Below are 288,358 nucleotides of genomic sequence, written 5' to 3'. Positions count from 1 at the left end.
ACTTGTAAGGCCTGTTATCTAACTGTCATTTTCCTGGCTGGATTTCCTATTTTATGTTCTTGTCCCAGAGTATTTATTTCTCTTTTGTCTGCACCCAGTACTTGTAAGTGTCTTAATTTTTTTTTCTTGACATGCTCCTGTGATGCTTTATTTCATAAAAAAGTACACCTGGCAGGGAAGCCTTGTTTAGCCCATCAATTCTCAAGAGTGTTTATAGAATAAAAAAAACTTCCTGATGTTTCTGAAGGCGTAAATGTGTTCAGCCACACCTAACATTCACAATTGCAAGTTATTTTAGTGTTTTTTTTTCAGGAAATGATAATTATGCAACAGTCATTTCTTTCAAGTTTTACTATCACATGTATTGCAAGGCATGGAGGAAACTTTGCTTTCAAAAATTTATATATCTTAAAAGGGCTATGACTTTGTTTGGTTTTTATTGCTGGCACAGTCTCTATAATGCTTGTCATTTTAATAAGATTTTAAAAGTTAAGCTGTATAAAATATGCTTCTGAAGCAAGAAAAGAGGACTTGAATATACCTAACCAGTGAAGATGGGCAGAAAACCTGCATAAATCTTACTGGGGGAGCTGATGAAACTGGAACCAGGATGTCAAAACTTTCAAGGGCCTGACAGCTATCAGCAGGACCTGAAGTGAGGGGAAGCTTTTGTTCAGTAGAGCTGATGAACAGCTCACTGATGTTAATAGGACACTTTTCAAGTAGTTTGAATTTTTGGACTTTGAATCAGGTCTAACATTCTCATTGAAAGTGTGATATTGCAATCCTTCTGTTGTCATAAGAATGACACCTTCTTCAGAGGAGATTATTTTCTTTTGGAAAGGGAGGGAGCCATGAAGGAAATAATTGATAGTCTTAAATGCTGTACTTTGAAAATTCAGGTTCTCTTTATGATCCTCATAGAATGAGAAAAATTACTAGCAACTGCACAATACTTACAGCAGACCTGATAATGGAGTAATTATTTTACAGAAGAGCACATTCTTTATTGCAAAGATGAGCATTTAATTCTATCTATACACAGCTTTGCAATAAAGGTAATAATTTCCACCAGAACATGTATGATTAAATGAGAAACTCAGTATAGAGTTGTCAATCTTGAATGTTCTGCTAGCAAGGAAAGAACAAGGACACCTTGTCTGTGATTATTGTTATTGGGGTGGGGGTGGACAGAAAGATCTTACAAACAGCATCTCAACTCACCTTAGGTGTATCCTTTAGATCCACAAAAGAGAATGGGGGATGAGGGGAATAAAGAAGCTAAAATGACTGCCTGCTTGCTGCTGAACAAACCAGTCCCTAGGAAAAACGAAGTAGAAGCATAAGATGGGAGAAATGCATGATTTGTGCCTGTGGAGAATAATATGGAAGTAGAGAGAAAAAAATTAGTACAACTTAAAGTTTAGGAGAATAACATTATCTAAAATTACAGTGCCTTGAAGGCAATAAAGACATTTTAATATCTTTATTTTCCCCATTTTTAATCTGTTGGATATTTTTAATTAGTAAGAATTGGAAAAGTGAAGTTCTAATTAATTTTTTTTTAAATATACAGGAAATTATATTGTTCTTTCAAATGATACATATGTGTGGATTAGTAACTTAAAAATGATTTTGTTTTTTGCTTAAACTGATAATTGCATTAGTGGTTCATAATCTACTAATGAGAATGTAACTTTCATGTATTTTGGTTAAAAGACATGCTCCAAAGCAGAAAAAAAGCATTAGAGATGTGCAGTACAATTCTCAGTGTGCTTGCAAAATACATGAGTGGAACCCTGTGGAAGTGAAGGCAAATTTTTAGGAACAAGCATTTGAAGTTCACAATTTATATCAATGATGTGTCTCTGGAGAGCTGTGGGGCACAGCAGCAGGAATTGCTGTGCCTACTCAAACTACAGACCTGGGAACATTTGGAAGGTGACCACTGCAGTGCTACAGGGTAAGCAGCATTTGTGTGCCCAGCACTGCGCCCATCACCCCGCTAGGGAAGGGAAAGGAAGCTCATTTTCTCATCCCTTAGATTTTACATTGTGTAGCACGAATTCTGATGAGCTTTTCCCTGTGTGTTGTGTAAGTAGTGGAACTATCTGCAAGGTTTCTGTTTTTGATGTCCTGTGCTACTGAATTCCTTGAATTCCACAGACTGCATTTGCATGAATTTTTGGCTTCTAACTTTCCTGTTATTTCTCACTCTGAAGTTTGGAAAGACAAAGGAGTGTGATCTCTGTTTTCTGGGCCCTGTTGCAGCAAGAGTTATTTTATGGCAACACAGCACCTGCAGAGGGCAGGAACAAGAATGTATTTGTTGGTGAGCATACAACTACAGCAAAACACCGTGAGCACTTTGAGTTTGCCTATTTGTTGATCTGTTGTTGTCCATGTGCTGTCCTCTTTGCTGGGAGACATGGGGCCTGAATGGATGGGGCTCTCCATCCTCCTGAGGGTCTCTTGGCTTTTGAGATGTTTGTACTTTGCTGCTAATGCTTACCCAGCTACTTACTTGTGAGGTGCCAATGAACATGTGAAGGGACTCTGTTCTGTACATATTACGAAGATGTTTCTTAGTATCAGGTGGTTTTATGTAAAGTTTTTTTGGACAACCTGAGAACATTTGCTGTGGTGCCTATTTTATTATAAAATGACTGTACAGATAATATTGATCTCTATTTAAAAGAACTCAAGCTATGCAATAACACTGGGCTGGACTGGACTGCATGTAAATTCATCTCCCAGCTACCAAACTGGTGAACCCAGGTAATGAATGTCTTTGTTCTTTCTTTGCAAGTGGTAACAGTGAAAGCCACCTCATTTTGGCATCCTGTTATTCATTCTGTTATTTTCTGCCCCTTAAAGCTGCTGATGTTTTCATTTCTGTGTTGAAACTTGCAGACCACAGGGAAGAGCCCATCCCTCTCTGACTCACTCCTGCTCATAGAAATGTACAGATAAATGCTATAGAGCTGTGGATTTGAGGTTTAAGGAAATCTAAGCCTCCACAGTGGAAAAAGTACCTTGTAACAAAAATATTTACCCCAAATTGCTTCAGAGTCCAAAGCTGCAGACTAGATTGAGGGTATTCACCCTTAGATGTGTAAATTTTTTTTCAACACAGAGATGAAAGAAAGCAAGTGGCATCCAGAGGAACTTCACAATCCTCTTTTTAATGGGGACTGCAGGGTATGTATGAGAGGAAAGGCAAGGGAGTCTCAGCAAACCTGATGTCTTTAAAAACAAGATGGGTGAGCCAAGTCTATATAGTTATATAGATGTGGAAAGGGTTGCATCTAAATTTCATACTGGTTAAATGCTGTTACAAATACACAAGAATGGGCTATGAATCCTTGAATTTTGTTAGTTCAGAATCTACTTACATGTTTTAGTGTGTGTGTGTGCAAATTGGTGACTGGGTCCTTAACATTACTGCTAGACATTTTCAGCCATCTCATCTTTTCTGCATCCCATCCTCTGATCAGCTAAAACAGTCGTGAAAATCCCATCCTTTCTCCAGTGATAGTTTTAAGAACTGATGTGACTGATAATGAAACTCACATCTCCCAGTTTGTGCAGAGTGGATGAAGACACTTCTTTAGAAGCAAATATTGCATGAAGAAATGCAATTTTCCAAAAAAAAAAAAGGCCTTATAAGGAACATTTTCAAGAAACACACGATGAGGTCTATCATTGAATAGCTGAATCCAATACTTGTGTTTATGAAATCGTGCTTTGTTTGTGAGAGCCACAGTGATGAGTTTCAGACAGAGAGCAGGCACAAAACTCCATGGGGAGCACTAGTGAGTGTGTAACCCCAGCCCTTTCTCTTCATCTGTAGGCTAGGGGACATACTTTCAAGTGACAGTAACACAAGAAATTAAAACATTCCCTTGACATCAGAGACAATAATTCAGTCTTTGTTTCCAGATGAAAGCACAGACTCTTGCTTGCCACTGCAACAGAAGTAATTTCAAAACAAGTGTTACGGAGCACTCCGTGGGCTATGATGAACTACAGGTTTATTGCCTTTTATATATTTTGTATCATTTCTATTCTGCCTGGATTTAGGTTACTCAGGGAATCTTGGAAAGATTCTTTTAAACTATCTGGGACTGAGAGGAGATAATGTTGAATGTATTTGATGCAAAATATAAGCATCCTGCTACATGAAGATTTATTTTTTAGCATACAGGTAGATGTATTCAGAGAGACCTTTCAACAATACAGAATAAGACATGTAAAAACAGCCTGACTCACTAGTCAGGACTTAACAATCTGGGCTATGCATACCTGGCCAAAAAAGAACAATAACCTTGTTTGTGGGATGTTTTCTCGTATGGCTGAACAGCAAAGATTTATTCTGGCAAAGCTGCCAGTATGGAAAAGAGCAAAGGGCAAAACCAGGGTGTGATAGAAAAATAATTCAAACAAGAAAACCAACAAATGGTTTGAGTTGGGTCAACCCACATTCTAGTTTTTGACACCCGTGCACAGAGAGGAAAATGCAAGTTTGCTAGAAAAAATGCACAGAGAAAATTGATGTGCTCCCTAAGATGAGGGATGAGGTTTGCTAAAATTCCACAATTCAAGATGTTTTTGTAAAACCTCTGACCATAAAAATGTCAGTACAACAGTCTGCTGTATGATCTGTCTTTACAGAAACTGTTATTTAAAACATGTCTATAAAATTTTATAAATGCAAAATATTAGTGAGGATGTAGATATGATTTTACTCATTCAGGGCTGACTAGTCTAGCAGTTTCTGATGCCTTTTTAATGCTTGATAGATACAGAAAAATTAATTGCAAAGATGAAAAAATCCTTGAGACTAGTTAAAAATTTGTCTTGTGTTTCTTTTCCTTTATCATAAAAATGGAGAAAAAAAAACAGTTTCTTTTACTCATTTGCCTTGTTTGTTCCAACTCTGGGCCTTGAATTTCAAGGACTATGATTTCTTTTCAGGCATCTCTCTGACCTCAGCAGCCCTGACCTCAGGCTGGTGTTTCCAAGCACTGCAGCTAAAATGATAACAATATTAATGTTACCAGTAACTGGCATGGCATGTGATGTAGGAATAAACCTGTAAATATTTTTTTTTCACTTTCCTGTTCAAGAGAAAAGAAGTATTTCTGAATTACTGGAATGTAATTTTTTATCTTTTCTTAATAAGAACCGTGTCCATGGTTACCTCACTGCTGCCAGTCAAGTCAAGTGTTATTATCAAGGTCTTACTGTTAGTAGTCATACACAATAAAAGTGATGGTGTTTATAGATGTTTTATTAGTCAAAATTATATTCCAGCTGAAAGGTTTGCTAAAGATGAAATGGAATTTCATTTTACATTAAACAGGAAAGAGTGCAAAGCAAAAAAAAAAAAAATGTCCTATTAGAGACAATACACTGTATGCAAATTTATAAATTTAACCCTCATTTTGGAAACAAGTCTCTAAATCTTGCTGTGCAAGCAACACATGCTGCACAATAACAGCACAGCCATACCATTCAGTGTGACAGACTTCCTTGGAAATGATCTAAATCTTGTGGAATGTGAGTCAAAGGCAGGTTAATGGTAAAAACCTCTGGTGACCCACTTTTAATGTTGCACTGCTCTATCTCCTCTATCTCTATCTCAGGCAAGTGTCTGACATGGACACAAATTGCATGGCAGACAGTCCTAGCAGCAGCTACTCTTGACTGTGGTTGGGAAAGTGGCTTCTCTTAGGAACTAACTAAAGTAGATCCCTCTTCTTTTAGGAGGTCATTTAGTTGTCTTTGATTCTTGAATTTTAGGTTCTTCCCCATTCCTAAGAAGTTCCAAGTGCCTCAAAGGCCAAATGCTTCTATGCCCAAACGGCTTCAGTTAGATGGGATATTCCATCAGTTAGATGGGATATTGCACAGGGTGAGACCGGGGGCTAATTCTCTAAAGACACACAAGATGTTTTGTGCTTCCAGTCAAGGCATGTAACTCTTGGCTGTCCTGATACCCCAGAGGATCAGTAAGGCTCAAGGGTGGAACTCTTGGAAGATGGTGGGCTCAGAGCTGCTTCAGAAGGCCAGGGGGAAATGTCCTTTTTCCCAGACAGGCATTTTGGATAGGAGGCAGAAAGATTTGCACACCACAAGCTGCAGCCAGGGAGGAAGAATGAAGCTGTGCCTCTTGCATACTCCCTGATCTTGTGGTGCTGACCTGGAAATGCAGCTGTCCAGAAAATCTCATCCCTGTGTTAGAAAATACAAGGGCAGATGAATTATAGCATACTATTCCTTTTCTAATAATCTTTACTCTAAAATCCTTGAGGATATTGGTAATTGAATAACCCTTTTGGTTATTCATTCCTGGATAGGGGAGTCTCATTTTTTATTTCTTTTTACCACAACTTAATTAAATATTACTTGAAACAGGGGGTATGATGCCCCAATTAAATGGATGACTGCTGTAATCATAGAACATTTTTGAAATTAAAAAGAAAGGTTTCCTGTTCCAGGTGCAGGCAGTACCATGGATACCAAGGATGTGTACTGTCCCAAGGACTAATGCACAAGGGCAGTGAAGCTGCAGTAGTTACATTAATGTTACTATGGCACATCTCTCTGACCCAGGGAATACAACAGCTTGTACTTCAGTGAAAGGGAAGGAAGCATGTCTGCACTGTGCCATGGAGGGGAGATGCAGAGACATTCAAGCTGCTGCAGAACTGAAATAATATAATTGCACTAGCACATTGCAAATAAGGTCTGCCAAGAGGACTGGCATCATTATCTAACCTAGTGATTATGGAGCTTGGCCAAGAGTGATGCATTCCTGGTCCCAGTCTCACTGTCCTTGATTATTTCTGGCTTGTATTTGTTTTTTAATCCAGATGCCATCTGACATTGGATATTTGAACATCCCAGGGAGCAGAAGCTGAGTCCCAGGTCTCTTCTACTCAAATCCAGGTTTGTTCTCCTTTGCAGGCTCTGCATTTTCCCCAGGAAGTAGAAGCCATAGTTTCAGCTCTCCTCAGCAGGGAAAAGCCTGGAATTCAGGTCTACCACTTCCTGAGCAAATACTCTATTCGGGTATTATGCAAAAGGCCATGTATGTGAATAAAAACTTGGCATACATTAAGATTGCTCAAAGCATACCAAATAAATCAGGCTCTTCAGGAGGGACAGCTAGTTTGTAAATCCCAAGCAGCCTTTGTTGACAGAGAAGTGCTTAGATTGTCAGCTCAGCTTGGATTTTTCAGAAATCTAGTGCAAAATCCCTTTGTGTTTTTGGTTTTCATTACCCCCTGAGCTGTGAGGAGAAGTATTTGTGTTTGGCATTCAGGATGAGGTGCTTTGCCTGTCCTGTGCACCTATAGCAGCTGCACCCAGAGCCCCTTTCCTGCAAAAGGATTTGTGGCCAAAGAGCAGCAGTGCAGTGAGAGCAGGAGCAGTGCTGTTTGAGGGGACAGCACCCAGTGAATCAAAATTCAGAACAGGAGACTGGTAAATGTATCAAGAGGGAAAGCACAAACAGATCTCCAGTCAGCTTACATGTTCAAAAGATGCTTAGAAAAAAAGGAGAAAAAAAAGGTTATATATAGAACAATGAGGTTAATTTAAAAGGAATTGTATAAGCCCAAATTTTAATTCAGTTTTGAAAGGAAACAGCCTTTTACTACACACATGAGCAGTTAAAGTCTCACCCTTGTTAGTTTCCCAAAAAGTGATGCTGATTGCTTACAAACTGAGCACTCAGAGCAACTGTCCAGAGGCTGTGGCCCATACCTAAGCAGCCAGATAGTTTAATAACAAGTGACAGCAAGTTCTTTTGTGCACCTATCCTGCACTTGGCTAACTGCTCAGGATGTCCTGGAAGATGATGTCTAATGTCAACAACATTTATGTCTTGGTTCTTCTTCAGTTGTTACTACTCTGGCATCTTTTCCCAGACAGTATTAATTCTCCAACTGAGTTGCACAATGGTTTATACATACGAAATATATTTATGTGTCCACAGTATAAGGATTGCCAGGGCTTATTTGCATTTGTGGTTTATAAAACCTGATTTCCTGAATGCGTGACAGTGCCCTATATTGTCTCCTGATATGCTCTGAAAACCAACTTTTAGCCTATTCCTAAGGCTGCTTACATTATTGTAAAGTTGTTGAGTTACCTCTAACAGAGCCAGCAGCTCACTACTGATATTTTATTCCCTTGTGAGATGGTAAAGCAACTCTTTTCCTCAGCTGCATTAGTTGACTCACTGCGGATAACTCGGCCCAGATTTACATAGGTGTTGGATGTCACAGCTGCATGTTCCAGTGGCAGCAAAAGGCACCCAGGAGTGCTCAGTTCTTGCTGAAAAATGACACAATTCAGATTTCAAATTTACCACTGCAAATTAGACGAGTGGAAAGTATGAGGCAATGAAGGATGGGATTTATTTGCATTCTCCTGATTCTTGTATGCTGGTGTGACTACTAAATATATTTTGAGATCCCCTGAGTCTTAGTGAAAATGTAATATATTTATTTTGGTCTTAACAAGGAAAGGAAGAAAATGATGGATGAAATTGTATGTCACAAATTTTATTTAAACACGCTGTCATGGATTTGCATTTTATTTCTTGGTCCAACTGGAGTAGGAAAATCCTGCTTTTTCAGCTCTCCAGGAGTACCCCCTAAAGAGCTGATAAAACAAGTGTGACAACTCAAGATAAAGAATTGCTCCTGGCTAATTGTTTCCAAACTACAGATGCAGTCACATAGTCAAAAATCATCGTGGCCAGTTCGTGGAACAGCTGTTTCATATAGAAATGTTGTGATTCATTTTGTATTCCTGTCCATTATGTGCTCTTGGTGAATTTAGTGCAATTACGTGTAGAAAAAGGTTATTACTTTTTTTGAGGCAGGTACTTGTAAGCTGCCATTTTCCAGAGCTGTATTTCTGTGCTGCATTATTCCTCTCTATGAGAAGCAGCCAGAAGGTGTGTCAGAAAGACATTATCTTCAAAAACACATGAAAGGTGTCAGTCTGATTTTAACACAGTTTTGTGCAATTTATTTTGTTTTCTGTCACATTAACTGTTAAGTGTCCTGTTTGGTAAAGATGCATGCTGATAGGAAAAAATCCAAATGAGAAATGGCAGGATTTTCTAAAGAAAATTGCTTGTGAGAAATTTTTCTGGGCTGTTCCTTCTATTGCAACAAATAAACAAACTGCTATTCCAACAGAAGGGACTCTGCCCAAATTTGTCTCTCTGCACATGGGAATGGATGTGGAACTGAAGGCACAGTGATCCTGTCTGCTAATTTTCCTGGGTGTTTGCTCTGTTATCTCACTTTCCTTCCTATAAAATGGGATATTAATCCTTCTTTCGTTCAGAGAATTAGTTGGGTTTTGTGCAGTCCTTTGGTACTATTAATGAAGGATTTCCTCTGCAATTTAACTCATCTCTCCCTCTTTGCACAGACAATCCTCACTACACCAGGAACCTTTCTTTGCAGAGTCTGATTTGCTGTTTTTCATTAGGAGCTGATGAATGTAAAGCTGAGATTTTCCCTGAGAATCTGGAAGTGAAGCTGAAATCACTTCAGTGAAAAGTGAGCCAGCATGGTGAGTTTTATATTCCTAAATTAGTACTGAAGAGAAGGGGAAAACTTAAGAAGTAATTTCACAGAAAAGCCTCAGTGTGCTGGTGAGTAGGAAAATAAAGTATTCTTCACCCATGAATCATGCTCACTCCCGGGGAGGAGAGATAGATACTTATTGCTCTTGCCATTTACCCTCTAGCCAGCTGTCTGAAGAAGAGTCATGCACCTATAGCCACATGTTGAAAATATCTTCTCTGCTCTCTCGAGTTGTTATAATGGTTAGAACAGAGAAGAATTGTGAAGGACTTCATTATTCTTCCCATTTAATTTTGCAGGATGCCCTTTGGTGCTTCTGCTCTGCGGTACAGCAGAGTCATTCTGATTGATGTATACATCTGGTGGACACCAAAATAAGGCTACCATTACTAAGAAATACTGACTTTGAAGTCATGATTTACAAAAAGAAGAAAGAAAGCAGTAAGAACATTTTGAAAATATGAAGTAGCAATGCTTACTAATTTAGCAGATATAGCACAGAAGGAGAACACCAAAAAGCAAATAACGCCCCCTTAAAGTATGGGACTCTAGTGCTGGCAAGCACCAGTTCAGTCTTATCTCCCATGGATACAGTTGGATGCAGCAGCAGGAGTGTTATTTTCTCCCTGCATGATACAAGTCACTTCCACAGGAGACAATATGCAATCCTAAGAGCTAAGCACTAGGTGTTTCATATTTGCTGAATCTCTTGCTTTGAGTCATTGATTTCTTCACATCGAATCTCATCTCTGGCCCACTTAGTGAGCCATTAAGTGAGGACTCTACTGTGTTGATGAAATAATAATTCTGTTTACAGAGTGCCTTCTCACCAAGGCACTGTAGGTGCAGCACACTGTCTGCTTAATTCACACTCTTTTAATAATTAAAGCTTTTCTACCTAATGCCTTTGTGAAAAACTGAATTCTTGTGTGAGCTTCAACCAGAAACATTTGCAGGGCAACTTCCTGGGGAGAAGTTCCTAGAAGGTTGCCCATTTGTTTGGTGCCAGAGCAAACTTTCCTCTAGAATGAGGAAAACATTTCCTTCTTTTGAGGAAGGTGCCCAGGCTTCGTCCTCAAGAACATCAGCTGAGGAGAATGCAGGTGTTCTCCATTTCTGCCATGCCTTTGTCCCATTAGGGATCACCATACTCTGAATGCATGAGTTGTGTGACAATTCAGTCTTTTTTCACCTTCTAAAAAGTTAAAATTTGCTGAAATGATATTCATATTCTTTAAATAATAAATTGTCTTTTGTTAGCAGAGGAAAAGAGAAACTTAGGAAAAATAAGGGTTAGCATGACTTGCTGCATCCAGCCCAATCCAGAACAGCAGGAGTTTACCCACCCAGCTGAGAAGAAGGAAAAAAATCTTGTTCATATATTTTTGGACAATCACCCTCTACAAAACTCCTCTATTTTATTTTTATTTAATTCTCATGCATAATTTGGGAAAGAAGGAGATAGGAGTGAGGTATGCTGGCTGTTAGATGATGCTGTCTCATTCCCTAACACCTGCACACTGCTGACTTAAATGTGAGCAGTTCCTCATGTTCCACTTAAGATTCCATGGGGGCACTTGCAAAACCTGTCCAGAGCTTTTCTTTCCTGGGCCACAAAAGCACATCTTTGTATGCTTGGTGAATCTAATCCAGGAGGGAATAAGGTTCAGTTACAAAGGCAAAAATTTTGCTTTAACCTTAAGGGCTTGTGTCTCCTTTTTTTCCCTTCTGTGGACATTCATGACGTTTTTGTAAAAAGAGACATTAGGGCTCTGTACATACTTTGTGTGGGTGTAAAAATGACACACAAAAAGAAGGAGCATAGGTCATAATCCTAAAGTGGCATTATTTGTGATTTACATCTGTAGACCTGCTCTTGGGCTAATACTGGGTAATTAATTAGATGTAGTGGCTGGATATAGCTCTGAAGTGACCACCTACAGGGGCATAGCTGAGAAATCAGCTGTGAAACATGGTGACTCTCACACCTGACTGACATGACTTCCCTTAACCTGTGGGAAGGCTCCCAGAAGCTGAAGCTCTTGTAGCAAAATTTAGACTTCAGGTCACATTACTGCTTGTTTTTGAAGTATGCTTTGAACAGGAAGAAAACCTAGCAGGGAACAGATGATAGCCCATGTTGGCAGGAATGAATTAATTTGTTTCTTACACTTGTGTGAACATTGGCTTCAGGAAGCAGTGTCTGTTCCCACTGCCATGGCATGTCCTTGGTGGCCTGTCAGGGGACCACTGACATGCTCAATAGGTTAAGCTCATCAAGCTGAAACATCTTGAAAGTGCCCAGCTTTTATTTGTTTCTTTTAGTGTTCTTGCATTTCTGTTCTCTATCCCTATATTTGGAGGGTCTCTGGCTAAGGGAAGGTGCAGAGAGTAATTCCAATTCCCACTGTGTTGTCCCAAACACTTTCTCTGGGGGCAATAGGCTGCAGTAGTGGATGAATAGTTCTGGTGGCATTAGCCCACCTGTGAACTGTTTCCTTGAAGCTACTGGGTGTCCTGGTGTCTGGCTGCTGACAGAGGGATGGAGCTCATGTGGGAAGGGTAACCAGACCCCAGGAAAGCTGTTGGGTGAAAGCAAATGTCATTGGCCAAACCATGTGGCCCCATTGCTGGTGTGAAGGCAGGGGAGCAGCTAACACCGTCTCCTCAAAAAATGCCTTTGAAAATATTTTTCTGAGATTTTTACTTTGCTTTTGTCATAAAAGCCAAGGCTAGAAGATAGTTTGAGAGCTCTTTAAGATAAATCCTTTTGTGCCTTTCCTACAGATGCAGGTAATTGCAGAGAGATTTGGGATCTATCTAAGTCAGATCCTGCCCATTAAAAAATAGATCTCAGTGCTGGATTTGACATGCAGTGTTGACATCCTTCTTTCTATAGTAAGTCAGATGATATGTTTAGCAGACAGCTACTTTGACAACTTTCCTTCTGAGAAGCTAAAGGAGAAAAATGTTGAAAATTTCCTGATTTCCTGTAGCTTTTGACATTTTATGTGCTTGCTGGGCTAATCTTTGTAAAATCTTGATATTGGGAGGTCACTTACTGATACCAGAGGCAAATGCAACTCCAGAGACTTCATTTCATTCCAGTTAGGGAGCTGGACCTCCTGTTAACAAAAAATATTGCCTTGCAATTCCCTACATTAAAGGGAAAACAGACCCACCAGCTTCTGAACTTTGATATCAATTCTGCAGGATCTTTCTAAACCTTTAATTTCTTTCCATTAGAAAAATCACCTGCACAAATTTTTCAAAAATTATCAAATGAATACTATTTCCTCTTCATAGTTTAAATTACATCTCGAATGATTCCCTACACAGTTTTATTTACTTTTTCCTTTCACTTTGCTGCACTAGGAACTACTTTCTATATCTGGAATAGCTGAATAGCTAAACACCCATATTATGTGATAATGACTAGCTCCACATACAGACCCTGAAGCCAAAATGAAGAGTTGTTGAACAAGGCTTGAGGTGCCTATGTGCTCATTGAGAATGAGATGAAAGCCAGACAAGAGCCTTGTAGAGGAGTCAGTCTGGATGTCTCATTGTATCACCTCCTGCATTAACAGGAAACACCTAGAGTGTTTCTGGAAGCCTTTTGACTGGTTACTATGAATATATTTTTTTCAAAATAATTCTTTTCTGTAGGGTGTAAAATATCTAGTTTGTTTTCATTTGTATTTGTTTGAAGAACAACAATGCACCTACCATATTTTTTTTTGAATATCTGAGGAGAGTGTTTTGCTTGCTTGCAGTTATAAATTTTTAGGAACATGTGTAATAAAGTGTCTGTGTGTTTTGGGAGAGTTCCAACCATGAATATTTTTAGTGTGTCTGACATCCATGTGTCTGGTAGAAGTTACTATCACAGTATCCTTTCTGAAGGTACAAGCAGGCAAAGAGGCTTCTTCTCACAAAATCAGCCATAATAAACAATTATTATATATTAATGTAGAGGGATTTATTTTGTTAAACGGCTTGGTCATGTTTGCCCTCTAGTGGCAGTGAGTTTGCAGCTGATGGACCCCTGGAAGTGGCCAAGAGGAGCAGAGAACCTCAGTAAAGGATTTTATTTAACTCTGTTCTTTGTTTTGTGGTTCTATTTATCAGCTTCTGCTGTGGGAATATAACTGTACAGGGAAGGCCTCCTCTCACCTAGAGGTCAGGGTGAAGTGTGAGTAAACCTATTTCCTGCTGCTCCATTCTCTCAAGGGTAAAACCATTGAGAAGATCACCAAGTCTCTTATCTAGAAGGTAAATGCAGCAGCAGGTGGTAGGAGCAGAGGGAGCTGCAGTTTGGTTTCCTGAGGGTTTGCTGTAGGAATCTGTTCAGCTTGTTGAGACACACTTGGTTATGTAGTGCTTTCCTGACAACCCTGCTTGCTGACTAACAAGGGAGAAATAAGCCCTACAAATAGCATAATGCAGAATTCAGGCAAAGAGAAGAACTTAAAGTAGGAAAGGTCTTTTAATGGGAAGGGAATCTTCTGGGGAGGGAAGAGGGTAATGAAACCCAGTAGCTGTGAAATTGCTGTGTGATCACCAAGCAAGAAAAGTGCTTGGTTTGTCATTTAGAAAAATTATTGCAGTTTTCAGTCTTGAGACATTAGAATAGTAAGGCAGATTCTGCCACACATTTTATTTCTCATATATTGTTTTAAAAGGTCTATCAACATTTTTGCAGCAGAAGAAACTTTTTTTTCCTTTCTTCCTTAAGTGCATGTTGATGTGGAGGAAAACAGCAAGGCTCATGTTTTCAGTGTTAGTGCAACTATAGGGGAAATGGTTGATATTTAAGGATGATGTAATGAGGAAATTACCAGGTATTTTCCTGAGGGGCTGACTCTGGGGATCCCACTCCTCTGTATTCCTTATACCTATGATTCAGGGCCATTGGTTTTTAAAAAGCACTATTTATTACGTCTTTATTGCCTTAGGATGAAGTGCTTGTAGAACAGTGGAAGTGTAATGAGAGCCTTATTGGATGAGAGACTTCTCAAGCTAAAATATGAGTTTTGGCAGCTTGGCTAAACAAATACATTTCCAGCTAGCAGTTGTGAAAATCTCACACTGTCTCCAGCCCAGAGGTTATGCAAATGTAAGCTGTTGTGGCACTGCTTGTCTCTTCTGCTCCATATGGAGCTGCAGTTAAAAGGGAACTTGGTGACTGGAACAATGGTGAAGGGATGGACACAATTAGAGGAAATATTTCTATTGCTGTTATGGAGCCATTCAGGCATAGAGTCCTGATCACTGATTTCAGAACAAATCAGATGCATATATAAATAATTAAAAAAGTTGTTTTTAAGTGAGTCTTTTAAGGAGAAACAAGCCCAGGAAGAGCAAAAACTTACACATTTCAATTACTCTTTGGTACCATGCTGAAAACATGGTGACCTGGAGGCAGCAGGCGACTGAAGGTGACATTCAAACGTTTTTAATATAAAGGAGTTATACCTAGAATTGATAATAGTAGCTGTGTAAGAAATGAGAACTCCTTCCTAATTATTTTTATATTTATATTGATATGATATAGAGCCATAGTATATCTGAGCTATGATTCTGCTTGGCCAGGGCAGGGTTTAGTCTGTAGGTGTTCTTTCATGTAAAGCTGCAGATTTGGTAGAACACAGAGCACGGAGCTTTGCCTGTGCCTATAACCTAAAACATGACCTTTAATTCAGCCAGTCTGTGCCTGCTTGTTAGGAGAAAGCTGAAACGGGATACCAAAGGATGCACGAAAATTTTGTGCTTTGAGCTTCAGATCTTTGAGAAATATAAATGAAATAAATTAATCCAGCACTTCAGAAAAGCTCCTTTGTCCCCTGCCTGAGTGAAGAAGGTGGGGCAGAGAGCAGCCTGCAGGTGCTGCAGGAAGAAGCCGCTTCCCAGGGCAGTTTGGGGCTGTCACACTGTGCTCGCTCTGCGCACGAGGGGGATGTCAGCATCCCAGAACTGCTCATGAGTGGAGCAATCCATTTTGTCTATCCACCAGCTGGCCAAGAGGTGCGGGCAGTGCCAGGTTCCCTGTCTGCCTGGTGCTAACCAGCTGGCCCTGGGCATGCTCAGGAGCCTGCAGAGCCAAGCTGAAGGCAGGAGGCAGCGCAGGGGAGCTGGCTGCTGGCTGGACTCGAGCTGGCAGCCTTACCCGGCCCGGGAAGCAGTGTAATCCGTATGGCTGCAGCTGGGGATCTGAGCACTTGGCAAAGGGGACAGCCTGCCTGCCAGATTTATTTTGGTCTGTCAGGCAAGGTCACCAATTAATTCCTCTGGAGCATTTCAGTTTGGTTGCATTAGGATTTTCCAATGTGAAGCTGTAGTTTTGTAGAGACTGATGCCCAGCTTCACAGAGGAAAGAAAAAGACTTAGATACAATGTAAGTGCTTTTACTCAAGACTGAAATCCTTAATACTACCTTCTATACCTTTAAATAGTGAAGTCTTTCACTGCCTAATTTTCACAAGCTGTAGAGCTCTCCAGCATTCTAAAAAGCAGCCTTGTCTTTGCTCAGAAATGGTGGAAAATACACAGGTCTCAGCCCCTTCTCACACAGATGATATGAAAAGTGTCACAAAACTTGCTCTTCCCTCTGTACTCCACCTGTGATTATGCTTATGCCTCTTTCCATTCACTGATTTAACAGGTTGAGCAGTCATTGGTGATGTGAGCCTCCATCCCTGGCCCACTCTCCCCAGCTGTGTTTCAGAATGGGCAATCCATGTGCCAAAGCCTAGAAGGTGATTTCAGGTATGGAAACTGTTCCCAGGGAGCCTAGGCCCTGTGAAATGGGATATGTATGATGACATCTTCAGCATTTCCTATTGAAGCCTTGGTAGGGATTGGGCTGGAGGGAAGGATGCCTCAGACCCCACTCTCCTTAATAAGGGAAGTGAGTACATTGCTCTGGGATGAACACTGTGCTCCAGACACAGGAAAGTCAGGCCTTGTAATACAGAGAATGCCAGAGGAAACGGGGCACCGTGACTCATGGTGTAGATCAAAAGGAAGTGGTGTTATTTCTCAAAGGTGAATCATTCAGAGATGTATCTGCATTGAGTCTGCAGTAATGTAGGCAGGTTAATGCCACTGTAAAACAAGCACTTCTCTGCCAGTTCCAGCCCCAGCCTGAGCCTGTGTTAATCTCTTATGCCCATAGTGAATCTAATCTGTATATCATCCTCCAAATCATGATCAGAGCTTGAATAGTACTAGTTATGTTTTGGCCACAGAAGAAGGAATCTGAGTAGAATTCTAGGATGTTAGCTTATTCAGCCCAAATTCTAGGCTCTGTTTTATTTTTTGTTTCTGTAATTATCTTTTTTTATCAGCTGGCTAAAACCAAAGCATCAAAACAGCTCTAATTAGAGTAAATTCTCAATCACATAAGAGACAGATATGACCACAGTTACACTAGGCATTTAAATATTGTTTCATACCATGTCTATGAGGAATGTTGGGGTACTTTTTCTTGTCAATCTTAAGAAGATATGTGAAGGTTAGGTACCTGCATGTGTCCTGACCAGACCAGTGGATGCATAAATAGGGAAGGGAAACTGGGACTGCAGAAAGAGACAGGCTACAGATAATGAAGGGAAAGCTCTGTGATCAGATATATATATATAGAGATAATTCCTGCTTATCAAACCCCATCTGAAAGGCAACTTAATAATATTAGGCCATAGAAGTGTTTGCTGTGAATTACAGCTAAGTGAACTGCAAATGAAAAAAGAGGGATAACCAGATTTTTTCTGTGCATTAAGCATTTCCAGGTACCAAAATAACAGCCTTCTCACACTGATTCAGGATGCACTGTAAGTACTATTTTTGAACAGCTTTGGATTTTTTAGTAAACTGTTCTTCCAGTACTGCTTACAGTATAATTATTGCTTATCCAGCAATACCAGAAATAAGAATGTTTTATGCAATGCTTTTTTCCTCTGGGGACAATGTGAAATATTGTATTCAGAATAGTACCAAACTGTAATGTACTCACAGGAAAAAAAAAAATCACATAGTAATCAAGTGTGAAGATAGAGGGAAAAATACCCCACCCCAAACCTTAAATGGAATTTATGTAAAACTACCTGGAATATATCAGACCGATAAAAAAACCTCAAGGAAAAACATTTAAGCCATTGTAACTAAATAAAACAAGCCAGTAGATGGCATGAGAGACCTTGAGATTTGACGAAAACTCAGATGGCCACTAATAGCTACTCCTGCAACCTTCTGAGCTGTCTCTGGTTTTAGCCCTAACTACTGTATTTGCTGGATTCCTGAGGTTTCTTATTCATCAGCTGCACTTAGATCCGCACAGTACATTTATTTTTAGGGACAACTAAAGTTCATTTAATAACTCATTCAAACATGCTGAGTAAAAGCCTGGCTCTGTTGAGTTTAACCATTGGCTTCAGTGGAGTTAGAATTGAAGATGCTTTTTTTTTTAATGCTCACGCTGCGGAGCTGGCATTTCATTTCCAGGAAGGGTCTGGTATTAGTGGTTTTGTCCTTTCCTATCACGCTGCAGCTTCTTTCTCTGGAGCAGAATGATCCTGCTTTCCTGAGAGTCACTGTGTCATTTAAAATTAGTGAATCAAAAGAGCCAGGTCTGATGGACAAAATGTTTGTTGTCTTTGTCTAGGATACAAAAGGCTGTGTCTCCAAAAGCCTTTTTGCCTATCTGTCTGTAATAGCACCATCCAATTCTAGGCTTTTAGGAATAATCCACTAAGGTTTAACCAAAGCTGACCGTGAACAGATTAAGTATATTGTTTTGATTTTTTCCAAATGTATAGTTATTTTACAGTTGGATGAATCTGAAAATGAAAACCTCCAACTTAGCAATAAAATATACTCATGTGGTTAGGAGATCTAGTGGAAAAATTTACTTTTCATTTCTAGAATCACTGAAGAACTTGCAAAAGACATATGGGACTATAAATTCATAAGCATTTCTGACTCCATCAAGTAGGTAAGCAGTCATATCTTTCTGATGCAGAAAATGAGACACAGAAGTTCCCAGCCTCATGCAAAACCACATTACAGAGCTGCAAGGGCAGGATTAGGATGCAAGGCTGGCTATGCTTAGGTCTGCATCTTTTTTCTGACACTTAAAAAAAAAAACAATACTAGAGTACCATAATTGCAAGATTATATTACTTGGTTACTGCAGTAAAGTCCAGAATTCATTAATACATACAGTTGAGAAGCACTAGGAATGAAAAGTGGAATGCATAAAAGCTCAGTCTGCGTAGTACACATTTTAATACTCAGTTGGGTACATAGCTTTGGCTTGCTTTATAAGATAGGACAGGCATGATTTCCAAATGAGGTTTAAATCTGGACTGCAGATATTCTCCCAGATGGGTTGGAAATGTCTGTGTGGTGCATTAGAAATTCCAGAAGGGCTTTTTCACACTTGTACTGCTAATGTTCTTAATTCCTTTGGCAAAATGAGCTGGTTCTAAGTCTTTTGCTTTGCTGTGCACACTACCAACCTCAGGTTTTTCTAACGTTCATTACATTGTGATTTTACAGCTGCAGAGAAGCTTTTCAGGCAGTCAAAGGCATTCAGCTGTCTCAGCAAGAGGGCACTAATGAACAGGAGTTGGCCAGAAAGGAAAGCTGCCCCTTGGAAGTGGAAATGGGAGCTGTGTCCCACCCATGCCCTGTGCAGAGCAGAGCAAGGTCTGTGCCTGGGCTTTAGCAGAGACTGGTTTCCCCGGGTGGAGCCTGCACCCCAGCTCAGGCTGCAGTGCTGCTGGGGTGATGGTGAGTGAATTCCCTGCCCCAGGAGCAGAATTTCTTCTCTTACTAATGGCTCTTGGCTATTACTAAACCCCTTAGTTTTAGTAGTTGAGCATGAAACTTCATTTTTCTTCTCCCCCTACTACCATTGTCTTATCTGAAGTGGTTGACTGGCAAAAGTTTCTCTTTTGTAAACAAGGGGATTAAAGAGAGAGGTGTTGGATTAAAGATGACAGTCTGATCCTATGAAAGTCAATGTCAAATCTCCCATAAGCCACGGTGAAAACAATACCAGCAAGAAAAGAGCTCTCCAGGTGTAAGACTAGTGTGATTTTAAGGGAAAGTGGAACACAATATTCTTCATCTCCCCTCTTGCTGGAGGCTATCTGTTTTGCAATCTAGCACTTCTGATGAGTTAAGAAAGCACAGCTTTTGTACAATTTGTGAATGCTTTATTACAAATAAAAACACAGGGCAAGAATTCATGTTACTGATCTTAGTTTGAGGATACATGCATGGAAAAAAGCTGTTGAAAAGAGCACTGGCTATTTGCATATATTCTCAAATAAATACAATACATAGAAGAATTAAGGCTGGGGAGGAGAAAGAGGCAGGTAATTGCCTTTTGCCTTTGTAGGTTATCTCCAGGAGACAGGCTTGGGGCAGAGGCGAATACCCTTGTCCCAGAGTATGCATCAGGCATCTGGCTTGAACAAATTCGAAATGGCTTATTCTGGAAGTGATGTTATGGCTGTACATGGAGAAAAACTGGGCCTTTTCTGAAAGCTAGTGGCAAGCTGCAACTCGAGAGAAAGTAAAAGGAGAACCTCCTTACATTACTCATGCTTCTACTCTTGAAAGAAAAGCCCTGTGAAGTGTTATGCTGTAATTGTTCAACTATTTAGTCTTCAATCATCTTTCTGATAGATCAGTTTTTAGTTAGAAAGAAAAGTATTTTCTTTAATGGCAGTTTCCTGCCAGGGTTTGGGTTCAGCTGTACCTCGCCCACTCTAAGGCTTCCCTTGGAAGAGTGTGTTGGCTGCTATTGACTGCTATGGAAAACATACCATGGTTCAGTGCACGGCTGATTTGTGACACAGGGTGAAGAGATATTGTGCCATTGCTTGGGGGTTTGAAGGTGCCTCCTATTCCTGGTCCCCTGGGGTGGGAGGGAATTACCTTTCTGCACAATGAAAGCTAGCAGATTGACTCTTCACTGGTTAAACACAATCTGACTGTCCTGCTTGTATTTTATTTTAGCTTTATGATGCTATTGATCTTACATATCTTTCTATATATTGCTTTTCAGAGTATTTGGAATGCTACTTGATGTATTATTGTTCCCTGAAGTTTTTGAAGCCATCATTTTCATAAATATACAATAGGAGATGGTAAAGGAAAAAGAAAGTTCCTATTCACACTTTTAGTTAGTTCATGAAGCAACAGCACATCCATTGAAATTTAAATGAAAATGGGGACTGTGTCACACACTATAGCTCTCTGGAAAGCTACAGTGGGAGTCTAGCAGTCCAATTCATTCCTTTGTAGAATGTACTAAGGCTAATGGTCTTGCTGGGAGTAAAATATATTTTTTTTTGCAGAATGGTTCCAGGAACAGACGTTGCTCTTTACCAGAAAACATAAAAGAAAACAAATGCTTACTGTGTCTTTAGTATGCTAAATATGAAATTCTTTGCACAATGGAATGTTAGCAGTAGCCATAATCATGTTTTCCTTTCATCACCTAGTGAACGTAATTTTAAGAGCGGACTGCTGTAATTATATCGCAGATAAAAGGGAGCAGAATTTCTGTATAATATTATAGTTGGCCTGATTGTTTTGTTGATAGGGAAAAATAAAGAGAGACCACATGAATACTCATTTAATGAACATATTTATTAAGCAGTGCAGACTGTACATAATGCATTTGACTTTGCAGTAGACTTACTTTCTTCAAGCACCTTTCTTAATATTTTACTACAGCTATTATGTTCCCTTCTTATCTGTCCAGCTATTCAATTATTTGTGTAGTATGTCTATAGCACAATGCCAAAACGTTTAGCTTAACTACAGCTGCCAGTGCAGGTACAATCAATGTCAGCATCCACAGACTCCACTACATCTTCAGATGCAGATTTCTTATCGCTGCTTTTCTGCCATTCCAACAGGCTTACAGCAGTTTCTGTCAGAAGAGTGAAGCCATTGTTAACTAACATCAAGCAAATTAACACATTTCAAAGAAATACTGTTTTGATGTCTGTCAACTCCCTAATCAAGTAAAGAATGAAATCCTGCCCTCACGACTGACATCTGACTCATTGACTTGGAACAGGATTTTCATCCATGATATAATTACTGTATTACTTCCCTAAAACCAAAATGAATTACATTTCATGAAGCACAAAGACAAAAGGACACTGTGAATGTGCTGGAGGTAGCCCCTGTCAGTGCAAGACCACCACGTACCAATCCACGTCAGCAATCACTTCTGTTAGTGCTGCATATACTGGGTATTTCTGCTGACTATTTGTCGAAGTTCATTTCTGAAGGGTAAGCCCTTTGGAGAATTTTCAGAGGTTCATAAACTTCTAATTAAAGTTTCCTATATATTGTGAAATCTGGCAGAGCACTGTCAGTTGCAGTATTAACCTTACCACACTGCTTTATCAACATCAGCTTGAATAAGCCATATTCTTAATGCTGAAATAATCTAAATGGAATAATGATATTCATCCTCCCAATAAATATTCCCAGCTAGTTGGAGGTTTATTATTGCATTGGAAGAATATTAGGATATCCATTTAGATTAAGTTTGTATAATGAGAATGTGTAAAGCTTTCATAATTTTACTTCCATTTGTTTTATTCCTTAGTTGGACAGTACATATATAACATGCCATCCCTCATCACAGGGAAATATGGACACTGCTGTATGAATTCAAGTTGTATCAGTCACTTAGCTTCTGAAAGGTTACCATGCTCCATGACTAAATTACTGTCCAACATTAAGCGCAGGTTTTGCATAATAAAGTGGACAACTTTATTATTATTTCCAAGAAAGATGTTGGAGATGCTTTTAAAAATGTATATTATATTTTCAGGCTGTGAAATGAGAAATATTATAAAATGTCTGAATTCTGTTTCATATATACATTATGTCTCTTACTCTTGGCACACTATGGGTCTGAGCACATTCATATCCATGTAGGAAATTATTTCCTTGCAAACTGGATCATGGCTGAGTAACTGATCCCCATGTAACTGATACACTTGTGGCATGTTTGAAATATAAACCTATATGTGGACTTAAACTTGGAGTGATGCCTGCCTCAGTCAAGTTCCTAAGGCTACAGTCTTGCTGATTTGAGGACAACAGGAGAAATTATGCTTTCTTGTACTTCATTTTATCCTTGCTCCACTGGTGACAGTGATGGGGTCCTTCAATTTTGAAACAGAAAACTATGTCTGAATTCTCATATAAAGAGTTGGGAAAAGTACTTTGTCGTGTGCATGTATGTTCCTAGATTTAGAAAGGAAAAGATTTCTATTACTTCTACTGCTTCTCCAAGTCATTAGACAAAGAAAAAGAGTAGTTTTTAAGTGCTGGCCTTGTATTCCTATTGATCTTTAGCCTAAGAAAAAGCAATCAATTTAGCAAGCTAAAGAATGATAAATGGAATCTTTTTCTTCCTCCTCCCTCTCCTCCTCTTTTTCTGCTCCCTCTTCAGGACAAATAAATAAATAAACAAACATACAAATTAAATAAATAAGGTCTTGATTAGAAGTATTGCAAGCAGACTTCTCATTCTCAGTTTCAGTAAATGAACAAGAGAAGCCTGCAGTTGCTCTGAAAGCAGCACTGGCTGCAACAACTAACATCTTTTTTTTCTGATTTTCCTCTTTTCTCAAACTGTTTTGTGAGAGACAGCTTTATTATGCCTGATATTCTAAGACAGTGAGTGGTCTGGGGTTATGACATTTCAGAGATACAGACTTGGATACACAATAGAAATCTGTTAAACATGGATATAACAAGATTTTTGAAGGATTTTTTTGTAGAGGGTGGGTTTTTCTATTTATGAAAGAACACATCCATTCTCATCTCAGGGAGCCATCAGAAAACTATTAACACTCTCTCTGTGCTACTTGTTGAATAGGCTGTTGCAGATATTTGACTATGGTTGAGAGATCCCCTCTGCTTTTCTGGGCTGATTCAGCACATTGCAGATATTAATAACACAAGCAAAGTGCAAAGTCCTACACACACATTTAAATTCAGACATAAAATACCTGTCCTTTCCAGTACTGCTCAACACAGAGGTGCATTGGCTCCAGTGAAACTACACTGGATTATCTCAGCTAACAATGGATTTGGCCAACAATGGTTAACAGAGAACAAACCACTTCAATATATACTTCCTAACGTTAGCTTTCCCTGTAAGCCATATAAGTAATTAATTAAAAGACTTAGGAAAGAATGCACTAGAAATATTTGTAGGTTCCAGGCTGGATTCTCCTTTCATGATTACATAACTTCAGTGTGAAAGTCTATTAGACAGTGCCTCATATCCTGGAATAAATGAAATGAGAAAAAGTTTGTGTTTTTTTGTTTCTTCTTTCTTTTTTTTTTTTTTTTTTAATCTGGGGCATGAGTATATGTGTATAAAATACCTTAAAAACCAAACCATTTTCTGGAATAATCTACAGAAACTTCCAGCAATGTGGTTTTGCTGATGTATTGCACAGTGGCATAGCATGGCAGTCTAATTACAGCACTCATGTCACACTACCTGACTGACTTTCAATTGCCTTGCCTGCCCTGGTCCACACAAAATTGCAGGCTGTAATGTACATAAAAGGACTCAGTGTTTCTTATCTCAACTTCATGGAGATCCTGAAGACATGACAAATTTTATTTTGTGATTTTATTGATCGCTGCTGCCCCTTTTACCTCCTCAAATGTTTTTCTCAGATGATGCTACCTGCCATCACCTAAGCTAGCTTTTAGCTGGCCAGCACTGTCAGCAGTTATAGCAAATACTAATGGGATTAAAAACAGCAGCTCAGAGAGGAGCCGGAGCAATACAGGTCTGTGCACGGCTGTGCTGTGTTTTGTTCTTTCGAGTGCTCTGACAGCTCCTGCAGTATGTGACACACAGAGGGAGAAAAATACTGTACCTTTTGGGAAGCAGTGGAAGCCAACCTTTACTGAAGCTTTTTCGATTGGAGTACAGTCTTTCATACATTTCAGTACTGGGTCAACAGAGTAGCACGTAGATTCCTCACCATCAATAGTAGGATTTCGATTCAGCCTCACATAACTGCGCTGCAGCTTGCACCCTAAGAGGAAAAGGAAAGGTAGTTAAAATTATAGAAATAAATCCCAATCGATCCTTGCAATAATAAAGGTCCATATTTTCTCTTCAGCTTTTATTAAAACACAGGTATCTGACAAACCATTTTCACAGCAGCCAGGTTATCAAGATAGGACAATAATAAGTTGAGGAAAGAGCCTGAAAGGGGAGCTATTTTTAAAATCTAATTGCACAATAGAACCCAAATGGAATCATGTATACTTAGTTTTTTAGAACTACATAATACACAGAAAATAACCTCTCATGTCTGAAAGCTATTAAGAATAGATACTGCAAGCACAATGGCTACTTCATTGCATTAGGAAAAATGTCAACCGTAGTGAATGGATAAAAAAAGGGCAGTATTTATTTAATAACAACAAGGATAATTTTTGTATTGGATGATTTTTATAATGCTGCAATTATCTCACTAGAAAGGTATAATGTAACTTAACAGGATCCCAGCTACGACTGTTTCCTGACAAACAAATATAATTCTGCTGCCAATGAAGTCAAGGAGAAAGCAACCATTAACTTCAATAAAATTATTTCAGGTCCAAGGTAAATGGAGACCTACCAAACAAAACTGTATTGATATTATGGGAGTCTAACATTGTTTTTCCAGCTACGTGTGAGACGAAGCTCTTTACTGTAGGAATAGTTCTAAATATTTTCCTGAGATTGCACCCTCACATGGTGCAGAACAAAAATGAATTTTTTTTGCACTTTGGAAATTTACATGAATGTAGGATCTGACACTGTTTACATAGTCTGCATCTTGTGTGGTGAAATTAAGTCTGCAGACAGCAGCTGAAACTGTTTTGATACAATGGTGAAAATCACACTTTTTTTTTCAGTGGGAGCAAGATTAGGGCTGATTTTGTCTCTCAAGAAAAAAGCTACTCGGTGTAAGAAATCAAAATTAATTATTTGACATTGAATTGCACATGAGACAAAGACTTTTGCTGGAGTATATATTCTCTATATTCACAAGCATTGTTTTAAACAGTCAGTGGTTAATAAAGTTAAAATGGATACACATGGTTATTGAAATTTCTAAGTAAAGGTATCTACTGCTTAAAAAAAATATTTTCTAGCTCTTGGCAGAGGAAAAGTGAAATAATAATTTATCCAAGCATAGAATTTTTCCAGATCCACTCACCACCAGAGCAGGTTTCTTCCAGCAATACCCATGAATGAACAAATGCAGAACAGCTGTGTGCCAGCCTATGGTTTGGCATGAGGAGCTCATTTTCCTTTTCTCTGTCATTATTACCACAAACTCCACAGGTCTTTCCTCTCATCCACGAAGCAACCGTAACCTGCAAAATAGCACATCTTTGTAGCGAATGCTGAAGTGTTAGTCTGTCACACTGGCAAGGCACCAGGCAGAAAAGAAAGGAGTAACCTTGAAAACAAGTGCAGTACCTTAAGATTTACACCATCATAAGTCACCTCCTTCAGTCCGAGTGCTGGAACTTCCACGGTAACTGTTTTCCCATTTTTATAAATTTTAACATTGCCTGTTAAAAGGTGGTGAATCATACAGTGATCATCTTAAATTAATGGAGAAACTATATAACACAAAACCCACCACAATGTGTTTTCCTTCACAATGATAATTTTGTTGCTACAGTTAAATATGTATATTTAAGTAGAAAGGAAAAACAAAAATAGAAGAAATAATATATTTTCAAAAATATTCTACTGCTGTTATCTATATTGTAACTGACTTCTGTATCCAGTGTGCTAAATTTAGAAATGATAATGACAGTGGTGGTGCTCTAGCTAAAATGTCTGAACTAAAGCATCTCTCTGTGACTATAACATAATTTTTTTTCCAAACAAGCACCAAGCTGGGTATATGATAAGAAAGGTCTCTATTCACCTGTCAGTTATGCTGGAGGAAAGTAAGAGTGTATGTACTGTAGGAAACATGAACATAAGTCACTACAAAACTTTAAAAAGTAGTCTTTTAGTTTTCTTTTTAAATTAATTCCACTTGTGTTTTCTTTACACTGAGATTTTTCTGCGAACTTTATAAAGTCTTGATATTTAGTTCCCAGGTCAGTCCTGGAAAACTGGGTATCACAGCTTACCTTTTTCATACTCAGAACCTCCACTGTGTGATATAACTTGTTCTTCATTGCATGCCACAAGGAGAGACGAATTTGAGGCAGGACAGATTGTGATGTTCCTTCAGAAAAAAACAAAAATAAAAGAGGATGAATTAGTGTTTAATTTAAAATGTGAAAAGTATAGATATTTGTGACTAGCTGAATTTGAATGGATGAACAAGCAGTTTTCTTTCCAAAGCGCAGAATTCATTGGGACTGTGGGCTTTAATATTCAACCTTTAAAGAAAAGATGGCATGGGGACTTAGTGAACAAGTGGCTGTGGAACTCAAAAGAAGAGCAACTACACCATAGAGCCTCACACGAGGATTCTTTCTGGAAATTCTGTCTTTCCCCATATGTCTCCTTGAAAGCCAGTTTCAGCTAGAAACTGGATATCTCCCACTCCCAGAATGATTCCCTGAGAAACTTTGTACCTAATTTCTAAGCCTCAGTATAAACCACACTTACGCTGTTGTTGTATTTATGTGAACCTCTCTTGAGAAAGATTGAGGATCAGCCTTTCTTGTAGTAATGATGAATTTTGGATGTTCAGTACAGTCTTGAACCACCACCAGGTTGCAGCTTTTATTGAAAGAATATGAATAGCTTGCGCGATCAAATGTTTTGAAATCTCTCTCCCTGATTTCACATGTGGCTGCAAAACAAAACCATAAAGAAATGGCAGATGTGACCACTGTATGTGTTGCTGTGAAACAAGCAACTGAAAGTACTGAAAGACATCTCTATGAGATTGAGCTACCCAGCAAACAGGAAGAAAACTTCACCTCCTTGGCAGAAGCCAGAGTCTGTAAGGACATGAGAACACTACAGAATAACTACCCGCTGTAGATTTTACTGGTATTGATTTTGATTGCATGCCAAACCCAAAACTCAAGCTAACAGGGACTAAAGCATACAAAATTCTTGAGAAACTGGGTGCCGTAACAAACTGTGATAAAAAGTCCCCATTTCCCACAGGAGTGCTAGACACCAACCAGGAGAGATTCACATGGCTCCTTTCTGAATAAAATAAACTGGACAGAAAATATATGGACTCTCGTGCCCATCACCTGATGCCTCTCAATGCAGAGCTGGCACCTTCTCAGGAGGGGCAAAAGACAACCTCCAGTCCTTGAAGACTGAGTGATTCCCAAACTCTGAATGTTTACAGCAGTTTGAAGCCTCTTCATTCACCTGCTAAAAACCTGCTTCTCTGAGAGGGAAAGAACTGCTGGAAGCAGGGCTACAGGTGCATGCTATGCTTCCCTATAAGACCGTTAGAAGGAAAGGCAAGGCCCAGCCATGGCAGAGTATGGATCTACACACATTGCTTATTCATGAGACAAACATATAAGTAACATTTACATTGATCTTCTTGTGCTATTTGTGAAGCTATTTCAGGAAATAAATTCCAGGCAGTGATATCTCGAGTCTCGTAAGCTGGAGATGGGCCTGAGGGCAGAGTGAATGGCAATCGGAATCCCTGACAATAAAGTGTTACCTGAAAAAGCAGAAATGAAAATACATTAAGATAAATTGAACCATATGCTCAAGATATGACTGCAAAAAAACCGCTCTCTTATCTTGGAAAAAAACCCAACCCTTGAAGATGCATTTCTACAACTGCAGTTGTGTTAATCTCGGCAGAATGTACCCTAACCTTCAGCTTTGTGAGAAATCATTATCATCTCTTCTAGTCATACTTGACTTTTTGAGAAATTGTTAAGAACATTGAAAAGTAACTGATAGAGATGAGTTTAAGTGATATTTGAATGACTTCTTAAAAAATAAGGTAACAAGTTGAGTAACTGAGATGATGGATGTGTTTGGAAAAATGAATCTCATTTATTAAGGGCTGAAAATCGGCATGCTCAGCATTGGGGTAAGATCCTTCACTGTAGCTAAAAATTATATTTGCCAAGAGAATCAAATGAATGCCTAATGCACCTACTTCTTCATGATCACATTAAGATCCTGCAGAACTGAAGTACTGTGGTGCATTAAAGACACACAAGTTTCTGTGTATGAATAGCTAGCTGTTATTAATTTGCCAGAAATCCATAGGGGAATTTTCTCAAAGAGGTGCATAAGAATTTAGTGGACAAGGACCAATTAATTAGTGGGACTCTTCAGACCCTGCTGTGCAGGGTCCTGTGAGAGGGTGACTAACTGCTCCAGTTTGGTTAGAGCAGAGTTGCATTTGTGTCTTGCCCAGACCAGTCACATCAAGCATGGTTGCTGCAGATGTGGGACTGGAGTGCCAACACACACAGATGCTGTTTGTGGCTGCAGCAGAGTGCAAAGTGTTCTCAAGGCCCCCTCTATCTGCTCTGAGACCCTCGTTCAAAAACTAGCCACACTGGGTAAAAATGCATAAAGGTGTGAGTGCAGAGCAGTCATACTTGAGACAATTTGGCCTCACTGCTGTTCTCAGAATGCAAATAAAATATTGGACTACAGAGTCTGATTTTCAGCTTACTACTGCACTGGGCCAAAGAAGCAAAAAATCAAGGGAACTGTTGTATGTATTTGAACACCTACCTAATATAGTCAGGTATACAGCAGCTTCTCTAAAAGGGAATGTTTTGCTTTTTGTTTCTTTACGTTATGGGTACAAACGTTCTAAGTTGAAAATCATTCAATGTAAGGAAAACGAAAATAAAAATTTAACGTACCTCAGGAGCTTTAATTACTGTATCAATTGTTCGTGGAGATGTTGCAGCTGCTCTTACTATTAATTCATGAGATGGATTTCTCTGATGTACTTCTGAGAAGCCCAACACGAGTGCTGCACCAGGAATGTATTGCATGAATCTAGAGACAAACAAGATGTGACAAACTCAGGTGCAGGAACAAAAGCATACATAGGATGGTGAGGACTACGGGCAGATCCAAAAACTCAGAAAAAAATGGAAGATCTGAAAAGTAGAGGAAATATTACTTTGGGTCAAATTAAATGGTTGATTTTATTGAGAAGAAAAAGGTTTTATTTTTGCCTATTTTAAATGGTTATTTTTTGTGACTGAATAGAAAAACATTTTAAAACGAAAAGACATTTTGAACAGAAATAGAAAAGAATTTAATATAGAAAATGAAATCAAGCATACATTTTAAATATTTGGAGGCTATCATTTAATATGAAACATGAGGAAAAAGTAGAAAACATTCATAAAATACTTGTGTACCACTGAACTTGTGGTTACCATCCAAGCACTGCCCAGACAAGGATGTTTGGGTTGAAAAATTTCATCTAATTCTTTCAGTGTTTTTTCAAAAGCCAAGTAGGGTAAAAAGTCAAATAAAAATTTAGGAAATAATGAATTACATACTCTGTGCTTGTCTTTTTTATCCAGGATGGAAGCTTTCCCCATTGCACCTTCAGCTGTGCAGCTGGCTTCTTTGCCAGTTGTCCTGTGGTAGCCACTGCTTCTATCCTGTAATCCTGGCACTCCTTGCCCCATCGCAGTCTGGCCTTTGTAAACAGGGAAACAGTCACCCAAAGTTCAGAAAAGAATCCCAGAATGAACCTTTTCAAAATGCAATATTGTCTTTCACCAATTTGTGCATTGATCCTTCATATTTCCGGTCTTTTACTCTAAACAGGCTCGCAGAGAAATTTGGACTTGTTCATGCAAAATCTGAAGCATAGTAGGAAAAAGGTTTCCTGGTCTGTGCAGAAGTACATACAAATGTTCCTGTCTCAAAGCAACCACTGAAACATGTTGAGATTTCCATAGACATGGTAACTTCTTAATCAATAAGTATTTTCTCCTAGAAGAGGACTGCACTATAACTTCTCTTTGCCTTCCCCAAGACCTCCTGATTTGAACCCACCTCGCTTTCTTCAATACTGAATATCATGCTCAATTTGTTAATTTCAGCTGCAAAAAGCAGAGGTTTATAAATTGTTGCACAAACAATTGCTCCAAAAAGCTCATGGGAAGCTCAGCACAGGGATATGCAAAAAAAAGTAAGGACCTGTTCCTTCATTTATGATGCTCTCTTTAGCATCAATCCATTACCTCACTTTGCTTTTCCCATCTTTTCATATAAATCCTAAGAAATGTGATGTAAATATATTTGAGTTATGAGTCTTTTGAAATCACAGAACACTCTGACTTGGAAGGGACTGAGAAGCATCATCCAACTCCATCCAGAAAGAGTTCACCTCCTGAATGTGTGGCCCATACAGGGATCAAATCCAGTGTCCTTAGTGTTATCAACACCATGCTCTAATCATCTGAACTGAACTTGAGGTCAATAAATTACATACAGAAAACCAGGCAGATTCCCAGACAAGAAAACTTATAGTAGAACAGATAATAAATAGTGATGAAGTAAACTTTTCAATTTTTTTATGCTTCTACTGCTTATATTTTGATTTATCTTGAAAATCAATATTTTTTTGCCAGAGTTTGAAGTGTATGAATATTTTTTAATTTTACTATTGTCTATTTTAATGGTGAAATATTTTCTGAAACTTCCCGAACTTTATGAAAAATTTCAAAATAAGTGTGTCTTTGCTGTTTAATACTCTTAATCAGCAGATTCTCTGTGCCTCCTCTGGGCACTGTAGATGTCCCTCTGTGCAAAGCTGCCTGGGCACTTACCTGTGCTTTCAGAGGCAGTATCACAGCATCAGCACACGCTTTCCAATTGGTTTCAGCCAGCTGAACCACAACTAGTTGCACATCAACTTTGGCAGCATCAGAACGAACATATGCTGTAGCTTGGTAACCTTGATTTCTGTTGTCACTCCTTACTGCCTGGGCCACAATCGTAATGCCAGGTGGAATTACATCTCCCAGGAAGTTGCGCTGAAAAAGAGCCCCTGACCATCTGTGTTTAAGGATTTCTGAACATTCACTGGAGAGCCTGCAGTCCAGTTAATGTGCACTGATAGCAGGCAGCAGCCCTCGTCCTCCATCAGTTTAGTTTACAGTACATATTTCTATACCCACAATAGTTAAGGATGAATTTGGTTGGAAACTTAATTATTCAAAGACATGATTGTTTTGATGAGGGATCCAAGATGCTCCCAGGCTATCTTTATGTATATAGCAAGATTTTGTTCATATGGTGATGTTTCAAATAGTTGCCTACAATGTGTACTAGAGACATTCAGAGTAGTATACACAACTTATCTTACTACACTACAGTTTCTTCAAGCCAATCAAATATTTTGAAATCCTGCTTAGTAGCAGAATTCCCCATGACATTGCCTGCATTTGCAGAGCTATTTGTTCCATTATTATGCAGATACCTTTATGCAGTACTATTATAGAATACTATGTGCATAATAAAGGTAAAGGCAATCTGTGCTTAATGGGCCTTCACATTTACCAATCAGTAATGTCCATGGAAAGTCTGATTTTAGTTATACTCTGCATGCACTCATGACCTCCAGTCTACATTTAAAAATAATTAGGCATACTTATTTATTTCATCCCATTTTTACCTAAAGCAACTTATTTTGTATTCTGGGCTTTCACAGGAAAAAGAAAATTATTTCCTCTTTAACTCACAGCTACATTCCCTTCAACATGTACGATTTCCAAATCCAGGCTTTCACATACTGCAAATACCTTCAGAAATGAAGGAAAGGAAACAGACAAACCTTAACACAAGGGGATTTGGAAAAAAAAAGTTGAGTTTTTTGTGGGGGGAAATATCTTAATTAACGTTGACTTTCAATTTACAGACTTTACTTTTAGTGTCCCTCCTGAGCCTAACAACTGGTTAGTGCCACCACATTTTAGTTCCTGCTCAGCAGCCAGCTAAGCCTGGCTACTCTGGGTATCACACAGAATTGTACCTCACGTGTCAGGCTGGAGCTATGGCTGTGGTGGTGAATGCTGACTCTTTTGCTCCCCCTGGAGTTGTGGGCAGAATTTTCTCCATGGTGGTGGTGGCTGCTGCTGCTGCTGCTGCTGCTACTGCTACTGCTGCTGTTTCTGTGGCTGCTTCCCAGCTCAGAGGAAGATGATGATGAGCTGCTTGATCTTTTATGATCTGGATGCTATGAAATAAAAATAGGTTAAAAATCTATGAGATAGCCTCTAGTATTAGCTTTGATTTTTATATTTATAATGTATCAGCCTCCCTTTATAGGTAATGGACTTGGACATATTTAGAGTGTTATTTTTATTTCCCTATATAGACATGAATTATGTTTAGTTGGAATGTGCCTTGGATCCACCTCGAGATCTCTGCTGAAAGAAACACTGCATAGGCACTGATTGAAAATAGCAACGTCACATTTTTTGGGTCTAATGCTAGGGAAATGAAAAGTGGCATTTCATAAGTGGTCAAATACATCCATATCCAGGAAAAAAAGATAGTTTTTTTATGAATAACACTATAAATCATCTTCCTCTTTCACACATAGAATATATAATAGCTGTACAGGTAACACCTACAAAAGCCACTCCATTATCACCCTTCTAATACAAGCTAAAAATACCTTTGTGCCATAATGTGTACTGAACCTGGTTTCTGAAAAAATCTGTGTAATGATTTTGCCATGGTTGCCTCAGAACTGTGGACATCACTATTTCCATTGGAAGGTCCCACTGTTTATCCTTCCCCCATGATCTTTGTTAACCTAGCTGTGGCTGCATTTGTGTGTCCTGACCCAAATTTGAGAATTGCAAGTGCTGCAACATCAAAAGGATGTAGTGTAATAGCATATTAGTAATAAACCTGCTTTTTTTTTTTGTTCATCATCAATATTGTTATTGGGTGTAATGGAATGGTCAAGGGAAATGGCCCAAATAAAGCCCCCCAGTAACAGGTTTGATCACATTAGCTGCAGCTACCATGGCAATGTGCACTTAAATTAGGCACCTACCCAATGGATGTGAGCAGACCTGAAGCGGAGACTGTATACTTTTGGAAGGTGATATTCCTGCAAAATTCCAAAAGAAGTTATTACCTACAGCTCAGTCAAGATCACCTCCTAGCAGAGGTCAAAGTATTAGACATTTTACCCATTCTGTGGAAATGTGACTACTGCCACTGTGTGCTTGGGACTTGAAGTGGTTCGTCTCAGCTCCTTGGTCAGATTTGCTGCGCCAACGGGAAGAGCCAGTGCTTTCGCTGCTGCTGCTACTCTGTGTTTTAGACTTCTGCTCACGGACACTTCTCTCTCCTTCAGCAGCACTGGCAAGTGGAAATGATGTGGTCTTGGCCTGCTTCTTAGCCTTATGCTTTATACCAGATGCTTTGCTGCTATTGCTGCTGCTAGCTGCGCTGCCTCTGGTACTGCCTTTGCTGCTGCTACCACTGCTTCTGCTGCTCTGGCTGCTGCTACCACTGCTTCTGCTGCTCCTGTCCTTGCTGCTGCTGCTCTTACTACTACTGCTTTTGCTACTGCTACTATTGCTCTTGCTACTGCTACTACTGCTCTTACTACTACTACTGCTGTTCTTGCTGCTACTACTGCTGCTTTTACTACTGCTACTACTGCTGCTCTTACTACTGCTACTACTGCTGCTCTTACTACTGCTACTACTGCTGCTCTTACTACTGCTACTACTACTGCTGCTCTTACTACTGCTACTACTACTGCTGCTCTTACTGCTACTGCTGCTGCTCTTACTGCTACTGCTCTTACTGCTACTACTGCTGCTCTTACTGCTACTGCTGCTGCTCTTACTGCTACTACTGCTGCTGCTCTTACTACTACTACTACTGCTATCACTACTACTGCCACTGCTGCTACTACTACTGCTTTTGCTGCTGCTACTGCTGCTGCTACCACTACTGCTGCTACTGCTACTGCCACTGCCCCCAAATGGGTAGAACTTCTTTCCTTTGGCTTTGGACTGCCCTGTTTTCAGATTTATCTGGGCGCCTCCCTGTGATGCTCTGTCATCAGAGTTGCTGCTGGAGGGGCTGCTCGTTGTACTCTCGGCACTTCCACTGGAGCTGCTGGCACTGGATGATGAGCTCCTGTATTTTCTTGTCCCCTAGTCAAGGGTAACATTGGAAAAAAATTATTTTTCTGTGTTCCTGCAGAATGGCATAAGTAAAATCAGATGCAGGTATCTCTGAATCTCTGCTGCCTTAGAAGACAAGGTGTATGCTTGATAACATCTTTGCAACACATCACAATAATTCAAAGGCAATTTCATAATAATGTGTTAAACCCACACATAAGCAGAACAACCCCACAAACACTTTAGTGATAAGGAGCATGTGCAGCAGTTGTTGACCACAGAAAAACACGTAACTGGTATCAGTAATGACAGTGCTGTAGCTGTCACTGTCTCAGGGCAGGTTGTGTGGTTGGTGTCAGAGCATTTTGCTGCAGTCGCAGTAGCTGTAAATAACAGACTACTTTTTGGCCACACAACATCTATTTTATCTCTTACAAGAGATTTTCAGAAAAGCATGCAAAACCAACCTGCTCCTTCTAATGTCTTTCACTTGCAGAAAGGATGAGTGCAAACAAAAGACCTGCCGAAAGACTTGTGTATCCAAAAGTCTGTCTTTATTTTCCACTTTGGCATAATATCTAAACAAAGGAAGCTACTTAGTAGAAGAAATAAATATAAGCTTTGTGTAATGTCTCCCACAAATCCAGAAGTGGAATTTTGCAGCAGTACCTGATCATCAGTGTCAGCAAGGATTTTCTTCACTTTTTTAATTGCTTCTTTTCTGGAAGATGCTTGTGCGTCTGGATCTTCAAATGTTACTAGACGTACCATTTTTGTAGGAGCTTGGTCTCCTGCTTGAACTGTGACTTGTATTTTTTCAATAGGTGCCTCAGTGGAAACTGAAGTTGTATGACAATTAGTGTTACTGTTACTATTAGCAACTGAATGAGAGAATAAGCCAATTTTACCATAATTAATTTAGCCATTTTTTCTCAAATATAAATGTTCAGTGATTATTGTTGGTATTGAGCAACTTTGTTAAAAATTTTCTCTAATAGATAAAATTTAAATTTTGGCAACAAAAATTTAAAATATCATCATGATACTGGATTCTTTTCAAGTCAATAAACAGAATGAACAGCAGATTTAAATCAGTGAATTGGATTGTTTAAAGAGATAAACTGCGGGTTAGAGAATTAAACATCAGACAGGAATTGAGGCTCAACCCTTGAATGCTAAAGAATGGCCCAATGGTTAGGCCATTAGTTTGATACTTAGGAGACCTAGATTCAGTGGCCTGCTGTGCTTTTATTTCTTATGATCATGGATTAAGACATTAAGGACTAGATCCTGGCAGGGTTAATCCATAATTCCCTTTTAGAGTCTGGGTTTTAGAATGTAGCTACAGGACACTACATCAGATCTGTTGCCCATGTCCAATTGCTTCGTGCTTGCATCCCAAATCCAATGATTCAGGATGCATCAGACACACTCTGCAGGCACAGATCAGCTCTGCTTGACGCTGGCCACGCTGAGTGACATTGCTGGGAGAGCTGGGAAATTGCTGCTCGGGCGACTGGGGAAGAAATGGATTCCTGCTGTGAGCATAGTCTCTTGCCAACACTGGCTGGTCTGGTACTTCTAATTGTAGATTTAGTGGTACTTAAGATGCAAAAAATATATATGTACATATATACATCTGTATCTATCTATATGTATGCATGTGTGCATATAAACAACTCCACCCACTATTTTCTCTTTTGTGCCCACTTGTATTTACCTGGCTTGAAGCTCAATCTCAGGGCATGCTCTCCAACCAGGTAATAGAGAGGCAGGTTTTTGATAAATGCTGCATGTACGCTTTTCTTCTCAATGCACACTTGAACTCCAAACGTACTCGCATTGAAGCACACGGACTGAACAAATGGCTCTTTTTGGGAAGAAGAGCGTCCAGAAGAAAAGGGATTTCCAGATGAAACGCCCTCTGCAGACTGTCTACTCTATTAGATAGCACACACGTCAAGTTAACTCACAAAAATGAGAGTAATTACCTGCATGTTATGCATCATACCTTGGTAACAGTACCTGTGCTCTGCAGGGGGAATTAACCAGTTTATTTGAGATATCAAGGCAGTGACACAGAACAACTTGGTTTTAAAGTGGACAAAATTGTCATCTGAATGGGTTGATTAGACTGCCTACTGTAAAAAGAGCTTCAGGTTGTAAGAATGGGAAATTATATCACAAATTAATTCTAAATATTTAGTTTTGTTTTCCTGGAATATTACACAGTGTTAACAAGTTCTTGATAAAACAGAGTGTGCTTTAGACTGACTGGAGTTTTTTCCTTTGATTTTTGATGTGTCAGACAACAGAACTTTCAACTATGTCCACAGAAATTCTGACTCAGATGAAATCTAACATGAATGTGACACTATATCAATTAAATGGTCAAAATATATCATGTATTAGAAATTTCCACTAAAAACTATGTAATTTACATGTGATAAGCAATGAAAAGAACAAATTAAAATTATTAAAATTGGAATCAAATCCATGAAATGAAAACTATGATTTCCTGAAGCAATGAAGCAAATACCTAAAGACACAATAATCACAAGATTTCATTTCACATATAATTCATGTTTACAATTAGTATTTTTATGCAGTTTATCATGTCTCACAAGATTCCATGAACACTACCAAAAAACCTGGAATTTCTAGTGATACTGAGACATGCTCCACTCAGTGCCGTTTTTCAGTTGCTGTTCATTTAAGAATAACTGTGGAGTGCCAAGTTTTCAGGAAGGGCAGCACAGGGGCACAAAGCAGAAGAGAGCTTGTTCCAGGATATTGGAAACTACTCTCACTGATAGCACGTTTGTCTATTGACTTCTCCATAGGAAAGTGCTGTTCTTGTCCTCTGTTCATCTCTTATTTTATCTGAAAACCCTTCAGAGCTGCAGGACAACAATGGACCCAGAACAGGACAGCGTATTGCTGCCTCTGTCAGTCTGAATGAATTGTCACATCGATGCCTTTACAATGCTGCCCATCTTGAAAGAAAGCCTATCCTGGCTTCTACGGAAACCTGGCTCAAAAAGTCATGACACAAACTGCACTCCATCCTTGAATCAGGATGCTTAGAAGCATTAAATTTGGCTCTACAAGTCGAGCAGTGGAGCATATTGTGGAACTTTTGTGACTGTCCCAGGAATGCGATGCTTCCATAATGGTTGCAAAATATTTTAAAGATCATGGGCCTGTAGATGGCAGTGCAAAATTAATTACCAAAGAAAATGCTTTTGCTTTAGACAAAGTGTTGCAAGTTTGATGTATTACACCCCAGATTTTAAAATAATGTTACTATAGGGCTGTTTGTGTTATTAGATTGAACCTGACTTATTTGAGTGAAGCAGCATTGGTCAGAGATGAATCGTACCCATTCCTATAGAGAAAAGAAATGGTTCCCTACTGTTTAAAAGCCCAAAAGAGAATAGTCAGACACTACATCATTTACCCTGATGTTATCAGTCTCGCCTGATGCAGAATCTGAATTGAAGGACGTCTTCATTATGTCAGGCACTGCTTCAGGTAAAAGAACTGGAGTCATCTTACTAGCAGCCAAATCCCCAATATTTCGTGTAACAGCAAATGTCTTAGACCTGCAGAATAAACATTAGAGGAAACCCGTATTGATAAAGCACTGCTGAGGAGCAGACCTGAATAATGCCTTGTAGCCTGCACTCAGCAACAAGGATCATACCTTGCAAATTGCTTTACAGATATTTACAGCATCCTTCCTGTTAGTTGTGTTTTCAAGGACTGCTAAGAGTCAATAAAGACACAGACCAACCTCAGGGGCAGATAGCCCAGTTAGAATTTTAGAATCATGTGTACAGGTTAAAAGCCTGACTGTTGGTTGGATCTTCATGCCTTAATACCATGAAAAACAGCATGCTTAGAAGCCTGGCTGTGGATTACATACTTAAATTTTTGAGTCTCCTATTTTGAGCTCCTCGACTTTTAAATTTTATAATTAATCTTCTGTGTGTTCACTGCAGTAGCCTTAGTTCTAACTTATTTTGACATTCTATTTGGAAAAAAATACTGCTATAACTTCAAAAAACAGCCTGGGGACTGGTGGCTACTGAATCTGTTTCCTGTGCAATTTTTATTAGAGAAGAATTGAAGAAAGGAGTGTGAAATCATGAAACAAAGTGTCTCCAGCTTGATTTAAATTCACTAATACTCATGGCTTGGCCATGACTTGGCAAGAGGTCAAGAGAGCTGAGCAGGAAGGTTAAGAGCCTATTTATGTAAATCTGTTCAGTACATTGTTTCCAGTGTTGTGAATTCTAAGTGTATTAGTCAGGATCCCAGATAAGTGACAGAAGGTGCAGCATCAGACTGAGGCTCTCATGGCAAAATATCTTGAACCCCTGGCTTCATACCCCACATTCTTTGTGGAACTTGTCACAGTGCTGTGAACTATGAGTTTTGTTTTGGGTCAGAGAAACATCTCGAAAGCTGAAATGCTTTTGAGAGACAAAAAACCATTTCCCTCAGCTATTAACACCGTGCTAGCTCTACCTTATTAGTCGTTTATCAGTTAACATCCATCTCAAAATTCCCCATGTGCTCTTTCTCAAGGATGAAGCTGATCTCTTTGCCCTGGGGCTTTTGTGGTCTGCCAATGGAGGTGGCCGCTGTGACACTGAATGGAAAGATGGTCTCAAAATGGTCTCTATTTTAATACGGTCCACACTGTACTAGCCTGAGCAATTCCAATCTAACCTATTTGAAAGATGAATTTGTATTCATTTGATAGCCCTCTCTTCCTCTTGAAGGCTCCTACCGTGCTGTGTGCAATGTAAAGCACACAATTGCTCTTCATGTGGAACACCTCAATAAAACGTGTGTCACCTGTGGGCTTTGTTTTCTTTTCCATCTCTCTCTTTTTTTAGATAAGGACATGACAGCAACGCTCCACGCTGGGTGATAGGAGAACCTTGAAGAATGGAATCTGAAATAAAATATTCTCCCTAACAAGCTGAGGGGATAAAAGAAAATACAAATCAACTTGCATTTCAGATAGCTCATCTGGGTAAAGAGACAAAAAGGGAAATGGTTTTATTTTAATCCCATTCAATAATTCAAATGACCACTGAACTGCAGGCTGGATCTCCAAGCAGAAAGCCCTGGGGTTTCTTTTCCAATTTTTTTAGTATTTTTATGCCAATAGTCTACTCCTGCCACCTAATGAAAGAGAAGGATCGATTCCTCCCTGTTGAGCACAGAGAGCCGACAAATGTAGCTGCATCACAGGTGACACATGTCAATGTCTGCAGAATCACACGGCACAGTAAAAATAGGCTACAAGAGCCAGCTCTGGTGCTTTAACAAGAAAAAACAGTCACAAAGAAGGCCTAAAGCTATGGTATGAAAGAATCTGTTCTCTCTGATCCCACACAAGGGAGAAAAAATAAAAAGGAGATTTTCCAATATGTATTAGTGCATTTTTTTAGGATGAGAGAAGAAGCTGTGCTATAATATAAGCCAAACTCACTGCATGGGTAAGGGACAAGCAACTCAGCTATGCTGGACACTGATGTTTCAGAGAGTGTGGCCTTACATGCATCCCTAACATGGGGACAGAAGAACACAAATGTCCGTTCAAAACAAAAAACAATCAACAAGGAATTATTTTCCCAGGTTTTGAAGCACAGTGTGACATCACATGTAAATAAATGAGAAAAAAGATGCAATTAGCCAGCCAGATCTTTAGGTCTCTTTCTGATGTGGTGAAACAAAGTCATCTGCCTTTCCTATGCATTTTCCTTCCAACTTTGGTGCAAAGGTGCTATAAAAACAGAGGCTTGGAGCCCCACCTGTTTCCCTTTTCTTCCCCCCCAAACACACCTCGCTGCCTCAACAAGATCACAGCATATGCTGCCTCTTCTGCATTTTCTGCTATACATGGTGCAGTCATGTTGGACAAAGAGACTTCTAATTACCTGGCTCATCTTACAAATAAGATGCCTATGTGAAGCAATTTCTGCTTATCCTACAGCTAAAATAAGCAAAAAACCTTATGATACAAGCTCTATTCATGATTATGTATATACTTCAGTAGGCTGTCATTATGAATATGTGGTATATTAGCAAAGTGCATTCTCTGGCAGCTCTCCATATTTATACTTTAATCACAGAGCTCTAATTTCCCCTGAAATTTATTTGATTTTTACTTCTTGTAAATTTTGTTTAAAAGTATGTTGAAGTAGCCATCTGTAGTATACTAAATAATTATGTTAAAAGAGCCTTAAAAATAACCATTATTTTAATTAAATTTTGATAGGATTGAATTGAAACACATGCTATATATTCTCTCCATAGTACGATTAATTACTGTGCTCTGATTTCTGCTATAGAGAGAGCTGAGCCCATAATGTGCTGATTTGTCTTGGGAATGCAACCTCTCTATCACCAAAGTTTGGTTTTTTTTTTTCCTTCTTCTTCTTTTGAGCCTGTGATTACTAACCTGAATTTCTCTTTGGCTCTTGAAAATTTATATAAATCCCACTGCTGTGACAGGTTATAACCTTTATGGTGTGTAGGATATAAATGAACTTAATGCTATTGAAAACTGTTTGTTTCCTGTGCCTGAATGTGAGAGATGATGGGGAAAATAATACCACATCCTGTCTAGCTTTAATGCCATGGGACTGTAGAAGGTAACCTGCTGGACATCAAGACAGTGCCCAATATGAAAATATTTTGAACAGAGCTTACAAACACATGCAAGATCAACAGCTTTCTAGAACTATTTCTTTAAATGGGGAATTTAAATCTAACAAGGGAAGGTGTCACAATATCTATAAACATTGACATCAATTGGATCTTTATTATTTGGTAGATCTATGTAAAAGGAAGAAAAAGACTATGTTGAATTAATTTTTGAAACTCAGTCTATATAGCTATATACAGATATATCTATATATTTATCTCCTTTCTCTCTACCGTGCCCGCTTGTTTCTCTTCATGCCTCTAAGATTTTACTTTGCTTGGTCTTTGACCTCCTCAGTGATGCAGTTCAGTGTTACATTCTCTAGTTATTGCTTTGCCTTCACTTGCACTCATTGCTGTTTCATTGCTCTGTGTGGTTTCCACTGGCCATTTGTTTTGTAACAGTGAATGGAAATGCTTTTTGGAGAGAAATTGATGGTGCTAGAAGTCATCTAGTGAGTATTAGCTTTCTCATATACTTGGCATTATGGAGCTATTTCCAAGTGACTACTTCACTTTATAAATGGTAATGCTGCAGGGTCTAGAGCAGGGCTTGTGCTGGAACTCATGGGCTTCTCTGCTGTAATACCTTGTTTCTGATACTGACTTGCTTTCTGCTTTATGGCAATGCATTTAACCATTTTTGTGTCTCATTTGATCTCCCCTTAAGTGTAAGGATGAGAATATTTTTTATCTATTTGCAGGGAAGATCCTTCTGCTAATATTTCTCTCTGCTTGAGGCTCTAAACTAAATATCAGTACTCAATATTCTCATTTCAGTTCAGTGTGCTTATTGAGTTCATTAATACCTGCCTCACTCTCTCTAACAGTGGGAATTAGTGAGAGCTGTTGCCTGCTGTCCCTGATGACTTTAGAAGCAGACTGTCCTGGCCTCCATAAGAAACGGAACCATAAAAACCACACAGCTAACTTTTCATCTCTGAAATGCTGAGACCCTTCCTACCTCTGCATGGAGAGAACCTTATTACAACCACACTTGATGGAATGCAGGAATTGTCTTAGGGAGCAGGATGAGATATCAAATGAACGTCAAATGGTCTGTGACTATTGAAGGACAAGGGAAAATAATGATTAGTCTAACTGGTGGCTAAATTGAGGAGACCTGCAGAGCATCTCTGGGCCAGCAGCCATGAATGCTAATTGCAGCTGGATCAAGCAACTGATCTCTTTTGTTACGGCTGTATTCCTAGAGCAGAAACTTGTTAACATTTCAGTGGTTTCTATAATTGTCGATTTCTGTTGTGAGTGAAGATTTTTCCTTTGTGAAGAATTTTCAGCTTCTCTTCCTCAGTTTTTTTTTTTTCATGTGTGTGTGTGAGAAGGTTTTCTATGTTTGGTCTACTGCTTTGATTCTTTGGACATATTCTTTCTGTTTCCTCCTGCTCTTTGCATTTGTATTTCCATCTGTTTTCATTTGTTTGGCATCTGGCTACAAGAGTTTTCTGGAGTGTATTGTAATTGCTTGCACTGATAATAAATCAAGGAGACCTAACAGGTAGGAAAACCAAATGGCAGCCACAGGGGAACAAGGTAAAAACATAAGAAACACCAAACCCTCTATGCTTCAAGGCGTCTAATGCAAATATAGATGGGTTAACTGTTCTGACTGATAAGATTAATCTGGCTTGTATTTTACCTAGTGTTTCCAGTTCAAATATTTGTATCAGGATAGAAATTTTATGTAATTTGTGTTTCGGATAGTTTATGGATCTCAACAACTGAGATATAGTCCTAAGGAGGATTTTCAGGTGAAGATCACAGAAAGTAACACATATATTCAAGTAAAGCTTTAGTGCATGTCACTTCATTTAAAAAAAAACATTAACTATACCAATCACCACCACTTATCTGAGCTGTAAGTCAGACACAAGATTCCTAAATATAACTGGGTAACTGCTTTGCTACGTAGAAAGATACTAAGTGCTATGTCTTACCTTATGGTAATTACGTTAGTCTCATCTTTACAAGGCGGAATTTCAATTTTGATACTTTTTTCCCTCATCTGGATAGTGGCAACAACATTCACAGGTACATGAGCATTCATTTTGGTGCGTGCTTCCAGCCCTGCCTGGACTGTGTGTGTGTTAATTCCCATTACAAAGGTCATCTCCTTGGCCATGCTGAAAAGGTAGAAGGAGGGGATAATTATGTTCATGCAATATTCAGCTGCTGGATATTTGTGGTCTCTGTCACTTGAAAATATATATTTTTTTATTTTATACTAAATACCTACCTTAGACTTGTCTTGGATCTCAACCTAATATTGGCATTTAGTAACTCAGTCAATCTGAAATCAGACTTTGGAGAAGGTGTAATCTGTGCTTGAACTATTAAAAAGAAAGCAAGGAAAGGGTTAAAAACTCCCTCCAGTTCTAGCAAGAATGTTTGTATTGCTAGGGCAATGAGATACGCTACCATTTCCTGCCACTTTTGTGATAGAAGAGTAATAGAAGCTGGTCTCTGTCGGGAAGCCAGTGCAGGTGGGCACAATGCGGCGGATCTCAGAGGACAGGAGAGCTTTGGTCCACTGCCTCCCTACACCACTTTGAAGGCTGCTGATTATTCTCCTTAGTGAAGGGATTTTTTCATCAGATCCATACCATGCCTGCAATTACAGAGTTCAACATGTCTAAATATGCAGAACTTGAATATCATGATCCGTGTCATTAACTACGCCTCAGGGAAAATTCTGCCAGCAATCATTATAAATAATCCTGATCAAAGCTTGACCTTATTTGCCTTGATTAATACTAGAGACAAAAAACCCAACCATGAATTTATAAAAGGGAGAGAATATATGAAACTAACAGTATTTTAGAGCTTTTGATGCTTGGGTAGTGGTGCTTTAAAAATGATACCTGCAGTGCATTTTGGATGGCGTTTTTATCAAGTCCACCAAAAAACAGCTCTTGGCCAAACATCTTCAAGTAGCCTGATGCAAAAGGTTTGTCACTGGAGAATGCCTTCCAGTCAGAGAGCTGTGTGAGAAGATGAAAAAAGCCTGATTCTTCATAACATCTGAGAAAGCAATATCAGAGATTTTCTTTTGCCCCAGAATTTACCGTTTTCAGGATTTTCTTGAAGTCATAGTCAGTCTCCCAGTCCCTGTCAGGAGTGTAACCTTTGGCAAACAGCTCCTGCAGTCCTTCAGCTGTTATTCCTACCTGTGGGAAGAAGTAAAGCACAGATGCCAGTGGAGGATGGTTGTAAGAAGGGATTAGAAGGCAAACTGTGGGTAGACCAAATTACCTCCAAGGGATCAGCCACTCTTCCAAGGAAATGTGTCTGTATCTGGGACAGTGCTACAGTTGGAATTAAGCTACCTGCATCATTCAATACCAAATATTTAGCTGCCAGCCCGCTCATAAGGAACTCTGCAGGGAAATAGGCAGTAAGACACAGCACAGTTAGTTTTTAGGTCAGAGTGTGCAGATTATATCTATTTACTAATTTAATAACCAATGTCATATGGGAAGGCCAGAAAACTTAGCTATAAAACTGGTTATAACAGTTATAACAAAATATTCTGAATTTTAAACTAATAATGGGCAAAGCTACAAGCTCACTGGTCACTGCGTGGTGGTTATGCCATTTTTCCAGTTGCTTTTGCTATATCATAGAATCATAGTATGGTTTGGGTTGAAAGCAACCTCAAGGATCATCCAGTTCCAACCTTCCGCCATGGGCATGGGCACCCTCCAGTAGACCAGTTTGCTCAAATCTGCATCCAACCTGGCCTTGAATACTTCCAGAACTGGGGCATCCACAACCTCTCTGGGCAAGCTTGCCAGTGCCTGATCACCCTCATAGTAAAGAATTTCTTCATAATATCTAACATAAACTGATTCCCTTTCAGTTTGAACACATTCTCCCTTATCCTGTCACTCCTTGCCTTTGTGCAAAGCTGCTCTCCAGGTCTCTTGCACACTCCCTTCAGGTGCTGGAAGGACACAATTAGGTCACCCCAGAGCCACCTCTTTTCCAGACTTATTGGGATTTCCAGTCCCAATTCTCTTAGCCTTTACTCATAGGAGAGGTGTTCAACCCATCTGATCATCTTTCTGGTCCTCCTTAAGACTTGCTCCAACAGGTCCATGTCTTTCCAGTGCTGAGGGCCCCAGAGCTGGATGCAGCACTGCAGGTGGGGCTCACAAGAACAGAGGAGAGGTGCAGAATTTTCCCCTTGTCCTGCTGGTCTGGCTTCTTTTGCTGAAGCTCAGGACACGATTGGCTTTCTGGGCTACAAGTCCACATGGCTGGCTCATGTCCAGGCTCTCCTTCTCCAGCCCCCCGAGTCCTTCTTGGCAGGGCTTTTGATCTGTTCACTCCCCAGCCTGGATTGATATGGAGGGCTGCCCTGACCCATGTGCAGCATCTGGCACTTGGTCTTGTTAAACCTCCTGAAATTCCTATGGGCCCACCTTGTGAACTTCTCCAAGTATGGAAAATATGCTTGTCCATATCATTTACATCCAGTCACACTCTGTAAAATCAGCTTATGAAATGCTTTTATGAAACGTCATTTAGGGCACCTTGTCTAAGGAGATGAGAAATGAAAACAGATTTGCCATCCTTTGCTAATAGTTCAGGGAAAGTGATACAGATGTCCTGTAAGGACAGATGGTGAGCTGTAGATTTGTCTCTCAAATGACTCAAAAACTATTTAATAAATCTAGTCCCAAATGCTGTAACCCTTACATGAAATGTACCAGTTGTTAAATTATTGATAAGTTGTGAATGAACTTTGAGCAAACAATTTGTTTATATTTATTTCTCTACTTAGATATATCATCCATAATGTTCTTAGGTAGAGATAACAGTCAGGGATTCTTCTCAGTTCTGACACAGTTAGATCCTGTCCTTTTTTATGAGTCAAAGTAATCCCTCTGCTTTTCTAGAGGAAAAAAATCCCTCTGGTTTCAAGAGTAACAAGGCTGACAGGATATGTAGGCATCATTGTTGTGCTTCCTTCTAGCCCTCCTCTCCTGTTCCTACACCTTTGGAGAATAGGGCAATATCTATGAACTGTAGTTTTGCCACATTGCCTTCATTGTTTTGCTGTATGAATCTACTGTGCTATCCAAAGTGCTGGGTGCTATCTACCTACAATGTATGAGACTCAGACACAACTCCTGGAATCAAGACACTGGTATTTATGCCACCCCACTTTTGACAGAGGAACACGTGGAGAACATTCAGTAGATAGTAATGATGATCCTATTAAAAACAAACAAGCAAACAAACAACTAAGTGGTGCCACACCAGGACCTTACTAGTGAATTGACAGGAAATTTTGAAATGTGAAGACTAGTTTTTCTCTTTGCTAAGCATGAGCTTAGCAAAGGCAAAGCCAGGTGTTTTGTGAACAGGACACTAAAACTGAGGCACAGTATTCTAAGTGAATTTGTTAAAGCTTTTTTTTTACATTCTTACTACAAAACCCTTAGTTAAAAAGTCCATAGTACTTCCTGATACTTAATAAGAAGTATTGCTTAGAAATTATTAAATGACTATATATAGAATTCATTGACTTGAAGAGAGCAGGAATATTTTCCATACCTCAGGAATTACATATTGCTAATGCTCCAAGAATATATTTGCCGTTTCACCATGAGAGTTTGATGACACTTGCATATATCTGATTAACGTCTTGCCCCAAGGATGGGGGGAAACAAAACTTAGTGAGCAAAGAAAGCGGTCTTTGGTATGCATAAACATCAGTACAGATGAATCTGTGCATATTGAGAGTCAGATTCTCACAGTCCTCACACTGAGCAGAACCTGAATCACCCCTTTGATTTTAGTAGCGATGTGTAGAACATGAAATACTATTTGTGGTGGCCATGTGTGACAAATTCCAGAGTAGAGATAGATTCAGCTGACACTATTTCCTGTCATTAAAAATTCAGCATCTAGCACCACAAAGATCTGTGATGCTGGGGGCAGATTTTTGTTTTTATCAAGGAAATAGGTACTGCATTACGGCCGTCACTATGGTAACTTGTCCAGAATGGACTCACAGAAACACATTTTACCTGTGGCTAGTGGAGACAAATCAAATTAGAAACATGGAGGATGGATCCTCTTCCCATACTAGTGTAGCAGGAGATTGACTTAATTTAGCTGAGTTATGCAAGTCTAAGATTAGCATGTGGGAGAAAAAGATATTTTTTTTTATTTTTCAGGATGAGGACCTACCAATCCATGGTAGCCAAATTACTGACAATGGCCTTTACCAGGAAGTAACAGCAATTCTCTGATGTACTCCATCTCCAGGCTACAGCCAAAATAAAGTATTCCATTTCACATAGACTCCTGCAAGCATCCCTCATACATATTGCACTCTTCTTTCTCACTGTGTGAAAATTTAGATGGCTTAATTTTAAAAGCAAAAATTAGAAGACAAAATGAGTGCCCAAACCAAGAAACACATATTTTCATATTAACAGAAAATGTATCTGTCCCTGAATGTATTTTAATAGTACAAAAGTTCACATGGTGTGTATTAGTGACTGCGTTTCTTTGGGCACTTGCTCTCTCCATCACTGAGGGAGCAAGCACATGTATAGTATATTATTGTGATTCTTACAGTATGTTTTATATTTATTTATATTATAGCACACATTAAATGGTCACGTAAACCCCACAAAACTGGGGCAAGACAACAATAAGATTTACAAAAGTCTTTTAAACCACACCCCTGTCTCCAAAGAGGAGGCAGCAGTACTTGTATGCTCAGCACTGTGGATTTCAGATGTTTCAGAGTCTCTTTGAAAAGAATCTTAACACATACTAGTGAATAACAAAAGTTCTAAAAACATCCAACTCCTGATAGATAAACAACATGTGTGAGGAGACTGTGTTTGGAGCTATAATCTCCCAAGTTTACCAGCTACATATGCCAAATCATTGAGGCTGTCATGGTCATTTACATAGAGGTGTTGCTTAAAAAAATCTACTGAGAAAAATAACATACATGGAACATAGCAAAAAACTACAATGTGGCCCAGCAAAACCTGTCTTCTAATCTGGTCCTTCCCTGTTTTATCTACATTTTTGTGTGCAACTCTCATGTAACTGGCCAGTCTCCAGATACCACACATGGATCTGCTCATTCTAGGAAAGAATCTTGGTAGGAAGATGCAAGAAAAATCTTTAGACAATAAACCTGATGTAGCTGCTCATGGGTGCAAGCAATTGTCACATCTGAATGTTTTCAGAGTTTTCTGTTTCAGTGGCCACAGTTGTTGGGGTGAGGAGTATTTAGCATTACATTTGGATGCAGCAGGAGTTGTAGGTGTTCAACACTGGTAGAAATTAATCCACTTCAGCAGTAATTTAGGTCCCTTCTGTTTGTTTGGTGCTGAACAATGGTATGAAATTGTTAAGCACCACTGAGAATGCAGAATTTGATACAGGAGCATGTGCCTTCCTGAGTAATGAAAACGGAGGGTTAGAGCCCCACAAGCCCTCTGGTAATTTCATGCTGGCAGTGTATAATGCAAAACACACAGCGACATAAACACTCTTCAAATGGAGAGCCTGAGATTCTCATTTTTTTTTCACTGAAGAGAGGAAAATATGGAGGAAGAACATGCAGCTTAACAGCTGGCTAGGAGAATTGGGCTCTCATACTGTACAATTTTTTTCCCCACATACCTTTAAAGATGCTGAAGCGGAAAACCTTGCTGAACTGGTATCCAGACTTGTCAAACTTGGGACTTAGTGCTCTGACAGCCATTCTGCAGGCAGAAGCTCTGAAAAAGTTTGGTGAGCACATTAACATTTCAATTACCTTGCAATAAGTGTTTCTTCTAGGAAGGGAATTTTCCTTACATCACTTGAAGATCTGGAGCTGTGCTTCTACCCAGGGCTCTCAAGTGAGAGTAGATGAAACTTGCCACTTGCATGCTAGGCTCCTTCAGCACAGCATCAGCTAATGTCATCACGATTGGAAGACCTGGCTTGGTTTCAAGTAAAACCGCTGCAGCCAACATTCGGATTCGAGGATGAATTTTTTGGTTCAGGAAAATCTCAAGGGTAATAGACTGGACCTGAAAATAATAGGTACATCCAGTTTTATTATGTGTTTGAACATTTTGCTAGTAATTACCCAACACCAGTGAATGTGCTGTTTCATCAATAGCACAATAAAAATTTGGATTATTTAATTATTATGGCAACACCGTTTGTGGTTTCATAGTCCAAGGGCTGGAAGGGGAAATATGGTAACGTAGGCTGACTTCCTACACAATCAAAGCCAAGGAACTTCACTAGATAACTTCTACATCAAATCTTTTATCCTTTTTGAGTTATCCCATTCTAGGTAAAAGAGATTTCATTAATCCATTACATACCTGAGAAATGATTTCAGTAATCACTTATTCCTATGCATAAAGGTACAACTTATTTCTAATAATATGATCTTCTAGGGTACTTTCTGCTAAATAATAGAATAAAAATGAAACAAAATCCAATTTATTATCAGAAATCTCTAATACCATATAGGCAGCTTAAACCAACATTTAATGCAATAAATGTAATTTCCTTAGTAGTACTTGTGGTTGACATTTGCCCTCAGTAATATTCACTATGAAGACCAATTTAGTAGTGGAACTTTTGCAGTTTCCAGGGGGGCACAGAACCCTTTGGCCCTAAGTTTAAAATGGATATGGATGATGTGCCACCATTCCGGCAAACCTTCTGCACAGCCCTGTCCTGCCTGGAGAGTGCACATACATGAGCTGTAATGAAGAATGACACAGGAAACTTCAGCAAACTTTGGAGAAACCTGACTGGTTTTATGAATTTGAATATGTTGATTATCAAATGTCAATGTAGGCGAGGTGAAAAAGATGCAGTAGGCCTAAATGAGGCTTTTCAAATTAAACAATAAAAAAGGTCATGAATTAAGTATGCTTAATCCAAATATGGGTGTGTACCCAGCTGCAACCCAGGCATTGAATGTTTTTTGAACAATAAAAAAGTGGTCACAATCATTAACTTATTCCAGATCAATGTTCTCCAAAGAAAATGCATAGAAAATGAAAGTGAGTGGTCTGGGGCACCTGTGGAAAGCCAGGCCAAAGAGCAATCAGAGATGCAGTGTTGGTCTCAAACACCAAATTTGCTTTCTTTCTTCCCCAGAAAATACTTTAACTTCTACCCTTGCAATTCTTTCCCTTCCCTCCCCTGCATTTCCCCATCCAGCTCCTGCACTCCACTAAATTGTTTCTTTATTCTTTTGGTTAAAAGCATACCCTGGCTCACTATTGTCTGTGGATCAATATGTGCACTCAAACTGGGAGGCACATGCAAAAAATTAGTATAATGGAAACACTGATACTGAGTAGTAGGTGAATAGTTAATGAAAGCTTTTATTTTACTTTTATATTAAGAATTTACTTATATAAAACAAGAAATTTCAACATCAGGAAAAAGATCTTGAAAAGCTTGAAAAGGATTCTATTTAAAAGCAAATTGCTTCAAAGTGAAAACGATTGTAAAGTGTTGTCTGTGGTACATGAGAGTATGCTGGTATAAGCATTGTATGTGAGATCCAATAATTATCTCAGTCAGGGACAAAAGTCACATTTAGTAAATGTTCTGTTTATGACTTAAGCCCATACAATGTCTGTAAATTTGTAATTAGGATGCAAACCTCTGGTATCTATTTACAATAAAATCTGGTCTTGAATTACGATTAGATGTGACACTCAGTATTAAATGTCAATTCTCTGAAAACCTTGTTTTGTGGTTCTCTCACATACCAAAGGTGAAGTAGTACTGAACACATTTGGGTCAATAATTTAGTTTTCTGTCTAATGTCCTTGGAAATGAAATGTTGGTAATGGAAATACTGATTTGTCTTCAACAACAATGAATGTATCCTTTTAATGGGATTTTTTTTGTTGCAGTCTGAAATACTGGAGGTTAATGTCAAAAGAAATAAGACATGCCTACCAAGGAATGGCTAAGTATTTTTTTTTAAATAATGTTATCTTTAAAAAAATAGATCTGTTTTTCCCACATCGCCCATTATCTATTAGAAGCCTTGTCAGTGAAAGTCAGAAGGGCAAAAGAGGCAGGTTTGTGTCCTTACCATTTTGGGGTCTTTTAGGCCTATGTTTTTCAGGGCCATCACAGCAGTCACATGGACCCTGAGAGGTAAATCTGAGGCACCAGCTGCATATCCTGGCAAAAACTTCTTGATGTGCTTGATGCTGGCTGGATGTCCTACATTTCCAAGGGCTTTCAAAGCCAGGGAAATTTCTTCTGTGCTAGACTTGCTCAATGCCTCTCCTGCAAAGCCATGAAGGAGCTGAAAAATGAAAACAAATCTGTTGAGTTCAGTTCCAGCTCTTATCTATATTCCATTCACCAGCCTGTTCTGGGGTTTGACTTTCATAATTTCAGTTTGTTCAATTCATTTATTTTAAATATTTTCAAATTCTTATTTTTCCTCATGAATAGAACATTTTATTCATAGAACAAGTGTAGCTGCAATGAACAGCTTCTTCTCACTATACCTTAAAGTTATCAAGTAAGATTTTAAAAGGAAAAAATAACAGCTTGGACCTAGTGCCCACTGCCTTTCAAGGTAAGTTGGGAACCCTGAAATAATGCTTCTTGGGCATCTCTCTCATGGTTGAAGTGAGAGACATATAAATACAGATACAGTTAAACCTTCAGACCCTTAAATAACATTCCTGAAGATATGGATAGTGGTGGTGCCCTTTACCAGCTATGACAGCCTCTTTTCAGTGTGGATTATTAGATGGAAAATAAGATCACTGTCAACAATTAGGTAATTTTACAGCTTTCATTGTAAGCAACTGCATCACACTTCCATTAGTATGGCAAGATTAGAAGTAGTTTTCTGAAGGCTGAATAAAAGCAAAGAACTAAATCCTAATAGATAACAGTTTCAAATGATAACAAATGGCTCTAAAAAAGCAACTGGGATGTTAGAGAATAATTTCAATACAGATTCTGTATTTTAAAATAACGCATTTGAGGTCCCTTGATGGTGCAGAAACAGTCTACTTGATATTGCTGACCAAATGAAGGAACACTGGAAATGCACTGAATAAGCCTAAACAATCATTTGCTTTGGGAAAGAATTTTCATTCTCTGACACAGGGCTTCTCAGATTTAATTAATTCAAGAGCATTGGTGGCAATTGTAACACAGGAGACGAATGCAGGAATGTTGGCCATGCCTATGTACTGCAGAAAAAACATCATGTCAGGCACACAGTGTAATTGGTACACCCTGCTCTCACTGGGGATGGTGGATTGACGAGTGCCAAAGACTAAACACATATTTCTCTTTCCCTCCCTGTTCCTGGCTGAGTGGTTGGCTCCATAAAACATGACATGCATTTTTAGAACTGGGAAATGCTATTTAATGACTACTCAAATTGTTTTGAGGCCATACTGATTAAAAGCAGTGTAGAACAGGGAGGGTGTTATTGGTGTTACAATAACCTTATAACCTATATTGATGAATGGGCTCTGCTTCTGGCTAGGATACATTAATTCTGACAAAAACCTGGGCTTTTGTACCACTTCGTTAATTTATAAATATACATAATACTTATATTTAAAGTATTTTCGAGCAATGTCAGGGGACTTCATTAATAATTGGCAACAAAGCACTCAGAGACACTCAGATAGAAATGTTATGAATTGTGTGCTTCTTTCTCTCACTCTCTTTCGTGTGCTAATCTAAAGATAAAAATGCTGTATTTAACCAACTGGGGTTCCCTTCCCCAAAGGAAGCACTGTAGTGAAGCAAAATACAGCTTTCTGAATAATGAAGAAAGAACTCAAGGCTTAATTTCTCTTTTAAATGATAAATAACCCCGTGGTTACCTGGAGACACTCGGAGCAGGAGTCTGACGAGGAGCACTGCTTGTGGCACAGGGACGCGTAGCTGAGGTGGCAAACCTTCCCAAGCACGGAGCTCGAGCGTGGGCAATGCTTCTTTACTATGAGCTGGGGAGAAGGCAGTTGGTCGTTACTACCATTAATGAAATGTTATTGAAAAATATACTCCTGCCCAATGAAACCAGGATTTTGATTTTATTTATTTTTTTGGTTGATGGATTTTCAGTTAATCTGTGGACAGTACTGTGTTTGACAGTGCAATTGTAAAGTAATACCAAGTAAGATCTGGAAGGCAGATCTGTGTCTTTTACAGTGTTTCACATTTAAATTTGGCATAGCCTATAATCTAAATGGAAGAAATTACCCAGTCATGGAATGGAAAAATGCACATTATTGAAGAAACATTCATCATGTTTTGTGATTGCCTTAGCTACAGGTACAATGAATTTGAGATTTGTTGTGAATGGACCTCACTACTTGGGCAGACAGGAACAACTTTTATAAATGTAGGAGCTGACAGGAGGCACCAGCCCACTGGTTTCTTGTGTGGGAAGAGAGCACCAGCACATAGTAGTAGTTGGGCTGTCAGGGCTTTCACTGGGGGAAAAACTCTAGTCTGAGGTTCATTGTCTCTACCTAGGGAAGGCAGAGATAAATTCTTGCATCTGAGACTGGGATTAAAGCCTGTGTACACAGAAAAAATTGCAAAAATAATTAGACTTCCTCCTACATGGCCTTCACATTGATATAATTCCTATGGTTTTGACAGATCTTCTCAAATTCATACCCATCCTTTTAGGGAAATTAGGACAAATACATGGATATAACAAATATGTATTTCTTGCTCCCTTGTCTTTGTAGACAGTCAGAGATCTAATCTGATGTAACTATAAAGTACATTTGGAAACAGAGACACCAGAAGCCATTGTTTGCAGCAATAACCTCTGTCCCTCAGGGGTATTTTAATCTTTATTTCCTGTTTCATCCCGGACTCATTTTTGCCATTTTGATTTGCATTCTCCTCCCCTTAAGACACTCAGGAAACAAAGCCCTTTCAACCTCACTAGAGGATACAAATCCTTTGTCTTTTCAAAGCTTTTGCTATCTTGTCAAGGGAATAAATACAACAGATGCTAGAATCAGCAGAGTGGTTTGAGAGTGTTTAGAGAATCCTACCGTTGCTTCCTCCATCACATCCCAAGTTGGAGTGCTGGAGTGCAGAGCCACAAGCACAGTTTGAGTCACTTCCCAGCTGGTGAGCTCCTGCCTTTCCATTTTGTGCCGCAGGAACCGGAGCGCACGGTGACTGGCCACTGCAGGAATTATATCCAAAATGTGGCGCCTGCAATGGGAAAGGCAAGCAGCATTTTCCAAGTCTGCCTCTGAACACAGGCATCCCAGAGGTTCTCCAGCAGCAGCAGCACCACCTTTATTGCCTGTACCTGTAGGCTGGCCGACTGGAGAATCGCTTCCACACCGATTCGTAATTCTCCTCATTTGCTGCACGGAAGAGGTGCAGAAGCTTGAGAGCTTTTGCTGGTGCATCACTGGGAAGCTGGTCAGAGGTGGCCTCTACTAATTCTTGCAGGCTTTCCTCTATCTGTAGTAAGATGAAAATGCAGGAAGCTTACATGCATCATTTCCCACATGCAGGGATTTAAATTTCCAACAAAGAATCTGTCCAGTGGCTGGGCTTTACCTGGCTTTCCACATCTTTTATTTTGAATAAGTGGACAGGAAGCTGAAGCAATTCACTGCCAAACTGATACTGAAGAGATCCACGATTCTGGTACTCTTTTGGTGGGACCTCTGCCCTCTGCTTCTGCACATCAGTCAAAGCAAGTTTCTGCCTGGAATGGAGAACCCAGGAATAAAACATCAGAAGATGTAGGATACAAACTAAAAAAAACCCAAAAAACAAACCAGCCCAGTAATTCTGCTTCCCCATATTGCAATGCAACTACAAAAGGTTTTGTTACTAAGGGTATTTACAGCCAGATGCATTTGGGCATGCTGCTCAGAACCATACTCTGAGGAGGTGTGCACTTGCACAACAGGGCTCAGAGCAGAGCCAGACTTTGCCTTCCATTGGGAAAAACCGGGCTTGAGAATTTATGGAAGAAGAGGGAGGTGAGAGGCTGTGGTCTGAAGAATATCACGGGAAGTACTTGCTGTGTCTTAAGGAGCAAACTATGGGCTCAGATGGGAAACTTGCTTGGAAATTATAATTTAATTTAAACATTTTAAGAAGTTCATAAAAGCTGTTATGTGTCTGTGTCTCTCCTGGAAGCTTCAAATGGAACTGAAAGTTTTTAGATACAATAAGAAATGCTACAATCCTTTTACTTGAACTATTACGATTCCCTCCCCATTTTGTTTGGTAAGCTGAATATCCTGGGGACTACAAAAGAAGGTTCTCATGAAGCTTTAAATTGGATTTTAAAAGAAAAGAACCACATGAATTCAGGATTAGTCTTTGGAAAAGTGCTCAACCTTTGGAAAACTTTTTGAGAAGCAACACACCTTCATCATTTGTTATTAAGAATAATTCCAATGAGAGACTGTCTTTGTAAATATTTGCTATCTTTTTACATTTTCAGCTAAAGAGATGCAGCCTATCCTACCAATTATGTTTAAAATGGGTCATTTAGGACACTATAATAAAGTTAGGTATTTGTACTGAACAACAGAAAACATTCCAAAAGCAATATTGCTGCACTACAGAGTCTCTCAAAATCTCTGTAGAAAATTGGTGTGTTTATTTTGGAATCTCTATGATCTTCTGTATCATTTCTATTCACTCCTTCCATATGGATTGCAGAGAACTGCTGCAGAAAAATAGCATATAACTGCTTTACAGACAAGCCACTGGAATTTGAATAGAAACTGCTAGAGAATCAGTAGAGATTTTTTCTCTCTTGAAATTTTATACAATATTATTGAAAGGGCATTTGGGTCACAAAGTATAACGTCAGGTACACTCGGGCAGATTTAACTCCCCCTTTCAAATCATGATGAATCTATTATGTCTTCATTTTCATTGTTTTGGGAAGAGATATATCTGCCTAGAATAGATGGGAAAATGCTGTATTCTGAAGAGAAGAGCAAATGAATGCTAAAGATGGGATTAAAATGGTGAAACAGTAGTGAAACCTCTCTTGGCTTTCAAAGGAGCTGCAAGAGTCTTATGCTGAGCAGATCTGAAAACTCAGCTCCTAGTGCCTTGATAGATTACTTTTTTAACAGAGAATGCATTGTGGAAACAACTTCTGAGGACTTGAGTGAGATAGTCACATCTTCCCAACTATTTTATATTTGTCCCCTTCAGCTGGGTAATGACAAAAATGCAGAGAAAATGGGAAAAGTAAAGGTACTACCCTTTTGAGAGCTGCGAAAGACCTTACTGAAGACAATCTCTACAGGCTGCACAAGGAGAGCATAAAGCATCATAAATCCATGGTCACCAGACTAATTCTGACTCACAAAAACCTATAATTTCATAATAACACTGCAGTTGCGTCTATCTACACCTTGATTGAGTAGGATAGTAAAGCCACTTTAACTATTTTTTTGTTTAGTTTTGTTTGGTTAGCCAGATTGAACAGGTTCATTATGTATATGAAGTTAATCAGTCAGTTACTGACACAAACTTTCTGATGTTGCTGTTTCCAACAGATCCTTGCAGAACCTAATGGAGCAATGAAGATTACAGCAGCTGTAGAGTGGAATTGAAGAACACCTTCTGCACTGTGAAATTTATGCAAAAAGCCTCTCCCTTCAGTAGGGCACTGCTATTTACAGAGTCCATAATTAAATAAGTAACTGAATTTTTTTTTTAAATGAATGAATTTGATAGATGAAAAAATTTAAAATACTGAAAGTTTGAGCTATTTGGGCACAATTTCATAGACAACCATATTCGTGTTTTGCCCCAAATTTCTTTAGGAAATATGCAAAATTTGCTGAGAAAAAGAAAATGCATTTAACATATCTTATGCCCAATTGTTTTATAATAAAACCCAATTTCCTATCAAGAAACAGTTTTGATGGGAGATTTGCAAGCTGCCCATTTAGGAATTTAGGTATTTAGGAATTATTATACCAATTTAGGTATTTAGGAATCCAAAGTCCTATCTAGGTTTCTTCTGAACTAGTCTCCAAGGATCTCTTACTGCATTATTATTTTCCAGGGAACTCTTTTTCCTGAGTAACTGTCTTTCAAAGTATTTTACTTAAAATATATTAGTTCACAATTTCTCAGATGGAATTACATTTGTTTTGGCTTTTATGGCATAAATCAAATCTCCCTGAGAAATAAAAAGTCAAGTCCTGCCAAGATTAGCTAACAAAATTTGGATAGTGATGTGCATGTTTCAGATTTACAACTAACAGAGGAGGTTGTTTTTACGAGCTGTTTGGGATTTTATGTAATTAAATACTGGCAAACAATGGGCTATGGAAGTAAAGGATTTATTTCACTTACAGACCTTCACTCAGATTACTGGGTTGCTGAATTAAAGGAATGTGTATGGTACCTTGCTTCTACAATAGCATTTCCTCCTGTTATCTCGTTGAAAGGTGCAAACTGGTGGATTTCTTCGACATCAGCTTGTGTAATTACAGCTTCACTACGTGTGTATTTAATTTTGTAATTGTAAGTAGCAGTTGCACGAGAATTCTTGTTCCTCTTTATAATATAAATAAAAAAAATGAAACAAAGAAAATAAAAAGTCAGTGAACTTTGAAATTCTGTGACTAGAGGCTATTACATCACCCACTTTAACTCATTTGTTTTCCAGGGCTGTTTTGTTCATTGGCCATAAGAGCAATCAATGTGAATTCTGTGCACTCACTTCCATGGGAGAGGTCAGGCATTCTGCCTGTCTCCATTACTTTTGCTGCTAAGAGTTGTTAGCTGCTTTTTCCTTTTCCCAAATTTTAGTAATTGGTCATTCCCTCGAGAAGCAGACACATTTGTCTGAGGAGAGCAGCTGCATGAACCACAACATTTTTTATTTCAAAGACAGGATTATAATAAAATTCAGCCGTACCTGTTTTGAATAGCAGAAAATGGACATCGTGACTATTTTTTTACTCAGCAGAGTTTGTGAATTAACTCATGCTGATAATTAATGGTTTCCAAGCCAGCTAGCTTGAGCTAGCTCAAATGTGCGTGCAGTACATTACAGTGGGCAGCCCAGACCTCTGCTTCTCTCTGGGATCATTTTCATACAGAAAGAAAATATTGACAACTGGATACAGCAGACCTGATTTCCCCCTCATTTTTAGTATTTGAAATTAAGAGATCATGTGGATTTCGAATAGTGCATAAGAACTTAAAATACTTGTACATAATACCACTCTGATTTACCTGCTGGCAGGTCTTGCATGGATGAGTGTATGCTGAACCTGTGACAATTTGAACTTTCTTTTCACAGCTGTCCAGGTCCTTGGATTTGGTCACATAGACTAGGTTTGCTCTCTTGTTTTCCTGGATTGCATATGTTGTGTTACAAATACCTCCAATCCCAGCCTGGCAAAAATGAGAACAGGATCAGAGAAGGTTAATATTACGCAAAGCTTCACTTCACCACATGAAATTTCCTGTTTAATTCTGCATTTTCAAAATTACTAATGGAAATGAATGCTTTATTTTTCCTTATATTCTTCAGAAGCAAAATTATGATGATCATTACTTTCTTTTTTACAAGTACAGATTTCAGTAAGCCAAATCAGTGTTATACAGAGAGATCTAAATCTCCCTAAAGTTTCACTTGGAGCCTCAGAAAAGGGGAGTAATAATTTTCAGTTAGAGCTGTTGATTATGATATATGTTTTGAGAAAATATTAATAAAAAAGTGTCAAAATAATTTGATCATTCAGAATGAAATCTTAACAGCAAAGTATTTCAAGGTTGGAGATGACATTCTGCCCTCAAAACTTGCTTTTACAGAGACCTTACAATTGCCTATGGAACAGGCCTTGCAATATCAGGTGATCTGTCACAATATGACCAGCAATAATTAAAAAAAAAAAAAATCAGGATAACAGAGTTTTGACTGTGGGTCTTCTTGAGTTCACAGTTTTAGCTGAGCTCTTCAATAATATTTTGAGCATATACATTTATAAGAGCTTTTAAGTCTCCACAGTCAGTGAGATTTTTGTAGAGGAAAAATGCTAGATTGCATTTTAGGAGGAAGAGTTATTTTCCTGATTTTTCTATTATTGTTATTTATAGCATAGCTAGTGCAGAGATCAGCTCTGGGCTATGTGAGAGCAGAGAAATGGTCACGTGGTGTTTAGGAAGCAAGATGTACCCACTTCATCTTCAGCTTAACAGAATTCCCTGAGACACTGAGTCTTTGGTAAAGGCTCGAAAGAGGAATTGCCCAAGCTTTCTGGAAGTCTTGCACTCTGCAAATACAGGTGTGGGTCTCTGCACACTGCAGGGTGTGGTGGGGATCTCCAGACTTTAAACAGGAACACCTGGCCCAGAGAGTTCCGTGGGATGGAGCAGACTCCTGCCTAGCTGAACTTCACGGCTGTGTGAGGTTTATGGCCAGCCCAGGCACCCTGAACCCACAGGATGGGATGCACACTTTCCCAGGTTAGTCCTTTAAACCTCTCTACAGCTCAGATTTTGGGACTAATAATGTTTATCTTCCTTTGCAGAGTGACTCAAGGTTGTCAAGCATGGGTGCCAAAGCTCATTAATCAGTTGCTGTCTCAGAAAAGCAAAGAAAACTTGGAAATTATTCCAGAAGGTGAAGTCACATCTATTGCGTAGTGGTGAGAGTAGAACATATTGCTAACTGAATTAGAAAGAATTAAGATGTGAAACTAGATATGAGAAAATAGTGTTGCAGAATATCCAACACCACCACACGGATTTTTATGTGCAGCAAACAGTGTGCAAAAAATTAAATCATCTAGCTCCTTTCCCAGAAACATCTCTACTTATATAAAAATAAATGTAAAAAAATTAGAGTACTCTGGTCTGTAGCTCAATAAAAATAACATGAAAGTATAATAATTTCAAGACTTTTGCTGATCTCTGAATTGAATGTAGTCTAATAAATGTAAATACGGTTTCGGAAAAACTAAACATATTGCAATTTCTGTGGTGAATAGTAATATCAGATGATTGACCTTGACTAATATATAAAAACTTGAAAAACAGTGGAAATTTCAACTGAACATCAACTGCAACTGTCAAAGTAATGTTATGACATGTATACTATTTTCTTCCTAAAAGAGGAGCTAGAAGAGATTAAAGTATATGATTGGTAGAAAAAGTCAAATTATTGTTATTATGACTTAAATATTAAACTCTATTTTCAAGCATGTTTTATACAGTGTTCCCATTTTAAGTAGGTTTCATCTTTTACAGTTTATTTTCTATGGAATCACAAGCCAGATTTTCTAAGGGTTTAATTCTGCAAATGTATTTTCTGAAATACTTTCATAAACCAGTTTAAAAATATGCTCTTCTGTTGTCCTGTTTAAGTATATCTCCACCAAATGTTGTCCCATATGAAACTTAATCATGAATTCCCAAGCTTAGGTCTTTCTTATAAGTGAAGTTCATGTCAAGGGTGAATTCAGAAAATGCAGTAGAAGACTCTGAAGTGGAAGTTTATTTATTTACAAAGGTGCCACAATGGCCAAACCCAAAACTCACCTCCTGTAGACTGTATGAATGCTGCGTCTTCTTTATGCTCAGCTCCAGCACGTTCATTATCCCTCTGTAGATGTTCAGACCATCATCTGAGACAGAATCAGGAGCCATAATGTTCCCAACGTGGCCATTGCTGTACTCAAACTTGACGGGGTTACTGAGCTGCCCAGTGAGGGCCTGGGTCAGTTTCAGTGACCGTGAGAACGAGCTCGTGGGCCAGGCACCGTTGTACTCTGCGGCTTCGATCGAGTGAATCTAGAACAAAGAGGGAATAAAACTCCTCTTTCAGTTTTTTTCCCCCAGTTAACTTTTTTTCAATACACATAAGTATCTAGAACTTTAATCACGTCAAAAATGAGCTTTTAAATAACACAAAGCTTCTTCAAAGGGGAAACTTAGAAGTTGTCATTTAGCATAGCTAAATGTGTCGATACAGATATTTCTGTGCATAAAAGGAAAGAGAACACTGCAAATGGCTGATATTTCCATATCCACTGCACTCTGTTCTGTTTCACAGACAATCCATATTGCCAAAGGTTGACTTGTGCAAAGAAATGAGCCAGAGAAGAGCCACATGCAGCAGGTTGCTACCCAAAAGTAGTATGGAAGACTTGCAGGAAATTGCAGGAGAAAGTTAATGTTGCATAAAGCATCATTAACTCCTGTTGTGAACTCTGTCATTTCCCTCACTGGGGTCACAGAGCGCAGGCAGCAATCTGAAACTAATAAACCCGTGGCCTCTAGGCCAGCCAGACATGCAGAATTAGTTTGAGCAGTGGACAGCAGGTTACAGAAATTGTCCTTCCCTACAGGTTTTGCTGTGGAACCAAAGGCTGAGGCACTGGCTCCAACCCCACCCTGCACTTCACACTCCAGCCTCAACATGGGGCACATCCAAACAAGTAGAAAGTTATGCTAAACTGTGCATAACTTGAAAAATTCCTACCCCATGGGAACGGGCATGTTTAGCTTAGTTTCTCAGAGGACCCTTCCCTTCTATATATTTTGACAATTTAAAGAGACTTTTCTCTGACACCTCAGGCTGGCGATGTGGTGCAAGACACAGATTAATTTCTCAAAAAGCCACACAACCTAAATCCTCATACAGCAAGTCGCTGGAGACTGCACTTTCATATTTATTTTTGTTATTGTTGGTGGAGATCACTGCCAACCCCAGTAACTGAAGCTTACAGGGAAGGCTGCTAGAGAGTAAATCCCTCATGCTGCCTCTTGGACATGCTTCTGGCATATTGCATACAGGCAGGTTTGGGACTGCTCTGCAGGGTCAGGGCGAGGTAGTTTTCCCCAGCCCTTGGGGCCCAGGCAGGACTTAGGCTGTCTGCTTGGTTTTGAACACAGCTGGCAATTCTTACTTGTTGGTTTGTGATGAAAAAATTGTCAGCTGGAAACTGCCCAGGAAATGCAGCTTTTTGTTTGGGCTGAATGTGAACTAGTAGGCTGCAGATGAAAGTTTAATTCCCTGAACCATCCCTCCAAACTGTCTAATTTAAATATAACAGCAGCAAAATAAACTTTTCCCAGAGAAGAAGGGAATAAATGTACTATTACCTTTAGCTTCGAACTTGCACAAAAAGTTAGGGTTTTTTTCCTTTTCTCCTTTCCTTGCCTGAAATTATTTCTGAAATGGAAACTTTTCACAAATGCAATAACACCAGTAAAATTATGTTAGAAAGTTTTAGAGAACAGGAGTCAATTTTTGGTGAGGACTCACCCTGGCACACCAAGAGCCATTTAGGCAGGAATGAAGGAGGATCTGGGATGAGGACAAGACTGCTTCTGCCTCTTTTCCGGCAGGGAAGCTTTCTACTTACCACTCTTATTTATTTATTTATTTATTTATTTATTTTTTTTTTTTTTATTCTGAAATCCATCCCCTTACAAAAGCAATATTTTCCATCTAGGTCTATTATAATTTGAACTTACAAAAATACCTAATAACAGCAGGCTAATTCAGGGTGGAAGGCTACAACATTTACAAGCACTTACTAGACAGCCACCAGTCTTTTTAACCTAAAGTTTTCAATATGCCAAATTAAAGTTTTTAAAAATAACATTTTTCTTCCCTGCATACACAAGACTTAATGGAGTTTGTGTAAAGCAATTGAGGTGTGCATTTCCAAACAATCATTATAAGCACACATAGGCTCCTGTTAAAGACAAAAGTGTATTTGACATCATGAAAACCCTCAGTAATTACTCAGCAAGCAGTAAAAACATACAATTGAGGATGACAAAGAATGTCACTCAGGACCCCTCAGAAAAAAGAAGGATGACATTAATTATGCTAAATATTGAATCATATGCAAATACTGTTGCATGTTTTATTGCCTTTTGTCTGCTGGTTATGAAATCAGTTGATTAAATAATCTTAGGTTGTACAGCTTGAAACAATTGAACTGATCTAGTAATAAATAATTGTGCATTTCAAATTACATTCCATTGTCTCCCTGACCACAAAGCAGAAGAAATCCTTCAAGCCCAAGGTTGGCTTGAGCTGAGAATTACCTTGCAAAGTGCAAATAGGATTTAGGGCACTGTATAAAAAATAACAGTGTTAGTTACATTATCCCTGAGTAAGCACTACACACGATGAAACCTAATAATTTCACATAAGCTTAAAAAGGAAACTAAGTACGATGAGAATTTTACCTTTCAAATTGAATACATTTTCTTACCCTAATAAGACAAAGTTTTGGCTCAATACCACTAATTTCCACTTTACTTTTTATTCTTATTCCAGCTCTTGCAAGTCCTTTCTCTGGAAGTCCACTGAGAAGCGTGGTTTCATAATCAAATGTATAAACCTTGTTTTCACTGAAATCGGGTTCTGCAAAGAAATGGTTCCCATAAAATATTATACACAATATACAGAATATATTAAAGTACCTGCATTAGAATGTATGGAACAAAAAAAGATGAATTTGTTCATTTTTGCATTGCACCTGAACTAAATTAGCTGTTGTAAAGCTATATTAAACATTGATACACTTTTCAGATTCTATTTTTAATTTCACTCATTATAATTATATTAGTTGATAGGAAAATTACTTACGGTAATTAAGATGCTGGCTCCCTGAAAGAGAAGAAAAAAATGAAGGAATAAAATGATACAGAAAAAAAACCTAACCCCAAAATGTTAATGTGCTGTAGTATGAAAGGCTATATCTCATCTTGCACATATAGCATAAACCTTTCTAATTAACTTCTATTTCAGTGCCAGCCAAATGCCTTTTTTTTCTTTAAACAACAAAAGAAGTAATGAAACATTTTTTCTACAACGTGTTAAAGTTTACATCTGCCAGTGAACTATATGTAGGTTCTGAAACCTTTTCCTTTTAAATTCCTCAAAGTAGATAAGTTAGATACTCACCCACCAGGGTTAAAACCAGGGCTAATATCAAGCCCCTCATGATGGGGATAAAGTAAAGGTGAATGTGATGGGTTTCTCTTTTATAAAGGCATGTGATATCACATGTTTCTTTTGGCACGTTAGTTTGACAAATAAGTGTATTCTAGAATGCATATTGATCAATCAAAAAATAAACATTTCTGAGGTCATGAATGCTGACAACTTCAAATCCCCTCATGATTTCAGCTACCTTACTTTCTATATAGTTCACCTTGTTTGTGAGACCTTTGAAATTCAGCAGGACACCTTGGCAGGTATAGGCTGGAAAAGAGATTTAATTTTAAAAATATCCTGCTTTCTATTTTCCTCCATTTCTCTACATTTTATTTTTACAGTAAAAAACCACTAAAATTAAAATTATACAAATGTAGTTCCTCCATCATAACTGAAATAATTTAGCTTTCTTCCAGCCATGTCTTTAATCTCCTGACATTTTACTCTTCATGAGGTTCACTGCTTTGGAGACAAACCTTGCTCACATTGAAACTGTACTTTTAGAGGAGAATTTGTGGTTGATTTTACATATTTAGGCTTGAGACACCTTAGAGCTCATAGGCATGCAATGAGAAACTGCCTTTCCATGGTATCTACCACATCTTGTTACCCACACCTGGAAAGACAAAACTTGTGAGTAAGACCATCACATTAACCTGTGCTTAACAGTGAAAGTTTATACTAAGAAAACAGGAGGGAAATTAATACCTTTGTTTCTAAGAAGAATCAAATTAGAAGTGAGTTAAATTTCCAGCAGGACCTCAGTGAGTTGGAACCATTGGGAACTTCCCAGTAGGTTCTCATGGGGCTATTTCTGCTGTCACTCTTGGGGAAATATATCCAGAATTTCCCACTTGTAGGAATAACATTTAGATCAATCCTTAGCAAAACCATGTCAGGAGGGAGTTTGCTCTCTAACTTCAGTTATATGTATTTTTTTTGCAAGTGTTTAACATTTACTTTGAATTTAAACTTGTCTTTTGCTCAAATGATAAATTAAATATCATGTAAAAAACCACCTGCATACAAAGGTTACTGAGGGGGCAGGAAGGAGAGCTCAGGAATGTATACCTGGTATTTCCATGAGGCTGTGGAAGGTGCAACACAGCAAACACTGTGCTAAGTCAGGCAGCCAGGCTTTATCCTCCAGGAGGGGAACAAAGATTTCTCTGCTGGTGCTGTCCATCAGGGAGGAGAAGGGTGAAACCTAAACCCAAGTCCTGAGGTCTTCACCTTCGGGCCTGAAGACACATTTACTGCAGGCCCCATCAAACAGTCCTTTACATTATTTACTTGGAGTGATGCCACCTGACTGAGGAGTAATGAAGTTCATTATTGTGATGCCAGGGCACCTGGGCTGGAGTCAGGGTTGCAGTGTCCCTCTACTCCATCATTCCTCCACCAGGCATCAAATGAGGATTCCTTCACTACCAAGACCTCCTGAAATATTGAGTGTTTTAGTATCACAGCTTTCCTTCATGAAGGGAGTTATACAGAATTGTATGGGTAGTCAGACCTTCCCTGAAATGAAATCTGTCTGGTAAAATATTTAAGTATATAGTAGACATATGAACCACTAAAAGAGATTAATAATTATGTTTTTGTTCAGTGTGAGCTCAGGTGGTGAAAAATTAAGTGCACACAGATTTTCCTTGATGTTTTCTCCTAAGGCGCTATGTCCTGGGAGCTATGACAAGATACACTATGTTTGTGAGCCCTGTGAAATTCAGCAGCACACCTTGGTGCTGTGAGATGTAGCCAGAAACATCTTTACAAACAGCTACATTTTTTGCGGCCAGAATGGAAGTAAATGCACAGCAGCAATGTAATACTGTAAGTGATAACATGCAAAACTCGTGCTTCGCTCACCCTGCTCATCACTGCCACAGCTTGACCTCTGCAGTAATATTGTGCTATCATATTGAGCTCAACTAGCTCCATTCCACAGGGCAGAATGTATAAGATAAAGTACAGAACTGTATGAGAAAGAATATTTATTTAAACATTAATAGCTCATTGAAAATACTGTGTGAGGAACACATACATATTGAAAAAGATCTACAGCATTTTTCAAGATTAAAAAAAGATTTATAATTAAGGTGTAACATGAATAATTTTTTTCTAAATGGGTAGTGAAAATACTGCATTTCTTTTTTCTAATGAAGTACACTGAATATAAGCTTACAATCACCATGTGGATACCTGATTGCTAAAATAACAACTATAATAATTAAGATGGTGGAGGCTGCCATTTTCTCTTCATTTGCAGCATGTACTCTCTCTTTTTAATAACTCCTCTCTACCCAGGCTTGTTTCCTTGGGGGAGAAAAGAAAGTGATCTCAGAATTGTTGTACCCATTATTGCTTTAAAGGAACTACAGAATAAATGCAGTAAGTAGAGAGGAGACACAGCTAGAGTTTGAGGGTCACAACACTGAGCTCTAATCCTTTCTTCAAAGTAGACACATCATTCCAGCTAGTTCTGAGGGAATAAACAGGAGATCTATCACTTTAAGGAAATGGATAAAAGGAGAAAAGGTAAGAGGTACACTTTTTAAAGGCAACACAATTTTTCTTAAACTTTCAACAGGTCATGTTAATGGAAAGAAAACACATGAAAAATAAATACTCCACAATCAAACAGGCCCTCCACAAACAATTTCCAAGTGCCTAATTTGGTTGCAGAGGAAGGAAATTTAATGTGGGCAGAGGCTTTATACACAACCTGTATATTTTCCTTTTTTCTTCTTTTGGGCATAAACAATGAAGAAAAGGGATTGTTAAAAAGCAATGGGAAATATCTTGGGATTTTTTTTCTTTTAAAGATGAAAATATATGGTGTTGACTGTTGCAGAGAAGGTGATGGCTGTATAAGGAGTGCAGTAAGAGGAGGTAGACTGCTTTGATTTTACAGGGCACTTGCACCATAAATGAAACATGAATGCAGCCTAATTAACCTGATTAGAGCTATTGCTTCTACACAGCAATTGTCTTTACATAACACATTCTGCTTGAGTAACAGAGTCTTATTATCTGCTGTTGTACTGCCACCGATAGCTCTGCACTCCCTTGTTCTGTATTCACATTGCTGAATTATGGTGCAGTGATGCCATTTCCATCCTGCTAATGTATAGCTTAATGACAAGGCAGAGATTAGCCAAACAGCTCCCAAGCAACCACAGCAGGTTAAAATAGATATAATCAGTTGGCTAGGCAAAGAGACTTCTAGCCTTCAGTTTTCCTCATTTCAAAAGGTTTTTTAAAGGAAGCTTCACACCTATTTCATATTTAACATTCACTCCTTGAATTTTTTGCTCAAAACATTCAGCATTTGTAAGAGTGGCACAGCCTACAAGATAATGCTTGATATTCTCTCCAGAGACATCGTCTAATGAATGAGAATGTGTTAGAGGTTAGGCTAAATTGCCATATGCTTATTCTAGTACATTCACAAAGGGATTTTTTTCCATTAGATTGCTTTAAAAGGGGTTTTGTGGTTTTTTTTTTGACTGTTATCCCAGTTTGATGCTGGCACACCACCACTGGGGTGATAACGGTGGGAATTGGATACAAAGTTTAAAAACTAAAACAGGTAGAAATGCTATTTATATGTTGTCTAGCTTTTGATGTATGCATGGTTTGAAAAATACTGTTGGTCTAGATTAATAGAATAGCTGTAGAATTTTATTTTGATAAATTTGCTTTTTGCTAATATATGCTACTAAGATAGAACCACATTTTGGTGCATTTTGTGAAGTAGTTGTTGGGACTGCTCCTAAGGCACAGTGTGCATTGCCTGTCATTTCCAGATAAAAGAATAAAAGTACAAAGAGGAGTGGGGAATCTAACTGACATTCTCAATCTGAAAACAGATTGTTTTGATACGACTTAGTTTTACTAAGAAGCTCAAAGGTTTTTATTTGTATTCAAATATGGAAAACACATTCTGAAGCCTGACAGTCCAACACAGTGGCTACCATCACTGGCTCATCAGCCAGCATACTGATTCAGTGGCTTATGGATTTTCCCTCCCCATTCAGGATATGCTATTTCCCAATAGCATATTCATTCAGTAGGGTTAAATGTTAGACAACTTGTATCTGAGGTTTGAGTCACATCATATTTGAGGAGTGGTGTTTGCTATGTAATTCCATTGCACTAGAAGATAACTAATAAGTTTATCTTAACCCTTAGACTTCATGGTCACAGAGTGATTATCTCCTGTGGGGTTGCTGCTGACAGGAAATCAGGTAGCCCTGAAATTCCGCCGTGTCAGGAGCCCAGCTCAGCCACTTTGGGGATGAAATGGTGACGGCACAGACAGGACACAGAGCTCTGTGCCTGCTCAGCAGGCTGAGGCGCTGCTTGTGACTGCTTGCCTGGCTCTAAGTGTCATGGCTGGTAACTCACCCGAAGGGAAGGACACTTGTGTAAGGTTTATTGTGATGAACTATGGCTGTAAAAAGTGTGGGCACTGCTGCAGGGAGGTGAGGAGAGCCCACACCACCCTGTGCCTCAGGATGAAAGCAGAAAGAGGGGGAACACCTTGTTTAGCCAACTCAGCATCACAACCCTTTTTCAGGGGGCACTGTGAACACACAAAACAGCTGCTTCCACTTCAGAAAACAGCCCATGACCCTCTGCTGTACTGCATGAGGATGCCTTTCCCTGGAGGAACAATGCCCAAGTCAGTGGTGGAAGAATTTTAAAAAGAAGGAAATTCTCAAGGCTTTTTTTTTTCCTTTACAACAGTCCAAGTGTATTACACTGCAAAACTTCAGATTCATCTGAGAAAGGAATTGGGCTTATCTTTTATTTTCAAAATGTGGAGCTGTAAAAATATATAATGATTTCTCAAAGTTGTTACTTATATTGTGGTCCCATCCAAAACATGCAAAATTTTTTAAAAATGAAGGGGAAAGCAGATTTTTTTCTTAGAAGTCAATATTATCAAGTATAATGATTTTTTTTGTTTTGTTTCATAGACCTTCATCTTAGTAACATATTCCTTTACAGCACAGTACCACTGCAAGAACAGGATGGGCCTGGATCATTCATCCCTTTCTAGTGCCTGAGTAACAGACAGGTTTATGGTGTCAGGAGGAAGCTCACCGTGAATTTACTCTCAGTACAGAATATGTGAGGTGAGTGATACCTTAGTTTCACAGCACTGGGTCACTGTGACATTAGGTCATGGGTCAGATAAGATAAGCTGTGTGTTATTCCTAAAGAAGAAGCAGATAATATCCAGCCAGTTCAAACAACAGGCATTGACTTTACCCTCACAAAATAGGTAAAAAAGGCAACATCACCTACCAGTATTTAATGAATGACTATGACTTCCAAAGTATAAAAAGCCTAATCATATACAAATAAGAACACATTTTGTTTTTAAGTTAGTGTGAAAGTTAGTTCAGTAATAAATTGAGCACCATGACTCATCAGTTTAAAAGAAAGTTGCTACAGGGTTAGTCCCACAACAATATGTATTAATCATAACATTTTCTGAACAAGACAGTTACAGATAAATAGAGCACTGATATTCATACCTGCTTATCAAGGACTGCAGCTCTATGGTTCAGCATTGCCCATAAAAATCAGAGGGCAAAAAAACTCTTGAACACACCTGTAGCTAAGGCCATGAAGATTTAATTTAATCCCCCTAGTATAAAGAATTAAGGCTGAACAAATTTGTATATCCAGGAGAAGTTGGATCTGGATGGATCCAGACCTACTGTCTTGCACACATACACAACTGCATTTTCTCCCACCTTGCAGAAAATCTCTTAACCATTTGACTGGGAGCAGTTCTAACACTTGTGATAAAGGCTGTCTTTTCCTGCAAGAAGAACAAATACCACTAAAATTCTGCTCTCCAGTGTGATATATGCAGCCTTGATGTGTAACTGCTCAAATTCTATTTTCAAGACTTTTAAATATAAATGTAGGAAAAAGATAAAGGCAGGCCCCTGCTCTCTACTCTCTGTACCCTGCACTGAAGTTAATGGTATCTGTTCATGGAGTTTAACTGGAGCTATATCTAGGTTATGCTGACACTAATTTGCTCTTTGAGAATTCACTGTAACTTCAGTGCAAACACTCAAGGAACAAAACAGTTCTCAGTATGAATAGGGTTTGAAAATCTGCTCTAGCATGGATACCTCGCAGAACATTAAAAATGTTATATGAGAAGTTTATTTCAAAAGCCATCCATTTTTAACTGTTCAATTAGTTTTTTATAATAATACTTAAATTAATTTCCTTTTGCTCACCTTTGGAAGATTGTTATTTTCTTGGCTTTCAAGGGCAAATAACTGGAAAAGAAACTTCTAAATTTAATTTTCAATGAATGCCTGCACTGATCAACAAATAATGTCAATATCGAAACTAAAATTGGACAGAGTTATCCATTTTTTTAATTCTCAGAGAAGGCAATGGAATGAAGACAGAGAGATTCCATGGATATTTGCTAGGAGTTTTGTCTTGTTGGCTTTCCTTTCCCCTCTGAAAATTTATTTGTAATTCAATCACTGTCTGAATTTCTTCTGTAATAAACTGATGTAGCTCCAGTTAAATGGAATTGGGTCAGTTTACTCCAGCTGTGTATTTAGTATTTTACAGCTTTTAACATAGGAAGGTGTTGGTTGATGCTAACTTAGTTGCCTGTTGGAAAGTCTCTGGTAAAACAAGTTCCTTTGAACTGATTATTAGTGCAAAAAGCCTCTAATTGAGAACTTATACTGCAAAACACAAAGAACCATAAGTACAATCTAGTAAATGATTCAAGCATTCCTATTCATCTTCCGAGAATTTCTGGACACTGTGACATGAGTGAATGAAAATTTGTCTTCCTCTTGATTTAATGATTGATTTAAGATCTTTCCTACAGCAAATAAAACCACTTGGATTCACATACCTGTGAGTTTTCTGAAGTGAATGTTAATTTTACCACTCCATTCTGTACTTGTGCACTTTAAAATATATGCAGCATACACCACAATAAGATGTAATCAATATGTGCATTTAAGCATATATATTTTAAACTCCTAATTAATTACACAAACATTTTATACCACTTGTGTTCTTAGTCCAGCTATCACAGGCATTTACACTTAGGTGCAGGTGCCAGTGGCTGCCACATCACACAGAGTCACAGCAGAAGAGCCTAGTAACACAGCCAAGACTCTTAGCACAAGATTTTTGTGTCTATAAAGCTCAACTCTCTTTCTTAGTGTAATTATTATTTATAAGCATTAAAGAATTTTTTTCAAATCTGCCTATGTTTAACCTCTCCAGACAGCTCCTGGGCTTTCTGTGGAAGCAGAGTGTTTCAGCAGATCATGGCAGTGCCACTGTTGAACCTGGAGTTAAATGATGCTATCATTTTAGGTAGAAGTGGTGATAATAAATAATTCAGTGTCTTTCTGGAAGGTAGCAGCCCTATAACCTTTCAGCTCTCCTCACCAACCAATCTACAAAGAAATGTTGCTAGGAAAAACTATGGAGGAGTGTGGGAACAGCTCATCTTACAGGCATAAAAGTAACTGCTGGTATCAGCAAAGGAAAATTAAAATATGAGACATACAACTGTAAAAGAAAATATGCTCTACATGAAAGCACATCAGCAGCTCCATCTGTAAGTTTCTACTCCCTCAACATGTTGGAAAAAGTATAGAAAAAGATAAAAGTGCATGTACAAAGACTTAGGCAATGTCTGAAGAGAGGGTAACAAATGTTCTGTCTTAATGAAGCATGGAAAAGAAACCAATCTCACAGCAAGTTTGAAAAGCCAGACCAGTCACCTGGGAAACAAGAAAAAAAGGCAAACCAAGAAAATAGGCTATCAGCCTAAGCCTCACGAAGCATTCACAAAATATAAGTACCATAGACTTGTAAGTTAGTGGTTAATGGGCTCTAAAATTATAGAACTGCCTATAGCACACATGGAACCACAGGTGTGTGAGCCAGCCTTGCCACTGAAGATTACTGGAGCAGCAGGTTCAAAGCACATTGAAATGAAGACCATTAAAAGAGTTTCTAGATACCTTTCTCTGACTCCAAGGAGCAGTTTAGCAATGAGTTTAAAACAGCCTTTCCATCCTGAAGTTACAGCAAATAAGATTTCATTGCCATTTAATGGGTAGAATTCCTCATGCAGGAACAGTTAGACCTGTGAACAGCTCTTTAAAATGGACCTGGACTGAGATGATGAACCTCCAGTTATAAGAAATAAGTTGCAAGGACCACAACTGAAGGCAAGAGGAGCATTGTGAATCAAGGTATGTGATTCTTCAGAAACAGTGGGAAGAATATCCCTGAGTCAGGCTTGAGCTGCCTGCCATAAAAGGTGGCACAAGGTGTGAGGAGAAGATTTGTGACAACTGTATGGAAGTGCAGGTTCAGAGGAGCAGCCAGATTTTTCATAAGGGTATTCCCTGACCCTAAGAGATAAGGGGAGTCTGTTTTGCTAAAATGCACGAGACACACAAGATGCTGACAAGAGCTTCAGATTGATCTGGAGAGTGGGAAGGGATGATGGACTTCCCAGGGAAGGAGTTGTTCGATTTCTCATCAGAGCACTTTGCCCTCACTGTCACTCATTTCACTCTAGAGCCTTATAAGAGCTTTAACCCAAAACAGGTGGTTTTGTCCTACTAATGAGACTTAATTGGAAACCTATTGTTTTTACAGAGAGACTCTTAGGTCTTCTCAATAGGCAGATCGAAATAACATGAGGGAAAAAGGGATTTAAACTGAAAGACACGAGTGACATTTTGTCCATGTTATTACCTCAGTATTAAGTAGTTTATTTTTGTCTCTCTGTCTTGGGGAAAAATGGCTTGTATTTTCCCTTGAATATGAAAGATGATAGAGAGGTTTTAAACAGTTTAGACAAATACATGGCAAAAATTACTCTGGAAACAAATGAGAATAATTTGAAGCTGCACAATAAAAAAGATAGAGATATATAGAAAATTCTACTTTTCCATTTTGAAGTCGATTTAATATACTTCAGATTAGAAGGCTGGAAAAAGATTTCTACTTCAGTCTCTTATCTGAAGCCAGGAGCAAATGTACAATGCAGAAAAAAAGGAACCAAAGAAAATTTTTTATTTTTCTCTTTGATGCCATCACAGATCCTTCAGAATAGAAGAGAGCTTCAGATACTTTATTTTTTTTTTAGTCTTGAAGAACTTCTAGAAAAACTCTGATTTTTACATGCTCTGTTTTTTTTCAGTTAGCTTTTCTTTTTTATCTAGAAAATTTGTTTTAACATCTCCCACCATCTTTAGCTTGTCTCTTGCTTTGTCACACTGTAGACACAGTGACCGTCTCAAAGTCAAATGAGGGCAACATTCCTCAGATGGCTTTTTGCTCTCTGAAAAAAGCCCATCCTACAGTTCTCTAAACCTTTCATTAATATATATTATTTTATGGTGATTTCAGGAAAGACTAAAACTAGAGAGAGGTGAGAACTGCTGTTAGATGTCCAGAAAATGGGAGCTCCATTTGAGTAATTAAGGTGCTGCTGCCACCTCCTGTGGTGCTCTGACTGTTCCTCTGTGAAGGAGATTTGGACACTGACCTTCCCCTCCCTCATTTGGGACCTCACACAAGATGTGGGAAGCTCTGTCTTCCCAGGCTGCTCATAAACTGGTCTTCTGTTCACCATAGGCATTGCTAACAAATGAATAAACAAAAAACACCCCAAACCCAAAAACCCAGCCAAAGAACCCCAGAAAGACCAAAGCAGGGTTGCCTTCCATGAGCGTGTGCTGTGCTGATTACCAGCGATGTTAACAGCTGCCACAGAGATGCCAAAAGGCAAAAAACCCCAGCCTCACCTCAGCATTATGGCACAAGGGATCAATGGAAACTGAGTAATAACGAATCTATGAGAAGAGAGTGCAAAACCTGATTCATATGCTGCTGGGAATTCATGTGCTGCGGTTGGAGGAAGGTGCTCTAAGCAGGGGTGTAAGGAGAGAGAATAGAATGCTGACTTATGAGCTCCACTCCTACAAATACATTACTGTTGGACTGTAAAGTACCAGAGCCAGCACTACTTGAGGTGTATCTGCTTCAAGGAGGTTAACAGGAATGCCATTTCTCCTCACATTTCTGTTTCTCATTCTATTTCATCAGGTAAGATCTCTCTAGCAACAATTTATCATAACCTCATTAGCAATCTCTGATAACTGTGTTCTCTCCAGCTTTGTTTTCTCTCAATTCTTACGATCAAGAAATACACAAAGAAATACACAGTTTTCTCTTCCCTGATTTTCTTCTTTTTTTTTTTTAATGAAAGCCTGCAGTATGTAATGAACGATTGCTGCCAGGAGCACAGTGCACAGTGTCTATGTGATGATTATGTGAGTGGTTCACAGTCTTCCATGTTCCACAATATAGAAGTGAGCCTTTAGGGCAACTGAAAAAGTTTTAAAACACTTGATTTCATTCAGGGAAGAATCAAAGATTTTCACTAGAAGAAATTGTCTTTACACATATAAAAAAATGAAGGTTTCTAAAGGGATCTTTTGGTTAGATGACAGAAAACCTGCATTTTGTAATACCGCAGGGGTTCTTTTAATAAGTCACTGAAAAGTTCCATTTGACAAGTCAAACCTTGATTTTTTTTTCATACTTATTATAGCCAAGGAGGTGCTAGCCTAATACAATGGGCAAAGGAGTGTCATCACAATACAATAGACCAGACAGAGTTAGTACAATGCTGGGCAATAAGGGATCTCACTATAATGAGTTGGAGAAGCAGTGTCTGCAGCATAAGAAGCATGCTTCAGAAAAGAGAAAAAAATGTGTTTGGTTTGTTACTGGTCATTTTATAGCTGCAATTGTAACCCAATGCAATGACCTCTAGATGCTTAAGAGTCTTTAAAAAGTAGAATGATCATTTCAAAGGTTCACAGGCCAAAAGAAACCATTATGGTAACTAACTGGGGGCTTCAGTAACACAGGTGTATAGATTTCTGCACAATGTTGCCTCTATCTGACTTGATAATTCAGAGTTACATCAGTGGTGTTAGGCTGAGGCTCAGTTTGGCCCTCTTTATTGCACACATTGATGCACTGTGAGAGATACAGAAGTATTAGAGGATGAGATGAGAGTGTTTTCTCCTGACTTCCATTTGATTACATTTGACAAAAATTTGCATAAATTAAGTCAGAAATCTCTTATTTTCCTGTACTTTTTTGGTATCAGTTTCCAATATCTGTATTATATTTTTGGCCCTTAAATGACTTTATTCCATTTATACTCACTTCCCAGCTCATGTTCAAATTTCAAGGTGCACTAGCTCTGGCATCAGGACAATCCTACAGCAAGTATTGAAGGGTGTTTGGCTAGAAGAACATTCTCACTCACCACTTCATTCTAAAGCACAACACAGGCAAAGGATGCTCAGAACAAATCCATACAATATGCTATATGTAAATCTCCACAGGTTTTCAGCAAACTACACTCTGCAAATTTATGTGACCTACTTTTTCAGATTGCTTGGTGCATAATAGCATCCTTGCTGTCAATCACAAGGCAACTGCAAGTGTAATATATGCCCTTGATGTGGAAAGAAGAGAATGAGGCATAACTTGAATAAAACTTGGGCAAGGTCTAGAAGAAAATGACGTAGGTATGAATTCAAATTTACAGCACAACAGTACAAATGCTTGGTGGGAGAAAAAGTGCTGCTCATTCACTGGAGACCAGAATGAAATCTATGGGGTAGAATGGAGTAATTGTAGTATACAGAGACAGTTTGGATCACTTGGATATGCATATGACAGACATCTGAAAGTCCAAGCAGCATCTTTCCTGATTACCCAGAAGCTCTAATGCAAAGCTTCATAAAAAAAGAGTGATATTACAAAATCATAGAATAAGCTGAGTTGGAAGAAAACCTCAAGGATAATTGAGTCCAGCTTCTGGCCCTGCACAGCACCAGTCCCAAGAGTAACCCCATGTGCCTGAGAACATTGTCCAAAAGCTTCTTGAACTCCATCAGGCTGGTGCTGTGATCATTTACCTGGGGAGCCTGTTCCATTGTCCAACCTTCCTCTGGGTGAAGAATCTTTTCCTAATAGCCAGTCTAAATTTTTCTGATGCAGATTTCAAGAGAGAAGGCAAACAAAATATGTTGGAGTTACTTGGTGCAGTACAGTTTAAGGAAGAGTGAATTTCTAGACCTAATTTTTTAAACATTTTTAATAGTTTAGTACTAATGAAAAATGACATTCTTATTTAACACAGAAAAGCTGTAGTGGTATATAAGCTTTAATTCAAACATGGCAAAACGCAGCCAAACTATAAACATCACTAGAACACTTTTGAATTCAGTAAGACCCAATTTATAGCTACTAAGAAAAAGAAACTATGAAATATTTCTGAGTTCCAATTGCTAAATGGCCTTCAGGAGTCAGAAAACTTGGTTTTGTGGTTCAGGCAGTAGATAAAGCCTGAGGAGAACTGGTTTCAATTTATGGATCCGTGTTGGTCTTGGAGCAAATCACACTTAATACAAAATGTGGATAGTATGTCATGCCTGTTGGACTATAAACGTTTTAAGGCAGGGAAAATCTCTCACTAGGTGATGACTCAGCATCTACCTCAAAGAAATATCTATCTTGACTGAGAGGATGAGGTATCCCTATATTAGAAATACTGATCAATAACAAAAACAAATATTGCTGTCTTTTCCCGACCTCCCCTGGTTGCTGAAGCTTATCTCAGATGTGAGATTGGGTACACAGATTTTCTTCTGCACTTAGCTTTGTTGGGGGCAGACAGTTCCTGCTTGCTGATAAAAATCAAGAAGGCTAGCAATGAAGAAAATGAACCAGAGTTGTGAGGGAAAACAGAAAGAACGAGGACCTGATGGAGGAAAATATTCTGGTCTGCAGATGGTGAAGGACTTATCCCAAGTGTTTTCTGCTTCACCATCTGGCACTAGCTAGAATAGAAAGTTCTCAAAGAATTAGAAAAGGTTGCTTTCACCTCAAAAATAACCCAAATATAGGGCTAATGACTAAGGGGGGTTAAAAAAAAGGTTACGTAGCCAAGTATCCAGAGTTCAGAAAGGGGGGGAAAGTATAAGCAAGTGAGGATGAGAGCTCTAAACCTAGTTTTTTTTCTTAGCCAACAGTCAGGGCAAAAACAAACCCTTGCTCTGAGTTCTCTTCACCTTGTTATTGTGTTTGATGCTTCATGCAGTCCTCACCATTCTACTTCTCTCATCCTTTCCTTTCAAAAATCCCTGCATCTGCAATATCACTGTGACTTGCTTCTAGGACATAACCTGGCATGTGAGATGGGGGCTAATGGTTTCAGTAGATAGATATACTTTTTGTTCTCAAGGGAGATGGTATAGGTTAGAAAATGAACTGCCCCCTTTCTATCAGTGTTATATTCTTGCTTCTCTAAGGGACATTTGGGGTATAATGTGGTGGGAAGACATGCTACAGATGGATTAAACATGGTGAGAAGTTGGTTTTATCTGCCTCAAATTAGACATGGAGACAGAAAGGACAGCAGTTTCTGGACATTAGGAGGAAAGTTTGTTTGGCAGGATTTTTGAAACTCGGTCACATATTTTTTGTTTAACAGCTTACAAGATAGTGTATTATAAGACTGAGTGAGTGTTTATGATCTGTGTTGGAAAAGGACTATGGGATGTAAGTTGCTGGTGAATGGTTTCAGCTCATGTCTGAAAGGCTGGCAAGGATGCAGGAGGCACTGTTTAGGGCCCTGAACCCTGGAGAAATGGATGCTGAGCCACATCTGCTCCATGGCTCCTCCTGGGGAGGAACAGCAGTTGCTACCATTCCATGGGGGAATTTCAGCACACAGTGATTACTTCACTCTGCTGTTTTTGGAGGAGGATAGCAACTTCCTTCAGTTTATACCTACACTTGCATTTACTGCTAAAGGAATCTAGCTTCCCATTAAGTGCCTCTGAACTCAAATAGCTCCAATTTGAGCCTTTGTTTTTGTGAAAGCATGTAAGGAAAGACCTATACTACCAAAGAGAGCTCTGCTTTTTATTCTTTAAAGGCTTTGCCAAATGTTCTTATTTAATAACAGTTATCTTTATGTAGTAGCTATATCTTTTCATAAGCTAATAGTTGTAAAGCACTGTCTACTTTGCTTAATGATACTACTTTCCCAATATAAAACAGGTCTAATGGATGTCAAATGTGAAAGCAATATTCCTGCAATTTATCACTTAAGCCTTCTTTCACTCTTTTTGGGGTGAATTGTTGTATTTTAAAAAGGAAATTGATTGCTTTGAGTGAATGCTTTTGTTCTTCTACATTAACAATTCATGAATGAAGCCAATAGCTGCAACACAATCTTCAGTTCCTTGTCCCACCAATAACCTCAGCTGTATCCTGGAGGGTAAACTCACAGTGCATCAATCAGCTGTCTCCGTGGTCTGTAGCACAGCCATGTGAACTGTGGCTTACACTATGTTCTCGTTTGCTCCCTTGACTTTTGGCAGTAGGGAACTCCACAAAAATGAATTAACTGCTACAAAGTTTTCTAGTGTGCTGTACTTTGTGATTGGAAAGTTATGTTACTACGAGGAATATAGACATTTACTCTGAAGTTCAGAACCAAATGCCAATGGTCAAATGATCCTGTGCACCTTTCTTCTCTGCCCTGCTCTTTTCACTATCTTTGTTAAGAATTGGGCCAGTCCATTTAAAAAGATTCTGGGAGATTAAAGAGGTTACTGTTAGGGAACATTTTTGACTACTTTTTTTTTTTTTTAATAACACAATGACAGAAAAATAACCCCAAACCAGCCCTATAAAAATGAGCTGGGAAAGGCAAAGAGGGTAGCAGTTTAAGAACACATTAAGATTGCACCTGTGAATGAGTTCATTCAGTTCTTTCCATGAGCAAACCCTATGCTTCTATTCCCAAATGAGAAATATACATCCAGGGCTGGTCAGGCAGACATCCAAATGCCCAGACTCCGTGTAGCTGTGTGCCCACAAAACTCATATGGAGAAAATGGAAGCTGTGAATGTGGACTTCAGTCTAACTTGCAAAGCTGGAGCTCTTGTGCAGGAAAACTCATCAAAGTCTGCTGTCCTGGCTGGCCTTCAGTCACTAACAAAACTTCTCTCGTGTGTCCCTCTCCTCACTGCTGCTGACTCCTCCCTTGAAAGACACCTGCTCTTAAGCACATTTTCCTCCTCTACTCCTCCTTATTTTGGCTCAGAGTCTCCACATAACCATGGGTATGCACGTGCCTTTTACTGCTTCAGTTCCTCTCCAGCCAAATTTGTTGTCTCTATGCAGCAGCCTGTACCCACACACAGCTCTGCACACCCCAGGTCAGACAAGAGCAGGTTTCACCCAGGAGTAACACCTCGGGCTCCCTGGACATGCTTATTTCCATCTCAGTTTCATCATGGTACTTCGTGTGGATGGTTATAACAATTTGCACAACAACAAAAACCCACTGCTGGTTTACAAAAAAACAAGCAAGCAAGCAAGCAACCAAACTATATTGTAAAAAACCATCTTTTGTGAACAAAACATAATAAAACCTAGCAAACAGTTAATTTATCTCCTCGGCAAAACAATAAATTAAAATGCAAATAAGTAGATTCCCCTTTGTCATTGAAACTATATCTAATAGAAGCTCCTCTGGCCTAGTTCCTCCAGCATTTGACATTAGTGAGATAGGGGACACAGAAAAGATTATTTGTTTGCAGATTGCAAGATAACAAGTAGTACATCTGAAAATGTAAACCTGAGATAACTCTTCTTACAGATGATCATGGGAGAAGATGAACAAGTACAAAAAAAAAAAAAAAGAGGCAGAGAAATGAAAGACAGACCTGCTGTAGGTAGTATGAATAAAGACCTAAGAAAAGACCAGTGAACTTAATTCATTTTTCTGATTCAACATTTAAATTTCTTGAAAGTCCCCATGAAATCTGATGTCCACCTGCACCTAATTTTTCCCCCTATAATTATCCACATCTGAAACAAATATTACCTGGGATTAAATAAAAATGTTTATTTTAGCTGACATTTTTTAAACTCTGATTTGATGTATTCTCAGAGAATTTAGAAAATAAAATAAGTACTTGAAAATAAAGGGATTGACTCAGAGATCACTGCTAAAATAGAAGAGAAGAACAATGATGGGACCTTGCACAAAATGGAGCAGAAACAAAATCTGAGTTGTGGAAAACACAGGCTTAGATTTCACCTCTACCAAAGCTGCAGTGCAGACAGGAATCAATATTTTCTTTCCTATGCTCATGCCATTTTTTCAGACAAACATTCAATAGGAATTTATTTATGTGTTCAATATTCAACATGATATAAAATTATATCTATAGACCCAAGTTGCAATTGGGGTTCCACTCACACCAGGAAGAATTAATGAGATGACCTCATGTGGTGGAGACAGAAGATCTGCATTCTGTTCATAAGTTGTGGCAACACACATAAAGGCTAAAGTTTTCTTATTTGTCCAAAGCAATCAGTGGAAATTTGGATCAGAAATTCCAAGTTCTGGTACAGTGATTTTTCTGAAAAATGTTCCACAAGACACACTATAAAGACTCTCTCTGATGTCCCTCCACCTCTTTGCTCCCTGACCTGTGCTGAGACTCCAGGAAAGCTCTGACCAGATAACCTTGATCGACAAAACATTTTACAAAGACAAGGGCAAGGTAAACTTCCCTGCACTAGTCTGCGGTGTCATAAATGTTTGCAGAATTGACTGTTCCCTCCAGAGGCAGCCCCATGCTTCACTGTCCCTGCTGCATACAAATGGAGTCACTGCACAGCACAACCAAGTGCATATGCTGTGGTGTGACCTTCTGTTTGGTGACATCCATCAGTGAATTGCTCTGTGCTAGTGGCTGTCTGAACATCAGCTGGGACATGAATTTCTCCTCTGATTTCACTAAAACCCAATCAATAAGGGCACATAGCTTTAGTGTTCTCATATACCTGCTCTGTGAATAAAGTAAATGAAATATTTGCACAGACTTTTGTGATTCTTTTTAAAGGGCCTGACCAGAAATTGGAACACGACAGGAGCTCTGAGGAGGGGACTACAGACAAGCAGCATTGTATGCACAGGAACTGCAAAGTCCTCTCTTCTAGGTGGAGCTAAAGGAAAATCAACCCAAATATCAATAAACACTTATAAAAAATCCTGAAAAATTAATTTAACATAAGTTAGTATTGCTAACTCTCTGATGCTGGACCCTTGTGAGCGGGTAATCCTGATGCAACTAAAAAGCATTATAGATAACTGCTCAAATGCAAGCACATATCCCAGCTATATCTATATTTGCATAGAAATTTGTAAAATAAAGTTCTCCTGACATGAAAATTGTAAGGACATTATGGGGGATTTTTTTTTCTGGTAAAAAAACCCCCAAATATTAACCAACACAATTATTTTGTAATTATGGAAAGATTAGGTAGGAAGTGGAAACAATGGCTCACTCGGTATTCTAATAAGAAAACTGGGGCAAAACCAACAAAAGTGCAAATAGCAGTTTCAGAACAAAAGGAGATTCCTTTGTACTGAGTGTGTCACTAAGCACAACATGCCCCAGCTATTGAAAAATATCCATGACTAATTGGAAATCTTCTGAAACAAATTGCTACTAAGGCTCATACAGAGCTATCCCATTTGGACCAAAAAAGACTCAATGCCCCTGGTGGCAACACCGAGAAAATATAAATACTTGTTATTTTCTGAAGTTCATTCTTAGGTATTGTCTTTTGGTTGCAGACAGTACGTGTGGCTCTGTGAGTAAGAACAGCAGAGCCAGTGTGAGACAAGGGGATTATTATTCCTAAATGTTATGTTATTGTTCTTAAAACATTCTTCTGCTGAGAAACAGAGCAGCAAGATAAAAACAATGGTATTATACTCAAGAGAAAAAAAACAATGGCTTTGGAAAAAAACAACTCTGGGAAATGGAGAGGAGGTTTTGCAAAGAGCTCTTGTTTTGCTTTTCAAGGCTTTACATGGGACTGAGCACACATAATGGCTAAGAGCAGAGACCAGAGCATTTAAATGAGCTTTTCAGAAGTTTGCTTAATAGATACATGTTTTACATCAGGGACAGATGATAACAACTTTCCTTGCTCTGAGTTTTTGATTCTGATAAAGGTGTGGGAAAAAGATAAACATATCTGCTCATGTTCATCACTGTTCTAGTGAGAGAAAGAAATTTGATTAAAACTGTAATTTACTTTATAGCTACAGAAGTTATATGCTAGTCTTTGGTGCTCAATAAGTGTTTGTTATGTCATCTTAAGCATTAAAACTGATAGATGCTCTGTCTTAAAATCCTTCACCTTTTTACCAGTCCTCTTAATTTTTATTCTTATTCCCTAACCCCTTTTCCAGCTGTCCACAATTATAAAAGTAAATGATTTCAATATGATGCAAAAGAGTAAACAAACCCTTACCCTGCAATTGTTCTAGGCACTGTGAAAGAACAAATAATCATTTTGACAGGTAGACAGGAGACAGGTCAAAGTGATCTGCTGAAAGTCTGCCTTCAAGAAGGGGCAGCAATGCAAAGCTTCTTTCCTTTTCTTCTATCTTTGTTTTCTCTCCTTCCCCTCACTCCTAAATTTCAGGGTGACCCAACAGCATTCATAGATACTGAGCTAAAATAGTGACTTTGTTCACAGCAAACCATAAGGCAGATGCTGCAGAAATACGTGATCTTTTCTGCATTTTTAAAGTAGTAGTATGAGATCCCTTTGTTTTTGCATAATGTTATAGAGCTATTTTCTCAACCTATTACAATAAAATACACACTGAACGTTAACTACTTAGAGATATGGTAGTGAGAAACTTTCTTTCAAGAGGAAAAGTTTGGACACAGGAATGGGAAAGGTACAGCTCAGCAACTTTTTCTTTCTATTTCTCACTTCTGGAAGAAGACATCCCATCCAGTTAAAACAAGGCGGGTTTGAAATAATGAGTTGGAACCCTAAATTATGGACTTTCAAAAAATTACGCAAATTCTGCAAAATATTTCTGGAGACACCTATACATATTACACATATATCTTTATGTGAGTAGTACACTTAAAAATTATTTTTAAGGACCTCCTGTGTCTTTTTCTGAAAATTAATTCATATTCTCAAGACTTGGCCATCCCCCAGGCTGTGGAGATTAGATTTTTCTCCCTCTAATGGCAGCTAGCACCAATCATCACTTTCCAGCAGCTGCTCTGGTGGTATGTGGACAGCCTTACTGTGCTGTGGGGACAAAGGGCAGTTGGGACACCTGCTCTGGCACTCGTGGCCTGCTGTGACCCATGGGATGCAGCTGGAGCTGGTCCTGGCCACAGTGTCCTGGAAGCAGGGTGAGGGCTGGAGGTCCTGCTGGCCCTTGGGCAGGGCTGTCTCGTGGGTGTGGAGGTGCCAAGGTGCAGAGGTGGCCCAGTGCTGGTGACAGACCTGGACTGCTCCTGCCTGTGCAGGGAGGTGGCTCCAGGAGGCACCACCAGCCCACACCAGAGCCCTTTGTATTCTGGTAGCTCTCAGCTACACATTTGCTTGTGTTATTATTTCTCATGCTGGCAGGCTTAAACCACCAAGGGTAATCCTGGGACAAGCTACAATTACAACTTCTTTCTGTTGTGGAGACATGACCTTTGACTGTTTGATTGCAGCTGGCTTTGGATCAGGGCCTGCAGCCAAAGCTGTGTCGCTAGCATAACATGCAACACTCTCTGCAGAGCCCCTAAGTATAAGCCATCACCTCTCTGATCTAAAATACACATAACTGCAATGAGCTGTGAGATCCTCCAGCATTTCACAGCATATACAAGAGATTTATTAACAAAGATTTTCTGTTTCCAGATAGAGAATTATACAGAAAGCCAAATTTTTAGCTTTTGTGAAAAAATGAAGCCCAGATTGTGAAGAAGGGGTGAATTCTGGTGGGCATGTGTGTCCCCATGGAAAAGGGGACACACCTTTTGCATGTACCACTTGGTAGTTCCATGAAAAAAGATCTTCAAAGGAGCCAGAAAAACCTGACAAAATCGTTGTAGCTTTACAGTCCGGTTTAGGTTAAAACACAACTACCAAAAAAAATTTGGATCATACCTTTTACATACACAGTGATGGTAAATTCTTATTAGTAATCCATACACAACAGAATTATACTTCTGAGTTCATGAAAGAACTGTGGTTAAGGCTAGCTCGGCAGTCAGACAGCTACAAGGGTTATCCTTTGTAGCATCCCAGCTTTAGGCACAAGACAGGGCTGTCTGGATCAGGGGGACTCTGCCTGCAGCTCCTCTATGCTGTGCAAGCTGGGACCAGCCTACGCTGACTCTGACAGCAAAGCAGGCCTGTGAGAGGAGCACTGCAGCTACCAGTGCACTGAATATCACTGAAGCTTCCAGCATCAAAAAACAACACTAAAAATCTTTCACAAAAGCAACTGCCCTGTCAACCTCTACATAATCCAGTTTATCTGTCACACATGCTTTGTAAAAGCACCAGCCTATTAAATTCAACTGAGTCGACTTCAAACTTGCTAAAAAGGGAACAGGACACCATGGATATATTTTGGTCAGTCACAGTACAATATTTATGGCCTTTCTTCCCCACTACAGTTACGCTGCAGATGCATTTTATGTGAGTAGATCTTGTTAGACAAGCAAGCCTTTCCACAACATTACAAACAATCAAGCTGGCCTTGATTGGGCAGCTTGTTTAAACATCAGGTTAAATCCTTTTTAAAGTGAAGTGCCTTATAGAGGTTTTGCAGCAGTGCTCTTAATGGCTAAAAAAAAAAAAAAAAAAAAAAAAAAAAAAAAAAAAAAAAAAAAAGTCAAGAAATATGTATCTTTCATCCTCCCCAGCCAAGCATCCTGCCGATGTTACCCCACCTCCCTGAACCTTCCCCCCGGTCTGGGCTCCCCGCGGTTCCAGCCGCGGCGGTCCCGGCAGGTGGCACTCGGGCTCCGCGCCTCGGGCCGCGGCTGCGGGCGCGCTGCGCTGCGCGGCACGGCGCGGAGAGGAGCGGAGAGGAGAGGAGCGGGGAGGAGCGGGGAGGAGCGGCGCTTTCTGGCCTGAAATCGCCGACAGCAGCGTCTGTCGTGACTGACCCGGGGAGCGGAGGCTCATGGCAGAGCATCACTGCAAACCATCACGGAAGGAGAATTTAAAGCACAGTTGTTATCCCCAGGGGAAATGCCTGCATCGAGAAGGGAAAATATATATATATATGTGTGTGTGTGTGTATATGTATATGTGTATATATATATGTATATATATGTGTATATATATATATATGCATACTATAACTCCTACTAGTGTTAATGGGAATTCTGTGTGTAAATCCCCAAATTCCAGCCTACAAAGATGAGAGTGTCCCTGTAAGGGTCTGAATTTGCACTTGAACTAAACCTGACTGTTGGGAAACTCATAATGCTGTGGCTCTTATTATAAATTTATACTTAGCGGGACTGAGTTTTACCTGAAACAACAGAGCCTGAAGTGTTATTTGTTCCAGCGCATTATTTTGTTAGATGTGATAATCAGCTCACAGCAGGACTGTGAGAGGCTACTCAGCTTGTTGACAATTCTGGGTCCCACCCAGCTTCAAGCAGCTTCTGAAGCAGCTCCGCAGGCTGCAGAGGGGGATCCCAAACCTGGCTCCTCAGTGAGACATGGCCTGGGCACTGCTGACTGTCCACAGTCCCTTCCCAGGACATCTCTTTCCCGGGTGCAGTTACCTGCTCTGTTCTGTGTGCACTCCCACCCCAAAGCAAGGACTACAGGTGAGACTCAGCAGAGCTGCTGCTGTTTCCAGCCCCCTGTATTTTGTCAGGTGGATGAGATTTTTTTTCTTATGAGCTAAGTGCCTAAAAAAGCAGTCTGAGATGGAAGAAGAGCTTCAAATCAGTTCTCCTTGATTTACTGGGCTACTTTGTAGATTATTTCAGGAATTATGTGACCTAAGGGTATGACTTCCATTGGCATTGCGTTTGAATTAGGAAGGTGCCTTTCACAGGAGCTTTTGTCCCACATTTATCACCTCAGCCTCAGATCTCTTTTAATCCCAAGGTATCCCTTCTCTCAAGGCTGCTGATTTTCTCTCTGGTCTGAAAGAAAGGAAATCCTGTCCTGACCCTCATGTGTCAGCAGCTGGATTTGGTGAGTAGCCATGGTGCTGCAGGAAGGATGCCATGGAGTTGGGGGATTCCTAATAGAGAAACATGCCTAAAGAAGCCATGCCCATGGCTTCAGCCTGCCCTATCTTACCTTCATCACCTTATTATATGGCCCAGCACCTACAGGGAGGAAAACAGAGAAACACTCAGGACAGCTGTGGAGGGCCTGAGGCAGAAGTGCATGTGTGGCAGGGAGGGGTCCCCTTTCCAGGGGTGTGCAGCTTACGTGCCTCAGGGATGCAACAGTGCTGGGTGCCAGCATGAGCTCCAGGGCCACTGCACACAGGGATGGCCACAACCACAGTGCAAAACAACTGCCAAACAGCCCCTCACCCCCTCGTATGTGGTCATATTTTCTCCTTCTTCCTGTCTCTTTTTTGTTCAGTGCTCAGACACTTCATTTTTCTCAGCTGGCCCATGTGAGAGCAGCCATGCGTTGCCCTCTAATCCTGTGCAGTCCCAAGCTTAGGCTGAAGCAGACCAGCACTTAATGCCACCCTAGATTTAAATACCAATCATAGAAGCAAGGAATTGCTTTATTGTGAATGGAATGAATCCTTAATCTATCAAGTTATTTGGAACAGCACAGTTAATTATTTTTAAACCTTCCTCTGCTACCTTAAGCCTGGGTGTGTCTCCAAAAAATTCACTTTCAAATCTTGTAATGGAATAGAAGTGTTGCCAGTCCTCATTAGAAACACCACAAAAGCCACAGCAGCAGGGCTATGTTCCTTGTAATGATTTGTTTTACTGATAGATCAAGCAGCCTGTTGACAATGGTTGACTACAACTGACAGCCTCTTCTAATAAGATAAAGAAGCTGTACATTTTATTGATTGTAAAACAAATTGGGTTTTTGTCTCTTTAAATTTTTTATTGGATAAAATCGGAGAACTTAGGCCTTTGAAACTGCAGCTTGCCATAACATTACAATGAATTATAATCCTAACCTATTCATGCTTCCTCAAAGGCCTGACCCGTTTGCCTTGCAAGCATGTTGTAAAATGCCCCACATTTACATACATATTTTCAGGAGCTTTTTATTCAAGAACTGCGGCAGACTGGAGAAAGAGAAAGAAGCTGAATGGGCAAGTATTCTCAAGATCTTGGAATTTTAAGACTCTTGCAATATTTTGTCACAAGCTGAGAGCTCAAGGCAGACATTTTTGGATAAGGTTCTTAGTTCTTCATTACATAGGAGGGGAAATTTTTAATCCTTTCTGGCTCTGAAGAAGATCTATGTTCCTGAACATCCTGGGGATGGAGCCCATATTGCTGAAATAAATCTAACACTTTCTACATCAATTTTGAGGGTCAGATCTTAAAGAAGCTTAAGTTTAAAAACCAACTTCCAATATCGGGACCCCCAAATCTACTCTCAGCACTTTCTTGCATCCCCAGATGTCTCCCTGCCTGAATCCACGCTGTGCAGGCTCCTTCAGCTCTGCCTGTGCATTTGCACAGAGAGGAGCAGGTGGGTGGGGATGTGTTACTGAGTGGCACCCAAGTCCCCTGCCTGGCACAGTTTGAAGGGGAAGGCCAGTGAACACCTGTGACCATCAGCACAGAGTGCCTCAAAAACATCATAGTGTCAGCTTTACTCTTCTGGCAGAAAGAGAAAGGGAGGGAGAAGAATTGTTTGTGCCTTCCCTGACACATCTTTGTGGGTAAGAGAGCTGGAGCACCTGACTGTCAGTAAAGCTGCACAGTTGAGACAGCAGCACGAAGCAGCCCTGACTCCTGGTCTCCAGTCTCAGGGCTGTTTTTGTTCTGTCGCTCTTCCTGCTCTTTTCCTGCTCACCCACAGCAGTGATAAATGAGGAGGTGGGGGTGGGGAAGTTTTGGAAGGAGCTGTCAGAGCACAGGCTTCCACCTACTCTCTCAGGCACTTCCAAAGGGAGAGACATTTGGGCACCTCTTGGGCCCATGATTTCTTGCTTCAGCAGCTGAGGTTTGTCAGGAAAGCATATCCCTACTGTGCTGAGCAGCAGCTCATGGGCAGGTTTCTGGCAAACACTCCCATAAAATCAGAGATTTAGATTTGAATCCTTACAGGAGCTGGAGCACATGCTACCTGGACCCACTGCTCTGGGTTACAAGGCACTTCAGGATAAATGGATCAGTGTCACCACTGCAGTTTGCTATGAATCAAGAGTGTAAAAAACAACCCTTGCTCTGTTATTGTGCAAGTGGATGTAGGTTACCTCTCCCAGAAATGCTGAATCTAGCACACAATGATAGTGATTGCCTTCCTAATCACATCTCTCTTAAAAGGACTGACAGTTCTTGTATTCCTCTTTTTCCAAACTAGTTTGTATATATGAAAAAAAATACAACATATCAGATACCCTGATAAACATTGCTCTGGACTGAGCATTTTGACCATGAGACCCTTTCCATGTTCTCAGCCTCAACATCTTTCAGTAAGGAGGAAACAGACAGACAGGCAGACAGACAGACACACACAGAGTCCACAGCAAGCAACAAGGGAAAAGTGAAACTCAGTTTCCAGTTGGGCAACTTGTGAGCTGCTGCCCACAAAGTGATGAGGCACCTTATATCACTGCTAGTGGTCTGCAACCAGCGTGGCACTTTCACCTCTGATGGACCTCTGTGTCTGTGTGAGGAGCAGCTCCTTGAGCTGCACCTCTGCTCTGTCAGCCTGGAAACTGGATCTGAAACCCAGCTCTTCCAACTGGCAGTATTTCCACAAATGGTGACCACCCACAATTAGGTGCTTATGTATCTTATTTTTAAAAAGAAATATTATCTGAAGTGGTTTAGTAACTCTGTCATAGATTTCTGTGGGTTGCTTGGGTTTAGGAGACTGGTTTGAAAATTTTGACCCAAGTATATGGGTTATTTCCAGGTAACATCCATTAACTCACAAAGAGGATCAGTTAAAAGCAGCTTGCAGTGCAGCAGTTCATGCTAATTCTGTCTTACAGGGATGAAAAGTACTTTGGTTTCCTGTTTGTTGATCGGGTGCTTTCTCCAGTGCTCGTCAGTCAAAGGAAGAAAAAAAAATTAACAGAGCTTTATAGAAATATTACATTCTTTCCCAGAGTGGAGGCAAAACAAACAGAAGTTTAAAGTAAACAATCTCTACCAGCAGATCTTTTCCCCTTTTATTGCATGAATTACAATGCCCTTCAGCCAGCAGAAGGCAGAGAAAGTTCTGCCCGGAAAAAGTGTTATTTGAAAAAGTTTACTTTAAACTTTTGTTTGCTTTGCTGCATACACACACACATAAAAAAAAAAAAAAAGAAAGAAAAGAGAACCTTTCTTTTTCCACTTTAGTGCTAGGTAGAAAGAAAATGGATTTCTCTTTATCGAATGACATGTGATTGGCAGAAGTAAAGGCAAGTTTCCTCATGGTCATGCCTCTGTGCTCAACCATGACCTGGAAGAACATTGTGAGAGATAAAGCAGGACAGTCCTGTTCATCAAGGACATGCAGAACAGTGGAAAAAAACCAAAATATGAGTGTCTCTGATCAATCCACTGATATAAACAAGTACAAAGCTACCAAAGCCAAACAGCCCAATTTTATTCTAATATAACTGCTCAATGACTCTTTTTCTTCTAAATCTCTGTCCCTTTTGTAATGAGGACAAAAATTGCAGTCTGTTTTCATTCTCACTCTTGTAAATCTGGAGTAACTGGGAAAGAGATAAAAAAGCTCTTTGTTGGCTAGGACAAAAATTCTGACTAAAAAGTAAATTGTTCTCAAAACAAAACCCATCACCTTTTGTGAAAAATGTTCCCATTTCTGATCGGTTCTAATGTTTTCATTTGAAACAGACGTCTTGATCAGAAGTTAATAAAAGTGTGTTGTGAAATACTCATAGCATTTTATAAAATGTATAACAAAAATAGGTGGTTTCGTGAAGACTTTATAATAGAATAAGAAAAAGAGACAAAGGAAGATAAAAGGAGGTTTCTAGCAATGTATAAGCAGAGGGGGATAAAGCTGAATAGCAGTTGGATTAGTGCAGCATGAGTTTGTTTTTAAAGTACATCCCTTTTCTGTGCTTCCACCCTCTCCTGTTTGCCCCACAAGCCTGACCTTGTTCCTCCCCATTTCAAAAGAGCCGTCCCTTCTTATTTCCCTTCTGACCTGCATTCCTCACTGCTGGCTGTAATGTGGCGATAAAGGCACCAGTAAACCCAGCCAGCTTGCCTAAGATCAGAAGATATGGAGGGTGATGTTAGCAAATTAACTGATTGGTATAAAACAAAGGGGGAAAAAAAAGTCGTCAGGAAGCTGAGAACTTTTGAACCCATTTAAACAAATACGTGGCAGAGGAGCAGGCTTGTCTGTTACAGGAACAGCGTCTGCAAGAGCCAAGCCAGAGCTTGGAAACCACAATCAGATGCAGCCTCAGAGAGCAGCCCCTGGTAGGGGAGCAAAGCTGTTTAAGAAAGGGGAGTTCCTGCCTTGCAGAAGGTGGGACACCATGGGATGCTCCTCACTGCTGTTTCTGCCCTTGCAGAACTTGCTCCAGCCCCTCCACTCTGCGGCACCTGCAAAGGGACAACCAAGCCTCCCCTGGTGCACTCCCCTTGTGTCTGTGTGTTCAGGGGCCTGTGCTGGCAAAGAAAGCATGCAGTACTGAAAAGAATTGCAGTTGAGGCTTTGAGACACACAGAGACTCATTTATTTAGTGCTATTGACTGGCTTTCCTACTTCTCCAGCAGCACTAAGGGGGTTAATACCTTCCTCCTGGGCTGGTCTCCAGAGATGCTGCTCTCTGTGGCTCTAGTTGGCTTTCAGAAATCTCCAAAGGGAGATTGGTGTGGGGAGGAGGTTAAAATAGCCATAAAACATGAGATGATTTCTGTATGGGCTTGATGGTACATAGTAGAGAGAATCTAACTTTTTGGTCATTCAAGTAAAGATAACACCGACCACTTGAAAGGATAGCTTACTTTAAAACATGGTTTTATGTAACTATTGCACACTATGCATGACCAGAAAGCACATTTCTGTTCATCCTTCTCTGCACAGGCATACAACATGCGCAGAGAAAGTATCTCTGAAATGGATGCAGCCTAAGGTTTCCACATTCAGAAGGATGCTACTCATTTGTAGCTCACAGCACATGTATTCCATACACACAATATTTTCCTGAAGAAAACAATAGTTTTAAAAGAGAAAAAGCAACTAAACAAGACCATTCAAGCTCAGCAACAGTATAAGCAGATCTCACAGGCTCACATGGTTTCATGAAACCTGTGCAGAACCACAGGGTATTTCCCTTCTTCTCTCTTACTGTAAACTTTTTCCTGATCTTCATGCAAGATTATGATGTCTGATTCATTAATGCATAATAGTTTTAGTCCAGAAATAATTCATTAAAAAGATAACATCTAGGATGCAATTGGGAGTTGCTTCAAGGACCAGTTGATTTTTTTTCACTTTTGTTTAGCTTCAGGGAAGACATCCTTACAAAATTACCATTTGATACTATTCTAATTTTCCCAATAATCCATAATCTGTTTGTGTTGCCCCCACACCCTGAGCCTCCTTTGAGTGCTACTGCCTCCTCTTTCCCAGCACTACTTCCCTTTTCTTTTGGCAAATAGAGTTATTCAGGTAGGGAACCATGAGGTTCTCTGGATGATAGCTCTCAACTATCTATTTGGTAGCAGAATTTATTCATTTATCTTTCTCCCCCCTCTTAAAAAATGTTACATATTAGGGTTAGGAGGCATTCATGCCTTTGTTTTGCTACTCACCAAGTATCACTGTTTCTACTTTTGTTTTCCTATTGCAGCACTGGTATCCCTTGCTCACTCCAAAGCCAAATGTTGCAGTCCAGCCTTCTCAGCCATACTGGGGCTGGAAGAACTCAGCTCTCAGCTCTACTGGGAGCTGCAGGTCAGCTGTGGGAGCTGGGGGTCCCACAGAGGGAGGGTCTCTGGGGAGGTGTGTCCTCATCAGTACCTGCCAGGGAAGGGTGGACACCTGGTCCTGCCCCATCATTTAGAGAGGGAGTAAATGCAGCACTGCTTCTGAGAACGAGGAATCAAACCCCAGAGTCTTTAGGAGTTGTATTATAGGTATTAAGTGTCAATCATAATGAAGACAAAGCAGAGCTGAGCATCAGAAGGGAGATTATCCTTCAGTAGGACATGCACTGTAATTTCAGTGAGGATATACTTTATTTTTTTCTGCTTCAATGCGACCCACTTGCCAGAGAGGAGTACAGACTGCCTCTCCCTTAGCTGGCATCTAGACTAAATGGGTTACAGCTGCTACTCACTTCATTTAGGGCCTAACCCCTGGACGACAGAAGCTATGACTTGTGCACAGGATTTTGATGAGTCCTAGCTGGGTATTTGCAATTGGTGTTTCTGCAGATCTCTTACACAGCATGGAGCATATTTTCAGCTTAAGAAGTGTGACCTGATCTTTCATCTTGAGCACAAATGAACTCACACTAACATGGCTAAGGTGGGCACTGGTAAAGGGAGGGAAAAACCCCACATATGTTAAGTGATGGGGCAAAATCAAAAATGGCTGAGGACCGGTAATCAAAACAACTTGAAGTTCACTAAAAGAAAAAAAAAAAAGAAAAGGTTCACAAACATTCATGGAATGAAAAACAGCTAAATTAATTCCACTACTGATAATGAGCAGGAAGCCCAGTGCTTGGGATCATGAGTTTATGCAAATCTGTTATTACTGCGAATTGGCATCCTAAGACCCTGATCATACAACACTTGCACATATGCTTAACTTTATGCACATGAGCAGCCTCATTAACGCCAAAGACTTAGTCGTGCATAAAACTGAGCAAATACATGAGTGTTTATAAGATTGGGATTTAAACACAAGGGAGAGAAAACAAATTTACTGTATCATCAACAATTATTTCTGAAACCCAGCAGAAGCCAAGGTGATGCCAGAAGTCTGCATAGTGCAGAAATATTCAAAGAGAGGGAGGAATGGGATTTTGAAGTTTGTTGCCTTTAACTCAATCCATTAGACCAAATAATGGTGGGCCAAACACAGGAGGAAAACATCCCTGCCTAGGTTAAAATATAACTTATTTTAACAAAGTAAATTGGATTGTCTCTTAAAAACATGGTTTTCAAACTTATTTATTATAAAGAAGAACAGTTTATAATCAACTTGGATTTGACTAAACTAACACTGTCTCACAAAAGTCTTACAAAATTAATTTAAACGGTGTTAAGTTTATGTGGATACAGAGCTGACTATATAAATAGTTACAATAAATAAAAAGCCTCTGCATTGGAGGGAGATGCCTATTGCAGTGCAGTGAAAACTGATGGTCAGTCTTGGAGCGAGTTTTATTTAGAATATTCAGCAATGTTTTGGGAAGCAGAGGAGTTTCCCCCATGTTTGATGAAAATACACTTTTTCCTTGGGAATCCTGAGGAGTAAATTCAATAAAATATGAGTACTTACCAGCAAGGCAAGAAAAAAACCCAAGAAGCTGCAAAACAACATCTGTAGAAGTAAAGCTTCTGCCAAATTTAAAGGGATAGTTCTGGAAAAGGAATTCTGGGAAAAATGCATCCCTGCATTGAGAAGATGTAAAATAAGACCTCTACAAAACATAATTGTTATAATAAATAGAATCAGTAATAATTTATGTTTCATGATAATTTCAGTGTGCTTTTTAAGCATTTTTTTTTCCACTTGGAAAAAAAAAGAAAAGTACATTCTTGAAAGTCAGTTTTACTGTTACTTTTTTATGTGTGTGGAATTTTTTTCATACTTTCTGTTCTTCTGACCCAGGAGGACTGCTGCTGTCAATATTGCTGTGTGGCAGTAAAGTTGGTGGAATGATTGCATTTCGTATTAGTCACATCTTGCAGCGTGTTTTGAAGCAGCAGTTCCAGGCCTCCAGGTTCCGTGTGTGGCCATGGACCTGACTCCTGGCAAAGTCTGGATGTGTCGAGGGCTCTTGGTTCTCCATAAGGTTTGTTCAGGAGCGTTGTCATGGAGATACAGACTCTGAAAGCAGCAGTCCTGTCCTTCTGTGCCTGCAGCTCCATGGACAGGCTGCCCACAGCGATGGCCCTGAGCTGGCAGGGAGCCAGGCAACCCGTGAAAATGCTTTAGCACATTTGCACTTGACAGTTTGGTTGTTTTTAAATGGACCATCAGTGCATTGATGATCAGCTGTTTTCAAGTCTTAAAGGCTTAATTTTATATAAAAATTGCATGGGGGATGACTTTGGTGAGGTGGCACAGCCACCAGCAAAGCACTCAGCACTGAATGTATGAGAACCAAGGGAAAAGAGTAACACAGGCTGGAGGAAGCTGTTGGCCAGAGGCCCTCCTCCTACCACCTCTTTTCCCAGAGGAAAGAAAGTTTTAACTTCATGGGTTTTGACTTTTTTGTCTGATCTATACAGATTTCAAAGAAGGAGGTAGGGCTTCTCCTGGGGTTAATTGGCACATGGCAAGAGTGTGATTATGGACATGGCCTTTAAGGAATTATTATGGTATAGGTATAAAAAGTGAAATTATTGATGAGAAAAGTGATGCTGGAAGTGTAGAAGCTGGAGGAATCAGCCCTGAAAATATTTTTTCTGCTTCACATAATCATGTACAGCATTGCTTTATATGTGGGATTTACGCGGTGCTCAAGTCCTGGCTTCAGAGCATCCTCAAGTTCTGAGCTGAAGGCCTGTGACAGCTGGGGAGTGGAGAAAAGTCTGAAATAAATTTGCACTGTATTTATCTTTTAAATGACTGCCTGCTTCATTCCAAAAGGTAAAGAACACAGATCTGTTTATTAGCACAGCTCCAGCAGACTAAACCTCCCAATGGCTATGGTGATAATATTGCAGTTTCTTTGAAACAACATTCTAATTCTTTGAGGGAATATTTATTTCAGAATACACAAGTCTTTACCTTATTTATTGTATTCTGAAACACACCTTGAAATGCAACACTGAACACAACTTTCTTTTTGGTTTAATGGAAAAAAGTTCTTCATCAAGCATTTATTTTCAGAGTGAAACCTTAACATTATACTTTTTATATGTCTGGTCAATCAATGATTTGTTTTTACTTATTTATTTTTCCTGTTGGCCCCACTGGACAAGTCACAAGCCTCTCAATAGTGTGTAATCTTAAAAAGTGTTGAACAAAATTCTTAGTTTTCAGACCAGTCAGCTAGTTGATCTGATAAATAGATTACATGAATTTACCTTTGGAAAAACAGTTTGCATAGCACTTGAGGGCAAGTTTGCATAACAAAATTGTAACTAATGCCTGATTATTATTTTCCTGATTTGATACCATAGACTAATAGAACAACCCAGGCTGGAAGGGATCTCAGAGGGTCATCTCATTCACCCTCGTGGTCAGAGCAGGGTCAGGTTGAGATCAGGTTGCTGGGAACTTTATGCAGTCTTAAAAACTTCCAAAGATTTTAACACATCTGCATAAACTCTCTGGGCAATCCTTTCCAACACTTCACTGTCCTCATGGTGAAAAGGATTTTCCTCATATCTTGTTGAAACCTTTATTTTTTCAATCTATGTTCAATGTCACTCCTTCTCTCTCTGCTGGGCTGGGGTTCATGTAAGTAAGGGCTGTGAGAAATAAATCTTTTAATTGCTTGTCAGTACATCTGCATGTGCTAGGTAGGACAGTTGCAACATCCTTCAGGGATAGAGAGGCAGGGAATCTAAAAAAATGTATCTGCTCTTTATGTGCTGTAGTAAAAGATGAAAACTCATCCTTGTATGTAAGGAAAACAGAGTTTCAATGAAGATCTGACCCAGACATAGGAGAGCAGTTTTCCTATAAAAGATGTTCTTTCATTGCAAAGACTATTATAAGCTAAACATTTATGATATATTTTCTTTCCAAGGAACTTTTTCAATCTCCCTGAGCATGCTGAAGTCATTATATAGTTACTAGAGATGCTTTGTCCAGATCAGCTTACTATAGGTTACAGTTCTGCAGGAGATTAAAAATGATGGGCTGGTAGATATCCTTCTAAAAATACCCTTTTAAGTAGTATGTATCTGCATTTCCCAACCTTAGAAGAACGTATGCAAAAGCAAAGGAAATACAGCAAATAATTGAGGGCAAATGATATGTAACAATGTGAACTTTTACCACTGTATTTATTTAAATGAATGGAAATGTCAAAATGTGAAAGCAAAGCACTCCAGTTTATTCACATATTTTACATTCAAAGGACCAGGAGATTTCTTTAGTATTTTTTTGAAAAATAGACTACTCTTTTTTCAAAAAACTCGACACAGGAACATACTTAATGAAGCCTACCATTGCAGTGCATACAATGAAAACTTTGTGTATAAGGAAAAAAAGATAAAAACCAAAGTAGACCATTACTAAAAAAGGATTTCCTTTAATATAAATAAAATTCAGACTAGTGCTTTATTCTAACAGACAACACAACAGTGGGATTTATTAACAACTACATATTTACAGTGCCTCACTGGCAAAAATACTGGGCTTCATCTGAGATCCTAGACACTTCCTGAGAAGGCAATGTGGACAGGAAATTTCTCAGAACTTCACATAATTTAGGTGCTAAAAGGGTGAAATTAAAGCATCCTTTTCAAATAAGTCAGATGCCATGGGTGGAATGGTTGGTGCCTTGTGTTTGTGCTCTCATCTGCCAAATGTGCACTTCGGTATTCCCTTTGATTTTAGCGGTTCTGTACATACTCCTAAGGTTAAGTGCAGGATTGAGTCAAACCCAGGAGCCTCAGAGGAGACAACTGCTTGACTCAAAGATGCTATGAGAAAACTGCTGTAATTGGAATTTTACATGGTACAGAGCCACATTACCTTGAATTTAAATCTGTCTTCTGCATGGGTGATTTCCACCACTTTAATTTGATCCTACAAAGTCTGGATTCCAACTATCTATGAAGTGACAAACCTGTGAAAGCATTTTCTTCCCACAGCCTCCAAAATCATAGTGCCAGTTAAGCAGATCTCAGTCTTTTTGGCAATTAAATAAAATGAGAACCAGATCTTTTTCAAAGTATTCACAAAATAATATTTCAGTTATAAAATGACTGTCCCACCATTTTTGTATCAGATCTGACCTCAGCTCTTTAGATCTAAACAGTTCTTTAGAAGTTATAAAAATAAAGGATTGATTAATATACAAATATATATTTCAGAGTGATAAGAGAATAATATTAAACAAATTCCTTTTTTAATCTACTTTAAATTAAAAGAAATGTTTTCAAAAGTCTAGGCTGAAACAGATCTTTATCTATTGACTCTTTAATGGAACCCATTCCCTGCAGATGGTCACATGCAACTTAATGTATGAAGTTTTTCACTACAAAAGGATGGTGAATATGTTTCCACTAGCAAGGCACTTCATAAAATCTGCTGTGCCAGTTGGTTTTTGGTATCTTGCTTTCAAGAACCGCAGATATTTTTAATATTAGACACAAAACCTCAGTCATGAAGTCTTGAGATTCTTTAGAAATTTGTTTCTTTCCCTTTTCTTTATTAATATTTATTTTTCAATGGTCCAGTTTGTTTTGTATACTGTTAGTATACAGAATAATACAGATGTTCTGCACGAATGTGCATGTATGTACAAAACCAGTAATTCAGTTAAGAGATATGTTTGCTCACTGGGTCATTTCATACTTTCACAATACCATATTTTGCAGTGATATCCATAACAACACCATGTAGGTTGCTTCCTTCTTCTGCTGAGATGCTTTTGGGTGCTTTCCTTCCCTTTATCTCAAGCAGCCAAAACAGCAAGGAACATTTTTGAACAATCTATAATACTCCTCCTGAATCTGAAATAAAAATATTGAATTTCATTATGAAATAGATTTATTAATAGGTCTGTATGTCTTTGAACTCATTTTGTACCGCTCCTGTGACTAGATGTTTTAAGGTGGGGCTGATATTTACTTTAGGACAGACCACTGAAGAAAGTATCATCCCAGGCTAGTGTGGGTGAATCTTGCTGCTAATTGAAAAGACTGGAGGTTTTATTGCCCACATTGTATTATTTCATCAGGGTAACCAGTTTTACAGTTAAAAAGCCCCATTCTTCTGTGTTTAACACTTAGTTTCAAAACTGGAGAAAATATGTGAGAATGTAAAAACCAGACAGAGGTTCTGCCTCCAGTGAAGGCAGATGCTCAGCTTCAGGGCTGGGCACCTGGACAGTGCAGGGACATGAGACTGAGTCACTTCCACAGGGAATAGGACACTTACCTTTCTAGACAGCACACAAAGAAATATGAAGATGAACATCCCCTGGAATGCATTGAAGATTGTAAAAAGATAGGCAGTAACCACAGATCCCTGGACCACATGGAGGACCCCGAAAATCCAGGTAGCCCCAAGGAGGAACAGGAGAGCAAGAGCACCACGGGCACAGGATCTGGACAGGAAGAAAACATTGTGAACAACACACAGGCACATGCTGCTTGCCTTTTCCTCCACTTTGAGTGCTGAATGCTGCCTTGGAAATTTTTTCACAGCTGCAAAGGCCTGAGAAGTGCAAGTGCAGGGGCTGCTCTTCAGGGTGTGCTGTAGCACTGTAGCATGAACAAAGTCACATAATCACTTTGGAAGAGCAAAGGAGTAAAACTGGAGGGCCTTAAAACACTGGCTTCTTTAATCTTCAGATATGTTTTCTCTGGTGTACTGCAGCACCATATGATTTGATTTAAATCTACTGTTAGTGTAATTCCCCAAGGAAAAACATATGTCTGTTATGAAGCATTTCCCCACTTTTCCTCCTCCCCCCTATCTTCCTCAAAAAAATAACCCAGAAAAATGTTCAGTATGCTCTTAGGTCAGTGGGTGTACATGACATCAAAGGATTCCCATGCTGCCTCTCAGGTTCACTGCAGAGGACGGTGCCAGTTGTAAAACCAGACTCTTTTTAAAACTCTGTCTCTTAAAAAAGAAAAAAAAAGTTGTTTTTAGAACACAAGAACTCTCAAATAGTTCCTGGGTCAGCATATTGATGCCTTTAAATTGTAGGAACTGATTGGCTACGATTTTTTTTTTTCCAAGATGCTGTAGAGCCCTGCTCACAGACTTGCACAAATTACAGCATGTTGTCTTGGAAATGAAGCTACTGATTACTTTCTTATTCATTCTCAGCTCAGTCATTGCAGGACTTCCTTTGAACAGCAGACATTTTTAGCACTGTTCCCCTGAAAATGAATAATTTTCAACTTCATTAGAAACAGGCCACCACATGAAGCCATGAAAGGTGAGGAGTAAGAGAAAGTAATCAATCAAACAATTGCTAAATCCTAACTATAAATCTAGTGCAATGCATTGAAACTGCAGGAGTGTTCCTAAGCAACACAAACAGTAAGTTGTTTTCAATATTCCCTGTAGTACACTTCAGCTTTTCCTGCACAAACGGTTTTCAAGGTCCCTATAAATCAGTTTTAAAGAGAGTGAGTTGATGGAAAAATCATAGCAGCATGCAAAGTAAAGAATCTGCTCCATCCCCCCAGTGCCACAGAACCATAATGTCCTACTCCAGACTTCTCCCAAGTAACGTGAATGGCTCCCATCTCTTATCACTTGTTACTTCAAGGCAAATATTTTGGTCCCATTTCAGACATAGATTTGAATTCTGTTTTACCTTGCACTGAGGCTGTGGAAAATACTTAAGAAAAAAGGGCAATTACTTTTTTAACTTTGCCATCAGCCTTTCCCCTCTGGTTGATATCAGCCACTTCTTTTCTTTGTGCATCTTTCACACACACCCTATCATACAAGGTATGACTCAGTGGGAATAATGATTGCAAAATTTATGTCCAAATATATAGAAAGGTAATGACAGAAAAAAAAATTTCTTTTCCTACAAATTTCAGGATATTAAATTGTCACTTTTGAATCCTCATTATCATCTCTGTCTGTATTTAAACATTCAGAAAGAAGGTAGAATTTGTACTGAATAGCAAACTTACCTTATATTTTCATAACAACTGACTTCTGGCTTTAACATTGCAGTGTGTCGAAATACTTTATAAATAATCACTCCAAAAGCCAACAAATTAACCTGGGGGGAGAGAAGAAAAAAAACTTAGTTCAAACCAGGATACCTTTGAATGCCAATAACTGTTAAACATTTAAATGAAATAAGTCAGATAAAATTTCTGTGTATCTGAAATCTACAGAATCCCATGCCAGGAAGGGAAAAAACCCACCCTGTTCTGATTCACTTCTATTAAAAAAAATATATGAGCCCTGAAATAAACATTGATCAAACAGGGATGTCCCTTACCTTATCTCAACAGTATCACTACCAGCAGTCTGCAAATGTTTATTGATTTTATTGGTAAATCTCTTTGATTTCCTGCTGAGATTATTTTTCCTAAGTAGAGATGAAGGAAAGGGAAAGGGAAAGGGAAAGGGAAAGGGAAGGAAAGGAAAGGAAAGGAAAGGAAAGGAAAGGAAAGGAAAGGAAAGGAAAGGAAAGGAAAGGAAAGGAAAGGAAAGGAAAGGAAAGGAAAGGAAAGGAAAGGAAAGGAAAGGAAAATTCAGAAACTCCTAAAAAACCCTCTATCCAATGTGTTTTTATTGTACTGAATCATATTGATCTTGGAATATGCGTGTCTTTTGTTGCTAAATAACATTAATAGCCTCATATGATTTGAGGTCTTTGGCATGTGAAAACTTTCAAGTGACAGAAAAATCTTAGAGGCTTACAGAAATAATTAAAAAAATCTGGCTTTTACTGAAAGACTGCTTGCTGTATATCTTCTCTTTTATGTTTTTTTTTTTTTTTTCATAGATAAATAATTTTGGTATTTTTTTCCTTGATTTTTTACAATGGCTTTGCTTGATTTGAGTTTGAAACAAAGAAAAGCAACTAAAATAAGCAATTTTGCAAATGATCCTCTCTTGGCTTGGCTAGGCTTCACTGATCTTTCAGTTAAATTTATACTGTGTTCCTTTAAAAATGTGGTTGGTCGCCTTCTTACTTTGCAGCATTTAACATCAGAATATAATTAAAATATTAGCAAATAACAAAATTTTAGCTGTGTGTCATTCAGGTGCTATTTGTAAATCCTTAGTTGCAATCCCTTGGTCAGTTCCTGTGGGCTTCCAGATGTAGAATAAACAGAATTAATGCCTTCCCCAAGTTGTTTCTCCAGAAAGACTATGGTTTTTCCTCTGCTTCTTTTTCTTAAAAAGAAAACAACCAAAAACCCAACCCAAACTAAAAAAAGGTCTCTGAAATAAGAACAAAAAGCTGCTGGAGCACAGCACCACTCAAAAAGGAATCACTTCCATTTGTTAACACTCATAAAGTATGTCCTTTGAACATTTTTCTTGTGTCAAGAGGGGAGTATCTAATATTAAACAGTCTTTGCTATAATTAGCTGCATGCTCGTAGTTTAATGCAGCATAATATATTTACAATTTGATAAGACAGGAGATAGAGCTGATGAGCAGTTTAGGGAATTAATCCTTCATTGAACACCTTGTACTAGTGCTGATCATGAGAGCTATTGTGCAGCTCCTTATATTTAAAATTGTAATCTATGATATCTCCTAAACCAGCAATTTTTCAAAGTTAATTATGAGTCAGTCAGCAGTTGTGGATAATTATATGCAGACTTACTTTTTATCTTATATTTGTTGGTGAATCTGCATTACAGTGTATGCATAAAGTTATTTGATATATTATTCACCTAATGTACTTATTAATTTGAAAAAGGTAGCTGGAAATGTGATTGAAGTACCAGAAGTATGAAGAACACACTGCAACTTCTTTAGAAACTGCCAGAAATAGGTTCTGTGAGAAGCTGCATGGGCCAACCCCCCTTTCTCACAAAAACAGCTGCAAAACTGGCAAGGTTTTGGTTTTGCTGAGCAAGGACGGGGTGGGCAGCAGGCTCCATTTCTCCTTGTCCCAGTGGGGCTCCTTTGCACAAATACATTTGCACTGTCCGTTTCACAGGATAATAGGATTTGGCCTTCTGCATTAAAGTAATACCCATTAACTATGATCTTTTCATTCACCAACCCATTCTAATGGGAATAATCTGTACGTATCAGGGGAACAGGGGAGGTTAACACCAGCTTCTTGGAGTCAGCTGCCAGAACACAATTATTGTACAATATGTCTCAGGTAGCCTCACAGGAGGTAGTGTTACAGGGTAATGAGGGTGAACTTAACTTCTGAAACACCAGCTCGTTTCCAAGATTTATTAAAGTCTTAAGTCAGTCTTTGCCCCATTTTTAAGCACTCCATTAATAAAAAAAATCCTATAGCAATGTGAAAGCACATAGACTGGCTTTACACAATGCTTCAACCTAAGTTAGAAACCTCTGGAACTGCATCCCCCTTTGAGGGGGGATGAAATGGATAACAACAAAGTTGTAGTAACTACCCTGTGAGACAGAAATTGAGCAAAACACGAGGGAAAACAATAGCCTGAACTCATGGGTAAATCCAGGAGAAAAAAACTAGCTAATGTAAACAACGTGTCAAGTGCAGCCTTTGGAGAAAACTGGTAATCCAAAAGATATCCCAAAAGGTATCCTAAACTTAATGCATCCTGCTTCAACCTGATACTCTGCGTGTTCTTTGCCGTGAACATATCAATGGCCTCAAATGTTTCTGGGAAATGTGAAGTAGAAAGTTCATATTGGATGGCAGGACTGAGTATGAATACTAATAAATTGAACTTATTAGGACTAAAGGGGAAATAGAATTGATATCCCCAAAGAGATTTATGTGTTCCAACAAATGGAATGAGAAGTCAAATCACTTAAAATACCTAGCCAAAAGATACAAGCACTTAAGACATTTGAATTTGTACCCAAAACTGAGTTTCCAACAGGCAGAAATTGAGGTAGTAGGCTGTAGAAGTAATCTAAAATATAGATGTGCACAAGAAGTCCTGGATCCCCAAATTTTCTGTCTGAGAGAGAGGTGGTTCTGGATGAGAGCCACTGAAACATCTAAAAAGTTTTGATTGCTCCTTACAGCCAAATATTGTTTTATACTTACTTTGGTTGCAATAATGTGTTTTCATTTTTGTAATTAAACCACAGTCTTAAGATCTTGTTGAGTAAACCTTCAATGATACTATAATTAAGACTGCCTTAAGGTGACAGGCAAGGTGAGTGAGAAGGAAGAGGCAAACATAAGGCGTGCAGTCCCCGGAGAGGGAGCAGGCTGGAGCAGAGCAGGATGTGCAGGCAGCTGTGACACCGAGCCCAGGACAGGCTCTGCACAGGGCCAGCCTAGGGACAAGTTACCTGAATAATGAGCACAGTTATTCTGCAGCTTGGGGCAAACCCAGAGCGTGAGGCATTGTGGCCTGGCCGCAGTTTTATCAAGTGAATAACGATGTTACAGTGTGACAAGGAGAGTTCTGGTGCCTTTGTTTTCAGTGCTATTACATGGCTGAGCAGTCAGAGAAACTGCTTCATGTCCTGAGAGGGGCTTCTCGGCAAGTCTAATAGACTAGAGGGGAATTGCATTGATTCCAAGCCCTGAACTGAATAATTTTTTTGTATTTTATTTATTTAACAAACCACCCCAAACTGCTATTGGGCAAACAGTGCACTCAATCTTTATGATTTTACAAAGAACACCTCTGACTTTCTCCCTACCAGGGCAATTCTCTGAAGTGCTGAGCATCCTCAGCCCTGCCTCCTCTGCAATTCAGTGGGAATGATGTTTCACTCATCATTGCTCAGGTGCACTACAGGACTAATTTTAATAATTAATCTATTCCTTTTTTTAAAGTGGTTAATCAAAGTCAAGGACTGATACAGAAAAAGCCTCCACTCACAGCATCTTCAGGGAATCAAGTCTCCCTAAAGATATTTGTAAAAGTATTTTTAGCCTTCTTAAATTCTAGAAATGTTGTGGGATATTTATGAACAAATGAAAAGCTTAAAATATATTTGTGTGAAATAGACAACGAACAAGAGCAATTATTAGGATGCCCATGAAATCAGGATTCTGTAGATATGGGCAACTACATTTATGTAGCTGTATAACCCTGGATAATCTCTAAGGAGATACAAACCTGCAGGAGCTGGGTTGTATTGTACACCTGAGATGGAGTTTAAAGGAAGGATGGTAAGTGTTATATCTCTCTCTGGGACATCACATATGAAAAGGGTCAGAAGGATTTAGGGTTTTGGAGTGAATTCTGGCCCCATTAAGCTAATATGCAGAATGCCAGTTAAATAGTAAAACTCCTAAAAAAGCCTTGTCAAGGCTTTATCACTACACACCACAGAGAATGGCAGTCCCAAGACATTCACAGGAATGGATGCATGCTGTGGTAAAGAGCAGAACAGTGAACTTTTCCTGCAGCTGTTTTGGGGATCTCCATGTTACAGTTCCCATGCTCAGAACTGTGGTGTTGGTGGGTTAGGCCCAGCAGGCACACAAGGAAGAGTTCAGAGCAATCTGGAGTGGTACAACTCCTAGGATCAGATCTGACCCACAGCACTGATCTGGATAATGTCCTCTTGTAGGAGAGAAAAAGCAATTTAGAATTCAAAGAAATTTCCTTATGCTCTCCTAATCATCTGGTTAACAATAAGGAGACTTTGCCAAAGGAATTAGCCCGGGGAGCTCTGTTCAATCAATCATATGTATTTTAGTACATGGATGGGAAAAGCAGTGTATGGAGTTAACTTACCTCCATCTACATCTAGGGTAGCTCTGAAAATCTGCTTGCAGATTAGTATCCCTCCCTCTGTCTCCCTACTACCTGAGCAGGTGCTCCTGCCATGAAGGAAAGCTGGGCATGGACAGAGCAAGGTGCTGCTGCTCTGGCTGCCACTCCTGTCAGGTCTGGGACTGCCCCAGCAGAGAGCACTGAGGAATAATCTCATCTATTGTCTAAGGAAATTACCAACTTCTCTGTGGATTGCTAGTATTTTAGAAAATAAGTCATAATATAAGAATGCACATGCAGGTCCTAAAATCCTAAATGTTCCAGGCTGCTGGAGTTCTGCTAATAACACATTGCCTAGCAACAGCTATATTTAAAATAGGTCCTTAATTCCACTCTGAAATGTACCTATTTTACATACTGGAAGAGTATTGTAGTGTTCTGTCCTCAAGTAAATATGATGTTAGTGTTTCAGACTGCATGAGACTCTCCCTGTGTAGACACAGAATGGTGAATAGGATGAGCTGAACACTGAATAGGATGAGCTACACAAAATTTAATAAAACTTGCAAATAAAAATATTTGCACTCATGTTGAAGAGCTGTAATTTCTTCCATAATTAATTACAATTAAATTGTAAGACACGGAGTGAAGTGATCTATCATAATTTTGCCCCATCAAGGTAGCTGAAAGCTGTCAAATTTGACAACTAAGACATCTGTTTTCCTTCTTCCCCCCCTTCCTTTTTTAAAGCAAGCAAAAGAGCACTTGAAAGCTCAGAGGGGAATGGTCTGTCTTTCATGGTGGTAGCTCAGTTAGCACCTGGACTTCTGATGGAATTAAATGGATCAGGACAGGGCATTCAAAAAAAATTCGTCCAATACTTTTTTTCTTGAAAAATGCCAGTTCATTAGCACTAAAAGACATTTACTGTTTTAGACTGTGTTTTCACCAGGAAACGCTTCCTGACTAGGATAGCTTTTCTGAATAAAACCAGAAAGGACACTCCTGAACAATGAAAATCCCTGTGGACAGCACATTTATACAGGATGTTGGAGACATGGGGCACAGTTTTCTGTTTTACTTAATATTCAGACTCGGCTGTGACCCCTGGTTTCTCCAGCTCTGTATAGTTATTCACTGCTACTGCTGGATCTATTCCATGCCATATAAATAATTAAATATTCACCGGAGCAGAAAGACCTGGATTTCCCTCACCCCCCAGTTCCTCATCCAGGATTATCTGAAGACAGTTTTGTTTAAAAAACAAAACTGCTGCAATTGTTTAATATGAGGCAGAGGTTTTGAGACTATTTCCAATACACATTATTTATAGAATGAAAAAGGAATTAGTAATTTAATGTATGATATCTTTGTGTAAAAAGATACACCCCCAGCCTTTCAAAAGTTATTAAAACATTTCAAATACTAGCCTTTAAAGGCTCTCTAGTGTTACAAAGAAGAGACGGTATAAGAAAGAGGCAGCTTATTCTAAAGACTCAGACATACTAGTTCTGATTCAGTCTGAGCACTTTACATTCAAACTTCAAAAATGAAACCCCCAAATCATTCCCTTTTCCTTTCTTAGTCTCTGTCTCAATAATTGATGAAACCATCTATATGCTGATGTCAGATCTCACAAAAAAGAATGAGAAAATTTCTCCTGCTGCTCTCTTAGGCATATACTTGAATTTTTTACATATATCATATTGAATTTGGCTCTTTCAAAAAATGTCTGAAGTTCAGAGCAGCTGTATCTGTATCAGTCTGTACAATGACCCTCATTACAAGTGTTTGAATTAATGAGCTTGTGATGGTCTGAGTTCTGCCACGGAGAGCGATACATTTCTGTCTTTCTGGCTGGATGGCTAATGGCTGGGTAAAACGACAACGTTCAGTGGGTCATCGTTATTGCAGTCAGGGGAGAACGGAATTAAGTTATTAACAATACAACCGTTTAAGCTTCAAAATGAAAATGTATGCTATATTAATTGCATAAAATTGGACACAAGCTGGCAGTCAAACAGTCAGGGTTTGTCTCCTGACTGATTTATCTCATTACCATGTCCCCAGTGAATATATCTTCTCGAAAGCTTTAAGTATACAACAGGAGTCTTATCTGGGAGTAGGAAATGGAACAAAAACATTAATGAACCCCCTTTAGGCTGTATTTTTGGGAAATATTTTCAATTATTCAGGGGTAGAATTTTATGCTTCTAAGATTTTAATGATTTCACTTGTTTTAAAAGTTAAAACATAGCCAAATGAGTTTATTACAAAGCCTGACTCGGGGAAAAACATTTCACATAGGATTGCTTTTTATTTATGAATACTTCAAAGGTTTCTTTTACATACTTCAAGCTATAGATTTAGAGTCAAATAAGTGTTTCTTTATATTTTTAGAACACTTAAAAGAAGACGTAAATAAATAAATAACTGAGGGTTCCATGCTTTTCATCAGGGTAAAGAGCTTTGCAGACTTGTGCATTCAATGTTATTTCTTATTGGATTGCAAAACCAAACACATTATTTACTGTCAGCTCTGCAGCCAAGGGCAGGAGGGATGAACCAACAGAACTGTACCTGACCTCAGCCATAAATGTTACCCCAGCTAGATTCAGTGGTAGGACTGGGGGTCTATTTTGCTCACTGTGTAAATAATACCTAGGTTTAGCCTTCTTTTCCAAGAAGATTTTGTGAAGATGTATTGTCTTGTGGGAGTGACATAAATCAGGCTGTTTAATGAACTGATTCAAGGTGCATCAAAAAGTTCAGAATACACATTGCTCCTATCCCTATGGTTTCCTTGCAAACATGGAAACCTTTCTTAGGCTGCATCTGGAGCCTTGTGCAGGAGCCCTGCAGGAGTTTCACACAACAAAGAGGAGCAAAATAGTTGTACATCATCTTTTAGTACAACTAGCTTCAGTGACTGGATGAGCTACCAGGAAGGAGAAAGTATCAGGAGCATGACTGAGATGTGAAGTCTGTGATTTTCAGTTTTGTAGGAGTGAATATTTCTCAGAAACCTATCCATACCTTCCACAATTTGCCAAATCCTCTTGAGGATTTGGCCTTTTTTTTTTTTTTTTTCAGAACTATCTGTGATACTGCTGTGGATATGGTCACAAAAATCCCATGGTGTGATTTATTTAAAACCACAAAAACTTCTTTTAGTGTCCAGGTGAGATTTCCAAGCACAGTATTCCTGTGCAATTACTATTGTGAAGTTAAGTTCACCTCACTGATGCCTGTCAAGGATGAATCAAAGGGGCAGTAGGATAGTGGAAGAAAATGTGATTGAAGTGAGATGTCATGTGGATGAAGTCATTATGTAATTGCTAAGAAAGTCCAAAAGACATCATCAGTCTGTGCTATCTATCTAAAGCAAATTTATGTTGTCCTTGCAGTGAACAATTTAGGGTGAGCATATATGTTTATAGTAATTGTGCTTAGAAAAAGGCATATAACAGAACCACCAAAATGATATTAAAAAATTATAAAACCCTAAAATACAAAACAACAAAACCAACCCATTTCAGTCAATTGTGTGGCTTTCCTGAAAAAAAAAAATCCACAAAAGCTGATTATACACGGATCCATTAAAAGAGTGGACACAGTATGTCTTTCTAGAACTGAAGGAGGATGTGTGAGACATTAATCTGCGCTGAGCTGTGGAACATCTCTGGAAATCTGCAGCCAGCTGGCACATGCAGGTGCTCTTCTCTCCCTTGACATCCACCTGTGCTCCCTCCCCTGCTGTGTCTGCTTGGTTCACTCTGGGTGACAGAGGACACGCTTGAGTTTCAACTCTAGTGTCCTTCCAGTGACTGCAAGGGAGAACTTCATATAGTTTTTTCTTACAGAACTACTAAGTTGAATTTTTAAAAAACAAACTTTTGTTTGGAACATCCTTCAAGGACCCTTCAGCCTTCTGTGATGAATTTGTTACTATGCAATAACACAGGATCAAGTAATTTTTCTAATTACTTTAATATAACTGATGGACACACCCTCTTTTTTCTAAGTATTTCCAGAAACCATAGAATTGGGGATTTAATGGCAGAGAGCAGGAAGATAAAACCTTGATTCATGTGAAAGCTCTGGTCTTGCTGAAAAATTGCATCCATTGGGTTTGGCAATACAGGAACTATGTCTTGGAGATTGAAGCTGATCCTGTCCACTGAACAGGGCAAGTATTTTCTGACTCAGTTATTATTTAGCACAGCAGGTATTGTTGCTGAACAGCACTGTGCTTTAAACAAATCTGTTTCAAGCAAAGTTACAGACTCGGTCTTTAATGCCACTATATAATTAATTCTTTCCACTTTATCCACAATGGCATAAGAAATGCCATGGAGACACCTTTAACTGAAGCCACTGAGAGGCTAATGAAAAGGGGACTATTACTCTTTAAAAAAGAATAATAAAGGCATTGCTAGTCCCAGTAGGAATTTATTTCCACTAAAAAGGCAGACTGAGAAATAACAGTAGATATAAAAAGATGTTTAAAATTGCTATTTTCTGAAAAACCTACAATAAACAGTAGAGTATATATATTACATCTATCTAAGAAACATAACTACATTTATCACAAAAGAACCCGTAGCATTTTTCAGAGCATAAATATTCACTGAAAAATATGAGATGGCACTATGTTTTATTGTGGTGGAAGTCAGAGGTCAAGCAACATTTTTGATAATAATTCTTAGAATATCAAGAAATGTCAGGAACACTGATTGTGCAATGTTTCACTGAAAAACAGGGATAATAAGGTGAGGAAGTCCAAAGAGGCACTGGATTTGACATCACTGTGATGTGACTCAACTCAGAGGGGCTGCTTTTATTTTTCTTTTCATTTTTATTTTTAAATGGTAACAATGGTCTATCAGACCGTTTTTTATTGAAGCTTGGGTAATACCTTAGATTCTTTGAATATTTATTTTTTATAAGAAATATGTTCAGTTTGAATGGTCTAGATTAAGTACATGAAATTTGTGAGTATATGAGAAAACAACACAGTAATGGATTTGCCAGGAATTCTTCTGCATTGATTGCAGCAGTATTACTAATCCTGAATCAACCTAAATGTACAGAACTGAATAAGTATTAGAGCTGTCCATTAAGATTTGATAAATGTACTAATCCATTAATTTTACCTTTTTTTGTTGAATAAATTATTTGACAAATAATGGTAAAATTCATCAAATAAATTATCTGATGAATGTATTTTTTAAGTAATCGACTAGCTCTAATGAATATGCAGGCAGTTCCTTAATGAAAAGCATTACTCTACTGTTAGCCTGCTTTCATCACTCATATGTCACTTTTTTTCATTTTGCAACTGCAATCTGTATATTTTATTCATTTACCCATTCATTTATACAATAAAGGTTCAAACCAGTATGGTTAATCAATCACTGAAGTTCTTGGAATATTTTTGCTTTACAGTTGATTATTCATTACATTTATTAAAAAAGAGCTTGGATTTTCTGGGGACACCACTCCCAAGAATTATTCTTGGCTTGTATGTTCTAAGCCAAGTGCACAAGAATGCTCTGAAAATTGCAGGGTTCATGTATAAGCCATTTTTATAGTTGTAAACACTACAATTACCAATTGTTTCAAGAAACTGGAACTTGAAGCCAAGCCAGACACCTTCAAAGTCCCTAAAAACACTCATTAGAGGAGTAAAACAAGGAATAGCGTGCAGGAGCTACCTCCTCACTGCACAGCACTGGGATGTTTGGATAAAAGCCACAGAGACGATTATTTGGATGATGTTCAATTTTGGAAATGTTCCAACCTCAAAGAGCAAGTCTGTACTTTTTATTACAGAGGTGATCTCAACAAATGATAGTGATAGATTTATACTGTCAAATGGCAAATTGTACCTATTAATGTTACAACACGTCACACTTCTGAGTCCTGGTTCCTCACAGAGGTGTGCCAATTTATTGTGACAGTGACAGTAGGTACAACAGTCAAGTCTGCATGACTCTGTCGATACTGTAAAGGTACAAATCATGTTTTCATGGGTGACTTTGAACTTGCTGCACAAAGCTCAGCTGAACAGATTTGATGGGAGAACATTGTGGGAGACAGGTATATTAGAAGGGTTGGCTAGAGCTGCACTTGGAAGAGCACTGATTCTTTTCCAAATTTTCCTTTTAATGTCTCATAGACTTTCATAACTACAGTGTTAATAGCCCTTGGCCAACCCTTCCAGACATCATTTCTACTCCCAAATGGATAACTAATATATAGCTGAACCTCAAAATAGGTACAAGTGGAAGGACTTATGCTGTGTCTATAGAGTTTAAAATATAAAGTTTCCAAAACCAGCAGGGGTGCAGAATAAAGCACTTGCATAGATCTACTCCCACTCCAAAAGCTATGATGCCAGAGTGGGGAAAGTCAAGTTGAAATCCTCCAAAATGGGAAGGAGTTTGTTGATGACAGATATTACATGTTAATCAAAACTGCAGCCACATCACCCTGGCGACAAATAGTAATTTCCATTCCATACACACTTATTATAGGGAGATTATTACTGTAAGAGTGTATTACAACAGAAAAGAAAGTCTTCTAGGGCTTCTTTTTATTTTCTGGGTTTTTTCCTCCCCTTTGTTCATACCTTTTATCTCTGGGGCTTATATTTGTCTTTGCCTCAATCAGTCTCTGGCTGCCATGTGTATGAATGTTTGTCCCTTAAAGCTTGAGATAAACTTATATTTCTATTAAAAAGTTTAAATACTTGTTATAAATAATTTCTCCTTACTTGTATGCTTTGATCTAATCTACTGCATAGTTTTAGTTAAAATGGTTGTGGTTCTAAAGATTACAAATATTAGGAGGAAGGAACAAGTTGTAGAAATTATCTTCAGTTTGCAGCTTGTTTTTTAAAGGTTTAAAATGCTCTTTCTTTGCTAAGTCCATCTAAAGAGTTTCTGACCCACTTCTTTTTATGTACAGTCACCAATCTAATAATAATAATAATAATTTTTAGATGGGATCGATAGGGCCATTGCTTTGCACTTAAGACTTCTAATAGAACCTTAGTATTAATAAGCAAGCACCTTCAGAAGTAGTGTTTCTGCTTAGGCAATCAGAGGAAAACTTAATTTGTACTCCCGATAAACACTTGAGCTCCCTATGCTTCATTATTACTACAGATTTACAGCCCAAGGACGTGTTTGAGACTATGTGCCCTGAGACAGATAACCCAGTGGCCCAGGAGTGGTTCTGTTCATAATTTACATGCTGTCTCAGAAACGTATTACAGTATAATCCAAACCACAAATCTCCTGGGTCCCACTCACAGAATGGAAACCACCATTTGGGTACATGGGCATTTGTCCTGACAATGATTTTAATGGTTTTGTGCAAGAATTTTGTGGTGAGTAGCCCTCCAGAGAATTGGTATCCATGGTCTCCTAACTATCTTGGAAAACCTGCAAATTCAATACTATTAGTAGATGAAATTTAGGATTAAAGGTGAACTTGAAGCTGCCAGATTTTTCAGCTTTGAATATGATGGTTACAATGCCCTATCTGGTTATCCAAGAACAAAGTGATATTTTCTTGTCAGAGTTCTTAATTAATATTTTTTAATTATTTCTCTTTAATTAGCTGTGGGCAGAATGGAAACATTGGGAAATGACTGACTCCTATAATTAAAAGGACTGCCTGAGTGGCACTACTTTGGAAAGAGTAATCATTTTCATGTTGCAGCCCATGCAGTGTTCTCAACAGGAAGGCTGGACAATGGAAACAGAATTACTACCAACAATGTGCTTTCCATGGAGAAGACATCTGACACCAACTTTATCTTCTAGTGTCAGTGCCTGTTTTCATAGGTTTTTCCATATTTTTCATTACTACTTGGATAGAGCATGAGCAAAACACCGAGGTCCCTACACCCTTAGAAAATATCCCTCTTGAAGTTGAGGCTTCATTTTGCTATCACTCCATCAAAACAAGCTGTCAAAACCCTCAAAAAAAAAAACCCTGGAGCAGCTGAAGCACCTTGCTGAAAGCAGATTACCTTTTCCCCCATGGCCTAGGAGCACATTGTTGTGAAGAGACACAAAATGAAAGTATGGGAATACTGTGGAAAAAAAATAATGCACAAAATACTTCTATAACACACAAGAAGTGGCTGAACAACCAACAACCAACAGCAGGGCTCTCTGCTGTTCAGCCACAGGTCTTAGGCAAAGGAGTGAGAGGAAAAGAAACTGTCTGGCTGCTCTCCTCATCCATAGGAGGGCTGCACTGGCATACACGCCTGGATCAGCTTCTAACACCTCCCTTTTTCCTTTTAATTTGCAGGGATTGCTGGAAGATCTGGAGTGCTCAAAGAATGTCTACAGGCCTCAGAGTCCAGCTTGCAGGATTTACTTCTGCAGCCAGCCAGATTTACAGCAAAGCCACTGCAGACCTGCTCTGCCTCTGTGCTGTGTACCTGAGATCCCCAGTGGGCACAGCTCAGCTGGAGCTGAAAACAAGGTTACAGATGCCTACACTTGGGGCATTTTTGTATGTTTTGATAATGTGATTTTTGTGTGCTAACTGTACAGAGATGCATCACTGTGCATAAATCTTTACTTGAAGGCAGATGAGGAACAGCAATGAGAGAAATAACAACAAAATCCCAGCCCTGCTGCCTCCATGGAAAAAAAGATAAGGTCCAAAGAGGAAATAGGAAATTGTAAACTTAAGAACTGTAAGAATTTCCTAGTAAAGGATGATGTCTTGCCATAATTTTATTCCATCTTAGTAACCTGCTGGACAATAGGGCTATCTTACTCAGAAGCACTGACCCAAGGCAGGTCACAGTGCTTTGCCTCTCAAAATCTGTGGTGCTCACCAGAAGGGTGAGATGGGGAGGCATAACCGTGCAGTTTTATCTGGCAGGTTGTTTCCAGTTGTACCTGATATGCAGTGGGAATTTGGAGTGAAATTTGACCAGAATTATTCCTGATACTTTATTAAGCTTTGAAATGGATGATGCCTTGAAATAAAACTGTTTCACTACCAAGTTATATGTGTTAGGATCTTCCACTTCTTTTTTTAACAAATCCTCACAAATAGCTTAAAAAGCAACACAGCTGTAACTGACTTGACCATAGGTGTTGTGAGGCCTCACTATTGCACCTTCTCCTTCTGTTAGCTCAGCTATCACTGTCAACACAGTCATACAGAATAAAGCCCCATTACAGCTAGAATGGCTCCTTAAACTTATAGCACTTAGAAATGCTCCCGAGACACCAAAAGCATCTCGATTCAGAATTGAACATGTAATACCTGCCAAATTTGCAGGTTTGAAACCACTTCCAATAGGAATTAAAAAGGCCCTCTTCAAAGCTGAAATAGGGCTATCAATACTTGACTTGTCTGCCCATGTGAAATAGCAGGTTCTTTTCTCTGACGTTGCAATTTAGTTTAAAATGGCTTTGATGATGACAGGGTACATGCGAATGATAAAACCACAAAGATGACAGTCTAATCTTACAAAGATGACCGATCACTGATAAGAGATTAAGTCACACAACATTTGAAAAACCAGATTATCTCTCTGCTAGGATGGTGTCTGTGTAACACCTCCTGCTGAGCCATGCTGAGATGCCAGTGACATACAAAGATGCTTCTCTGTAAAAACCAGAAATGCTCCACAGAATTTCACAAACCATTGGGATAAAAGAAAGAGAGTAAGGAAAAACTCCTCTGATATTATATTGGACTTTTTTGTCAAACATTCATTTTTCAGACTAGTAAAGTATTTAGATGTACAGCATATAAATAATTTAGAGGTACTATAAAAAGGTCTAAATTAGTCAATTCTGCCCTATAATTAGCACTCACAGCTATGCTGGCAGTGGGTGGGTGATTATTAAACACCTTTTATTATTGGCTTTATGTACTACAATAAAAATTAAAATTATACTTACAAGAATTATTAGACATGCTGGTCCTATAAAACTCCATATAAAGTTATTCTTAGTGCTGAGCCAACATCTGAAAATTAAACAGCAGAAAATGTCTTGAAATGTGCTTTCTGATTACTGTCTCTGTCTGTACAACGATCTGGACACAGGAACAGTGACTTACACTTCTGTGGTGCCATAGTACTTGTATCCCAGTGCAGCAGAGATTCCAACGACCACGGCTGGACTGACATAGCCAAAGACATAGAAATTCTTGTGCAAGAAACCCTTGTTGTAGATCACTCCCACAACTATTAGGTAGAGGTGAATACCTTCAATGCACATCCATGCAAAAGCAGCTAGAAGGAAATAATGGAGTAGTCCAGCAGTAATTGAACAGAAGAGCTAGAAATTCAATCAGAGAAAGCAGGAGTCATAGTCTTATTAACAGGCTTTTTTCAATATATATTATAATATAACAGTACATGCACAGCAACTGAGTGACCCAAAGTGGGGATTCAGCCCAGCTGTAATGCTGGTTAACAAGAACATGGCCTACACCCATTTGTACATTTTCTCATTAGCGTTTTCTGCGGCAAATGGTAAAACAAAGAGACTACCTAAAATAAAGAGACTACCTTCAACTTTCCAAATTAGGGTTTGTCTTCCCAAAAAAAAACTGTATAAATGGTTTGGCTAGGTTGATCTTATTGTTATAGCTGAGTAGTCTATATGCTTGATCTAGAGAAAGTTAATTTTTATTATTTTGATAACATTGTAATTAGACACCACAAGGAATTATTTCTGAAATAACTTTTGTTATACAAAGTGTTTGTAAAATTGTATTTTTCAATCCATCAGTACTGGAGTGCTACCTCAGGGATAGCAGCTCATATTTTTTCAAGTGATTTTAAATCCTATTCAGCTACTTATAGTAGCATATTTTGATAATTTATGCATGATTTCATTTCTTAAAACTAATCTGAAATGCAAAAATCAACACCCTAACTTTCTGAAAAGCAAAAGGGACAGGTCAAGACATCAAATGTGGTCCTCCAGCTAACAGTTTAATATCTCAGATGTCAGCTTAGGATTGCAGCTCTGGCCTGATTTTAGAGAAAACTCAACCTGGGGGCCATCCATTCACTTAGGATGCTTTATACAGCATCCTAAGTGAAGTGAAAATGCTAAACACATTGAGATCACAGTCTCAGTAAAGGTGACAAATTTTAAATGAAACCCATGGAGCAAAGTCAATACACACCAGCTCAGATGAAGCCCTTGCTTCTTTAAATGACCATTTTGTATTTCCTGTTACTGTTCTGGCAAGCCAGGGTCACTGTTGTAGGTAGGAAGTGTGGGGAGTACAAGGAAGATCATATCTTATACTGTATATTTATTTTGCAATACAAAATCAAGGCACAAGTGAAAACTACCCACCTTATTGTTGTTCATATTAATTCCAATCAGAAAAATAAGTTCTGCCAGGAAAAGGCTGCAGCAGAGGTTTTTGTGAATTGTCGTTCTAGTGCTTTGAATTTCACTGAAGAACCAGAAGGTGAAAATGCACATGGAGAGGCAAATCAACGAAATAATTATTCCTAGCTGAGTGATTCTTGTAAGAATGCTATAATTTGTAACACCCTGGGGGAAAATTATAATATAGTATTTAAAAGAACAGCTTTGTAACGTCTCAAGAAAGACCTCATTCTATAATACAGTTCTTTTCTTCTTTTCTACAAATATTAATCAAAACTGTTTGTAGAGTTTCACTGGAAATGTACACTTTGGATAATCTAAAAAGTATTGGGTTTTTGTGAGACAGATATAATTCTAGGGGAAATTAGTAATAAACTGTATATATTCCTGCTCTTGCATTTTCTGATATTTCTTAACAAAACTTTTTATTAACATCAGTATCTCCTAATAAGATTTTCAAAAAAGATTTTTCATTTCAGTGAATGACAAATACACTGGCAGTAGGACATCTATTAATATGACACAAATATTTTCTAATATAAAAGGACTTATCACAGCACTGACTTAGATAAGCAAAACTGAATAACTGTCTCACTGAATTTGCAACATGATCAAAACAAGACTCTGAAATAACAATCACTTCAAGCAAATGCTATTCCAGATATTTAACATGAACTTTCTCCAGAGAAACACAAGATACTTCGATACCAGACGTGAATATTTTCTGTATAAGAATACAATTTCTTTTGCTGTTTGCTATTTGAACAAAGAAACTCTGAAATACATGACTGTACATCAGCAAAAGGATAGCATTCAGCTGACCATAAAATGTATCTAAGTATTTTTTTTACTAAATAAAGGATGAGAGATTCTTCACTTCCCAGCCTTTCTTTTCAAAATAACTATATAGGTACCTGCAAAGGTTTTAAATTTGAACTGAAGTCTTAGGATGCTATTTAGCAACCAGGAAACAGCCTCTATCAGCATGAAATTCACAGTGTGAGAGAACTGTCTCAATACAGTATATTCATGCTAATATTCTGCTTGCTGTCAGTTCTGATACCTTATAAAGCTGCCTCCTGAGGCAGGACCTGAGCTCCTGCAGATCCCCACTGAGATCCTGGAAATCTATGGGGCTTCTTAATATAAGAAGGGCATAAATTGAATGGCCATTCTCCCAGTTTTGTGCTGGTCGTGAGTGTCCATGTTTAATAGTCATAAACTTCAGATTGATTATGCTGCTGCTAACTCTCCAGAGAGAATTTAAAGCAGATTTTTAGATGCCAAGGTTAGACAAATGGGTGGCAAAGTTTTGAGAGACAGAAATCTGGGGCCATATGGTTACTGACCACCAATGAATGGCAGATAAATCCCACAGCAGTATTAAAGTGAGATGTAAAATGAAATGCAATGCTCCAAAAATAAGCACAACAGACTGTGTTTCTGGAACAACATACTTTGCTGCATCACTGCTCTGTAATACTGCAGAAAGGACATAAGGAAATTCAAACACATATGGGAGGAATTTTGTTTGCTTTGTGCACAATAAATTGTGTGTTTGCTGAACAAAACCGAGACACAACCTAAGGGGGGTGGGGGTGACTATGCAGGTTACACTAAAATAAAAACATAAGGAATGAAAAGAGAAGAAAGTATCAGGTAAAACACTAAACTAAAATAGCACTTACAACGGAGCCACCTGAGGACATCAAAACAGCAAAATGAGTCAGATGATTACATTTGCATGAGATATGAGTGGAGTTGGAATGTGTCAGCTCACAGCCTTCTGTAGCCCAGTTGCCATTCATTGTGTCTGAGTAGTTCCAAAATGCACATTTAATGTCTTTATCTGCAGTCTGGAACAGAAACAAGATGTTCTGCTGATGGCAAAAGGCAGGATATTTCCCATCAAGAGACCTTTCTTACGCTAGACCGCACAATTCATTAAAAAATGCTTGTTATCATAGGAAGGTTGGGAAACAAAAAACACATTCTGCAAGGCCTATTCCAAGCAATTAAAACATGGCTGTGGATGGAAGCAATTTATTCACACAGCTAAAACCCCACCAAACATGTAGTCTAATCAGATTACTGAACCCTGCTGGCACCTGCAAATATGTTGGAATTTCTACCTATTGAAAACATTGTTATATATATGCTTGCACCTGCTGAACATGGAGTAGACTCCAAGGTTACAGCCACATTGCTTTTCCATTCCAAATGAGCAGTTCAAAAACTGAGACTTATTCCATGCATTTTACAAAGCAATCTGGGATAAAGCCAGGGTCATATCACACCTGCTATATCACCTGCTACACAACAATGATGAGTAAGACCATTAGTATCATTTAGTACAGTTAGTGCTTACTAAATCCAGTCAAAGACTAAGTCTCCCCTGTAATATAGGCTTTATAAATATATGCAAATTTATATAAAGGTGATTTCTAACTCAGAAGGGAGGTAACGAATTTAAAAGCTGTGGAACCAAGGTTAACACTTTGTTCCATTGCTCACCTCTCTACAGAATTGCTTTCTTGTTATGTTTCTGACGATTCTTTGTGCCATGTAAGGTAATTTTTCACATATGATTCAAGCCAGCAAAAATCTGTATTTGCTGGAAGTAAACCGCTCAGTTTTAAATAAATATGTTCAGATTTCAGAAATAATAAAGCTCTAAAGCTATAGGTTCTGCTATTACCCCCTAATTCCAGGTTAGCTTTTTTGCATTAACCTTGAAGCATTACTTCCCTTTTTTTTTAGTATACATGCTTAACTGTCTGATAAACTTTCAGAAAGAAAACCCACCTAAATACAGAACAATCCTGTAATATTCTCTGGTTCAGACATCTACATTTTATCCATACTACAACCCAGCAAAGATGGCATTATTGCCCTTGCTTTAGTCCCATAGCAATTTTCCTCTGTACCATATTTAGTATATTGCACTTAGGATGTCACTTTTGAGATTGATCTTATTAGAGTAATAAATTGCAACTTCACGTCGGCAAACAACAGAGTTATGTCTTAGTTCATCATATGCTGCAGGTATGCTTACATCACATAAAATGATTAGCTAATATTTTGTTTTACTTGAAGCTGATAATAAAAAACCCCCTTACCTTGGCATACTTTAAGGTAAATGTTATTTTCTCGAGCTCATAGAGTGTGGGTGGATTTGAGCTAATTGCAACAGCTATAACTGCTGAGCTTACTGTCTGTCTCTGCTCAGAAGGGTCTTTGGAGGAGAGGTTTTTAGGCGAGGAAAGCAGAGAGCCGATGTTGCTGTACCGCAGAAAGACAACTGCTACAGTGCCTATCAATCAAACAGACCATGGTTAGGGGTTTGTGGGTTTTTATGGAGGAACAAAATTGAAGGCATTAAGGAAACAATAAACAATAGACATTATTGCTGCTATTGCATAAAGTATGCAAAACAGATGGAGTCTTTGTGGAATACTTATAAAAATGTTTTAGAGACAATGAAATATAGCTTTATTTAAAACAATGTAACTGGCATTTGAAATAAAAATATGTGTTCTCACTGGCAATACTAATTAGTTATGTGCATATGGATTTTTCCTAGAGTAATGTATGCTTGCTGCTGCTCTGCAACTGGTTACACATGTGGTGTCAACTCTTATAAACTGAAATGTCTCTGACCTGAAGTAAATACTGGCTGTTTCTGAAGTACCTGGCTTGCTTTGACTTCCGTTACATTGGACCCAGGATGGGAAAAACAAAAAGGTATTTTAGGATGCAGTGCTGATCTTAAAAAATGTAGAGACATTCTCCCTGGTACCACAATAAACCACATTTTTAGGTACTGATATGAGTTGAGATACAAATTCGATGGAAGACGAAGATTTAAAAATATTTTCCATGTTTATTAAATTATGTGTTATAAGTCCAGAGCTGTTTAAACAAATGTATTTATATTTAGTGATATGTACTTATATTAAGTGACTACAGTAGTTGTAAGCCCTTTCTGTATCACTCTGAGGTATAAGCCAGATCTGGGTCCTGCTGTTTTGGTAGTAAAGATTACATCTTCTTGCTCTCTGAATAGAAAAATACACCAAATTTTGAAGGAGAAGTAGCACAGAAAGTTGAAGGGGCCAGTCCAAAGTCATCCAGCAGATCTATGGCTGGGAAAAGGATAAAGCTCAGGTCTGTAGTACCAATGCCCATGGTGAAAACTCATTGGACACTCACTGTGCCACTGGATAAGTTAAAAATATCAGTCTTGAGACAATAAAGGATAAAGGATGATAAAAATACCTTGTCTTCTTTGTAGTTAGCAGTGGGGAAGTTCAGCCTTGGTAAACTGCACATTTGGCTGTTTTCTAGTGGGTAAAAGTCTATCTAAGGTGTTTATTAACCCACCTACTCTCCCACCTTTGTTTCTTACCATTTGGATGAGGTTCCTTCCTCTTCTTAGGAGAGATCTTTATGTAATCTCCCCCTGTGTATACGTGAGGGTGGATGTGTTTCATGTGGTGTGAATCAAAAGCAAAAACCTTGAGTGCTGTAAAAGAAGAAAAATACTGTACAAATCATGGCTCCATTATGGCCTGCCATAATTTAGAGTTGGGTTAGTAAGTGTGCTACTGGATTGCATAATTACTGTGAATTTTAAGACTCTATCCATGTGCAAAATATTTAAGAAAGATGTCATTAATATAACATGTTTGTTTAAACATCGATTTTTTTTGTTTTCATGCATACATTTTGCTCTCATACTTTTTACTCTTTCCATGAAAAATATAGTCTCTTATTTACCTTGCCTTAAATTAGGTACTGGAAAAAACAATGTAGGTTACTTTAGGAAGAGCTATTGCTTTATTAAAAATGTATTTCTGAAAGGGGCTACAAATCACAATTATAAAAAGGAAAGCATAAAATTCTCCACTGAATAATAACATTTGATAAAAGCCAACTTTTGAAAAGTATATATTTTATGGTTATCTATCCATGCTACCAAATACACATTGCACCATGAACTAATGATGTGTCTTGTCAAAAAGCAAACAAACAAGCATCACCCCTTAGGACAAAAACTACATTAGAGACTATTGAGCTCTTTACTTGCTTCATTACAGTGCTGAGTTTCAATCACCCAGGATGTGAAAAAAAAAAGAAGTCAATTGGGTTTTTTTTAAAAAACAAAACAAAACAGAGCAAAACAAAATAAAACAAAACAAATCTAAAACTTGACTGACGGAGGAATATCACTAAACTAGACCATCTGCATTGCTTATAGCACAGCACACAAAAATAATATGAGCTATTCAATAGACCGGCTGTAAGAAAATGTTTGTAAGGGCATAAGAAATTGTTTTCTTTGGCTGGAGTTTTGAAAAGCTCATAGTTCAAGAGCTTGCACCAAAAAAAGCAGTGGAGAGAGAGGGGTGATGTTGTAGGTCTTATCCTAAAATAGTTGTGTCTGGCATGTATGAGACCTGTGAAGAATTTATTCATGCTGAAAAACAGTAACAAAAAATTTTAGTGTTTGGGTCCAATTTGGAAATGAGCTAATTCAGTTTGCCATTTTAGAATAAAACCAAAGAATACAACCATTAACCTTTCAGCACAAGAATTTCTCTCCATTCTCTTTATCTGTTTTTTCTGTCACCTTGGTGACTGATACCTACAGCTCCACTGGAGGCTGCACCCGAATTCTCTCTTCCTGACTTTCATGGCCTCAGCTCCATGGTCATGGAGCCTCTGCTTTGAAGCAAGGGAGGTGTGGGGAGGGGGCCCAGGGGCTTTACAGCCAGCATCTGGTACTGCTCTGCACCTGCTGCAGACCCAGAGGTGCTCTGCAATGAGCCTGATTCTACAGAGTCTATGTCGAGGAACAAATCCCTCCCTTCTTTTTCATCACTCTAATTTATTTTCAGGAAGGTGAGGGAAGAACAGGTGCCTCGAGAGCACAGCAAGAATCTTACTCATCAAGTCATCATATAAAACAGCAAGCTGGTGAGAGACACTGAAGGACTGTATTAAATATAAAATAAGAAATCAGATCACATACAGTTTGGGGAGATTCAAAAAAAATAAAGATGAAAGAGTGGCCACTGACAAAGGAATCAGCCATGCTTTATCAGGATTTCCAAAAGTGGCTGGTGTCAGCCTACTCTGCTCTCAGTAGAAGGAATGGTAAAACTATTGTTACCACAGCAAAATCAGCAGGCGTTGGTGGGAAGACACCAGCACACAGGGAGAAGGTAAGTGAACAAAATGGTGCAGTTGGGACTAAGCAACTCTCCTCCTGGGGAATTCCTCTTAAAATGAGAAATTCCTCTTAAGATAAATTCACTCAAGATTAAACTCACTAAGTACAATCATTATTGCAGGTTCATTTATAAGAACTACACTGAACCAAAAAGAGTTAAAAAAATCTGTAGAGAGCAAGTCCAAATTTTGTTCCACTGGTGTTTTTTATATACATAAGACGCATAGGATAATTTTGTGCTTATAAAATGAATCTAGACTGTGTGAGTATGGCCATAATGAGAGATTTAAAGAGAATATGAAAATGAGTACCTACAGACTCTCAATTTATTTTTTTGCTCTGGACTCAAAGGTTTAGTCTTTGAAAATTATGATACCTACACTGAAAGTCAGGTGTTAGTTACAAAAATCAAACAAATTAACACCTGTGTCTTTCACATAACACCATTTCTAATCTTCATAATTGTGCTGAAAAACTTCTCAGTTTAGTCCACATCTAAAGTATACCTTAGAATAATTTTCTTTATCTTACCTATGTCACTTGCATTAGCTTCCAGCTGGGCTGTCTTTTTGAAGCTCTGTGACACGAGAAGCGTCGCCTGCTCTGCAGTGTGCAGCAGCTTAGTCAGGCTCCGCCTTTGGTTATCCACAGGCAGAGCTTCCCAGACTGTAATTTTGTCTTTTTGTAAAAAATTGTTCACAGTGTTGACCAAAACCTGAAAGTAAAAGCATGTGTTTGAGAACAGTCACACACTATCTTTGGAATAAGGACAAACCCCACAACTCCAAGGCTTGATCCACTCACGTTAATGGTGGTGTTGTGGAGGGCTTCATTGTCAGAGACAGGGTCACTCATGGTGTTCCATGATGAATAGGACAGTGCTTCAACATATGAAATCACTTCTACAGGTAAAAGTGGTCCCAAAGTATTTTTATTAATTTCTTGCAGCTTCTCCAGAGGTGTTTTTAAATGACTAATCTGAAAAATGCCAGAATTCATATCTTAATGAAACAATTAAAGCCATATTTCTGCACATGAAAATGAACCCAATAGACTGATTTCTGTTAATTAACATACTGGTTTATAAGACACTTGTGCATAAACCCTACCCAATCAACAAGTTGACTATAAATTATTGAAATTACACGTCTAGTATAACCTTCACAAGCAACCATGATTAAAAAAATGGTGTGCTATCATTACACATTTTTTTCCCTACAGCAGCTAAGATGATCTAAAGTGAACTAGTAAATGTTCTGCAAAAATAATTAAATATAAATGATATGATTATTCTACTTCTGTATTAATCTATTGACTTTTCTTTTAAAATTTAACTGAAGAGGTGGGAGCAGTTGGGAAGAATTTGTATTTTTTTAGTTGTTTTTTGTCAAATGCAAATTATAAAGCATGTAGTTGAGTGAACTGTACTGCCTATTTCTCCTTCAGTTCTTCAGCTTATAAACTGCTAAATGCACTTACATAAAACAGCTAGTTTAAAATATAGGCAGGAGAGTGTGAGATGAAGATTAACCTTCCACATTTCAGTCTCATGGCTGAATAAGAGAAGAATTCTTACCTCACAATACTGGAATTTAATTAATAAAACACTCAATCACTGATTTTGTATGATCTCTACTCTCTGCTGTTGAACACTTTTTGTGGGGCTTGCTTTGTCTTTGAGAACTAGAAAACAGGCTAAAAATCTGACATTCATTTACATGAAATAATTTTTAATCATAAATTTAAGTTTAGTTTGAGTATATATTTTAAAAAATGTCACTTTAAGATTCTGCTGTAACATTTACCATGCCTTTGTACGTAAGTGTGATAAGCAGGTATTATATTTGATATGATGCATTACATTGCAGGTAAACATAAAAAGTATGTTAACACTACATATATATAACACTAGGTTAATAAAATTCTTTAAAATAATATGTTTTTGAATCCAGTAACTAAATCAAATTGCTTAACATCAAATATAAACATATACAATTGATTTTAATTTATTTATGCTTATGCTTCATTTATCCTTTTAAATTAGACAATACTGTAGCTGAAGAATAATGGATAGTGCATTCATTAATATAATTTTAATTGGCTTCTGGAATCTCTGTTTCTGGTGAAAAAAAGTATTTCTGGTGAAAAATACTCCGGCCACAGAGTATTTGTCTCTATAAATCCTGTATCACTTTACACACTTGTCTTTGAGAAGTAAATAAACCAGCATACCAAGATGCTATGGCTCCCTTTTCTATTTAGTCACTTGTTGACATTACTTTGGTAAGCTATCTTGCCTTCCTTCTGAACAAGCAAATAATTGCACATCAGTAAATGCGGCAGTGTGTAACTCCAGAAATTACAGAAACAGCTGAGTGATTACCACACTTCTGAATTTTTCATGCATCATGATTCACTTTGCTGGAAAGAGAACATGCAGATTCCCAGGAAGTTATTATCATGAGTAGAACATACAATCCAGTTCAAATAATTTGAAATTATTAAAAAGCCTTCTGTCAACATGCTTAAGTTCAATTGTATGCTTCAAACCTTTGTTAAAAACTGTTTAAGAACTATTATAATTGAAATAGCAGTTTCAAACAGAAACAATTAAAGGATTTGAAAATTAATCTACAAACCAGTGCTACTTACTCTGGCTAAAGTTCTATTAATATGTTCAGCTATACAGTCTTTGAATAACTCACACTTGGCCTTTGGGTTTTCTGTAAAAATAAAAAGGGAAACTAATTATACATTGCAGTTCAATCAATATTCAATACATACTAATTGCAAAAGCTCTTGTCTAGGTCATTCCCCAAACCACCAGCATTCTGAATTTATGCACATAAACCACAGCATTCCATTCTCAAACTACAATTACAGAGACTTTATCTTGGCCAAAATTATGGCATTGGGTTGGAATGAGCTGCTTTACTCAGGTAGAGAATTTGGTCCCTTTTATGGGATTTCCACAGGTGGAGCAGAGAGAGCTCAAATTTACAGGGAGCAGTACAGATCTGACAACTATGAGGAGGCAACCATTATTTCAGATGGATCTCATCACACTGTTTAGCAAAAATACATTTACAAAATTATTCTATTCTCAGGAATTGTCAATGCCACAGCCTTGCCTCTTTTTCATGTCTTGCTGATTAATCTAACTGAAGATAAATAGGCACTGGTGGGTTTCTCAGAAGATGTATCTCTATAATAACACATAAACCTTTATAATATCATGTACCTTGGCAGGAAGTGCCATCATTTGGCTTAAACTGCAATTTTCCTGTGGATGGTTGATAACCTTCCTTACAGGAGCAGTTAAACCCTCCATCCACGTTTTCACATTTTGCATGATCTCCACAGGCAACACTTCCTTCATTGCTGCACTCATCTACATCTGCAAATATTGTGAGAAATTGAATTTTTATTAAGTATTTACAGAATAACACCTTGCTGCTTTGTTGATAATAGCCCTGCACACCACAAGCATTTTCACAATAAAATTTCATGTAATAAAAAAAGCAAAAAACTAAACCTACAATCTCAATGGCAAAACCCCTGCCAATTATAATACTTAAGGATTAGAAGAATAAATCATAATTGATCATATTTTTATACCATCACTTTTATTGCTATATAATACTACACTGCTCATGTTTTAAAACCATATTAATTCTATCATAACAAAATGGTTGGCATGATGCAAATCATCTGAAATCCATTTTTCAGAGATTAGACTAAATAGATTTTCTCAGCTCAGTAAGAAAAAGAAAAAAAACCCTGCAGACTCGTCTTTTAAGATGCAGCTTTAAAAAGACACTGCAAAAGCTCACTCTGTCCATCTTGTTAATCTAAGAATTAAACCTGTGCCCTTTAAAGTGCTTGGCATAGCTTTTCTTTTATTTTTTTTTAATCCACATTTAAATTACATTTCCTAAAATGTCTTTTGTGCTTCTAAATAAATGGCCATTAGGTAGACAAGTTCAGTAACTGGGTGGGGCATAGTCCAAGAGTAAAACCAATGAATTCCAGTAAGGGAATCCATGAATTGATCAGTTTAGGAGAGCTGGGTACTAAATCCCTGGCTGGAGTACTGATTATTTTGCATGATTTGTCTGGCTAAGGATAAAGATCAAATAACTCAATGGAGAAAGCAAACTGGGAACTATACCAAATAATTCTGGAGAATGAAGTAATGGACTGTGAAGTGCTCTGCTGGAAAGGAGAAAAACATGAAGAGCTCTGGGACAGGTATATGTGAAAAATGAAGTGGCACATGAGTGGGTTTAAAGTAACAGCCTGAGAACTGAACTGAAAGAAAGAAAAGACAGTGCAGGGAATGGAGGAGAGAAAATGCCAGCTGCAGTCAAGAACTGGTATGATACTTGGTTTTGGAAAGAAATTGGTGAAAATAGGAGAAGTGGTTAATTGATAAGTGGAAGAGAAGAGCTATCTGAATTGATAGGCAGCCTCTGCTCAGACAGAAGGGGTGTTAAGAATAGACAAGCAGAAAGCAGATATGGGGTGGCTGGATAAATACACTGTTAGCATATAGGAAATAGTTTCACACTCTGCTTTTGGTAGAAGAACCTTGGTGGTTTTCAAAAAGGAGCACAAAAAGGAGCAACAATACATGTCAAATAAGGTTATTTTTGAAAAATGGAAAGATATACTGCATGCATATTGATAGACAAAGGGAATGCAAAAAAATACATGAAGGGTACTTGAGGGCCATCTGTCTATTTGGACAGAGACCTCCCTGGGATTTAAGGCTGAAGTCCCACCTCACTTTCATATATCTTTTTTTTCTCAATGAGCCAATGCTCTGATTAAACCTGATATGCTGTGTTTTAAGCCAGAAGCTCAGAAGTTGCCATGGAAAAGCCATTCAGAGTCCTGCACAGACAGAAGGAGATGTGGGGCTGGAGGTGCATTTGCCCTCCCCAGCACAGCCACCACTGCTCTGAAGGGAGAGCCACCAAGAAAGCTGTGTGTTTAAATGGCTTGGTGCCAGCATGGAAGTTTAAAGCAGGAGGTTAAATGATGGTTTTCTGCATTAGGGCAATAGTTTATTTCTATATTTAATGTCCCAAACTGCTAATGTTTCTCTTTAAGAAGCCGAGTTTTGCATTATCCGCATTTGTATGGTTTCTGTGACCTCAGTATTCATAGTTATGGAGCTAACCACATTATACATGAACCAATCTGGCAAAAGGGAAGGAAAATAGCATGATATAGTGCTACACACAGGATACCTCATAATTAAATGCTGTCATTTAAAGGCATAAGGCTAAAGTTCTTACTCTTGGCATTTAAATAACCTCTCACATCAGTAAATTATAAAGCTCTGCTTGAAACAAGTGAGTGTCTGTCAGTGCCTTATTGTGTGACTCCGTAAGACAGAGAGACTTTGAATGAAGTGGCAGGGGTGAAAATCATGACAAAGCCAGTTTGTCTAACTAGAAAACACCATCACCCTCAAACCAAAGATATCTTTGGCCTTGTCAGCTACATGGAAGGCATATACATCTAAACAAGCCAATCATCATGCAATGCAGTGCTAAAACACCGGCAATTGACAAAAATCTTTGCCAAAACTTACAATAAATAGTAATATTTGAATGCTTTTAAGAATACCAAGGATCAGGTTTCCATATGATTTATTGATACAAATGTTTCCAAATTGTCATGACATTTCTTTTTATAAACTTTTAGATCAGTAAATATTTGATTTGTTATTATTGGGCAAATTCTTTTTGCAATTATATAAGATATAAAGTGTAATGGTGATTTTAATGAGAAGAGAGGATTATTGAAAACAAAAGCAGAAACTCAAGTATTTTGGCACATCTCTGGCAACAGGACTGCTATTTAAAGTCTCACAGAGACACCATTGAGTATATGCAAATAGACTTTCTGCAGAGTTGAGTTGTCCATATGGAATGGGTCCATATCATGCCTATGTAATTTACTGTTTTCAGAAGAAAAAACAACTCCTGGATGACAAAACTAAAAGGCAATATGCCTGAACTTGCAAGGTACTAATCAGCTTTGTATCCCTTTTAAATCAATGAGATTGTCAGGAGCAGACAACAGTTTGTGACAGTTGGAAGAATGCAGCTTTTAAGTTCCTGCTTTGAAATGCTGTGCACGGTAGCTGTAGGCTTTTGTTTCTTTTTATTTTGTAGCTATGCCTTTTTAACCAAATATGCAATTTTTGGACCACACATGAACAACAGCTTGTCAGTGCTTTCAGCAATCCAATTTTAGTGGAGCTTTGGGGTGAGGATCCCAAACTCTCCTCCTTGATGTACTGTGGGAGCAGGAGTGGGCTGCCAAGGCTGCATGAGCAGTCTTCACAGACAGCATTCCTGAGCAAAGGTTGAAGAACAGCAGCTTTTTAAACAGAAGAGCATTTGCCACAGGTCTGTAAAAAGACCTGGCCTTTCAGTAAATATTCAAAACAAATCCTGGAGCTGAACTTTGAAGCTTTTATAATAGCTGCGATCAGAAAAATAATATCACCAACACCACTTAGGCTAGTGTGAAAATAGATTTATAACCTTTTATTTTATTTCTTTGCTTTGTCACTCCTCATCTATTGCAGCAGGCAAGGAAATTCCAATTAAATTAAAAGTACGGAGAACAGTTATTATGTTCAGTCTTGCCAATTACAGGATTGTACCTGCATCGCTTTGATTCCTCACCAGCCAGTCAAGACAGCTTGATGTCTACATTATACCTTCTGATTATTAGTAGCTTGCAAGTGATTGAAAAGTCCAATTGCAAAGGACTAGATGTTCCCTCCCCGTGTCTCCACACTGTGGAAGGCAGCAGCACACACAAAGTAGAAATGTAAAAGGCTATGAATGGCAAAGGTAAAAGAAAAGTTAGCAACGTGGCCCAATGCCAGATTCCATCCCCTGTACAGCTCCCTTGTCACAGCAAAGGATGAGATGGAGAATGGGTGCCTTCCCAGTGCTCTCAGAAATACCTGAAGGGGGCTAATAGCATGTTCCCAGAAAAAGCAGAATGGCGCGGATGTCACTTTCATTTCACAGATGGCCATTTTCATGTTTTTACTCTGTTGACTGGGGTGAAAAAAGTAGGTTTCTATTTCACTTTTTTATCTGCAGCTGAACATTCAATAAATTGTGAAGTCTAAGGAAAAGTATGGCTTTTGCACAAATCAAAAAATAGATTTTAATAGCTCACTTTCAGGACAGCAGAAAAATATCTTCAGAAATGTCACATCTCTGCATTCTTATTTTTCTGTTCTTAATTTCCTTTATCCTTTTCTTCTCTCTTTCCCTTCTTACTGCCCAGTTCCTCCTCTATCTGCATCTTTCTTTGTCATCTCTACAGCAATTCTACCTGATAACATGGGTGAAATACTTTTGACCCTCAACTCAAAACTCAGCATTCTGACTGGATTAAGGGCGAACCAACATTTCTCAAAGCCATTTTCCCAAGATTTCCTTTGATCTATTTCCTTGGGGAACATTATCACTTTTTACACAGGAGCTTATTGTGGTTTCCAAAGAGGGAACACACAGGTATGTGCATGGACTTTGAAAGTGACTGCACACACATGGTTATGTGCCACACTTGCACTCCTGGAAACTCAGGTAGGTTTGAGGGCATAAGCAAATAGGGTTCATAATGGCATACTCTCCAAAATTCCAACACTAGTCTTAAAGTTAGCGCCATGTAGAGATATACATATATTCATATACTAAAATGAAGATTTAAGACTTTGCAGAATCTAAAAATATATTGTGGAGCCCCATAAACTTGTGTAGGATGGATACCTGGTAGTTCTGTTCTGTGATTTGTACTAAATAACTTGTACTTTATTTAAAATGAAATTTGATATTTGCTTCAGCTGTCACCCTGAATACACAAATACTAGCTGCTTGTGTGCAAGTCATATCTGCTACCTGTAGCAGCAGAACCATTGGGTGCAAAATATCCTATTATGGTTTCCCTGATGGATAAGGAAAAAAAAAAAATTGTGGATGAGAAGGTTGTGTTTAGGACTCACATCTTGGTAAAGTAATTGGAACACTTGTTTAATAAAAAAAGGTGCCCACAGGTAATTTTTTTTGTTTCAGTGTATGTTTTGAAAGCTCTTGGCTCCTCCATGTGGATATTCAAAAAGAATAAGTACTCTAGTAGAGGATAAAAAAGAGATCTTTTTATCTGCCCAGTAAAGAGGGGGAAAAAGAAGAAATTATCAAGTTAAGGGTAAGAAGTTAAAGTGACACAAAACCAGTCAGAGAAATAACTTGAAGACAAACTTCCGAAGCTGAGGAAATATCATAATGTAAAAATCAAAACCTGGAGCAGAAATGGTGAGAATATTTACAGCTCAATGTGCTAACTGTCTCCATCCTAGCTAATTTAAGAATGATTCATAGCAGCTGGATAAAGCAGAGCACTTTTAGATGGATGTGAGCAATGGGCAAGAAATGTTGATTAGATCACTTTCTGGCTTAATATGCAACCACTCTGCTGATATTAAGAGCAGTGAGAAGAGAGGTTGTCAGCACTCACAAGCTCACAGGAGACATACCTAGAATGAGACACAGTCAGCATAAAGGTGTAAAGGGCAATAGATTTATTTCTCATTTTCCCATTCCCTGAGGACTTTCGCAACATACAGAGAAAATTACCAGGAGTTTGAAAAAGAGAAATAGTTGCAGTTCTTTCATTCAGAGCAAATCCTAAAGGATTGCATGGTTGTTCAGAAATAACATTTTTCCAGAGAACTTTTCCTCTCCTGTAATCTTGAACTTGTTCCATTCAACTGCTACAGAACCAGAGGTGAATGAATGGCACAGGATGTAGGATAACCACTGATCTTGCTTGTTGCTTTTGATTAGACTTGAAAAATTACCAAAAGTATCCTAACCAAGTTGCCAAACAAAAGATATTTGAAGTATACTAGTTCAAACTTATAGAGAATTTTGTTGATCCAAAACAGAATGCAGAATATTTTTACACTTTTTTCTCCTGAGAATGTGACTACCTTGCTCACAGATCAGTGAAACAGTGGCATAAATGGGCAAACTGGTGATATCTGTGTTTCCTAAACTATATATTTATTGTGTAAATCTGTGACATGTGGATTTAAACATGCAAGCAGAGTCAATATGCAAGTGCCATTGAAAAAAATGGCAGATGTTCTGTTGTCAGGGAGAAATGTGGGCCTGAACTGGAATATTAAGCAAGCCTGTTCCAGTCCAAAATGTGGGAATTTTATACCCAAGCTCCAAACTTCACAAATATGAAAGCATTTTGCTAGATTTCTATAATTAAGAGGACCAATAAGAGAAGAGTGACAGTGTAAAGTTCTCTGGCAGACAGTAATAACTTACCCACGCAGGAGGTTCCATCATTAGGAACAAAAATTTGTTGACCATTGCTGGGTTTGAAACCAGACATACACGTACAGTAATAACTTCCCTCTGTGTTTGTGCAATTGGCATGCTCTCCACAAGGTTGAGTAGCATTTTCACACTCATTATCATCTGCAAGACAAATTAGGGAAAAATATATTTACATCTGATGATTGAAGAAAGCAGTATCATATAAGCTTAATTTGGCTCTGTTATTTCACTTGCATAAGTCTTGAATGCTGAGCTGGCAGTCTTGGTATTTGTCTGTATAGTTTTTCCATTACTAAGGATGTAATCAGGTGTTCAGCAGCACTCATCTGCCATCATCTGTGTGAATCAACAAGTGCTAGATCAGTGGGATGCTGAAATTAATGGTTTAATTGGATATACATTTGGAATAAAGGATTGAAACAAGCGCGTGTTCTGGCATGGTTGTAATTGATAACTTTTTTTTCCTATCCAAAAATCTACAGGTAGAAGCTCACTCTGAGGATTTACCTGGGAATTCTGAATTATAAGAAACATAGGTCAAAAGGATATAAAGAAATCCCATTCATTCTCTGACATCAAAGCTAAAGCACTATAGCTAAATGCACATTTTTAATGTCCTCTTTTAAAAGACCTTCTATGGTATTTCTCTACATTACTGCAAAACAGACTTAAAAATTCATCCTACTGACTGCCCTGGATCTCCAAGAATGTTGTTTTTTCTTAGTTATCCCAAAAGTCTTAACAAAGAGATGAGCAAGATTTATGTCTTGAGCCTTACCTCTTAGCAATTGCTCTGCAAGTCAATTTTTGTACTTGAAAATTCACATGAACAATTTTACAGGGCTAATCCCAGGCCTCTAATGACACAGTGAAAAGGAGTGACAGAGACAAGTTTGAGACTGTCATCTGCAGAGCCTCAGCACATGCTGTCATTGTGTGCATGGGGATCTTAATCAAAGGTCAAACAAAACCATAAACTCATGCTTTGAACTCATGCATAGTTGATTTCCTGCAATGACTCAATAAAACCATTTCCTCTCCAAAATCTTCCAAGGTTTTTTTGTCTATTAAATAATTTTCAGACCAAACTTCAAAAAAAAATTCAAAAGCTTTCATATTCAAGCAATCTTCTTATCAAACAGAAACACTCACAATACTGATAAATCAATCTTTCCAATAGCCATTTTTTTGAAGTACCCCAAAACTTTGACACAAAAAAATCAATAAAAGTCTCCCAAAGAAGGTGGCAGTCTTGAGTGGAATTTTCTATTTTCTACATCATGAGAAAGGAAAAGAGTTAAAGACGTCCTGAAATGTACTGGGATTTTGTTCCTGTTCTCAAGCAAAAGGTACTCATAACATGATGAATGACAGGAAAGAATTCTAACAGGGAGAGAAATAACAATTTATTGCAGAAGAGAAATGATTTAGGAGCATGACAGGGAGAAGAAATATGATTTCAGAAAAGACACCCAAGGATGAGCTTTAGAAAGCTGCTCCTGCTTCCTGATGGTCAGTGTTCTCATAAGCTGCTTACAGAGATAGGATGCAGATAAGGAAAGTGGCACGCAAGCTGGGGCAGTGACAAGATTAAAGTACAGCAAGAGCCACAAAGCCTTGCAGGAATAGGTTTCTGGAATAAAACTTAGTCACAACCAACCCCCAGCATTACTCAAACAGGACATTTTTTGATATTTGAAGTCTGACATGATTTTGAACGTGACTCAGTTGACTCAGACATGCAATATCAATTCAGAGCTGCAGTTTTCCTCAGGGGAATTTGGGTCAACAGTATCAAATGGATTATGCTCATTAAAACTAAAATGTAATGTAATTTAATGAGGGATCCAAGTATAAAAGCACTGTGCCAACACATATCAACAATATTTATTCCACGGCCTTGGTATTCATGAGAATACAGCAGAGGATGTGTATCATTTGGATCTTAAAGAATGCCAAAATAAAACCTAATTAGCATAAGTGGAATTACGATAAGGAGGAAAAAGTGTGATGTTGATCCCAGCTCAAAAAAAAAAAAAAAGGCATGAGAATGTGAAAAAATCTGGTTTGTCACGTAGCATTGCAGAGATCAAGTCTCAGAAAACTTTACAAACCTTAATTACAGGGTCCACTTCTGATGTATTTTGAGTGTTTCTGACTCCTTTGCAACCCAAATTTGCCTAGCATTTAGTGACAACAAAAAAAAGAGTGGACTATCTATTATAGTGAGTTTTAAAATTAATTTGGTCTTGGGAAAATATAACAGATTCTAGAAAAGAGTATGTGTTGACTTGGAAAGCTCATGGGATTGTAGTCTTGGAAAATGAGAAGTAGAAGGTCACTGATGGTGGCAGGACTTGATTTGAAGTAAAGGAATAACAGAGCTGAGGAGTCTAAAGGCTACATGCAAGAACATTTATTTTGGATGTTTTTTCTAGGACTTCAATTGTAGTCCTTGATATCCAGCAATATTCCTTTTTTTAGGTGGTCTAAAGGATTTATAAGCAATATTAAACTGACTCATACAGTGGTTATCAACAAATTTTCTAGAATTATACCTAAATAACTTTACTGGTGTTTTTCCTCAATATTTATGATGTCTGCAAGGGGTTTAATGGTGACTGTATGGCCTTGTTAAGCTTTCTTATTGACAGATCTTTCAGATCATTACAGTACCATTGTGAACATTGAAGAACAGCAGCAACTTATATTGCAAACACAAGAATGAATATTTTAAAGAGTTAAATTCACATGGAACTTTCATTTCACTATTCCCATGGTCTAAAGTAATGCTGAGCAGACTGTGCAGGGGATAATTTACTGGACCACATCCTGCTTGCATTGAAATTAATGATGTAAAAGTTACTGATGTAAGTAGGCTATGGAAAACTACCAGGTTAATGAGGAGGCAAGAGAAGATGTTTTCTTCAAACAGAAAGGATTTTCCTATACAGTCTATCTCAACATTCCTTTTTACACAAAATATTATACAAGATAAAAAATGATGGCAAAAATATTATTGAGTTCTCTCTGTAAACAACCTTAATTTTTTATTCAGACAGCACTCCAATGAGGAGCCCAAGGGTTTAAAGTAATATTCCAAATTTTACATGATTTATAATATCGTTGAATTTGTGATATAAAGGATGACAGGAGAAAAACAATGGGATTTATAGGTGAAAAAATGTTTTTCTAACAAAATTTTCTGCCTACACAGAAAGGATACTTTAAGTGACAGAACTCATATAGTCCACCTGCTTTGTTGCTACCTAATTTAATTACAGCATGTGCATTTAATGCTGCACAGCTACTCATTGAACACTGCAGGCAGTATTTTGGGAATATACATTGCTTTAAAGATTTTTTGTGTCCAGTAAATTATGAAAAATTTGGAGACTTTAGAGGTACAACAACCTAAATGACAAGGTTAATTATCATGGCCAAAAGGTAATGTTACATTCAAGTCTGTTTGATGTACAAGGCATTTCCTTAATAGCTGCAATATCTTGAGAAATGACAGTGGGGGTATGGAGCTGGTTGTTGGGATTCTAGGTTTGGTTAGTTTTTATGGGTTGCTTTCCATTTTTGGCTAGTTATTTTTTTACATGGCAGTTCTATGATTTGGGTTGCTCTAAAATCTCATCATTACTAGCCAAAATGTAAGGAAGATTTTTGTAATATCGCTTGTGTATTTACATGAAAAATATCATGAGGAAAAAGATTTAGGTAGTGGATTTATCAAACAGCTATGAAAGATTTTCATTGCACTGGGCACATCTCTGTCATAGACTTTTTGATGATATGATGATATATAATATGAAGAGTTAGTTTTGGAGTGAAACTTGTCATATTAATTCACAATCACACAAGTTTTTTTTGTTTTACTTTTTATAAATTTCAAAATAAATTGTTCCTCCCTTCAAGTAACAAATAAGGTGGAAATCCAAAATTAAACAGAATGATTTGTGCATTTTCAGTTCTCCCCAATCCATGCAAAATGAGATTTTTGCAGAAATGAAGGGAATATTAAAGACTCCTGATCAGAGCTTGAATTTGTTAACCTGAGGTTTCCCAAAGCTTCACTGGAACAAGTATAGGCCCAATGCCGTGATTTTCAGAAGTTTAGTGATATCTGATGTTACTAAGGACTACAAGCATCTCTTACACTACAATATATGCACCTTCTATTTAGTGTGTTCCCCGTGTGACATAAAGTTAATGCAATGAAAACATCAACAATTAATTTTTCTAATCCATGCAAACCTATCTGTGGAAACCAAGGCTGGAGGCCTCTGGGGCATACCCATCTATCAAGATGGACACAGTATCTCTCGGACACAGCAGTCTGAGCAGTGGACAGCCGTGGGTAGGAAGGAAATGCAGCCAGGCTGGCTGGGGAATACATTGATTCATTGCATCCGCTGCTTTCTGACAGTAGCCTCTGCTGCCAGAGCTGCTATGGAGCCCCTGGGGGAAACGAAAACTACCCTTCCCTAGTGTAACCCTCATGGGAGAACAGGGCTTGAAGTGCCTCACTTAACCCCTCAAAAGCAAGGAAATGAAAGGCCTCCTGTAAAACAAATTCCAGTGCTACTCCCCCCGCTGTGCTCAGCTTGTCTGGAGGTCTCAGAACAGTGGGTGATTTTACATACATTACTTCTGTGCTGCAGGACTGCATCTACTGCCATCAAAGCCCGAGTTAAGAACAGCAATGCCATTAACAACCTTGCCTTTCCTTTCTTGTGATTTGTTTCCATTAATGGCAATTTAACACAATTTGTTTATGATTCTCCAAAGATTCAGCATTCGAGCTTGGTCTAAATCAGCATGAAAGAGCAGATGCTTAGAATAACCACTTGAGACTGTAGAAACCGGGCTGGAAATCTCATTTAAATATGAATTGCTTTCATAATGGGCCTGATTCATCTTTGTCCTACACCTGGGCAGGGAACCATGCAGTTGCTGCATAGAAAATCTTACTGCTGCAAGCTCTGCCTTGTTAAGATTTCACATTTCCCTACCACCTTCAAGAGCTTTTCACAATGCCTTCTTGGGATGTTTTTGTAGCTTGGCAGGAGTTTTTAACCAATTTTAACTTGGTGGCTCTAAAACTAGCTGATCTCCTATAGGGTCTCAGTGCAGCAAACAAATATTTTCTCTCACATCTTCACAGTCTATGTGTATATAAAGGGATGATTTCAGATCAGCAGTTCTTTCATGTCTGGATGAACTAAAGGGCCACACAATAGAAAATTCCCTTAGTCCCAGTTTAAGGAACAGAACAGTCCAAAATAAGGAGGAAAAGAAAGTTTCCTACATATTAAAGTCATACTCAGATTGAGTTTCAGAGAATGGACAAGGTTTGGAGGGGTTATATTATCCAAACTGTTTCCCTCATCTCTTGCTGATATTTCCAGACATTATAAATTAAACATGAACAGCATTTATTATCAGGTAAGTGCCAGTGATGAAACTGTAATTTTGTTTGGCCACACAGAATGTCCTGCCTTTTCAACACTTGTGAAATACCAGAAAAAGGAAATCTATAATTTGTGATCACTCATATGTAAAGAATGGAGTTGTGGTGGGGTAGATATCATTAAAGGTACTAGTCCTTGACTGGAAACAAACCATTTACCCAGAGAGGAATCTGCAAGAATTTGAGAACAAAAAGAAACAAGGTGCTTAAATTAGTGAAACAGAAGTAAAAAGAGGGATTACATAATTGAAGGAGGGAATAAATATTGAGTGGTCCTGTCACATTTTCCCCCATCACTTCCTCCCCTGCACCTCTGGAGAGCAGAGGCCCACATGGAGTGTCTCAACACCCTCCCATCACTCTCCCAGAAGAGGCCTCATTGCTTTACTGACCAACAGAGATTCAGCAAGAACAATTCAGAGCTGCAAGTGCAGAGCACCAGTTTGGGTGGCCAAACAACAAATTAGTTATTCATTGTCTGCCTGACCCCTTCCCTTTCTACTGCAGGCAAAACTTGGAGCTGGTCAGGCATCCCCTGCTTGTGGAGAGCAGGTCCCAGGTGCCTGTCAGGGGTGTGGGTGCTGAGCACAGCCCAAGAGGCAGCTCAGGCACAAGGGACAAGGAGCTGCCACTCACTCTCAGGGTAGCAGACCATGACCTCCTTGTATCTGGAGTACTCCAGGATCCCCTTCAGTCTTTCTCCCAAGAACAAGGCATTAATTTACCAGCTGATCTGGTAAATTAATTTACCAGCTGGTCTGATGAGCTGTTAAAATGCAATGCTAAAGAAGGAGAGAGATTGTAGCAGAGTAATGTCAGAGACAGTACAGCGTGAAAAAGCCCCATAACAGGCTGAAGATGGTCTGCTACAGTTCCAAGGCTGGTTTTTGAGGTGAGAAGTTGTGACTAGGTGAATTATTTGGAAAACTGGTTAATAAATGCTGAATAGGAGTGGATAAAAATAATCCTAATTTCAGTTCCAGTTACATGCAGCTCCTGGTAGGTTATATTGTGAACTCAAACAGTACAATGCTTCCATCTGACAGGATGTGAATAAGTGAGATGTCACTCAAATCTAAACATTTTGGTCCCACACAAGAGATTAGACAAAAGGAAAGCAGCTTAGGAAACTGTCTGATTAAGGGGGAATAAAAACTTCCAGGCAACACTGTCCTAAATTTCAAAACAAAAAAGTATATTTATTCAGAAAACACAGCCAGGAAATGCATCAGCACTTTACAGCTTATATATGAAATCCAGAGGGGGGCCATCATGGTGTGGGTGAGCAAGATGTGAAGAAGGTGTAAGTGAGAGGAAACACAGCTTGACTGAGGCAGTGGAACATTGAGCCTTATCTGATGAGCTATATCAAACTTGCTACAAACATGCAGCAAAGGCTATGAGAAGAAATGGTGCTGTTCTGTGTCAGGATATGGGCTTATCATCCTTCAGTTAGCCAGGACTACATCCTGGGGTCTGGAATGTCACATGGCTACAGCAGCACTGTGCTCCCACTGTGCCAGGCAGCTGGGGCTGGAGGCACACAAAAGCACCTGTGCTGTTCTGGGAGCCTCTGCAAAGCACAAAGGGCAGTATCAAATATTTAACATCAGTGACAAAGTGAGGTGTGTGAGCTCCTTGCACAGGTGGCACACAGTGATGGACACAAATGAGCAAATACATGGGGCTCTGCAATGATTCATAAAATAACTGCTCAGGCACAGAGCTAGCTGGTAAAGGTAGTTCTAATTGGAGTTGATGGGATCAATTTGTTTGGGGTGGTTCATATTATACATTTGGGAGACAGAAATTAAGACCAAGCCGCTGAGTTCCTCCCTGGAGTGAGCAGACAGGTGTGTTTGAACTAAAGGACAAGCTCAGGTTCATATCTAATTCTGAAGCAGGCTTTTCCCTAGCTGACTTGCTCCATTGCTCCTTGTGGCAGGTTCAGAAATACCAGGACTGTTTCTGCATTTCTTTCCAAGTGAATATGCTCATGTTTGGTTTAAGTGTGTGAAAAGTCTGTTTCCATAAAAGCCTGACCTCAAACTCACAAATGCCCAAGGAGTGGCTCCCATTAACCTACACCATTGCTATTACAGGAGCAAAGGGGCAAAACCTTCCTGCAGAAGTCAAGAATCAAGATCACATTGCTCTTCCTTTCATCACCCGCACTGATTTAATTACAAAACCCAACCTCAGCATCCTGGCAGACACCCTGTGTCAAGATTGCTATTTCAGGATTAGACAGAATGCAGTTGAGACACATCATTAGTTTCTTGGTTTGCCTCCTTCAAAAACAAGGAATTAACACAAAGTGAAGTGCAGCTGAATGGGGATATGCTGGATTTGAACTGCTGGCAGTGTGCAGGTATCAGTGTTTTTCTGAATGCTACCGGCAGAAGTGTTTTAGAAACTTCACTGTTACTGAATTACATATTTTCCCATATAGCTTTCATTTTTGTTGCTAACTTGCTTGTTTTCACTGAAAAACATCCTTTAACTAAGGACATGCACAATCAGAATATTTTTGCTTAAAGGAAAGTAAACAGCATAGCAGACCCCTACTGAAAGGGATTTGCCAGTAGATAACCATGCCCCTCCTGCAGAACTGAATGGGAGCCCAAGTAAAGTTCTGTTTCAGCACTGCAAATACAACTGCATTGAAAAAAAAAAACAACAAAGAAAACCAGAAATTCAACCAAACCCAAACCAAACTGCAGCCAGCCAATATTGGAATTCTCATTTCTTGCAGAATTCCCAATGTATTTTCCATAATTCTGGTATAGAATCAGCACCATCCATGAAAGTAGATTCATCAGAATGCGAGAGTGAAGCCTTGATTACATGAGCTCTTTCGTCACAGTATTTATTATACACATCTGTCCAGTACTCCAATAGCCACTGTATAATAGTATTAAGGAAAATAAGACTCAAAGTTGTTCAATTACCAATGCACCTGCTTCTTGTTATTTCCAGCACAAATTTCTCAAAACTCTGCTTGTAGAACTTTCTGAAACACATAAACTCAGTATGACAGAATAATTTTTTGCACATTACATCAGAGCCATACACTCTTGGAGAAGACATGATTGTCCAGTAGCTGCAAAGAGGTTGAACCTTACCATGCACCAGATCTTGTGATCTGTCTGATCTGCATGCAACACATGTTAAATGCATCTAAAGAAAGACAGTATAACCAAATCAGGGTTACTCTGTTGACATCTAAATCCCAAAAGCTACTAGATGGATGTCTCCTACAGACAGTTCCAGGGGGTATCACTCTGAGACAGTGATCTCTTTGGCTTCCTCAACAATGACACATCAAACAGCAAGTGAAACACAAAGCTAGAGGTCATGGTGAACCTGAATTCCTGCATCTCATATTTCCAGACTACCTTCCTGGTCCATGAGGGATAAACTCTCTTCATTTACATTTCCCATTTTACCAGCATTTTTTAGAAGAGAAATGAGGAACTGAATTTCACTTAGAAGGGTTTTGCTAGATACTAAATTTAGAATCGTAGCATTAAGACTTTCTTTGGGCAACAAGGACAGCTAGACTTGTAGGAAGGACAACTGGGCTCCTCAGTGTTCAGCTTTTGAATCTGCTGATTAAAAACATGTAGTACCTTATGAAGCCCAGGTATCATTGTGTTACATTTTTTTGCAAAGGACAAATTTATTGCAAATAATTTCCTGTAACATATTTGAAACAGTATTAAGAACATTTCTTGCTTTTGAGATGTGTACTATGTTCCATTTTGGATTTAAAAAGCAGAATACAATAAAAGATGTGGTAAAATTTCATTGAGAGAAGTAGTAACTCAAATAACATGGAAGGCCATAAAACAGTGACTACAGAAGCTATTTTTTTTCCATTGTGGAACAGTGCTCATTGATTTCTGAAACCACAGGCTAATTATGCTCTGAGTGGATGGAGTACCTTAAGGAGTCTGGTCTGAGCATCAGAGACACAGAGTTCACTATTTACTTTTGTCAAACCCAACTTACAGTACTAAAGACAAGAGTATCTTGACAAAATTTGATTGCCACTCTTCAGGAGGTTAGATGAGGTGACCTAATCCTGCTTTTGAAACACTTGAACCTATATTGCTCTAAGCTGGTATTAGGATTAGGTCATTATAAGAAGATATTACAATAGTGAATAATGGTTTAATTTATTTTATTTTTAAAGTAAAAAAATTACATGTGAAATATTCATCTTCCATCTTCTGCAGTGGCCCACATAGCTTTCATGTGGCTTGATGACTGAGCTTTTTATATTAGTCCTATTTGTGACTTATCCCATTTAAATGTTCTGGAATTCAATAGCTTCACTTAAGCTGGATAATAGACTAAATCACAAAAGGAAATAATTTCAATCTATAACCGAGAAAGGCCATTAATTGCTGGAATACATCCAGTCTCCAAACCTGAAGATATCAAATATGGTCTGGCAAGGACGAGACAATTAGGCTGAGGAATTCTACCCAGAGGGAAAACATGCCAGCATTATTTCAGCTGGACTAATGACTACAACAATAACCACTGAAGTATTTCCAGCTACTGTCAATGCTGCAAGTATTTAACTCCATGGTCAAAATAAACATCTTAACTACTGACAGTGATACTCTCAGAGACTGACCGCAGTGGATGATTTCAGAAAAAAAATCACTACAAAATCATACAGATTTTGGTGCTGTGTACTCCCCACAGCCTCGCCTTTTTTTTTTTTTTTCTTCTGATGTGAATTAAATCTGAATGTAATAAATGTAATGATAGAAGTGGAACGGGAGGTTATAAAACTTAGGAGGAGTTAGGTCTGTGATACTGCTTGGCTCAGTTAAAAGGTTGCAGGTATTTGGATGATTATGATAGTTTTCCCATATAATAGCCAAATATCATCTTAGTGGAATTTGCTACTTTGAAAAGCATCAAGCTCTCCTCCTTTCTGTAGCAACCTCTTCCAAAAACCAGACTGGTCTTAAGGCCAAATTTCCTCTTTCATCTCTCCCTCCTGAAACATACAGCTTTGAAGCAATGGAACTCATGGTCTCCTCATGCCAAATAGTCTGGGTAGCTCTTTCTGGATCTTTTCTCTAAGGTATAAAATCTGGAAAATTTTAGTTTAATGTCAAACAGCAGAATGAGTTAACCTACTCAGATCGCGTAATGAATTTTGTGTGTGAGGGGTATACATGGCATCCTAAATGAATCTAAAGCGACTTTTCCCTTGCTGATACACTAACAACTCTACTCTTCATTAGTTAATACACCCTAAGTTGAAATATTCTGTTTATTCATAGTCACTGTTGTCTACATGAATTTGTAATTTTCCAGTGAAGGTTTTTATTCTCAGAAACAGGGACTAAGGATTTTATTATCCCAATGATACAAAAGACTTTGTAGGCAAAAACCAAAATTCCATTAAAAACATATCAGAGTTTGGACAGAAGTAATACTTATACCATGGAATAAAGTTGAAATGTGGCACAAGTCACAGATGAAAACACTTTTAAGTTTTTCTACCATAATAGAACCTGCCACACAAAATATTATTGTGTGCATTTTTTGCCTGGGAGTACTGAGAGGCAGGAGGGTGTGAATATGTTGCAAAAATGCTGTGTATCTTCTAACGGGAGCCAGGCTCTGTGCCACACTGGGGGGCTGCATGAGCTCAGAGGTGTGTCCCATCACAGGCAGTGGTGCTGCCCCTGGGCAGGTTAATTTTCCCTTTAAAGGCAGTCTCTATTGGCCTGGCCAAAGCAGCACAGCCACAGCTCTGCTGGCTGCTGCCTGACCTGGTTCACCCAGCACTGCTCAGCAGACACCTGGAGGAAAAGTCCCAGTTACACAGCACAGAGAAAACACTGCTGCCCCTGGTTAAAGTGAGGGGTATAATTTACATACTGGGATGAGAGAAAAGGAGGACTGTCATAAGGTGCTGAATAGATGCACGTAAAACACAACAGATTTCCACAGACTGCCATGCTGAGGTGCCAATCTGAGAGGGAGGCACTGCAGAAACTTTCACCAGTATTGTTCTCTGAGTATTACTCAGCTTCAAAGTTCTCAGTTGAAAAGGCTGAAAACTTGCTTCCTGAGAAAATCTCTCAAAAATATAAAAAGAACCTTCCCTTCACATATTGAAATAAATCCCTCAAAGTAAGTGCCTAAAACTAAGTTCAAGCAAAAATAATCAAGATAAATATTACGATTACTGAATCAACTGAACTCATAGAAGCATTAGGTAGATTTCTGCAGCATGTTAAGTATCCCTGAAAATTGGGCCATCTAATTGAAAATGTGGTGAAGTGCTGCAAGCCGCAGTAAAGATGGTTACTTTGTTTTCAATCTAGGAAAACTATTATATTATGTATCAAATGTTTTATTCATCAAAAGAAGTCATTGCCTTTTGTCCTCTGCACCTGCCTGTGAATGCATCAGCACAGGCAGTTCAATAGGATAGCCTCAATTTCGGTCCAAAAGTCCTAACACAATCAACATACTGAAAATCCCAGTTTCAGTTTGTTGGGAAATGTTCTCTGTGGTTGAAATTGTTGCAAATTTTATATTATCTAAGCATTAAACATTTCACTTAGGGTAGGTTTACACCTCAAATCTAAATTCAGACTATGGACACAAAAAAAGCATTTAAAAAGACATTATTTTCAAATGGTCAAGCTGTTATGTAAGAAAATAATATATTAGAGCTCAAATTCTTACACCAGCTGCCTTGGCTCCAGATCAGGCAGTGTAAAGTTAACCTCCAGGACCTCCTCCAGAGACTCACTGAAAGATCTGGGATACAAAACAGCTGGAGCCAGGGAAAAGGGCATGATGGGGATGGGACAGCATGCCATACTTTGGGAAGGTTGATATTTTACAGAGGACTGACCATTGTTCAGAGAAGTGTTTTACCAGTCCTAAATCTACATAGGGATTAGAGTAAAGAAAGGGCATGCCTTTCTCTTAGCTGGTGACATCCATGTTACAGCTGCTAGAGACAACTGGCAGAATCACCCTGTGACTTAAGGCTCAGGCAAGAAGGAAAAATTGTTTTCTAAGCAGGCTCCACTTTTAGGCCATTAAACTGCAAGATAATGATGGGTTTTTTGCGGAGCAACAAATTCTTTAGAACTTCATTTGGTGCCTGTTCTAGCCAAAGGCTGCTGTGTTGTGATATTTTATGTTTAAACGTACTCTACTCTGACAAGCCACCGAAGTCTTTAAAGTCTTCTCATCTTTATTGCAGACAGTACTTTGATCTCAATGCCAGAAAAGGTCAAGACAAGAACTTCAGAATGAGACTTGTTTACATCCAACATAAAATACAAATAAATGAATGTGGCAAGGACATCTCAGGCAGATTAAATAAGGCCACATTTTCCTAGTTCCACTCAAAATGTTTTTGTTTTTGCCAACCATTGTGCAAGCAATATCATCATCAAATCCAATGAAATTCAGTTATTGAGGCACTTTCCCCCTCAAAATGTTTCATCAATCATAGCCCAGAAGGGCTCTGTCATAGGATAATTGCAACTTGGCGTACCAACAAAGAGCATCCCAACATCCTCAGCTTCCTTATCTATACAATAGGCAGGGATGACAGCCATTTTATTAGCTGAGATATTGTTACCCCCATCAGATAAAATAGCATGTTTTGTTGCTTTGATGTTTTCTGTCAGCAGAGCAGAGTTGATGTTTCCAACTGCATGTTTAGAGAATGGATGTGGTAGCAGCTTATGCTCCCTCACAACACCCCTGCCCACAAACATCCCACAGAGTGAGTCAAGGGATGTACTAATTGCACTTTATCAGAAAGGAATGGGAAGACCAAACAGAGCTTCTGTAATTTCTAGCCAAGACTTAATTGTGGAGTAATTTTTTGTCTAAATACTTTTCTTTGAGGGAGAAAAAAATCACCAGAGAGTGAATTCCCTCTGAAAGCAGCCAGCTGAGAAGCCACATAGAAATTATTTCAGCCATTCCTGTTCCACTGTCTCCACACACAGTATTGTTAATCCACAGAATATTTAGTGAATTAAAATAACATTTAGGGTAACTACTTACCTTTAACAATTTTCCAAAATAACAAAAATTATAGCACTCAGAAATATGTATCTTGCTTCCACATGCTTGGTTACATCACGCAGACTTTGAAGGCTAACAAAAAATCTGTCATGCAGAGCAATATGCAGACCCATTTAATTTTCTATTTAAATTCTTCCTGAGAGAGTGGACTTTTCTTGAATTTCAAAATAGAAAGCCTGTTAACCAAACTCTGAAGGTGGAAAAGTCTGCTTGTCGACACCAGGCTTATCTTGCTGCACCATCACTTGGGCAATAATTATATGAAGTGCTGTAGACATAATTTAATAATTCAACATTTGCCTACTGCTGCCGAAGACTTCCCATCTATACTAAGCACAGGGAAGTGTTCTGGACTGTCCAGTGGACAGCATGACAAATACTGTCCACATCTTTTATGACAGCAGGGCTATAGCACACTGCTTTGTGATGAAGGATGTTGTTGGAATGATAACAGGAACAGCACAATTAAAAGTCATTAACCCAGCAGGAAATCTCATCTTTGGTGGTTACTCAGCAAGGGGTTGCCCCTGATAATAAAGAGCAAAGTAAGCAAGTGTAAACTGTTCTGACAAATACCAGCATCTCTGTTGACCTTCACAGTTGCACACATGCCATGTGCCTCCAGAGAGTCAGGCATTTCCATTGATGCTCTATCCAACAGCCCTGACATAATGACACCTCTCTCTGCCACATCTCTACCTCCCCAGCTCCTAAGTAATTCCCAAATGCAAAAGGTGTGTTTGTCCTTTACACAGCAGTCTCCTTTCCTGATTTTTCAACTCCATACATGCTCCTGAAGCCACCTCCACAACCAAAGGTTGCTAGCTGGATGCACCCTTGATTGCATGACCTTGAGAGACTCACAGATTTAATTTTCTTTTATTGACTGTCCTATAGACTATGGGTGGAAGCCTGTGGAATTGCTTAGCCTGCCTTTGTCTCAGTTCCCCATTTACCAAATCCTTTCATTTACCTTGTCTGTTTTGATTTAAACAAAATGAGCTCAAACCCTTAAAGGTCACATTTGCTTTGATAGCAATATGAACTCATTTGGTACCTTGATCTTGTTTGGGTAAGCTTAAACCACATAATGAATCTTAAGAAATGAAACAAACTGAAACTTCCTTTCAAACACTGCTCTCCAGAATGTTTTTACTTCGAGCGAAGGACGGTGCAAGATTAAGTTGCACAGTTAGAAAGGTACCTTATTACCCCATTAAAAAGTAGAGCTAAAAAGGAAATTCTGTCATGGATTTTAGTGGTTGGGAGGTTTAACCCTGAATACCCTTCTGGTATTACAGAGAAGTTACACGTTCCTCATGCTTGTCTTTAAGCCCTGTGCTGTTTTCCCTTGTTGAGCACTGGAGATGATCTGGAGACACAGAGGTGAGGTCCTCTAGCCCAGTCAGCAGATGCCCTCTTTGCAGCAACCTTCTCAGGCAGACCCTGCTCTAAAGAAAAGTTCCTTCTTCTAGGAAAAACGTTCTAACGTAGAATCTAAGGTCAAAATTGCAGGCAAAAAGAGGGTTGTGACAGTCTATTTTGAGCAGAATTGCTTGTTATTGCTTGTTATTTTTATGCATCAATGGGCACCTAAAGGCTAAAGTGCTAAGCCTTTAGAAATGCCTCCAGTATATGAAATGAGTACTTTTACAACACTCAGTATTTTTTTCTGCTTAAAGCTTTAGCTCCTGAAATCATATTAACAATTCCAGTACTGCAAACTTAAACAAAAACACCCAAAACCCAAGTATCTGCAGCTCCTAGCAACAGAAATTTTAATCTATTTTAAAGGAAAGAAAGTAAAATATTTTCATGATTCTACTTTCCTGGTTTGCAGGATAATGCATACATGAGGTCTGATTCACAGATACATAACTTGGCAAAAAGGTTCTACAAATCCAGTGATCCTACTCTGTATCTTATCAAATTCTTTGGTTTTTCAACTTTTCAGACACCCTGGGCACAATGCCTATCAAATATCTTGAAAATTTATAAAACATTGAGTTAAATAATTGTGCCTCCTTGTTTTGTTTATGCATTTCTGAAAACCTCTTCACAGGAATGACAGATGATAAACTAACAATAAAGAAGACAGAGACCAGCAAATAATCAAGGCAAAGTCAGTGGCAGGGAATCACTCATTTCATTACCTGCACATATTTCTCCAAACAGTAGCTTCTGACACACTTCAGTCTTGCAGCTCTGACTAACACCTGCTGACAGACTTAGCTCATATCTGTCTACCTGCTTCACAGAGAAAATAACTGTGTAAGGATCCCACCTTGCTTTCTGCATTTAAAAACATGGAAGCACTTACCCTTCCTTCTTTTTTTCTTCCTTCTGCTTCTGCTGCTCTCTGCCATATCTGCCTATACCCTGAAACAGACTGTCAGTGGAAATCTCAGTGCTGCTTCCACTTTCTTCCCTTTTAATAGCTAGTTCAGGAGAAGGGTAGTAGATTGGCACCTGGAGTATTGGGGCCCAGGAAACTACTCAGCTGCAGTTGAAACCTTGTGTGTGTCAGGTGTGATGAGTTCTGAGAAAAAAGTCAGAAACTTCCACAAATGAACTGCAACTGCTGGAATCTCACAGCATGGAGATAAAAGGGGCTCTTCAATGAACAGAGTGCTACTTGGCCATTTATCAAGGATTATTCAATTATCTAATAATGAAACCTTTAGATAATGAAATATTTTTTGAAAGGTGGAGGGAGAAAAAACAACAACAAGGACTTTGCTGAAGCAGATGTAAAACTGACACATCTGCCTCCCTCGATACCACCAAATTGTCTCTTTCAATATGTTTCATTTGTTCTCCTGCCAATTGCTGATCTCTCGTCAATTTACTTTCATACTTGGAAGAAAATTAAATGGTTTGATGACATATTGGTATTTTATCTTTGAAATGCAAAATATGTATTTCAATGATCTTAGAAATGTTTCACTTCTTTGAAATGTTTGCAATTGTATGATGTTGGACTTAATCTCCATCTGGAACAAAAGAGTACAGCTCCATCTAACTAAATGAATCTAGGCAGTTTATCACAGCTGGTGATCTTGTCCATAGTTTTTTCATTGATTAAAAAAGAATATATCATATACTTATGCAGAAATATGCAGTGTGAAAGGTGGTGACACCCTATATGCTTTAGGCATGCTTGAAAATACCTGTACTAGATGATTATCCAAAAATGCTTCCTAATAGCCTTAAATAGTAAAAATGAAATGACAGAACTGTCATCACAGCAAATCACATAGGGAAAGAAAAATGATGCCAGCATTAACTGCATCAGCCACCTGCTCTATATAGGTTATTAAAATGATGGAAACAGTATGTTGGCTGTTCCATATATGCAGGCTAAAACCCCCTGCAGGTCCAATGTTTCATAATACTAGTTGTAATTTACATGCCTGTAATTTATACAGCATTTCTCAAAATGCTGGCTGGAAAAGACTGGCTACTGACTGGGGTTCTCTAATTCCTTTCTCTGTGACTACTTCCTTCTTTAATCACAACTTGAAAAAAGAATTTTGACACCAAAAGCACTTTGACAAATGCTGTGTTGTGATTCTTGATATGGTCAGGACTGTATTGATCCTGTCAACAATAAATGGGGCAGTCTTTATTTTGTAATGATGCCTCAATTCCACTGAAAACTCTTTTCCAAAGGATTGGGGTCCTATAAACACCACTGGGAGCTTGTACTATGATCAGCATAGTTGCAGTCACTTTTATTCAAACACAGGAAGAAGAAAAGGAGAAAGACACGGAGATGATGGCAAAGTCCTCTTCATCAGCAGTGTTTTAGCAGGAAGGAGTTTAGAGGCAGTCCTAAACAAACCTGCCCTCCCCTCATCCTGAAAAACACACTAATCACCCAGCTGCAGGCAGAGCTTGAGTAGAACTTCACCCCATCCCTCCTACCAAGGCTACTTCAGGCGGCAAGAGCAGCTCAATCACCCCGAGCCCAGGAGTGCATCTCTCCAGCTGGGCAGGTAATGTCTCATGTGCCAGTCATGATTTCAGGTTCCTGCCCTAGGGATACCTAATATATTTTATCCAAGAATTGTTTAAAGTAAAATAATCTGTCATATAAATGAATGGAAAGAGGCTCATTTTAGGAGCCATTGCCACTATGACTGACCAATATAGATGAAAGTGCTCACATTTAGGCTTTCTTAACTCAAAGCAGTGGCTTTCTTCTCTTTATGCTAAGTTTACCCATCTGTAAAGCAGACACATTACAGTTTACCTAACTCAGAGAAATGAGATAATACAACTTTGGCAAAAGAAAGGCTCTATCACATTGCTTTACTAGACATAAAATGGTAATATGAATATATGATTTTAAATCAACATTAAGATAGTGTAGACTCTAGGACATTTCTGATATTGCTTTGGCTGGATAATGTAATTTATTTTCAACCAGGTTTCTAGAAGTGCTTGATATTCCACAAAGTCAGCCTGTGTTACAAGATGTACATAGCTAATCTGCTGAGAAAAGAAATCATAAACAACACTTTATCCCATATAATTTTATTCATGAGAGCATTTTTCCAATTGGTGCAATCTTGAAGTATGGATTGGTTCTTGGGATCACATAGCCATACCAACACACCCTTAAGTTAGTCTGCTTTAAACATTCTTAATTTCCAGAGAAGGAAGGTCGTGCAAAATATTTAAGGCTGGCATGTGTGGTTTAAAACATCCTTGTATTTTCTTTCTTCTTTTGTTTTTGCATATTTTCATAAGGGAAAAAAATCTCATTACACTATTACCCATACTTTCCTATGTGAGTATTCTGAGCAGGGTATTAACTATATTAGCAGTTAGTTTCCAGGGTGGAAATGACAGCATTTGCCTCTGATTGTCCCAGCGCAGGAAGTATGACTCTTGGGAGCTCTCAGAACAGGCACCCACCACTGCCAGAAACAGAGCAAGATTATATTGCTTCTTGCAAGAGGAAGAGCTTCTTGCTCTTGACTGAGATCATATTGCTTCTTTTTTTCCCCAGGAGTTGGACTGAAATTTTTGTAATATGCATTAAGTGCTGCACATAACTTACAAATCAGCCATCACAGATCTTCAGTAGTATTGTTTTCACAGAGTAATCCTTGGTGATGTTCAAAACGAAATCTGTTATCTCTTTGATGAAGGCATTTTAAAGTCCAAGGAAGAACATGGGTAAGTGACACAAAGAAGAGAGTGAAGATTTGCAAGCATTGATGAGAGTTGACAGGAAGGAAAACTACTATTGTTATAAGTGGCTTCTCAGAATCATCTCCCCCAAAAATGTAACTCTTATCCACACTTGTGCAATACATATAAATTAATGCAAAAGCTTCATTAGATACTGTCCCTATAAATTATTTAAGAGAGGCAGATCCCAAGGTCTTGAAGACATTGGCCAGAAGATCCTGCTAGATTGGATGCTGATCTCTGTCTCCCATGACAGTCCTGGATACTAAGCCACTGTTAAATGTCTGTCTTGATGGAGATTTATTTTGTATGTGCTTGAAAGTGAACCATGTCACATATTTGGCAGGAAATGTAATCCCTTCAGAAAGAGGATTTGATCCTCAGTGTGATCTTGCCATTCTCAGGCAGGAATAGCTGTTGGTAAAGCCAGTGCAAGGTCTGTCCATGGATTTCCGTTTTGAGTAAGGGGCAAGTTCCAAACATGGGGCTATGAGAGCAAAAGCTCCTGTCCCCACCAATCCACATGGCCCTGATGGCAAGAGAAGAGATGTCCTACAGATACAAACTGCACAGTGCACACACAAGATGACTCCATCTGAATTCATCCAGAGAATTTCTGGATATTTTTGAAATTGTTTCCCAAACCCCCAAGTAGCAAGAGATGCAAACAGCAGCAGAAGAATTGCTATGAAGGAGATTAAGGCATGGCTCCTGGTTTGAAGAGAAACAAACAAAATTACTGAATGAATGACAGCTCAGAGGTCCTCCCTTAGAGCTGACAGCTCCAGTATTCTCCCATCAAGCTGATTCCCAGTTTTGAGACTCTTTGGCTTGCCCTTCTCCTTTCTTCTGTTCAGACTAGCATGGCAGCCCTCTCCCTGCTGTCAGCTATACTGTGCCTTTCTGTCCTTTCCTTCTGACTGTGTCTCCTAAGTGCAGCTAGTCCCACCTCTCTGCCATTCCCTGTTTTCTGGTGGCACTTCTCATATGAGATTCCCATTGCTGAAGTATTTTAGTTGGGATTTCCTACTCTCTTTTCCTGAAAACCTTAAGTATGAGTCTCAGCAATGGCTGAAAGGACAACATATCTGGGATGTAGCATAGCATTTGATACAGTGGCTCACAAAATCTTATTAGAAAAATGTCTTATAATGTCTTGGGTAAGAGTGCTGTCACGGGGATTGCAAACTGGCTGCAGGAACGTAAACAAAGAACAATGGGTCATGACAAACAGTGCTGCACTGAGCTGTGAAGGGGTACCCAGAACATTTCCCCAGGAGCTGGTGGTAAGCCCAGTTTCATTTTACGTATTTCTTAATGCTCTGGAAAAAGAAATTAACATTCTGAGAATTAAATTTGTGGGTGATACTAAATTACGAGGTGCTTTTAATATCAATAAAGACAGAGTTATTCTATAGAGGGAAAGCAGAGAGGAGGGGAATGGGAAGAGTCTGTGACCAGACTCAGCTATACAAGTATGTGAGGAAGGATTTTATGTCCCAGCTGATAATAATGGGAGGCCACTGAAAGTCCAGCCAAAAGCAGCTTATATCTGGTCTGTCAAAGGCAGAAGCAGAGAAATAACAACAAAATCAGCTAGGAGGCAATTATTAGTCATAACATTTCTCCCAAGGATGCCAGATATTAATTCTTATTTTCTAGTCTCAATAAATTTCAATGTTTGCAGTTTTCTAAGATTTTGTGTGGTTTCATGCTACAGAGTAGCAATGCCATGTGTCTTCATATAACATCTAATATATGTATAACATATAACATCTCTTTTTTGAGGAGAAACCAGTGATAAAAATCTCACTATTTTCTTTGTATGACTTATCAACATGATGACAACAGAAGTAGTAAAAATTGACACAGAGGCCTTTTTAAGAATTTCACTCTCCACAAGCAAAACAACGCACCCAAATGGAATCTGCCATGAGGTGTAAAAGCAAAAATTAATTCTGCATATGTCCAATAGATCCTATGTTACAGAATCATAGAATCACCGGAGAGTGGTTTGTGTTTGAAGGGACCATAAAGACCTAGTTCTAACCCTCAGTGATGAGCAGGCTTTCACTAGACCAGGCTCCTCATGAAAAATAAGAATCATTCCAAGCACTGTGCTCTGTGTGCTATGGAAACACCCATGAAAATATGCCACTGTCCTTATCTATCTTAGTGACAATATGTGCAGGGTGCTTAACTATCTGACACTATTCTGTAACAGATTGTGTCATGCTCAGCATGTACAGCTGGAAGAAGAAGGTGGAAGTGGGGGGCATTCAGAGGGATGGCTGTTGTTTTTCTAAGTTACAGATGAAGGAGCCCTGCTGTCCTGGAATGACTGAACACCTGCCTGCTCATGGGAGTGGAATGGAAGCCTTCTTTTGCTTTTCTCGTGTGCATGACTCTTGCTGTACTTGTAAACCTGTATTTTCTTCAACCCACTAGTTTTCTTACTTTTATTTTTCTGATTCTCTCCCCTGCCCCACTGGGGAAAGCAAAGCAGCTGCTGTATGGGGCTGAGTCGCTGACTGGAGTTAAACCATGACACAAAAACCTTAACATGTCAGACAAAACAATTATAGGGATTATACCATTCCCTACTTTCCTTCCTGACTGGTAAACACCGATATGGAGAACTAGAGCAAAATCAACCTAAGAAAGTGTATGTAACACACACGAAAGTCTCCTCAGGCTGCTCTAAGTCATCACAGAGGACAGCTTCAGCAGAGGAACGAAAAACATACCTAGCTCCAAGCATAAATCCCAAATGTTTGAGCAGTTGATAAGCAATGATTTTAATCCACCTTTTGAAATACCTATCACTGCTAGTGGCTTCTATCTTTTTCATGTAAGTATTGCTGAAGAGACTACTTAGAGAGCAAGGTTAAAAATTTCCAGGAGGAGTTTAGTTTAGTAGTACTATCCAAGTAAATACAAATTTTGCCTTTATGCAAAGCAGTTACTTGCATGACATAAAACACTAATGTGTGGATGCTTAATTTTTTGAGTGAAGGTTACACCTAAAAATTCTTAGGACTGGCAAGGAGAAAAATACCTTGGCCTGAGTTTCATTTGATGAAACCTTGTATCGTGACTTTAAATTTAGAGAATGCCTTTCAAATATGATAAAAAACGTATTTAATGAGTTAGCTTATAATTTTCTCTCTTTTCTCAAGAATTTAACACATCTTTTCAGTAGAATATTTGTAGAGTCTCTTCCTTTCTCCAAAGTTTCTACAGAAGTTAAACACAAATTTGCCTAGAAAAGTTATGTTGAGCTAGTTTCTGGCAGCAATCTAGCAGCATCTTTATGTCTGCACAGCATTGTGATTATCTCACAAATTCACAATACTTTAATTCTGAACCCTACTATTTTCCATAGAGGCAATATCTTCAGAGCTAGTCTGAATGCTCTGAATGTTAAGTGTCTGGCTCTGGCTGGATTCCCTACATTTTTTGTCTGTGAACACGTAGCACATGGCTCTTGATTACTACTTTTAAATTGATCTGTGTCTGCTATGAAAATATATTGCTTCATAAAAGTCTTTCAGGGTATCAGCTTCCAAATTAATGATTTTTCTCTCAAGCTCTGACTTTGAGAGCTTACAGTACAGAATCATGCAGTCCAGCTACTTGAATCAAATTGAAATCCATCCATCTGCAATTCAGATCCAAATTCTTTCAGTACTCTTGGCTCATCTCTAGGTAAAGAGCAGCTGTTGTCCTGTTAAAGTGACTGTAAATAATTCTAACTTCAAGCTTCAGCAGTGAAATGCACTGGGGATCACTTAATTCCCAGGATGTTCCTGGTTTGGTCTTCAGCTGGTGCAAGCTGCTCACTGGTGCTGCAGTGGTGCTGCTCTGCAGGGTCTGACCCTGGCAGAGCCAGTGCCCAGCAGTGCCAGGAGCTGAGGCAGCCCTGCAGGGCAGTGTCCCCTCCTGGGGACACAATGCTGAGCCAGAAACCCTGCCTTGGGCTAATTTCACAGGGTGCTTGCACCCCTAGACACAGGTGAGGAGGGGAAAAAAGCTAGTTTTTTTATCTCACTGTTCTCTTCCTTTTTCATGCCAAATAAACCTGTCACTGTGCTTTTTAGGGGCTATGTGTGTTCTGCAGCACAAACAGTACAGCACCAGAGAAAGGTTTGTTTACAGCAGAGATTCAGTAAAGTGTTTAAAGGAAGAATTTTCCAGTAAAAAGAGATGGGCCCTAACCAAGAAAGAAGGTACTTGTTAAAGCAACTCTATCAGAATAGCAGATGAATCACAATGTGATATAGCACTATTTGAAAGGATGTTTTGAATGGAGCTGTCAGCAAGTATTTTAATAGCAAGTCTTCAATTTCTGCTTTATGGGGTTTTTAACCACCAAGAAGAAAACATAAGTAACAAGGAGGGATTTAGGAATTGTTTAGTGTTTGGCTGTTCAAAGACAGAAAAGAGCCCTCCACATGCATTGCAGCTAATGAAAATTGCCATTATGGGGTTTTTCACTCCATTTATGAATGCTAAACACTGTAATAATACAAAGTCCTTATGATTTTCTAAATCTCCTCAATAAGGAGGATATTATCTACTTATTTAATGACCCAGTCTCTAATGGCAAGGAGCTGCTACCACCAGCAGCTCCAGCTCATTCACATAGTTCCTCTCCCTAATTAAAAGGTCTTTACAGTTAAAAATAAAGAAATAAATCTATCAAAAACTCAAACTGCCATCAGATGGTAGGAAAATAAAAGGCACTTCAGGGACAGATTTTCAATTGCTTGGCATCCACAACTGGGAGTATTCTTTTGAAACAACTCAGTCCTCCTTTAGGCACCTCAGATGGAGCCAGACAGTTCAAAAATCCACAACAAATATTTCTTTGGAAAATCCATCCCTAACTGTGGCTTTGTGTCCTACAGCCATTGTGGCTAGTGAGACTCAGTCGTAAGTCACCTACCTCCCTGCTGGAGGAATGTCATCAGCATCACCCCTTCTGCAGGAAGCTCTGATAAAGCACCTGTCTGTACTCGTCTGTGCTCCTGCCACTGCCTGCTGCTGCAAGAACAGAGGCAGCAGGGCTATTTTTACCACACTGCCAGTGAAGGCAGCAAGAGCCCTGCACTTGGATTTCCCTTGCAGCTCTCAAACCAGATGTCCATATTGCAGCACAGACTCCTTACTAGCTTGAATACCAAGCTCAAAATGGAATGTGGCTCTCTGCATGGCATTCCTTGAGGGTAATGTGCCATTGCCAGGTTAAAAGTTTCCTGTGGGGTGATCAGTCTAAGGCCAAAACTTGAGTAATAATTCAAGAGCTGTTTACACCTAATGAAAGCTGCAGAAGTTTTCTCTAAGAACAGAGAATAAAGCTCAGAGGTTTTATAGCATATCCCTGTGCTCAAACAAGAAGCATTTGGTGGTATTAACATACTACCTGTTTATTCAATAGGAAATACAAAAAGTTAACAGTTCTTTTTTTTCTTCAGTCTACAGCTGTGTAAATATTATTCCAGTCTCTCCTTTGACATCCACCTAAACCCCAGACCTTGTGTGCAAAATGATACAAATGGAGCTCAACACTTGTGTAACCCCCTCTGTGTCCCAACACACCTGGGACTGAGTATTTGACTTCTGTGAGACCAGTGATGCTGTATGATGCATCCCTGAAGTGACCTCATATTCTGAAGGCAGCTTGACTATGAGTTTCCTAGGTTTGAACCACAAAGCTGAGTATGATGAAAGACTTGTGGAATCACCATACCAAGATTTGCATGACAACACTGAAAAAGAAGCCAAATTGTAGCTCTGCATAGTTTACAACTGCTGCCCTGCACAGTTTCTATTTTGATCTGTTCAGATGAAAAGCTGTGTTAAGTTTTAGAAACTTCTCCTCATCTCTGCTTTTGAGTCACTTTTGAAGGCTGTTTGCCTTTCCCATTTTCTCTGTGGTAGCTAAGGAGATGAAAGTCTTTCTGTATGCACCAGATATCCCTGACACAATGGGAGAGAAATATTGATATTTTTTATATTGCACAGTGGGTCATATTTATGAATTGATGCATGCTTCATCATAGCTCTAAATAATGGAACATTTTGGATAGGAACAAAGGGCCTGAAACTGTCTGTCTGAGTACCTCCAGTTTCCTCTTGCTTCTGAACTCCTTACAGGCTGATTTTGGAAAGGAAGAGCTTCTTCAGGATCAATGTTACCCATGAAAATGATTTATTCAAGAGAAAAAGTAAGCAAAGCCTTCATTGTAATACAATTTTCCACCTACTCCTTTCCCATCACCACAAGGAAAAAATGCAGGACTCAGAGCTCCTATTCAGGCCTGCAGGGCTTAACTGAATTTCTCTTTCAGCCCATGACAACACCCTGAAGCTTCTCTGGGATCAGTGATGAAGACTGCCGTGTGATGCAGAGATTATTGCTGCAATATCTCCCTGCCTGCCATGACACTCTGTGCAAGCTGTGAGCCAAGGCTGGGTTACCCTCAGCCCTTTTGAGCTTTGGGGATACCCAAAGCTCACTGGAACATTAGGAGGGCAGTGAAGATGACTGTACTCTGTCCCAGCTGGGGCTGGACATGAGAAGACAGGACAATGGTTGAGGAACAGACCCACAGCTCATCTGCACAGATGGGGCAGAGAGAAGCAGTGGTCTCCCAGTGTAGGAGACCTTTTCTCTTTGTCTTCCACTGGTAAAATTCTGGGCATAAAATCTGCAATACCTCAGGCTAATTTCACTTTTTAAAAAATTGAGATGCAGGCACTTTGCAACAAATAGAAAGTAAATATATAAACATGCAAGTCACCATCCAAGCTTATGTTCTCCCTCACTGTAACTTATGTAGATTGCTGCCTATGTGCCTAGCTTTCATTACAAATAAAACATAAAAGCCAGTGCATATCCTGAAGAACTGTTTTTCTTTATTGCAACACCATTACATGGAGCCTAGTAACATAAACAAAGATTAGACTTGGCAGTTTTGAACAAATAACCATTTATTGTCAAGGCTTTTCAGGAGCTTTCATTTTCCTTTTTGAAAAACAAGGTCCTGTGCCAACCTAGAAAATGTGTAACATTAAATAATAAGCAAAATAATGGGACACCCTACCACACTATTTTATGGACAATCTCAGAGTGTCACGGTTGTACACGTCCAAGCTAAAACCCAGTTAAATTAAGTGTATTCAATCAAAGCCCCACCAGCAGAGTCCCTTGGGACATGGCTGCTGCTCCTCAATGCTGCAACCAGCCTTTAGAGCAGGAGAACACACAGGAGGAACCATCCAGGGGCAGAGTGCTCCATGCCGCTGGAACAGCACACAGCAGAACACAGCCAGAGAACCTTTTCCCTGTTTCCTGTCCTGGCACAGAACCAGAGAGCACAGGACAGAGGTGTCTCAGCCCCAAAGGAGCAGCCAGGCTTGTGGTGAGCAGGAGGAAGGAGAACCCCCTGCATGTCACCGTGCTCCAGCTGTGGCACTGCAGCTGCTGAGGCTCTGGCCTCTGGTGCTCTCTGAACGTTAATTGCACCACAATTCTCCATTTTAAAGTAATCGTGGATCTCCTAAACTCAGCCAGAAGTAATCACACAACAAGCTATCCCTTAGACAATGAGCAGAGATTATTCAGCTTCCTTGTACCCCAGTGAAACAGCAGCTTCCTTCCTGCCCGTGATTGGGGCTGTGATTAACCACGCAGTTCAAGGTGAAAGAAGAATGAGGCTCCAGGCATATATGGCTTCCTTTAACCTCAGCAAAACACAGTGCCAGATATTTCAATTAGTGTGCACCAAGGTCACAAAATCAATTTCTTATCGCCGAAAAACACACATACTGTAAATTTCATTTTCAAGCCATAATCTCTAAATTAAATCTGTGTACCTAAAAAATATACAGTGCAAAATTGCAGTCCTTCAGCCCCCTCCCTCTCTTGCAGCCCAGCAGCATTTTCACAAACATCACCTGGCTTTGTGCTCTATATTTAGAGCACAATGTTTGGTTAGATTCTAATCTTCTTGGAGAACGTCATTATCTCTTTCTTTGGCAAATAGAGGTCCAAAGTGTCAATTACCTTCTTAAACTCTTTCATACACACAGGGCTGAGCTGGGTTTGATATTCGCTCTGCCAACAGCTCAGTCGGCAATTTTTCACAGTCATACACAGAAAAATTGTGCACCAGCATATCATCCTAGATAAATTACACATTTCAAATGTGGTTACATACAACTTCACCACTCCTGCCCAGTATTTTCTGGCAGAAGAAAATAAAAAACAACAATTAAAAAAAAAAGACAAAAAAAATCCCAAAGAGAATATTTTTCTGCAATTGAACTCTATCAGTTCAATATAGAGTTACAGAGAAAAAAGTAAAATGAGTATAGGAGATTAGTAAGCTATTATTATACGTAAATCAGTGGAGCTGTGCAGAACTGATATCATCTCTTATGTGTGTAATTCCTGATGATGCATCCTTTGTTCTGTGGGTGACACTGACCTCATAGCCCCAAGGCAGCTGCACAGTCTGATGGCTGCAGCAACCTCTACCATGGGCGAGCCTAGCTAGAGAAGTCTCAAGCAAGTGGAATAGGATACAATTTCTTTACAACAAATCCTGCCCTTTCATTCACAAAAAACTAATTTTGACTGTACAGTCACAGAATGAGTAAAACTGACAATTTTGAGATTACCTTACTTTTTTTTCATAGAAAATTCTGCTTTTATTCACATGCCTACTTATAGACAGGTCCCTGTACACATGGTTGTGTGCTTTTACTATACATGTATGAGTATACATGTTCAGGAAATACTTTTCATCCTTTTACTTCAAACCAGCAAGTGAGAAGAGCATATTGTTACTGTTGGACCTCCTGGGACTACTTCAGATGTTAGAGACACAGGAAGGGAATCATATCTCTGGTAAACACAAAGTAAGCAAACTCTGAAATAACAAGTTTATAGCTCCTTAAATGAATTTTCCCACATCCTCTGAACATGTAACATATTGATTCTTAGTACCATAAAGCAGGATGAAAGGAGTATTTTCTCAAGAAAGGAAATTAGCGTTATTTGGCAAGGGTTAAAACACATTTTGAATTAAACAAGTAAGAAACCATCCAAGTACAGATGATCAGCCTAAAAGTTTGGGCAAATTTTTGAGAGAGACAAATAACTCTTTTCTACCTCATCATCTGCACACATTTTAAATGCTCTTTTTAGATGCAAACAGGACTAATTTAAAAGAGAGTCTGGTTATGATTAAAGATATAACAAGAGGAAGTTTTGTTTTTTTCTGGTTCTTTCAAAAATGCATTACTGTATTTTAGTAATGCTCAAAGTACCATTTCAAGAAAATGTAAACAAAACACATTAAAGAAATAGAGGGGTCTTTTTTTTCCCCTCAAATCTGTGAATATAATAAATCTATCTAAAAAGTCCCTAAAATGGACTTTGTCCAAGGCTTCTGAAAGTTAGAGTCAATCTTACAAATAGTTATTGTAGGCTGTGTCTTTGGCCCAGCTGAACAGTGTTTTCTGGCAGTAGGAAGAACTAACTCTCTGAAGATCATCTGTCTCTCTCGTTTGAGTAGGAAACAGATTTCTTATTTCTGGATTTGACACTTTGGATGCATAAAATGCTTTTAGTCAAAATTTTATGGACTCAGCCATTTACAGAGGTAAGACTGTTGGGGTGAGACAGCCTACACCTTGCCTTATTCAGCAGGGTTGTGTTGTTACTTCAGACATCAAGCACTGCTTTCTTCCTGACTCATGTTCTCATGCATCACCAGGCACTGCTGTAACACATGCTCTCCTTTCAAATTCCTGATCTACTCTTAAAAAATTCAACTAAAATATAATTTGAATAGCTATAAAAAATAAATTCAAGGTACAGAAGCTGTTTTGACTAATACTGTTAGCCAAGGGTATGGCTATTTTCAGGAACATAAACATAACTCCATCCTTTGTGGCTGGAAGGCAACCACACAACAGCTGGTTAGTCTCCAGCAGCCTAAGGACACCACAGCCATCAAGCCTTTCCCAAATTCACAGAAACTGTGACATCTTGCACATGAAAAGGCAAAAGACATACATAAGGTCCCCAAATGGCCAGGGGACATTGCTATGTAAACATCAACGCCAGACCTTTCCTAGGCAAGTGGACTGTTATGCACGAGAAAATCAAATCCTCCCAGTTAATTTATCCAGACTTTTCAATTCCATGATCTGCCTACAAGTTTAATCTGGAATGTGAAATCAAGATACCTCAGCTGGGTAACATCTACAGCTCAGCAGTCAATCTCTGCACTTCATGAAAAGTAAAAAACTGTTCAGCTGTATTATTACCAAAGAAGACCCAAGGGAAGAAAACTTTTTGTTCCCTGGAGAGGAACCCTGAAGCCATGGGCTAAGTTAAATATAATACCTAAATATGCAACAAACAGAATGGTGCCTCCCAACAAATCTTGGGAAATGCCTAACACCTAAATCTGCAGTAGGAATTCTGAATTTGAAGGTGATCCTGCTTCTTCCCTGGAACCATGTAAACTCCAGCAAAATATAGAGGCAAAGAACTTGAGATTAGGAGGTGCAGGAAGAGAAGGGGAAAGGAAAAAAGGGTAAGGAGCATGTCAAAAAGGCTGGGAATTAGTGATCTTCTTTGGCCCCCTGTACAGCACATCCCAAGTTTTCCAAGCTGTCACACGCTGAGTTGAGCCCTGTTAGTGCTTGGCTAAGGCATATCTTTCTCCTGCTGTGCTATGTTAGAGCAGCTGCAATTTGCCTTTTTATAGCTTGTGGTAACTGATAGCAGTGAAATGAATTTAGGAAGTGTGTGGATTGGATCTTCCATATCAGTGATTTCAGACTATTTGGTAAACACAGAAGTGACATCCAGTGATGTATGCCTGCTGTTAAAAAAAAAAACAAACACAAAAATTCGCCTTTGGTGAATCAACATTTGAATTAAATAATTTTCTATTGAAGAACAATTTTGGATTGAATAAAATGATTATACACAGTGGTTTTACAGGGTCATTTTAATTTGAAAGCAAAAATTGTCTCCATAAAAACTATACACAAATTGGGTGTTGCAGAATGGCAACAATGACACCAGTGAATCCAAACAAATTCAGTGACTGCAATAAAAGTAAATGGTGGGACTCAGCAACATCACGTTAGAACAAAGAACTGAGGTCTCACAGGAAAACTTCTTTTTATAGCTGGCAAAAGCCAGAGAGTTGGTATTTTGACCCTACATAAAACAAGAAAATATGTTTGTGTCCAGATATTGAGCATGCTTTCAATTTGATTCAGCTGGATTTATACAAATTGCCCTGTGTTCTAACAGGGATTCTGTATTTTGATACAAAATACCATTTGCACCGATATACTTTTTACCTCTGTAAAATGATAAATCTTCCTACAGTGCACTTCAGAAACAGACTTACTGCCTTGCCCCAATAGAAAGTTTCTCTGACAGCCTAAGTCCTTGCTCAATATTTCTGGAAGAGCTGTAACTATTTTACAAGTAACACTGATTAATCTCGCAGTATAATTTGCAAGTGGCATTTACAAGGGAATATTGTGTAGGGATATCTGGAAGGGATATTGTGTTCAGGCTTTTCCTGCTTGCCTGCCTACCCTCCTGGAACAAACAGCACTGCTTCATTTTCCTTCCGTATTTTACAAAGTTAAAGTAAACACTGTGATCACACTGTTTACTTTAATTTCCTGCAGTGTGCCAGCAAAGCAGCAAATTGGCAGTCAGCAATCAAGAAGCAGCCAGCATTTGAAACAGCAGAGCTGCTTAGGAAAGCATCACTGATGCCAACTCATTTTCCCCTTTGTTTTAAAAATAAAATATTAGCTTCTATGAAGTTTTACTTCTACCCTTATCTTTTCTAAAGGATCAAAAATTTTGCTCGTTTCCTTTAATTTTCTTTGGGAAGAAAGCTGGAATTATGAACAACACCTAATTTATATGTCCAACTCTTCTTATATAAATGGCAAATATATTCTATTTATCTGTAAAAAAATCCATGGCATTTTTTGCATGAGAGGAAGTTAACTGGTCCATAAATCAGTTGTTTCTGGGTATATCTTTATTTTTTATGCCAAGAGTTTTAGACCATGTTACTTCAATTAAGTGTATGATATTGTCAAGCTAAAGTCTTGTGCATTACAAGCAGAATGCACATCTGCCCAAGAACAGTCTTAAAAAGCAAATAGATGTACTATCAGAGGTCATTCTCTCTTATTTAATACTACATAAAGCAAGGAATATAAATACAAAAGAAAAAGTAAGGAGGCTGGGATAGTATTTTGTATCTCAGAGGTGTAAAGCTTGACAAGGTGACTCATTTATGGCTTTCTGGAAGATACTGTACAGAGGGAATTTATTGCTCTGTAAGTTATAATTCCAATATATAAAAGAAGCCAGATACCACAATCAGTTTTTCTCCTGACTATGTGCATTCCTGCATATATTCTTGCTGAAGACAATGAGATTATGAAGAGGATTAGGTTTTTGTTAGAGTAGCCAAATATGCCTTCAGAAAGTCCAAAACATGACCTAATTTAAAGTGGTTGAAACCTTGTGGGAAAGATTGTAAAAGGATAATTATTTTAAAAGCCATGACTTTGACACCAGGAAATTAAATTCATATCTATGTGTCTTTATCTATACACAGCAAATCCAATAATCTTGAGCTCTCTGCAGTCACTTAGCCAGCTGGCAAAGGGAGCAAAGTCAAAACTAACAAACCCCATTCCTAAGGTATGTTGACATCAGTGATTCATGATTCATCAATAATGGTGCTAGGAAATAAATGTAAGAGGACATTATTGCCTTTTGCAGCACAGAAAACTCAAGGGAAAATGTCTAAGTGTGTCACAGTGAAAAGACAGGCCTAGCAAAGAAATAACTTTTACAAGTATTTAAGAGGTGTTACAAGCAAACGAAAGTAGAGAAACAAATGTAAACCTTTCACTGTAAGAATGTACCTATAAATAAAAATGAAGAGTTTCTCAGCTATGAAAGTTTAAGAGGACTACCCTGAAAATGAACATTTTCTGTTCAACACGTTTATAAGGAGGAAGAATTTGAATTGCCTGTTTCAGAATAAAGTCTCAAAACAATGACTGCTCTGGTTTAATTGTCTACCAGGATAACCACAATGTAGAAGCTGGTTCTATATTATGCAAAATTACTAATGTTGTTGACAGTAATTATGACTCTCACAGCCTATCTAAATAACAAAAAGGGCAAATATGTAAACATAATATACTACATAGGCTCTTTTGAAAATGCCTGTATTAGCACATAATTGATGATCTCCTTTGAAGGTGACTGCACTAGCATTGTAAAAGCCTAAGATTATTAACTGAATAAAAGTGGGTAGCTATCTCTAGAACAGCACATACACCTGCTGCTTTTGCCACACAGAACAGCAAGATCTCATACATCATTAAACAACTGAGGCTTTGCTTTACGTCTTCACAGCTTTAAACTATTCATGATAGGGTGTAGCCTACATTTCTAATCCTTTATAGAACCTACCCAATTAAAATTCTGGTTAATTTTTTATGCTATTAGAGGACTACTGCACAATATTAGTAATGCACTTTGTTACATGCTGCCCTAGAGAAACATTGTCTCTCTTTCAGGACCCACACCATTCTGATATAAGCTTTGCTGCTTTGCTGGAGGGTGACTTTGGTGGCTGTTGAGGTATTTTACCAGACAAAATGTTGGTCTCCAGACATGAGAGTTGCTTCAAACCATTGCCACTTGACTGCAATGCACCATGAATATATCTAGTATCTTGTTCTCTGGACTGACTTTAGAAATTTTATTTTAAAGACTGAATTTTTTTAACACTGAGTATAATTTTTAATAAACAATTAATGGTTTAACAAGATTTGTGAATGCATATTTCACTGCACTGAATTTTCTTTAACTACTTAATCAATGTTTTTATGAAATTTGAATGTAGATTTCTCTAAGAAAATACAGGTAATAGGGAAAATAAGAAAAAGGTATTGTATGAGAAAAAAAAGAGCATGGAAGGCAACATAAATCTGTCCTCACAAATTTGGGTTTAATAACATTATAATAGGTGCATATATAATGGATGGGTTTAAGAACATCAATCATGGCAGTGAGAACAACAGGTATCCTTACTGCAAATTTAATTGATTATTCATAACTGCAATAATTGCAGACTTTCTAGACCAGTACAGACAATGTAGTGGGTAGCAGCTGATGCTAGGTAAGCAAATGCTCCTTTGTTTTATACCAAGGCAGTATTGCTAAAATTGACTTGTTTTTCTTCTTTCTCTGCATATTCACAAGTGCAGGCCCTTGACTCTGCAAACATGATGTGCACTTATTATTCAAACCAGCTGACTTTCATGGTACTACAATTGAACTAGTGCAAGAACAAAACAAGTGTTGTGAAGGCCATTTCTTACTTGCTTTTGACCAGCTTGATAGACAAATAATGATTAACCCATCAAAGCAAGGTTAGCACTACATTCAAGCAATATATTTAGAAACTACAAGGAACTTGATGCAAAGAAGAGACTGACAGAACAGTGTTTGTTCAGCCTTTAGAAGGGAAGGCAAAGGACAAATAATAATGCTGCCTACACTACTTAATGGGAGGTCATGAGGGCTTATGGAAGAGATGAAGCTGAACTATTATTAGAAATGTGCAGTGGTAAGTGCACATGGGAAGGGAAAGTTACTAGCTGCAACCAGAGAAACCTCAACCAGATATCAGAAAAAGCATTTTCACAATTGGTCAGACACTGAAACAAGGGCCCAGAGAGGTGCAGGTTTCATCCTTGGAGACACTCAAAACTCAGCTGGCCAAAACCCTAAGTTACCTGCTCTAAGCTGAACCTGCTCTGAGTGGGGAGCTGGACCAGATGACCTACAAAAGTCTCTTCCAAACTAAATTATTCTATGGTTTTGTGATTTGTAATTTTTTTGTTATTTTATGCATCTATATTTCTCTTTAAACATTCCCACCTTATAAACAAAAAAAGAAAGCCTTAAAAAAAAGGCCTTTGCATTCTAAATCTTCTTAAACATACTTCCAAGCACAGCATGGCAAATAAGCTATAAAACTCCAAAATACCTGTGGGCTGCTTTGCTACCCTCATATCATTATAAGCAGTAACTGCTAAATTTCCCAAGATGCTCAAAACACAAAAACCAACCTGGTAAATGGTTACTTCTCATACCTACTTCTCAGGATACTGAAAACTGACAAGATTAATTTCAGCCTGTCTGCAGCTGGACCTAGTCACACCTAAGTGAAAATAAATATTAGAGCTATTCATAGTGGAAGACAACTCAAATATGAAGGCGGGGAAAATATCCTTTTCTTTAGATGAAAGACAGAGTCATCCTAAAGTAGGTAGCTTAGTAGGATTTCTAACATTTTTCTCTGGCAAGAAGCTGTAGTAGAAAAATCAACACTGGCATGTCTCTGTGGCATACACACCTCCTTGTTTTCCTAGAGCAGCCCAGAAGCTGTTACTTGGTGGTGATCAGCTGCTGGGAAGAGTGGCCAAGTGCTGTGGGTGTGAGGTAAGGAGCTGAGGGCTGTGCAGTAGCCACCACATCAGCCCTAACTTCAGAAATCCTGAGTCACAAGGGAAATTGCTGAAGGTAAATCAGCAAAGATTAGTTAGCAGATCTCATGGAAAAGAAAAGCTGGAAAACAGGTCATACTCAACTGAGACACATGGCAAGCTATATCAAAACACCAGGCTGAGCATAATATGTACAATTTCCCAGAAAATATTAAAGTTTTTGGCTTTGAAGTTATGTTAGTGTAGGACACAGCTGTGACATAAAGTCTAATCCTTGAGCTAGTGGGCTCTTGGGTAAGTTTTTCAAGTGAGCACATAAAAAAAATGTATAGGTAAAATCTGTTTACCTTTACAGACTGTTATGCCATTTCCTGTGTATCCTTGGGAGCAGTAGCAGCCTGTTGTCCCACCCTGAACTTCACATCTGGCGTCTTTGTGACATGTCATGTTGCAGCTTGGAGAAGTGCAGCCATAGTCCAGCAGACTGGAAATCAAAACTGGAACAAAGGAAAATCAGACTTGTTTTATTATCTAAAACCTTCATTCTGAGCTCTAAAACAAGATCTGGGCCAAAGGTTTCCTCTAAATTGGTGTATTCCAGTAAATATCATCACAGACTCCATTGTACTGCAGGATAGGGCAAGGGCCACCAGCTACAGGGACATCTTTGGTAGTACAGCAGACACCACAGATAAACACCTCAAATGTGTTCTCATGTAGTAGAAAATTCGTAAACAGCATAGAAGTTACCCAGTGATCTGGGAGAAACATTTGGATGGCTTTCACAGCTCTCTAGTAGTTTCCAGTACAGCCCAGGTATTTATTTGCACTCTGAATTATGTACGGAGTAAACTGAACTGCCCTACGTGTCTGAGGGAAAAATACCAAAGAGGGTTTCCCTGATCACACTTTTTATTCTTATAAGAACTCCCGTGCTTCTGAAGCTAACACATTAGCATGGTTTCGTAGATTAAAATGAAATGTCACATATTTACATCATCATGGTAGCACAGTTTAAAATTATTTATGGTGTGGCAAATTATTTAAATTTAATCTTTCAAAACATCATAACTACTTTCCCATTGTAAGAATGTGCATGGTTTTCAACACAAAGAAAAATAGAAATCTCTTCTTTTGAGAAAACTTACAGATTGCTATAAGAAAAACACCCTATAATTGGTTAGATATAAGGCATTTATCTCAGAAAGGAAAGTAAGTTTTTTACTTTGTAGTTTACAAATTAGCAGAATTGTTAGCAGAATGTACTGAAAGTTTCAGAACACAAAGATCCTTCTGGGTCCTGTCTTTACCTGCAGTTCTGCTTTTCCCTACCTAAATGTCATTCTGGATATTTGTTAGCATACTGTTACAGTTTCATTGCCACATTAAAACTCATCAAGATGTTGTTTTCTTGAAAAAATTAAGACTTCACAAAAAAATTTCAAAATACTTAAAATTGCACAAAATTTTAAAATAATTATATATAATCTAGGTCAACTTAGATAGCAACAAATTTCACATTTTCTCTGTGGTTCTGAGAGGAGACTGTCTTCCACAGGGATTAAAACAGAAACCTGTTGATTCTGTTGTCATTTTACTGTTTTCAGCATGTGAAATCTAAAAATTTCCCAAGCAGATGGAGAGAGAGAAAGAAAAAACCCAAAACAAATGCACAGAAACTCACAATGTTTTTGGGGTTTTTTTGGTACAAAAGCCACAGTGAGATAAAGACGGGCGTTTGGGGTTTGGTTGTGGGATGATACGAACCATGCAGTTACCAAATCCAGCAGCAGCACAGATCTAAGCTACAGGGACTTCCAATCCTGTGTACCCAGTAACTTTCAACCATGCCCAATATAATAATATCTCCTTGTCAAACCCCACTCCCTTCTCACCTGCCACACACTCCCCAGAGACAGAGGTTTCACCTACCTAGGAATGGAAGCAGTTTCATTGGTGATGCCGTTGCTGTGCAGAGCCCCTGTGTCAGAGAAAAAATCTCCCTGCTTTAAAATATATGACCATGTGCAAAATACGCACATACGACTACGGGGAGAGCGATGTCCTGGTACAGGCACAGCCCTGACACTGCCCTTTGTCCCAAGCCTCACGCTTCCAAAAGTCCCTGTGGCTCTCAGGCAGGACAGGAAGGGTCAGGAGGGGCTGAGGACCTGGTCTTCTGGCAAGTAGGAAAGCAATGAGAAAGCAAAAGGAAAACAGGAGGCTGCGTCTTGCAGAGGGTATCAGAGAGGATTCCGGGGTGAGGAGGTTAGAGGAGCATGGAGCAGTTTGGGAGGGTGGCTGGGGCAGGGGGAGGGTGAGGCTGGAAGGGGTGGCTGCAGCCTGCTGGCAGTACAGGAGCAGCAGGTGGAGCAGATGCGGGAGGGTGAGGAAGAGGTGGGGGAGGATAGTAACTTGCTCAGTGTTTACGAGCTCAGAGGTAATGGTCTACATGCTTCCTTCCACCTTTTCCTGCTGACATGAGAGCCCCGAGATTCTTTTTGTTTGGAATCAGTCTTGGCTAACTGCTGTTGTTCTTACTGCTTTCTTCAGTTTTGAGATGGATCTTTGCTGCAGTTAAGGGATGTAGCTTTAAGGGTAATGGGATGTAAGGGAGGTACAGGAAATCACTGAACTCTGCTTTGTGAGGAAAACAAAGACATAGGCAGGGAGGAAAGAGGCAGGAAACTCAGGAACTGAAGGAGACCAAATTTCTATGAGTTCGTGGGTTGTGTAATAAGACATGTTCAATAGAGCATTTGGCATGTCTTTGTGTTTAACTCGAGAGCTGCTCTATTCTCATTATAGCATCCTGAAGAGACTTCAGCATGTACTTATATCGTGCATTGATATGCCAATATTTTCTCTAATCTTGCCAGGGACAATGTGCCTACAGTCATTTCCAGCTTTCTGGAGATGATGACTCTCATGTTGAAGCACTGTGAAACTGAAGCAATGACGTGTGTCCTTATAGATGCAATGATAATGTCCTTATAGATGCAAGCTGGGGGATGTGCACAAACAGCCATGCTGCTGGGAGAATGGAGAATCTCTTTAAGGCAAATAAAACACATGAGGCTGTGGAATGTCATTGTGACAAAGTATATCATGTCTGACTAGAAAGTTTTGAGGCTGGACTTTGGTAGGTAACTGATGGGAGAGTGTCAGTCTGCTCTTGGGAATTATTTCTAGATCTGGCAACATTTTTGTCTAAACTTTTCAGGAACTATTTGCTCATCACCATTTTCCAGCCTCATGGTCACTGCTGGCTGGAGTTCAGTGGGTAAAGCTCTACTCAGGCCGGGGAGGTGTGAGGCATGTAGAAATAGCACGTAGGTGTCGGGTTGGCACAGAATACTTCTGGAGCACCTTGGTAAGCAGAGAGGAAGCTCCAGGAATCGGATGTTAATTTCTGATGAACTGTAGAATAATGAACAAAGGATCCAGGTGTAGGAAGACTTTTTTCCTCTTGTTTGACTTTGTAATGGGGGCAGGACTTAAAGGGCATGAGAGGAAGGGACTAGGAATTTGTTTGTTTTCTTAAGTTTTCCCATAATCTAATGCCTTGAGCCATGGAGGAACACAAAATCAGATGACCTAAGGACAGCTTTGATCTGCACGTCCTGTCCTGTCCCTTGTGCTGGCATGTACTACGAACCCAGCTGGTCTGTACTAGCTTACAAATCCTGCTGCTAAACTTCAGTGGAATAATAGGGGTTGAAAACCTTTAATGCAGAAAATAAATGTTATGATTCTGTGTCTTATTACTCCCCAAAATCAAGCTAAAACATTTTAACAGGAAGCAAGAAAGCAAGAAGTTACAACAGGCCTTAAGAGCTGGAAACACACTTTTACCACTCAGGGATGTACATTTCAGTTTTGTCTAGACACCAGCATTCTGCAAGGGGTGTCCAGATGGACTGGTTGGAGAGCAATTTCATGACCCCAGAGATAGTAAATTTATAATAAAAAACTTTAATTCCTTTTCTGATTAAAGGTCCAAGGATGCAGGAGAAATTGTGGATGACTCAGAAAAATACCCCATAATATTTCTATTGGGAGATGAATGCCTCCTTTTCTTTTTACTAAAAAGGCACGTGGTAGTACCTTTTCATAGTCAGTGATTCAGACTTGCAAGGGGGACCATGGCAATCAGGTCAGGATGTTTCCATCTGGAATGGGGTGTGACCCACTGAGGTTCCCTGGGTGACACAGAAGGCATGCAGAGGTCCAGCTGGCCAGGATTCACACTGTGACTGCACTGGGTGAGGAGGCAGCACAGAAAGAAGAAAGATGAGGAAGAACAGAGCAAGGACAGGAGAAGGTAGGCTAGGTCAAGAGCAACTCGGTGATAAAAGGAGCTTCGATCAGATTTAGACGGCAATAGGGAGACAGTGAAGAAGAGGGATTTAGGAATATCTTAATGAGATCTCAATACTGGGAGCAGTGGATTACTTTTGCATTACACTGCTTTAAAAACTGGCTAATGTGAGTGTCATTTAGAGGCTGAAGACAGCAAGGTCACAATAGGAATGGATGTGGAGAAGGATGGACTTGACAAAGATTTTATAGGGAGAATGAGGAGGAAAGAAGAGATTTCTGAGACATTTTGGAGATTAAACCAGAAGGATTTACTGATAATATCTATTGGCATACAGGGACAGGAGTTAAACAAGTGGAGATGAGCAAGTGAACACATGAAAAGGAGACACTTTCAAATTTGTGCTGTCAAAAATTTCAAAAAATGCTGAGAAAAAAATATTGAGGTGTCACAGAACTGAAGTATTGATGGGTACCTGTCTTTATAGGCAGGGAGGAGGGACATGCACAAATGTGCATATTCTTGAAAGAGTGGAGAATATGCCTAAGCTAAATAAAATGGGTACAAAGATGTGGAATGCCAGTACTGCAGAATTCATCATTAAGAAACATTAAAAATAAATGGTTTGTGGAAATATTTCAAAAGTCTTTCCATTCTTATCCATGGAGAGCAAAGCCCCAGTTCTATACTTAACTGTGTTGCTCATTTTATAAATGGGCTCATTTATCTTTGCAAGACTGACTTAGGAAGGCATAAGTAAATGAATATACACAGGTTAACATGCTTGACTTCAAACCACACATTTCTGATTACTGATCACTGTGATTATAACATCTTACATGTGACTGTAGAATTCTCAAGCTGTTGTTTTTTGCCTGTGAACTGATGAGAAGACATCAGCTTGCTTTTAGAAATTTTTGGGTACTTTCCAAGATTTGTATAATGAAAAAACCTATTTATTCATAGTTATTTTAAAGGTAATTGGAATGTTGATTGTGCAGACAATGCTGTGAAAATAACATGCACAGCTGATGGCTTTCTAGAGCTCAATCTGATGTAGCTTTCAAAAGATAAATATAGATAAATACAGAGCACTGCTTTCATTCCAGAAATTGCCTATAGTGCCAACAAAGGAGGAAAAACTGAACAGAGCTAGCATGAGGTGTGTTTTTTAAGTGAGCAGAAGCATGATCTGCTGTATTAGAAATATTGTTTGGTGTGATCAAATTAGGACTACTAGCTGAATAGATAAGAAAGAATCTCACCAAATTTGCAGTTTGCCATAGGTTGCAGACCCCACTTTCAGACCACAGCAGGTCATCCTCAAAGCAGATGCTAAGAGGATGTACAGATTGAGAGATCCTGAATGCCCCAGGTATTGTTTCTAAATCTTCAGCCTCCTTGGTATTGAGTTCTCTGTATTTTCACACCCTCAAATGCCAGTACTAACCCATCACAGTCTGCTCCAGTATAATCCACCCTGTATGTGCAGAACAGCCAAAGGCATTTGCATCCAACACAAGCATTTATCCCTGTCACATAAGTACACACATGTATCAGTTACTGAATTTGGATGATAAATATTTATTGCAAATAATAAAATTATGATAATTGTGATCATAATCTTTCATTCTTTGCTTCTTTTTTTAACAAATGACTGTTGAGTCCCCCAGTTTCCTGCCAAAAAGAAAATATGATGTAAAACAGACAGAGGATGTACAAATGCAATGTATAAAGATTTTTCCCTGATTCTTGCTGTGTTTCTTTAATATCAAATTTATTTATTGGTTTCAAATCAAGTCCTTTCTCTTCAAAAATTTAGAAGGTCTTTATAACACTTCAGAAATATTTCATTTATCCTTGTCACTAGGACAGTTATAGGGTTTTTTCTTCTAGTCACTGAAATCTGGATACAATTGAAAATATACTTAAATGTCAGACCAAAATAATGAATTACCATTATTGGTTATTGGTTAAAATTATTTTCAAATAAAAAAATCCATGGAAAGTATTTTTCAAACACAGGGCACTCAATCACAGGGCAGCCTATCTCAGAGGGCTTTAGCTCAAAAGTAGTGTCAGCATCTGTTTCATAACTGTCTCACCTCACCTTCCTGTCTGAGTGCTTTACAAATCCTTATCATTTTATGTGCAAACATCATATTCCATCTGAGCATACAGGCCTGAATAGATCTCTTGGGATGATGTAACTCTAGGCAATTCTGAAGCCATAAACACACAAACTCACATAAACATATGCATGCACACATCCTCCTAAATCTGCGTGGCTATGTCCATCTGAAGGAAATGGCACATTTCAGTGCTCAGAGCCAGTTTCTTTTTTCTCTTTGTTTTACCTTGGATGAAGTCATGAAATAAGGGAATTTAAAGTGAATGCAATGTTTCTGAAAGCCAGATTAACTGCTCTGAAGTTGGGCTCTGTTTCTGCATCTGCTATAATGCTGGAGAGATGTACAGATTGAGTATAAAGTTCCCCACAGCTAAAAGGGATAAAGTAATTCAGTTTCCATGTCTGTTTGTGTTCTCCTGGTCATGCTACAGTGAAATTGTAACAATAGCCTAATTTCTGCAGGAGAAATAGAGTGAACTCTGTGAATAATTACACCAATGAAATGCCAGACTACCAGTTTCTTTTAATACATTCATTTTATCCCAGAGCAGTAGAAGCACAGGGCTCTTACAGTGCAAGGCTAACATCTGAAACACCAGATGACCAGACTGGGTCCTACAAGCCCATGATTACATCTTTGTTTTTCACATGGGACAAGAGTTCTGACAGTTCTCATTTGCCTGCCACAGAGTCCCAGACTGGCAGTCCCTGTCCTGACCTGTCCAGGTGTTTACCCCCTCAATGCTCCAGTCAATCTCTCAGCAGAGCAATACCCCACAAAAGCCATCTTGAATTTTTTATCCTCAGGTAACACTCTGAAAACTGGTTAAATTATAACATAGGTTTGGGGTCCTACCAATTAACTTCAATGTCTATTGAAGAATGACATCATCCTAAGCAAGGATATCAGGATTGGTCCTGCATTCCCAGGAACCTTGGTGTGCCATGGGGGTGTCTTGTGCAGAAATGCAGGTCAAAGGGAGCAGAGGAGAAGGTATGACCAGCTGGATATGGCCACAGGAATGAACAGAGCTGGGGTCAGAATGAGGTATACACAATACTGGAAAAGAAGATGCTCTTTTCCGTCCTCTCAGTCCCTCATAATTACAGATGTCCTGGATAAGAGTTCACAGAAGTTTTGGCTCTCTGCTGCTGTCGTGTTCTGCCTCACTTCTCACAGTCCTGCCAGAGCCCTCTTCCCCCTGCCCTCCTTCCTTCCTTACTGCCTTACCCCTTCATCCTTTCTCCCAGTGACTCCTCAAGAATTTGTGCATTTCCTATCTGAGAACTCTAGCAGAAGGAAAAATACTTGAGGACCATGACAGGAAACAAAATAATACTCAGAGGAGGAAAATAATGAATGATCATTTAGGACTGAGAGTTGAAAGTTCATCGTATGAACTGCCAAGAGTGCTTTAAGTCAAACCCAAACATCTGCATTACAAACAACAATCATATAATCACTGACTTCTTCCATTATCCCTTCCCAGGCAGAAAATACTCTGTGGTGCATGGGCCAATAAAAAAATTATTCTGTAATATTCCTTCTCTGTGATATCATCTCCTTCCTTGAAGGTTTTAGGAACATGAGAATTTGTTGGGAAGTTTAAGTGTTTGGAGAAAAGTTGGCTGAAGCACACAGAGTGTAAGTGAAGCCTCTCCATTCAATGACAGAAGGATAAAGCTTTGAGAGAGAGAATGGACAGGAGGAACAGGTCCTCAGGCTATTATCCAATTGCTTTGCTACCACACCAGTCTCTTGGTAAAGCGTGTTCTTCATGTGCACTGACTCCAGAAAGGGCTTTTTCTGGACCCCAGTACTACAAAGGAGAGAGTTCATAGCAGCTACAGAAAAGTTCAGATTTTTTGTTTGGGTCAGTGACTTAGAGCCATATTCTCCCTCACTCAGGCTGCGGGGTCGTGTTTCTCTGGTGTTGGGGCACTAGTGGCTGAGTGCTGGCAAGTTCTGTTGGAGCAGTTTAAAATGAAAACCTGAAGTGTGCTGAAATGGTTAGCATCCTTATACAAGCCTATAAACTCATTGCCAAAACTTTCTGTCTGTTCTCTCATGCTAGACATTGGATTGTGGCATGTCTTAAAGAAACTCATAATATGCCCCTCACAGAATTGCATATTTTGTATGGTGCTCTTGATGCTCTCTTGATTTTGAAAATAAACTTGAAAATTTAACTTGCATCCTTCAGTCTCCTTCTCACATGTACTGGCCATTTCAATTGGAATTGTTTGACTCTGTCCTTCCAGAGTTGCCTTTTAGCTTAAATTAATGTAATTTTATCTCCAAAAGGAGAAATTAATTATAAATAAATCAATCTAGGGATTATTGTTTCCCAGCTTGAACTCCTTCTTACAGGTCTAGGGGTCACTATTTCTGTCTTACTTTAGCCCTGTTCAGGGCTGGAGTAGGACTGTAGAGATATTTCTACTCTGGACTTACCCTCCCCCCTAGCTTAGGCACTTTTCCTTCCTCTCTGCTGCTGCATAGTACATCCATCCTAACCCAGAGGTTAGGGCTAATTCATACCCCATCAATAAGCACAAGCAGTTTAAATGATTTCTTACAGTGTTCATTATCTTGTACCTGTCTGCAGTGAGCTTCATCTGGTATCTTGTTAGTCAGTCACTCAGGTTTTATTAGCTCCTCCTGAAATTCCTTACTTTGCTCCTTGGTTTATATTAACTTAAATGATTGTGTATTGTCAGCAAATTTCAGCACCTTGTTATTCATTCCATTTCCCATATCATTAAATATGAGTGGTGAGCAAATAGCGGAGGAAATTATTAATGAATATTCATTTAAAGTTAAAAGCAAATTCCATTTTCACAGCATTCGTGACCAGCCCTTGTTCACCTTCTGCAAACAACTGAGTGCTAAAGATTTACTCGTGTAAATGCATGCAGAAGATTCACATTTTATTCCCATATACAAATAATCCCTCCAAAAATTTACACTGGCATGTTTCTAGACAAAACTCACATTTTGTGAGTAGAGGAGATATCTCTAGAAAGGGGACAGAAACCCAGAAGCTAAGAGTATATTTGAAAGACCTACTCCTTTGTCATGCAGAGACAATCTGACACAAGTGAGGAGAGAGCTGCATTTCTGACACATCCCATTCAACATCTGCACCTGCATTCACCCAACGCCAAGCAGAGACCTGCAGCCTTCTGTTGCCATCTGCATGGGCTCCTGACCATACTTCCAGCTAGTTTGGCTTATGGATTGGCTATTCCCTGCATCCTGGCACTCTGGTCCAGTCCTGTCTGGTAGGGCATCATGAGTTCCCTGCCAGTGCTGGCACTGCCTGGCCGTGGTCATCTGAGCTGTTCACACACAGGCTCTGGCCCTGGCCCTGCTCTGCTCTGCAGCTGCACACCCAGACCAGGGGCAGCTCACTGCACCTCGTGGCTCCCTGGCCACCTTCACCATTTCCAGAAGCCTCCCTCACCTGAGGGGTGACAATGCAGCTGCAGAGGTGGCACTGCTTGGTTACACCAAGCACAGCTCCTTTTAAACATTACCCCATGCATTTCTGAAACAACGTAATGAGATGAGCTGTAAATGAAGACCATAAAAGAATGAGCTGTTTTTATAATAGCAATTAAGAACCCATCCAGTCTGTTAGCAATTCTGTTATGAGTTGCACAGCAGCGCTAACCTAGATGAAGGTTATCTTTGGAATCCATGTAGATGCTGAAAAGAGAGAAAGAGAAGCAGGGCTTGTGCATGAGGCAGGACATCTGCGATGCTGTGACACCATGCATGAGAAACATCAGCATAGCCAAGTGACTTAATTTATTTGACTTCCAAATGGCAAGAAGAGGTTGAATGGAGGTGGCTGGTAAGCCACCTTAATTTGATTGCCCCCTTATTTTTTTAAAAATGGTACCAATGCTCTATTAAGTGTGCATATAAGGAAAAGAACTCCTTCAGTTGCTTCAGTAAATTCAAATCTATGCTCCACATTTAGCTCAACGTGAACACAATGTCACACACACATACTCATAGTGGACAATTTGGCCTTTTGGGTGATTAGCCAAAATTGTTTTAAGGTCTGCTCCATGCATTCATATAATGACAAAAACAGGACAGAATGGTTTGCATAACTTACAAAGCAGCAAGAAATATGTGCTTGCTTCAGTCGTAGGTAGTTCTGTCTGTGAACACCCAGGTGTGGCGGGCATTTCCTGAATAAACTCCTGCCTGCAAACTAAATTTAGTGGAAATTTTGCTCGTGCATAGCTGTAAGACTTGTTTTTTAAAAGAACTGGCATACAATAAGTGTGTTCATGACTGCTTTCACTAATACACTGAAGTCTTCACTTACTAAATCAGATGTTTTCAGATTAAATATTTAAAACATTTTCAAATCACACTGTTGCTGTATTTATGCAGCCCAGTCAGTGCTGATTATACCATATGATACAGCTTTTTTCATAAGATTGTAGGAAAGGAGACGTGCAGATAGTCATATGCAACTTCCTTCACAGAAATGCTTGTATTTAAAGTGGAAAAAGAAAGGAAATTAAAATGAGATTCCATTGTTTAGATGAAAAAGTGCAAAGGTTCACGACTAAATTAATGTAATTCTGACTTTGACCTTTAGACAAAGCATTTAAGAGCTTTCCAATAATGACATCATATTTACTTGGTGCCTATGCCTTAGTTTGCAGTTTAATTACTCAAAGAATAAACCAACTACAGATTTATAGTATATGCATTATATAATAGATATGTTATAACTCTTACACTCATCACAGTTGCTTTAATTAATTCAAGTGATGATATGCTGGATTTCAGCTCTATATGCCCTTCCCTATATCTTCATTGCCATGATCCTAAAAACATCTGGGTGCACAAATGGATGCTCACGAGAAATTCGAGTGTGTTTCAGGGAACTACAGGGATGCAGAAGATTAATGTATACATTTGCTATTCTATATTTCACACTGTTTGTCAATCTTCATTTTTAAAAATTCTCCCCTAGGTATCTTGAATTATCTTTTATTTCAATATTTTTGAAGTGTCCCTATCAAGAAGTGGGTTTCCTTGGAGATTTTGAGATTCTGAGTTCACTGAAGTCAAGGGAACTATGCTACTTTATGCAAGCTGGGGATTTAGTCTGATAGTCTGATCTTAGTGAATACAGAGCAGATTGAATTTATCCAAACTTAAGAAAACCACATGAATAAGTTTGTTTGAACAATTCTGTTGCATCCCTCTGTATTTACAGTGCAATTTAGCAGGCTGAAATTAATTTTTCCTCTCTGATTATGTTTTCTACAGACACTGGAAAAGTTGATGAGTACAATATAGTTTTAAATGATGTGCCTTATTCATGCTTTTTTCTTTATGTTCCATTACTGTAGGATTTGAGTGGAACCATATGATTATAGTCTTAGGCTGTCATGTAAATGGACTAATTTTGTTCCATTTCCCATTCCCCTCACTGTCCTTGTCAATGCAATGGATAAATCTTGCTCTGTGTTCTGTTCCTCATAGACTTGCAGGGCTGTCATCAGAGTGGATTAATCTACTGCCTGTGTTATCACAAAATTCTCTGTCCTAACAATGACTTATCACTGAATTTAAAGCTTGATATACTTTATATTCAATCTGTAGACTTAGTCTTGCAACAAAAATTGTAATGAGAGCTAAAAACGGTACAAAAATAATCCATTCTTATCACAGTCTTTGAATTGTAATTTCATAGATTTCCTTGAATACAGTATTTTACTGAACAATAGCAAGAGAGAACATGACAGAATAACATATTTGAAATTTCAATTTTAAATGTCAACTAAATTAAGCTTCCAAATTGTTTAATTAAGTGGCCATAGCTCTATTAGAGGTTATTGTCAGCACAATCTCTGTGCAAGCAGCTCCTTTGATAAAAGCTAGGGTGTGGACAAACTATTACTCAACAGCATATAAAAACACCACTAAAAACAATTATAATGGTGGGACTTAAACCTAAAATAATACAAATTTTAGAGTTACTTTTTCCACATATAATCCTTTAACTCCCCTCTTCATGCTTGGCTATTGCATGGTTATTAAACTGAGATGTAGTTGTTATACATGCTTGTAATTTATTCTTTTCTCAGGGTTCTCACACTGGTCTACATTACAAGAAAAAATGTTTTAAGTATTTCTTTAAAATATGTATTTATCTGTATACTCAAGATACGAGATGAAATAATTTTTATTATTTTTCCCTCTGATGTATGATATAAAAGGCCAAAAAAAACTGACTTAAGCTACTCTACATAAAAATAATGCCTTCTAAACTTAAGCTATCTTGTTATTTTTTAGCATATTAGGTTTGTCTACATGGGAATTTTAGAAAGAGGCAAAGAACTTGGTCCTTGATTATGGTAAATGGAAGAAGGAGCTTCCACTCCACTACCTAGATCTGATTTATAGAAATTCCTGTGTTAACCATTTCATTTACAGATTCTGGGTTTTTTTCCTTCATAGCTGGCAATTGTGGCAAGGAACCCAGTGCAAACTTTTGCGTGTCAGCTTTGTGATTTTTCTCACCGTGCTTTATGAGATGCCTCCTACAACTGGCAGTAGGCCTGAGACTGTGTAAAACTGCCACGATGCTTTTCCCATAACTCAGCTGTGTTTTGCCAGCTCCATTCCTAAACTGCCATGAGAGCAGCCTGGAAGACACACTGCTCTCTTCCAGCAGTCTTTAAGATAAACAGGATAATGCCTTGCATTGGCAGTCATGCAGTCAGATGGATTTGCCCAAGTAGCTTTGGAGGAGCAACATTATGATTTCAGAAGAAAGAAATCTGGAGGATGAAGTAAAAAGCAGCGTGTGGTTTGTTGTGTTTTTTTTTTTTTTTTTTTTTTTTTTTTTTTTAATTTGTTTGTTTGGTTTTTTTTTTTGTTTGAAGGCCTCTCTCTGCAAGAGCATTCAGAAAGTGCAACATTGCTACTTTGCTTGGCAAGCTGTCGATGTCTGGTAGGATGAATTTCTGGGAGGAAAAGCACTGCTGAAGAATTTTATGCTGGAGAAAGTGATGATCCTACTAAGCTTTTTGGTGATCATTTGAAGGTACAGAATATCCACATGAAAACCTTTTTATCCCTATAATTTAATACCATTCATGCCTAAAATACTGAAGAAGTAAAATCTTGAAAGGCAGCAGCAACAAGTGGGGTATTATGGATGTCCCCTACAGACATTAAGGACATTTGGCTAGGTCTGTAACCTACTGTGCTGCCCCTGGGTGGGAAATGACTGCCTCAGAAATGGAAAAAGACCTGGGCAATTCACAAGATAAAGACTGCCTTGAAATGAGCATGCTAAAACAGACTGTCTGTTTTGCCATGAGCTGTCCTTTATCACACCCACTCCCACACATCTCGCTTTGCACCCACAGTATAAAGAATGTTTTAAAGTTATTAAAATTTCTTTAAAAGTGCTCCTACTTTGAACATTAGCCCATCAATGTAGCATTTCAGATCCATTGCTCTGTGTCTGCACTACAGCACAGATGAACAGTTCAGTCTTGGAAGAGAAATTCCAGCCCTGACTTTTAAAATTCCACAACACATACACAGAAATGATGTGCAATAAGAGCTCTCATTGTCTGCAAGGTCATATAGTTTATGAGCACTGTTAAAAGTCTCCTCCTGGTAAGATCTCAGCATTTATGCAGAAAGGTTGTTTTTCTCTCATTATGCTATCATGGGAATTTTTCACCTTTTCTTGGGTTCCTGTTTGGCTTCAACCATTTTTGAGAAACTTTCCAATTTTTGAGAAACTTTTTGTGCTGGTAAGCACACTGGAAGCGTGCAGTGATAGAACATCTTGCCAAAGTGCTCTCTGTTTTTCAAGCAAACAGGAAGGTATTGGGAGCACTGACTGAGGCTTGGTCCTCTCTTGTCTTCAGTCACTACCACAAAATATTTTTCCTTTTACTTGGCACAGGGAGCAGGAGCAGGAATTACCATCTCAGTTTTATTTATTCCAACAACATCTTGTAGACATTTGCTTTTGTGACACCCTTCCAGATGGGACTGAGCATGCAGCTATTTGAGTCCCAGAGCTCTACAGATGTCCAGATGGAAGACTAGAGTGCACAGCAATCAGTGAGTAATTGGGTAAGTGATAGACCTGCTGCAAAGCAGCATTACCTCAGCCTTAAGGAGGATTAATTACAAAAGACCTATGATGCAAATTAATTCTCTTTAAAAAGTTATGTGTGGATTCAAGGCACTTTAAGTCAAAGAAGCTGTACTTAATTCAACATAATATGCCTACATAAATAAGCAAGTGTTGAAAGATATTAAGCACTTTATATAGCATACTAGCAAAAGTATCTGAGTATTTTTTTTTGTAAATGTATTCTGGAAACAGTGATAAAGTGATCCCCCTGTCACCAAAGGTGGTCTTCCTAAAGCATAGTGCAACCTCCAGTTTTTTCTCACACATAGCACCCAGTGCTGAATACTGAACATGAAGTTTGATCCCAAAGTGCTGATAAAATACAGCTGATTTCTCAGCTTAGGCTGACAAGATTTGTTCATGCTTAAAAAAATAATGCCTCAAGTGACAAGCCCTCAAGATTTCAAAGGAACCCTAAGAGAGTTTTGTTCAATCAGAAGGTAACAGAGATGCTCTTCCTGACACATTGCTGCAGTCTCAATGGAAAAAGATAGACACAAAGGAGGGGGAAATACTACTGATCAGGGTAACATGAAAACTTTTTTGCAAGCACTAATTGGAATGCAAATCTTTGTACCATAAAAAACCCGAGCTATGAATAGAGCATTGGAGTTTAATTGATTAAATCTGTCAGTTTCTAAAAAAGCCAGAGATACACACTCTAATATACTTGACTCCCAACAGTTTTATTAATAGTTATATGGTGCTTCAGCTTCCATAGAGATGCAGGTATAAACCACTGTATATTTTTACACTTAGGTAGATTTCCTATGAAAGGCACACAACAGAGTGTGACTCACAAGGTGAGTAGGAATGTGCCTGCCAGAGGGGGCTGGCCCTGCTGGCAAGGTTGAACTGCTGAGGCTGCAGAGCTCTACAGCAGCAGCAGTGAGGCTGACAGCCACTGAAGACCAGGCACACGTAGAGGTTTGCCATTGCTCCATGAAAGAAATTACAATAAACTGTAACAAACACAGGCTGTAAAATACCAGGAAATCAAAGAGAAAGAATAAGTGGAAAAAAAAATGAAGCCCAGCTAATTGCTGTTTAAATTTCATTGCCATTTTTCCAAATTTCTGCTCTAAGAAGCTAACAAATTTATGAATCCTGCAGTGAGAGATGTGCTCCCCTTTAGATAAGTATGACAGAGTGCATGGGTGTATGTGTGTGAGGAGGGTATCAGCCCCTCTGCTTATCAGTATGCTCAAGCTTAATGCTTAACGTGACAACTTCCCCCACAGCTGCTTTCTCATTATAACTCAAGTAGGTTAGTTTCAAAATTATATATCCAGTAAGTCACTCTACAGATGTTCACTGTCACCCTATGAATCCTCTGCCTTATTCCCTCGATGTGAATTATACTTTTCTCAAATCCTGGACCAACATTTATTGCAACATATATCAGAACTTTTTAAAATTACTGTAATTAATTCAGAGTCTGTAAATTCCTTACCTATCCAAGGGCAAGGGTAAAACCCTAAAATGAAATGCCATTAAAAATCATGGTATAAATTAAAACCAAACTAGAATGCTTTTGTTAATCTTCCATCCTGCCCCCAAACTTAAAAACATAAAAAAGACTTCATGATCTTATGATCCAAAATAACAGTACCTATGTATACAGCAAGGCACATAGTATCCTGCTGCTTCATTACTAAGACTGCTATATATGGCTTATGTTTTATTACTGCATTAGTATTTAATAGATAGTTCTTTGTGTTGCATACCTGGGCTCACATTGTGTCTCAAATATTTTGTCTTTAAAGGAGAGAATACGAAAAGAGGAAATAAAAAAATTAATTCAATAGGCTTATATTTCTACTCTGTGTAGAACCACATGAACATTTTCTGATTTTCTAGCAATTCCAAAAAGTCTGAAACAGTTCCAAACCACCTGAGTCAGAATGAGAAATCATGAACGACCTGAAAACATAAGATAGCAGTTTAAAAATTAAAATAGTAAAGAAGAAAGACCTTCAAGTAGAAAAAAAATCCTTTCAATTTGGAATACTGGAATATCAAGATATTGAATCAGAGCACAGCACTTTGACTTCTATTTCAGTTTTTATTAAATTTCCATCAATATCTTCTTGACCCAAACAATTCAGAAAAATTGAAATGGAGCCAAGGAAAAATTCATTGCCACCCAATCAGTGTTTTCCAATAAATTTGACCTACCCCTTCTTTCTCCTGGTACTTGGCAAGGATATTATTTATGAATTTTTCAACTTTACTTTTTATGTTTTTATATTAAAAAAATAAACACAACTGGGGAAGAGGTTCTAGCATAAATACATTTGACAGCTCATGGAGAGATAACTTGCTGCTTTTAATCCTCCTGGCTAATAACAACATAAATTTACCCTGCACAAAGTCCTCCTTCCAAGATATGAGCACTCCAGTTGGGATATATTAAATGAGAAGTGAGTGACTTGTTGCAGTGCAGGTGCACTGAGGCTGGCTGGGTGTGGGCAGCAGCACAGGAGCAAAGCCCAAAGCTGTGGTGGGGCTGTGGCACCTGGGGCTGGGTGATGTGGGAAGGCTCCAGCCAAGGCTTCATGGCCTGAGCAGCAGCAAAAAGAGAAATTTGGAATGGCCACACTGCCAGGAGCCCATCATTAACCTCACCCAAACAAACCTGGAGGGGTCAGGGAGAAGGAATCCCCTAGATGTGGATGGCAGGGAACAGGGCTGTCACCTGTCCTTGCAGGGAGATGCCCTCGGTGCAGCAGAGCAGACACAGGGGGTGCAAACCTCTCCTGCCATGCACAGGAGCTGGGCCTGAGACCTGCAGGGTGTGGCTTTGGTCAAGATGTCCTTGCAGACGGGTTTAGGGCATTTGAGTGGAGGAGCAGAGGTCACAAATAGTGCCCTTTAATTAACACTGTGCAATATGTTTCCTATACAGGCTGACATAACTGTCTATATTTCAAGTGGTAGGTTTATACAGCAATGGTTGGAAATGAGCAGATTTACTGCAGATACCACCATAAATAAACTTCCCTGAACCAACATCGGTAACACAAACAAATGATTATGTCTGTTGTCTGAAATGCAGCAAAAAGCAAAATTGTGGCAGGTGTGACACCTGATAGCTAAATTGAAATTTATAGAATGCATATGGCAGAACTTCATTTTTCTTTTTCATTTAGTGATCAAAAACTAGATGACAGACAGTGCAAAATGAAAACAGATGAAATGAATTTCCGAATGGATCCTGCCAAGTTTCATTTTCTCCACAAGTTCTTGGAAAGCCCAGAACCTATTCCCATGTGCACAGCCAGAATTTGCAGATTCTGCTCTTTACCTCTTCATCCTGCCATCTGATAGTTTGCCAAGTCCTGTGTGCAGCAGAATGATTGTGAAGAGAGGTCTGTTTATTATGGTACCAAGATCATTCCGTCAGACTTGATAGCCTAATTTTTATATGTAGTATAAATAAAATATAATATATAAATATATATGTACACATGCACACATTAATTATAAAAGTTTTCAAAGTCACAGTCATTATAATGCTTCCTCTGATGAAAGTAGAAAGACTGGATAATAAATGAAGTGTAATGGAAATTTGATATGAGTTTTCAAATGTGGGATGAGGTAAAAGGTGAACATAAGCAACAGATCCTTTTACTCGTCCGATATGAAACAAGATTCTCTGTGGAATAAGTTTCAGACAGGCATGGAAAATTTATTTTTAATCAGCTTTAAAATACAGTCTATAATAAGCATGCCCTTAGGCAGTTTTACTGTGCATGCCATCATAAAAAGAAGAAAAAAAAAGAAAAAATCTTACAATGAGGCTTAAGAAAAATGGTCAACTGCATGCTAGATTTTTTTAATCTACAATTGTCTTTGCCCCTGCTGAGGATTCCTATATCATCTTTTCATCAGGAGAGTTTGGCAAAGCCACTCAGCGGGTGCTGTATGTTGGGAGCCACAAAAATCAATATAGGGAATATGAAGGCAATTTTTAAAAGCTAATGTGTGAAACATTAAAAATCCATGCAGTATAAACCATGTATAATCTCAGCAACTCCCTGGCTCAAATGGATCAAACAGCAGAAATTGTGGTATATTGCACACTAAAGTGAAATAACCTTTAAGGCTGAAGATTGATTCTTTTGGGAAAGTATTTACAATATGGTATATTAAGCACTTTGGATAGAAATAACATGCCTTCTCATAACAGGGATATACACTTGTGAAAGAAAACAACTGGACAGTAATCTCATGAGCTAAAGGAAAGGATCCAGCTTACAGGGGAAAAGCTCAAAATTTATGCCTTTTCATAACAAAATTACTGGATAGTTTTCATTTCAGAGTGTAACATCATTCAATTACAGCTTTTAATTAGGACATATTAGTTACAAATTTATGTAGTGTTTTCTTGGAGACAACATATGTCATATTGCACTGAAATTATTTTGGCTAAAGCTTTATAAACCTCTTAAGCACCTAATGAGGTCCAGTGCTAGAAAAAAAAATTGCCTTTGGCAGAGTTTTCATGTATCAAAGATATCCCACTAAAATCAAAGTGATTGTTCTGGGGAAAAAATTGTGCAAAACACCAAAGCATGCCACAATCTACCCCAAAGAGATGAGAGATGGGGAGTATTTCTGTCTTGGCTGGGTAGCTGGAAACATGAAGAACAGAGAGATGAGGGGACATGCCAAGGTTATGTACAAAGTCTTTGTCAAGGCAGGATCTAAATATACATCTTGAGAGTCCTAGAGGGCACAATATTGTCTCATTTTGAATTGAAGTACTCTTTCTAATTCAGTGCAATCTTCCAAAACAATTATAGCCTACAGCATATGCACAATATCACTGAAAAAAATTAGCATGTGTTTTGTATAAAATTCCCAGCACAATAATCATCCTAGCACACTAGTATGAAATCAAGAGTAAAGAGGTAGGTAAAAGAAAACAGCAATATATAGAAAACTTTGAGAAACTGAAATAATGGAAAATATCCACCAAACTCCAGACAGACAACTGAAGCAGATATTCTTACCCTCAACCCTACCTTGTCCCTGTACTGGCTGACCAGATTAAAAGGGCAAAGGAATCAAAATGTGAGCCCAATTGTAACTTGTCTCAGTTTCTGTGCAAATACATACACAATATCTCCAAAGAGGTGTACTTTGATATTTTGCCATAGGAATAATATATTCCATGGCCCCTTAATTATTTCATTGAGACCTATGGAAGTCCCTTGTTAAAACTTTTGCTGTGATGTGAAATCATGCTTTTTATTATTTAACATTTTTGTATTGTGAGTTTTGTATTTGAAGAATTTTAACTGGAACATTAAAAACCTTCTTCAGAACAGAAGCATATTAAGTACAGAACAGATTTGCATAAGGTTTCTTAAGAGAGACAGCAGGATTAAAAATGCCCCTACAACATCTAAAATACCTGCTAGCAGTCAAGAACTGAAGGAGGAAAACTAAATTCTTCAAAATATTATCAATTTCTATACTGTAATATTAAAGAAAAAAGAGCAGAATTTTCAAAAATGTCCAGGGGAAAAAAACCCAAAAGACTGGGTAAGATTTTTGAATAACAGAGAAGGAGAAACGATCACCAAGGACTTAGGTATGGCAAAACTACTGTGTAAACACTTCATACTTGTAATAGGAATTAATCAGAAGCAAAAGTGTATGGGATACAAAATCCAAAAAAACCAAAGGGAAGATATTAAACTGATCTTCAGTGAAGGGAATGTAAACATGTACTTAAGTTCACAAAAGAATACTTTGGGATCTGAAGGGTTTTGCTACTTGGGGGCAAGGAGCTAGCAGAGATGATAGCAGGGGGAACCTAACTGATTTTGCAGATCAGGGTCCACCACCCAAATATTAAACAAAATGTAGTGCTTACGTTTAAACAGAGAGGAAAGAATGAGTGACCAGGATATCTAAACTTTTAACCTGGCTTTTGTTCCAGGTGAAGAACCTGAAAGGATCACAGAGGAATTAATTTATGAGAACTGATGGAGTGGAAAGCATCTCAGCAGAGTCAGCTTGCGTTTGCTGAACTCAGGCTAACATCACCGATCGACTTTTTCCACATACTGAACTGGGCTAAAAAGGATGAGGTAAAATTAATCTGGACTGCAGCAAGATGTTTTGATCTAGTTGCAATCAGAAGAGCCACTGAGATAATGGAGATGAATTGCTGGCTCAAGATGATGATATGGTGGGTGGTGATTAGTTTTCAGATAGAGTATTATCAGGCTGAGTCATGGTTCAGCTCAGCCAGCACTGTACTACATAATCTCTAGTGATTTTAAGGCAGTGATTAATTTGGTCTTGGCCAAATCTATTGTTGGAATTGGGAGCAGCAATAAATATTTTCTTAGAGTTACTGTTATATACATTAAAAGCATCTGAGGGGGACTCTGGGTATTGATGGAGCAGCAGTTATGAGCTATTATGTCAAGGAATGGAAGAGATAGTAAGTCACAATTTATAAAACAATTTTTAAGTGTTACTTAGAAAATGATTACAAATATAGTGATAGGAGAAAAGTAGTGAGCAAAGAAGGGGAAGAATACACATAAAATGGCCATTGAAAAGGCAGTTTTCTCCTGGGATGAATACAGGGGACATAAGCTATGCTTATTGCATAGTAATGTGTATTCAGCTTGAGCTGAGTACAAAGGACCACCAAGCAGAAGCACTTGCAGTTTCTCACTGCTTCCAGGAGTGTGACAGGCTGTGTGTGGTACTGAGTGGAGAATTCAGGTCAGCAGAGCTCCCAATTCAGAGAGAAGCTTCAAAGCAATTCTAAATGGCCTAAATTACATTTAAAATACCACAAAATATGCATTTTACATCCAGTGGATTTTTTGTAAATGACATCACAAAGGGAAAAGTGGTTCCTGAAATGGAAATTTAACGTGAAATGCAGATTTCCCTAGTCAAGATGCCATTGGGGCTCCCTCTCCACAACAGTCTTACAAAGGCTCTACTTTCCCTGCCAGCAGCACCATTCCACATAGCCCTATTCTTTGTCCTCCACTTTAATGCCCAGGCTAGGATTTAGAGAAGAGCAAAGTACATTATGTTGGAGATTGAAATAATTAATTTGCACTTGGGTAGGGGGAACATTCAACAACCCTGACATTTTTACTTCTGCACTGAGCCTCAGCTGTTTCTCCCCAGGTAGGGAACAACCTCTGGACTCTTGTCTTGCTATTTCCCATAGTGGTCATCATTCTGGTGTTCAGGATACTGATAGAAGGACATAGAACAGCTCATAAGAGAACTGATCACCTTATGAATGCTCTGTACCAGCCCTACTTTCTTACAACTGAATTGGTCTGATGGAGAAAAAAGATTTCAAACCCAGAAATGCTGGCAGTAGCAAAGCTCTGCTGATTTGCCTAAGTATGTTCATTCAGAAATCAGTCATTCCAGTTCCAGTTCAGATCTGCTGGGACTGGAATAACAGTCTTTGTTGTTCAATGTTTTCTTGATTTTTCCTTTCTATATACAAAATTTTGTATTCCCATACCTCTAACAGGATGTGTTTTTACTTTTTCCTGGCTTCTCTTCCTGGCAGGAAACTGGATCAGCCTCTCTGTATTTAGTGTAAAAAGAGATAAAAGAGTCAAGACGATTACTTTGGACAATATTTTGTCCATACTTTGGCCATTATTTATGTCACAGAATTTTCTTCTCAACAGTAGGTACTATTTCCAGAGTATTTACCCTGATTTTTAGTGTCTATTCTCTGTGAAAATGAAGAAAAATAATAACATTTTTTGGGGGTGTAAGCCATCCTGACAAAAAAAGACAAAGAAACCAAGTTGACTTTATTTCAGCAAATTAACCATATGCCTTATATCAGTAGGAGATGTGCTCCATTGAGAGGAAATAATCACCCATGATTTTATGGAGATCTATGCCAGGCTGTGGGCTTGGCTTCTGGTCTGCACACACATTTATTGATGCTTACAGGTTTGTTGGAATTATTCCTCTATGCTTATGCTGACAGAGACCAAAATAGATGGGAAAAAGAAGAAATATTGCTTCAGCCTTACTTCCACAGAAGGAACTTATATCATAGAATAATATAAATGCAATAATATAAACACAGTATTGTGATTATATTATTACATGTGAGGTCCAAACACAGCAGTGTTCACATATCTTGATACAGTTTAAAGAGGAACTTCTTTTCCTACCCATTGGAATACAGAGCACAAAGATTCTGATCCATAAACATTTGTGCACAGGTTCAATTTTTACTTCTAATAGTAATCAAACCTTCCCACTGGCCTCATCACATATTTAAAGTTGAGTATAAGACCTAAGAATCACAGGGACAGAAATATGAGTCATTATTTACACAGAGAGAATTGAGGTCCAGAGGGATGCAGTTGCCAGGAAGTGACAATATATCAGAAGAAAAATTGAATTCAGACCTCTGAGATCCAAATAAATCACAAGAGCACATTTCCTTTATTTAATCATTAGATAAAAAGTGAGGTTGAAGAAAAACTTCAATTTGTTTGGAAACATTTTTGCCTCCATTTTGGGACCAGATTTCAAAAACAGTACCTTTATCAAATTCAGAAGGGTAAGTGCCCACAGAAAGTGCCAGTGGGAAACTGTGACTTCCCATTTGCTTGTTGTATTTTTTTCTCCCCTGAAAAGAATTCCTAAAATAATCTAAAATACCTGTTGTTTATAGCTGAAGAAGACAATAGTTTAAAATATGCATACCTGTTTCTAGTGAGTTGAAAGCACAATGTAGAAAGGATTTTATTGCCATATCTTTTGTTCTCTGGGTTTCTATTCCAAGGGTTTGATCAAAATTAATGTGGTCTCTCTACCCAATGGCATTTATTTTGGTTATAAGATTAGAAATGTAAATTTGCAATAAAAGAAGAAAATAGGAAGCTGTTTTTAATGAATATTTTACACATGACTAATTAACAGAATCCCCTACAGGAATTTGGAAGTAATAAGGAATTGACTGAAAATAAATTAAAAATTAATAAAGGGGTCTCCAAACAACTTTGTTTATGAGCATTACCAGTTGCATTCTTAGTTATGAATATTTCAAGCTGCTTTACTATTCAGAATGTTTTATTCTTGGAGCGTTCATAATTTTAGAGGTGATTAGGCAAAAAAAGAAGAACAACACAAAACAAAATGTCTGGAAATGATAAAGCCTACCTGGGGAAAACTTGCTAATGCACAAATAATGGCTTAATATCCATTGTTTTTTGTCTAATATTACCTGTGCTATGATGTTCCCCTTAATCCTCATCTTCTAAATGGACGGAACAGAACTGCTCGCTAATTCATTGAGAAAAATGAACAACTTCTCCCAGATATTGTCTTAAGATAGGAGCCGCAGTGACACAGCTGTGCAGGGTTGTTAATGACTGTGGGCTGAGCCTGGAGAGGGCTTTGCCCTGGGCTTGGGCTGCTGGAGCTGTGGTGGGGATGGGGCTGCAGCCCCGAGCTGAGCTGGGAGTCAGGCTCGTGTGACCTGCTCAGAAGGACTCTGCTAATGGCAGAAAGCACAAGCACCACCCTGCAATTCTGCTCCCATTTTCTCTGCTAAACCCATGTGTTAAAGTGCATTGCAAGGTAATATAGTGCAAAAATATACCTTTATACGTTTACAGTGTGTCTTCATTTATATCAGTATAACAGAAATACTACCTGGCGAGGGCGGAGGGGAGGGAGAAACACACAAGTGCCGTGTGCTCTCATATGCCTAATGTAATGTTTTAGCTAGGTGAAAAGCCTTTGAAACAAAAGTGATTTAAGTTCTCTGGCATTGTCTTTGATACAAAAAAGTGATATAAAAATTCCCCAGAGGACTTAAGCTAAACCATCCAACACCCTTAGCTGAGGAAGGTCAGAACATAAACTTGGAGAAGAGAAAAGAAAAGGAAATAAATTACCACTAAAAAAAAAAAATAGATCCCTTTCCCTGTTAGATGATCTGAGATGATCCAATCAATCTAGGTATCCTAATATCAAAGATAAATGACAGCAAAACTAGAATAGGGTTTCTGTTTTTTTTTTGTGGTTTTTTTTTTTTTTCCTTCTTTTTTTCTTTTTTTGGGCAAGTACCATTCCCATTTTGCTTCAGTTTCAAGGAATATGTGTCTCTCAGAGGATGCATGTCACCAGTATTTGATGGCTCTTTTCAAAGGCTGTATTGGACAAGGTGTATGTGCCTTATTCTTCTCCTCCCTGCCCAGAGAGACAGAAGAATAACAAGAGAATTCTGCTACCTCCCAAGATAAAATAACCCATAGAAAAATGAGATTAAAAAAATATGAAAACCCAATCCCACCTTTTAACGCACTAATTGCTTTTACACTGTCACTGCCACCTGAGAACTTTAAGGCATCTTAAATGATGAATTAACATTTAGGGTGTGACCTCCTCCCTTGGAAAAAATCTGCAGATCTCTTGGGAATAAAGAGAATGATGACTTAATCATCATCAAATCCAAAGTACCTTAAAGAAGTAAGCACTCATTACACTTCAGGCCTGGCAGTTCTCATCATAAAATTACAAGTTTCTGTTCCAATGCATGGAGAAACTAGAACTTCTCCATCACACAGAGGAAGACCACGTATTTCTCTGATCAACAGCACAGACTAATTAATTTTGCTTAAGTTTTCTTAAACGGAAACATTCACCTGTGTCTTTCAGGACCCTAAAAAATTCATGGTCAGATTTGATCTTAGGCAGACCCCAATGAAACCTAGAAAAGCTCCTAAGTCTCTGAATTCCTATCTGAACATGACAGTCTTCAGATATCCTGTGCTAGTAATTTAAAACAACAATAGGTACTCTTAAAAAGTCAAGGAATTCTCTCCGAGTATGAAGTCACTCTGATTTATTTTCCATTGCCCTTTTCTAACAATGAACCAACTAAATAAAGCTTCAAGCACTTTTTACCAATCTGTAAATGTGATGTGTTTCTTAAAAATTAGTAACTGATTATGATGATTTGGTTATCAGTAAAAGCTTTTAAATAAAACCTAAACTATATCCACATTGTCAAAAGAAATTGTAGCTTCTGAGTTTTATTGATAAGGCCATTTATTAAGGACTTTGGAGCTGGTTTGCTCATTTGAAGATAAGCTTCGAACAACATTTGTTGGATAGTCATTTAATTCTCCACAGCCTTTGTTCATTCCCCTCTTCCTAATGGAAACATTGTGGGGTTTTTTTTTTCTTCTTTTTCTTTTAAGGTAGAAAATCACCTTGTGCGCTTCATGCGCTTCAGAGTTGCCTGTAAAGACTAGACTGAAACAATGGCTGACACTGAAACATCAACAGCTGCCAGCAGACACTGGCAAGGGGCCAAACCATGGGCAGGGAGTTTTCCTGGGAGCCATAAGACCGTCCTTCCCGTTGGGAGGAGCGGAGCTATGCGTGGAAGCGCTCCAGGAGCGCGGTGCCACCACCAGCGATAACCACGGCAGAGCCGGAGCTGCGCGACCAACACCTGGGAGCAGTTGGACTCACAGATGCTCCAAGGTTGCTAGAAAGGCTTGTGGTGAAATTAATGGATGTTTTATAAATTACAAACCCACTAAAGCCATTCCAGCTGTGAATAGGCAAGTTGTAGATAACAGTGTGAGGTTCCAGGCCAATTCTCCCCAGAGCTACAAGGCAGTGTGGTGGATTACTCTGTGACTGCAGTGCTTTTTGCCCACATGAATGGTGGAAGAAGGGAGGTGCAGCCTCTTCTCCCCTCTCTGTAGCACTACAGACCATGCACAAAATTCAGCACCAAATTCAGCTGTGTCTTTACACAACCAGCTGCCAGACTGTAAACATTTTGAACATCAAACCTTTCAAACTGCTCTACCAAAGGAGAAAACTGTGGCTTCAGAAAAATAGAAAGATCAAATACAGACCCTGATTGACACTTTGCAAGAGTTTTCTTCAAAACAAGCCCCAGAAACCAAAAGAGCAATTTGTATATATTTTCTAAGGTTTTGTTGTACTAATTCTTTAGAAAACTCTGGTAAATCTTCCTCACAAGACACAAGTAACAAGTAGACATAAACCAGACTTCTCAAGTCATGCTGTTTAGTTCAAGAAAACTGGAAAAAAATAGAAAAAGAAGTGAAAAGTGAATGGAAATTTTGAAGTCTCTTCTGTATAATTTCTTCAGGTTGTCATCTTACAATGAGCCTTCAGAGCAGCTATTACAGCGTCTAACTCCATAATTCATATTTATAATACAGCAGCAAGCAGGTGAGCAGTAGAGGTAGAAGTAATTTGCACTAGCCATTGTGGAAATACTTATAAATGGTGGCTCTAATGGACACATATGATTAAAAAAAAATAAATTATTCAATGCTGGAAAATGACATGCAAAAGAGTCTTGTGAGGGCATACTAATTGTGTATACACTGAGTCACACTGCAGGGGAGGAACAAAATTCCTTTACTTAAAAAATAAAAATAAAATAAAGACTAGTAATGATTTGAAAGCAGACGTCTGTCCATGTATAAGGAGATAAAAACTATAAAAAACAGATTGAAAAATGCGTTTAATTGACATTTCTAGCATCTGTTTTATTTTCATCTTCAATTAGGAGCCAAATCCAAAGAAAAGGAGTGTTTTGGCTCTGAGTCAAGTTAAATTTTTCCGGATTTAATAAATTTTTATCAAGTGAGTTTCAATGCCTTTTATTTATTTATTTATGTATTTTAATGGCTCAGTCTTTTATAGCACATCTTGCATACGTGGATGAATTTAAGATCAGGAATAAAGCAACATACAATGACATTTCCAGTAAAAGCTATAGAGATGTTATGAAACTGACATGCCTTCCTATCCTTCCCACTCCTCCTTTCCCCAAACAACAGTAATTTCTGGCAGTTATTTTCTCTCCAAAGCATGAAGAATTTTGAGTTCTGGCAAAAACAATGATCAGATATAATTTAGTCTTTTATTTCAGTCTCCCAGTAGAACTCTTCCTACAACAAATTGAACATAATTTCCTTTCCTATAATGAGCCTAAACCATGCTAAGTTTATGTCTCTGCAGATACCAGCCTAGATTTTGTCCTTTCCCCAGGTTTCCTACTTGCACGCTGTCAACAACTCAGGCCATTTTTGACCTGGTGGATGCTTTACTTTCTTGTCTCCTTCTCTGAAATCTGGTCGCTCTTGTGGACTGAAAATTTCTGGGAGTGCAGGTGGTGCACTTTCTCTGACCATTGCTGTTGTGGATCATATATCCCATTGGAATTATTCCAAACTCTCATGGAGCTCTACATGTCAAAATTCACACCCAAAACAAATTGGGGGGCCCTACCTGTGTGCTACTTGCTATCTTAAAGCCTTGCTAATAAATCTTTAAATAAGATTTAGCTAAGATACAGCTTTATAGGATCCTTGGAAAGAAAAGGTTGTAAGATGTGAGCAAGCTGCAAGAAACTTTGCCTTTAATGACAGTACTCTGACAGGGACAGAGCTTCTTAAAACAAAACCAACCGTAGCTGTGAGCTCAAATAAGGTGTATTTTATTGTTTGTTTTCCTTGTTGCATTACCCAGGGACTGTAATGTAATTTGCTGGTGCCACCTGCCCTATTCAAATACATTAAAATAAGGATTCTTTGCTGTATTCTGAAGAACATAGCCACTTTTTCCTTTGATCTCAAGCTTGTATTAAAAATCATGTTTGGATGTTTGATTTGTTTTTACAATGAGTAAGGAGGCAATGTTTTGCAGTGGGTTTCCATAATCAGATATTCACTTCTATCAGGCACTTTAAATAAAGTATAAAGTGTTGGCATGGAGGAAAAGTACAAAGCTATTCTAAAAGGAAGCACACTGATTAAAAATGAATAAATAAGTTCAAATAATGAAAGACTATAAAAAAAAGCTAAAATCTACACTCCAGTGCAGGCAATGTATGAGGATGACAACATGTTTACCTTAAGTTTCTATTTAACTCTACTGACAGCTATTCCCAGTAAAACTGAAATAAATAATGGTAACACACCTTTCATTCTCTTTTCCTTACATATGTGCATATATAAATATGTGTATGTGTGTTCTGACACATAGATACTAGTACCAGCATTTCTTCTATAAACTTAACTTGGATTAAGACCTCAGCCCTGCAGCCTGGAGATTTAATCACATCATCCCAGAGCTTTCAATGAAGGGTGTTTCTGTGCTCACAAGAGCTGAATCACAGATATTAAGCTGAGAGAGAGGTTAAGTGCTTACACCTCTCTTGCCTGGGACCCTCCTGCTTTGATACCATTTTTAGCTCCTTGTAAGAGATAATTAAGCCCCAAAACCACTTTCATGGAAGACCTTTGAGTATTCATGTACATCAGATCAGGGCTGGAATCTGTAGATTCCTGATCAAGACCCTTTCTCTTATAACATCAAAGTATTTATTTTTTATTTCATGAACAGTCCTTGAAACTGCTCCTCTATCCACTAAAAACCCATACTAGAGCCAATTAAGGTGTCATATGAAATTGACTGGGCATTAAACTGAAAAATCTATGTTTAAACTCTTGCCTTCATGCAAGCTGGCTTTACAACTGGACCGACCTACAGCAAACAGTCAAGACTATCAGAAATGGTATGAAGGATCATTGTATAAATGGAAGCTTGCAGTCAGTCAGAAGAGTTTTCACTTTATTGATCAGCTAAGATGAGAAAAAAACATCTGTAAGTGCAAGTCTGAAAAAAAGGGGAGCTCTTACACATCTTGTTTACCTGGACCAGAAACTAAAATGCCTGTATTCCTCAACACTGTGGAATCCTCAATACTGAATTTAGAGGTTCAGCAGACCAAAATACTACCCTAAACAATCTGTAGCCGAAACCTCAGACAAATGAAAGGGCTCAGCATCTGTCATGAGCATTTCTGAATTAACATGTTGTAGCTAAACTGTTGTGTATTTCACACACACACTCAAATAAGTGAATTACTTTTTGCATGAATATTGGCCATTCCAATGGTACACAAGTGGTATAAATGTCCCATACTTTTGAACATAAATTATGTTATCAGTCCTATATAGCAGTTACAAATATGTCTGGAAGAAGCAGGAGAAATTAATGTAAGACCAATGCCTTACCAGGTAGAAAACTCTCCTTCCTGGTGAATGGTACCCTGAGGGAAGGAGGATGGCATGAAAACTGAACATTGTAAATACACTGAATGATTTCTTTTATAATGGTGTATTACTAATGACTCCCTGGTTAAGATTGGGTTGAGATTTGCATTTAAATCAAGGCTGAAACAGCCTTATTTCACACTTTAATGGTTGAGTAGTCTCTAAATTTGGCACAGTATGCTTCAGAGTAGAATTTTGCTAGTTACTTTCTTTAGTAAATATTTTCTACACAGTTATTAAATATTTGCAAATGAAAGTTGCAAAGGAAACAACTTTCTTTTTGTATCTCATTTTGTTGGATTTTACAATCCTCAAGTCCAGCAAACTTCACAAACACCTGAATGCATTTATGTGTATGGGCACACTTTACAGTCCTTCAGGTATTTTTTACCTGATAAATTACTGCCAACACTCTGGAAATTCTGAATGAAGGACAAGCTGCTGTTTTGCCAAACCAGCCAACCAGCCTACTGGAGCTGCATGTAGAGGAGACCCTTCATCCAGGCTTGTTTTGTTGAAAATAAATCTTTTCTTCCTTGAATTCACTCATCCTTTTTTCCTGTGTGGAGCTTGGCAGTTCATCACATGTATAATATCATCACTACTGCTTGTTGCAATCATGGAATTTTATGATTGTATACTTTGATCCATAAAAAGGACACAGTCATAACTGTAATGGGAAAATGACATTTTTTGTTGCAGATATTCATAACAAGGTGATAGAATTAGAGAACTTATCCAAAGCTAATCATAAGGACTGGAAAAGTGGGTTTTGAAATTGGATAGCATCTGAGTAAATAATACAGTTCTTCATTCCTGCTTTGAATCTTTTCATTGCAAATTCCTGTTAGCCCCATAACTCCTTCACTTCCTCACCTTTTTTCTTCCAACAGCCAAAATCCTCTCTGCAGGACAGCCTCAATCCAAGGTGCTTCACCACTCAGATGTGAAATGTTTCTTTTGTACTAAGCCAGAAGAAATTCACCAGACTGAAGACAGGCAAGAGGTGAGGATTTGAATTAGACTAAGTTTAAGGTGGGTAGGGTTAAGGAAGAGGCCAAGGAGAGAAATAATAAATCAAATGCCAACAGAATATCAGGTAACTTCAGAGCTTATTTGCCTTTCATGGCTGGTATTACTGGGATGCACAGTCCAATAACCCTATCCATGGAAAAGAAAGCAAACAACAAACCAGTATGGACTTCATACAGTGTAGCAAATATCAGGTTTAATGTATAATATTACAATTGGATTATGAATAATGGGTCGAATTTCTCTTTGATTAAGTAGTGCTGGATTAGGAAACGGGGTGCCTCAGATCAAACAGCTTGTGGAAAGAATTAGCGCAGTTCTTGAGAATCCTAGCAACTAGCAAAAAAAGAAAAAAGAGAGAGAGAAGAACATTAAAAGAGCGCAACAAAAAAGTTCCCAGCTTCAGAAGGGCAGTGAGACTCTAAAGAGCAGTGAACCTTGGGTGCAAGTGAGAGGTTGCCACATCCCGCCCCATGAGAAGCACTGAAAAGCTGCCACAGGGATTTTCTCCTCTGTCCATCGTGTTTCCACCAGTTCCTCTACTGTTTGTGTGAAAGACCCTTTTTTTTTCAATTACATAAAAGGACAAGAAGAGATAAAAGATGGGTCCAGGAAGTTATGCTGCCCAGATAATGACCCTTTCTTTGTTAAAATTCCTAAATGTGAAATCCCAAAGAGAACAAATTCAGCCTCTCATCTTCTATTTCCCTTCCTCCTTTTGTCCATGTTGCTGTCAGTCTCTTTGACACATTATTCTTCAAACACTCCCTATCAACTCTAATATTTCCCAAGAAGGAGACTCTTTTATGTTCTTCATCGTCATGAAGACACCATACATTTCTTTGGGTCAATGAATAACTTTCTCTCTGACCATTCAACCTGACAAGTAAATTACACTCAGACTTCAGAAGAAAATAATACATCTATGACCAAGATCAAACAAAACCCCTACTAACAGGGGTTAGATTCACCATGAGCCCTTTACTCATTTCAGTGTTACTGGAAATATAGCTTATCAATGTTTACTACTCTAAATATTTATATGCTTTTAAAAGCAAATAGAAATTTTAAGATTTCAGTTATCCCTTATATAGAAAGCCTTTGATTATTTCTTGCAGCTTCCACTGACACAGCAGCATTTAAAGAGAAAAGCTGCCAGGCCAAGCGCAGACCAAAGGAACATGTAAATTATCTATTCAGAAGCCCTAACTGGCTGCAAAAGCGACACCACTGATGCACTTTCAGTGAGTGCAAATGACAATAAAGTGCTGCAGGTCATGGAAGGGAAAGCAAGTGACTGTCAGAAAAAAAGCCTGATGGTGCAGTATAGGCAAAATAGGAGACAACTGAAGTGATGAATATTTAGATACTGGACTGAAAACAAATATTTCCATGGTAACTTAATTAAATTTTTTTTTTGGTGGAAACATTTGAAAATTATTATGGCTGCAACAGAAATTGAACTACAGTTTTTTCTTGAAGTCTTTCTTTAGGCTAGGGTTCACAATTTAATTCCTGTCCAGCATATACCAAAGAGAGAGCTAAAACAAGTAAATATTACATGATTGTCTTAATATTTGAAGGATTAGGTGCATAAAGGGTGTGGCATACACAAGTAGGTAAGTAATAAAAATCTAAGATATCAAGGTGTTATATGTGGGATTTTAAGTTTGAAGTACATTTCCCTGAGATGGGCATGGCTTACCCACTTTCTACATAGTATATACAACAAAAGCAGAAGGAGAGAGAAAATTCCCTATGAAAAACAGGACAGTCAGTGTATTTTCTAAACTACTTAAAAACTAAACAACTTTTTAGACATTGTTTATTGTAGTTTCATACAATATTACTGATAATTTTTTAATTTGCTTTATGCGAACAACTGTGCCATTCTGTAAGCTGAAAAGCTTAGTATTAAACGACCTGTTACTACATGATACAATTCCTTAGCTGAATCAGAATAACAGCTTAAAAGAGGCATTTCACACAGCTAAAAATGGGTAACTGGAAGACAAAAAATAATCAAAAGGTCTTATCATCAGATACTGTGTGTTCCTGCTCTAAGAACAATAACAACAGTGATTCATAGTTGTGCAGAGAGATGCTTAGCTGCTGAAACATTCTTTACTGGTAATTTTGGTCCCATAAAGATTTTGAAAATGTAAGTCTTCATTAAACATTTGCCAGTTTTCATTATTTTTGCACCTATACTTTTTCCCTAATTTTTGGATTGTTTAAATCTCTTGCTTACAATCAGAACCTATAACAAATATTATGGTTCATCCACTTTCATTGGTCTGTACCACTTGACTTCAGCTGGACCACAGTGTTTATTGAATGAACAAAACTCTATATTCTTCTTTTAGAAGGGAGAAGACCACAGGAAGGGAAAGGGACTGCTGTCATCAGCAGTGTGCCTGTGTGTGTCCCTGACTGTCCATTCCTCTCTCTCCCTCTCAAAGCTGATTCCCCATTTTCCATCTGTTTAATTTGCTTAAGCAGTTAATTAATTTAAAGACAACTTTTGTCAATATGTTTAGTTAGCAAGTCGCTGTCACAGGAGTGTCCCATCTCACTCGTGGGAAGATGATTTTAGTTGTCAGATGAGAATTTAATGATGTAAATGTTGGTATTTTGTCAAAAATCCTGCTTTACATCACGGGAATAGGCACATGACATCTTATCTACCTTTCGTTTGTAGTGGAAGGCTACAGTCCTGTCCTCATGGGAGGGAAGGGCAATTTATCCCAGCATTTACAGGGCCAGCTCAAGACATGCATACCAGGGCAGGATTTTTGTTGATACTTTTTGGAGAAAAGTTCTAGAATCTGTCAGTGCCCCACTTTTTGGAGAAAAGTTCTAGAATCTGTCAGTGCCCCTCTGAACTATGAGCTGTTTTCTTTATGTTTTTACAGGCAAAGAAGAAATTCCCTCATTGATTCTGTCAAGATCTTTCCTCCCCCTGACCTCTGGTCCCATTTCATATTCGGTCATTTCCTATTTCACAGGTACTCTGGGTTCTCTCACTAGAGTGGGCCATTCACGCATGGAGACATTTCTTGTCAAATCAGGCTTGAAATGCCACTGCACTTTTCCTTTTATTAACCACCTTTACATGATAATCATCACCTTGCTTGCTGTGACTCAGCACCGAGCATTAGTGATCTATGTGCAGCAGACCACTGCAGTTGGTGAAAAAAGTGGGTTTTTCCTTCTCCTCCCTGATAATTGAGGCTTTGCTTAGATGGCAGGAGTGAAAATATTAACACCTGGAAATGAGGGAAAAACAAACAGCATTGTTGAGCTTCATTATAACTAAGAGCTTTACTAAAAGGAACATCAGTGCAATTAGAGTGTAATCCAAAGCCCATTAAAGTCATTGGGAATCAGTCCACTGAATTAAATAGGCTTTAGATCAGGCCCACACTGCATTTCAGAAGGCAGTGCTATCTGAAGGAGATTGCATTTCTAAGTGTGAATAACACTGCTGCACACACAGCTTTGCTAACAGAAATTCCAGCTCTGTCACATTTTCTGTTGCTGGCATCCTCTTTTCATCAACATTTGTCTTGTAGCAGATTGTGGTTATTATTCTAAATCCAAAGTGCTTTTTGAAAAAGCATCATCATCATCTGGGCAGATCTGCTGAATAGTTCTATAACATGGTGGGCATGGCCATGGCTGACACAGAGCAATAATAAAAAGGCACCTTGGAAACATGTCATTTTAATGTCCTATCAGTTTTACAGACATTTTAAATGTTTTGTACTTATGACCAGAACTGGCTCTGGAAGTGGAAAAAAAAGCACGACTGGGGTCAGTTGCTCAGAATGTTTGAATGTCTTGCAGAAGCCCCATGTCAAAAGGCCTTGAAATAACCATACATTTCTCCCTGTGATGCTGCCAAGAGAGGAGAGGTGGCAGAAAGTATTTTAATCCTTAGTGGCAACTTTGTCCCTAAATTCATTGCTGGCATCCATTGCTGGCTCAGCTAATTATGGTGAGTCAGGATAGGGCAGATTGTTGCACTTACTGAATTTAAAATGAAGAAAAGGAGTGCGCTAAGGGAGCTGGCATTAAACAAAATTCCTTCACCAACATATAGCACACACCAGGATGCTGTCTCTCCTCTTCCTCTTGCATGGATGAACATTTTTGTAGGGGTTATGCACCATCTCTACCAGCTATACCTCGATCACCCGTGGGCAGGGAATTTGTGCACCCCTGCCCTGCTGTGCTCGAGAACTCTGACTCAACCTCTGTGGCTAATCCTGCTTTCCACATGAGAGTCATTGTGGGAGAGAAAACACATGTCGAGATAGGCTAGAAGGAAGGGATTTTCTGACCAGGCCCATTTTTCTCACTAGACACATTTCCATACTTTTGTAGAAGCTGTGTTTGTAAGAGAAGCGCCAGGAAGGTGAAACAGTGATATTTACTATATGCCTTACCATGGATGAGGGGATGAAGGGAAAAGTATGAAAGAGATGCAAAAAACCCAAGTAAACCAGTTAATTAATTAGATGTTGGAAGGTGAGAGCACAAGCCTGCTCTGTATCAGTCAGTCTGACAGGCAAGAGAAAAGGTGGTGGCTCTCCAGGGTTGAAGAAGACGACAAGTGGAAGAGCCCATCTCTAACCCAAAGGCAACTGGTGCAGCTCACAAGAAAACAATGTTCTTTGGTTGTGGAGATTGTAAAAAGCCTTGAACAAAATTATTTTTATATCTCAGGCCAAATAAGCAATATTTATACTGTCAAATAATTTTCAGTAGTTTTTTTTCCATTAGTAAATGAATTACAAATGAATTCTGTGTTAATATCTGACATACAGACAAAAGAAAGAAACAGTACATGAGCTACACTTGAAGAACCTGGACACTGAACTGGGCAGGGAGAACAGACAGAAATAATGGGGAACAGAAGACATATTTCTTTTTCACCCATTTATGACAAAATTCAAGACAAAGATTAAATAAATTAATAAAAGCAGGAGAGTATTCCTTTATCAAGTTCTGGGGTGGAACTATTAATTCTTAGATATGAGAGTTTACAAAACCCCCAAAGAACCTACTAGAAATGCTGTTGCTGAGAGCATTGAAGTTTTGCTACCGGTGGCAAGTAATAAAATATGGGAAGCCAAGACGTAGAGTTTGCTATTCCTGTTATAAATATGCATCCTCCTTCACCCAACAGAGAAGAGAAATTTAAATTCTCAGTTCTTCAATTCAGCTGCATCATTTGGAATTAATTTCCCCTAAAGAAAAAGCAAGGGATCAAACAAGGTTGATCTTTGTTACAGTCACCAAATAAAATTGAACTTGACACCAAATATTAATAATCCTTGGGCATAACCAGTGGTATAAACAGCAAATTTCTGACTGAAGGCAGAATAAGTTAGCTCTAATAAAAAAAGTCTTGGATTAAATTTATGATTTGCGGATGAAGCATCTAACACTATTATATTCTGATAAAATCACATGTCAGAAAGAGGCCAGAATATTTTGCCCAGTGTCTGTGCAAGTTTTACTTACTTGCTTCATCCAACAAAGCAAGGATTTCTGTAGCTGCTTTTCTAAAGAAACCAGAATGACTTACAAGCATCACTTCACTTATGCAAACAATGGAGAATGGACAATTACAAGCTGAAATAAAACTGCCCTGGTGTGAAACTCAAAAACAATCCACAAAAGTTTAATCAGGTGGGAAGACTATTCTCCTCTGGAAACAGCAATAGCACATTGGAGATGCAGTACGGACATTTATGCAAAGTGGTCAGGACCTCAATTTCACATTTTGCATTTTCATATTCAATAGCTTGTTACCCCATATACTTTTCTTCATCTTTAATTTAATTACAACTGGATGCTGAAATGATGTGTATTGAATAATTGGTGCCCCTTCCTACAGCCTATTGTTCTACCCATTTAAAAAGTCTGATAGATTTACAGTAGAAAGTGGTGCAACAAAGTGCTATCATATTGTGAAGTGAAGGAAATAAAATCAAATTAACACTAATTTAATTCTGAATACAAGTGTCCACAATAAGGTCTTAAAGTGATTTACCTCCACTGTTTAAATGGCCAGTTCAGATTAATTTTCTGGTATTCATGCAGATAAGGTCTTATTCAAGAGCAACTGACTTCTCACTTCTGGGGAACAATTTTATTGACAATGTAAAAACCAGGAAAGATGTTCATTGCCAAAGTGACACAGGAAGAAACCTATCAGCTATTGACTGCATAATTTAGCCAGGAAGTGACAGCAAGAGGATTACATCCAGGTTACATACAACTAAGTTCAACAGTCATTGAGGAGCTATGATATAAGAGGAAGTGGATGAATTATCACAAACTGCTTGAACTTTGAATAAAGGCAGGCACTAAATGTATCAACATGCAAAGCTTTGAAACATGCTCAAGTCAGAATGCGATCATTTTGCTATTTTGAGCAATTTTGATTTCCATTAAGGGCAACTTTCATATTCTATTTTATCCACTTTGAAATAAGATGTTTGTACCATGGTGTCAGGCTTTGCCCTTTTAGAAATGAAATTTTATCTGTCAGATATTAGTGGAATATTAGTATGTGTCCACATTCTCACACACTGGCATCTTAAAATGATTTTGTGAAGAAGATATTTTAAGTCATGCTTAAACAGAACAAAATGAAATCAGCTCATATATATTCTCTGTATAAGAGAAATTGATTTTAACATTACTTTGGAGCACATACATCACTTCTGCACACTACTTCCTTTGTATTTTCTTCAAACTCCCTCTCCCCTCCAGCAAAATCAACAAATATAAAATGTTGCTGCTTAAAAGCACATCACAAAGTGTGTCTGATGGACATAGGCATCACGTGCTGAATGCTGGTTTGCGTAGAATTTTCATTCACTGTGCTTTGCTATTAGCATCTTTGAGTTTTCCGTTTTCCAAGTCTTTTGCTTTTAATTTTAATAAATTTTACTCATGCTTATCTGCACAAAGGTGTTCCAAAGGGATTAAGATGGAATAGAGGAAAAAACTAAAGCAGACACCTTTTATTTTCTGTTCACCACCATTTCTATGTGAGAGGTTTTTTTATATTTCCAAAAAGCAGTACTCTTGCAAAAACATAGAGAGACAACTTCATCTTTCTGCTTTCCTAAAATGTTTTCCTGAGGCAACTAAAGGAAAGCAGTAAAGGTAGACATATAATTGTTTTGATTTCAATAAAAGTAACCATTCACCTCTCAGGTCAGGTGTTGTGGTGTGATAATGCCATTTAGATACAGAGTAATTTCTAGAGCAACAGGCATTTTCATAGCCCAAGGAACAGTGGCCCAGCTCTTTAGCTGGCATAAATCAGCACAGTTGCACTGAACTAAATGGAGCGACTCTGATTTACATAAACCAAAAACATGGTCCTGTGTTTCCAGAACCACATTTTGTAATATCCTGAGGATATGTTTTGAAATAAATAAATAATTCAGGGCTGTGTTATTCACCAGGCAAGCTTGACTTGCTGTGCTGAGCCAAGACTTGAGCACAGCCCTTATGGCTGACAGGCACCATTAACTCACAATTTCACAGCAATATCCACAAATACCCAGTTTGACTCAAGAATATTAGGGAAACCACTTTCCCACCCCAGATCTCTGTCATGGAGTAATATCAAATGGCTACTTAGCACAAGAGTTTCTTCTGAAGAAATTACCCATAGATGGACATCTCATCCTTGCGGATAGCATGAGACTCAAAATCCTCCTTTAATTAGGGTTTGATGAAGATGGAACACCCAAAGCAGGATACAAGGAAAACAGAAGAGCAGTGTTATAAACAAAACTGGTTTATGTTGGTTATCAAGTGATGTAATTTAACAATATGAGAATTTTCTATACTAAACATCAGGAAGTATGTGGGAGCCCTTGGTAATTCCCCTCAGGCCCACCTGTATCCCATACTTTAAATTAAGGGGAGAGAAAAATACACTGGTTTAAATTTTACGACAATTTTTGGCCTGAAGCAAACCTCACATTTTCCCCAACACAAATCAGCTGCATTTAATTCCCCAGACAGCTGGCATGAACACAGCCTCTCCACAGGACACCTGAATTACAAAATTAGCACATTCAGAACTCTAAATCACATTCCATTACATTAAGCCCTAAGGTCCAACGTTATGGAGAAGGAGAATAAATTGCAGAACTTCTCCTGAATTAACCCTCTTAGCACACTTTCAAAGTTAAATTGCCCTTTCCTCCCCTTTTTGGAGTCATGGAAACTTAAACACTCCCTCCTGCCCTTTCTCATCTGTTTCTCTTCTTGCCTAATGGAACAGCTTATGGGACAGAAGTTGAATACCTTGTCAGAAATTTAGATTTGTAAATTAGCACATCACAAGCTATTTTTTCTCACTTAGGAAATGTGTGAGTTAATTTTTATGCCTGGTCCTTCAAGACAGTACTGACCCATCCAGGTCTCCTCAGCAGCACACTGTTGAAGTGTGAAGGCACACCTGCCCAAAACAAGCACATGCCCATCAGGATTTCTTGTGTACAAGTGGCTGCAAACCAAGTAGTAGTTCCTGGGAGAAGAGATGCAAGTTTTTGAGGCAATGTTGTGTGCAGCTATGCAGAAGTGACCTGATTAGATTGTTGCAAATTTGCTAGTTCTTGCGATGCTATGATCATATTATTTTTCTGTTGCAATTACTATGAATTTTCCTGTTAGGTATTGTACACATAAAAACCATTGTTTTACAGGCTCAGCTTTTGACTCAGTAGATGAAGGCAATTAAAAAGGTAATGAAAAAGTAGCAGCTGACCTTCAAGGAGGAAGAATAGGATCAGAAAAAGTCATAGCTATGTGCTTGAGAAAAAAAAAAAGTATTATGTTTGACAAAACACCTTTTTTCCAAATTTTAGATTCTTCTTAACATTAAGTACTGAATATCAATGTAATGTTAAGATATCTCCAACAAGTATGAAAATTTTTACATTTGCTCTACATGTGCATTAATAGAGTGCCAACATGTGTGGGATTAAGTCCTTCCCCCATCCACCTCACAGAAGCTCCTGGGAAGTTAGTTCTGCATGTGTCTGCCACAAGGACTTGCTCCATTCATAGGTTCAGCTCTGCTGAGATGAAAGTACAGTCAAGATTCACTGGTGTTTGCAGGGAAGTTCTGTCATTTACTCATTCCTTGTCACCTTTTTTTCAGTGTGATGGGAAAAGGACTGCGTTGAATCATTACAAGCACATCCAGGACTTGTTGCTTGAAATTACCTCACATCAAAACATTAGTAATTTCTGCCTCAAAATGCCTCTCTGCTGCTGAATCTGCTCTCTTCTCTCCTTTCTTTCATACTTTGTTGACTGTCACAGAAAATAATTTTTTAGCAGTGACATTCATTATTTATATACCTGAGATGACTTCTGCTGTGCCAAGACCAGCCAGTTAATATTGCCACTGCTCTAAAGCCAGGTAAAGCTATGCACTTCTATTGTACATTTTCAACTTCTTTAATCATTTAAATCAATTATTTCTGAGGTGTTTTTCACTACATGTTCATTCAGTGCATCTTTGCCTCTTATTTCTTGTTACAGATATTAAATTATTATTGTACGGGATACCAGAAATCCATGACAACTGTGGCAATGAGTTTTGTATTTTACAGAAAATTTCAGTGCTTGGAGAATGAGAATAAACAATGATTCAGTATTTATCTCCAAAAACCTTACTGGATCCATCTTTGCAAAATGTATTTTATAAGCAAATAACCTATGTAGTTTAAATTCTCTTGTAAATAATAGATGTAAAACTTGTGATAAAACAGACTGAAACAAATTGATTGTGCTGAGAAAAACCCCTGCCAGCTAAACAAGGAATCCTGATCTTTTATAAGATGTGCAAGGGAGTTGCACTAGTTAGCAGAGTAATTTGTGTACAGATATTTGATTTCAGGAGCTGATTCTCATGTGAATGCAGCCTGGTCTGGAGAGACTCCTCCTTGGTCTGTGAGTTACAGCTGCATCCCACAATGCAGGGGATTGCCAGCACCCTTGTCCTGAAATAGTTACACAAGGTGGGACCTCAGGCTCTGGAAATCCAAGTTTGCTGGGACAGAGACCTTTGCAGAGGCCCCCTGTTCTCCAGAAGCAGCTGGAGGCTGCAGAGGCAGAGCCACTCATCTCCCAGAGCTCCAAAGGCAGCCGCGCACAGGAGGAGGATAGTCAACATAGCCACGTGACAACCATGTCCAACAAAAAATGTAAAAAAGCCATAGATCTTCTGCCTTTTCCCAGATTTGTGTATCTCACACACCTGGGCAAAGGTGGAAGATACATGGCTTTTTTACATTTTTTGTTGGACATGCCATGCAGTGTGCTCAGAAGGGGCATTGCTTTGCTTGAGGGTCTTCTGCTGCCTTTGTGTTGCCTTTGGCTGAGCCTTACATAAAATATCTGGAGGGTCACTCCACATTATAAGGAGGAGATAGGTAATACATACATAACCTTTGCATCAGGAGGTTTAAAGGGAAGACATCGTCTCCAATACTAAGAAATCACATTGTAGCAGAGGAAAAGAAAAAAAATAATTATGGTGGAACAGTTCCATGAGGGAGGAAAGTGACTCTCTGCCCCCAGGGATACTGGGTGTTAGATTTTAGAATAGAGGAATTAGACCATGTTGTGATTTGGTTTCTGGATTTTTTGCAGTGAAAACTAAAAGCATAAAATAACTTTTGAAAACAGATTTAGTTTAAATATGTGCATTGCTGGGTGTTTCAAGAAAGGATTTGAAGAATTCAAAGAACTTAATGAAAAATAATAACAGCCAAAGAGAACAATTTGCAGTAAGTGGAACAAATAGAAAATAATGAAAGCAAACTGATTCAGTCTAATCTACTAAAACGAAACTCTTAGCTGAGTACATGATAATGGAAATAATTAAAATTACTGATTGGATGGGGGACAAGAAAATAGCAATAAAGAATATTGAGCTAAAGTATGGGAGAAACAGATGTTTTTGCAAATATTGTGCATGGTAGGCTTAGTGAGAGTACAAAAAAGGCTGCATATTTGAATATAAATAAAATATTTCTCATAAACAATGTTTCCAGCTTCTTTTTCCCATGGCTTTTGCTGTCCTTTAGTCAATTTAGTGAGAAATTTATCCTTGGGCATACTTTTTGCCTTCTCTGTCACAATGCATCAATTATACTTCACACCATACAGTGACATTGCCTTGCAACATTGTTTTATGCTCTATTCTGTAATTATTTATGAAAAAAAATCCTATAAAAGCTATTTTAGAGAAAAAACTTCAACACATTCAACCATGTATTCTCATCCATGGTGAATTTTAATGTCCTATATTAGTCCCTGCTAAAGAGAATTTTAGGTTATAGAATTCAAATGTCTTTTCCCTCCACTCTGCACAGATTCAATCATTGTATCTTCAAAGTCCATGGTGTGTGTCAGCTCATGCCCAAGAAGCCAGCAGTGACAGAGAATTGAGATGTGCTGCCTTTTTGCATTCTTTATCATCCTTGCCTGGGAGAAAGAATATTCTTTACTGCAGTCCAGTAGCTGTGAAAACACACTTATGTATTCAGTAAGCATCTATCTAACATTATTTATGAAAAAATAACTCAAAGAATGTTTACGAGAGGACAGTGTCCATCTGGAAGACTAGGGATCAGAAAACTTGGGCTATGTAAGTGATTCTGTCACCTCCTGTTCTACTCATACCTTCTCTTTCTGGGCTGGGTTCCTGACAGCTGAATGAGTAGGGGGAAAATAACTATGAAGATATATGTTTTGACAGATCGTTATTGCCATCAGTATATGATTTAGTTAGGAACACTGCAAACCAACTCTTTTGTCAGCTGGATCATATTTTAACCCAGCAAGCTGACTTTACCATCCATCTCTTATTCTTACAGTGTTTGGAGGAAAAACTATTTATGCTTTTCTAAAGCGCAATCAAATAAGGTGCTCATAAAAATACTACCTAAAAAGGCCCAGGCTTACTCTGAGGAAAACACAGGTAAATTAATTTATCAGGTAGATCATAGTTTTCTAAGAAGAGCATTTACATGGAAGTTGTTAGGAGAAAAACTTACCTATTCCAATTTAGAAATTCCATCCTCTGTAATCTAAAAAGCTCCCGGGATGCACCTTTCTCTCCAGAGAAGACATGAGCTTATCTGGGATGTGATCTTAACGGGTACCTAATTTGGTGACACATAGATCTCTAACATTAATAAATATTAGCAAGGAACCATGGAGATGACAGATGAAATGGGGCATCCACTATGTAAGGAGACACTTGAAATCTTCAGCCTGGAGAACAAATGGCTCAAGGGGATCTCACCAATGTGTAAAAATACCTGATGGGAGGGAGTAAAGGAGATGTAGTCAGAATCTTCTTCACTGTGCCCACAGGACAAATCAAGTAAAATACTGTAAATTCATTTCAAATATAAGAGAAAATATTTTTTTTTTCCTGTGCAGATGATCAAAAGTAGGAACAGGTCAAACAGAGAAGGTTAAGAGTCTATCTGTGCAGATATTTAAAATCCACCTGACTGTGCCCAGAATACCATGCTCTCACTGACCCTGCTTTAGGCAGGTATTTGCAGTAGATGATCTCCAGAGGGGCATCCTGCCCACCTCAGCTGTTCTGTGACCAAGGGGCCAGAGCTTACCATGCATTTTTAAAAACCTTACAGAAATTTCTTAGGTGACAAAAAAAAATCAAAACAAAAAACAAACAAACAAACAAAAAAAAACCCCAAAATAAAACAAAAAAAAATTATTGCAGCTCTGATGTTTGATGATCTTTACCCTTATCAGGTTCTCAACTTCATAATGAGTTATAAAGACAGCACATTAATATCCTTTTCTAAGAGATAATACCATCTACTAAAAGAACAGGCTTATCAAATACTATTTGGAGATAGCAGCTGTGTTCAGTGAAAAGACACACAAAATCTGGATGAAGTCAATGAATTTTGCTGATGATACATAAATAGATGTATTTTCCCTTTTAATATTAGGCCAGGAAAAAAAAGTCCACATTAATTCATTCTTTCTTTGTCAGAGAACTCATGAGCTGTCTTGAGGGAATCACTCAGAGATCTGCTCTGATCTGCCAAGAGACACAGGATAGAAAGTTTCTTCTTCATTCCCAAAAGGCAAAAAAGGATGAGTGAGAGAGAGACTGAAAGACAAGGTGTCAAAATCCCGCAAAATTTGCTATCACAAGAACAGGAGGTAACTGAACAGTCTGAAACCTGACACCCTAGTGTGTCAGCTTGGATGGGATGTGTTACAGACTCAGTTTGCAGAAAGCTGTGCGTTCTGTTAAATTAAAACATTGCAACAGTAGCAGCAAGGCTAATTTGTTACATTTACATAAGGCAACCAAAGAGTAATGGTGTTGGGAAAATGATATTAGTCCAGAGTATTGGTAAAGCAGTGGTTGTTTGGAGTAGTCCCCATGCTCTGTGCAAGAACATACAGATTCCCTGGCAAAAGCAGCCATAAGATCCCTTTGGGAGCTTGACCTGGAGCAGCACCTATTTGCATCAGATGGAGTCAAGATCTGAAAATAGAGCAGTTTGTTTCACTCTAGATTTGCAAAATAATCTAAGGTCCCCAGGTGAACCTGCTGTACCTGCATAAACTGAGCATTAATGTGAGAATATTCTGAAATGAAGTGTTGAAGTTTGACCCTGACTGTCTCCTTTGTACTCTGCCATAAGTGCCAAGAGAATGAAGAGCTATTTTAACAGGACAGCTGGAGATTTCTTTGAGGTAGGCAGTGCTGTGCCACCCACAGTCATTGGGAACATGGCAGGGTGGGCCCAAAAGAAAGGTTCTGGCCAGGTGCAGAGTGAGCTGTGCTGGTAGAGTGCAGCAGACTCAGAAGGATCTCTCCCATTCAGCAGACTTTAAAAGAGTTCTTAACTTCCCTATGTATTTTAGGGATCACCTTCACTCGAAGCAAAGTTCTCAGGGAAAGTCAGCATGAAGCCCACCTTTTATCTTTTTTGACCATGCTCTTAATACATTAAGGAGAGAACTTTGTCATCCATTCACACAAGCTTCCTGTGCAGGTGCTGTGCAAGATAAATGATGACAATACTAATTTTTTTGTTAGAAATCCTAGAGTACCCCAGGTATTTGAAGAGGTCTTTTACATAATTTGATGACATGTTCAGATGACGTAATATTTTTGCCTTATTTTATAAAGGTAAAACAGAACAAATCCTTCATGACTGTGTTGTAACACAATGTGCTTGCCACCTTAGCCACAAAAAATTCTGCAAACAGCTAGTGGTACAACTCTCCTCCTCCAAACTTTTTTGTCTCTGCTAAACTTTAAGACAGTAGCCCAGCTCTTTCTTTTTCAGCAAATGAATTCCATAAGTCTATTGGGTAAAGCAGTTCAACCAGAGTGATGCAATATGCAGGATGTTTGCAGGCATAGGTTTAATACGACTACATTGTTCCATATTTATAAATGTGTCACTTTTTACTGGCACAGCTTCACACATTTTTTATGAGGGCTGCTCTTTTCTTGGCAAAGCAACATATTCATTACACCACCATCAAGACTTCAATGAATAGAACCATCTTTGCATGACTCAGAGGTCTTACTTAGAGGTAGGGCAGATAGAAGAGATAAAGCAAGGAAAAACATTCCTGAAATACATGAAACCAACTGGGAATGACAGGGGTTTAGGAGGGAATGGGGAATGTATGTATTCTGTGGTGCATTATCTTATTTTGGAAAGAGTCAGAATTCTCTTGTGAGTTTGTCTCTGATCCCTTCAAACTATTTTGATGCATACTTGTATGCTTAAAATTATTTCTCCTCCCTTTTATTGTGCTGTCATGTTAATGGATTCATGTGTCGCTTTTTATTTTCATTACAATTTCTGTAAGGAACATGAAAAACTCAAATGCATTAGTAACTTGTAAACTACCACAATGTACTTTGTCCTGACCTTGTCATTATTGTATAACTTAATTGGCCAACTACTCCACTTTTCTTTTTCATAGCCTTATTATAGTAGAAAATGAAAAGAGACTTGTCATTGACCAGTCAATCAAAAATACACACCATTCATAGATGAAAATAACAACCTCTCAATTAATTTAATAGAATTAACACTAATTATGATAAAAGTCTCCTGAGATAGAGATTGAGATCAGGACTAATGAGCAGACATTTAGCCATTCCTCCAACAAAGCCTGTAATAAAATTAAGAACAGGAACAGTTTAATTCAATCACAGAATTGCAGTTCCAAAATTTCTACCTCAGACTAGCAGATATTTAAGAGACATCCACTTTTCTCTGTATAAAGAGTCAGAGTACATCTCATTTTGCCTGTTCTGTTGGCTGAAGTGTAGATCTGGCTGTAATTTCAAAAAATGTCTTTCCCAAGATACTTGATGACATTTTCACATTTTGGACCACCTTTCTGATGGGAAGCATAATCATTTCACTATTATGCTGTTATTTCTTGCAATAGCTTTAGTTTTTCTCACACAGTTTCTGTCTTCAGATGGAGTAATTTTAAACTTGATAAGGAAAGGGAACTCTTATATTTTTTCAACCGGTGCCCATAGGGTTTGCAACAAGATACTCTGTGCTCTGTCACAACAGGAACAATAATTTAAAAGAAATAAAATAAGCAATAGACATGACAGAAACTGGTGCTCCAGAACTGGCCATAAATCAGTGAGGTCTGGGGAGAAGGAAGCCACTGGGGGAGGCTGCTTTATTATTACTAAGGGAAAATCAGACACTAGTCATTTAGTACCTGATTTAAGGTAACACAGGCTTCAAAATGAAAAACTGTTCAAGACAGAAGCTTTTCATTTCTATGAAAACAAGCATTGTTATCACTGAATCAGTGGTTATCATAAGAAGTGTAGCCAGCTATAGTTATGAATATTTGTTGGTCCAATATCCTGGGCAAATACTTAAGATGATATATTCTGGTTCACTGTATAAAAATTGTGTCTCTAATTTAACACTAATAAAAATTGATTAAGCATTTCTTTAATTTAGTAATTTTTTTTCCCTCTTTCTCTCCTGCCTTGTAAAAAACCCCATCCAGAGACCTTTCCCAAGGTATTCACCTGCACTTCACCTTTTTCTCTCTGCTCTTCAGAGGCTACCTCTGCAAAAACCCACCAGCAAGAAAGAGAAAAGGGATGAAGTTTTGAAAGAAGTCATCTGATCAGGCTGATTACGTGATGGACACCAGATTAGCGGGCCCAGGATAGGGAAACCCTGATCAGGTAGAAATTACCTTTTTTTCCCCTTCTTTGTTATTTCAGGTCAAAGAGTAACAATTCAAAATGAGAGCATGGCCTTTGGTAAATAAGCACCTAAACCTTTCTGTCATATCTTACAGTAGTTCAGGATTATTAGCTTGCACATTATTCTCTTTCTCTCTTGAACAAATCAATTTACTTCTTGACAAATAAGCACGTAATGCAAAATGCCAATTTACAGATTGGTATCATTTCAAGAGAGAGCATGGTTTTATTGGCAGAGGACCATATTTTTCCTACTTTGCAGATCTCTGGGCAGAAAGCTTTGTTTATAGGGGATATGTGACCTGGTACATCTGGTACACTGTAAAGAAAATACAGATATGGTCAAGGAGGACTAAAAATGTAAGTATTTAGATTGTCATGCACCTACCACAAACAAAACTTTCTGATTCTTCACAGATCTGTCAGAATTTGGAATTAATTTGTTATAATTGATGAAAAAAAAGTTTAAAAAATTACATAGAAAGGGTTTAAGATAGGAAGATAGGTTTAATATCTTGGAATGCAAAGTTCTCCAGTGGTCTATATCTAAAAGTTGAAATAATTATTCAATTTTCATAGTATTGCTGAGGTCACAAACAAAAGTTAAAATCTCATTGATTAAAGTTATTAAGGTTCCATTGCAATAATCTAACAGTAATTTAATAGGAAGATAGGGGGAAATCTGCCTTTAATATAGGTGTTCCGTAGCAGTTTTGAAGATTGTAATCAAAGTCTGGGAAGAAGAGGATTAAGTTAAGTTGTCTCAAGTGTTGTCTCATCTGTTGTATTGGTATTGTATGGTTCTAATATAGAAAATTCAGTCTCCGTTTAAATTATTCATGCTCTTTTTTCATTAGACAATTTAAAAAATTGGTAAAATTTTTATGAATGCCAGAGCCCCACAGTAACTTTGACTCTGTGTTCCATGGTAACAAACTTTTCCTCATAATTTCTTTTCTCAATAAAAGAAAATTTTTAAATGTACATCTTTCAGGAGTGATGTAACAAATATAAATATGCATAGCTCTGTTCCAGGTTGGACACTCTGTCTGTCACTCAAATCACTGTCTTGCCACAAGATACCCTGATACAATCAGAAGGGAAACTAGATATAGTTAGATGGGTTTACAGGATGATGTCTGCATGAGTGACAGATGTTTGTGTTCTAGCAACATTATTGCTTCTAATGGCTTTCACTTTTGTGTTCAAGGTGTTGCAAATTTACCTCCATACCTGCAAAAAAGAAAAAAAAAAGAAAAGAAAAAGAAAGAACAGAAGAATATTACGAATTCATTCCCTCTCTCCCCCGACATAAAAGCATTTTTTTCAATAGAAAGTAATTTGGGCAGCTGGTGAACTGTGGAGCTCACCAATCTATGAGATCTCAAACACACACAAGCTGTGTCTTCATGGTTCAAGGAAGAACTGACATTATGCCTGGAAGGATTATCAATCACCAGCTGCACAATATCATCTGTTGTAAATTGGGAGCCTGATTAATAACAGGGATTCGTGCATGGTCCTTGAAAATTGTGATCTTTATTGACTAAACTGGACTGGTGACTTTCTTTTTTCATGTTGTTTGCACTCAATTTGTGCTGCTTTCTGTTACTGCTAGTGTATATTACTATTTCTGTTGTGATTGTTTTCCACATTATATAAAGTCAACAGTGAAGTGTTGGGTGAAGCAGGTAAATTTTTTATCAGTTGTGTATGAGACTCCTTGCCCTACTTTTATTTCCTTTCTCATTCATCAATGATTGTAGTGAACCTTTGTTTTCTACCCTTTTCATTGTGAGAATATCTAGAAAATAAGGGGAATACCTAACCCCTTTGGTTAAAACAGCCTTTGAACCTGTTCAGCTTTTCAGAATTCCATATTTTCCCTTAAATATTAAATCAGTATTTTGGAGGCAGTTTGTTTTTGAAAAAGAACCATTTCAGGAAGTTTGATTTTCTGTTAGCACACCCACATTAACTACTTTAAACCTGACTGATTACACTGAACTTTGTGTATTTTTCAAGTGATAAAGTCAACCTATTGCTGAAAAAAGGGGCTTTGATTTTCTGTCCTTCAGTCACCCATTACATTTTAGGAGCTCTATGAAAAGGAATAGGTTCAACTTAAACTGTTTTGAGGTTTTGGTTTTTTCAACTCAGTAAATTCTGTTTTTAGTTTATTCATCCTATTTCCTTAGTCTAGTCTGAGGAGTGCACCACCAAATTTTTCTCTTGAATGGCAAGGATGAACTAGATTCCCAGCCAGTGTCTTTCACAGAACTGGCAGAGCTGATCCTTTTCTCCTGAGGCAGAACATTCAAATTGTGTAACTGCCAAGGAAGACACATGCTCTGCAGAACTCCAGTAATTATTGACAACTGTAGGTCAATTCCATGGGTAACTTTACTCTGAATATCAGCTTCAGAATAGACCAATTGTAGAAGCTTAATTTCTTAAGGTGCTTCCTATCTTAAAAAATGGATGTAAGTTGGGACTTTTACCTGACACCATAGTCACTACCACACTTTTTTAAAAATTAGTAAATGCATCAGCAAAACCTTGCAGTGCAAAAAAACCCGAAATCCCAATTCTCAAGCAAAAAAGCCCCAAACTCAACCTTAGCATGATAGGAAATAAAGTAATGTTGACACAGTCAGTACATTTTTGCAACCAGACCTTATGAAGGACAATCAGCACAAGCCCCTTGAGAGCTTTTACAACTCATGACCTTGAGACACGATGTGTACCCCCAGAAATAAAGCAGATCATGGAGCAGAAGCCAAAAGCCATGCCAGTTTTTGCTGGAAGTTTAACAATGAGCATCCATGAATGGCTTTGATGAAAATAAAATTGATTTAGCATAGATCACCTTTGTTACATTAAATTGCTATATAGTTTTTACTTGTAACAACTGAAAGTCTCAAACCTCATTACAATTATTAGCAAAGGAGATCTTCCTTTTTCTTTCCTTTTTAAAGATCCAAGGTTAGCATTATGAATTAACCGTGATTGTAAGTTCTATTCTTTATCAAAAGAGAAAAAAAACCCCACCTAAAAATGTTCGATTTCCCTATTGCCATCCTCCTCTAACCTAATCACAACAAACTCATCACAGCAAAGTTTTAGAAACATGTTATTGCACTAAAACACTTGTCAGGTTTCAGATGATGATTTATAAGTGTTAAACCTCTACTAAATCCTTAGTTAGAAGACAAATATTGATGCTCCCCTAATTAAAGTGGAAAGAATTTCACAAGAAGGTTGTTGCAAATGTGCCCATGGTGTGCGCCACATTACATAACCAAATCCCATAACTGTGAAATTCTGTTAAGGGACCTCATCTTGCTGGGGACTCAGCTGTGGGCAGACTCTCCCAGTATCTCAAGATTCTATGTGAAGCAGTGAAATAAAGAGAATGGAGTTACAAATGCTGAGTGTCTCACTAATATGTGTAATTTACTGGGAGGATGGAGAGGAATCCCAGGAAAACTCCAGCATCTCTCAAAAGGTGCAGCAGAGAAATTTGCTCTTTCAAAAATTCAGCTCCTTTCTCAGGATACTGAAGGGAGAATGTCTGCCTTGAAAGAACAATTTCTTCAGCAGTGAGAAACCTTTTTCACTGGTTAAATGGAATGAAATGCAGACCAGGACACTTTAGGAGGAGGAATTTTCTTCAGAGTGAAATTACTAAAGATACATTCTCAAGAGTAGCTCTTAAGAAGAGGTGAGACCCAGAAGCACAAATGCTAAGAAGCCTCAATAAGGGAGCAGGGACATTTCCAAAAGAATATAATTTGCTGGAAACTATTCTCAGATGTGCAGTATTTTGAGCAAAGAGCTAAACTTCATGATGAACCCTGTAGCATCAGTGATTTGGAATATGATTAGTGTCCCATTGAAGTCAGCAGGAGATTTCTTCTGCATTCAACTGGCTTTCCATTGCACCCTTGTGGGATGGAAAATTCAGAGTATAATTTGTAGCCTAAGGTATTCAGTCAGGGGAGAAAAAACACTGCATGCAACAAATCAACCCACAACCAGGCCAGCTGCCACAGACAAAAAAATAAAAGATACAGCCAGAGTGACAGCAGGCGGAATATCAGCCATCTCTGGACAGACGAGCAGGTGGCAACATCCAGGCAGAGCCACTGCCAACAGCTGCCCAAGGAGCACCAGCCAACAGCCCAGACCTCCAGGAGCAGAGCAGCAGAGGTGTGGGTACATGAACACACTGATGCACTTCAGTGCAAGCAGCCACACATCAGCCAGTGTGACAAATCAAGGGAGCCAGGGACTCTTCTGGACAGATACAGGTTGAGGATGAGTGGATCGCTCCTGCTTCAAGCAGCAGCCCAGGTAGGACATTCAAGGCCCATTTTAAGTCCATTAGCAGAGTGTCTGAACAAAGCCACCCCTTCCACCCCTTTCTGAAGTGTTAGTGGTTAGGCTGGCACTGCACAGAAGTCTCCATCCCTGCATTGGCACTCGGGGCTCACTTTTAACTCAGGGCAGCTGTTTATATCTGCTGCTCAAAGGAAAACAGAGACCCTGTTGCGAGCTGGAAAAGGATATCTGGAGGCTGCAGGGTGCCTCGACTGGACAGGCTGCTGCAGGAGCTTAGCACAGCTTTCTCACTCACTGGTATATTCAGGGATGTCTCTCCCTTCCTGTCATTCCTTCAGGAAGCCGTGACCTCCCTGCTGAGCTCTCATCTCCTACCAGTCCCACACCATCACCACCTGATGGCATCAGTACTGGATTTAGGGAAGAATGTACAGGAGCTGTATTTGTTGCACTGAAAGAAATTCACTGCTACTTAGACAATAACAGGAGAATTAAGAAATACTTGTGGGCCCATTTACATCTGGCCACAAACTTCACTTACAGTGACAAGCTTAAATAGGACTGAAGCAACACCACACCTGAGCATTCAGAGCTTTTCTGCAGCACACACAGGCAGCTTTCATTTCCATTGTTGTTTGTGCCATGTGGGGAGATATTATTGCCCACATTTCTGTGCAGGTCTAATTTATTTAAGACCTGGAGTAGGAAATAGTCAGTTTGGCAATTCTAATCTGCAGCTCCCCACAGTCCATAGGATTCACTTTTTTCTAACTGGCTGCTGTTGCCCTCCTGCTGCTCTGTCCACCTGCTTTGAATTTATTTCCAAAATGCATCACTACTGTAGGATCTTCTCCCTGAAGGTGAACAAGTTAATAGGTTTGCTCTACTTGATGTACTCATAGATTCCTTCTGCACTGGGATTTTACTACTGATTATGCATTTTTTCATCCTCTATTTCTAAACTGAAGATAAAAATCCCCTAGGCAAAGGAAGATACCTTAATGCAAGTTACTTTAATCCAAACCCTGAAATGGGCACATATGAACATGAGTCATGTGCTATTACTAGTTAATGTTGTAGTTCTTGTTTCTTTTCAAAACAAGAAGCAATGGAAAAATATACAAACTAGTGTTTTGAAGTAGATCCAAAAGTAGACTAACAATTAGAACTCATGAAGTTATTTCCCCTGCTCCCCTTCTGGAGGAGACCTGTAAATGTAACATAATGATAACCTTCCTACAAAATATTTAAACCATGAAAGAGAATAATACTCCTACTACAGAATTCTACTCAATGGTTTAAGTAATTTGTAGACAGAATTACATTTTTATTAAACCTTACACACAAATTTCTATACAACCTTATTGGTTTCAGTCTTGTTAAATTGTATGCCACTCTTCAATATGAGACTGTAAGAGCTCCAACTGTGCAAATATTCTTTCACATATTACAGAAGCAAATTTGTTGCTACCTTCTCTTTTTTTCCTTCTCACCTAAATTATTATATAGCATTTTGCAAACACTTTTGGATTTGCTGAGAAAACAATTCCGTACTGTGTCAAAATGACCATCTTTCCTTGTAACATTTCTGTGTGTACACAGATGATGGAGGGAAAGTTTCTTATTTTCAAATGCAGTTGAATGAGCTCTTACTGAAAAATTAAGAATTTCTGGAGAGAATTTGGCAGAACAGATGTATGCTTTCCCCAAATGAGAAACATGCATCTGTTTCCTAGAAATCTAAACAACAACAGCAAAGCAGTCACACAAACAAGTTGTGTGGGTTTTTATTTTTTTTTCCTACAGATGGTTCTTATTTTATACAAAGAAATAAGGGGGGGGGGAAAGCCACAGTGGAAGTTTCTAAATGAAGCAATGAAGTGCATTCTTATCAATGAAATTTAAATGGTCTCCAGGATGAAATTTTGTTTCATACAAATCTGCCCAATTGTACCTGAAAACCATACAAAAGCCTTCCTTATTAAAATGCTGCCTTTCAGCCTCCCTGCTTCCATTTAGTCACAGTCTGATCTCCCTATCAATTCATTTTTTCCATTTCTGTTACCTGTAGATCATTTCGTCTTGCTGCTACAATGTGGATTTACAGTTTGCAGTCAGGAACTGATATGATCCAGTGCAAACCCTTTTGATTAGATATTCTTTCTCCATGCTCAAAGCTGACAGGAGGGATATGCTTTTTAATGTCATGAACACCATTTCCCCCCATCCCCATAATAATGTTTTACAGCCAGTAAAGAGTGAATTGATAGAAGAGCTACCCAGACTATCAAAAATACCCCATCCAGAATGGAAAAATAGCTTATTGTTATTAAGAAAAAGGAATAATTTCCTAATCCTTAAATTTTTCAATTGTCCATTTGAGAGATGGGTCTCTAATTAAATTTTACTTTGGTCACTGTAATGAAAACAATATAATCTAGAACTCCAGCCTCAGTCAGCCTGTGTGGACAGCAGTGATAAGGCTGGATAATTGCAGGGTTAATAACTGGCCTTTTACTGTGTCTGAAAGCAATGTAACAATATATAGACTTTGTGAGTAACTTTAAAACATAGCCACATTGTACAATATTGCTACCCTGATCACTTCCCCCCCGCTTTTTTTTTTAATGCATGGGAACAATTGGACTACAAAGGTGTGATTGTTCCTAGGTCATATTCTTCTCTAGGGTTTCCAAAAAGCAAGCAATGCTTCTCAGGCAGCTCCAGTAGCTCTGTGACAAAGTAGAACAACTTTCAATAACCTCTGTTATTCCTCTTCATTTACAGTGCAGGCCACAGGGTAACTATTTAATGTGGTAGCCAGTTCCCTGAACCTCTTGTACATTTGCTAAAACATGAACATGTTCCTAACACTTTGAATTTCTTGAATGAGTGCAGGATTTCAAAGTTTAAGAAAAAATAACAATCCAGGGACTAATGCTCTACAGAATAATCTGGCTCTGTAGACAGAGCCTCTGCACAGTAGCATTCTTCCTATGTGGCCAGGACACTGCGCCCTCAATTAGAAAAAGGTACCTTTTACAGACTCATTCCCCTTTATGGCTACATGGTGATCTGAGAAAGTGGTAGGAAGTGGGAGCCAGGCAACCAGCATGCTCTGTTAGGCTGCTTTGGATCTTAATTAATGTGCAGAACAGCGTGTAGGCCTGGACAGTTTATCCATGTTGTCTGGATACAGCATGAATGTAAGTGAAACTTGAACCTAATCTAATAGGTACGTAAGTTGCACGAAAAGAGCTGACAAAAATCCCTATGTAAAACAATCTTTTGTTAAATGGGCAGCTTGTGGAAGGGGTTGCAAAATTGCCCAGGCTGCTCTGGAATCTCCTTGCACCGCCATGGGGTCTTGGGAAGTTCGGCAGAACATCCTGCCCCTGGCTGCAGCCCTGCTCCCTACCCCACCTTCTCTTAGTCACCATTCCCACATAAGATTTGTTTCCATAACTTCTGCAGAAAACATTTCTTTCCTCCCCACCTTCCTCAGGAAATCATATCTGTTTTCTCTCTCCTGCACGACATTTTCAGTGGCTATGTCACATAAATTGCCCAGCACAAAAAAAAAGTCATCATAATATATACTCCAAGGCATCTTCCTACCAATCCACTCAGAATTCCTCTGAATGAGTCAGTCTTAGGATCTGGCTTAACCACCCTGAATAAAAAAACCCAAACAAGAAAAAGACCAACAGGAACTACCTCAGTAGTATTATTTTGGTTGAACAGACTCAGTTTGCATCCATGTTGCAAATTCATTAATCCTCAGGAATTCTAAAAAGCATGTTCTGTAGAATTATAAATACGCTTAAAAATCACTGTGACATTTGTTGAACTCATTCACCCTTCCACATCACCATGAACCTCCTTCTCATCTCCCTGTGCAGCCATTCCCTGCATTAGGAGACTTTATATATCCTTCTCACAGAATTTTAAGGTCAGCCAGAGAAGTCAACACCATTGCTTTTCATTTAACCTTTGAGCTATATTTTTACTCTTATTTCTCTGTATGAGTACATATTCCCAACACGAATACACGCCTAACTCTGACCAGATCCGGAAACTCTGTATCCCACTCAGTATCTTGAGTTTAACTGACTACAAATATTTACATCTCTTTAGGACATGATTTCTTTGACATTTCTGATTGGCAATTGAATATTTCAGATATATTGGCCAACATAAAAACCTCTGTGCCTTTACATATTATACAATTTTAGATGTGGAGAAGCATAGCCTTTTCTTTCATATACATTAGGTTGGTGCATTCACTGTAGTTTAGATTGAGTTCAAACAGACTGATTTCTTTGAAGGTGGATATTTGCTAAATCCTGAACAGAATTAATTTCAGCATTCAGGGACACAAGCTGACTACTAGTATTATGACTCTTCAATGTGTCTTTTTGTACTTTTTAAATAAAAGCAAAGCTATTAGATACAAAGCTCTGAAAGACATTACATGAGGAATGAATGGTTTAAGACAATGTTTAAAATAGTTTTTCTACTTTACAAGTTTTGTATTTTCATGGGGGGAAAAAGCACATCTGAATTTTAGTAAAACAGTCTCTCCTTCATAACAAAGAAAATCAAAACTGCCAACTTTGTTTCATTGCACATTCTAAGGCATCACAGCTCTTCTGAATGAAAATAGAGAGATACTGGAAGATTATTGAAATGTCATCCAGTAAGTTGAGAGTGAAACATTTTAATTGTTGAGCATATAACTGGTTGGGAAGTGTAAGAGAGAGAAGTGTTTTTGTGTGCAAGCCCACACACACAAGTCACAGAGGGAAAGAGGAGTCTTTTCTGTTCTCAAGTAACACAAAATCCAAAGGCTTTAGTGAGAGATATTGCTTGGAAAACACTGCTTAGTCTGAAGTCTCCTGGAAAAATATAGTGATATATCTCTTCTAGAGTTTGTATATCTGCATCACTTAGAACTGTGCAGCTGGTAATGCTTATTATCCTACCTTGGGAAAAACAGCAAGGGAGCCTTTTGTTGGAGAATGGAAAGGGTTGCTCTGTGAGAACACTGAAAGTTTAACTAATTTCTACTGATAATTTCTGTCCTGACATCATACACTGTTGTTCCATCCCACATCCATCTGCAGTGAAATAGGACTAGAAAAAAGAATTGGAAAAGACATGAGAGCCAAAAAGAGCCAAGACCTGAAACTGCTGCCTAGTCATGGAAAGTTTTGCCATGCTTATTAGTCTTTAAACCCTTAAGCAGTTTTTTTAATTTATCCCCTTTAAATACTCCCAAGTCAGTCCAGCTGCACGGCAGCAAGGTTGTGTGCTAGCAGAAAAAAACTCGTCCAAAATTCTTTTATAATCCAAACACAAAGTCACACATGCTGCAGCACACTGCATTTTTGTGGTTTCATTTTTTAAACCTGAAGCTCAGAAATACTGTATATGACCTGCATTGATTAGAAAAAGTACTGCAGCATCTCAGCTTCGCTAGGCAGCGAGAGGAGCATCTTTTCTCTGCTCCTGCAAGAGTGACATGATAGCTTGCTTATGTTTCCTACCTTAGTGATCCAGCTGTGAGATTCATAAAGAAACCATTGAACCCTTTGCCTCTTTCTTTAGGAGTGTCACAATGTGCAGCTTCCTTTGTGTTGCCCATATGCCAGCAGTCTTTTTCAAAGCCACTCTTGCTCTTCTGCTGATCATTGCAACAGACAGGAAGGTGATTTCAGGAGAGCTGCTCTGATTCCCACTGCTTTCAGTGAGAGACATAAGATCTTCTCTCTCCTCTCTGAAAGAAGTACTTGGCAGAAGCAGCAGACAAGTTCTTAATCTGTGCTTCTTGGAACTGGTACTAGTACAGAACACATTCTCCCAATTAAGGACTGACAGAGTGAAACAGTCTAACATTTTGCTGCGAAGGTATTTGGTAAAAAAGGATATTAGATGGGGAAATATTAAACAGTGAGTATAATATCTCCAGCAAGTCTATCAGAATTGCATCATTTGCCTTTAGCTGGTGCAGGATTTTTGATTTGCTCTGTGTTCAGCATCATACACAATAAAGGACATGAGTGCTCTAGAGCCTTTTTTTTCCCCCATAACTACTATTCATAGTGGGAGTTATGCATATGCTCTTGACAAGACTTGAAACTTAGAACAGTTTCACTTGTTACCATTATTTTCACAAGTTATTTCATGGACACTAGCTAATATTCCAGCTACTTAAGCAATCCAGGTCCATCCTGCTGCAAGGAAGTCTGTCTCCAAGTTACCAGATGAACTGAACACCCTTGTTCTTCCCGTTCAGCATCATTACCAAGTGACACTGAATACTGTTCCCAAGTGCTCCTGTATCATTGTGTCTCTCAGCCATCATGCACAGGAGAACCTGCAGTAGTTAAGTCCTTTTGTACCCAAAGGGGAAGGAATAGGATTTCAGGATACATTAATACCTCCACTGGGGAAATGTGTTACATACTTGGACTCACTCAGCCTCATCCCAAAGGAGGAGCCCTTAACAAGCATCAGTCAGTGGTGCTAAGTAGGAAAACAAAGTAAAAGGGACTACAACTGCTACACTGGAGTCAGATGGATCTGAGTACAGCAGTCACAGGTGACACATGTGACAATGACTGCAGAAAAGTTCACTCCAGACAAGGGCTACGTGCTCATATCTGCATGGCCCTTTTGACTGCAATAGCATGTACCTGGCAGGAAGCATCACAAAAGAAATAAACACCAGAGGGAAGAAGAAAAGCACAGTCACAAACATCCCGGATATTGTGAGGTTAGTATGAATTTACAGGGCAGGACAGCAAGTGAGAAGACTGTGACCACCGTGTGTGACAAAGGCGTCTGTGAGAAGGGGCGGGGCAGAGGGCAGTGGTGCCTCTCTAAGTTGTGTCACCACTTTAGGGGAAGTATGTAGGAAGGGGAAAACCTGTGCCAAAAGGACAAGTAGCACTGTCTGTCCTGTGACCAACTAACAGCTCAGAAGCCAAAGCTCCTCACGCTGTACCTCCCTTCTTGGAGCTGCATGAGGCTACAGCCCAGTTCAAAGAAACGAGTGCATTGTACAAGTGAGTTTTGAAATGTAGAGGACCCAGAGAGAATTAATAATAAATAAAGTACACCTCAGAGGAAAAACTTTGAGTTTCTCCTCCAAGTTACATGCAGCTGTCTGAAGTCAGTAGGAGTAGCCTGTTTATAGCTGTGAGCAGAAAGCAGCCCTGTGTGCCCAGGCATTATCAGTCTTTTATTCAAGAACACAATATCTGCTTGATAATGCATACACTGTTTTGTTGTTCGTTGTCAGTGCACCTCCCAAAACAAGTTGTCCCCCTGTGGTTTTATAATCATGGGAATATTCTTGATGGCCCTGTTAGACGGGTTTTATTCTGGCTCCAGACATCTTTGGAAAATAACCTATTGAATCGCATCGGAAACCAGGGCAGAGTTGACTTCCTGGTGGACTCCAAACAATCCAAAGGCTCTCCTTGGAAAGCACAGCCTGTGCTTTGCTGTTTGTGCAATGCCACACTGCCCTGCAGCTGGGGTAATCAGTTCCATCTCAGCAGCTCCACCCCCAGCGAAACAGGAGAGAAAATAATGATCTATTGTTCTAGGGGTTTATGGAGGAACTTTTTTTTTTTTTTAAATTTATTTTGGCCACTTCTTTTAAGAGACAGCAGTGAGCTGCTTGCTGAAATGCTTCCTTATTTCTGTGTTTACCTCTTGTTAGCTAGAATGCCAAATCACTGCTGTGATTACCTGGCAAGTAAATGTAGAAAAAAAATCTGTTTTTTACTACTCTGAGGTGTGTCCTTGATGTTGCTTACAAAACAAATAAAAGCAAACACAAAGCAAAAACAAAAAAAACCCAACAAAATCTCTCCTTTTTCTACTATCAGAAGAAGAAAAAAACATTTTCAACTGTAAGGCAGTGCCAAATGGTTCAGCAGATTTCGGAGACTTCGAGACACTGACAGACTGCATCTCCTGCTGTTTACCAGAGGGATTTAGGAGTTTCTGTCTCTTAAAATAACCATATTTTTCTCTTCCTGAGGGTCAAAACTTGCCACTTCTACACCGTTTTCAGTAGGTTTTTTTCACTGTGCCATGCTCTACCATGTCAAGAGACTCTGAAAAGGCTCTTGAGATTCGTCTGTCTTAGGGTAAATGGGAAGGATTGGTTGGATTCCTGCAAACATTGCCACCTGAAACAGTAAAATGCAGGGAGAAAACACTTTGTGTGGATTATTTCACTGCATAAAAACCCTTCAGCATATTCTAATGGCAATGTATCAAACTGGATTACATGAGTCATATTTACATTATATGATGTGACATTGTGACATCTGACAGAGTACCTAAAAAGTCATTATGCCTCAGGAACTTATAACCCAAAAGGAATTTTAAGGCATATTATTCAGCCATGCCCACCCACACCCTGCTATTATCTGCAACAGCAGGGGACTCGCTAGATGAATCAGATCTTAGAGATTCTTTCCATGTGCACAGGAAACACTGATTAATTGGAACAGTGACAAAAAAGTCTCTTTACCAGGTAAACAGAATTCAGCAGTGGGATTTTACTTAATGAATACTACACAGTTAAGTACTTCGATCCGTGGAGGTGAGAGGTGGAGAAAGAAGCTCATATCCAATTGGTTTTTCATCTGCTGGAAGATGGATATTGTTAGCAGTTTCCTCCTCCAGTAGTCACCACAAATGCCAAATTTTGTGTCATGCGTTATTGCAGCGAGAGACCTCCCCAAATTAAGAGAGAAGCAAGATGGGAGTAGAGATCCTTACTCCGCCTGGTTTCTCCATAAATATTCCATTTCCTCACACTGGACACCTCCCTCCTCCCAGTGCCTCAGTGGTCCCCACTGTGCCACCCCAGTAAGTTCCTCTCTCAGCCCACTGCCTGCATTTGGAGATCCTCGTGGGGCTGGCACCTCTGGCATGCACCCAGCAAAGGCCCCGACTTCTGCGGCAGCCAACGTGCTCTGGGGCTTTGGGGCATAGCTGCACCACAAAGCATACTGGATTGAAATTGTTTGTCTAGCTAAGCCTCAATTTGTGATCTCTACAAATGCCTTTAAGATGACAGAACCTTTCATTTGTACCATCTTTGTTTGAGAAACAGGGAAAGATTGTCAAGGTCACAAAATGCTTCTGGCACCAGCTAGTCCTGCTGAAAGCCAAAGGGGCTTGGGCACAGAAGTCTTGTTTATGCCTTTGAAAAATCTCTTCCATAATCTCATCAACGCTAAAAAACTACAAAACAAACTCTGAATTCAAACACTGGCATCAAAGAAAAAAGAGTTTATAGGATATGTGATGGCAGAAGACTTGATTTGACTGCAGGGGCAGCCAGCAGCTGCAGCTGACTGGCCTGTTTGACCTCATAATAATGTTTAAAACTCAAAAAACACCTAAAACCACCCTAAAACTAAAAAAAAATAAAAAAATCTGACCATAGACTTGAAAAAGAGGGGGGAAAAAAAGGGATGAAATAGACCTGAGGGAAGAAGGCAGCCTCAGAGGACACTGGGATTCAGAGAGAAAATTCCATCATTGGTATTTATTCCATGCTTTAAGGAAACAAGGCCACTTCATGTTGTCCCAGGTGGTGATGCGGGAAGATGATAAAGGTGTCAGAGGCAGACCATTGCCTGAGGGCAGGAAAACAAGCAAGAGGCTCCTTGGCAAATTCACTCTAACCTTTAAGGGTTAAGGGAATATCAAAATATAGAACTTATACAATAAACATCTAAAGGCAGCTGAGGAGAGCAGACATACGACCATTTATGAGGAAGGGGTCTGGTCTTCTACTGAATAAATTTAGAGTAACTTCATTGATATTTCATTCAAATTAAAGAAAGATAACCTTTTCATCAAGGAATTGATGTAATTTTATTTTAAAATCACACCAATAAAAGACTTGAACACAAAACAACCTCATCCTTGTTTTTTTCAGAATGTAAATTTTCATTCTACAAGAGAACAGTGTGTGTGGGTGACTAATAACAATCCAGCCATCTGGACTTCTCTCAGACAAACTCATATTAATTCAAACTACACAGGCAAAAAAATAAAATATATATTGCCTGCCTCAGAGCATTTGGGAAAGTGTTATGGTCTGCAGAACTGTCATGCACTGTCAGCAAGCAGCAAACTTTAGAGCACCTTTAATGTTACACCACAGTGCTGTTGTAGTTGACAATTAAAATAGTTAATGTGCAAGCTGGCCTTTAAGTGCTACACTAATCAAAATAATGGATTGTTTTTGTATGATGACCCCATAGCTGTATCAGTCAGTGATCACTGGACAAAAAAGAATTTTTTAATAGTGCCCAGTTGTGGCACTTGTAATTGTGTGTTTCTGTGGTGGTAATGAGAAAGGATGGGACTTTTACCAGGCTCATTGAGGGCTTGATCATATTGGGATCTAGGCAGATATTACCTGGGCAGATATTATCTGGGTATTGTGACTCCCACAGCATTATATCCAACCTCATGGCCTTCCAAACCCAGAGACAGCATGAGGGATTTGGTCCTTTAGCATTTCCTCATTGCGCCCACAGGCACGCAGTGTTTCCAAAGCCTCTTGCTAGAGATGGGTATTGGCTATTTAGAGAAAGAGATTTCCCCTGTGCCCATGTTTGTGTGGATTTATGGGGCATAAGGAATGGTAGGTCTGAACTTCTTGGCCAGTTGTTCAAGGGCAAGTGGGAATTCGTGCTTTTCTCTCACTTACCTGTGCTCTCTCCCACTTACACTCAGCAGGAAAAATAAATTCAGTGTATTCTCCTTGCCAAGAAAGATTAGTACATCTGAGAGTTAGGGCAGATTGCATTTCAAGTAATTTCCCCTGCCCCCATTCTCCCCCTTGACTCCAGGTTTGTTTTTTTTTTTTTTAAATTATTCAGATTAAAAATGAAATGCAGTTGTTACATTATGATAATATCAAACTCATTAACATTAGTCAGAAAAAATACAGGAGGTAGCCTGCCAAAAGCTAAACCTTCACTTTTGCATTCATTCAAGTAAAGTTCATTGAAACGGGAATTCATCCCTTTACTCTGGATTAGAATTGAACTCCTGGTGTATTCAAAGAGATGTACAAGCCATACTGGCACAGAAGATGCTTGTAGAAAAGTAGTATTCAACATAAATGCTTTATTACAATTTTAGTTCTGTGACATTATACTGAAAATTCCTTGTTCAAGCTCAAGAACACCTAAGCAGGAACTTTGTCATGTTTATCAGTGGGTGGGCAGGTATGCTCCAGCTGACAGTGTCTAGCACTACAGACTATAAACTTGTTAAGAAATATGCTGAAATATCTTATTACCATTTAGTACAGCTGGACTACATGTACAAAATCATAGACTCGTTGCTCATTTCCAATTCCCTTTCCAAGACAAATCCCATGGTTACTCTTGCCTGCATCCTGCATTTTGTCTGAAAATAAGGCTCATCCCATTATAAATCAGAGCAAAGGAGCCTTTTTAGACAAAAATACAATAACCTTCTAAAGTTTTGATTTTTTTTCACAAAAGTTTCTATTTCTAGAGTTCAGGATTAATTTTTGCAGAACTTAAAACAACCAGGCAGGATATGACTCCCAATCCCAGCATCTAATTACAGGGATAAACACTTCCATAAATTATTAATTCTTTCCTACGAACAATTTTTGACCCCATGGATGACAATACCATAATTCTAGTTATTTCATTATATCAGTCTATATCATCACCACATATTATTTCCCTTCCAAAATGTTTATATAAAATTTATAATGTGATGAAAAGATCTTCCCCCTAATTTTTGTATGTAAATGCAAAATCTTGTCCATTTCCTCACAGTATTTGTTCTGTTTAATTGCATTTTAAATGAACTTAAAGTAACTACCTCAAAGACATTAGCATGCTTCTGCCAGGACTCTGCAGATTCTGCTGGCATGTGTTGAGAAGCTGCTGCATCTCAGATGTGAGCTGATCCTCACAGATAGCCTGTCCTGAGGGTGGGGGCAGAGAAGTCCTACAGGAAAGCTTTGGGGAGCTTGCCTCCCCTCCTCTTTTCTGATCTGTTTCCAGCATTAGAAAATGTAAAGCTTGGAGAAAAATGGGCTTTTTCTCCCATCACAGGTTGCTCCTTCAGCCAAAACAACTTCCAACCATACAGAAGACAGAGTCAAACAGAGTTGGTTTGCTAAAGCAACAGCAGGCTCCAAGAGCCAGTAATACTGAGAGCCCTGGCAGCCATTCAGCTGAAATAAATCTCAGAAAGAGAGAGAGTAGAAGAGAACATAAGTTTGAATTGATGTTCAGAGGTGTCATGTTTGCAGCAGTGCTACAAGCCCTCACCTGTATTTGTCCCCCCAATATTTGTCCAGGCTGTCTGTGGTGAGCAGTGAGTGCCAGCATTTCCTGGAGTTTGGCTGCAATGAGGGCACCAAATCCTACATCCTTTGCCTCTTAATGATTGTTAGGAAAATCCTTACATTTTCCATTTGTAAGAGCTTTATGTCATGACATAATTTCAGGAAAATAACTCAATGGTCCTCATTTAGATATTTACAGAGCCTTAAAAGATTTCTAATTTATACACAAATACATAGGGATTATAAACCTCTGGGAAGGAGGACAGTTAAACCAAAAATCACCTTGCCCTGAGCAGATAGGTGTTTTGAGCTTGAAGGTGAATTTATTGGTTAAATAAGACCCCTGAATCTGTCAAAAAACCTAAGTAGTTCTCTGTAGTTTTGTAAAAGAATAAATGTTTGGAGCGCTTTAATAAATGCTGCTAAGACGAAAGCTCCACACTTTAGAAGTTGGTTTTCTATATGAAATGTATCTAGTGCTATTTAAATAAGAGATAAATCTTTTTTAGTAAAAGAGATGAATAAGAAAAGTACTGAGGAGAATAGAAAAGTATCAAGAAGATTTTCCAGTGACTTCTTATTCTGAAAGGGACATTTCAAGTTCTAGCCAAGAAATTAATTTGATCTATAGAACCTTTAAAACTAATTTTAATTCGTCAGAACTTGAAATATATTAAATTATTTAAAGTATTAATATATGTTCGCTTTTAGCAGTGTTTGAGATGGTTATCAGCTCCTCTTCTTCAAACTCTGACCTTTTTTTTTTTTTTAACAGTATAGAAGGTTTCAGGCTGGGTGTAGCAGTCAGCTTAGAGGCAGGGAGATAAAAAGTATATTCTGTAATTCACACCCTATAGGACAGAGTCTGGGTGGCCCAAAAAACGGGCATACAACATATTATCTCCTACAGAGTACCAACCCTTAAAAATTTCATTCAGTTCTTCACAGTTAAAAGGGATAGAAATGTCAAATATCCTTATTTTATGCCAGAGTACCTTCCCCAACACATAATACTGAGAAAAACCAAACTGAGCAAAAACTCCAATCACTTAACACTGACTCCACTAAGTAAAAGCAATGCCAATATTTATCCATTGTGTTATCTGGCAAGAGGGGGATCTTGACTCATGCTGCTCAAAGACAAATATTAATAAAGATCTGAATTTGAGGCTCATGGGAAATTTCTGACTTTTTTCCCGGAATCATGATGAAAAGTTGTTTTCCTTCTTAAAGCATATTTATACTTAAAATGGAAAACAGAAATTAAAAAAATAATGTTTTTGGGTTCTCTTTTTTAAAAAAAAACAAACATCGCATTCCAGCATCAAAATGTTAAGAATCAATTAAGCTAAGCAAAATGGGGCTGTTTCAGTATGAATCTGTGTCACTGAAGTGCTGTGCACATTATTAACACACAAATATTTTTCCATTTTACTTTTTCAGGATGAAACACCAAAAGCCAATATACAAAAAATGGTAGCATTAAAATATTGCAATTTAGCTTATGTAAGGTGTTGTGGTAGCTCAAGCTGACAGCCATGTCAGCTTGATGAAAACCAAATGTTACTGGGTTTTGGTTCCTTTTTTCCCCCCTCAGTTTTGATCTATTGGACTAATTAATTTGAAAGATGTATCAATTTTTCTACTAATAAAAAAAATATTCTGTAGATTCCCATTTTACTCAGAGAAATGCGGTTTCCCTGAATTACAGAGGAAAATAATTTCAACTAAAAAACTTCTGGGTGACTTCTTTACAATCACTGCACTTCAGTCCCTATTCTCTTTTCTGTCTCTATTTGCTTGGCATGCTAGCACAAAGACTGTGTTGTTCAGTCCCGATTCTGCTTGATATGGAGGCAAAACTGTTAGGTGATACCTGGATTAGTTTCACATCCACATACTGGATTTACATTTGAGATGCTGCTTCTCCTGGGACAACTCCTCTATTTCTTTAAACATTTGATGACATTTTGCACCTCTTTCCTAGAGAAGGTTTCTCGCTTGGCTCCCTGTGCAGAGGATGGGCCAGTTCCTGCAGGTGTGCGCAGACCCTGAAGAGTGAGCCTGGGTGTGTGACACTCAGGTTGCTTAGAATACACCAACTTTCATAGCAGAAGAGTTTCCAAGAGGGGTTTGCACTTGGCAGCAGCATCACACGAGGTTTAGACAACCATATGATAAATAAGTGCATCCATTTCAACAACCAAATCCAGCACATCACTCTGATGATATTTTTTCTTATTGTGTTGTTACAGACATCAATATCACACCCTCAACAGAGCCCAGCTGACATGCAAAGGTAAGTGTCAGATTGCTCAGGTTAAATGGACACATTTCATCAGTTTGTTTTCATAATGAAAGCCTCTCTCCTCTGCACAAAGGCAAATTATAGATGACTACCTGCAAAAGTAGTGATAAAGTCAGAGTGGACTGAATGTTAACCACACTCTAAATCTAAGATCCTCAAAATTTGTGACCTAAATCTCAGTTGAAACCTTAGGAAAGTCTCTGATACTGTTTCCAGAGCTGATGGCAGAGTTTCTGATTGCTCAAGAGAGAAGCAAACACAAGGCAGCCAGAAAAAATATTTGCTGAATGAAGGACAGAAATGCTAAGAAAGAAATTGCATTTCCTAGCTCGAGACAAGCTTTGTAAATATAAAAGAGAAAAAGAAAAACTAAAGTAGCTCTATCACTTGCTTCTTTTATTTGCTGTCATGACAGCACCCCTCTTTACTCTTTCAGATCCCTACTTTCTATACTCATGGACTTGCCCTTTCTTGTCCTTCAGACTGAAGCTCTTGACTCCAGAGCTGCCAGGTCACTGTCTATTTACAAATATTTCCCTCTTGACTTTCCTCTAGACTATTTTATTTCAAACACACACTTTTTCATGGGTTTTTTTTTTTCCTTGCTGACACTTCTAAAACACGAATACGTTCAAAAGCATAAGAAAGTTGTAAAAGAAGTGGCTAACAGAAAAACTGCAGGAGATAATCTGGATGGGAACAGCTGAGCTTTTTGCAGGGATTGTAAGACTGTAAATTTTGTCCATACAAAGGATCTGAAATAAGGTTTACAAATATCTTGAAAGTGCACAAATAAGAGAGTCCTTCCCTGACAGATAAAAATTAGTACAGTGGCTAAATGGTATCTTGTTATAAAACATAGCCTTCTATGTCTGAAATGTTTACCTAGAGCTCATTATAGTCAAAGCACAGAAATTAGCAGTTCAACAACTATCTTAAATTTGACCTAACGTACCCTCAAGAGAAGCTAATTTTTATCTTAGGAATACTAATTTAATATTTCTGTTTTTTAAGTGGAGTCTGGTTAGCTGACTCAGAGATATCATTCGAGAACTGAAAATTAGATAACATGATATCTTCTGGAGAGGATTTCTCCAGCCACTGATGTAGCAAAACCAAGGTAGTTTGACAAGGTATTTTGAAAAGGAGAGGAGGGACTACCAGGACCTTGCAGAGAGCACTCAAAATACCTGCAACACAATAAACACAGGAGAGAGATATGCAGTGGGAGAGAAAAGATAAAGGTGTTGGAATGGCAAATTCATGCTGACTTCTGCTTAGTATTCTATTAAGTATATGGTTTTGACTATCAGATTTTAAAATAGAATTTGGCTTCCTCTGTCCACAGGTCAGTACACGTGGAGGAATAGCATACCATGAGCAATGTGGAGGTGAAGATTAATGGTCAGACTGGTGTGAAAACGATAAGGTCTGAAATTATTTCTCTTCTCATGATCTTTTCACTAGATGTAGGAGGTAAGCTGACAGAAATGTCTGCCCCACAGATCATTTGGAATACCTATCCAAGCACACAGGCTGCAAGACAGGAGACACAGCAGGAACCTTCCTGGGGCTGCAAACAGATATTTCTGTTGCAAGACATTATTGCAAGAGTACATCCAAAAGAAACTGAACTAAAATCTACAGGATAACCCAGTTTAAATGATCTGAAACATCAATAAATTCCTAGTAGCATACTACACATGTACTGGGTATTAATATGACAGTGGTTTTTTTAAGTCACAGTGGTTTCTCTCATCAGGAAGATTTATTTCTCTCAGTTTATTATAACTATTGTCAAAACAACACTTTACAAGAAACACAAATCGTCACTTTATATGGCAAAGGTCTTTTAATGTTGGTTTTTCATTTTTTTTTTTTTTAAAATCTTTTCTTTGCCCCGCCTCCTACCCTCTCTGCAGCCTCCTGAACTGAGCAGTGAACCTCTTCCTGAGAAGTGCAGTGAACAGGAACAATCAACACTGGCATCTTATTCAGGTTAAATATGACAATTCAAAACCAATTAGGTGACATCTGAGAAAGACAGAAGGATGGGAAGTGAATATGTGGAATCAACTGTGATGGTCAAGAGCCCTTTAACTCATTCTACAACATGTCTTGCACGACTGTCAATGAAACTGTAGTTTGTTTTACGGTCCATCTTGAAGTACAAGCTAGGTTAGTATTTGTGGAGCCAACAGTGCATATGTGTATACGTGTTATGAATCCAAGCACAAAAATTAGGTTTTTGTTATAATTCTCCACTAAAAAGGTAAGATACCACATATTGCATTATTTACTCCATTTTTTCACTTCAAGTGTACTAAACAGATATGGTCCTTATAATTTTATGATGTCTAGCAGCACATAAAGACTGGCTTAAAAGTGTTCATTGTGAAGGTTATCAGACCAAATACCAAATCATAATTTGTGTACTTAGCAAGTGCTTTATTCATCTGCGTGTTGGGGAACCAAATGTACATGCTTTTGTGAAGAATCAAGACAATATTTTAAATTTCTCATGCCTATTGAAACCTTTTCATGCCTTCTGAGCAGACAATTAGGAGCTCACACATCTTCAAAAAGGCAATTAATTTGAGAAAATATAGTTCCCTCTTCAACCACATCAAAACTTGCTACTCTGGGCAGGGGTGGGGGGGCGCGGGTTTGGGCTGTTCTCACATACAGTGCTTGACCTCCAGGAGGTATTTCTCTGCAGTTGCTACCATTTAGAAGACTTTGTCCTGGAGCTTGATTTAGGACTGGTACTTATCCTTCAGGCCAATTTTTTAATGCTTTTCACTACTTGCAGTAACAGCCTTGAGGTTTTTGGTCCTGATCTAACTGCTGATCCATAGCTTCACAGGACTTGGCATCTTAGACACATCATCCCCCTTAATCCATCTCCAGTCTCAGACTACTTGCCATCTTTCCTCTTGATAAATAGCACTATTACATGAAAAATTATCCTGACAAACTGTCAAGTGATATACACTGAAGAGCTTTTTCCATCCTACATTACAGCTAGGAGAAAGCCCCTGAGAAATCCATGTTGTCTGTACTTCCCTGCAGTACACCCCATCACCCAAAGCCAGACTGATCTTCTCTTCAGCAGGTCTGTATTTACTGGTAGGGATTTAAGTTTTTCCTTTTCAGTCTCCTCAGATGTTGGTGAGACTTATATGGCACACTGCCCCTGGTCTCCAGTTGCTCGCAGTTCTTTGAGCCAATGAAATGGTGCCAGCTCTGAATAAGAGTCCTGAGGCACCCAGGCTTTCCAGATCAGCTTTTTTGACCCTGACCCTTGACCTCTCCTAAAGCAGCTGGACCTTGCAAGTGAACCTCCTTCCTTGCTGGGAGGAAGCTCTGCACTGTGTGAATCTCACATAATTGCTTTGGGCAAGGTCTTCCACATCACACAGAGACCCTTTCTCCCTGAATTTCAGGGAGAAATTTTTAGCTACAGAAACTGATCTGTAACAAAGAAAAAAAAAAAAGAGGTAAAGAATAAAATTAAAGCCCCTTTTCAGAATTATGCAGACCTAAACCTAGAGCTTATGACATCCACAGGATAAATGTACCCTCTTTAATGATGTTTTTTTTTTCTGTCAGGCCATGGAAGGAGCTTCTAATATTTGAACTTTTCTCTACTTCTGCCAGGTTTTTTTTTTGTTGTTGTTGTTGTTTGTTTTTGTTTTTTTTTTTTTTCCGCAGAAGGAAAGAGCCATTTCTAAAATAAATTTTCATGTTCAGTGGAATAGCCACTTTTTCTGAAAAAAGCAATATTAATTAATGCATACTTAAAGAGTATTTGGAGGAGAAAATCCAACAAAACTGCTGCATTAAAAAAACCTACCATTCCTCTACAGACATATAGAAAAATCAATGGAACAATTAACCACTAAGATAGTTAACTACTTTTGTTCCTTACTAAAAGTAAAAAAGAAAGGTAGCAGCAGGCACTTGGCAAACCAATAGACAAACATCTACAAGTAACATTGTGATTAAACTATTAATTCACTATAAAGTCTGAACATCGATAAACACTTCACATGTACAGAAGCTCCAAATGTTAGGTAGTATTTCATAATGATCTACTTACCCATTCAATTTAGTGGGCTTTTCTCCCCTCCTACATTCTAAGACAGTCTGTTTCCTTTGATTTATACAAGTTACTTTCCCCCTTTTTACAGTCTAATAGCAAACGACTCAAAAATATGATAATATATATTGAATCTCAATGGCACTGGTTATTTGTGGTCACTCAGCTGTATGAGGGGAGTCTGTTCTGTGCACTGAGGCAGGGAATGAATCTGCACTCTCCCTGTGAGCACCTTCCCATGCAATACATAAACATTTGGCCTTAAAACTTGCCTTCCCATGGGATAACGCAAAGAAAGGCATTAGCCCAAAGCGACTTCATGCACAACTGAAACAGATACCCATAGCTTTCTTATTTGGGAGTATTCTCTTGTGTTTGGAAAGAACACTTCTATTGACTAGATACACTGAAAAAGTAGAAGAGTGTATTGCAAAAACCATAGGAGGTAGAAGCATTCATCAAAAGAATATAAAATGGCAGGAGAGATACTCTTGCTGAGCTATTGGACTGTATAATTGTCCAGGGATTTCTGTACTGAAGCTTGCAGAAGTTTTTCCAGTGAAACAGTTTTTCCACCAGAAAATGATAATTTGATACATTTGAAACTATTCACAGCTGTACATCGATTTCTTGTAAATTCCAGATGGATCATGATTGAGACAACTTGCTGAGCTAGTATTTCCACTTGTTTTAATGTAACAAGAGTTGATACCAAGTGTTTCAAATTTTTATTTCTTGAAGTTTTGTAAGGAACCTAAACATTAAAATTTCAACATTCCTTCTTTCTGAGGGTGAAAGAAAACTTTTTATTGTATCAACAGCTCGTGTGGAAGGACCATTTCCCCCTGCCTTGAGGCCTCCTGGTGCTCTTGCAATCTGCTGGAGGCCAACAGAGAGTTTCCTCAGCAGCTCTCAGCTCTTCTCTAATGCTTCCAACTATTCACTTTATACCAAATCAGGGGGCACTGTATATGTGTGTGTGCACGTGTGTGAGTGCACACACTGTGAAATGCTCTGAAGCTTGGATATTTTTTTGATCCTGCCTAAGCCAGAAAAACACACTTGAGCTATTCTGTTGCTTCACATACCTCCAAGTTTGGGAAAAAAATAAAAATGTTGAGACTTCAGAATGTTACAAATAGGTAGCTACCTTTTAATTCCTTCTCATACACTTATCCACAAGCACTGATAGTGCCCATGTCCTGTAGTCTCTTAAAGAAAAGGTATTATTGACCGTTCTGCAGGAAAAATTTTCTAGATTCTTTGTTCCTCTCTTTTCTCTCACAGGTTTTCTGGCTTTCAGATTTGGCAAGTAGCTTACCAAAACAAACACTGCATGAATGCTGAGAGAACTGCATCTGATTAAATGCTGGATGCTAATTGTAATCCTATTTAATTTCTATTTTTAAGCAGCAGAAAAGAATAATCTCCATTAAAAGACTGACCTTTGAAAGCCACAATGCTTGACTTATCTCGAGATAAAACTTTCTCTGTAGCCAGGCCTCTTTGCTGGCAGCTGGCTCTGAGTGACAAAAGTGATTTAAGTTCAAGTAAGGTATGCTAAGAACCATGGGTTAAATAAACCCAGGGTTTGTTAAAATTCATTGCTTGGCTTCATAGTATCTGCTTTTTTCCAAAACTGAAATACTGAGCAGCTGTCTGCAGGCAGAACACCTCCACAGCGTGCTCCAAAAACACAGGCATTGTCTCATGAAATTTCAGGCTTGCTCCACATACTTCTGCAGGTTTTGATACCTATATGGTCTATAACTAATTTATACTTATTATGCTTCCACTGTCAGTTTACCTGAGCAGTGTTAGGGAAAATAACATGCTGCATCACTGCACAGGGCTTGTCAATTAAACGTAGAGAGCACTTCAGTATCTGTATTCACAATCATATGGTTGAATTGAAAGTACACAGAAACTCTTAGGAATATACCATGCTGCCTGTATGTGTCTTTGCTCTGTGAAATACTTCAATATTGCAATAACATCTGCCAGCTGCAACTCACTGTGCTTCACATCAAATCAAATGGCATAAGTGCGTGGAGCCAGGACCAGTGTCAGCTATTAAGTGTCAGTTTTTCCTAAGGGGACATACTGACAGACAACCAAAACTTTTCTTTAATATTTCTTATTGTGTTTCTGCTATTGAGAATACCTGTCATGTAGCAATCATTCTTTGTTTGTGATGAGAAATAAAAATAAAAATGAAAGAACTTGGATGCTCATCTCAAATGTTTGGACTGAATGAAGTTTGCTCACGTTTGGGTTAGGGTTTGAGCAGTGGGTTGCTGTGGTTGTGGACTTAGTCATTTGGGGAATTACAGACATCCTTAACTGAAAATACAAGACTCCCTTGAAAAAGTCTAACTCTTCATACGGACACAAACTCTCCTAATGCACCACACTGACTGTGGTGGAAAGATGTCACAGATGGAAATGGTCAGTCTGAAGATGCAAAATCTGGGTTTTATTTGAAATACCATTGCAGGGGAATGAAATGTGATAACAAATACTTGTCATACCATGTTGGTCAAAGTCTCAGATTCTCTGGTACAACAGCAAAAGAAAAGGCAAACAAGCAAGCAAAACTCCCAAGCTCAAGTGAACCCTTCCCAAAATGTAAGTAAGTGTGGTTGTACCACACCGTGGTACAGAGGACCTAGTGCAGTTGTGCCAGTATTACAGATAGACTGTTGTTGTCCTGGGCGGTGGTTAAGGTAAACTTTATACTATTAAACTGATAATGTACCATCTGCACTTTGTGTACAGAATTGTGGTCACAGTGTAAATTAGGAATCTTTTTGTTTGAGAACCTCAGATTTATCCTCTATGCTCTGACAAAATACAATTTTTCCTGCAGGGTCTGCTATGCAAATTTCTGGGTTTTTTTTTACCAGAGCTGTTAATATTAATATCACTTTAAACAGAAGTATTTTCAAATCAAACTCACAAAGGTATTTGTTCAACATGACTTGCATGATACACAGGATAATTAATCACTTTCTAGATTATATAATAAAACCCCCTTTTCTTGGCTGCCATTTCATTGGCAATACAGGTGGGAAAGCAATACAGGTGTTCAAAGCAATACAGGTGGGAGAAGCAAATGGGATTCAGACCGTGATTTGGGAATGTAGGTGGGCATATAATGCTTTCTATAAGAACCTGGAAACAATAAAAGTGGTGAATGGGAGGATTATGCTGGATGAGTAGAAAGAAAGGACAAAGCCTCAGGTTTGCAGAGGGCACTGCACAGAAATGGAAAGAAGGAAAAAATCAAAGGGTCTGTGTAAGCAGTACAAAACTTTAGGATTAAGCTTTGCTGATCCAAACTTCTAAACTATTGGAGGTTTAACCATCACTAATCTTGACCTCCTCCATTTATGAGAAAACAGGACCAAATAAAATCAGTTACAGGATTCTGGGCTACGGGTATATCACGTTATACCTCCTGTAACAAGATGCGGTGCAACGGCATGGCCTGAATTTCAGCTGTAGTAGCAGTCAGATTTTTCCCCTGAATGTCACATCTTACTATAATTTACTATCTGGAAGACTTGTAATTAAAACCATATGCTTCACTTTTTTTTTTTTCTTTCTTGTGCACATGAGGGATTCCACATTTCTGTAAACCTTGCCAATTGTAAACTCATCTCTCTCTCTCCACTAACCTGTGGCCCAACTGCATGTAATAAGAGTAATTTGGAGAATTACATTTGGTTACACTCTATTGCTGTAATTTGCTTCTTTCCTCTAATGGTCTGAAGAGTACTGAGCTAAACCAGTTAATCTAAAATAGCTAAAACGGAAAGACACATTTTAGGAACAGGCAATTATATTCTTTTAATTAATGCAACATCACTTTGCAGTAACTTATTTGGCTTTTCTAACAGCAATGTGAATTTTAGGACAGATGCTGATTTCTTTAGTGATGCAGAGTACATGTAAACCTGTCACACCTGAGGAATTTTGATATAGAGAAATCCCTAATGGGATTAATGCTGACATACCTGGCTGCATGCCACCCTTCTGCCTGCAGGTACATCTTACACAGAATCACTACTGGAGTAAGGATGTATCTGAAACATTCCTGCATTTTGGCTGTTGTCAGCTACCCTCCCAAGCACCCAGCCCTGAGCAGCCTCAGGGACAGGCAGTGAAGCAGTGATGGGTACAGCCCTGCTTCCCCTAGCCTGTGTGTTAAAAAGATACGGAATGCCCCAGAAGGAGTCATAGTTTATCCGTCATTCATTGGACTGTACAAATAATTTGGACATTTTTTCCACACTGAATAACAGTCCCACTGGCTGAATTTTTGTCTGGATAATAGTCACTTACAGAGGTTTTTTTTTGTGTTTTTTTTTTTTTTTGGCATTCAGCTTTACACCCTATCCCTGTAAAAGGAGCAGAGAGCTGTCAGGCAGGGCAGTGCAGGACACAGACACTGAAGAAATGAAGGTTAGACACCATGATTTAGCACATTTTGATTCATTGCTGCAGCTAACTCCATCTCTCATCCCTGGACAACTTTCTCCCAGATGTCTCAATAAAGACACGGCCACATGACACAGGCTTTTACCATGCTGTCAGTCTCAGTGTCTCTCATCAATAGATGTGTGAGATGAGAGCCCTGCAGAGGGCACAGCTAAACCTTATGGGTACAGGACGAGGGCTGATAGCTCAGTCAGTGTAACCAAACTCCACTCCCTCTGCTCCCTTCTTGTCACACCACACCAGGAGGGCTACATCCTACTCTGGGGTCCCCAGAGCAGGAAGGACATGGACCTGTTGGAGCAAGTCCAGAGGAGACCATGAAGATGATTAGAGGGATTCTTCCAGGGAAAGGCTGAGATAATTACGATTGTTCCATCTTGAGAAGGCTCTGGGGAGACCTTATAGAAACCTTTCAGCACCTAAACTGGGCCAATAAGAAAGCTGGAGAGGGACTTTTCACAAGGACCTATAGTGACAGGACAAGTGAGAATGGCTTCAAACTGAGAGTTGGTTTGGTTTAGATCTTAGGAAATGATTCTTTGCTGGGAGGGTGGTGAGGCACTGGAACAGGTTGCCCAGAGAAGCTGTGGACGCTCCATTCTTGGAAGTGTTCCAGGTGAGACTGGATGGATTTGGGGGAGCCCAGTCTAGTGAAAGATGTCCCTGCCTATGGCAGAGAGTATGAACTCGGTGATATTCAGTGTCTTTCCCAGCCCATTCTATGATTCTATTGCTTTAGTTGAAAGACACTCATATTTCAGAGAAGAATCTGTTCCTTTCTAGTTTTTTTTCCTTGTCCGCACCCAAAAAACCCTAAATCGACACACTGGACAATTTTTCAAGAGGACAGTGTTTACAAGATGTTTACTGGAAATATTCTTTTCAAAATCTTATTTTTATTGCTTAAAATAGTTTCTAAATTAAAACTTGATGGGTAAGCCCCAAGATCATGTAACAAAATGTTCAATAAACAAAAGTATTTTTGAGGCAGGAAAATAAAGATTTTTTTTCCTGTCTTAAAACCTTTAAAAAAGGAAATCTAGTTTTGTTTTACTTAAAACATTCTTCCCAAACATTCTCTGATATGGCAATACTTAGTTACAACTACTTTCCAAATACCAGAGTCATGGGCAGTGCTGACATGAGGCGTGCATTAACCTGTGATGGCATTTGTACGACAGCTGAATTTGCATTAATTGTAAAAATGGTAAAAGACTAGTGAAAAAATGAAAATTACCACTACAGAGAAAAGTCATAATAGAGACATGTAAAGCTGTAAAATAAAAAGTGCATTTACATCCACTTTTAGAGTGAGAAAAAAGAGTAAGCAGAGTATTACAGAATTTAGTCTTTCAGGTTGAGATGTGCTTTGTAGCACTACCCATAATTCCAACATAACCTGCTCCTGTCTGTTATCCCTCATCCCACTTTGATTCTGCCTGAGTGGGAAGGAGTTGATTGCTAAGGGTCAACTACCAGTGAGTAGGGTTCTTCTGTAGACAACAGAAAACAGCACATATATATATATATATATTTATGTGTATATAGTGTATACACACAGTATAAACACAAGTGGTGCATTACCATAGGTAAGTGCATTTGACCCACAAATGAGAGAGTCTATTACTCTCCAGATCCAACTAATAGTAATCCCTAGTTCATGATAAAATTTAGGTACTGAAGTTATAACTCACTGCAATAACATGTTTTGTCTTGAACAGTAAATGAAAGCAAACAAAATGTGAAATATGGTGCTTTTTTGGGGAATATTCCCTAGGGGAAGCTTTCTGCTGTGGAGGGCAAATGTTTATGCACAGCATCACTGCTGATGGACACTGACTCTCATCAGCTGTGCCAGAACATGGAAGCCTGTTATCCTTCTTGCTTGAGTGAAAAGTTAATATTCCTTGATGCGTTTTAGAGAGCTTTGCTGATGTGCTCTGTTTTACAATCTCACAAAAAACTCCCAGTACAATAACCTGTTTTGCAAAAGGGCAGATGACCTTTGCCATGAGAATGTCACCTCAAACTGCTTCTAAATGTGAGGACATCAGTTTGCCATTTTAAAGTGCACAGCATCTTATGTGCATGGTAGTAACAGCTGGTTAGGAGGTTAGACAATCTTTCTGGATTGTTTTTTTAAAAAAATATTTTTAAGTGAGTCTGTAAAATGTCCCAGAATGAAGAAATCACACCAAAAAAGAAAATTGAAAAGGAGATCAAGAAATAGGCTCCTATAAATCTTCAGAGAAAAAGTTTTCCTTCTTCTTTACCTTTTAAAATATCTCTTGTACAGTAAAGCTCACACCATATATTTGGCTGCATTTTTAAACTATAGCAAGAAGAGCCCAGGTCACAATTTCAGTGAATTAATGTGATGAAAATTAGACCTCTCTTTACCTCTTTTTTTTCCTCAATATTCATCTTGCATTGGATCACAGTTTCAGATCTGCGTCCAGATGGGAACAGCAATATTATTTTAAAGTTATTGATTTGGTAGATGGCAAGGAAGAAACTCTGGGTTTTTATGCTGAAAGCAACTGAAATGAGAAACCTGTCACAAGGAAAAAGATTATTTTGTGCTTAAGAGGGATTGGAGCCTGAGAGGGTCACGCACCAAATGCACCAGAAGCGCAGTCAGAGACATCGCCTATAACCATGCCATTAAAGATGTCATTGCAGATCTGCCTTAATCCTGGAAGCTTTGGAGAAGTGGGAATGCACAGACCCAGGTGTACAATCAAGACTCCTTAGAGCAGCTGTTGACTAATTTGTGCAATTTAAGTTGTCTTACATGTCACAATTTGTACCCAGCCTCACACTTCTCAGACGGTGGCACTGTGTGAATGCTTGGTGTTGCATAGTGGGTCTTAAATTTGCTTGGATAACACAGAATCAGAACAGTCAAATTGGTTAAGTAGCCTCAAGGAAGTTACCCTCACAGGTACTGGCAGTTAATTACTTTCTCTTGTAATGTAGCAGAGGTATAATGTAATCCTTCAGGGGGGAGAAGATGGTGGCTTCCTTTCTATTTTTGGAGTGGATGCCCGGGATCACCTCAACATGTGTGGCTGCCACCCACACCTTCCTCTGGGTAGCCTTACATCTGCTCTTGGCACATATATTGCATTTTACATTCCCCTGAGGCCTTTGTTAATACTTTTATTAGGTGCTGTCCATATATGCAGAGAAAGGACAAGGACAACAAAAAACTTATGCCCCTGAGAAGGAATATGGCCACTGTATTGCACTGCCATAGTTCAGTGCACTGAGCTCTTAAAAATGATGGCAAAGAACTCATTAGAGGGCAAGACACAGCTCCACAAAATACATCAAAAATCCATGTGTTTATTAGTTTGGAATAAAAGTTGCTTTAAAATAGACCATCTATCAGCACCAGAAGATTGTGTGTTCTATTTGAGCAGTGAATATTTCAGAAAAAATAAACCTTGTTAAAAATATTAATCAGTGACTATGTGACAAGACTTGTCATTTTGCATTAAATGCTACAAATTTTCACTCTCTATCAATAAACATAATCTGTTATGAAACTGCATTATCTTACTGTGCTTAAATTAATTATATTAAAATATTTAGAGCAAGTATTTGTCATATTTGTCACTTTATGAGAAACTGACAGACTAGAAGTCATGTTACATAAAAACACTGTTTATGATGGTGGTGAACAAGATATTTTCAGACTTCTTAAAAGCCCAGAGCATCAAGAGGGCCAGAAAAGCGAAACCAAATCCACCTCCATGGTTTTCCCTAGATATTTTGATATTATGATGATTTTAATATTCCCTAGATTATTGACAAATTAATGGGAGTAAGATGGGTTTAAAGGGGTTTAAAGTGCCTGGAAATACAAGCTATGAGGAAAATAAGAGGTTTGTAGCTGCTTGGGCAACTGGTAAATAGCTGGTCAAAAGCCAGCCTAGCACAACCTCAATGCACAAGGCCCAAGGACAGTTCTGGCGCCTGAGGGCCATTCACACCCCAAACTTGGTGCAAGAGGTTCTTTGGGTAGGATGATCACCATCACTTTTCCATGGTGGAAATATACTAACTGCCTCTTTTGGCACAGCAATGGGTCTGGGTTCAGAAGAGACCAGGGTATATAGAAAGCACACGTGGGATAGAGTCACTAGGGAAAAATCCCCCCAGATGTGTTCATACTAACACCATCTTACATCCAGTGTTAGGAACTCCTGCACTCCTAAGCAGCAACTTTTATTCACACACTTCAGAATGAATCAGTGGCAAGTGCAGGAGATGGCACAAACATGTCCTTTGGTGTAGTTATGCAAGAGAGACATTTCACAATTAATTATTCTAAAGAGATAAACTTCCAAAAACTGCCTAGGGAAATCCAGCATACAAACCAACATTTAAGTACTGAGTATGAGAAAACTCACAGAAAATTGAGAGCAGATACATATATTTTTTTTGTTGTTGTTTTAGTGCTTATGCTTCAGTATCTGAAGCAAAAGTTCACTAGATGAGGCAGAAAAACATGTAGGTAGCAGCCAAAATAAACTGAGTCTTTGCAAATAATTTTTCTTACATTAAAACGGAAAACTAGATGTGTCCATGCTGTTCAGATGCGTACTTCAGGTACTTGCTTACAAATTTCACTACTGGCACAGCAGAAGAAACAGTTACAAAATTTTGGTCTTTGCAACATGCATTAAACTCTGAGCAGCTTAGGCTTCCAAATGGGAAGTTTGAAGGGGCTGTATTGGTATCCAAGAGAAACCATTTACAGGGGCTGTAGGTTTCTGGATAGGTTCTGTATTTTCTTTCAATCAGCTCCATTTAATACGTCTTAAGTAAATATTGCAAAATCAAGGCACTTTTATATATGGGTATTGTAAATGGAAGAGGTTACACCAAATACATGTCTCCAAGAACATATTTGGTGTAAATTTTTCCATTTTAGTAGATCTAGAGGGATTTAGGCCACTGTAAGAGAAAGAACAACACTTTTCAGATATCAGGGGTAAGATCCCTTTCCATCAGAGTCATAATTGCATGCTAGTAGATATACTAAATATATGCTCCCAGGAAGGATTACTGAGTAAGCATTTACTATTAATGTTGCTGATAAAACATGGCTAAATTATTTTATAGTAGAAGAAACACCTGGGGGCAAGGGGAGAAAACTGCCTTTTAAGTCTCCCATGGCACATTAATGTGGCTTATTTAAGTGAAGTGCTGAGTGGTGATAGAAAGGGAATTTTGATGAAGTGCTCAGGCTCTGTTTACTGTCCTTTCTTGCACTGGGGATAAGAGAATTACCTAGAGGAAAAGAAACTGCTAAGAGCATGAGTAGTAGCAGTATAAAATCTGGAGTACTTTGTAAATAAATAAAATAAATGCATCATACAGCTTGCCAAGAATTAACTACCTCTTTCGACACTTCCTGTCTGTATTATCTCATTCTAAAGAGAGATGACCATTGTATTTTGGTTTCTAGACATTGCATCCTTTGGTGGATGCAAATATCTTCATTCTGAGTTATTGCATAAAGATTTTGTTCATATTTAAGCCATTAACGTGCATTTCTACAGCCCTTTGGGAAGCTCAGCATGGACATCAGTTTCCTTGATGATAATCTGCACTGAGTGCCTTGTGTATGTACATCACACATAAGTGTAGACCATCCTATCAGCAGCTCTGAACAGATTAGCTCAACCTGAATATATGCAATTTTCATTGCTACTCTCCACCAAGGAAACCTGCATGAATGGCATGTACCACCCCTGTGCTGGTTACTGCCAACAGCAGAGGGATCTGATAGCCAGTGACAAATATTCAAAACTCAGTAAGGCTTTCTCAGGAAGATGGTCTTAATATTAACAAGACATTCAAAACGAGCAAAAACCCCAATGCATCCTATCTCCCTTTCACATCTTGTTGGAACCCTTAAATACCATTTGTCTGGTAAGTGTCACTTCAAGAAACAAGAACTTAGGAGTTCAAGAAACTGACACTTAGGAGATTATTCAAAAGGTATATGAACTGATTCAATAGCATTCCAGGAAAAGAGCAGCAGACAATTAACATCAGCCCAAACCTTTGCTTACTAAAACCTTAAGACCTGTATGATTTCAACCTTAGCCAATAAAATCTGAAAAATCTTCAGAATTGATTGTCCAAAGTTAAAGCTATAATTCTCTAGTGTACAGAGAAGGACAATTTAGAAATTTTACAGACAGCTTCATATGAGTCTATTCAATTATAGAAAGCTATTTTTCAAAGAGAAAAGACTCTGCAATGTGGACTGCTATCTACTGTACTTATCACTCTGAGATTATAGTTTATCTTTTTGTTATATACCTTACAGATACAGAGAGATAGCAAGACCTTCATGGACAAAAAAATCAAATTCTCATCTCTTTGAGAACCTAATTCCTGCAGTTTATAGCCTGAAAAATGCTATAAACGTACACAGAAATTAAGTGTTTTCTATGTGAGAGAGCTCTTAGAGACCTGTGAGTTTAGGGCCTGATGTAATTTATCATTCCATTACAAAATCTGTGTGCTATATTCAGAGTCCTACAGGAACTTGTTTAGCTACAAGTTATTACACAATGATTATGCCCTTAGGAAGGGATGAGGGAGCAGTTCCTCTGTGACTTAGGTCCCTCCTCTTTGCTCTTAAAGCCTCAGAGAACTCAAGCTGGATCACACTGCCATGCTTTCATTGAAAAAAAGCAGTATTTGTAGAATGGTGGAGAGACTACATCAAAGAAATTCTGCTATGGTGAAGTTTTAGTAGAAGCTACCCAACTTCACATTGAACAGAACAGCTTTGACACCCAAGATTGTTCAACACCCCTCCTTCAGACTTCCAGAGGAGCACTTCACTGCCTTCCTGCAGCCCAAGGAAGCACCGGGCTGCTGCAGCAGTCAGGGAGCTCCACGCTGAAATGGTCGTGGGGAGGGACACTCTGGCACCCTGTAAACAACTACAAGGAAAGCAGCAAGGAGAAAAGTTGAGCCAATAGGTCAGAGAGCAGAGTGTCTGAGCTCTGCCTCAAAGCTTCCCATGCCCTGGGAGGGTTAGTGATGTCTTTGTTTCTGTCACATTTGAGGAAGCAGATGCTGTGGAAATTCCTTCCAGCTAGAGACAGGCTGCGCTTGTGTACATGTGACTGAGATATTCCCTGTTCCTTTCCAAATGCAGGCAAACCTACGTGGCCACAAACAGTGACTAATTGTTTGGGCCAAAGGGGCAAGGATATAAAAGAGCTATTCCTCATTACAGTGTAAGAAAATATTGATTACACACACACAGATGGCAAATACTAATCATGCTGGTATTCTCAAGTCTCCACACTGAGAATTGCCTGGTATAGATTCATTATTTTTACAAGTTCATACTATGACTGTCTTCCCTATTGACAAATATGGGTTAAAAACATAATAAACAGAGTGGATTTGTATTGGTATTATTAATGAATTGGCAACAACTGTCTCTGTGCCATTCATCTCTCAACATCTGTTTATATTTTATTTTAAATCTGTAAAAACATTGCTCAGTAATCCCTTGATCCACAGAGTAATTTCCTTTTGTTCCAAGCCGTTAGAGGTATCTTTGAAATACTCAGGGGAAAGACAAAAAGCAACCAAAAAACAAAGACTACTCATCTATTCCTTCAAGACAAGGCCACTTTCATCATAAAAAAGTGAACATCATAAAAAATGAACACCAAAATGAAAGCAAAAAAACAAAGGTGGATGAACTGTGTACTGCAATAGGATGAAAATCAGGATGTTTGTGAAAAACCATCAGTCATTATTGTTTTAAATTGCTCTTGATTTGTGCAAAGGAACACACCAAGTCAGCTGCGCCTAATCTTTCTTGGGAGTTATCTTGTGCATTTATTTGCTGCTCTCCGGCTCACTAGGAATTCTGCTCACTGTTTGTCACAGCCAGGAACAAGTCTGTTAAGCTCACCCCTGGCTGATAAGTAGGCGTTGCTGCTTATGGATATCCTGTTGCGTTGGCCTCCTGGAGTCCTGGATTTTCTTATTGTTCAAGGCACAGTGATTTCAGGGCAGTGCTCTTTATGAAATACAATGCTGCTTGAAAATTTGTCAATATGGGTTCTAAAAATAACTGAGGTATGAGCAAGTACAAATAACCTGCTCTCGATTTACTTCTCTATAACAACTGTGTAACCGGAAAGAAGAAAAAAAAAATCTTTAAAAACTGGAGTGAGAAGGCAGTGCCTCAGCTTGTGATTTATTGTATTGCTGAAGAGATTAGAGACAATGCCCACTTTTGAAACAATGTGCATAGGCAAATGATGTATTTATTACACTACTGCAAGAGCCAAATAAACTATGCCCAACAAGGAAAGTATTGTCAGGAAAGAGAATAACATCAAAAGATCTCTGGGCCGGCAAGTCTAAGTCAGAATAGTTCAAATGGTACAAAAGAAACAAACAAGATCTATGGTTTTCTAAAGTTACAAAATGTCCAAAACTTGAGTTCTGAGGAGATCATGTGGCTTTAGAAAATCTGCATAAAGAAGATTATTAAAACACTTACTTAGAAAGCACTCTGAGAATTCCACAAATATGAAATATAGCAAATTATGCTTTTAAAAATAAGAAGACTTTAGAACTCCAAACAACCAGCCCACTTTTATAACTCAATACTCTCTTTATTTCCTTGCTCCATGAAGCATATGACATTCAAGAGAAGGCTGGAGAGAGACAGATAGAATAACCTAAAAGGGACAAAAGAAAAACAAGAAACATTGTTGAGGGAAACAGGGAAAGAAATGAGAGGCTTCAGTCTAAACAAAAACAGAGAAAAATACTTGGAAAGAATTTCAGCAAAGAGGTATGTTTAATTGCCTACAGCCCCAGGAGAGGTAATTTATGTGCCAAGAAGTTATGGAGGTTTTATGTGCCTATTAGTCTGCTATTCAATTAAAAAATGTGTACTTACCATAGCAACCTCTATGTCTCACAATACACGTGCTAATTCTAAGATATCTCTATAGAGCACCTCCTTAAAGAAACATATACCACAGCACCAGCCATAACACAGATTTCCACACTCACTAAGGCAGTAAAAAAACCAGCCCATGCAAAATTTTGGAATTATAGGCTCGAGAGAAAGATGGGTAATCTTATTGCACTGTTACCAACTCCATATGGGAGCCCAGCAGTGTAATGTATGTGTGCAGTGCATTGCTGCACCTTAGTGCAGCTCACCATACAATCTTGCCAGCATTTCCCTTCTTGCCCGCTGAGATAATGCTCTTATGCTTTGAAACTGTGCTGCTTTTCCTCTGGGATCTGCTTTGGACTGGCTGACTAATTCCTTAGGCCCTGCTTCCACTGAAGCTGTGTAAGCTTTCAATTGTACTCTGCTGGATTAAAGCCTGCCAGGACATGCACCTTCCCTTTGTTTCAGCGTTTGCTGTCTGGGAATTCCCTTTCTCACCAGCCCACGCCAGATCTCACTGTTCTCAACAGGCGTTGTCCTTCTCCCTCTTCCTTATTTGAGCTTCCCATGACAACAGCTATTGGCAAGCTGATTTTCCACTCAACAGCTTACTCCTTTTCAGAGGAGCAGTATCTGTTGCCAAAATTCTTGGTCAGACGTGTAATTAATGGATCAAGGCATTTGTCACATACATGACCTGAGGAATGAGCCACCTTCAAACAAAAATGTATGTACTGCGTCCATAACTTCTAAGTATTCAGGAGAATTTCAGTGCAATCCTTCTGAAAGTAAAGAAAGCATTGAGGTGATAACCTACATTTCCAATAGCTTTTACGTAACTAATTGCTTCTCATAATCATCTTCCTCCCTCTCACTCCTCTCATGGCCATAGAGCACAATAGTCCTCCTTGCTTGTCTGCAGCTCATTTAGGGCTAGTGCTAAAGTACACAGAATACAAAAAAGGAATGCATCACCCTGTGTAAAGTTCTGGATTTGTTGAGGATTAAGCCTCAATCACATTTCAAAGATATTTTGCTTTTTTCTTTGTGTCATGGTTTAACCTCAGCTGGTGACTAAGCACCATGAAGCACCTTGCTCATCACCTCCTGCCCCTTACTGAGGTGGGGGAAGAATCAGAAGGGTAAAAGAAAATTGGTGGGATGGTATGAAAACAATTTAAGAGGGAAAGCAAAAGCCACTTACACCAGAAAAAGAAAACAAAACAAAGGCATTCATTCAATGGAGGCAGGGGTTCAGTCATACCCAAGAAAGCAAGGCCTCATCACGCAAGGTTACTTGAAAACACAAAAATGCCACCAGTCTGAATGTGCCATCCTCTTCCTCCTATTTCCCCTATCTTTATATGCTGAATATATTGGAATAATTATGGAGTTTCCTTGCTCTCATTTGGGGTCCTGGCTATATCTTCTCCAATTCCTTGTGCACCCCAGCCCCTTCCCTGGTGGGGTGGTGTGAGGAGCACAAAAGGCCTTGACACTGTGTAAACCCTGCTCAGCAATTACTGAAACATCCCTGTGTTATCAACACTGTTTCCAATACAAATCCCAAACAGAACCCACACTAGATACTATGGACAAAGTTTACTCTGTCCCATTCCAAATCAGCACACTTGGCTTTCCCTAGTAACAAGCAAACAAGTCATTTATTAGTCACTGCCCTTAAACACAGACTATATACACAGAAGTTTTGGAGGTCCCAGACTGTTTATGGCTTGTAAGCTCTTCAGAGGTATATACTATGAGAAAATGCATTCAAAGTCACCAGTTGAAATAATTTATAGCCATAAACAATGCCTCAGAACATTTTTTGTTTTACAACACTTGCAACATGCCCAGTCCCATTTTTCTTGGCAGGAAAATTCCTATTAGGTTTAAGGAAGCATAAACCAGCATTGTCCTGGGAGGAGCAGCTGCTCTAAATGCTAGAACTGATGAATGCATGGCTGCATTTGATACATTCACCTGACATCAACACAGCACAATGAAACAACAACAAACTAAAATTTCAAATTTATGCAGATTTTTTTTTATCTGCGAGGAAGTGTAAAGTTTAACTCACATTTCTGAGGTAGCATCAGGCTCATAACAGTAGCACGCCCAAGTCACATCGCTCATCTAATGCTCACAAGAAGGGCAACACACCGACTTAAATCTTCTCTCCTGAAAATTTCACAAAATGTGAAAAAATATTAACCTGTCTGGCTTCTCTGGTAGGTAATGAGCCTTGCTGGCCACCTGGCAGCTTGTCACCAGCTTACTGATGTCAGCTGTGAGGGACCAGCACCCACACTTGGGGTGAAGATAGGCTCACTCAGTAATAAAAAGTTTTCTTTTCTTTCCTCTCCTTTCCCCTTGCCCTGTCCCCTCACTGTTTTTCCCCACCATTTTAGACTGCCTAAAATGCAGAATAAAATTATGAAATGTGGGTTGAATTCCAGATAAATGCTGTTGATCACTTCCTACAAGGTTGACCTCCCCCTTAGTGCTTGTCTTCATGCTAAGAGCATCTTCAGAGGAAATGAGAACTTTTTCCTGACAGATGAGAAATGCACAATTAACTAGATAATGCAAACTGTACATTCGGAGCTCTAATCTAAGAAAAGAAAACTAAGAAACTAAGGAAAAATTTTGAAGATGTTTGGTATGAGTGTGCTGTACTAAAAGTACAGTGCAACTCTTCCCACTCAAGGGAAGAACAGATCTGAGCTGCCTTTTCACATGACGGATGTGAGTGATTTTCATGAGCAAGATACAGTGTCCTTTTTGTATTACAACTCTGGGATCCTGAGAGGGGAATGTAGCTAAAAGCATCAATTTTGATACAAATCCTTTATGGTCTTTAAATTGGGCACTGCCACTTTAATAAGCCACACCTGGTTAAGATTCTTGTTCTGCTGAATTCCTCCCGCTGTTATGAGCCCTGAACATCAGGCTGAGGCTGTGATCAAGACAATACAATTAATCACCAGACCGTGCACAATTTCAGTAACATGAAAATTGCACGCAGTTAGATTTTCTAAGTAAAACTAATATTTCATGCAGGGGAAAGGGTGAAGTTTCAGTGCATAACAAAAAAGAATTTCAGAGGTTTAAAAAAACCTGGCAGTCAGCAGGGCCACGTGAAGGTGAATGCATAAATCAAATAACTATACCATCTGTTACAGAAAACTTAACGGGAATTAAGTGGCCCATATTTTCTAAAAATATCTTTCTTCACAGTATGCAGAAGCACTGAATATCTAAGGAGGAATACTGGAATTGGACTTTAATTAGGAAACTTTGAGTTTTGAATACAACATGGGCTTAGTCAAACTATCAGGAAGATAAGCTTATTAGGAGAGAAATAGGAATGACTATTTGCATGGCAAAAAAAATAGATCTTTCCAGTGGGAGGAAGAAGGGGGGATTAAAAACATGCAGTGGCCCCGTTTTCAGTGTTTTTTCAGCTGCAACTAAAGGTGTCACAGAGAGACACAAACAGTGACAGACAGGTCAGGGCCAACTTCTGGGAGATTTTTTATTCTGATGTTATCTAAAATAGACCGGTCATTTCAGCATCTTTAAAATTCACAACCAGAAAGTTTCCCATGTATTTGAAAGTATATTTCCATGCAGCAGCTGTTTCTGTGTAATTGCAGTATTCACCAGAAATCCATTCAAAGTGCGGAGACAAAATGCAATTGTCATCTCTTTCCAGGCTCATCTCCAATGACAGCTAGTGGGAAGGCACAACTCCTGGAGAGCATTGCTAGCTCCTTTCATTCTTTTTCCCATGTGATGGGGAAAACCAGCACACCCCATTAAAAGAAAAGTGTAGTAATTTGTTTTCTCTACTATTAGGTTATAAAATCTTCAGGGGCCTTTTTTTTTTTTTTCCCTAAGAGTTTGTACATCTCTAATCAAGGAATCTTAAAGTCTTGTCAGCACAAAAATAATAAAGATTAAAAACAGCAGGCAAAATGAAAAACTTTATATAGGAGTGGAACAACAAAGACAGACTGCCTTAGAGAGGAGGTATATATACTGGTCCAAGAGTTCATATAAAAACCTAAGGAGAATGGATTAAATGTGATGATACAACTAAATGTTTTAGGAAAATAATTTTCAAATGAAGCAATTGGGAAGGGAGAGAGAAAGTAAAAGAATAAAAGGAGTGACACAGAAAAGACAAAGTGACATACAGACAATAAACAAAATGCATTTTTAAAAGTAGCAAAAAAGCTAATTTTGAGAGAATAACAAATTGAGGTTTAAAAATAAAGAAAAATAAAATTAAAGTTTCCATTTTTTGCACTGCCACTTGCTTGCTCCACCTTTCAGTTTCTTTTGCTCCCCCTCCTCAGTCTTACCTTTTCTACAGATATTCTCCACTCTCTTGGGAAAGATCTCCTATTATATATTTTTGCAATGTCTGACAAAATAGAGCCTTTCTCTCAGCTTGTACCTCTTTATATTACTGTGGCACAAACAGTGAAGAGCAGTAATGGTAATAGTTGGGAAAGCTGCTCAATAATTTTTCACCTTAACAATTTTAACAGCAAATGGCAGTTCTCTGACACTGACACAGTTCAACTAGGCCAATGATATTCAATTTTGCTGTCAGAAAAACTGGAAGAGAATACCATGTTAAATCCCAATTCATCCAAAATAAAAATCCTTGCTACCTGAACTGATCCAAAAGACTTCAGAAACTGCATTTCATAGCTTGCACATGGATTCACAGGAATTCATCTTTTAAATAGCATAATCCATTTGCCACTCAGCAGCTTTGGCTTATTTGAAGTCCAGCTAGCCTGTAAGACACCAAAACAGCAATTATTATAGGGCCACACAGTTTAGGATTGAGCTGACTTTATACTCAATCTTTTCCAATGGAAAAAAATTCCTACCATTAAAAATCTATTAAAAAAAAAAAGAACATTTTATTTTGTTTCTAAATAGCAACCCAAAATATAAGTATTAGGAATTTTTCACAGAGCAATTAATTTTTGCTAATTGCCATTACTGAGGAACCACTATTACATAGTAGCAACAACTTCATTTTGCAGTTCCCACACTGAAAGGGACAAGGAGTGACCACCTACCATGGTAGGGAAGAAGGGAAAGAAGTAATTTTTCAGAAGTTAGAAAACAATGTTTGAAACTACTGCAAAACAGGCTGCCAAGGAAAGGAATACGTGAAGCATATTTTGGTGCAGTTGAATGGTGTAAAGGGTAAGCAAAGGATATTTTGAATACTCACACTTCTAGAAATGACTAAAAAAATGTTTCTTTGTATGTGTGTTTCTGGAAATGGTATGTAGCAGGAATAGAACGGTGCTGTAATTAAAATGGCTCAATAAATGGCTTCTTAAAGTATATGTGGGCAGGAAAAAAAGGAATGTAATTTTTCTTTAGTGTTCCTGGAGAAAGGCTGTATTCTCTTTTAAAATCTACTACCATTCATATAAATTTGTATTTAAAATATATATTAAAAAAATTAACATATATATGAGAATAATCAATAAACATTTGTGGGGGTTTTTGGAAGTCCTTATAGTGACTCTTTGTCATGTAATGCCTCACTCTGTGTTTGATAATGCACATTAAATACTCCAAAAATCTTAATTATTACTAAGAAATTAACTGATTTTGATTGATCTGGTTGAGGTGATGCTTTTTTGGTGTTGTCCGTGGCTGGAAGTTCAAGAGAAGTAATCCAGGCAGTTAGCAGTGAGGTACATCCATGCTGGAGTGTGCACTGGTGTGCAGATACGTGCATGCTAGTCCTGAAGAAGGCAGCTCATGTTCAGGAGTGGCTGAGAAATGTCACCGTAGTGCTCAGGAGCTTGGTGACCCATGAGGACAAAGCAAGAAGCTGCTCCCCTCACCCCAAACGCCTCCAGCTGTTCAGGCAGGGTGAAACTGAGCCTCCCTCGTCCCAGACCAGGAGCATTTGGACTTTCCCTCACTGTGAAGGATTTAGCAGAGGGGTTGGAGCCCTGGTGGATTGGTGTCCTGGGCTGAGGGGTGCGTGGTGCAGGTGGGGTGTTGCAGTTCAGCCACGGCTCAGGCTGCACTCCAGGGCTCCTTGCACATACTCACTGGGTGCTCCCAACATCCTCAGAGCACACACAACATCTGGCTCCTTGCAGGGGGATGTTGCCAAGGGCTACACTCAGGGAGCAAAACTAAGCATATTTTCAAGACTAAATCAAGACTGGGTTGTAGCAATGCCCCTGGCTCTGAGGCATGTGCACTCACACACACGTTTGTACGTGCACACAGAGTTTATTTAAAAGTTTTATGGTTAGCTTTGTAATTAGGCCCCCGAACATCCCCTGTGTATGTATCAAATTAAGCTCCAGTAACCAGGGATTTTCCTAGCAATATATACTGCAGTTGAATTCCTGTAATTCTCGTATTAAAATCTTTTACCATAACAATCTGTATTTAAATAAATAGCCTGTTACATTGCTCATGCTCACTGAGTGCTATTGCTGCCTCTTTCCAAGAGAGAGCAGTAGTGAATTGTACTATCATTACTCTGGGTAGCTTTACTCAAACACACTCAATTTACATTTTCGACTCTGTAACCTTTCAACCTATTGACCATGAAAAATGCTTCAACATAACGTGACACATATAAATGTTTAAAGTCCAAAGGGTAATTATCTATATTCATAGCTAAAACTGTGCCTTGATTTCACAATAGAAACCATATGTTCACTCAAAACACTTTCAATAGGCTAAATAGCACCCAGATTAACCCTGAGTTAGTTTACTGGTTAAAATAATAGCAGCATCTTCTTCTAATTCAGTAGTTCATTTATCGTTTTTGATCAAGGCACTGAATGTGAACTTTCAACATTTGAAAGCTTAACTTGAAAAATAAACTGCATGGTAAAAACTCACCGATTCTTAAATTTTATTTTTAACGCCACTTAATGGGGCTGGTAAGAGTTCAAAATATGTTATTTAGCTGCAAGTAGAATTCTGTGTTGCCTCATATTTAATAGACTAATTTTCTCTCACAGAAGAAAAGGGCAATGACTTTCTGACTTTTATTTTTTTTTTATTGTCCACAGGACAGTGCTTAACAGAATGCCATTTACAACAAATCTAGACTATTTTCTTTTATGAAAAAAGCCTTTTGCCCAAGTAGCTTCCAGGAAGGATGAAAAGCCTGAAGCACAAGCACTGTAACTCACTTGCAAGGCCTCTGCAGTAACAGTAAGAGAAGACTAACAATGAAAGGTGTACTAAATGGGACCTCATCCAGGTTTTGAAATAAGCAAACTATTAAGATACATATTTTCTTATCTTTTTTCTTGTAAGATAGAAAAAGATTATTTTGAGCCTTTGAAATCACTGCAGCAGAAAATTACAAACAGAAAACAAAATTGTATATTACAGGAGTAATGACAAGTCAAAGGAAAGAGACATACTTAAAAAAAATAGCAAACAGGCAAATGACTTTTCAGTGAGTGCTGACTCTCTGCACATTAAACTGGTTAAAAGCTCCTTCTCTCCCTGCTTGTCATGTCATTGTCTCTGTCAGGCAGCAGAGAACACCTCCAGCTAGTACATGATATACAGGATGCTTCATCAAAAAAGGTATTCTCTGTCTTTGAATTTGAATTGACACTTTCCTTATGTATATTATAAATACCCTGTGGAAGTGGCAATGGACTATGGTGCAAAAAACCCCTCTGAGTTTTGCCGAAAGCTTACTGGAATGCTGGTCTCATTTCAAAAGGACCTTATTACATGTGGACATGATTGCCTTAAATGTGCACAGGTACAGCTATGAAGAAAAGCCCAGAAAATAAGTCTGTCTGGTCTTCAGCTGAGCTTCAGCTTTATGCAGTAAAATTGAGTTCTTATGCGTATGAGGTGTTTTGTTCCACCTCTCCTCCCGTGGAACAAAAAATTATTCTCTTTCAGGGAGAGGCTGAGGCCACGCATTTGGTTTATTAGAGTGTTGTCCCTCATAAATTTGGAATCTTCCCTTGAACTGTTGCCATTCTAAAATGTTGTAATTTTACATCCATCATTGCATGATATGCCCTAAACAAGTCAGTGGAACCATTCACCCTTAGAAAAGCTGGCACTCAACCAATTTACTCACTCTGCAAGTCTTTATACTGTTCTCTTGTACACCTTTGCCATCATTTATGCATCATTTACTATAAAGTTAGGAACAGCTAATAAATCCCTTATACTGGATGCTATAAGCAAATCAGAAAGGTCTTTCATATTTAATATCACAACAACTCTGTAGCCTTCTTTTTATTATATTGTAGATTATTTCTGGAAAAGTCCTACTTGTGTCCCAGTGCTATTTATCAGAATTCTTTCTGTGCATCATCAAATCAACATACATGCTGAGCATTTGTGTTTATATGACACCTATTTTGCAAGATCAGTCCAAGTTAATACCGGTGCAGGCTATATGTAATTACAATTTGTATTGTATGGACTTTGAAGAAGACTACGAATTTGGCAGAATTGCTTACTTGAGGTGTAACACGTGAGGTATCTGCAGACTTCGGGATTTCAAAAGTTCAAGTTGAAAGGGAGTTTCTTTTTGCTCAGTCTGCAGTGAAATTTTAGCAGGTGCTCCCAAATGTGGCACGAGTGGTGCCACTGGAAGAGACTGGGCTAGAGGAAAGCAAGAGCAAGACTGTAGGTGTAAATAATATATATTAATAAACACATGAATATGTGTCTCTTTCTAGGTCACATACATATTTCTGGTATGGCCTCAGGGAGAAAGTTCAGCAGGGTACAGAAAGCACAGAGCTTCCCTTTGGAGCCTGTGGTGGCTTTCCTAAAGGCTGGGAGCTGCTGCCATTCCAGTTCAACTTCATTCTTGTGACAGGGACATCTGATCCTGCTGAGCTGCGGAACCTCCTCATTTGTAAAAATGAAAGAACATTTTGTGCACTTTTCATTACATTTTAAACTGAGACAAAAGGTGGATAACAAAACCAGGCGAGGCATCATTAAATTTCTCTTGTCAGAAACTCAACCAGTAAAGAAGTGACATTGTTAATGTTGATCAAGTGAAATCACTGCTCTGTAGATTAATAGATTCCTGGCTGGTAACCACTAAAGTGATAAGAAAGAAAAGAGAGGCTGTTAGAAAACAAGGAGAGCAGTAGTACCTGGGACCAAAAGGCTGGGATAAAATTTTTTTACAAAGATAAAGACAGCAGTCAGATTTCCACAGCATTGTCGTGTAAATGGTGAAATTACCCTTTTTTTATTGAACTCCATTTAACTGGCTACTTCCTGATTTTGCTCTCTTTTACAATCCTTCTGATCATCTATTTGAACCTAAATTTAACACACTGAGTTATCTAGCAATTCTAGCATACATCAAATACTCTGGCAAGTTTGATTCTTTCCACTCATTCTCTTAAATGTTTGCACCTGGATAAGAGGTTAATTTATTTATTTACTGTTTAATTTTGTTGCTTTGATTGGTTTGGTTTGGTTTGTTTAGGTTAGGTTTGGTTTTTTTGGTAGGTTTGGCCCTCAGAAGGACATACACCTGCCTCTGAATAACAAAATTGAGCCATGACTTCCAGGACAAAAACTTCAGTGATTAATCTAAGTAGAAGGTAATTGCTCGGCTTCCTGCAATTTTCTTGTAGACAAACTTCCTCCTTTCTTCCAGTAGCTTTGCAGCAAATATTTGTCAATGATACAAAACATGTTTGTAGAATCTCTTAATATCAGCGGACAATAAGATTAAGGAGGGCTGACTCAGCTGTGCTCATATCTGTGAAACCTGCTCTTATCTGCTCTTTTGTAAAAGTCAATTAATTCGAAGACCTTTTTTTGTTAATTGTTCACATTTATCTTCACTGTCTTCCATTCTTTTTCATTTTTATTATTGTTAAGGTTATATTTTTAAATAATAGTTCATCATTGTTATAATTCTGAATTGTTATTAACATAATCTTCCTTTTCTATTGAAAGGACTTTTTCTCATCAGAATTTTTAGAAACACTTTAAATCTTTTTTGTTCTCACAGCCCCTAAACATTTCTTTTTTATTCTTTACTTTTACAAGTTTTGCTCTGTTCTTACAGAGTAATCTAATCTAGTTAACTTTTAATTTCAGTAGAGTTTTTATGTTGGACCAAATTTCAGGTTCTTTCTTGTAAAGACACATTGGTTGATTCTATGATTAAGAGCTGTAGAAAAGAAGGAGATTTTATTATCCCTCATCTGGATCTTCAATACATTTTATTAATCAGAAATCAAATTCTGGGACCCCCAGAGTCAATGACAACATAAACATGAACTTTGAAATTACCAAGAACATAGGTTAGATGCCTGAATATAATTTTTCCCATTTGTCTTTATATTCTACAATGGATCCATCATTTGCCATACTTAATTTAAAAAGTTCATAGAATTTGGCTTCAGCACATTCCCTTATTTTTATATCCTCAGGCAAATTCATGCTCACTGTAAGAATTAAATCTAGGGCAGTTTTGTCTTTTTTTTTGCAAATGATGAAATTGTCTCTTTGACACAGCAGGCTTGCATGTATCTGTCTCCCAACAGATTTATGAGCAGCTAAAACCCCCCATGAAGAAAACATCTTCTAGCCAAGAATTTTCTGTACCCTGCTGTCCTTATGTTTGACTGGTTAGGAGCTGATAGCCACCATTTTTCAGTTCTGCTTTCTCATTCCCTGTATCGCTGTTAATTACTTTGAGCAACCTTGCAGGAGAAGATATGTGTGCATTGATTAACCACGTTGCTGCAAGTAGCACCACCTTACTGGCTTTACCCGCATAACATACTCAATATTTCTAATGAATGTGCTGGAATTTGAAGGCTTGTTCTGTGCTACATTGCTGTGATTTACCATGCTGCCTTTGTGATTGATACGCATTATTGGCAATTTGGAGAATGAAACAGTGCACAGAAATTATGAAAATAGCAGAATAAAATGAATAGCTAGAGTGGATTTCCAGAGTTGCACTTCTACAGATGTAATGATGAGACTTTGGTTTGGATTTGGATGGCTTCAATTCCACATAAACTCCTTAATCTGGTATTTCCCACTGGCTAGGTGCCCCTGAAGGCCTCGAAGCAGCTAGCAGGGAGCACAGGCAGAGGAATCCAGGATAGCTGAATTTGGATTGCTGTGCAAATCCATGCAGCTCATCACAGCTGTGCTTGCACAAGTAGGACAGCCAAGACCTGCACCCGTAGATTCATCCCGCTGGTGGACAGGAGGGTAGTCATGTACTCACCTAAAGAAAAAGTTAAACACCTGTGCATATGGACTCATTCAAATTCCCTTTCTGCTAATGGCAAACAGTGCTTGACAATTTTCATTGCTAAAAAATTCAATGGGACTGGGAAAAGAAGTACTTTCACTAAAGGACTGACAGGATTGATTTGAATCCTTTTACACCTCACATGCATCCATGTTTTAGTTTGTGAATCTTTAGAAAGTATCACTATTATAATTGCAGATAATTTCTTGAATAGGATTCTAAAATTTTTGCTGTTGTCCACAAATGGACTTGAAAGCAGTGTTTCTCAATCCCTTCTTCCTGAAGCACAAATAAAATCTTAGGTTTTTGTGCATTTCTTCCAGGTTCTTCTTGAATGCTTTTCCATGCATGTTGTTTCTCAGGCAACAGTCCTCGAGAAATTTAGGACAAATAATTAAGTGGAAACTTCTGTTAAATTTCTACTTACCATTTGCTAACAATAAATTGACATCAATTAAATAGTTGGAAAAACATTTCCTTTCTATAAAGTTTTGAAGAAGAAACAAATGTCTGATCTCTTCTTCAAATAAGTTTATTATTTCAATGGAGCCTCATCTTCATAAACAGTAGTGGATGGATGATGTTACAAAGGATTTACAATATTTAATGCTTGGTCTTCTTTTTCTTTCCTTTCTGGTAATGACTGTGATTCTTAGAAATTACATTAATAGAGATAAACACTTGAAAATGGAATATTTATTTTCTATTAATGTTTCTTTATACAGTGTAAGCAGAAGGAAGATTAAACTGCATCAATGGCTGTGCTTCTTCACTACAATGCTGGCTGTAGGCTGGGTGAAAGTCTGTGGCTCTAGTAACTGTGGTCTTGGTGCTGGTGTTGTCAAATTCTCTGTGCTGAGCCCAGCTCACTGCTTAGGACTGCCTTTAGGATTTACAGGGGAATTCATGAGCAGGTATCACCTGGGTGCACACTTCAATGGCAGGGTGCACCAGGAACACCAGAAAATGCTGAAAAGCTGCAATTCATCGGCACTGCAAAGCCTTGCTCAGCCCCTACTGCAGGCAAGGTCCCTGTGCAAAGGGTTTAGACTCAAACCCTGCCCATGCACAGAGCAGCCGTGGGGACTGGGCTCGCAGGGGGCCGTGGGTCAGTGCCAGGCAGCAGGCATGGGGCAGCTGCAACCCTGGGCAGCAGGCATCTCCCTGGGATGTGTGCCCACGGCTGCTGGGCACGGCTGAGGCACAGCTGGGGCAGACACAGATGACCCCGGGGGTCTCAGGTGGGTCCTGGGCCATGGGAGCTGCAGGGAGGCCAGGCTGTGCTGTGAGGTCTGTGGTCCCCTGCAGTGGTGCCCGTTCCTAAGCAAGGAGGACAGCTTTGAGCAGGACAATGTCACCACCTGCCTGGCATGGAGGCAAGAAAGCCTGCAGGTGTGGAGAAGTTTCAGACCCTGCTCCTGGTGGCACAGAAATTCTCAAGAGTCTGGACTGAGCTCCCTGGAGTCCATGGGTCTGGGCAGCCTGGCCAAGTGTCTTCCCTGCTGGGGTGTCCAGAGGTGGCCTTTCCACCCTTCACACTGAGTGCATTCAGCACAGCGCTGGGCACTGTGTGCTCCACAGGGAGGGTTTGTCTTCCTCTTACCTGTCCTCTCATCAGCACAGGCAGCAGACCACAGACTCCCCAAAGGTATATTTTACTGCTATGTTTGCAGAGAAAATTGTGGTGAATCCTGCTCAGCCCAAGAATAGCACTTGTTTGGTGCTGAAGAATCCTTAGAGAATTTAGTTGTCAAGCTCTAGGAATTTTTCAGAGTATATGCAAACTGGAATTTTTTTATTATTTTTTTCACTTAGGGTGTTTCCTCAAAGACGGATGCAGACAGATTTTGCAGCAAACATTTATTACTTCAGGCACACTGGTTGGTTATACAGTGCTGGACCATATCTGGCACATTCCCAGCTAACTTAGAGAACAGGCTGAGTGAGGTTGTGGCTGTCTGCACATTTCCATGTAACCATATTCTTAGGTTCCTCAAATAAATTTTATTGCAGAAAATAAATAAATATAATCTCGCTCACACAAGCATTTATATTTTTCCTTTTTATTGCAATTCTTTATAGAATCTTCAAACTGTCACACAACTGAACTTCCCTGTTTACGTGCATGCACAGTATGAAAAAATATAATGGCTTAAAAACTTGGATTTAATGCAAAACAGCTGACAAAATTAGGCATACTCCTCTAACCCAGATTTCCCATATAATAATATTTGATTATCTCTAGAAGTCTGCAGTTGAGTTTTTTTGTGTATTTGTCTTGCAGAATATTTTTTAGTTAAGGAAAAATTGCTTCCCTGTGTCTTAGAGTTCTTCTGTAATTTCAATTTACAGTATGTCCTCTTATTGCAATATTTGTTTTAGGGCAAAAACAGTAACCTGGATTGACTGTGTCTGCAGCATATTAGATTTTATATATTACAATTAAATCCCCCTCTGAGCCATCTGGTTTACAGATTGTATAGATTTTTAAATTTTAGTTTGTCTTCCCAATTGACCAAGATTAGGACCACCTTTTCAAGTTTTAGTCTTCAAACTTTCCCTATATTTTAACTTTTCAGTAAAAGTTATGGTTATTGGCACATGAGGTGATTAATAATCCTGAAATAATGGTTTCAAATATTATCACATGAAGGATATTTGCCAGGCAAAGGAGCCCAGAAGTGACCTTTCTTATCTTGCTAATTTTCCACTAAATAGAGGATAACTCACCTACATCTGCAATATTTCCTTGCTTTTGGCCATGCTTTATATAGGCAATGCTATAAATTCTGATGTTCTGTATTTTAGTAATTTTTTGGGGGGTCATACTTGTGCACACTTGATTCTGAATTTTGCAGGATTTCAGTGAGCACAGACTGACTTTAGATCAGATTGAAAGAAAGGGCACTCTCAGCAAAACCAAGACATCGGGTGCAAAATAGCAAAACTGCAAAATGCAAAAACCTCAGGAAAATGTCAAGCAGCACTTGAACTCACTCACATGATGGCTTTGCCCTGCAGGTTCCTGTGCTGTCTGCAGCTCTGCCTCTGCAGAGGTGCTGCCTCCCCTGCATATGCAGTGAGGCACCAAAGTGCCTGTCACTGCTGATGCACAGCAGTTAGATCTGGAAGGCAGGCTTTGATGCCATGCCCTAAGCAAGCACACAGCACATTTTAGGTATTTCTTAGATAAGGTGAGCTGGAGTACAGGCCTTGGGGGCTGTAATTTTAGATGAACTTAAATCCTGTTTAGTTCCTGGGTCAATTGCTTGATCCTGCCACAATTTATTTCTTCTGAGAAATCTAGTACTAAAGCAAGGGTGTCTTTGGACTGGGAACTGTGTAGATAGTTATTCCTTATGCTAGAAGAAGGTCTTGGACATTATGGCTCCTCTGAATCCTGTATGACAAGTTGTATTTTAGGAAAGCAACCTAAGCAAAGGGTAATGTACGTTTGGAAATGTGTTCCTTAACTCTCTGGGCAGCTATTAAGGTTTTTATGTTGCTATGCGCATTTTTATTAACATTCTCCTGTTCAAGTGTAGAAGTACATGATTAGAGTATGTACACAAGTATTTTGAGACCATTATAGATGGATAGCAGACCAGGAATGACCAGAATGACCATACAGTAGGAATACCCTGTAGTGATATTATTCCTGTAGCTGGAATTAGTGTAGAAGTATTGGAAATCGTGTTCAAAATTTGATGGCAATTGCCAGTCTTGTAATGACAAAGTACAGTTTTGTGTGTTAAACTTATTTTGTTCACATATTAAAAGAGGGTTTAGTCTCCTAAATTTATTTAGAATTATGTATACTGGGATACCACACTGACTGTTGAGAAAATTGGTGTTGTCAGGTCACTATTTTGAGGTTTCCTATGTTTCCTATTCACAGGGCTATTGTAGTCTTTCTTCACAGCTCTTCCCTTGAAGAAAAGGTAATATTGTATAATCTTGTACTCCTTATATTCTGTCTTAACTCATCGACTTGGGCAGAAAAATAGATTTCAATTGGAATTTTTGTATAATCTCTAAGCTCTTGTCCAAAATTTCTTAGAGTTGAAACAAAGCTTGCCTTTGCTAGCCAATCACTCTTGTTACCATGGTCAAAATTTCACACTGCGTTTTTTATCTTTTTTCTATATACCAATGCCTATGGCTAGGTTAAATTGCTATATTAGATTTTTATTTCCAAACGAGATATTTTCTAATAAGTTAATTTTCAGGGAAGACATATTATACTATACTATACTACACTAATTTCCTAATAATCTAATCAATTTTTATTATAACTGGTATATGCGATCTTTATGAACTGTAGTTTCTTTGCTTAGACCCAGTCTGTTTCTAAAGTAGCACCATATTTAACATGCACAGTCATCATCTCATCCAACAAAAGAGTAAGATGGCCAAATGTCTTGGAATAAATTGAATACTGAAAAAAGTTGTATGTGATCCTAGCACACCCACTGTAAGCCTTGATATCAGACTTGATGAGAAGAAAATTCCACAAACATCCTGTTCCATCTAATAGGGAGACTTTTCTCAATGATTCTGCTGAGATTTGTCAGTGGGATTAGTCCAGGAAAAAATTTTAAAAATTGCTACAGCCAGAACGCTAAGGCATGGAGGGAGCTGTAGGGGAGGCAGAGAGCCTGCAATGGCCAGAATACGCAAAACACAGATGAAAGTGCATTAGCCATCACTGTGCTCCCTGGTAAAGTGCTTCTGTGGTATCAAGGTATAATTATCAAGCAGAGTCCTGAAGGTTTCATGACATTAACAGGTCATAATTATCAGCATAAATTGTGTTGCAAGATGCCTCTTTGTTCACCAACTTTATTTCATGGTTTTTCAGCATGAAGGGGCTGACAATAAAGTACACACCAATAAAAAGAAAAAAAATAAGCTTGAAACAAATTTTGATAAAATTAACCTGCTAAAATGTAAAGGAATTTCTTAATAGTAGAAATTTTTAGAAATCGAAAGTGAAAGTAATTACCAGATGAAGAAAGCAACAAGTAACAAAAGCTAAATACTGTCATGATTAATATTAATACAAATAAAATTTTATGGAATGTCTATCAGACTTTATATAAATTTGGAAATAGAAATGGAACCGAAGGAAATGGGGCAATAAAGAACAGTAAGGAGAGGTCAAGCCTCAGAGGCAAGCATGTGAAGAAGAATTTTAAGAACCAACCATTGAAGCAAGTGATAGCACATTTCCAGATGCTCTTTCTGAGTTTTAAAGGGCTACAAATATGAAATAGCTGCTCAGTAAACTGTGGTGCCTAACCTGCTGCTTAAATCAGTGCTCTTGTCAGTATCCAGGTTCCAGGTGTGACTTGTGCAACTACAGATTTGTTAGCTATATCTGATTTTTTTGTGCCAAAGCAAATAACACAGAGTTAGTAGATCTAGGAAGACCAATAGAAAAAGTCCTGCTTTATGTAACCAGGCAGAATTAATTGAGAATCAGTAAGAAAAGGAATGGCCTGCTTATTCTCTTCACAACAGTTCTCTCACAAGAGCTTCCCAAAGAAAATAAGGTGCTATGGAATAGAAAGGAATGTTTTCATATGCTGGTTCAAAGAGGAGAAGTGAGGTGCAGGAGTGTTTTTAATAACAGAGAGACTTTTCTAAGTGGATCCTCTAGGGACTGATACTGGAACATGAGTTATTCAACAAATTTTTACATGGTCTGGAAAGGTGCATGAATAGTGATGCAAAAAATGTCTTCCTGATAATATAATTCAGAAAATGTACTGAAAACTGACTACTAGCAAAACATTGAATTCATGTAGGAATAAAAGAACCTGAAGTGGACAACATTGTGGGTGGTCCTTCAAAAATTTCAAAGCTGTACTCACGAGCACTCTGAAAGAAAAACATTATGTTAAGAATTATTGGAAGGTTAGGAATTGGAAGGCTACAAGCCAGAAAAGATAGTCATGGCATTTTACAGGTCTTATTCCTCTCAAATAGTGTGTCCCATTTTGGCAATGCTGGTGGCATAAAGAACGTGTGGAATGGAAGATTGCTCGGTTACAGAAAATAATTGTTGAAGCACTGGCTTGCTCTCAATATGAGGAGACAATTAGAAAAATTAGTTTTAGAATTTGCTCCGTAAAATATGAATGAGATGCCCTTACAACCATAGATGGTGAGAATATGAGTAGGAAATAGTATTATTCAAAATTTCTAATTAATTAAGAATTCAAGTATTTTAATTAAATCATCAGATGACAGAGTTTTAAACAAACAAAATAAATCAACAAAGAAAGTACTTTTTCACATGGTTTGCAATTGTGGATCTCACTAACACAGGCTGCTGGAGACAGCAGGATTAAAATTCATTCAGAAAGGGATGTGAATTATTTTAAAGGTAATCCCTGCTGGTTCCCTTAGGCATGTTGGATGGGACACTCAGAAAGACCAAAACCAATGAATTACAGCTTAGAAAGCCTTAGTGGAGGGGTAGTCCATTTGCCCTGTTCTTTTTCCTAAAAATCTGCATCTGACCACTGCTGGGAAAAAGCTTCTGGTTGATTTGGTTGGAACCTCCTACTCACCGTTGCAACTGGGACCTCTATTACTATCCTTGGGCCGATGACTAGCTGATAGTTTTTGGAAATACTAACATGAGCCAGACAATTATTCACGGGCATTAAACTCTTCTGTGTGTGCGTGTGTATACGAATTGCCTTGATTTCTTCCAGTTTATTTGTAAATCAGATTTAATTAGCTTGGATGGACTCCTACTACCATTTTTCATATACCGTTGAGTCAGAAAGTGGGCATAGTCGATTCTGTTTGGCCATGAGTAGAACCTCTTAAATAATATAGGTTTACCCTAAATCATTCTACTTCTATTTAAAAGCTGTGTTCTAAGTAATGGAAAATGACTTAATCTATTATTGTTGGATCTATTCCATGAATATCCATGACTTTCTTGGTCTCAGTATCATGAATATTTTATTGCATAGTAGAACGCTCCCTGCATGTTAGGGTGCCCATGTTTGTGACTGAATTTGGCAGAAGATTATGCTTCTGCTATTTCCTTACAGTTATTTTTACTAGTGTTATAATAATGTTCAAGCCCCCCTATCGCTGAACCTCCTTGGTGGTAGATGCTTTAGCAGAACTGGAAGACTCTTTGCTGCCTGAAAACATTGATGGCCCAAACACGTAAAACAGACTAAAGTGAGAAAGGAAAAGCACAGCAGAGCAATGATTTGACTTGCTCACCATTACAGGGCACGCTGATGATGGAAATTACAGTAGTTGTAATAATTTTGTACTTCAGAAAAGCTTTGGATACCTCTTACAGTATCTTTCTGGACAACATACCCAGTACAGAGCTGAATAACCATGGCAGCATCTTCATTAATGATTTGGATGCAGGACTCAAAGGAATAACAAGTTTGCCTATGACACTAAATTGGGAAGAGCTGTTGACTCTCCCAAAGGAAGGGAGGCCCTGCAGAGGTACCTCAACAAATTGGAGATGGGCAATCACCAACTGTATGAATTTTAACAAGGGCAAGTGCCAGATTCAGCACCTGGGCAACCCTGTATACGCACAGGAATGAGAGGCTGGAAATCTGGAATCTGGGGGTCCTGGTTGATTACAAGTTGAGCCAGCAGTGCCCTGGCAGCCAGCAGGGACAGCCATGTCCTGGGGACAGCAAGCTGCATCACCAGCCAGGCAAGGGAGGGATTGTCCCGCTCTGCTCTGCACTGGGGCGGCCTCACCTCCAGTGCTGCTGCTGGACAGGTTTGGGCACCACAATGTAAGAAAGACATTGAACTATTAGAGAGTGCCCAGAGAAGGGCAACAAAGATGGTGAAGGGCCTTGAGGGGAAGCTGCGAGGAGCAGCTGAGGGCACTGGCTCTGTCCAGCCCGGAGCAGACTGAGGGCAGACCTCACTGCAGCCACAAGCTCCTCGTGAGGGGAAGAGGAGCAGCAGCACTGAGCTCTGCTCAGTGACAGGGACAGGACCGAGGGAAAGGCCTGAGGCTGAGTCAGGGCAGGTTTAGGTTGGATATTAGAAAAATGTTCTTCATCCAGAGGGTGTTTGGGCACTGAGCAGCTCCAGGGCAGTGCTCACAGCCCCGGCCGGACTCAAGCAGCCTTTGGACAGTGCTCAGGCTCAGGGTGTGACCCTTGGGGATGTCCTGTGCAAGGCTGGGGGCTGGGCTCAATGGCCCTGATGAGTGCCTTCCAACTCGGCATATTCTAGGATTCAATGATTTTCTAACTCCAGAAGCTCTTTTTTATTCACCCATTTGGTTGAATAAAATTGAAGTATGCAGTATTCATCTTTGCAAACTGGGTTTACAAAATCTGTTTATACTTCTTACAATTTATTTTTGTACCAGGTAAAACAAGTTTTGCTATATGCCCTTTATAGCACACAAGTTGAGCTTACTTACAAAACACCCATGCAAAAGACTTTACACAGTCCATTGCAGTTATTATCCTTTTTTTAGAGAATCACCATCAACATGCTTGCAATATGTTTTTTACTGTAGCCAAAATATGTTGTGTTTTTGTCTTTTATGACTACAGATGATGGCAAATCTGTTCTGGTTCAGAAGTATTGCAAAGATTTTTAACACAGAGTCAAGGATTTAAAAAATATAAATATACATATATGTATATAGAAAATACTGTTCTTAGATTACCAATTTCTATGTTATTATGTGTGCAAAATATTAAAAAGCCTTTGCTGATATAAAACAGTGACAAAGGGTACAAGGTGTCAGTGCCTAGAAAAATGTGTTCACAGCAAATGTATCCAATAGCAGTGCTAAAAAATCCCTAGAGGCCAAGTTAGTTTTTCAATCCCCATGTGAGCTCTGGCATTGCAAGCAAGGTACTATGAAAACTTCTACAGATGGCTGCTTAATGTGCAAATTAATCTGACTCAGTAAGGATCATGCTAGTCAGTGGCAGTTATAATTATAGATCAGTATAAGATCTTGCTCTACAAATTTGTACAACCACAAAACTACCATACAAAAACACATTTATTTAAATACTTTAATTATTTACTGTCAGGATTTGTGACACATGTGTGCTTCTGCTTGCAAACATTAACTGGGAATGATACACTACAGGGTAGCTAGCATAAAAGTAAACAAGGTAGTTTGTTTATTTTTAAAACAAAAGACACCCAAATAACCAATCCCCAACCTGGAAAAATAAGGAGTACCAGAACATTTATAGTGATGCAAACAGACATAAAACATCTCATTTTGTGCTGCTGTTCTCTTGTCAGGAAGTCAAGAGAACAATTAAAATGCAACACTCTAGAGAGAAAGAAAAAAAGAAGTAGGTATCCTCAATTTGGTTGTACATTTATAACTTGAATAGAAAGGTATGAAAAAACTTCAAAGCAACTGATGGAAGTTTATGTAAAACAAAGTTATTCACAGTTAATGAGATTTGTATGAATTTTCAACCATATTTTTTTCCTGAAGAGTTAAGGGAAGCAGCAACCTTGAGAAGCTCATCTGCTCTGATTACTCATGGCAGAAAACAATCCCTTGCTCTCTCTAAATCAACATGCACCAAAGAGCTCACCACAGCAATCAACAAATACACTCTTCTTTTTTCTTTTTTTTTTCCACTTGGTAAAAAAACCCCAACCCTACTTTAATCCTATCTGGAGTCAATTTAATGGAAAGTTAATTTAAATGAGTTAATTTGGAAATGCTCTTCCCTTTACAAAAGAAATAAAATAAATAAGAGAATGGGAGATAAAGGAAAGGAAAAGTTGATGACAAAGATAATTTAAAAATAAAAAAGAGATATAGGGAGAGAAAGAAAGAAAAGAAATACAGAGTGAATGGAAGGAAGGAGACTGGTGAGATCTATTGGTGTTATACTTCAAAGTGATCATAACTTCCTCACTAGTGTATATTTTCAGATAGCATTGCAGCAGCATTTCTGCAAGTTTAGGGAGTGAAGGGTAATGTTTAAAGTGGACTCTGGCATTTGGGAAATGTTCAAACTGTACACCTGGTTTATAATATATATAATGTGAAAATGGAACCTCAGCTTCATTGCTTTTGTCTGAAATGTTAGACAAACTGTAAAAAAGAAGAATTATTTCAGTGATACACTTAAACTTCAAGTACAAGCATTTGGACATTTTTTCTGAAGGGTTCATGCTGTGTCTTGTCTAAGCTCCCCACAACCACTGAATTCTTAAATATGTTTACTTGAAAAGGTCAATAGCTGGTTATCCTGTAAACTTTCCTCTAGGCTAGATAATAACAAAGTATTAGTTTTTGCTCATCTTTAGTTGTCAGCCACTCACTAGGAGGTATCCAGTGTGCTCATTTTCCCTCAGATTGTAAATGAGAGGGATAAAAGTGAATCAGAGGCAAGCAGTTGACTGCCTTTATTTATTTTATTTTTTCTTTTACAAATCCTGAAATAAAACCGTAACAAAAAAGGAAGAGACATTTAATTAAGTCATAACCCTCTAGAACAGCAGCATAAAGTACATGAAGAAGCAAGCACATTCAGCACACAGACAACAAAGGGAAGAAAAGCTGTTTGTTAAATCAAACAATGCTGTGTCTTGGTAGCATGAGGTTTCCATGAGGCTGTTGCTGTTGTACAGCAAGCACACACACCCTGTGCCAGTCAAAGGGTTTCTGTAGCCAATCCCACTGCTGTGAAGGCTGCTTGGCAGAAATCTGCATTGTAAGCACTACCAATAGAAAAAAAAACCCAAACCCAAACAGAAAACCTGAACAAGAAAAAAAAAGAAAGGCTTTTCTTTCTTGTTTTGTTAGGTTTTTCCACCCCCAGAATGTTTTGCCAGTCTGGTTTCTATAATGCTTGGGATTTTATCTAAGGTTTCTCAAGGAAATTGTGTTGGTGAATCAGCCAAAGGGTCCAGCACTGGTGTGTATTTTAGTATGAGATGGAAAGTCATCCCCTGGACAAGATTGAAGCAATAGAGGTTGGCTTGAGGAAATGGTAAAAGCAATACTTACTCCTTTAATTGCATGGGTATATTGATCATTGGCTTGTCAAGAGTGCCCTAAGGGGTGTGTGTTACAGTGGAAGGTCAGACAGCAGCAACAAGCAGCTCCACAGATATATTTTGTCAACAGACAGAGGTCTGTGATTGCTCTCTCTGGCTAAGAACATCCTTGCTACTTCAAAAATAGTGCTTCTGCAACAATCTCTAGATAAAGGTTAAGCTTGGAGACTTGAGAAAATAAAATTAATGAGAAAAAGAATATATACTTGATGAAACCACCATCATGTGAAGGAGGCTACCAAAAGGAAGGCTTTTCCCCCTAACCACATAATAGAACATGATTCAGGGGGCAGCTCAAATTAAGACGAATTGTGCACACGGGAATAGGCCACACTGCCTTGGGTCCCCCTAGTTCTGAAGTTGCTTTTCCACCTCTGGTAGCCAGGACACCTCTTTCTCAGCTTGGTCCATTGCTAAAAGGTCTTTTCTGCAATGCTTTTGAAATTGGACAGTAAGTATATAGTTACCCATGGCGTCTACTATGTTCCTTGCAACAGATTTTACCCTGCATTTTAAGGACAGTTGGGTACTACTTGCTATTTGTATATTGATAACTATACAAAGAATTTTTAAACTATGAATAATTAAATTTGACCTTTATCTGTATTAAAATGAATGAGGTATATTCTTTCAACAAATTTTTTCTTCTTAATAATCTCTGACAGCTAAGCAAGCAGAAATTTTCAATGGCCATATATTTTGAATTTGATGATTTCCTAGAATAAAATTGCAAGTTAAGATTTGAATGTAGTTCGAACCCAGCGTTAACATTAGAAAAATTAAGTTATTTGGTCTGATTACATGTATAAGTCAATTGGAATTGATTGTGGTTCCCTTACTAGAAGTGAACATTCTGATAAGAATGTATAAGTGCTTCAACAATTTTTTTTCTGAGCATTCTTCAATGATATGTTTATTAGAGTAGTTGACAGTATTCTACTGATAAAAAAAGGCCAGGTCTAGTTCAAATTTTCTTTGTCTCAGCCACTGAAGAAAGAATAGGTGTTTAGAAAAAAAGGAAACAGGTGGAAGGAAGTGAAGTCACAATAGATTATAATATTGATTTTTCCCCTTCTCTTAGGCATCCAGTATTTCATCCAAAGGATTCCTTCCTGATTTTCTGCTGCAAGGCAGTGTGTAGTATACCAGGTATAGTTAATTAGGCAAGCTAAATAGTATGCAGAGATTAGCATAAAGTACAGTTAACCATGTCTGCCATATGTTCAGAGGTACTTTATTGTGAATGTGGAGAAATAATTACATAGTATCTGGCATATTGCACTTTTTCTGCAATTTACATAGTAGTAAAATTATGTTAATAACCTCAGACAAACCCATAAAAGTAATGAAAGCCACAGGTCAACCCAAAATTTGAATCCTACTTGCAATGGGGATCAAGCCAATGTTATGAAAGCAGCATTTTCTCTTGAGTATTTAAACACTACCTGAGTGGTGTTTAAATCCTTACCTGAGTCTACTCACACAGCTTTGTTGATGAGGCTCCAAAAACTTTTCCCTTGGGTTCTTTTGGCTGGAGTGGCAACGGGCACCAGTGTAATGTGGCTTGGCAGGTGAGAGAAGAAGGTACAATCTGCAAGTCATAACTGCAGTGTTTTCTGCAATCATTACAGAGAATTGATTTTGTCAGATGAAATTTTACACATTGGGTAGATGGAATTTTATTTCCAAGAGGGAACTAGGAATGTGTTGCGAAGGAGACAAACCCCACCATTACCCAAAACCTAGAAAAGCTACGGAAAAGGAAAGTGAGGTCAAAACTCTAAAAGCCATGGCAAATGTGGTTGCCACTGTAGATAAAGTTAAAAGCTTTGAAATCTTCAGGGTGAAAGTTTGATTAACTTTATGATGCTCCAGACCTCCTCTTTGAATTTATTTCCCTCTGGCTAAATTGTTCTCTTGCATCTCAGCTAATATTTTCAGGTATTTCTTAATACGACTTTTCCTTGAAAGGTTGGGAAAAATTAGAATATTCATGTATAAAAGATTTTTAAAAGGCCCATTCCATCTAGTCAAAACAGAAACAACCGTATGAAATTCAAGAAACTTGATCTGTGTGCAAATTAATTTTTTTTATTTATGGTAAAACTCATTAAAATGTTACCAACTGCAACCATGGTACCTTCACTGCAACCACTGTATTTCTGTAGAAGGGCATTATAAGAACTTAACATCCTACAGCTTCTGGGTCATTGTGCTGCTGCTTACAGAGTTATAGTCTTAGTATTGTGTTCTTACTCCTCAAGCAAAAGGAGTTATTGTGATCAATTTAGCTAAAACCTAGGTGCTGCTAGAACACTCTAATGTCTCTAATTTTGTGTATTTTTATGGAGGGATGTGAAGTTCCTTTTTTTTTTAAATACACATGGAGAAAATAATGGAAAAAAAGAAGACAAACCAAAGTTGATTGGATTTGAGATGCTTTTGTGTGCTCTTCTGCTGGCTCCTAAATAAGAAAAAAATACGTTATGCAAGTTTTCCCATTTTGTTTCTGAACTATACTTTGATTTCAACATATTTGAATTTTCATTACTTAGCAGGCCACCCTGCGTAAGTAGAAATCTAAGAACCCACCTTTAAAGTCACCAGAATAAGTTCACATGTATGGTTTTACTTTTTCACTTGACAATTCTGATAAAATTGTTCAGTGGAATGGCTGTTGACATACTTTTCAAAATAATTGCAACAAAACTCAGGATAATTCTAGATGATGCTCTCTTTCTGTCCTACACAGCTTTACAACACCCTTCCTCAAAATTCCTACAGAAAACTCTACGGAGAGGAACTGGGAGGAAAGAGCTTCTGTAGAACAGTGAGCATCAAAATCCTGATTCCTCCTTTTCTGTGCCTCTAGCTGGGTGCAAAGCAGGCTCAAAGCGGAGAAGATTTGAAAGAAAAGTGCAAAATCACATTGCTCTGTCCTGCCCTGCTGCTTGCACTGACCAAGTGCAAAGTACACAATAGCGTTCTGAGCAAAACAGACCAATTTAATAGAAATCAGTGCTGGTACATTGTCATGGAGAGATACAGACCCTTAGATGGGACTGTGGCATGGGCATTGGATTGGTGACATGGCTTTTATATGCCATGTAGAAGTGTAGAAGTGGGCCATTGCATTATTAGCAAATATCTGTGTAATTCTTTTCACTGAGGAAATTATGCACACTACTGAGCATTTAAAAGTGCTAAAATATTTTTAGAAGTGACTGCATGTGCTCTGCTAGGACTGCAGAATTGTAATTTACTACATACAAAAAGGAACATAGTAAATGTTGCCTCCCATTCTCAACTTCTCAAGTTTATGCGCTGCATTTAAACATTCTGCATTTTATTGTAACTATTTGGCACCAAATCTTACAGCAATAAGCCAAATATGAACTTATATTGTTTCCTCATTTCTGCTCTATATCTGTGCTAATCTCTAGCCTGTGCATGGCTCCTCCTTTCAACTGTTTGTGGTTTTAGAGACTTTTCTAAGTTTCCAGTAATGCTGAGTAGCTGTTTATAAAAGTCAAAATTCTCCAAGGCCTTTTTTGAATTAGTTCTTCAAGATACCATGCTTTGATGGTTCCATCCACTTTCATATATATTATGTGGTAAAATAAACCACTGAATTTTTCTAATCCTTCATTTTTTCCTATTAAAAATGCATTATTTTCTTTTTTCTTTCCTTTTCTTCCCCCCACAATCCATTTTTCTTATTATACCTGAATTCTACTTCAAATCCTTCAACCTACTGTTAATTTTTTTTTCTTTTGATAAGATAGAACATATTTGCTTCAGTTTCATCGGGGGTTTTCAGAGAGAGGGGAACTATGTACAAGAATTTTCCAATAAATGGAAACTAAATTCTTTAAACCTTTTACTTGTTCCTTCCAGAATGCTGATTGACCAAAACCAGTTCAGAATGGTTATAATGCCTTCTCTTATTTATTTCCTCGTTGCATGTCTAAACCCTTGCAGCCACTTGAATAGCTGATATTTCACTGGGGCTCAGACCTGTGCAGCATTATGAAACAAAGGCTTGGAAGCAGCAAGAATGTTTTGAATGATTATTTGATTAATAAACATGGTTCATTAAACCTCTTTGTCTCTCCCTCCAGATTTTGCCTTTTTTTCCTATTCCTTTCTTCTCTCACATTTAAATTCTGTTTCATGCCTTTTCGTGTCTTCCATCAACCTTTCATTTTCTATTTTCAGTTCTAATGCTTCACTGCCATATTTCCCCATTTCACACTCCTTTTCTGCTTAAAAAATCATATCTCTTATGATTTTTTAACCTCTAATTTTTCTTTCACTTTTTCAACTAAAATTCTGGATACCAGACATTGTGCATATGAAAAAAGAAAATATTTTTTCCTTTGTTTCATAAGCATCTCCCATGTGAGAGAGAAGAGTGAAGGCTAAAATAAGGAAAAGGGAAAGGAAAAAAGAAGCAATCTTTACTTCATTTAAATTTCGTAGTCAGAGGAAAGCTCTGAAGGAAAAGTGGCACCAGACTGATACAGGTTGTCATGAAATTAGCTTGTGGAATCTTGTACCTTTCACAGACTAACCACGAGCCACTTCTTTTTCCCCCATTAATGCAAGCAAAGGGAAGTGCAATAGATTCAGTCCTTGACATGGTTCTGATTAGAATTTACTGCAAAACTGACTCCAGAGCTCTCAGCAGCTTGGCAGATGACTCAAGGAAAACTGTATGTGAAACCAGTGAGAAATAGCTACAGGAAATCTATATTAAGCCAGATAACATGACTAGGCTTTTAATGAAAACAGCAACTGGGTTCTGGTTGTTTTTTTTTGCCACTATATGTATGATTCTTGTAGTTTGAATTAGGATGAAAATGTAAATATGTAGTGAATTACTTTCCTGGTTCCTGGCCTTAATTTATTATAGCATCAATATACTTCAGAACTATTTTTCTTTTGACATTTAAATGAAATAAAATTTAGTCTGTTTTATATATTAAAAAAATAAAAAAATTGTCCCGTACTTTAGCAAATTCTTCTCAGTTTTGGTCCATGTGCTATTAGAACTCAAACAGTTTTACTTCCTAGATATCATTGTACGTATTTTTATAAATAAGAATGGCTTTGATGTCTTCAAAAATTGCTCAGGGAATTTGGACGATCAATTAACATTTGCTTTCATGGGAGCTAGAAAACTGTTTAATTTATTTTTACATAATTCTTTAGAAAGCTTTAGTGCATAAATTTAGCTATAATCTCTAAGAACTGTCATCTAACACAGTTCCAAACCTTACACATAATATGTAAGGCCCTCTTTTACTTTGTGTACCCTCGCAGAAATACACAGCTCATAACAGACACTGCTATTAGGAAATCTTTCTGTGGGTCACTAAAGTAACTTTTACTTGATCATAGTGTCTATCACTACTGATTGTTCAGTTTTTCTACTTAGTAGATGAATTTTAAAGAACATCTAAAGGGGGTCTCAAATTGTTTTTGTCTAGAATTGTTGAAGTGTATTTATTGAGTCCATTTGGTAGTTAGCTATAGCCAAAACAAATCAGTGGACTTATGCAAACATGGTTTTCACTAATGGGGAAAAAAAAAAGAAAAGAAGGAATAGAGTTATTCAATAAGCAGTAGGACCAATGATGTCCCTTTCCTTACATACATCTTGTATTTTCCAGTGATTTTGGATTTTTCGTATTCTGAGCATCTCTTAAAAAACCCCCCATCCTAGGGAAGTTAAATTCAAAGTGTTTTTCAGAAATGGCCATCAGCCAGTTTCAAGTCTGTATGAAAAGATGCTGAAAGAACTCACAATTCACTACCACAAGAATTAATGGAAATGCTGATTAGAACTTTCTTTCCTTCTACATTACAGTAAACTGTGATGATCCACAGTCATTTTAGGACTAAGAATTCCCAAATGGTCTCAGTTTAAATCATCTGCCTATACTGAGCAAAATGCTACTGCCTTTATTAAAACAGATCAGTCATGCTTGCCACAAGTAGAGATAGACCAAAAGGAAAAAAGGGGAAAAATAAAGGAAGAAAAGCTTGTTAAATCTTAAATATTCTGACTATTTTTGATTTTTTTTCTTTGAAGTCTTTCCTCAGAGACAAGGCAAATATTGGTTTATAACATATGAGAAATTGTGAGAATCTGTAAATGTGGTCATACACTAAGCATGATGGAATTTACTGCTGCTGCACTGCCTGTCTCAGACACACAGTAGGTTGCCCACTTTTCAGCACAGAGCAGTTACATTTTCTCAGTTGGGAGCACAGCATTATATGCAAGACTACATTTCTCAGAAGTCCATTTTCTAGGTTTAGGCAGTGTGGACCTCATCACTTCTGTATTAAGAACACATGATAAGGTATAACATGGCCATGACCATCCAAATCCCTTTTTATCAGTAATGTTAACTATCTCACTGCCAAAAATGTCAAATAGAGCAGCAACAACAGGAACAGTCATTTACTTTTGGAGGAAGGTGACATTTCTACTCTTTTGGTACATTAGCTCCTTTTGAAATGCCACAGAACATGCACAGAACAGGTGAAATTTAATGAGAAAAATTACTTATGCAAAGTAGAACATAAAAAAGACAGAAGGTTACAGTTGAAAGTTAAGAAAAGTTAGAATATATATACCAGGTTTGGGAATCATCTAATTAAGAAAAAACACCAAAACCAAAAATAGGTTTCCTCTGGAAGAAATAGAAACCAACAGCAATACTTTAGTCTGACCCATTCTATTCAAGTGAAAAAACAGGAAACAGCTCCATGGGTGGCCAAGATATAAAGACCTGTCCCTCAGTCCAACAAATGGCCAAGAATCCTAAACAGGAACACGTAGTAGAAAAGAAACATCTTGTGAATGTGAGCAGTAGCAGCTGGAATCAGGCTGTTCCCAACCCTTTGAAAAATCCAAGATGTAAATAACTCAGAGAAATAAATCTCTAAAGCAGGAGTGATCAGTACATGGTTAATACTTGAATTACCAAGGTGCCATGTAATAATTTAAGGCACAGCAGGCAAGCATGGGTAGTTTGGGACTTTGAGAACATGGGCATATTGAGGAACATGTGGCAAAAGAGTGATCCCAATACTGTTAGATTTCCTGCAATGACTGAGAGGTTCACAGTAAGCTAAAACCACCAGTACTGAACACACTGCTAGGAAAACACCAGCCAGTTGATGAGAAATACTCCTTTTTCCTTACTGGAAGTCACAGGGACTTACTGGGGTTGAGTGTCTCTTGATATTCATGGAATATTATTTTATTTTTTAATTTAATTTTTCTCAAATAAACTGGAAAAAAATTCACTATATTTATTTTTTTTAAAGAAGAAGAGTCCGTGCTTTCAAAAGCTGTTGGAGTTTAAGAATTTTGCAAGATGTAGATATTTGCTACAAATAGTAACGGAAAATAGTATGGGTTTATGTCTACCATAAATGACTCATGATTTAAGCTCTGTCTTATGAAGGTGTGAAGTGCTGCCTTCTGAGGTGCCACAACACATTTGCAGTACCTTTCCTCATCCTAAATTAGGAGGTTCCTCTCCCATAGAGCTTGGGAATAAGCAGCAATGATGAAAATCTGACTCCTCCCACTGTCAGTCCCAAACCAGCCTGAGATTCAGAAAATCCTCTTTGGCACCTGTTCTATAAACCACTGACCTTGTGACTGAAATTAGGGTCACCTGTGTCAACTGAAGCAAAAGTAAGCTCTTGATAGATGTTTGATTTCTTGACAAATGACATTGAAACTCTTTGCAAATGCTTAACAAGGGAATTTGTAAACTTTACTTTAGCATTGGAAAGAAATTACTTCACATGGAAAATTTATTCATGCAACTATATGTTAAAAGGAAAAAGCCCACAAATGAACCTGGAAATATACGGGTCCAATGTGAAGTGGATACTATGTGTCCATCCTCTATCACTACTTCATAAACTTTCAACTCTATGCTAGAACACTTTGGGAACTTGCTCAGTCTCATAAATGGACATTTACAGATGCCTGTAACGATATTTAGAAAAAGAGAAATGGAGAAGCATCAGATAACTTTGTGTAGACTGTCAGGTACAACATTCATCCAGTCCTTCTATAGTAATTTTCATTTACTGTAATCAGTCTGTCAATCTTACTGAAATTCAATCATTTTTGTTGGAAGAAGAGAGAATATTAAACTTAATATTACATAAACCATTATTAGCCCTTTTAAAGGATGGAGTAACTTAAAATGATTTAAAATATTCATAACAAGTAAGCAAGTTTTATTTATTTGTGGTAAAATAGAGAAAGATGAACTGCAAATATAATAGGGTCGTAGAATTTGTTGAGTTGGAAGGGACCCGTCAGGATCACTGAGCCCAATTCCCAGGCACAGGACACTCCAAGAGTCACACCATATCCCAGAGAGCATTGTCCAAATGGTTCTTGAGCTCTGTCAGGTTGGTGCTGTGACCACTGCCCTGGGCAGCCTATTCCAGTGCCCAACCACCCTCTGGGTGAGGAATCTTTTTCTAATATCTGAACTAAACCTCCCCTGACACAACTTCAGGCCATTCCCTCAGGTCCTGTCAGTGGTCAGAGGAGGAGGGAGGTTGATGCTTGTGCCTCCTCTTCACCTCATGAGGAAGTTGTGACTGCAGTGAGCTCTCCCCTCAGACTCCTCCAGGCTGTTCCTTATGTGTCTTCTCTCTCCAGACCCTTCACCATACTTGTGCCTTTCCTTTAGATGCCTGTAAGAGCTTAATATTTTTAGTAATTCTCTTTTCTAGTTAGGTTAAAAATTCATAGTCGAGAGGAGCTGAGGCTTCATTTATTTGAATTATTATAATCTAAAAAGCAACCTTTGATGTCAAGATGTTCCTATTTGTACTGTGGCCCTGACCAGAAATAGGAAGCAAAGTGGGAAAATGAAAAACAAGTCAGTGAGGTACAAAGCTCTTTTAAAATTTGTGGGGAAATTAGGAAAAAAAAAGAAAAGATTTGCTGTAAGCTTTTAGTGGCAATTTAGATTCTGCCCTTATTTTAGCTAAAGCCATTCAGCCATCTGATATTAGCAAGTCATGTTTTCAGGATGAATGGCAGAACACACCTGCAAGGAACAATTCTGACTTTTTGTAATGCCAAGAAACATTTTATGAGTGATTAGGGTTCAGTTAGTGACTATTCAACCTAGGCTTTTTGGTTAACTGAAGCAGATTGACAATTTGAATTTCTCCGAAATACAGATGGACAAGGTCAGTACATCTCTGTTTTTCATCCAGGCAGTCAGGTAGAAAATTAGCCAACTGAACTCCATAACTCCATCTGTCTTTTTATAATTTTTTTCACTTACTTTTAAAAATTTTTCCCCTTCTCTCATAATTGGGCTTGTGGATAAGCTTTAAGCTTACTTTTACTGTTTCACTTTTAGCCTCTCTGTGGGCTGATATTGTCCTATCATAGCATTCCACAAGCTCTTTGCTTCTGTGCTTTTTGCACCACTGGCTACAGGTTTTAAATCAAAGTCGTTAAGTTGTTGTGCAATTTTTAAACATATGGTCACCAATGTAAAGGTCAGGTCACCCATGTCTAAGATAAATTGCTGAGTTATATTTTTGCTGAGTATAAGCCTGCATAGACCTTGCTTGAAATTCTTCAGTAGGAAACATCTCTATATTGACACAAAGTGTGAAGTTAGATGAATTTAAATGTATCAGCCATAAATAGAAAAAAGACTTTCTTTTTCTGGCCCTATACTGGGACCAGAATATATGATATACAGCAGTGACATGACTCATGTGAGACTGAGAAATTGAAGTATAGTTCCTGATTTAAACAGATAAAGACATTGAATCATTATGTCCCACGGGAATTTTCTAACTATTTTGAGTAACTACCATTTTGTGGTTCTTAATAATTTTCTTTCTCCTACTTCTCTGTTTCTCCTGCCTTGTCTTAATTTCATTTTAACACAGAACTTAAATGTCATATTTAATATGGAAACCTTGATACTAAGAATGTTAACATCTTCACCCACAGATATTCTATCAGACATCATATTTTAAGCAATTCTTATATTAAGTACCAACTCCACTGCAAAGGGACAGATATTTCCCAACAGAAATGATTGTACTTGGCACTGGAGAGGCCACACCTTGAATCCTGTCATCAGTTCTGGGCTCTCACTGCACGACAGACTTTGAAGAGCTGAAGAAAATCCAGAGAAGGGCAACAGAGCTGGTGAAGGCTCTGGAGCTCAAGTCCCACGAGGAACAGCTCAGGGAGCTGGGGATGGTCAGCCTGGAGAAAAGGAGGCTGAGGAGAGGGCTCACCTCTCTCTGCAGCCAGGTGGGTGTTGGCCTCTTCCAGGTCACCAGTGATAAGAAAGAGGAAATTGCCTCAAGTTGCACCACAGCAGGTTTAGATTGGATATTAGGTACAATTTCATCACCAAAAGATGGCAAGCACTGGAACAGGCTGCCCAGGGAAGTGATTGAGTCACCATCCCTGGAGATGCTCAAAGGGTAGCTGCTGTCCCGGATTAAGGACTGGACTTTGTGAACATAGGGGTCTTTTCCAACTGAACTGATATAGATTTTAAAGCAAATGTAGGATAATATTTTTTCTTCTTTGGCGTGTGCTGCCATAGAATGTTTGAATAATAAACTTTATGCTAGTTATCAGCAGCTTCTTAGGAATCTGCATGTAGGTCACCTCATCTATTTCTCTAGCAACACTCCATTTGGAGTGTTTGAGTGTTTACTTCTTTTGAATGGACAATGTAATTCTTTCTCATCATAATCTTCAAATATTCAAAACGAGTGATGGAAAGTCATGAAATACCAGTAAGCCACCACCCATTTCTAAGTTCTAGTTCAGAAAATAACATTGAGCAGAGTAGAAGCATTAAATAAACAGAATGGGACAGTAGTAATCAAATTAATCATTTCACAATTTATCATAAGGATATCAATAGTACAAAATCTATAATTTTTCTGGTAATATGGAATCTTTAAGTGACACAAACTTTTTTTGGTGTGTTCCTCTTCTGAAGGAGAGAAATTAACATCATCCTTAATAAATGCCACAAAACCCTATAAAACATAATAATAACAGTTTATCTCTAGTGTTTTGGGGAGAAAGAACTTGCTACTTTAATTTAAATTGCAACACATTTTTAAAGTTCCTGACCCTAATATAAAAGTTGTAATTGTTCTACTTTTGTGCAGGGTAAGAAAGTAGTCACAAAAAAAGACACTAAATGAGATCTAAAATAACTTCTGGGCATCAAAAATGCATTTTCAGACTGCAATATAGCCAGTGAAATCCTGGTAATGATCCTTTTCAGAGGTGGAAAGGTACCATTTTAAACCTGTAGAATTTTCAGATAAAGAGACCTTAGCTCATCCCACAGCATAATCTGCTTCTGGCCTTGAATATGCACACATTTTTCCAGATTTCAAATCTGTGGAAAAGGCGGAGAAAGACACTGACCGAGTTGTTTTAGAAGTAACTTTAAAGTGCTAAGAAATTGAAATCTTGCAAAAAGTTCCAAGGAAACTGGGTTAACACATGGGCCAGATCAGGAAGCTAGGATGAATCAAAAACCACTTGTAACATTTTGGGTCATGCTCTAGGATTTCTTACATGATTAATTTCACCAGCGTGTAATATGACTTTGTTTACCCTTTACACCCAGCTACATACAACATCATATGTCCTGTTTTCACATTTTGAAAGCAAAAGATGTCCCAGTGTCAGGATGAAAGTCAGCAATATTTGCTAATTGGATGAGCCAATAGAGTTCTTACTCACCAGAAACATCCATGGCCCTCTGTTGAGGAATGTCAGAAACAAACGGCCGAACTCTTCTGCCTCAGCATTTATAGAATTGTATCAGTTCAACAGAGCCACAAATTTGCAAGTGTGTTTGTCTTTCTAGCCAAATATGCTACCTTATTATCCTGCTAAAATGTATCAAAATTCAGTGAGGCAAGAGGAATTCAGGCACAACAGGTACCTTGCTTCACAGGAGGAAATGCTGTAAAGTGAGGGGGAATTATGTTCTCTGATGCATGTTTCAGCTGTTCTTGATCATTGTACAAAAAACTTTGTCAATGCTTCTGTGAAGGGTTTCTGCTTGTCTCTGCAATGCATGCAGGCCACCCCAATGCATTTGTTTATCACAAAACACAAAAGCATATCATGTTCCATACTGGCTGTTGAACGGATGTTTAGGTTTACATTGTTATAAAAAGCCTGGTTTGAAAATGTGATTGGGACAACAGTTATTTATCACAATGTCTTGGGATGAATCCAGATGGAGATGGAATAGAAACTGGTAAGTAATGTCTCTCCTTTTTCTGAATTTAATTAAAGAATAATTTTGGATGTGTATGAGTTTAGATTATTTTGAAGGACATGACTTAAAGACAGTACTGTTAAATTCACCAAACACACTAAATGTGAATTTTTCATTACTAGGGAAGGAGAATCAGCAATGCTTTTCTTTCCATTTGGGTTATTAATGCAACTCTGGGATTCTGATATCAGAAATTGTATTTTCAGAAAGTGAGTAGAATGGCCTTGATGAAGATTACTATTTAAAAATACCAGGTTGCTCTCCAAACAACATGGGAAAAGCACAGATAATGTAGTATTATTTTTACAAATGCATTAATCAAAAATGTTTTAATCTACTGAGTGTTCTTCAGAATGAATGTTCAGCACCATCTTCCTCTTTCTGATGAAACATAGTCATCTTTTTTATCACCATTTCTACCGCAGTGAAAAAGAACCTTTGACAATTTATTATAGAATGAGAAAAAAATTACCCAAGCCTGTCAGTAGGGCTCTATGATGATTTTGTCTGCATTTTTTAAAAATCAAAATTTTGCTGTCCTTACACAAATGTGCATTTACTCAGGGGAAAACTGAAGCAAGAGAAATACTTAAAAGATTTATTTCTATTAGAAGTTTAAGCAAGAGCTCAATTTTTTTTTTTAATGTAAATATATTGCATAAAAACAAAAATGGAAAATTAGGAAAGTTGAAGGTGAAATGAACTTAACAAGCTATCCAAAGTATTTTGAGTGAGGTAATGTCAAATTCTATCCTAAGTTCCATTTTCAAATCCTATTATTTTCACCTGGAATTCCAAAATTTAGGAGTGCAACTTCCCGTTGATTTAACAGTTCAAATTATCAGGCTCCTAAGCAAGCTCACAGTTCGGCAAACTCACATTCTGCTTCAATCTGCAAAAGCAGCACTAAAATGGGCTGCGTATTTTAACTCTGCTTTAGCATGGTATCTTCTGGATCAGGAGATAGAAATTAGCTCAACTCTTGAGTTTACATCTAATCAGAGTATTTTAAGACACATACTTTATTTCATCTCTATCCAGAAAAAAAGTTTCACTTACAGAAAAGGAATGTAAAGTATTTTTTTTTATTAATAGAAATTTCAAATTGATTCTGAAGCTACTGAAATACCTGTTGCTGTCTATGTTTTCTGAATTGTGTGACAATAAAAAAGTGTTAAATTGATGGGCTTGTTCTATGTGGGACACAGGATGTTATAATTTGTGTTTTGACAGTAAAATGCTCTTTGGGTATCTTTTTTTTGGAGAACACAAGAAATCTTTGATTATAATACAGATGAAAAATCACATTTCACATATTCCATTTTAAAAATCTGAATGTATTTGTAAGGAAACATCAGCTATTATCAGAATCCTCTGAAGCTCTACAAAACAGTCTAATACATGAAAGTCAACATTTAATATGCTATAGTCTCATGCTTCCGTGCAGTAGCTCCAAGGAAATCAATTTTTCAGCTCGAGGGTGTTTTGATTTGGTGCAGTTCTGTAACATTCGTAAATGTTATCCTGAACGCCTTCAAAAATAACACAATTTAGTAATCACAAATGTTCCTACTCTGTCTTCATAGCACAGTTAAAATATCATGACAATGAGATTTATCAGATTTAATGGTAATACAATGTGCACTGAGTTATTTTTGGCAAGGTTTTTAATATGACTAAAAGTGAATGAACTCAATTGGAAACTTTAAGAAAACTTTGCATGAAAGTTTTGTGACATTTTCAAAAGAAATGCTACCTCTTCGTAGCTGAGATAGAATCAAATTACAATCATGTGATAAATGCTGCATTTGTGCTCCAGGATATTGAAATTTTAAAATGTTCTCATGAATCTGGCTGAGGGATGAAATGCTTTAGTGTAGGAAGCATCCTGGGCTGTTTCAAATGGTAGAGATGACAATTGTTCTGAAAAGACTTTTGCAGGTATTGTGTTCTGTTGTTTTCTCCCTCGTATCTCATCATACTAAACATAGGAGGCTATAGCTTAAACTTCAGGCTCCTAAATTAGCAATTTGCCACATTGTGCCACTAAAATCACAGTGAGTAGATGGAGATGTTATCAAGGGCTTTGGATTGCATTCTCTGGGTTTGTGGAGGCATCCATATCTCCTCACTGACTGCAGGGATGGTAATGACACTGAGAACAGGCTCAGTTCAGAGGCTAAACACAGCTCTGATGGGTCTTTGCCCTACAGTTTAATAGGAAGAGATTTCCTTGTTCTTTATTCTGCTAAAGAAGTGCTGCAGGCAGGCAAAAGGTTGATAATCTGTCCCCAAAAGTCCTAGCAATCAATAAATAAGAGGGAGTTTTGTTTTAAAGTATGGATCAAAAGCTGTACGAGAAAGCATAAATGTTATGTTTCAAGCTTTGCTTTGTGGGATAGTGAAGTCAATGATGGTCACAGACTCTGGGACCTCAAGATTCTCCCTTAAGTGGCTGGAGGCAGATGGTGCCTTGGAGCTAAAAATAGAAAAGTAATGACTGACAGTAAAAAACAATCCCAGAACAGAGGCATTTACCATAAGACACTCCAGGTTTTTGTCTACAGGTCTATGCTTTTAACTACATATTGAATAAGCAAGGTCAGTCTACATTATCTGCATCCTCCACTTGTTCTTGTCTCAGAAATAGATCCCTCTAACCTTCTTTCTGCTTAAAGGAAAGCCTTTTACTTCTTTTTTTTTTTATTATTTTGTAATGTTTAAGGAGCCACAGTTCTGTGCTTGTAGAAATTGTAGTTAGAAAACAGGAACACACATGATAAGAGGAAAAAGCTACGCATAATACAGCATTAATTTCCATTAAAACAGTACCTCCATAAGCCTTTAGAACGAATTCCATGGAAAACTTTTCAGTGAATTTACTATGATGTTTTGAATTGGCTGAAAACATTGCATTGCTAAGAGAATGAAATTATGTGAAGTAACCTGTACATTATTTTTTGTTAACTTGTCTTTTTTATTCAGCATTTTGAAAATGTAAGTAACATAAAATTAATGTTCCAAAGATC

The 288,358-nt window shown here is 38.5% G+C and overlaps 2 protein-coding genes and 3 long non-coding RNA genes across 15 annotated transcripts in view; 3 read left to right on the top strand and 2 right to left on the bottom strand.

Moving 5' to 3' along the window:
- LOC135305166 (uncharacterized) overlaps positions 1 to 21,480 on the top strand; it is a 40,382-nt gene extending 18,902 nt beyond the window's left edge. The window contains exons 3-9 of one of the 3 annotated variants that reach the window (XR_010366443.1): positions 1 to 2,778; positions 6,879 to 6,954; positions 9,520 to 9,603; positions 16,282 to 16,385; positions 17,399 to 17,449; positions 18,540 to 18,609; positions 19,176 to 21,480. The exon at positions 1 to 2,778 is cut by the window's left edge and continues 1,135 nt beyond it. This is a non-coding gene — a long non-coding RNA (uncharacterized LOC135305166). The remainder of the gene's footprint in view (positions 2,779 to 6,878; positions 6,955 to 9,519; positions 9,604 to 16,281; positions 16,386 to 17,398; positions 17,450 to 18,539; positions 18,610 to 19,175) is intronic. The other 2 variants (XR_010366444.1, XR_010366442.1) reach the window with 2 other exon arrangements.
- Positions 21,263 to 93,299, bottom strand: LOC135305165 (vitellogenin-1-like). 4 transcript variants are annotated; one of them, XM_064428529.1, is made up of 36 exons: positions 92,494 to 93,295; positions 65,608 to 65,848; positions 64,186 to 64,206; positions 63,809 to 63,960; positions 61,116 to 61,367; positions 58,806 to 58,967; positions 57,970 to 58,121; positions 55,134 to 55,284; positions 54,877 to 55,034; positions 54,611 to 54,776; positions 53,420 to 53,542; positions 51,646 to 51,864; positions 49,380 to 49,597; positions 49,203 to 49,300; positions 44,793 to 44,917; positions 44,606 to 44,707; positions 44,402 to 44,521; positions 43,959 to 44,148; positions 43,777 to 43,870; positions 43,478 to 43,663; positions 38,257 to 38,401; positions 36,517 to 36,736; positions 35,466 to 35,635; positions 33,846 to 34,826; positions 33,707 to 33,763; positions 32,672 to 32,875; positions 31,467 to 31,673; positions 30,186 to 30,328; positions 29,532 to 29,670; positions 28,222 to 28,357; positions 27,325 to 27,511; positions 26,838 to 26,935; positions 26,167 to 26,261; positions 25,901 to 26,060; positions 24,563 to 24,724; positions 21,263 to 21,567 (listed from the first exon to the last, which is right to left on the bottom strand). In XM_064428529.1, exons 2-36 carry the CDS (start codon positions 65,720 to 65,722, stop codon positions 21,449 to 21,451), a joined length of 6,027 nt encoding a protein of 2,008 aa, XP_064284599.1. In that variant the 5' UTR covers positions 65,723 to 65,848; positions 92,494 to 93,295; the 3' UTR covers positions 21,263 to 21,448. The 4 variants fall into 4 exon arrangements, with proteins under 4 accessions (XP_064284599.1, XP_064284601.1, XP_064284598.1 ...); XM_064428527.1 differs by lacking the exon at positions 21,263 to 21,567 and having other exon boundaries at positions 24,328 to 24,724; positions 92,494 to 93,297; XM_064428531.1 differs by lacking the exons at positions 21,263 to 21,567; positions 65,608 to 65,848 and having other exon boundaries at positions 24,326 to 24,724; positions 92,494 to 93,299.
- Positions 93,300 to 96,849: 3,550 nt separating this feature from the next.
- ADGRL4 (adhesion G protein-coupled receptor L4) lies at positions 96,850 to 224,162 on the bottom strand. Of its 5 annotated transcripts, XM_064428524.1 has the most exons (17): positions 169,273 to 169,407; positions 168,739 to 168,787; positions 167,154 to 167,303; positions 132,414 to 132,566; positions 126,275 to 126,430; positions 125,686 to 125,756; positions 123,838 to 124,011; positions 123,565 to 123,748; positions 121,207 to 121,323; positions 119,918 to 120,111; positions 118,487 to 118,654; positions 116,760 to 116,963; positions 115,504 to 115,724; positions 115,344 to 115,410; positions 100,705 to 100,796; positions 98,981 to 99,149; positions 96,850 to 98,553 (listed from the first exon to the last, which is right to left on the bottom strand). In XM_064428524.1, exons 2-17 carry the CDS (start codon positions 168,758 to 168,760, stop codon positions 98,491 to 98,493), a joined length of 2,205 nt encoding a protein of 734 aa, XP_064284594.1. In that variant the 5' UTR covers positions 168,761 to 168,787; positions 169,273 to 169,407; the 3' UTR covers positions 96,850 to 98,490. The 5 variants fall into 5 exon arrangements, with proteins under 5 accessions (XP_064284594.1, XP_064284595.1, XP_064284592.1 ...); XM_064428525.1 differs by lacking the exons at positions 168,739 to 168,787; positions 169,273 to 169,407 and adding an exon at positions 223,873 to 224,162; XM_064428522.1 differs by lacking the exons at positions 168,739 to 168,787; positions 169,273 to 169,407 and adding an exon at positions 223,922 to 224,162.
- On the top strand, positions 180,196 to 187,632 carry LOC135304147 (uncharacterized). Its single transcript, XR_010365592.1, has 3 exons — positions 180,196 to 180,346; positions 181,309 to 181,398; positions 187,416 to 187,632. It is a non-coding gene; the product is annotated as an uncharacterized LOC135304147 (long non-coding RNA).
- On the top strand, positions 197,508 to 233,012 carry LOC135305164 (uncharacterized). 2 transcript variants are annotated; one of them, XR_010366441.1, is made up of 4 exons: positions 197,508 to 197,623; positions 200,565 to 200,657; positions 213,829 to 213,958; positions 232,964 to 233,012. It is a non-coding gene; the product is annotated as an uncharacterized LOC135305164 (long non-coding RNA). The 2 variants fall into 2 exon arrangements; XR_010366440.1 differs by lacking the exon at positions 232,964 to 233,012 and adding an exon at positions 215,190 to 215,698.
- Positions 233,013 to 288,358: the final 55,346 nt, after the last annotated feature.

The sequence above is a fragment of the Passer domesticus genome, chromosome 7 (genome assembly GCF_036417665.1).
Source record: "Passer domesticus isolate bPasDom1 chromosome 7, bPasDom1.hap1, whole genome shotgun sequence".
Taxonomy (NCBI): Eukaryota; Metazoa; Chordata; class Aves; order Passeriformes; family Passeridae; genus Passer; species Passer domesticus.
Note: the sequence above shows the minus strand (reverse complement) of the source record. Positions and strands in the feature narration are given on the sequence as shown.

Excerpts from the sequence above, each read along its gene's own strand:
- LOC135305165 (XM_064428527.1), bottom strand. The coding sequence starts at position 65,722 with ATGGACAGCACCAGCAGAGAAATCTTTGTTCCCCTCCTGGAGGATAAA. Across the intron at positions 38,402-43,477 it reads ACTAACGTAATTACCATAAG|GTCTAAGACATTTGCTGTTA; the intron begins GTAAGACATAGC and ends TTTATTCTGCAG. Across the intron at positions 35,636-36,516 it reads GAGATTGAGCTTCAAGCCAG|TTTCCACTGAGGCACCTATT; the intron begins GTAAATACAAGT and ends ATACAACTTCAG.
- ADGRL4 (XM_064428522.1), bottom strand. The coding sequence starts at position 223,970 with ATGGGCAACACAAAGGAAGCTGCACATTGTGACACTCCTAAAGAAAGA. Across the intron at positions 167,304-223,921 it reads TGACACTCCTAAAGAAAGAG|TTTTGATTTCCAGTCTGCTG; the intron begins GCAAAGGGTTCA and ends CCTTTGTTCCAG. Across the intron at positions 124,012-125,685 it reads TTAATAGAACTTTAGCCAGA|ATTAGTCATTTAAAAACACC; the intron begins GTAAGTAGCACT and ends GGCATTTTTCAG.